Here is a 288,358-nt window from a genome sequence, read left to right on the forward strand (position 1 = left end):
TTAAATGATTTTTGCGATTATGGTCTAGATTTTTTTTTTAAATGTTTACACTAATCTATTAAAAGCAAAAGTTGTGATACCTTTACCTTTACCTTAATAAACGTGTTCAATATGCTGATTTGCCCATTTCACCAATACTTTACAATTGATTCACCTTTTGTAAACTCCTGCCATTTTCTTAAAACATCAAGATTATGGCTTATAGTCTTTCAGGATTTGATATTTCAGAAATGAAGTTAAACTCATGATTCACCCCATTTTAATCGATGAGCAACTGAAGAGACAAACATAAATCTGACATTAGGCATTCAAGTTAAAATAACAGAGCTTGCTTGAGAACAGCCCAAGCAAGATCATGTTCTGCTCGCCCGGCGGCTCAGCATCATTAAAATATATGTATTGTAACATATTCATGTCAGAAGAATGTGTCTTTCAATAATCTAACAAACAATATTTAGACTATAAAAGATGGCCTGAAGAAGACTTCTCCTCGGAGATACGAGTCTGGCTTATAACAGTATATAATCATCTGTATATGCCTCAACTTTAATGTGACATTTTAGATTATTAAGTCTTTGACTGCAACAAGTTAAAAGGTAATTTAAATACATTTTCTGAATGATTTAGAAATCTGCAACACAACATAAAAATTCTTCTTCTCTGTATATAGTTTATATGAAAGATTCAATTGTCAATAACTTTTGAAACTTCAACTTCTTTTTAGACTGACCTTTAGTTCAACATAAGGTGCCAATGTTTGATCTAACATTTGAAGTATAAATAAACCTGGAGTAAACCCACAGTGATTTGATCTCTCTCGTTGTTTGCTGCCCCCAGCTGGTGATATTTAGCAACGCACGAAGAAGAAAAACAAATCGTCTCCTTCCAACAAACAGAACACAGAAGGTTTCAAAACATCAGCAAATCTTTATTTACAAGTCCTTACATGACAAGAAATAAAAAAAACTACAAACGGTGATGATTGGCTCAACCATTCACATGGATAAAATGGTGAAATCGTTACACATAAAATAAAGAAAAAAGAAAAGAAATGAAAAACACATTTTGCAGGGAGAACTCCAAACTCTCCCTTTGAGTTATTATCAGGACTACTGTTGCAGATGTACACTGCATCAACCGGTAAGGTTCAACATCTCAAATACAAACATACAAGGAATATATCGGAACTCGTACATATCTTTCTCAGACCGTTGTTTCTTTTTCCACTTCAATTCACTTTGACCAACAACTATCAAGAAGATCTAGCACAAACACCCTTACACTTCACTGCATACAAAGACACAAAAGGGCACCTTTTTTTGTTCAATCCAAAACTGATAACTAAGCAATAACTTCTCACTCTGCAAAACTGTGTTAAAGGAATTCCCAATCACGCTGGCATGAGACGTGACGAGATGAAAAACAAAGAGTGGGAGTGACGTGTGGAGGTAAAAAGTGACACAACAGTTTTCTCTGAGGGGGGCTATTTTTAAAACGGGTTGAGGGAAATCAAACACAGACTGGTTCTTGATGTTCACTGTGTGTTCGATGGATGAGTAATGATGAGGACAGCCTACTCAGGGAAAGGCAGCCAATGAGGCTTTGTGTGAATAACAAAAAAACAAAGTCTTCGAACCCATCTCGAAATAAAACATAGGCATTGGGAACAGGCATGAGATCTGTGGTAAGGCATCATTTATAATATGTGTCGTTATCATGATTCACACAAGCAATTTACCCATGACTCGTCAAAACTGCATGCAGAATGACACAGAAACACTCGTTGCTAAGTTTTCTCTGCTTACACTGAAATCACCCAAAGCATTCAGAAACACCATGCAAGGTGGTTTCATCAACCAATCAGCACACTCAGAGTTGAGTATTTAAAGACCTGTACATGCGAGTTTATGTAAAGATGCAACAGTGAGAGATGTTGATGTTGCACCTTTCAAAATAGAAAAAAGAATATCCTTGGAGTATTTGTGTTTCAAAATCAGTATCACGTGTTTCAGTCAATATTGATTTCTATGTTAGTCACAAACAAGAGGGCAGGCATAAGAGGTGCAGCGGCGCAAGCAACAAATAGTGTTTAGGTCTGAGGATGCAGCATAAAGATGGGAGGTTATTTCTCACACACGAGGATGGCGGAGGCTCTACAGTACGTCTCTGCATGTAAAAGTAATCTGTCTCATCTGTACACAAAATGTTTTCAAGTATGTTAGAGACCTTCTATACATATCTGAAATAACCAAGAGTTTTATTTGCATTAAATCAGAGGTAACTGAAAAAGATAACAAACTGACAAAGTTACTTAAAGGGTCATTCTGAAAAGCAAGTCCAAAAACTGTTTTAACTTGTAGTATGCGAGGAGCTCTGAAATGTTAGATGACATAATCAAACAAATGTGCCTCAAATCAAAACTGCCTGCACACAGTGCAAGTGTCTAGACAGCAGTGTCAAAAGTCTGTTGAGTATTTAATGAAGATGATAAAAGCCTTTTAGCAGAGAGAAATACACAGGATGTTCTATTACACAGGGTGCTGAAACTGAAGATTTTCATCAGGACTTGGCTGTTTCCCTGTCACACTGCACCAGCACTGTGACGTTCACATTTTGTTCTGAATGTCTGGGGCAAAGTGTGTTTTTGTTCTATCTCTGGCAGACAGCTTTTGCCTCAGGTCTGAGGAGCAAGGTTGTGGATCCTGGGTAAATATTCCACACAGGCCTAAAAATAATAAGAAAGAAAAAAACAAAACAAACAACTGACATGACCGATAAGCTCTAAACGCCTTCAGTGCTTTAGTTTACAAAATAACATCTTGTCTCCTGTCTTGACTTACATGGAGCAGCAGGATCTGTGCTGATATTTGATCACTTCCGTTTCACTGCGGCACTGTCTTCTTCCTTCAGGACAAACTTTTTCCTCAGAGCTTCTGAAATCAGAGAAGCTGAATCCTCCTCTCTGAGGGACGTACAGCCTCTGTTGTAGTTGTACCTGCGATAGACAAACAACCAAAAAATACAGAGCTCTGTGATGTACAAACTGTGAATGGGCATGGTGACACTGCAATTATCAAATGATACAGTAGTGTGAAATCACATTTTTTTCCCCATGAGAATGCTAGACAGACGTTTGGTGAAAATGATTCATTCACTCTTCTTGTTGGATGTAAGATAAGACAACTAATCACTCTTATTACATATTACAACAGTAAGAAGCTAGTTAGGTTAGCTTAGCATTAAGACTGGAAAACAGCTGGTCTGGCTCTGGGCATCAGGGTTAAGGTTAAAAGATTCATCCAGAAATCATTTTTTTCTTCTTCTTCCTCCTGATTTCATTTTTTTTGCATGCTGGACATGATGCACAGGGCAGATTTGAACCCGGGCCATCCATTACAAGGACTACAGCCTCTGTACATGAACGGAAACGAGTACGGTCGGATCCAAGAAAGCGTGTTTAGAAGAAAACAAGGTGAAGTACTGAGGTGCTAAACTGTGTACTGCAAGCTGAGAGTTAAATTTCATTGTAACTATTGTCTTGTAAACGCACAACAATCAAACAATCTGACCATAATTGCACAGTGTTTGGAAAACTCCTACCTGTCTTTGCTCATCTTCATGCGGTTCATATCCTTCAGAATGTCCATCACATCAGCGAAACTAGTGGACTTTGATAGCGACACGGTGTCCTCCTCTGCCTCTCGGAAGTCCATGCTCGGTCTGTCCAGGTCAAAGGTCGCTGATGCTGTCATGGAAACAGGTGGCAGAGGGTCGGGAACAAGCTCGGACACCACAGAAACCACATCTTTCTCATCATCATCCTCCTCCTCTTCTTCCTCCTCCTCCTCCGTGACATCACTTATGACAAAGGAGGCAGCAGCTGTGGCAGCCGGCTGGTATGGCACAGTCTCAAAAGGCGCCATGGAGAAGCTCATACTTGTGTCGTCTGGGGAGAGAAGGTCAGGGGTCAGGGGGTTGGAGCCTGAAAGAAAGAAGCAGAAAAGAGTCAAAAACTCTGCAGTATCAAACTTCACATCCAAAAACCGCACAAAGAGCTGGGCAGGTTCTCTGAAAAAAGGGAACGATTTTAAATGCTGTTTCTAATGAGACCTGAAGGCTGCTTAAAGTATGCTATTGTTGTTTTTATAGCTCTCCCCTCTCACTCCTCAGGCATGTGACCGCCTTACAACAACTTAGCAGAAAAATAAAAAGAACAGTCAGTCACATGTTACTTCTTGTGGTTACATCCATAACACACACACACACACACACACACACACACACACACACACACACACACACACACACACACACACACACACACACACACACACACACACACACACACACACACACACACTGCTACACAATCGAACAATCTCTGTAGCATTTTATTCCATCATATTACTGAATGTCTGGCAGCTTTACTGTTGTCATAAAGGCATGTTTGTACGAGGTTGTTGCCCATTGTACACCATCTTACTGAATAAAATTTGCAGAATGTATCGGGTCAGCGTAGCTTGACGTTGACTATTATAAAGGCATAAACTTAACATTTTAAGGTTTTATGCACCTTTTCAGCCTGACTAGAAAGTGTTATCTAATATAACTGCAATACATGTGAATGTGCATCACTGTTCTTATAACCTTCCTGAACATTTTCAACAAGAGACACCAAACTGCCCCTGAATCAAAAGAGATTATTCTTTGCCACTGACCTACAAACTGATGCCAAGACATCTTTAGACCAGAGCTTTGAGAGAATCAGGGCAGCTGACTTGGCAACAAGAGGAGCATAGTCATATGAAAACAGTGACTCAAGCGCAGGCTCAATAAAGCAATCTGGTATCTACACTGTGTCATTTTGAATCATAGTCTGACGTTTTACATTGTGTTCTCTGCAGTTCTTGTTTTGATAACCTACCTGAATCAGTCGCCACAATCTTGGCAATCTGTGCCCGCAGTCTGCTCAGCTCGTCCTGCAGGGCGGTGGTACGGTTCATCGCCGTCACCCCAGGCTTCTTGAGCCCCTCCATTCTTTTTCCCTCACGGCGAAAGTTGGGCACGGATGAGTTTCTGTGGAGCACCAGGAGAGGCGTGGGCCGCCATTCATGTTTCAGGGGACGACTGTCACTCCTGAAAACAGAAAAGAGGAGGGGGGGGGTGTCCAAAGTTATTTTATCAAACCTTGAGGGGGTCAAGTCCAGCTTATGATGTGGCTTCATGTTAAATGAAAACATTTTTACCCTCCTACCTTTAATACCTTCCTATCAGAAAACATCCCAGCACTTATCAACACTACATCACATTACCATCAATGGTTACAGTTTGAAAGATTGAGTTTGAAATAATGTTTAAAATCACGTTCTGGATGCACCTCAGATGCTTTAAACACTCAAACTGGATATCACTGTGTGTTTTGAGTCACTTGCAATGCACCACACCTCTACCAGCACATTGAAACCTGGCATGTCAAGACCATCACAATGTAGTACAACCACCTCCAACTATGTAGACCAACACATTTTTTTATAGGGCAGGGAGATCTCCATGTCTCATGCTTTAGTATCAACAAGCCACATACCGATCTATACAGCAGTTACTGATCCCTATGTGGCTTAAAAAAAGCTACTTGAGGATGAACAAAGCCAGAGAGAGGCCGTGCAACACTCCATAACTGCAGTGGCTGTCTCTAAGTGCTTGATGGATACTTACCGCACTCTGGCGTATGTCTCTTCTTCATCTGCAACGATCCAGGCTATGTCTGCCAAGGTAGGAACCATGGGGCCATCCATAGGCCGAAGAGAGGGCAGGCCTGGTAATTCCTAATGCACAAGAATAGCAGGTGATGGTGAATACAATCACTGCTATTGTGCAGCCTTATATATAAATATATATAAAAAAGCAACATGAAGGCCTTAGAGCGCTAGGTATTTACCTGGAAACATGCCCTCTGTGGAGGTCTGAGAGGAAGAGTTGAACCTATTCTTCTCACAACACTGCGGGTGGATCCATGAGGCTTATTCTGCCAGATAGGAATAATGTCCTGTGAATCACAGGTTAAAACATCTCTACATGAAAGATTTACACTTTAATACCGTGCCAATCATGAGGGAAAAGGGAAGTGTTAAAACATTGAATATCACTGACAGCCTGGGACAAAACTCACTGTTTCAGTTTCCATGGTTACGTTGGGTCAGGCTCATTCACTTAGTAAATCGTACACCGGCGTGTGATGTTCGCAGAGGCTGAAGACGGGCCAGCTCAGTGAACAGATGCCATGTCGATTGCCAACACTTGGGATGTTGAGTAGGGATTTGTTAGAGCATCTGTTAGGCGTACAGGAACGAGAACACAGCTTTATTTCTACCAGGAACAAAAAAAAGTAGTCTAGAAACTGTAATCCAAGTCGCACAGGACAAACATTGAAATGCTAACAATTGATTAACCAGGCAAGAAACATTTTTAAAATTTCATCGATAAAAAAAAATCTCTACAGTCTCATTTTGTTTAGAATATAAATCGTGAGAGAATCGTATCGTGAATCATATCATATCGTGAGTTGAGTTGAATGGTTACATCTCTATTGACCTGTGATGAGATTTTAAAATGACAAACAGTTTTGCACTACGGGATATTTAAAATAATACATGAGCTAACTAACGCTAGTTTATGTTGGTGTCAAAAAACTGAAGCCAAAGAGCATCAAGCTTTTCCACAGCGGGTTAGCACGTCTGACTTGTAAACCGTTCCTATGGTTACTGATACACGTTAGTATCTAAGGTATAACGACATTTAACGAACATCGGGAAAGGTTTCATCGGTGCAGATAGTTTTAAACTGCTTTGTTCATTATTCACCGGTACCTGTGAAAAACACAGCCGACAGTTAGCTTTAGCAGCAGCAGCAACGACCCTCCGGTTGACCCCCAACAGCACACGAACACTCCGGTTTTTTTATTCACTGTGTTCGCCGTGTCTTCGTGAAATGCTACAGACTTTAAAAGTTAGACACTCACGGTAGATAACGGCGGTAACGACAGAGAAGATAGCCGTTATATCATCCGGTTTCTTCTCCTCGTCTTTCAGACTGTTGTCGTTTGATTAGGCCGGAATCCTGTGCCTCCCTTTCCCGTGACGTGATTGGCTGCTTGAAGCCACCTGACCTTCCGCTTTGTGCACTGGACAAGAGCGCCCCCTACAGTTGGAGGTGAACTGTCTATTTTATGCTGTCTTCTTGGGTCCTCACCGCAGCAACCTGTACAGCAGGCTTTCCCAACAACAAAAACAACAATAAATTATAATAAAGAAATATATAGATAATAATAAACAGGACACCATTTAATATAACGGCTTATTATTTATTACATGTTACTCCATGTTACATCTTTTGCACTACTCACCACAGCACTGCTATCATTGTAGACGTGACCAGGAAAAAAACCCCAATATCACAATAAGGACAGCTCCTGGCAACATAAATAGTAAGATGTAATCAATGCAGTGACAGCGTTACTGAAAACAAGACATGATAATTATACAACAACTTGTGGGAAATCTGATGTAATTCGTTGCAAAAAGTATTTGCGTGCATATTCTTGCTCTTAATTTAAAATGTTCTAATTTAAAATGTTAAGCACTGTATAGGCATAAATGTAAATCAAAGTCACAAGAGCAGTGTGTGTAATAATAGTGTGGTTTAATGTACAATAAAAATGCAGCGTTTTTCTTGTCACGCAGTGTACCTTTATATCTGATAAGTGTTGATTCAAATTAAAAAAAAAAAAAAATTAAAACCCCTAATACCATACACGTCTTTAAATGTTAGTCACACGTGGGCAGAGAAGGATATTTGAATATTTTCAAATGTTTTTTGTTTCCAAAGTTCAAATGCCTTCAGTATTGTGTTAGCAGACAATATCAACTTATTTTTGTTTCACTCCAACATTGTTAATTCATAAAAATATATATAGAAAAAAAATATATCCATGTATAAAGAAATTAAATGACTAGTGATTGGTAAAAAAGAATGGGTCTATAAATTCAGAAGATAATTTATATTGATAAAAAAACAAAAACTCTGCTCTAAAATAACCGAATAAAGATGTCTGAAAAGAAAAGATGTATCACTGTAGAATACTTCCGCCTTCGCATTTTATGGCGGCCAATCAGGGAACTATCTTGACACCCTGCTCGATGTCTCTTTAATGGGCGGAGCTGGGACCTGAACTTGTTAGCGTTGTCCGCAGTGATATCATAACACTGCAATATGAAGACGCGCTCACATGACCACCACCCATCACTGGGATTATAGACACAGGTCAGTATGCTCAGTTCATCTCCTGATCCTCCTGACACTTCATCATCTCTGTTTAGCTGCTGCTGCTGTAGCGTGACATTTTTTGCTGCAACTGAAGCTATGTCGATCTTTCTTTCTGCGATGTCGTCAAAAAAAGCTTACTTCCGTTTCAGAAATGATAGCAATCCTTGCATTTATAGGAAGCAAAATTGTTATCATTTTTTTGACCAAGGGACCAAGTGATTATTCTAATCCTGTTGCTGCATTTAATTCAGAGACGACAACACTAATCACCTCCCAATGGGAAGGGAAATAAGGCTTTTCAGGATGCAGATTTAATCTCTCATTTATTAACATAATGTTAGGTCATGTCTAATTGCAGCTCTACAGTGCCACAGCATACAGTATCTGAATGATGTAGTAATATAAGTGTGAACTATGAAACCTTAAGCTCTTGTATTAAAGAAACTGTATCCCCAGTTTTTCCTGCAGCCTTGCACCATACATCTAAACGCATGGATTAGAAATACATTGACAAAAGTTAAATTGACTGGAAACATGACTTCATTACTCTGTTAACCACGAGCTCACTTCCTTACAGAGTCATGTGGCTGCAGGTAGGACTTTATTCACCTCTTTGTAAAATTAACATCCCACATTTTACTACTTCTGTAGCTGCTGTGACCAGGCCAAAAGGCTGGCATGGGGAATAAACGTAGGAGGAAGGATGCCAGCTGAACCCTTCATCCCCTCGTGAACACAGCCGCCAGCGTCAGACTAACCAGGAACGAAAGAAAATGGCTCAGTCTGTGAGGAGGCCTAAGAGTCTAGGACGCATGGACCATGATCCCCAGAGGGACAAGAGCAGGACCGGCTACTTTGGCAATGTCAAGAGCAGGTCAGCCTTCTAAATACGTGGATTAGTAGAAATAAAACAAAGCCCCAGCAGGACATGTGACGAGTGGCTGGTATTCACCCTTTCAGATTAAAGCACAATCACAATTCAGTCATTCAATATTAAAGGTGACGTGTCCGGATTACCAGCTTGCATGTGTTCTGCCAGACTTCTATACAAATAGTAGTGTTTGTTTTTGGCACATACATTTTACGTTTTTCGTAGCTGGTTCCACCCACGAACAGTAAATGACTCCACGCGACATCACAGAGCATCATGTGAGGAGAGAGCGACAGGATGTTTCCAGGAACTCACTTCTATGGCCATGTCACAGACGTCTCCCACTCCCCTATAAATAACTCTGATCAGACAGTGAATGCTGCTCCACACAGTGATTCATAATTCAAAATGATGAAGAACTTAAAGGGAAAGTCCGCTATGAAATAAAATTGATGCTTCAGGGTAGATGTTTAATACATGAACCTTAAAGAACAGTATATGCATGCAAATAAAGACTAAGGAGATGTGGTCCAGCTACTAGTTACCAACACTAGTATGCACTTTCCAACCCAAAATGTTGTTTCTTAAAAATTTGTTTTTCAAAGAAAAAAAATGCCAAACGACCAGTTTCTGGTTTAATATTGTTGCCGAAGAGACAGGAAGTGCTCAGACGAGAGATTACATAATTTACATAAGCAAAACTACATTTCTGTTGGGCAGTGGGCCCATCAGAGAATAAACCTTCATAGAGGCAAATAAGGTGGTGAACAAACACATCTGGAATGACCTACACAAACACAACATGCAGCAAAGGGCTAAGGTCACATTCGAACCCACGCCTGCTGAGATGAGGACTTATATCCTCTGTAAACAAGGCGCGCTACGTCACCCCTTAACATGAACACTTTAAAATGCGTGCAGAGTTGTGAAGCAGCTTGGATCACTTGTTAGCAGTCTAGACATGTCTATTGTCTAATGTCAAACAGCACGCACATCCAAATCGTTGAGTAATGAAAATCTATCACCACGTGTGACGTTTTCAGCGAGAGTCTGTGACGCTGTAGCACTCCTTTACATTCTCTCTCATTGGAGTGCAGTGACTTAAACATTTCCTCAAATACAAACGGATAACATAAAAGTTCTGCAGGGACGACGAGACCAGGCAGGATGAAATGAAAGGGTGAATAATCAGCTCTATTTTAGCTGGAATAACATACACTGCAGGCCTTAGTTTAGCAAAAATTCTACATACATAACACATCTTCTTTTCTAATGTCTCACTAATAAGTGACCAAAGTAATAGTGAGCGACCATAATGTACATTTACATACTTTATTTGAGGGTTGTATGTGTACCTTCGGACAGAAACGCTGATTACAACGTTTATTACAATTCAACCTTAATGGAAATAAGCATTTTATCTTGTCTGATCTCTTTCTCTCTCTCTCTCTCTCTCTCTCTCTCTCTTAAAGGCTGGGTGCTAAGCTCCCTCCTGGCGTCTCTCAGCCTCCACAGTTCGCTAAACGGCCCTGGGAGACCCAACCTCAGGCTCGAGTGATGCAGGAGCCCGCAGCCTGCCGCAGCCAGCATCATCTCCAGCCCCTCGTTGGCCGGCCGCTTGACCACATCCCGCACATCAGAAACCCGAAGCTGCGGCAGTACTACCTGCAAGGTGCTCCTGCACTGCTTCATTTCCATGGCTTTGCATAAAGTCATTTTCATACTGACAGATGGCTGCAGTGTATTTATCCTGCCAGGAAGAGGCGATGCTTCCTTCGTTCTGATGCTTTTCAGCTGAGTGTTTTCCTTAGGGCTTGACAGAGATGGATTTTTGTTCCCTCACAGGGACACCGCTGGATCCTAACAATACTGCAGTGAAGCAGGAGCACATGGCTGGACCGTCAGAGGACAGCAGAGTGAGTCATATGTTTGTGACTTCTCAGACTCTATTATGCTTGTTGTGTTCACTGTGGAACCCAACTGTGGGAACGACAGGTAAGAGACGAACCGGGAAGTTTGGGAGACGGGGACTAGATTTATTTCTGCCTCTACACATCATCGGATGAGTTATGCAGTCATAAGCATATTACAAGCTCGTGATTGGTTTCATGATTTATGGTCTTACGAGAGTGTGATAAAGGCGTCCAAGGTACAGGGATGAGTTGTCAGAGCTGTTCTTCGACGCCATGGGGAAGCAGAGTCTCTTTCAGAGCCTCTACAACAGATACAGCTGGAAGAATGTATTTTCTGCTTCAGAGGTATTTGTCAGCTGGGTTTGTGATTTGGCTGCTGAGCTGTTTGACTTTCTGCATTGTTGTCCGTCTGGAAGGGGCGTTAGTGCTCATGGCTAAGAAGCTCTATTCTGCTGTTTTTGACTTTTGCCTGGAAATTTGTCGTTATTATTCTTTCAGCTTAACAACCATTTAAAGTTTGAAGACGTTTACAGTATACTGCTGCATATAAACACAAAAGTGTTGCATTTTATCGTAAAGTAACACATATAATGTTGGTGTTATTTTGGTTTAAAAACAGAGTTTTAATTCAACTTGATACATGTTGAATTGAATTGAAGATTCACATCACTTTCTTTTTTTCACCCCTGAAAGGAAATCTATTTTTACAGCCGACCAAAACAAGCAGACAAACACAGACAAACTTATCAGACGTGCTTGAAAGACTATGAGAGTAAAACAAAACCTCTTCAGGGCTTATGTGGAGATAACAAAATATGGAGATCAGCTTCACATGCTTCTTTTTCTTACCTGTGAACAGCTTGTAGTTTTAGGAGGATGTAAATTTACAGTACAGTGGAGATGCAGACTTATTCACATAGGGTGTTTTTTTTTCTGTGGTTACAAAACCAGTCAGGTGTCAGATATCCAATTGAGTCTATTTCCAGCTGTGAGCTGTGAAACTAATCCTTTTAAACTTTTAACGAAGATCTGACCTGATAACTTCCATTTATTTTATTTACATCCAATCTAACCTGATATGGCAAATGTCGGAGCTGATTTTTCGTTGCCACATATGAACGTTGGTCTCTTAGTCTGTAGATATTTGGTTGAGGTGAACCTGATGATTTAATTGAACTTCTAATCAACCAAGTTTGTCCCTCTTAAATATACCTGGGAGACCTGGCTACAACGATTCAATATCAGAAAAGTGAACACTTTCCAAAGAGCAGTAACTATGCCACCTAGTGTTTAAAATGGGTACTGTAGCCAAAATGCCCCTTTCTGTCTTCTGCTTGAGTGCTTGGAGGGATTCAAAATGATTTCTTCACACCAAACTCTGCGCAATCAAATTAAAATAAGTGACTTCTTTGGATTTTTTGGAGTAACCTTATTCAAACATCTGTTAAGAATCGTCATGTGTGTTTGTTTCAGGGTCCCTCTGGGGACACTGTATTCAGCATCTCATCTCAGTTCAGCAGTAACAGTTCGTCTGTGGCAGAAGAGGGAAGGATGGGTCACAGCTCCTCCTCAAATTTAGTGTCCTTTTCTGCTACCCGCGTCCCCACAGAGGTAAGACTGTGGCTGTTTGGCTGTTTTGTTGCCTTCTCTTGCATGTCAGGATTTGAGATGCAAAACAGCACCTGTAAGCTGCAGCAAGCATTCAGGTTGAGGCAGCCTGTGTGTTCACTTAAAAACTTTCTCAGGTCATCTGTCACTGAAACCGATCAATGTGAGCGAAATCAAACTTATAGTATGTAACATGTACTCTTAAGTCCCTTTGTTGAGCTCAGTTAGTAAAAAAAAATGTGCCTCCAGTCTGTCATTCTCAACCCTCATGTGACTCATGGAGCTGAGATGAGACTCCAAACAAAGAGAAGACGGGAAATGCGGGCCTGTAGAAAGAGGAAGTAGTCCCTCTGGTGTCGGCTTCAATGTCAGAGCTAATCTTATCATGGCTTCTGTTTTGAAGCAGCTGCTCGTCCCGAAGGGAAAAATCCCTTCGATGAGTGGAAGGTCATCCGAACCAGAGCCGGACCCACGACCTGATCGTCACCTGAAGCCAGACAGTGAGGCTGATCCAGAATCTTTGGAGACTCTCTGTGCTCAGCCTCAGTCTCCCTCACCAGAGGCAGAATATGACAAACTACTGGTAAGCAGAAAATAGAAATGCACTTACTTTGTGAAGAAAATTATTAAAGGATCTAATCTAGTTACTTCATTTTGATGTTCCTCAAACTTTAACTCCACTTCTTTTGTCGAAAGCTTTTTCTACTCTTTACTTTTTGACATTGATAAAGACGATATGAGCTGTAATTCTGTGAATCAGCAAACTGAACTACCACACTGTTCATAATGCAACGAAAAACGAGCTACACCACGACATGTCAAAACAAGAGAAAATGAAAGTCAGAATTATTACATGTTATTGAAGGGGCAAGTTGTAATGTTGACACCTAGTGTTTAAAGTTGGTACTGCAGTCACAATTCAAAACATTGGAGAGACGTGTCTCCCCCCGCCTCCTCTCGAGAGTCAAGGCAAACGCAGGTTGCCATGTCACGGACACCGAAGCTTCAGTGTTTTAAACCTTTCTGCGTTCTAACCTTTTCTTCAATTTTTCAAAAGTATCGCCACTATTGATCCGAGTTTCACCACATTTCTGCTCGTGGAGCTTATAAGTCAAAGTAGAGGCTTTTTAGGACGTGTAGAATCACTTACACCTGATTCAGTTCACTTACCTGCTTTCATCACTGCAACACCTGCTGGTTTACGCTGCGAGGAGGAATTAGCTTTTTTTCTCTCTCGACTGGGGTTTGTTTTTTTGTGTTCAGAGTCAGGATGTACTCGTGTAATTTGTTGGAATCATTCCTCTCTCACATCCTGGTATTTGGAGCATGATGTGTGAGGAAGTGGAGCTCTACCTGTGTGGATTCACACGCAGAGAGTGTGTCCTCCTCTCTGTCAGTGGAGAAACTATAGACCTCTGATTTTTTAGAGTTCACTAAAAGCTTCATCCGATGCAGCACAGTCGTGTCTCTGTCTGCTCTCAGTGAGCTCACTCTGCTTGTGTTCCAGCTATTAGAGGGTGATGAGTTTGTGAGCAGGAAAAATGAGCTGAAATGGTTGTTTGTTTGTTTTTTTAATAACAGATCAAATTAACAGAACACGTTGCCTTGGAAACAAGCGCCTAACAAGTAATTAAAACATTGCAAAGCTGAGTGCAGACTAATGAAGTGAACGTGGAAAAGAACTAAGATCTCTGTGCTTTTTTGTCGATGTAGAAATGCAAACAAGCGACAGAATGTTTTTAGTGTCTTTTTCTGAAGATATGAGCTGCAGCAAGATGTATTTTCTGTATTTTACATTAAATAAATAAACATTTTATAACTGGAGATACATGCAAATTAAAACCTGGGTTTTTTTTTTTTTTTGATGGATTATTATCTGGATATTTCAGTTACACTAAGGGGGACAGTCCTCTGAATTTGGACTGCAGTACCCATTTTAAACACTAGGTGTCAAAGTTACATATTGCTCCTTTAACTGACTAACGATCCAAAATAAACTTACATAATCAGTGAACTTCCTTTAGTGAGGCTGGGGCCATTAATTTGGCAAGCATTGATAATTCATCAGAAATAGTTTTTGTTTGAGGGTTTTATTGTATTTGTCTATTCAGAAACATTTGTGGTTTTGACAGGATGTGGAGGCTGTGCCGATGCCTGACGGACAGCTCTGCTTATTGGCTCTCCCACCAGAGTGCTGCGAGGGCGAGGGACCGGAGGCCATGCAGTACCTCAAACTGTTCTGTCGCTACATCACCGACCGCAAAGTGGGTGTGAGCCGCACAGCATGCGTCTGATCTCACTGTTATTTACACATTGTAGTCTAAAGTGCTCTGTCTGTTTCAGGGTGTGGTGTCAGGCATCCTGTTAGTGACCTCTAATAAGATCTTCTTTGACCCGTGTAAGACACATCCTCTGGTGAAGGAGCATGGCTGTGAGGAATACCTCCTCTCCTGCTCTATTGATAATCTGTCGTCTGTCTCCTTCTTCTCTGACATCTCACATGTTCACTTCAGCAAGATCCAGCAGAGGTCAGCACACGTTCACAGACTCGCCTCATAGACTCAGAGTACACGGTCTGTCAATGTAAGAGTTCTTATTTGCTTCTTTTGGCTTTTTTTTTTTTTTTAAGGAGAAAAGGACAGAAAATATTGCAGAAGTTAAAATCTGCAAGAAGGCGAGCAGGAGGCCCCTCAAACCAAAAGGGGGAGTTGGCCCCGACTCTGGTGTCCGTGCCTCTGTCAGATCTGTCCGGTCTGGCTCTGAGCCTGACCAAGGAGGTTTCTGTGGTGGAGGAGGAGGCGGAGAGCAGAGACATGGCGGCGGCTGAGGGGGAGCTGGATAAAATCCAACAGGCGGCGCTGCCAGAGGAGTCGACAGGAGTCCTCGGAGTTGCCGTCCTGAGCAGTGCTGCCACCTTCTGCTGTGGAGGCCAAGAGGCCGACGGCAAATCAAAAACAAAGCAGCTGAGCACTGACGAAGCAGAGAAGTCGTCTGTGAGGAGTCAGACTGCAGGTATCGCTGCTGATTCTGGTTAGTGTGGATGAGGATACATGATTGTTAGTGGAACCATTCTGACCTGTCTTGTTCTTTACTGTCAGCGGCGCCCACGTTGACAGCAGCTAGTCCTGGGAGTCTGATGTTCGTGCGACTGCGAGTTCAGCCGGCTGCAGGCAAGAAAAAGGCTGCAGGAGGTCTTCAGCTGGGAGTGGCCAAAACTTCACCCAGAAGGGAAGCCTGGCTCACCCTTTCACAAGAAAGGTACGACAGCTGACGTGTGAGAAATGTTCTCGCTGCATAGATCTGAAAGAGAGACAGATTTGGACATCAGAGACCCAGATTCATTAAAGTCGAAGCATAGTTTTATAGTTATTGTAACATCACTTGAGTTGTTTGCTAAACTTTGTAAAGCTCCTTAGCAGCCACATAAAACATTATCCATCGATTCTCACAGGCTGTAAAGCACTCTCCGCTGAACTACATATCCAGTGACATATTCCGTCTGGTTGTGATTTGTCAAACAGGTCTGCGGTTGAACATTTACTCTGTTTGTCTTTTAACCTCTGGTGACTCAGTAAACATTATCAAAACAAAAACATGACCATGCTGCCGAAGGACAAAGGTGGTTCTTCTGGAAATGAAATGTCAACAGTCAGTTACACAGCATCACTACGAAAACAAAAACAACTCGATGCATCCAAGACGGAGCAGAGGGCTACTTTTAAATCATGCTAGTTTTTTAAAAATGACCAACCCTGCCTTCATACTTCTGTGAGGAGCTATGGGCTTATGAATGATGCTGGAATAAACGCAGACGACTGTGATCTACAGAAGAAAGTAGATTCATTATTTTTCCCTTAAAGATGATTAAATGTCCGGCTCTGGGTCAGACAAAGGGTTCTTTTATATATATATATATATATATATATGTATTTCCAAAGCAAAAATTCTTGTTGACTTATGTTTAAAATGTTTAAAATAAGTGCTTACAGGAGTACATGAGAAAATTAGCAAATGTTTATGTTAAACCCTTTTGGCCACAGGGAAGCACCAAAGTCAAAACACACCAAAAGGTACTCGCAGGATCTTTAAGAAAATGTTCTGACTATGCAGTCCTGCTTTAAAATGATCACCAACCTGTTCGTCTCGAGACGAATCCTGATTTTATTCTGTCAATAAACTGTTTACAATCTTAATGAAGTAAAAAAAAAAAAAAAGCACTTCATCGCCTCAATATCTCACGATGAGGATACCGTCCACCTCTTGAACTTCTTCTTGCGTCTCCTTTAAAACGATGCTAAAGTGCAATTCCAATAAAGTGCAATATGAGGAGTGCAAGCTCCTCATATCTCTGGTTTCTATTGTCTTTTCTTTGTGTTGACACAGCTGTTGACTTTTTGTTTGTTCTTTTATTTTCCCCCCTGCAGCGCTGACGAGCTGTACGCCTACCTCACGCACTGCCGACCAGACCTGTGCGTACTCGAGGGGGGAGAGGAGGGTAAGGAGATGGACCGCGACGAAGAGGAGTTTGTGCTCATCGAGGACAAAGAGAAAGCCGGCCAACAGCAGGAGGAGGAGGAGGAGGATTATGAGGAGGAAGAGGTTTTTCAGAGGCACCGCAGCACAGGAGACGACTGGGAGGTGAGTCTCACAGGCAGCGAAAAAACCCAGAGATGTTCTGGAACTATCTGTCCCCGATGTGTTTTTGTTTTGATAATTGAATGTTCTTGTTTTTTTTTGCAGATGGTGTTAATGGAAGAGAGCGGGGAAAAGCCGATGCTTGTCATAGACAGAGATCCTGAAGGACTCCACAACATCGTCGAGAGCAGCGACATTTTAGACGCTTCACATGTCCGAGAGGTGAGCGACACACAGAGGTGCACAAACTGTTCTCACACACACACTCTGCATCACAGTGTGTGTGTGTGTGTGTGTGTGTGTTTAGTCCTGCAAAGGTTTTTAGTTACTGCTAGCTTTTTTTTAAAACAAGTTGGGGACCATAAATAATCAAATGTACCAATTTACCCAGATAAATTCACTGTTTTTTTTGAGGGGGAGGTGGCTTATTGAGAAGTCGCTGTGGACTTTAACACTTCACTGATGTTTGAAGCAGTTGCCGGGATACGGCTGCAGCCAATCACAAAGCAGCCAGCCTTGTAAACAAGGACTAATGTAACATCACCAGCTGTTAGAACATAAAACACGGCATACGTTCAGCTCGAGTACAGATGTTTTTTTGTTTTATTGTAAGTATCCATGCATGGGGACGCGATGCTTAATGAGGAGTTGGAGTTTATTTGAAGTTCTTTGTGAATATGTTTTAGTCAAAGATGAATGAAGCGTATGTGGTCCTGATTCTTTATCAGCTTAAAGATTAGCAGACTGGTTATGTCTGTTTATTCCACTGTTAGCTGCCCCTGCTATTCAGTAGGAGTAAATATTCAACTCATCTGCATTATGTGGGAACTGGCTTCTTCATTAGCTCGCCACGTGTTGTCATGTGGTCACATTCAGAGCAGCAGATGCAACCAGACGAGGACACAAGTCTAAAACGAGGTCAGCATCTAGTTCTGTTTATGTTTATTCTCCTTCTGTCCTTCCTGAAGTATTTCTCCCCTCTTCTTATCTTTCCTCAGCTATGTAAGGAGCTTCCCCCGAGGACCATCGGCCACACGTGGCAGCTGGCCTTCAGCACATCCCGTCACGGCGCCAGCCTCAAGGCCCTCTACAGAAAACTCAGTTCCACAGACTCCCCTGTGCTCATTGTCATTAAAGACGCTCTCGATGAGGTAAAAACACACTGAACAGTAACGACACTCGCTGTTGTGTGGTATTTCATTCGTCTCGTTCTCTTTGGTCAGATATTCGGGGCCTTCCTCTCGGACCCTCTGAGGCCCAGCGAGACGTTCTACGGCACAGGAGAGACCTTCCTCTTCATGCTGCATCCTCGCTTCAAGGTAAGCCACTTGACGGCTGTCGCCAGCGCGTTAGTGCAGCTCGGCTCGTTCAGCCAATTTGTATAACCCCGAAAGTCGAATACACATGACAGCCAAAAAAAGGCGTTTTTACAGCATGAATGAAGATGTTTACAGCCTGGCACAAACAACGATATAGGTCTGATTAGTTATTGTCCTCATGGGCACTCACTGTAAGGGGAGGATTTTTATTTTTATTTCACATCCATATTGATTTCATGAACGATGTGTGCTATGCATGGTTTGATGCGTAGCTGGCATGATTGACAGGTGGGTGTGGCGTTAGCTCCCAGCCTGTCGTTAGTTTGACTGAAAGTTAGAATCACGTTTGATTAAAAAAGCGTTGCATGGTGATTGAATGAGTCTTTCCTCTTCAGTGCTTCAGATGGACTGGAGAGAACTCCTTCTTTATTAAAGGAGACCTGGACTCCTTCGCCATTGGTGGAGGAAGGTAATGTTATTTTTTTTCAACACTCTCTCTCTTTTCTATTCAATGTGGACTCTATTCACCATCCTGTGTGTCTGTGTGTGTTTCCTGCAGCGGTCACTTTGGTCTGTGGGTGGATGAAAATTTGTACCTGGGTCGCAGCAGCCCCTGCTACACCTTCAATAACTGCTGCCTCGCTGAAACCGCCGACTTCCGAGTCATGGAGCTGGAAGTGTGGACGTTCGGCTGAGTGAACTCACCTTGACTTTTTATTCACCGGGCAGACCTGAGCACGGCGGCTCATTCATTTCATGGTGACATCCATGTGAAAAACAACAACACACACACACACACACACACACACACACACACACACACACACACACAAACTAACAGAAACTGCCGGACTCGCCTGTGTTTTTGAGTTGCTGTGAAGTGAAAACAGAACTGGGCTCAGAGTGGAGGAGTTTTAATGGACGGTCATTATTGACTCATTCCCGCGGGTTTGGAAACCAAGCGGACCTCTGCTGAGCCGAGCTGGAATGAAACAGGATTCCTGAAGTCCTTTTCTCTTGAATGGAGTTGGTTACAAATCTCAGAGACTGCACTTTACTCTTAGTATGAATCAGTGCGTACATCATATCTCTTCATATATAATGTTAACATGATCATATACTATCCACTGAGGTAATGCATGCCCCCTCCCTCTTCATATAGCACTGATCATTCTTGGACGTTTGACACACACTCTGGTTTCCCTGTGCACAAAACTTCTTCTTTAGGACTTTCATCAGTAAGTGTCCGAGAAAAGTAAATCACTGAAAAGACAGAAGAGTCTCTGCTGAAGAACATCTGAACTTCTGCACTCTCTAAAGTGCCGACTCGTGCATCACCATGCTTACCGAACGTGACGTGAAACAGCTGTATCGTGTTGAGTCAAACATCCTCCGACTCCAACCGTTTGATCTACTTTATGTATGAAACAGTAATGTAGATATGTTTAAAAAGAAATAGCACAAAGTGACAATAAAAACGTTTAACATGTCCAGTCAAAAGAAACCAAACATTTATTTGAACTTTGTTGTACAAATGGCACTCGTAGGTTACAGTGTTTATTCCCCTAAAGGCTCCAAACAGTTTGATATTTCACACAGCGGACGCAGATCATGAAGTCACATTCATACATGTCATTAAGCCCGGAGAGGCAGGTGAGCAGAACGAACATCTGGTTATCCATTTTCTAATTCTGATTTGTATTATTGTCTCTTTATTGGCTTAAAAAAAAAGAAAAAGAAAGAAAAAATGCGGTCACAGGGATCATTTCTAAACGTTAAATTTGAGTTTTTGTGGAAAAAAAAAAAGTTCATTTTATTTCTTATGAAGAGAAACATGTTTCAAGTGTTTATTCAGGCAGGATCATATATTCCTTGGTTTGTGGGAGCAGTTCAAGCCTCATTCTTTGTAGTATTATTTTTCTATCATACTGAAGCCTTACGAACACTCATGTACACTCAGTGGACTCCTTCTCTCAGGCAGGATCCAAAGAAAGTGCTGCAGCACACCAATCACTTCCTGTCCCGTGTCTTCCTCAAAGTTAAAACCCTCTATGGAAGACGCAGAAACGTAAGAAACGTTTGTCCTTTGCACCTGAATAAATGTGTGTAAAGTGATTTGTGTTCTTCTTGGGAGCCTTTTAGGTCACAGTCAGATTTCTTCTCACTCTGACCTCTCAGGGCTTCCACAACTTTCACCGTCACTATTTCTAAAAGCTGTGTCTCTGATGCTTGTGTGCTTCTTGTTATTAACACTGAGAACAGAGACGACAGCCTGGAGACCGAACATGTCTTTTTGTTTGACAGAAAACTGTAACATAAGAAGATTAATGTGAAGAAATAGCCACTGCTTGATCCAGTTTTTTACCGTTTTACTAGAAACACAAGAGCAACACGTCGTTTTGACCAGAAGATTATAATAAAAATAAACAGGCCCTATAGCAGTTTACAAATGTAACATTTTTGCAACATTTTGGTTCCACCGAGTTGAATAAATAAAACCGAGTGGTAAGCATCCTATTGGCTGTGCAAGCTGCACGCCAGCTACAGCAAACATAACACACAATGATCTTTGGCAAGGTGAGATGATCCACTAAACAGAAACATCTGCAAAAATATTCAACATCTGGTTAAACAAAATAAAACAAATACGTCCTCTAATGTGCCACAGTCCACTCATCAGATTTTTTTTTTTTTTTTTTGCTGCTTTTGTCCCCTGAAGTCAGAAGCGGGTGCGTCCTCCAGCAGCGTCCGCAAGAACATCAGACACGGCCCGGCCCCCGAGTGAGCTTTCAGGCAAAGTCTTCACAAGCTGCAGAAACACATCTGGAGGCAACAACCGCTCCTGCTTGGTTTCTGGGTACAGTCAGCAGCATTTAAAAAAAAAAAAAAAATCCCTTTGTGATTAAATATTGCACATGCAACACCAGAGAATAAATCAGGGCATGTGGATGGTTGCGATGTGCGTTTATGCACGTGTGATTTGTCTTAACATTAGTCAGCAGCTGCAGTCACAGACGGCTGGTCATAATGTGTGTGAGGTGTTTGCTTCTTACTGACACAGACATTAACTTTAAATGTTTCTGATTGTTACGTTACTCATACTGTGTAGAAAAGGTTCACGAGAGACGCCCGAATAAATAGTAACAAAGAGAATAGAAGGCAAAGTGTTGTTGTTTTTTTTCCAGCTGCCAACACTGATCAGAAAAAGCTTCCCCCACATTCGTGTCAGAGTGTTTTCCTTATCTCGGATCCCAACCCAGAAGAATGATCCACATTTCCTGCACAACATATTACTGTGCCAGGTACTCCTTGGCTCTCTGCAGCCCCTCCTTCAGGAAGCTGATATAAGTGGACGTGGAGGGGTCCTCGAAGCCGCCAGAAAAGCTAAAAGTTGCTCCCTCCTCCTCTGGTTTCATGGCCGTCTGGTCCAGGAAGAAGTTGGCGTTGATGTGGTGAACCTAGAGCAGAACAGAGGAGGGAAGTGAAAGCCTGAGGGTGTTTTTTTTTTTTCTGTTTGTACCTGACAGAAAACTTTGATCCCAGCTCAGATGGAAGCTGATGAAAGAGAAGAATATTTACAATCGTTCCATTCGGCAGTGCCACCATCATCTCGACGGGGAAGTTGTAATTCTCCAGGTGTAATTTGGCCTTTTCACTCAGTGCTCTGTTCTGCTCATCAGCCTGTTTCAAAGACGACAGCACACAACAGTAGGATTGGATTCTGACATACACAGTACACAAAGCATATTCTGTTCTGTATCCCGACTGCTCACCTGCATGCTCTCCAGCTCTCTGACCAGAGACCAGCTGCTTATGAAGCTCTGGTTGAGCAAGGCCAGGACGGGCGAACTTTCCAGGACTGTCTCCCGGAGAGTTCGCCCCGAACCTGCGGAGGAGTGACAGAAAGGAGGGAGATGTTAAAAAAACCTCACAGGGGAAATACAACGGTTTGTTCAAAGGACTAAATTATAAGCTTGTCAACCTCAACCTGTCAACCCAAGACTGAAACCACTAACTCAATCAAGGTGGTTAAAGTTGTGATTTATTGTCTATGAAGTCAACTTTAAAGGTCACCTCAGCAGGACTGGTCGTCTAAAGCTCCCCAGAGGAGAATCGAATGCACCAGTTTCTTCTCGGCTTCAGCTCGCTCGAACGCCTCAGAAAACGGCAGATAGGACACCTGAGGAAACATCACGATGGCGACAATGAAACCGGCTGCGTTCAAGCCAACAGTGTGCAGAAGACACGCGTCCGTGACCGTCACCTTCTTGAAGGGGTAAAGGGTGACGTCCAGGCGTCGAGCGGCTTCCTGCCGACTGATCTCCGCGCTCCAGTGGATGTCCTCGAAGACGAACTGGATGGGCTCCACGCTGCCGTCTCTGCTGTCGATGATGTTGCCTTTCTCGTCCACGATGACCGAGGGAGTGGAGGGACCTGCGGACTGCAGCTCTAACTGGAGACACGACAGCAGCTCAGCATTTAAAGCAAAGTGTCTTTTTCTGAAGGTAACAGCAGCTCTTTATACTTAGACAAACAGAACACCTATAAAATAACAACAGCGAAACACAAAAATGTCATGTGGCCAGTTTGAGAACAGCTTCTCTCTCTCTCTCTCCATCAACAGCGCTGCAGCTGTACCTGAGGCAGGTATCCAATGTCCACCTCCATGTTGCTGCTCTCACTGGCCCCGTACAGCCACTCCATGTCCACGTTCAGAGACCTGGAACACAGAGCTTCAGTATCTGACAACTTCACACCAAGTGGTGCTAGTGCTTTAAGGTGAGATATATATATAAAAAGTCTGGGTTCGAATCTGACCTGTGACTGCTTTCCTTCACATCATTCCCCATTATCTCTCTCTAACTTTGAATTCTGACTCTGCTGTCCTGTCTCTAAGATTAAAAACAAAAAGCCCCAAAATAAATTGAAAAAACTCAGAAGAAGTCTAGAGAACCACACTTTATGAACGTTTAGAACGTAAACCATCTTGTCTCTTATGATGACCCTGTCTGTCTTGTACTGTGCGGAGTGTTTTTATAATCTATTCTGAAAAGTAAAAAAGTCGTCGGCGTGCTTATTGAAGGCGCACCTGTCACTGGGGACGTAGAGGTGAAAATGGCGGACATGAGATGCATCTTTGGACAGGACGATGTTCCCGGCGAACTGCCCCGGGGTGAACCAGAAGGGAAAGTCTGGAACATCGTTGAGTTGAAACTCTGCATGGATCCTGCAAACAAGAACGTGTTGAGTCAGAAAGAGCAGAGCAGCCTCCTCATGATCCACATTACAGATCCAGACTGATGCTAAACAGTCAATGAAAAACAGTCATTGAATATATTATGCATGCATATAGCACAAGAGCTGTCAGTCCAGCTAACATCATGGTACTTCTTTTTGAGGAGTAAAGATATGGCAGCCAGCCAGGGACGACATCAGCATTAACATTGAGAGTTTGTGCTGTCTACTCGTCAGCACTAATGTAAAGGATGCATAATGAAGTAGTTGATGGGCTGAAAGGACAGAGAAGGTCACCTCACCTGAAGACGATGTCGTAATAAAAGTCGTTGCTGGCACGGATACAGGCGACGGCGCCCTGAGGAGCGAAACGTGACTTGATGAAAGGCCGAGGGTGGAACATGCTCAACAAGGAGTGGATGAGAACCTGCAGCGGGGACGACAGCAAGCGTGGTTATCACAAGTGGAGCCGCATGTGGCGACAGACAAGAAAGGAGTCGTCACGGTACCTCTTTGCCTTTCGGTGAGGGAGGGTGGTAACGATTGTTGGGCAGGTAACCCGTGAAGATGTTGAGCTCGCTGGGAATCACCCACCAGGTGTCTCCTACTTGGACCTTGTTCTTCGGGGGCAGGAAAACTCGGAACTGGCCGGCGGAGAAGGAAGAAGAAGGCACTGCTGGGCTCTTCCACGAGCGCAGCCCGCTCAGAGAGCTGTGAGACACCTGGAGGAGCAGGATGTAATCAACAATCGACTCCAGAATCTTTATGCTGTTTTTTTTTTATTTTTTCTGTCTTGGGTAAAAAAATGCAGGACACATGACAGAGACTGGGACAAGGAACCTTTGCACTCCATACTGCCTTTACATTGCCTTATTTTTGTATTTATATGAATATTTTTATTATGAATGTTTTTATAATTAATATTTTTATTTTGCTATTGTGGACAGCAAAGTAAGGATTTCATTGTACAGGGAAACATGTTTCCTACTGTCCACATGACATTGAACCCTTTGAATCTTGAAATGTTGAATTCATTTCTTATGGAGGTCTAAGGTTCGGGTCCTCGGGTCTCTGTGTGGAGTTTGCATGTTCTCCCTGTGCATGCATGGCTTCTATGACTTCCTCCCACAGTCCACAGTGAATGTGTCGGTCTCCATGTCAGCCCTGTGACTGACTGACAAACAGCTCAGGGCGTACCCTTCCTCTCGCCCATGACAGCTGGGATGGGCTCCAGCCTCCCGTGAAAAGCCGCATAGATAATGGATGTTTCGTTTTTAAACTTTTCGCTGATTCTCGTTCTCTTTTCTGAGCGGCTAAAACAAACAAATTTCCCTGAATGGGGGATGAATAAAGTCTATATTTAATGTTACAGCAGTGAGGATGAATAAACCTGCTGTCGTTTGTTCCTGTCTTACCCCGAGAAAACCATCCTTGCTTTTCGTCATGGACTCGAGCAGCAGAGGCTGCATTTTTGCCTCCAGGGTTAAAGTCTCTCCATTGGGGTCATGGATCACTTCCTCCTCATAATCCGCTGGGGGAGTAATTCCTTCAAAACAAAAGCCACAAGAATAGTGGTAAATATTGGAGTGCATGTGACTTGGATGACTGAGGAGATGGAGTTGAAAGATGCTTAAAGAACGGGGTGTACCTGTGAGTTTCTCTGCGATTGGCTTGAACTCCTCCGGACTGAGATAGAGGTCATGATTGGTGTCTAAGGAGGAGAAGAGGAAAAGCCCCTCGGCACCCAGTGTCTGGACACTCGCTTCCTGTTTGGAGGGGCACATGTGGTTTTTGTTTTTTTCCCCCACCATTTCACATGCTTCAGAGATTTTGAATGCAGCATTAAAACTGGGACAGTGAGCCGTCCCATCACATCACATGAAGCACAAATGTCTTAGAAATAAAAGCTCCTCTTGTGAATCATTATCTGGAACGATGCAAACACATTGATTCAGTTCCTCCCTTGTGTTAGAGCTTTTAGTCAACTTAGGCGGTGCTGTTTGGATAAACATCAGCCCCACAGACCACAGATTCCTCACACATGTATTAAATCAGACCACCCTCCCTTAGACAGATGCGTGCTCACAAACGCCTGTACAATGGAGGGAGAAGGGGGCAGGGAAGCAACCAAAACTATGTGGAGAAAACCCAAACAAGAGAGAAGCTTAAACAAGAGGGTGGATTTTTACCAGCTGTGGCAAAAGACCCACCCTCTAATAAAACACCAAGGCGTGGAAAAACTGCAGATGAGGTGTTTAGTGGCGACAGATGTCTGATACCAGCTTTTAATGCAGATTGACACAGAAGAAAATCTTTCGGCAGTAATGTTACAGTAATTCAGGTTTATAAAACATAACAATAAGTCATTTTAAAGAGTAATTTTCTGAGTCATCATCATGTTTATATCAGCAGCTGTCTTCAAAATTAAGAAGTTTAGACTTCTTCTTTATAATAAATAAGTGTGTGTGTGTGTGTGTGTGTGTGTGTGTGTGTGTGTGTGCACAGATGTGGATCTCACATGACGTTTGAGGAGCTGGGTGTCTTGGTAATACTTGATGCCAAAGGCGAAAACAGGGACAGCACCAACTAAGACCAGAGTCCACAGCGCCTTGGAGATCCAGGATCCGGAGCTGGCCGGACTCTGCTGCCCATCCCGAGCCGGATTTGAGCTCCTCTCCTCTGTGATTGTTTTATCCACGTCTGCGGCCATCCTCGACCTCCACCTCGGCTATTTTGATGAGCACATTGTGGTCAAATAACATCCCCAAAAACAAATCCTCCAGTAGTAGTCGGTAAGAGTCCACTTCCCACCCCGAGCTGGACCGACTGTTCTTGTTCTCCTGTAGCCGGCGACGGTGCGTCTTTTTCGGCTGTTACGACAGCTGCAGGCTAGCAGCACAGATTTCTTATTTCCCACATCGGTCCGAACACATACGGATGTTTTTCAGATGAGTCAAGCGAAGAAGTAATATGCGATACAACACCGGATGTTGTACGTTTTCAGAATCAAAATATAAGTCGTGTGATTGAATTCGGCTAGCCTCGGTCTCCTAATTTCTCGTTTTAATCTTAAAATGTAACAGTAAGACATTAACAACTTCTTAAAAAATGTTTCCCTTCCACAGTAATGTCTTACGGCTTCCTGATATAAACGTAAGGATTTTAATTTGAAAAATAATGAGCGGAAGTGCGTTCAAACAGTTCAAACTCCACGTTACTTGACAGAATGAAGTCGCTGGCACTGAAGTCAAATTTAAAGGGACAGTACCCTCTATTTTATCCCAGGAATGTCTGCTAACACGCTTCAATTATAGGCTTCTCTGCCAAGATAGCTGACTGTCTATTTTTTTTACGACCTTTACTAGTGAAAAACAAATCACTCATCTGCTGTAAATTAAACCATAGACGGGATCCCTTTGTTATATTCTTATTACATGTTTTATGGCCTCAAAGTCTGCCTGTCTTCATCTGTCTTTCATTTTAAGAATTACTAGGTGTGCAAGAACATAAAAGGCTGTTTAAGTGTAAAGGGTTTCAGCTCACTAATTTTTGCCTCAAAAGCTTAGAAAAGAAGATAAGCTGTTTTGTCTGAAGGAACCTGCGATGCACTCTGATCCTGGAGCGTTTTAATTCATGGTGTCACTTAAGCTCACGTGAGCTGGGCAAATCTCCGACACAAAAATAAAATAAACAACTTAAAATGACATTTTATGGGGCGCCGGTGAATATGGGTATAAATAAAATAACCTGAACAGGATTTACAAATGTGCTTATTTCACATCAACATTTCCAGTGTTCTGAAAACAAACATGGAGAAAATGAGTTGACAGTTCAGCCTCGGCCTCAGGCTGGAAACAAAAACTAAAACAACACACAAGTTCAGGTGAAAACTAAGAAGTGTGCGGGTTTCTCAAGGTTTAAAAAGTCTTCTGATACCAAACATGTAGCCACGTATGAACACAATCGTGTAAAATCCACTCTCTCTCTCCAGGTTTATTAGGATCTACACATACTCACTATTTACATCGGTACATGTTGCTTTACATGGTTTGATCTGATTCTGGTGACAGAAGTCGAAACATTTGTGACGGGCCAGAACAAAAAAAGCTTTATCCGGCTTGTGAAAACGTCTTGTACTGAATTTATCAGTCCATTGTGTTAACGAGTGCCGCTCTTAGTCCATGTCCTCTTCAATAGACTGTGTCTTCACTTCGACTGTTTTGGGAGCGACGTAGGAGCCCATCCCTGCTGCTCTCTCTGCCTCTGCCTGGGTGTACGGCTCCTCTCTGAGCTGTTTCAGCCTGGATGGTAGAAGAAGCAGAGTGAGCTTAAGAGGCGTTCAAGGTCACAGTGCTGCTTTTCGTCTGCAGAGGTACAGTCAGGAAATATACGAGTGAACAACATGGATTAAGCAGACGGAGATGGTGCCTTACCTTTTTTTGTGCACTTTTGTTTTGAAATGCTCCTTTAAGGATCTCATGTCCACAAAATATCTCCTGCAAGACATGACGTGACACTTTGTTAAATGATAACTCCAAAGAAATGTTGTCATATGGACTGCATTAGAAGGTGGGCTAGTAATTATGATTCATACAGTCCTGGTTATATTTGCTGAAAGTCTTTTCACATCAAAGCAGCTGCCAAAAAAGCACTTCATGATTTCTCTGAATACTTTAAAAAAAAAAAAAAAAAAAAAATCAAGCTTTTTCTTGAGGGTAGTTTTATTTTTTTTATTTCAGAGTTGTCTGAATCAAGGGCTCTCTTTTGAAGAAGAGATCTGATTCTGAAGTACTGCAGCTCTCACATACAATTCAGTTAACTAAAACTAGACATGCGGTAGCTTACGTTTTTTCTTGCATCCCCTAAATAAAGACAGAGCACGACTTCCCCCTGACTTTTCATGTAATCAGGGTCGTGTCACATTGACCCACCTAGAATAATCTGTGGCGTCTCGGAGCTCGGAGCGAACCACAACAAAAAATTCTCCCAAACATCCTTGCAGATATCAGGAACACTTGTTGAGACTCTAAGCCAGGGGTGTCCAAAGTGCGGCCCGGGGGCCATTTGTGGCCCTTGAGTAGATTTTTTGTGGCCCTTGACTTCAAATCGAAGAATCAGAAGATTTTGGCCCCAGGCCTCATCAGATGGCATATTTCGTTCTTTTTCATCTTAGCAAGGGAGACCTATAAAAGCCTGACTATTCTTTCCAAAAAATTAGAACACAACAGTTTCCCACTGCAATTAGTTATTGTGTATTTACATTATTTTTTGAAGAGGTCAAAATACAAAAAGTTCCTTCCAATATTTGAAAAAAACAAACAAAAAAACCCCTGTGGCCCGTGAGCGATTCTAACGCGACAATTTTGGCCCGCAAGAAAAAAAGTTTGGACACCACTGCTCTAAGCTGTCCTTGGTTTCCAGACAAAACTGAACTGTTTCAGCTCTGACTGACTCCAGGAACAGTGAGTTAACATCAAACATTTAATGAAGTAATGACAAGATTTATTTTGTCCAGATCCAATAGCTTTCAAAGTTAAACTCACGCGCAGTGTAAGCAGTAGTGCTGTGCACATCCTGTCACGTCGTAGTCGACCTCCTGGTGCAGCAGCTTGGCAGCTGTCTCAGGCTTCATGTCTGAGTGGATCTCGTCCAGGTCTTTGGTCCTGCGCTTGGTCTTCCATGTCTTTGCGATGTTCTTTTTCTTGTCACTCTTGTGGTTTCCTACTTGTTTGGACTTCCCCATGCTGGATACTTCAGTAAGTCAGAGACATGCACAAATCAAACCCGCTGATTACGCTGTGTTACTTTGCTGTAGCCTACAGTGACTAGAAAACGGAAGAACAGGATTTCTGCAGACCTCGACGTTTGACATCTACATGTGCCTCTCAATAAGGTTTTTTTTTTTTTTACAAAGTTTACTTTAATCTCAGGAAAACCCGTGATGCAGCAGATTTACTCCTAAAAACACATTCACAGATGCTTTGCTTACCTTTAACACGTGGGGCTACAGGATGGATTTACTTCGAGCAGTTCCGGGTCAGGGGAAAAAAAATCCAACACTTCCCAGCCTGACCGGAAGAGGGCGCCAAACACCGCTTAAAAAAATGAAGGCAAAATATACAATATATAAAATATCCAATGTGGTTTGCTAAACCTGTGAGATGTGCATTTAAAATGGAAAAAAAAGAACTTAATTTAATACCTTGTCAGAGTCCTGGTATAATGTTAATGTTTATTTTACTTTCGTTATCCCTGTTTTGTTAATTGTCTTATTCATATGAGGTGTTATTCAAACCTGTAAAATGTTGAATAATGTCAGTATGCAATATATCAGATTAAAGCTCTTAAAAAATACACATCATTATTTTTTTTTGTCGTTAATGGTAATCGATGCCTCATCAATGAAAGTAATACCTCCATATGGGTCAACCAGGATCTGCAAAACACAAAAGTCAGGTTAATTATATTATATAGTGATACACTGACTCCCAATAAATCTTAGAGGAGAAAAAAACCATTCAACTGTTTGATTGCATTTTTAAAAATAATTGCATACCTTGCCTCAATTAAATAATAAACATTTATGGGACAAATTGTGCAATAACATGTCCATCCGTATATGCACTGTGTGCATGATAGTGTACATACACTTTATGCAGACTTACATCTTGAAATTACAGGCTCTTTTTAAATTATATTTTTTATGCATTTTCTTACATTTTTAATTTTAATAAATTTTGCACTGTGTGATTTTCTCTGCTATCCTGCTTTGCTGCTGTAACACTGTAAATGTCTCCATCTGCAAGAAGAATAAAGGATTATCTTATTTCATCTTAAGACTAAAAGCGCTGTACAGTGCGAGCTCCATTTTCCATTTAAAATCAATAAGTAATCTTGTTTTTGTTTGTTTGTTTTCACTGTGATCTTTAAAAATAAATAAATAACAGGAACAACTTGAATCAATGTTCTTTATTTGGGTAACCTGAGTGTCAATCGACCCACAAAATTTGAATTTGTTTGTGGTCTGCCTTAGTCTTACCACACTGAGAAAAAGGCTCAGTTTCAAATTTTCTCAGTTTGTGACATCAAAAGTTGGATTCTGGTGAAAAAAAATTCCCTCCCATCCCCTGGTATGTCCACCGATGGACTCCACCTCCAGACTAGAGTAAAAATTTTATGCAAGTCTGCCATTTTTATTCTTGCTACAGAAGAGTAATGTCCACCATAAAAACTCAGGGCGGGCTCATTGCATTTAAAGAGACACACACACCAAAACAGAGTGTTCTGAGAGAGTTGGTTTCTACAGTGTCCTTCTCTGGTGCTTGATTCAAGTTATATTTTGAAAAGTAAAGTACAGATGTTTCATTTAGTGCACAGAGGGACTGATTGAAAAGGTAAAAAAAGGGGGGTATAATATGTCCCCTTTAAAGAGGAAGTTAAATTGACGTGGTTAACAATTCCGACGGCACTTGAAGGCAGCGTCCGCCTGCACTGCATACGCGCCGTGGCGGAGAGGGAAGATGGCGGAGAGTAATGTCGAACCGGAGCACGAATGGAGCGACCGGGCCCTGGACACGGCCGAGGACACCCTGGTGGCGATGGAAACCTTGCTGGCCACCCTGAGAGCCTTCGAAGACGTCCTTAGCCAACAGGAAATATCCACGGCATCCTCCACGGAGTACTGCGACAACTTCTGTCAGGTAATGTGTACATGCAACATCGGAGGAGCTAATGCTAGCCTAGCGTTAGCATTAGCTCACTAAAAAAGGATTGTTTTTCTCGCTGCCCCGAAAGCCAGCAAAGCTTTTCACGGCTGCTGACCCCGTCAGACCAAGTTTATAGTTCGTGTGCAAGCAGGGAGCAACTGCACCGTGAGTGGGTTTGCACCTAATTGCGCACGCATGCAATTTTAATGCTAAAGCAACACAGCCGTCATGAGGTAAATGTCAATGCAACGTTACAATGGTAGTCAGAGGTGGTGTGTTGCAGCTTCAAGCATTAAAATTAAAACGATTAGCTCTGTTTTATTCCAAAGCCGAGTTGCCAAACAGTAATCCTGTAAATATTTGCATGCACACATTGCAAATATTTTTGCATACTGTGCGTGATTGCATGTGTGTTGGGCGGGGCGGCGTCTGTGTTTGTGTATCCAAATGAGCAACAGTGACTGCAAAAAAAGAGGAGGATTGTTGTTTTCTGTCTGTCCTGCACCTGTTTCACTTTTTCTTTTTGATATGTAGGTCTGGGTTGAAGTGTTCAAACAGACCTGACAATGTTTTTTTTTCTGCTGCGGTGTCATCAACAACTGAGCAGCTCATGAACTCTTTAATTAATCCAATCACCAGAGTCATGATGCCAAATGATTAGAAAAAAAGGTAATACACGCAGTTGTATGTCAAGAGACTGTGGGGATAGGAACTTTAGTTTCCACAATCTAGAAACTAAGTATCACTTTTATTCTCACAGCTTTAGTCTGAGTTTCAGGATGTATAACCTGAGAGGAGCGCCAAGTGAAACTACAACAAGCAAAGCTGTTAAGATAAAGAGGGATAATTAATTACCTTTCACACTGACAGTGCATTTGGTTTCTTAAGGATGCAATGCACATGCATCCTTAAGAAGGAAAAAAGGGAGCTTTTTGTCAAGTTTGTAATCTTGAGTAAGTTTTTTAGATGCTGGTTGATTAGAACAAAGCGTGTAAGGTTTGTGTTGCATCTATTTCTGTTTAAGTCGGAAGCACCTGGGATGTAATCAGCACATTGAAAGAGGTCTCTGAGGTTCATGAGAGCATATTCTGGCTCCCTCGGAGGGGATGCCGTATATTTAGACTGAGGCATCTGGTGCCTCTGTAGACTTGAGCACCAACACCAGCGAGGTTCCTGTAGTCTGTGCAAATGGGACTCCTGGGAGGATGCTAGTAATGATGATCGTCATGGGTGTCTTCGTACAGTTGCACTACTGCCCCCCCCCCCCCCCCCCCCCACCACCACCAACAAAAATAAACACACACACACAGCAAAGACAATATTATTTTAAAGATGAGGAACGATTAAAAGATCAGAACTTTTTTCCCCCTGCATTTTCACATTGTCTTGTACCATTTTAATTTTGTTCTAATTATGGAACTAAAATAAGGTTGCTTTTTTTTTTTTAAAGGGAAAGGTATTGTTATGAGTTGAAGTTTGATACATGGAAAGGATAATCCACAACTCCTACTCCCTCCTCCTTCTGCCTTTTAAAAAAAATTTTTTTTGTCATGGTGCACGCTGGTTCACTTTTGGGGTTTCAGCGTTACCCTATGCTGTACAGTCAAGTCCCCTCAGACCCAATCAAGAGAACCTCAACCCAGACATAGTGTCAGCTGGGATCAATCAGGTACAGACTAGGAGCTCCCCCATGTCGGTTCATCCAGACTATGATCTCATGTGTTTGCTGTTTTCTAAGTATGGTCGGTCTTTAACCTTTGCCCATAGTGATGATTCAAATGTCTGTGTGTTTGTGTTTTTAGGCACTGATGCACTATGCTGGGAGCAGGAACTCCATGGAGCATGGTCTTCCTCTGCTCGAGGTCTACTGTTTGTCCATCAACTGTTTTGCTGCTGCCCGATCCCACCTCACAGCAGAGTCCGACAGAGTGGCCCTAGTTTTGAAGAGACTAGCGTTGTAAGTACTAAGACAAGTCTATAACACACACACACACACACACACACACACATATACACACACACACACACACGCACACTAAACAATCTCCACATCCTTCAATACAAAGAGGAGAGCCTGCTCAGCTGCGACAACACTAACATACCGTGCGTCACACCTGTCCATCCTCTGTCGGCGTGCAGCCCTTTAATGTGTTGTATAGTGGAAAAGAATTTCCCCTCAGGGATAATAAAGCAAATTCTAAAGTCCAGTCGAACCTGTCAAAAGAAACAACAGCATTGTTTTCAGTGTTTTGTCTTCGTTACACTGGTTTTAGTTTTGTTAAAGTATTTCGTCTGCACTCTAAGCTGTTTGTGTTGTTTCATTTTAATTTGGATTGCAGGTTGAAAGGTCGGGTTCTTCGATGACACATGGCAGCATAAGTCCACCATTTACTTTCTGCCTCATGTAGTCTTAATCCTGTGCTACACGTTACAGGCTCTACATGAACTGAGCGTCTTTATTCAATCTGCTGCGTCCTAACCTCTGTCAGGTCGGTGTCGTTTCTGCCCTTGCTTCTAAAGTCGTGTATTACTCCGATGTGTTTGAGCTCCTGGAACAAATAGCCTCAGCCTCTTTTCAAAGCTGCAACTCTTCCAACTCATCAACCGTAGTGACTCATCATACGAAGGACTCGAGCTCACACTGACAGACAGAGGTGTGGTTGTTACTGTGGATGAGCTGAGATCCACCGTGTGCTTTGAGATGTATTAGAGGGGTTCAGGCCGTCTGAGGGAATTTGCTGATGTGACATAAATGAGGTTGGTTAGACAGTTGTTCCAGTTCCTTGCTAAGCTGAATAAAAAGTCTTGCATGAAGAGCATTTAATTGATGCCTTGTATTAGATACAGAGAATGTGTGCTGTCTGTTCTTGCTGTCACCATGGCGATGTTCGAAGAAGCGTAATGCAGAGCTCTCAGCATCAGAAACTTACCAAACCTTAACATCGGTGTTAGTAGAGACGTGCCCAAGTTCACACTTGCAGAGATCAGTTTTTCTACAGTATTTATTGATATATTTTGGTTAACTATGGAGCTTTCAGAATAATCCTCATATGTGGAATCGGTGGTGATCTTGTTTCCTTTTTTTCTTTCAGGAGCTGTTTTGAGCTGCTGCTGTCGGTGCCTGAGAATGAAATCCCATATGAAGCCTGGGTTCAGTTCCATCAGTCTGTTCAGGTAGAGCTCCGTTCATCACATGGTTCGCTGACGAGTTACACACTTTTAAATCCTGGAGGGGAAGTGATCGTGAATGAAGTCGACATTTTACCGAAGCATCAGACGCCGTTTGTGTGACGACGCTTCAGAAACATGAAGATTCAAGAAGTGTCACATTAGAAGACGCACTTTTTAATACCTGTTTTTCATCTTAAAAGTTGTCTGCGTGTTATACACTACAGCTATAAATATACCAGTATCAAATGCTGACACGCTGCCGTCATTACCACGAGTGCAGCCGCCACCATCGCACTCTGCATGTGACGAGACACGATTCCAAATTCCTCCTCATCATTATGAATTGCACGCTGTGCTGCGAGAGACACAGATGAGGCTTTTCACCCTTTTTTTTTTTTTTTTTTTTTTTCCCCTCTCCCTCACGAGATCACAATAATGCGTTGACAGAAAACGTTGGTTTATTGTTCCACAAATGAAGCTACAGGTCTGTGCTGCACAACTTCCACTTTCCGTCTACGGTTCTGTAGCTCGAAGGAGCGCAGACTCCACAAAGTGAAGGAGCGACACAGCTGCACACAAACTGCATGTTGTAGACAGAAAACTTCACACAGGTAGACAGTTGAAGCTTTTCTTCTCCCTCTGACAGAACTTTTACTGGTGTGACTTCTAATCCACATTTGACAGTATTTATAATTGTCTAATATGAACTGAAGGATTTACTGTAAGGCCGTCTGAAACAGCATAGAGACTCGGTGGAACTGATGTGTCCAGCTCCCTCTTAAACTCTGTGTTATATTTGTCTGCAGGCGTCACAAAAATACTCCAGTTTGATGTTATTATTAAGAAAATGTTAAAATCTTTGCCAGCACTATCGACACCAAAGGAAAGTCATGTTTAAAGTTGGCAGCTTCAGCTGAGCAGCGATGACGTTTCATTCCCAGACACGAGCAGTTCAAAGACTGAAATGAGGCCAAAATAAACCGTCGATCTGCTCCGAACAAACACGCAACCTGCTAAATATTCCTCATGACAGGAGGAGAGTTGCACAGCTGCCGACTCTTGTTTTCAAGAGAAATACTGACTCGTTAGTTTTGAGCAGTGTAATTGAAGTTTAGTGAGACATTTCTTGGTGTTGTTTGCAGATTGCCCATGATACCTTGCTGCAGTATGGCAGCACAGACCTCCAAGCTCTACTGCAGATCACAGGCGAAGGAGGAGCGTGGAGTAACCCCGTCCTGACCTCGCTCCTCACCGGCCAGCCCACCAACACAGAAGAAGGTTTGCAAGTTCCCTACATCACTTCATATGGACGTGATTTATCCCCACATTGCCCTGTGATCGGCATCTTTTAACCAAGGTTTTTTTTTTTTTTCCTCACTAGTTGATGCATACATCAGCTTGGAGGGCGAGGGCTTCATGGAGATGCGGGTGAAGCACCTGGAGAAAATGGGCGAAGTCGCCAAAGCAGTGGTGTTGGCGAAAGCGTGCGCTGAATGCAGCGTCATCTCCAACCAAGCAACCTTTCGCCAGACGTACGTCTCCCTGCTGTGTCACCTGCTGCCCAACGAAGAAGCCATCATGGAGGTAAGGCAGCACTCGCTGATCCCTCAGAGACTTAGTTTGACCCGCTGCGATAGTGAAGTACAGGAATGTTGGAGTGTCTGTAATGTCTTTGCACTCGCATGAAAGCGAGCGGTTCACAATGATGAGTGAGATAAGCGTTTTATTTTACGACCCAGCAGATATATTTATACAGCCGTCTTTGCTCCAACACGGCTCCTTTATGTTCTTGTGTGGTAACCTTTAGTGTCTACTTTAACAGATTCGTGAACCCACCTGCAGCTTTACGATCACTTCTTATGAACTGCTCTGTCAGATTGAATTGAACTGATTGTAAAAACACATTATTTTCTCTTGACACTCCCAAAGAAACAGCACTTAATGAGTATTTTATTGTTATTGAGTATTATATCTGATTTCCAAATTGTGGATGAAGTAGCACCTGAGGGCTTTTTCGTCTGTCATGCTGTTCTCGTTGCACTCAGTATTGTTTTCCCCGCCCTGTGCAGATATCCAGACTTGACTGTAAGGATGTGCTGGAGATCACATGCAATCTTGAGACGGAGGGGGAGGAGAACACGGCCTTCATCTTGTGCACAACGTTCCTGACGCAGCAGCTCCAGCAGCAGAGCCTTTACTGCTCCTGGTGAGTGGGCTGTGATTGGACTGCACGTGTGTGGGCATCATCTCATGTTTGCTTTGTCTTTATCTGTGGTTAACCCCAGTCACTTCTTCCTCTTCATCCAAAGGGACTTGACTCTGTTGTGGAGTAAACTCCAGAGGAGGATCGACCAATCGCTGACGTCTCTTCTGGAACGATGCCTTCAGCTAGGTGCCATTGCCAAAACAGTCTCACACTTGCTTTACCTGGTCCGCGTCATTCAGACTGAGGTGAGTGTGCCAGCTGTACGCTCTAGTTTACAATCAGAATACGAATACTTTGCTAAGTACGTTTACACATATAAGGAATCTTTTTTTGTGTGCTACTGACAGGAAGTAGAAAGTAGTAGTAAAAATAAAGTCTCATGTGGAGCAGCATATGGCTGTAAAATGAAGACAATATAAAGACCATCTGTTATGTGTTGAACTTTTCTATCACTGCGCCGTCAAGTTCGAGAGGTTTAGCCACTTCGTATTAAATACTGTTCAAACGATTAAAAAAAACTCTTCTGAAAACAGCAGCTGTGTTGGAAATCTGTCCATTGAACATTGACGTTTACATTTAGCATAACTCAACAGCGTGCCTGACCAGCTCTTAAATAATCTAGGCGTTCAAACACTTCAATCCTGCTTATGAACAAGTGTTGGTCAGAAATGAACCATTTTGTCTTTAATAAAAGTTCAACAAGTCATTAAAAATCAAATCTCGTCATAATCAGGGTTTTGTTGTTCAGATTTCCAGGATAGGACGTTTTAAATCACCAGGTTTTCATTACTCAATTAATTTGGGTTTTAACCCATATTTAATGCTACGTTATGGTGTGGAGTCCATCGAGACTCTTTTTGAAGAATTATTCTTCTGTTTGTTTAATGCTGATTTATATATCATTCTCTTTTCAGGCGGGAGAAACCGGGGTCCCAGCCTCGGTTGAGCTGTGTGTCAAAGCCCTTCAACTTCCAAAGCAAGACGACTCCGAAACCAGAATCTCCATCTGTAAGATGGTGTCCGGCCTTCTCTCGGACGACCTTGAAGTGTTGCGTGCCTGCCGGCTCACGGAGTTCTTGCTCGGCCCCAGCCAGGAGGCCTTCGGGTGCCTTGAGGAGCTTTACTTACGCCCAGACCAAAAGCACGATGAGGAAAGTGAAGTTATTCCAAACTCGCTGCGCTGCGAGTTGCTGCTAGCACTTAAAGCCTACTGGCCTTTTGACCCGGAGTTCTGGGACTGGAAAACTCTGAAGTATCACTGCGTGTCCCTTTTGGGGTTGACGCCAGAATCGGACGGCGAGGAAGAGGAGGAGGAGGAGGCCGAGACAGTGGACAAACCCGAACAAGGTAAACAACCGGAGCCCCAGGAAATCGCTGTGAAAGTCGAATCAACTCAACAAAAGATGAACGGAAGTCTGGATGATCACGACCCACGTGATAAAAAACAGTCTTTTAATTCAACAGAAAGACGAGGAGGAGAATCGGAGACGAAGAAACTCAAGTTCCGCTGTCAGATTTGTAAGAGGGCGGTCACTGACACCCAAATCATTCACCACTCCAAAAGACACGCGGCGGACAGCTTCCACCCCTGCCCCGTGTGCTTGGAGGAGTTTAAGAGCAGGAAGGATCTCGTCCCTCACATGAAGCAGCACGTTCAGCGAGGAGCACATCAGCACAAGGACGGCGTCAAGAAAGAGGAGGCTCAGAAACCGATGGAGGAAGAAGACGACATTGAACCGGGCGAGATAACCATCGACCCTTCTTTAATGCTGTACTACAAATCCACGCACGACCCCGACGTGCTGCAGCACATCGTGGAACAAGCCAAGAGCGGGAAGGAGAAGAGCGGCGACGACGACGAGCACGTCACATTCGAATACATCGAGCAACACTACAACCTGCAGAACCGGGACGAGTACCAGTGTCCCGGGGCCGGATGCACTCGGGTTTTCAAACACTCCAAGTACTTGTACGTGCATTTAAAATCCGACCACAACGGCGACGACAACGTGAAGTACTTCCATCAGATGAGGGACAAGAGGGAGAAGTGTGTTTTTTGTAGACGCCATTTTGTCTCCGCTTACCATCACCGCAAACATCGAAGGGTTCACTACGGCGATAAGCCTTACACGTGCGTGGTCATGGGTTGCGGCGCCAAGTTCAGTACTTCCAATGAACTCGTCATGCACAAACACACTCACGGCTTTCACCTCAACTACCAGTGCGAGCTCGACGGCTGTCTGGTGACTTACTCGGACCTGGGACAAATCTATCACCACGAAGCACAGCATTTCAGAGACGCCGCTTTCACCTGCGTCAGCCCTGAATGTAAAAAATACTACCTGTCCAAAAAGGAGTTCTTACAGCATTTATCCACGCACAACATCACCTTCTCGGAGGACGACTTCGAGGCTCAGAGGAAAGCTCGGAGGAAACTTCTGAAGCAAAAGAGGGCTGCTGAGGCGCCACCCCAACTCAGCAAGTCCAACAACGCGGTAGAGATTGTAAATGGAGATGTTCAAAACTCTCCGTCAGCAAGCGGTGCCTCCTCTTCACCGACGTCCGAGAACAAGGAACAGAAAGCAACGATGACCTTGGTGGCTGTGTGCTTCGACGGGAGTAAGTTCACGTGTGGTTTCGAGAAGTGTGGAATGACTTTCTCCCGAGCCAGAGACGTCCAGAGACATCTGAAATGTGCCCACCCGGAACACCTTAAACTGGAGAACAAAGAACACAAGCACGACAAAGAGCGGGGCTCCAAGTCCAAAGGGATCAAGACCGAGTCAGACGGTGAGGAGAATGATCTCTTAGGCCCGTCTCCACAAGCTGAAGCTGTCAAAGAGAGAAAAACATCCACTCATCACAAAAACAATGAAACAAACCCGTCAAACTCTCAGACTAAAAATGACGCTCTGAGAGAATTAGTAACGGGGCTTGGTAAACTGGATCTGAACGCTTCCTCTCACAGTGATCAAAGCGAGTCCCGTCACTCCTCCTCAGACTCCGACGCAGCACAAATGGCTCTTCATCAGGCGATCATGGCGAAGCCGGCTGTGGTGCTGCTGCATAGAGGAACTTCACATCTGCTCGAGGAGAAGTTGCAGGTCAAAACGGAAACGTCATCCGCCGTCGAAGAAGGCCTCGCCGAATCCTTGGCCACGGCTAAACCTTACATCTGTGAGGTGAAAAGCTGTGGCTTTAAAACCGCTCAGAGTTACAGCTTACTGCGGCACTATCACGCCATACACGGCCGTTCAGTCAAAGAGGCCAAAAGGTTGACCTCCTTGAAGACGACGTCTTTTAAGCCTTACATCTGCCATTTTTGTTCCAAGAGTCACCGGGAAAAGCACGTCTTGAAGGCCCACTACGTGCAGGCGCACAACCTGAGCGAGACGTTCTTGAACAGAATAAGCAACGCCGCTGCGCGCAACGAGGGCAACAAAAGCCCGTCGAAGCAAATGTCTCCGCCCTCGACGAGCAAAAAGAAAGAGTTCCCAAAGATGCAACACCAACAAGAGGCAAAAAACTCGAGTGAAAATGGACAGAGCGTCGACAGCCAGTCTCCGTCAGAGGAGGAAGGAGAGGACGAGGCAGAGAGTAAAGAAGAAGAAGACGATCAGCAGAAGGGGGAGAACGAAGACGGTACGCAACAGCAGGTCAGAACTACAAGACGGCTGGTCGCCAAAAGTAACCTCTGCTATATATTGGATAAATTCAGCAAACCGTTTCATTGTGTCGCAAAAAACTGTGACGCTGCGTTTTCCACCCAGGGAGGCCTGGTGCGCCATCTTCAGTTGGTCCATCACTACAATCGATCTCAGCTTTTGCTGGAGAAAGATTTTGATTCCCCTCAATGTCCCGAAGTCAAAAAAGAGCCTCCCAAGAAAAGGTCTCCCCCGAACCTGGACGAACCTCAACCCCAATTCAAATGTCACTTTGCCAATTGTAGTGCCGTCTACCACCTGAAGAGCAGCCTGGCGCGCCACACTCGAGATTGCCACTCGCAGCACTCGGAGCTTATAAGGTGCAAGTATGAGGGCTGTACAAGAGTGTTCAGCTGCGACAATGAACTAAAGAAACATACGCTTTATAGTCACTATGAGTACTATGATTCTCTGGTGGTACGTCTACAGAGCACGCACAAAAAGTCGATTACTGGATGCCAAAAGAAGCTCATCGTCACTCAGAGTCCTAAGGAAGGGGAGTCTGGTTCAACCACGCAAGCAGAGACGTCAAGTCCAAGTCTCGAGGAGACTGCGGACTCCAAGGAAACAAGCGAGGGGGACAGTGAGGTGAGAGCACTTTCAACAGAGAAAAGAAAGAGAAACGGTTTTTTCAACTGCTACGTCTTCAGATCGCACGAAGAAGCTCTTCAAATGTGCCAAGACCGATGTTTGCGTGTGGCCTACCCGTGCATGGTCCAGGACTGCGACTCCGTCGTCACCTACATGGGAAGCCTGCACCGTCACTATCTTCGGGTTCACCGCATGCGTCAAGGTGAAATCATGAGGAATGAAGAGAAGCTGGTGCTGAATGCCGAGCAGCTCGAGGAGCTGATTCAGAGGAAGTCAGCCAGGCCGTCAGTGACGGGATTGTGCGCCGCCAATGGGGTTCACAAAGTGGAGTATCAGTCTGAGCTAGAGAACTCGGGGGAGCAGCCAGAACCCAGGAGCTTACACTCCATTAAGAAAGACCCTGAGGAAGAGGATACTCATGAGGTGCTTGGATTTCCAGAGGAGGAAGACAAAGAGCCACCACCTGTTGAGAGAAATGGCGTCCTTGTGGGTGCAGACGAGGTGCTTTATGAAGACCCCGCTACAGCAACACCAAACTGTCAGAAACAGGACGAGCGATTGAGCTTGGATCAAATCAAACCTCTCCTTCGTCCCTTAACCGTTGACCTCTCTCCTCCGTACTCGCTGCGCCTCACTGCTGAGGATGGCTTCCAAGACCTATCAAGCACCAAGGATGCCGGGAAAGCGTTGAAAGGGGCAGCGCTTTCACCCGCACTTCCTGTCCGCCAACCCCTTAAAAGGAAAAACGAACTCTCTGAACAGCCTTTAAACTTAAAAGACGCTCGGCCTCAAAGCCCTTCTCCGCGCACCTTTGACATCACTGCATATAAACCAATGGGCTTCGAGTCCTCTTTCCTGAGGTTCATTCAAGAGACAGCCCCGAAAGAAAATAGCGAGGTGGCAGCGGTGGCGGCGGCGGCAGGGAAGCGGCGAGACTCTTTTAAACGCAGTTGTTCTGTGAAGGAGAACAAACTGCTGGGAATATCTCACAACGGCAGCAAACGCACTCATTCCCCACTGCTGAAGCCCCACACGTTGACTGGAGACTTCACATCGATCCAAAACTTGAAGTCCATCTTGGACAAAGCTCTGGCTGGGTGTGGGGACCTGGCCATTAAACAGCTTCAGTACCTCAGACCTGTGGTGGTCCTTGAAAGACCCGTGTGCACCACCACGCTGCCGGACCTCTTCCCAACAGACACTAACAGCAAACTCCTTCTTGGAAGTTAGTTTACCTGAGCACCTTTTAACATAGCGACAGCAGGTTTCTTTGTATTTTCTTAAACTGTGTATCAGTATTTTGCTTTTCTTCCAAAATGATAGTTTAATGTTGTTTTGCTATTTTTTTTTCTTTTAAGTTGCCAAACTGAAGAATTACAAACATTAGCTTAAAGATTTAAAAAAAAAAAAAAAAAAATTCAACTTCAACAGTGCACATGAAATCAGAATAAACCGTTTTTAGATTTCTGCTATGAACCCATTTGGATCAAATCTGTTTCGTTAACTTTTGCTCACACGTGTAAATATTGTAGGTCTCCAAGATTAATGTACAGATTTTCAGATTGTTAGAAATGGTCAGTAGCGTATTGCAAGGCCTTTCCAGTTGTGTGAAAATGTGACTGAAAGTCGATTCCTTATTACCAAATTCTTAAGCGACATGTTTATTATTTTTCACCTCAGTTTATATAATCAGTGTTGGGATGCAGTGGACAGGTGTTGGCAGACATGTATGTAACACTTTCTAATACAATAAATGTGGAAACAATATATAAAGCTCTTACTTTCCAAATTGCGTCTGTGACACCTTTTTCTGGTAGCGTCCTTTTTTTGGAAGAAGCATCTTATTGGCTGACGTGAATAATCAACAAGGGTCTGTTTACATCAGGCCTTGATTTACCACTAAAAGTAGACTTCTCTCTAAGTCTTGAAATGTTGTCATTAAGAAAGGATGACCAAGCTGCAATAGTGGATTACATGTTTTGGTTTGAGAATGTGACATTTTAAAATGCCACGATCATGTCCTTCAGGTAGGATGTTGGTTATAAATCTGGAAATGATTGAAAGTTTAACATGTGACATGTTATATGGTCTCCATTACAACAACAAAAAACATTTTGCACAAACTCAAACTTGTCCAAATAGAAGCATAAATCATGCGGTAGATCACTGTACAAAACGCTTCTGGTCTTCTCTCTTTTCTTAGAACTACGGGCTTCTTTATTTTCACCTCGCTGCTCCCAGAACAAGACATGCCAGTATTGATCAGCTTATTGAACTTGACTTTGGGCTGATTTATAGGTTACATGGTGAAGTAGTACTACTTCTAAATAGGAATAGTTATGTCTGTAGTGAAAGTGAACTGAAGATTCTTCGACCAAGAGCTTTCCTCTGAAGGAAGTAGTTTGATAATCTGCATGATGCTTTATGCATGTACACAGATGGACGTATCCCAAGCATGCAGAGAGCACTGAATTATGGTTCTATTGAACGAAGACTATTGTATCTTAAACTGCAGTCAGAGAGGTGTTATCAATATGTGATCATCTGGATAGATCTAGTAATGGAGTGCAAGGACTTTCAGGCCTGCCTCAGCCTGAGAGATGTCCACAGCAGATCTGATTCACACGGCCAGGAGCCAGTACTCCAAATCAGAGGGTTAAAGGTTGAAAGCGGTTTGGTGCACCTAGAAGTAAAGGAGTACTGGATGCATCTGGGCGGGGGGGAAGGAGGTGAGTACCTGTGTGTTTTGGAGCACCTGGATGAATAACTTGTACAGCTGTGCTTTGGGAACATTATTCAGGCGATGTTGAAACTCTGTGGCCTATATGCAAACATCCCCTTAATGGTTGGTGTATTTATAGCGGTTAACAAAGAACAAACATTAAAATCACCATTTCACTGTCTCCTTTCTGTGGTGGTTGGCCAGTCTGTTAAAAGATGAGGCAGTGAAGGTGTAGAGAGCTGAATCAGATGTTTAAGTTCTGCAGGCCCATTTATTGTACAGCAGCAAAACTAGGTCTCTACACCCTGTTAAAATGTATAAACAAAGTAACTTTAGACCTAGCTTACAGACATGGGAGGGATTAAATGTGACCAACTGCAGCCAAGAGGCCCACTGATCATTATACCAGATCACAGAGTGACTCAGGCTGCATTCACAAACTGCAAGTATCAATGTTAAATTCTGAATTTCAATTCATGCATTTTAGTACCTTTGTATTCTACATTTTAAAGTTGCCCAAATCTGATTTGAAATGGTCTGATTTCATGTTACTTGTGAGCTGATCAAATTGTCAAAAAAAAAGACGGGATCAGGTGACTTTTGCCTGCAGTGTGAACACAGCCTATGTGATTTATTAACCATGGCAAAAAAAACCCCAAAAAGATTCAATATGCAATTGAAATGTTGCACCTTCTCAGTGAGTGAGGGGAGGCGAGCAGGAGGGCGGTCGGTCCAGAGAGCTTACTTTTATCTCTCACTTCCTCTCTGTGGACACACTGATCTCGGTCCTGTCCTCTCTTTAAGGGATTCTTTAAAGTTCAGATTGTGTCATGGCACATGCATTAATTTTTACAAACACCTGACATTTTACAAATCAATCAACATGCAGGCTACAGAGGATGGAGAATGGACAGTTTCAGTAAAATAAACACACTACTACTAAATCATCCTTTCTACTAAACTTCACTCTCAATAATAACCTGAACACAGTGCTGTGATGCTTGACATCTTACTGAGGTTTTCCAGTTAAGTCAGTCTGTTGAAAGTACACAGTATAATTTGAAAACACATGAACTCTTTTGAATTAAACAACATAGATTATTATTATTTTTAAATTATATAATGTATGCACCTTTCTGGCATTGAAATTGTTTTTTTTTTTAAGCAATCTTGTTTTTAACCCAATCACATATTTCAAATTCATAATGTTAAGAAATAACATCTACCAGTACTTGTAACACACAATGACTTTAAAATATTTAAAATTAGGCTTAAAATGTATTGCTGTTGACTGTTGAATAAAAGATGTAAAATAGAACAGATTCTGTCACACTTACATTTATCATCAATATCCGTATTATCCTTTCCAATAAGTGACAAAATGAAATAATAATAAAAAAAAATAGTAAAATGGGACATAAAAACATTATTTGCGGACTAATAAGGAGTTTATCCACTTCTTCAGGCACCACCGAGTGTCGCCCAATTTTCACTTGTTTCATCATGACTTTCAGAAACGCCTTTCCCCCCCATTTCTAATCCCACATCATATACGATTAATAAATGCATATTCCTCCAAATAAATCATGCCGTAACCCTGCAGGGTCTCTTGAAGATATTAAACCGTCATTACCCTTTAAAAAATGGTTATTTTAATCGGTTTAAGAACAAATTCATCCAAACTGAAATTGACGCCCGGAACTAAAGTTTAAGTACTTTTAGTTTCGACACGGACAGTTTGCGTTGCCACACTTTAGGGTCGGGCTCACATCTCGCATGAATGGATGGAATATATATATTATTTGGTAAAGCCTCGACTTACTAATGGAAACTGGATGTCACGAAATTAGAGTGAACATTTCGAGTCGGTGTGTGTACATTTAACGAGGGGACACGTTGAACTTTAAAGTACTTCCTGTTCGTGTGTGTGCAGAGCGGAAGCTAAGGAGCTGCTCAGACAACAGGCTTCACGGCTAGCCTGCTTCAGGAACATAGACCCAAAAAACACCAACCACACAGAGCAGAGATGGTTGAATCAATATTTGAGCTCCCGGTGGAGAAGCAGATATTTTATGCTGTGTTGGGGTTTTCGTGGACAGTTTACCTGTGGGAGGCTTACCTTTCTTACAGACAGGTGAGTCCAACATGTCTCTGAATCAAACTGAGCAGCTGAGAGAAAGGACATCATCATTCAGTTTATCCTCCAACATATTGTTAAACAACTCTTGAAAATTAGCAGGGCAATGATATAGAGCAAAACACACATCTGTCAGCCTTTTTATGTTAAATCTGCACACCTGAATATCCTGTAGATTTGCCTTTTCAGGATGTCAGAAATGATACAAGATAACCCTTTATTCATCTCGCAGAAAGAGAAAATTACAGGGTTACAGCAGCAAAACAGAATAGCAGAGAAAATCACACAGTGCAAAATTAAATGACATGAAAATATAAAATATATATATATATATATATATATATATATATATATATATATATATATATATATGCATAAAGAAATATTTTAAAATGGCCAGTAACTTCAAGATGTAAATCTGTATAAATTGCATCAACACTATCATGTAAATAGTGCATATACGGATTGAATAGTTATGTTTAGTGCTCTGCCTTTTATGCCTTAGTTTACCTCCTCAGTCTAGTATCATTTAGATTTCAGATGCAGTGGATGTATGATAAAATGCCAATGAAATACATTTTAGGATTATTTTACTAATTTTTTTCTTAGTAAGTGTTGACTTTAGATTAATTATTGTTCCCTTTCTTTTTTTTTCAGAGGAGGATATACAGATTGACAACAAATGTGCCACAGGAGCTCGGCAAGATTATGGACTCTGAAACGTTTGAGAAGTCTCGTCTTTATCAGCTGGATAAAAGCAACTTCAGCTTTTGGTCTGGACTTTATTCTGAGACTGAAGGGACGGTAAGAAAACCAGTATAATTATTGCTTCTATTCGTTTACCAGTATAGCCCAACAGTCACTATTTTGAGTTAAATACTTCAGCATTGTTTCTGCTCTCCTGAATGTGCAGTCTAGCATTTCTGTGATAATTCCTTGTAGTTTTATTGATATTAAATATAATGCTTAAAAAAACGTTTCAGTTGATCCTGCTCCTGGGAGGAATCCCGTTTCTGTGGGGCGTGGCTGGTTCTGTGATGACTCGCTTTGGATTGGGTTCTGAGTACGAGATCATCCAGTCACTTGTGTTTCTGACACTTGCCACCCTGTTCAGCGCCTTCACCGGACTTCCCTGGAGTTTGTACAACACATTTGTCATTGAAGAGAAGCACGGCTTTAATCAGCAGGTACGCTAACGGAAAGGCTCTCGCACATTGTGGTGCTGAATTTATTTTTTATTTTTTTTAAGCCAACACGTTCTTGTTTTCTATGAATGTCTTCTCTTCCTCTCAGACAATAGGCTTCTTTCTGAAGGACGCTGTGAAGAAGTTTGTTGTGACCCAGTGTATCCTGCTGCCCGTGACCTCACTGCTCCTGTACATCATCAAGATCGGCGGGGACTACTTTTTCATCTACGCTTGGCTCTTTACCCTGGCTGTGTCTCTGGTTAGCGCAAAAACTCAACTCACCATCTTAAAAAAAGAAAAAAAGTAGAACACGCGTTGTTTCTTTTGCAGTTTGAAAGTGTTTTAAAAATAATACAAAGTGCTCGTCTCTCTCCTGTGTCCTCAGGTACTTGTGACGATCTATGCTGACTACATTGCTCCCCTCTTTGATAAGTTCACTCCTCTGCCAGAAGGAGAGCTGAAGACAGATATTGAGTCCATGGCCAAGAGTATAAGCTTCCCCCTCACTAAGGTGTATGTAGTTGAAGGTAAAGCACTTCTCCTGAATCCGGTGTTATTTCAAATGAAGCCTCAGGTTCTTCTGATTCTTTTTATGTGATCATGTGATCACCACAGACTGTCGAGCACTTCTACCAGTTGAACTCCTCTCAAATGTTTTTTTGCAGGTTCCAAGCGTTCGTCGCACAGCAATGCGTACTTTTACGGGTTCTTCAAAAACAAACGCATTGTGCTCTTTGACACTCTGCTGGAAGACTACTCGCCTCTGAACAAGGCTGGAGAGCCTCAGACGGAGCAGCAGGAGACAGAGGACGCACCGAGTGAATCAAAAGCCAAGCCCAAGGTCACAGAGCTTTAAACTTTATTCAGACTAGATTGAACAGGATTGTTAAGCACTTTGGACTAGCGTACGACTGATATGGGGCCTTAATTTAATCATTACTTTCCTTGTTTCTGTTTTGTAAACCTGAAAAATACTTTCACAGAACAAGAAACAAGGATGCAACAACCCAGAGATCCTTGCAGTCTTGGGTCATGAGCTCGGCCACTGGAAGCTCGGCCACACCGTGAAGAACATCGTCATCAGTCAGGTGAGGACTCTTGTCCCAGCTGTCAAATACTGATAACCAATGTTCAGTGTTATGTCTGGAACATCTTCTATCTCTGTTCTTTCTGCAGATGAATTCCTTCTTGTGTTTCTCCCTGTTTGCTGTCCTGATTGGACGTAAAGAACTGTTTGTGGCTTTCGGCTTCACTGACAGCCAACCCACACTAATAGGCTTGATGATTATCTTCCAGTTCATCTTCTCCCCCTACAATGAGGTGACTATCTTTATGTCCTTTTAATGTTTCACTTCATTCATATTTGCATATGCCTCACAGACGTCTTATATTTTCTCCATGCAGCTCCTGTCCTTCTGTCTGACCGTCTTGAGTCGCAGGTTTGAGTTCCAGGCAGATGCGTTTGCTCGCGCGATGGGCAAAGCCTCCGAACTATACTCCGCCCTCATCAAGCTCAACAAGGACAACCTGGGCTTCCCCGTGGCCGACTGGTTGTTCTCCATGTGGCACTATTCCCACCCTCCCCTCCTGGAGCGCCTCAGAGCGCTGGGCAGCATCAAGCAGGACTGACGGGGCTGGAAGGGGGAGGAGCAAGCGCTGCCTCCTCCGAAGGGCCTCCGCAGACCGCTACTGGCCCTGTGATGCACCCTAGTTTTTTTTTTGTTTTGTTTTTTTTCTTCTTACCTACCACCCCCTTTATTTTTGTTTTAATCTTCTTTGATTAAATACTCTGCTTGCCATATTTCCATACTTTCCACTGTTCCCTTTTGAAACTTTATTTTAAACAAAACCAAAACATATCAGCACAAGCCAGTCTAAAAAAAAAAAAAAAAAAAAAAACTTCAATTAAAGAATCGGCTTTCTCGAGAAATGCCTTACATGCACTCACTGAAAGCTTCTGGGCAATGTGTGTTTAGCAAGAGCTATTGTCAGAGCACAGGTCACACTTCTGCAGATTGAGTTGAGCTATATTTTTTAAATATTTAATTTTATTTCTGGGCAATTTGATTAAAAATGTATTCTATAAAAACAGAAATTTCCCATTTCAAATCTGAAATAATTCTCTCAGAATCGCTTACTTTTTGTTGCGATGTTTACATGACTCAAATGTTAAAGGGAATAGAGTATTTTTTTAAAACCTAAAAATAGTTAATCCAACAGTATAAGAAGTTTTCACTCACTGCTGAGTAAACAACAACCATAAACAACAAATCATGGCACAATGACATCATGGGTAGGAGATGGACAACTTCATGCACGCTCATGACAAGGCTTTTTGCAGATACACAGGCCAGACTGATTTGCCTCTCAGGTGAATCTGTCGCTATGGAAATATCTTCAGGTGAGCTTCAAAGTAAAAACATAAGTCATGTCAAATTAACAGTTTTGCAAAAGAATAAAAATACTTTGTCACTGGATGAAAATTTCAGGGCCTTTTACCTTTTCTGTTTGAGTTCAGATAATGGACGCATGATGAACAGAGCAGTGCGGAAATGTTTATTTTAATTTAGGCTAGACTTGTGATTTTCATTTTTTACTTGCAGTGTAGGGGGGCGGGGGGCTTGTTTTACTTTTTTCTTAAGCAGTTTCCAACCATACCTGTACATATGTAACATTAATGAAAAAGAGAAATGGCATATGATGTGAATTGTGAACAATGTTGAATGTGGTTTGAATTTTTAAGTTGAACAATGTTTCTTAGTTTCTTCTCTTGGTATTGGGCTGAGTGAGCCCAGAGTTGCCTGAAAAGCAAAATATTCATAGAAAAATTGTGGAATGAAGTCTGCGAGGTTCCTTTCACCACTTAAGTCAGTGCTTGGTTTGTTCAATGAGGGAACTGTGTACTGTCTCTGCAGCAATGAATAAAATCCTTCAAAGCATTTTTTGTGGTAAATGGATGTTTTACTTAAACTTCAACAATAAAAGTACAGAAAAGGTGTTGTGTTGTAAAGGTCATGGAGCAACCTGGGCTTCACATTTCAGATGTAATGAGCGTTAGTGTAAGGACAATAATTCATGGCATATTGTATTAACTGGTGTGTGTAAGAGTTTCCCTAAAACATTTTTATTATGAACATTTAGTGCATAGTCAGACAAAATTTAAAAAAAGAACTTGAGGAAAAGAATCAGAATTAGATCATTGTAAATGGAAGACACTTCATTAACATTTTTTATGTAAACAAAAAGGAATTAGAACAAATGAAATAACCAAATTAACATTAGTATACAAGTATACTTTTACAAATAGAAACTTAAATAGAAAATTGTTTACAGATCTAGTAGTAGTTAATGTAAGAAAAATGTCAATTTTTTTTCTTCAAATAACTTTATTCAAATGACATTAATGAACAAATACTTCCGGAAAATAGATATAATCACATGTAGATCACGTTAAAGCTGGATTACAACCATTTAAGCGCATATAAAGTACAGACAGGAGGATATAAAATAAGCCATGAATAAATAAAAAGAAAGGTCTGTGAGCTGCTACGTGAGGAACGTGTGACGTCACCCTCTGTTCGTTTTTTCAGGAACATACCATTATGAAAGAGGGGTATTGTCATTTGTTCGATGTATTTTATGACTTGGCTCGGTATATGAACATACACGGTAACTTAATGTCTTAATTAAGCAATATATAAATAATTTCTCCCACCTTACTCTCTCATTAGACCGCCGTGTTGCTCGTCGTGTCCCCCCCCCCCCGACTCCCCGTCTGGTTAATAATGGCGCCGTCCTGTCGTGTATTTCTGAGGACAAGGGCACGTTCCCCGTAGTGAGTTTCAGCTGCGTTGTTTTTATATGTGGGAGTTAACCATGGCGAGGCTTTTGAGGCCTAACATCAGGACTTTTGTAACTTCTCAGCTGAGAATGTTTGCCGACCAGGTAAAAAAAAAAAAAGAGCTGGAAAAACATCAGCTGATTGAAACGCTGCATTCAGTGAACTGTGACACAGTCGTGTTTGAATTAAATCCATTAATGTGCTTTTACAAAATATAGCAAACTGTCTTTAACACCAGTGGAGCTTCAACTCTTGTGAAAAATAATTTGTTGTTTTTGGGGGGCTTTTAGAGCATTGTTCAGTGCGACAGACATGCACCAACATGTCAGGGATGATTTGAAGAGGATTTATTTTTTTAATGTCCGAATCAAAATAGTAATTGTTACCTGTAAAGGTTACTCAGTCAGAAATCAATAGACTGGTGTAGTTTTCAGTCCTAAAACCAGGAAGTGAGTTAGCATGTTAGTGCCTGGCTGTCACAATACGTGTTCTCGTCTGTTCCAGAAACCTATGAGTTAACACCTTGTAAACAAAAACACAACTTTGACTTTTCTGTAATGAAAGACAAAATTGACCTTTGGATCAGTAAACAGATTACATTGGTTGTCCTTGACATCACACAGGTGGATCTTGGTTAAAAAAAAAAAAAAAAACTTTGAGAAATACTTTTTTATAAATACTTTTCTTTTAAGGTCTGCAAAACAGAGTCCTGACAGGCCCACGAAAGGCCTCTTTTTTTCTCTCTTTGATTGCATACTAAACATTTCTTTTGTCACTGCGACCCCACCCTTTCACAGCTGGGTGAGTTGGGCAAAGGTGCAGGTAAAGGTGGTGGCGGTGGAGGGTCCATCAGAGAGGCAGGCGGAGCCATGGGGAAGAAACAGGCCGCTGAGGAGGAGATGTATTTCAAGTATGATTGCTCTCTGTTGTAGTAGCCAACTGTAAACTAAAAATTCACATTGTGAACTTCTCTCACTGTTGATCTTTTTAACCTCTCTGATGTTACCTTCTAAGGCGTAAGGAGCAGGAGCAGCTGGCTGCACTGAAGCAGCACCACCAGGAAGAAATCGACCACCACAAAAAGGAAATTGAACGTCTGCAGCGCGAGATTGACCGTCATAAGGGAAAGATCAGGAAACTGAAGCACGATGACTGAGTGGAACCGTCCTAATTAAAAGTTATGGTGTTTTCACTATCCCAGCCAGACGCCTGTATTAATTACTTTGATTGCTGCATGCACTCGTTACCGAGACAGTCATGAATGTGCGAGTGATCGTTCTATAAATGCTTGAAAGTTATTAAAAACTATTCCTAAAATATTGATTGTTTCCATTATATGCTGTGGCACGCTGTACAACTCTTACAACCCTTTCCCCTTTTTGTGACTAAATTATCGCAGGCAAATGACCAAAGTGGAAAAGCATATATATATTTCATGAAACAAATGAGAGCAACTTGTCTTTCTTTGTGATGTGTGAATAAATCTGTAATGTAAATAGAAGTGGTAGCTTTTAGTGCTGTCGTTTTGTGACAACTCATTCACAATCTCTTTGTCAGATTACATATATTAACTTTCAAATTAGGTAATCATTACTTGAAGTTCTTGTTCATTAAAATGTCACTTTTAGAAGGTACTCAGCAATGAAAGTGTCATGACCACAATCACGCCACCCAAATTAGGAATAATCACATACATGCAAAATGTAATTTATGACACAATCCCAGATCTGTTTAAGAAACATTTCTCCTCTGGCTCTTAAAGACACTCATGAATTCAATAAATCTTCTGCTTTAGTTTTGTATAACCCGAAATAAATGTAAAGTCAAAAAAGTAACCAAATGACATGATGGGAGTATATAGATGGATAGGTATCTACTCAATTGATCCTGAAGGATACTCAAATAACCTATAGGTGTAGTTTACAAGGCACACAGGAGGACCCAATAGGTTTATTGAAAGAAATCTCAACATAGATAAAAAATTAACCTTGTACAAGTAAAAATTAGACCGTTACCATGAACAATGACAGTACATTAACCCTGCGGGAATCATAACAGAAACCCTATGTACAAATTGAAACACACTGACATTAGACCTGTACTAAAGCGAGTATATTATTTTGTTAAGATAAACATGTAAGTGTCAAACTAGAGGCTCTGACAACAAATATTTGGTAGGACAAATAGCATCAAATGAGACAAGATATTACTTTATTGATCACAAATTGTTAGCAATACAGAAATCCAAAAGTATAAAACCAAATAAAATTATAACATAAGTACAATTTGAAAAATAGTAGAATAAGATGTATACAGAAGACTATATACATGATAGGGTGAGCTCTTTGGGACAATAAAGAAATGATGTGCAGTGGATGGCAGGTTAAAGTGACGAGTGATGATTTAAAGTGACATGTGCTGTCAGAGGCAGCAAGTTGTGAAGTATAATATAATATAGTGCAATAGATACAATATTCAGTTATATGCTTCCGTGCAATGAATACAATAAATATAAAAAATACAATATAATAACAACAGTGATAACAGTACATCAATATTATATTATACAGTGCAATGTATAGAATATAAATAAAATACATATAAATGTAATAATATAAATCTAATATAAATCTAATATAAATATGCTATAATAACAATAGTATGATTAAAGTATAAACGTGAGGCTAATTGTAAGTATGAAAATGTTTTGTATGCACTTTCTCGTCCTGTACATCAGGGCGGCGATAGAGCGTTGTTTTTGCGAAGGCGGGCACGAGCAAGAAAAGCTTATTGTACGTCACTTCCCCTTAGCCCCTGCCTTTTACTGGGAGCAGCCCCGTGCATCTTTCTTTTCGCACATCATGGCGGACCGGTTCAATAAGGTGGGTAACTGCAGCGGAACCATTATCTAATTTTAGTCGTCTTCGAGGGAGATAGATGATGTTTTAAGTCGTTAAACGAGAGTCAATAAGGATGAGGTATCTAATCGTGATGTCTGCTTTTGTTTACTGTTTCGTTAAAGGCTTGGATTTAGGATTATTTGAGACAGCTAGCCGTAGCTGTGCGGACATGCCTTCATCACGCCGTTAGCTTCTTTTAGCTCGAGTTGTTTCTTAATATGTAAAAGCGCTGGTTAAAAGTGGTACAAGAGCATAACATTTCTATTTTCTTCCGAGTCTTTTGCTATCCAACACAGCCGAAACGTAACACTTTTCGTCTTTTTAAAGTTTTGACGTCGTTGCTAAGCTAACGTCACCAGTTTGCACAGCGTCCATGTGCCGTTTATAACCCGGCTCGTGCGGTGAGGTGTCTTCATTCAGGAGTTACTGTTTTAACAGTGTCTTTGTGACCAGTTATGCATTATATATATATATATTTTTTTTTTTGAACAATAGTGAGGCTTTTGACCAGTATGCAAACGTGTTCGTACAAGTTTAACAGAAGCGTGTATTTTTTTTTTTAGACTGATCTATAATTCTCATTCGTATCTGCAGGTTCTGCTGCTTGATGGCAGGGGCCACTTGCTCGGTCGGCTTGCTGCCATTGTGGCTAAACAGGTCCTCCTTGGTAAGTTAAAGTGTCTCTTAAATAAGTTGTTTCAAACTGTCGATGATGAGATCTTATTACCTCCCTTGCTTGAGTTTAACGACCATGAGAAAACTGTCATGCACTACCATCTGAGACAGGCTGCAGACACGTCGACATGTCTTTGTTTTATTACCCAGATATTAATTGTCCATGTTTCCTCTTGTAGGACACAAAGTGGTGGTGGTGAGATGTGAAGGAATCAACATCTCTGGAAACTTCTACCGCAACAAACGTAAGTATTTTATTAATGTTAATTCGTGAATAAACTGCTGTCAATGATGATGATTCAACGTATATTTTTTGAGTTTAACTGACCATGAAATATCTTACATGCACTACCATCTGAGACCTCAGCATTACGTCACTGCATCTCTCTGTACAGTTTTGTGAAGCATTTCTAAATGTGCCTGTTGTAACATTACAGTGAAGTACCTGGCTTTCCTGCGTAAGAGGATGAACACCAACCCCTCTCGTGGACCGTACCACTTCAGAGCTCCCAGCAGGATCTTCTGGAGGACCGTCAGAGGTGAGGATGTGGCACAACTTGACATAAAAACTTGAAGTGGAATTATCTCACTGCTGAAAGATTATTGGTGCGGTAATTAAGAAAATAACTATCCATTCTGGTAGACTTAAATTAAATATAGTTTGCTGGACTTCATTCATATGGAGGAAAGTAAAGTTACAGTTTGGGCTGCGTGTGGAAAAGGCGCTGACATTACGGTCTGCTTACATGTGGATTGTATGCCCTGGTTGATGTCCGGTTTGGAAAGTTCACAATGTAGATTTGAAAGTTATAGAAGTGGAACAATTCTGTGCTGTATTTTCTGAACTAAATGCACAGACTTTATTCAAAGAATACAATGGGTCCCTGGAACACTTTTTGAATCTTAAAGGCTACCAGAAGAGTTACGTTTCATTGTTGCGACCCTCCACCATAACTCCTCTTGAAGCATTTTATCTTCAGTGTTACAGGGTCCACATTTTCCTCTGAGGACAGTTTGTTTAAAGTTGTGAAAATATACAACAGACTCAACTTTCACTTTTCTCTACCAAAACTGCATAATGCACCTTTAAATTAAGAATCAAGCTTGCAAAGATTTTGATTAGTCATATTTTAGTTTAAAGCTGCATAATTAAGTTAATTTTAACCAGCACAAATTGTTTCTACTTAACAATGATGAACTCTTTATCCCGAAACTGATCATTTCTTGATGAGACAAATTTATCGGATCTGATTGCTGAGTTGAGTGAGACTGATTTGTGCTGGGATACTTATGAGCTTGTAACGGGTGTTTAAAAATAAAAATGTATATATACATTTGCGCCTTATATTATAGAGGAAGGATATGCGGTAAAGTGGACACAGGACATACGTAAACCCAGGCTGCCCACGTGAGGACTATAGCCTCGATACATGGCTGCACCACCAGTGCCCCGTAACGGTTCTTAGATAATGTATCTTACTAACGCGTCTCTTGTTCATCAGGTATGCTGCCCCACAAAACAAAGAGAGGCCAGGCTGCTCTGGAGAGGCTGAAGGTGTTCGATGGTATTCCTCCGCCCTATGACAAGGTGACCTTTCTCTCCATGTGTTTGGCTCTGGGTTCACCTCAGCTGTCTGTGATGTTATTCCTAATCCTTACCTACCTTGTTTGAATAGTGATTATGAAAAGAATACATTTCTGAGACATGCTTATCCTCTCAATGTAGAGACGATGTGTGTTCTTCTTTTACTGACTTTGTCATTATTCCACAGAGGAAGCGCATGGTTGTTCCAGCTGCTCTTAAGATTGTGCGTCTGAAGCCCACTCGCAAGGTGAGTCCTGAACATTTGATGAAGAGCTCACTATGTTCGACTTTAAATGTAGAGCTTAATTTGTCTGTGAAATCTACAAAGGTGCTTAAAAAAGGAAAACATGTTCTGACTTGACAGTGATGAGCACTTTATCCCGAAGCTGATCATCTATTGATGAGACAAACTTTTTCGGATCTGATTTCTGAGTTCAGTCGGGGGGGCCGTTTGTGCCTCATCTTGAACCCATAAACATTCATTTTGAAAACACAGAACTTGGTTCTTTTTTTTCTGTCGGTATTTTTTTTAGCTGTGATGCACATGAAACATACTGACTCTGATCCCTCCCATCAGTTCGCCCTTCTTGGACGTCTTGCACACGAGGTCGGCTGGAAGTACCAGGCCATCACAGCCACCCTGGAGGAGAAGAGAAAAGAAAAGGCCAAGCTCCGCTACGCTAAGAAAAAGACAGTGAACAAGCTGACCAAGCAGGCAGAAAAGAACGTCGAGGCCAAGATTGCAAAATACACAGACGTTCTGAAACAATACGGAGTCCTTGTCTGAGCTGTTCTGGCCAATAAAGATAAATACACGTTTATAGAAAGTGTCCTGGCGTTTTTCATTCCTCTTCAGTGAATGACACTCCACTTCAAACACCGGTGATACAAAATGCAGGTTAAGTTTTCTTAGTTTGCTCGGGCACATTTTGTTGTAAATGGCAAGTTGCATCACATATCAGCTCTGGTATAGATAAGTTTAAATTTACTGACGAGCAAACATTTTACTCACTCTTAGGATGAATACTTGGCTTTAAAAGAACGTAAGTCGTCTGTTGAAATTGTAAACTATGTTTAAGCCTGAGTTGTCGCCCTCAGTTTAGTAAAGGTCAAATAGACCAGTTGAGTGTTCTGAAGTCCAGTTCTACACCTCCCTGAATCTGCTGCTTGATGGCAGGGGCCTTTCACTCAGCCGGCTTGCTGCCATCGTGGCCAAACCGGTCCTCTTGGGTAAGTAATTTATTTACATGTAAAGATTTGATCACTATTACTGTTTAGCTAAAGTGACTGAAGAAGTCACAAATCAGTCGATGTCTCATTACTTCTCCTGCTTGAGTTTAACGACCATGTGAAAACTGTCATGCACTACCATCTGAGACAGGCTGCAGACACGTCTGCATGTCTTTATTCTATTTGCTCGCATTAATTTCTGTTTCCTCTTGTAGGACACAAAGTGGTGGTGGTGAGATGTGAAGGAATCAACATCTCTGGAAACTTCTACCGCAACAAACGTAAGTATTTTATTAATGTTCACTCATGAATAAACTGCTGTCAGTGATGATGATTCAACGTATATTTTTTGAGTTTAACTGACCATGAAATATCTTACATGCACTACCATCTGAGACCTCAGCATTACGTCACTATATTGCGTCTCTCTGTACAGTTTTATGAAGCGTTTATAAATGTGCTTGTTGTAACTTGACAGTGAAGTACCTGGCTTTCCTGCGTAAGAGGATGAACACCAACCCCTCTCGTGGACCGTACCACTTCAGAGCTCCCAGCAGGATCTTCTGGAGGACCGTCAGAGGTGAGGATGTGGCACTACTTGACATAAAAACTTGAAGTGGAATTATCTCACTGCTGAAAGATTATTGGTGCTGTATAGAGAGCTGCGTGTGGAACAGGCGTTCGGTTTAGCCCGAAACATGCAACAAGTAACTAACTGTACACACTGGCTGTAGATTGGTGGCCAAGAAAGTCAACCGAACAGATTTTTATGTAGTTTCCCAGCCCACGTTTCTACTTAACAATGATGAACTCTTTATCCCGAAACTGATCATTTCTTGATGAGACAAATTTATCGGATCTGATTGCTGAGTTGAGTGAGACTGATTTGTGCTGGGATACTTATAAGCTCGCTGTAATGGTTTCCTTTTTAGAAAATGTATCTTACTAACACGTCTCTTGTTCATCAGGTATGCTGCCCCACAAAACAAAGAGAGGCCAGGCTGCTCTGGAGAGGCTGAAGGTGTTCGATGGTATTCCTCCGCCCTATGACAAGGTGACGTTTCTCTCCATGTGTTTGGCTCTGGGTTCACCTCAGCTGTCTGTGATGTTATTCCTAATCCTTACCTACCTTGTTTGAATATTGATTATGAAAAGAATACATTTCTGAGACATGCTTATCCTCTCAATGTAGAGACAACGTGTGTTCTTCTTTTACTGACTTTGTCATTTATTCCACAGAGGAAGCGCATGGTTGTTCCAGCTGCTCTTAAGATTGTGCGTCTGAAGCCCACTCGCAAGGTGAGTCCGAAACATTTGATGAAGAGCTCTCTATGTTCGACTTTAAATGTAGAGCTTAATTTGTCTGTGAAATCTACAAAGGTGCTTAAAAAAGGAAAACAGTTCTGACTTGACAGTGATGAGCACTTTATCCCGAAGCTGATCATCTATTGATGAGACAAACCTTTTCGGATCTGATTTCTGAGTCGAGTCGGGGGGGCCGTTTGTGCCTCATCTTGAACCCATAAACATTCATTTTGAAAACACAGTGAACTTGGTTTTTTTCTGTTTAAAATAACTTTAAACAAACTCAACTTTTGTCAGCGTTTCAGCTGTGATGCAAACGAAATATACTGACTTTGATTCCTCCTCCCATCAGTTCGCCCTCCTTGGACGTCTTGCACACGAGGTCAGCTGGAAGTACCAGGCCATCACAGCCACCCTGGAGGAAAAGATAAAGCCACGGTCCGTTACGCTAAGACAAAGACGGTGAACAAGCTGACCGGGCAGAAAAGAACGTTGAGGCCAAGATTGCAAAATACACAGATGTTCTGAAACAATACAGAGTCCTTGTCTGAGCTGTTCTGGCCAATAAATATAAATACACATATAAAGTTTCCTGCCGTTTTTCATTCCTCTTCAATGAATGACACTCCACTTCCAAGTTACATTTCTTTGCATACAGCAAGTTGCATCACATATCTGCTCTGGTGAAGTTTCTAGAGTTAGCGGCAGTTCAGTTGGTTAGATCAGTCTATTACTGAAAAGCAAACTTTTGATTATAAACCCATATACTTCTCCTTCAAAGCACTTAAGTCTCTCTGCCCCCTCTCCTGTTGCCACTTTGCCACAAAATTCAAAGAGAAGCCTGGAACCTTTGGGCATCTTTATTTCTGCTCTACTGGCTATCGTATAAACCTTTAAGTATCTCCTCCTCAGGCCTGTAAAGGTCCAATAGATGACTTTTTTTTTTTTTTTTTTAATGTGCATTCTGAAGTCAAGCTTTGAATCTCTGCAAATAACCTACCAAATCATTTGTCTACGCAGTTTAAGATTTCCTGTTCACATTGCGGTTTCCTTTAGATTCTGCAATATATATTAATCTGCTGAAGTGTCTGAGGACAGTATGTGGGGGATGATTGTTTTTGTGCTCATGGCTTAGATTTTAGGAGACGCAAAGACTGAACAGATTACAGGATGATTTCCTCGAGTACCACATTCTTAGTTTTTAGCATAATTGGGTGAAGTGATGAACGGTTTACTCGTACTGCAGTTCAGCATCTTCACCAGCAGAGTGCAGTATTAGCTAAACTTTTTGTTGGCTTGTATTTTCTATATCCACATCAGGCACTGCTTGTGCCGTTCCTCATTTTGAATGACTTACTATAAGAGCAAAATGTTTGTGTTCTTGATAAAGCACAAAGATTTCCTTGTAATACCAAAAGTAGACAAATTGTTTAACACTTAACTGTTTGTCTTTCTCGCTCCTGTTCTTCTTTGCCTCTCGGGGTTGTACATATATTTTTTTTTAAATTGAACTGATTAAAAGATTTCTATATTCCTTAACACACACACCCTCCTTGGGATAGGCTTTCCATGCATTGACTGCCGACCGTCTGACGCCCGTCTACACTGCAATAAATGATTCTGTAGTCATGTACATTTAACTTTATCTGATAAAAATGTATTCAATATAAATGCGTCCTTGATTCTTTGGCAATAATTTAAGTAACTTTAAAACAAATGTTTGAGATATCTGCTTATTTTGGTTGCATGAAATATAGTCATTGTTTATGTAATTCTAAATTAAGAGATTTTTTAATGAATCCTACTCAGTAGAATTAGCCAGTTTTTATTTGATGAGCACTTCCTGTCACTTCCGTTTTTTCTTCTTTTGAGTTTAGCAGCTATCTGGTCACAAGGCAAAGTGGGGATGATTTAACTCAACAGTTTCATTTGGTTGACAAAGACAGGGAGACTTGTTTTATACTGTAATGTTTATGACAACCTGTAGGTGTATGCTGCACCTAATATTTACAGTCTATGATGCTACATTACAAAACAAAACTGTCAAGCAAAGTAATCCAGAGAGACAAAGACAGCAGCGACATAAAAGTAAATCATGTATGTTATGTTAATGTAGGCTATAATGTGATGGTGTTACGCCACGATATAAGAAAGATATCACAAGTATTTGCACTAAGAATACAATAAGCTTTATTTTGAAAGTTATATTGTAAGCAATTGCTATTGCTTGTTTGTGTGCTTTATTTGAATCTACTCAATTTAAACTGGTTATTCTAGTTTTATTGAGCAGTTAATGTGTATCTCTTTTTATAGTGTACCTGTGCTAAGGAGCGACATGAAATCTCCAGCAAACAGATGGAGAAATCACTGTAACTGCCCTTAAAATGAGATTTTTTGGGACGCTGCCGCCTGCTGTAGATCGCTCCCTAATCACACCATCTGAGGCCGATTGAAAATACTGTGATTGTCTTCAACTGCTCCTGCAGAACTACAACCTATTGTGTGCGCCAACAATTACAATCCTCCTCCTCCTCTTCCTTTGGCTGGCCCATGTTTGATATTCTCTTTCAGATTGGGACTGCTTGTCTGTGTGGGAGCCACAACACACAGTCCTGTAAAATGGATGAGATGTAAAGCTATACTGAAGTTTCAATTCTCTCTGCTTTTTGTGGTGAAGTGTGGGACAGGTAATAGGAGAGAATGGTGGAGGTAAAAATCTGTCTACAATTCTTTTAGCAGATGCCTGTATCCAAGGCGATGAACATCACAGCGTAAGTACATCACAAGCAAGGATCGAGAGAGGAGGAAATGTCAGTAAACGCAAACAAACAGCTTGAAGTCTGATTGGACACTCAGGTGCTGACAGGCAACGCACAGAGGGAAAACACAGGGTCAACAGCTGCTCTCTAATCAGCATCAAAACCATCCTGAATATCGTCATCGTAGAAGAGCTGGGGCTCTAGCTCTTTTATGAAAAACACATCCAACACAATTATAGCAAGAGGGATTTGAAAGAGTTTCTGTAGCTGTAAGTTCAAGTAAACAAAAATTAATCTAAAGTCTGTGACACACTGAAAACAACTTAACCAATCACCAGGTGCTGGGAATGGGTTTAGTCTGTAAGTGGCCATGTAGGCCATCAAACTTAATGAGATGTAACTTTCCAGCTTGATCTGACCGGATTTAGAAGATATGATTGGATTTGTCAGTAGTCTCATTTTCACTAACTCATGCTTAAACTGTTGAGTCATTAAGGAATGATTTTTTTTTTAGATCCGATTGGCACATAGAAAGCTTGTCAGAGTGCTCTGTTTAAATATCATGTCATTTAACCATACAAAATGTTTTGAAATTCTTGGATGTGGGTGTTTGCAGAGGCATGGCAGAAGAGCCGACTCCATCTTTGAGTTGTCTGAGTGAAGTTTTTTTCCAGCCTCTACTGATGTCACCCTTGAATGGGAACAAATGTATTCGAAGCCTCTGAGGCTGGTTTTGAGCAAGTATAACGGAAAGATAAGGAGCAAATAAAAGAAGAAAAAAGATTGAGTGTGAATTCGGTCAGACGTATAATTCCCTCGAGGAAAATCTGGAAAAAAAAAAGGACTTAACTGAGAAGTAATATGCAGTCATCCATAAACCAGGAGCCCGAACGCAACACATCTGCCACAAGAATGTAATCTTGGTCATATTTTTCTCTCATATATCATATATCTCATATATTTCTCTCCTCAGAAGTGTGTTCTTGAAACCAATTATACTTATTTATTGATGTCGATGTTGTGCAGGGAATTAGTCTTCAAACAGAAAGAGAGGGATCATCATGTCCTCAGGTGTCACCTCATATCGTCTGATGTTATTTAAATATCGTTAGGATTATTATCATGCGTCACTTTAAAGAGAAAACCAAGGCATGCAAATGTCTACATAGTCTATTGTGTACTTGTTAACCATAAACCAATATAAGAAATAATCTGCTTTCTAGTCTACTTTCAACTTTCAAGTTATATTTCATTACATTTGAATACATTTGAAGAACTGGATGTAATTTAATACTATTAATAATATAGTATATTTGTTTCCCCTTTCGCATTGGCTTCATTTTCCGAGATGGGAGGTTGCTGTTTGTGGACAACGAGACACAGGAGCACAATCAGGACTGAAAATCAATCAAACATTTGTGGACATCATCCAGCCAACATCAAAACTTCTTCCCATGATGGGATTTCTGTTTCTCTGTACATTCACAGACATCTCAGTAAGATTAAGAGTTGCCTGCAGATAGGATAACACCACACATCAGTGCAGTAACAGCTCACTAATGGGGTTGGCCTTGCTTTGACAGCTAAGGTCACTTTGTTGTTACTTCTTAGAGTGTTTCTTGTTTAGCAGACTTAGTGTCGGCTCTCCTCTGTCTGTAGCCTCGCATTCTGGCTGTGTTCATCAGAAGCTTTTGCAGAATAAATATGAAGCTTTTGGGACCGTCGGCAGAGCTGGCTTAGCAGAGACTGTATTACATGTGTGCTGTTAATGTCATTTATCATCCTGAGTCATATATAAACAACCTCCACTGAAGCCATCTTAGTCTCCTGAATCTTGTCAAGTGTCAGCGAACCTTCCCAAATAACACTCCAAGAGGTTTGAGATACCAACACAGGACACAATGTTGTCCAAACAGTTTACATATGATCGAGTTCATAAACCAGATAGAATCTGAGATATGGATTTATTCTGACCCTTCTTCTCTTTTCCCTTCTTCAGGATCATCACTTTAACATGCCGGCTATCCACAGGATTGTTTCCAGTCGTCCACGTCATCCTCAGTCCTCCCTGTTACACCTGTCATCGTCATGCCCTCCGACAGAATAAACCTCCTTACACCTAATCTATCAAATAAAGAGACTCGCTCAAGAGTAAAATCTCTCTTGAGTGAGTCTCTGACTGACGTTAACACACTGCTGTTTGTATCTTATCTGGTTGTTAGATTAGAGAGATTTTTTTCAAATCAGGACACTTTAAATTGTTTGCAAACCCACGTGTATAGATCCACAGATCTGTCACCTGCTCCATGCTCACACACAGTGGAAGGTAAAGAGCCCTCCTGAGGAGATCGTTTGAGTTGGTTGTCACTATCGTTTTCCTCACTGAAGTAGATTGTAACAGAGCGAGTGCGTTTGCTGGTTTTTTATATGGCTTTGTGTGGCGACACTTCCATCGTGGGTGACTGAAAATAGACATGCAGAGCAACATATTCATTGCCTGCTACTTTTGTTTAAGGAAGCTGTAGCTCTCCCCGCGCTCTTCCATCTTTCCGCCAGGAATTTTAGAAGTCTGTTCAATGGAGTGTGCACAAAAAACGTGTTCAGGAGAAATAGCACGTGTGGTGGCGTTTGCTTACGACTGCACTATGCACAAACATATTTCAGCCTACACAAAAAGCTGCTGATGAGATGTCTTGAGTACCTTTCAAAAAACCTTTTCACTTGATGTGCGAGTTGTGCAGCACTGTGAAACATATTCAACACAGGAGATGAAGATGCGTATGCCTGTGCCCTCACGTGTATATACTGTATATATATATATACATGTATATATTCACTGACCTCTGAGTGTAATTGAAATGATCAAGAATGTCAGGGAGTCAAGTCGATTTCTTCAGGCATACCAAAGTCATATCTATTTACAGAGCAGAGCAGCTGTACCTTTCAGACAAGAGAGACGGTGTGAGCGAATGCTGCTGGGAGTGGAGAGTCACAAATTGGAAACAGAAATTGAGATCCAGGGAAGGGGAATGACCAATCGCAGAAACCATTATCAACTTCATTGTAATGAAGCACCCTGTGTATAGGAACACACACACACACACACTTCACATATGCTCAAAGTCAAGAGTTGTTGAAAGGTTGTGCTACAATTCTCTGTACATTCAATGTGCCTCCATGGCAGCATGTCTTTGAACAAGAGAAGAGCCTTCAGTAGTGTAAATGCACAAGGGTCCCATGGTATGTATGTCTGACATATTTTGGAATTGACAATAAAGAAAACCTTGAAACCTTGAAACCTTGGATGATCCTTCCATCTGATAATCATACAAACGTCATCCTGGTGAGCTGGAAAGAGTTCTCAGATTTAGATTTTATAGTGGCACGTTGATATCTCAGATTATGGTAACATCATTATAAAGACTGAGATAGATGATCTGCTTAAAGGCCATTAAAAACATTTTTATTCCATCAAAAATCTAATTTCGACCAAATTTAATTTGGTAATTATAATGAGTACCTCAAGAAGACCTCAGTGTTCTGTCTTTTCACTGCCCTTCACCTTCATAATTTTACCACCTTTTTCTAACAACATTATAAAAAGGGGGCTGCTGTGGCTCGGTTGAGACATGCAGTTGCCTCCCACCGGAAGTTCAGGGGGTTCGATCCCTGCTCCCGCGGCCTCATCAGCAGCGTATAAAAATGCATGAATGGGATTAGTTAAATCTGATGGTCACTTTAAATCATAGTTCAATCATCAGTGTGCACTTTATACAAGTCAATTTATCATTAAATCATAACAGTGTGCCGCTGTGAGGATACAATTCCGAGTGAGCTTGGTATATAAAGCAGCCTTCTTTGTTCTTATCGTTTCTTTTTCAAGCTACTTCAGAACGAGGATTTTACTTTGGGTACCTTGGTTAATAAATCTTATCTTATTGGATCTCAAGGAGTACTTTAATGTCGACTTTAAAACTCAACAGGTCTGTTCTGAGGGTTGATATCTCTACTCTTGCATTGGCGCTAAGATTTGACATTTTGAGGAACACGATTAATAATGCATACATTATCTTCATAGATCTATCACTTGACCTTTTATTCATAATCAATTGGAGTTACACTGAAGAAGGAAAGAATATAGATCACAAGAGACCATGATGACAGCTTTAACCTTCTTTATCTCTGAATGAAAGACTTGCAATAGAAAGCAATTAAAAATAAATAAATATATATAATATGTACGTCAATATATACGTCACTCATTTGGAAAATAGCCAATTCATAGAAACCCAACGTTTCAGCCAGCGTGTGATCATATTAAATCCCAATGACTGTATAAAAAGGTCAAACTGCTCTATTGGCATGCTGACTGATCGTAACATAAAACAAACATCTCAACTGTGAAACCCAGAAAATATCAAAGGAAGACTAACAGGAGAAAATAACAAGAACGGAAAAAGACGAAGAAATGCCTTTGTTCAGAACTGTTTCAATTCAAACCATAGAGAGAGTCCTAAATCGTTTTTGCACTCTTTCCTCATCTTTTGACATCATTGATTTTGTTTTTTTGCACATGCTATGCAGCTCCATTGATTGTGTAACCTGACTTTGCACAGGGGGGGTAAAAGGCAGTAACTGTGCACGGTTATCAAAGTTGATGGGCTGAAACGATTTTCCGAATTGGCCTCTGAGTAACAATAAACAATTGCTGCATATTGATTCTTGGGAAGGCACTTACAGTGTAGCGTGTATGACTCCAAACGCAGAGGAAATACACTTTACTTTATGATATTACATCCAAGAAGGAAGCACATCGTACATTTTTTTCTCGTCAGATAAAGATCCTGCTATGTGATGTAAAACGGAGCCTTAAACGGCTGATCGTCCATTGAGAAAGCATTCAGATGTAAGCTATATGAAAACAATACATTTCATGTGGAGTTAATGTTTTTTCCAGGGGCCTATGGAGGGCTTTACAGCTTCCCTTTTCAGTGTCCCTCAGCATGAACCAACTGTTTAATAAGTTCTTCGTCCTGGTATGCAGCAGACCTCTCGGCAGAGCAGCACGTAGGCCATTAAGCCTCAGATGCAGCCATTTACCTCCTAGCACACACACATATATACATGCACAGTCAGAAATCATCCTGACTGATGGAGCTCATCCAGAACAAATTCCCTCTCTAATGAATCAATCTGAATCCTGTAATGGAAACTGTGAAATCATAAAATGTTTTTCTGTTGTCCCAGATATGAGGAGGCCATTTTAGCCCTTGTAAGATGACCTTTAGTGACACAAATAATGAGCAAGGCTGTTTATATTGTTGATACATTTCCAATGAATATCTGTTCCCCTCACTGAAGATAATCCACTTACCATCTGAGGTTTGGTTCAGATAATTTCAGGAAAGTATTTCAGGTTGTATGAGCTGTACATGGAACATTCTTGAGAAATTTATGGGATGAACTAGTAAAAATATGCATTCACGTCCGCCTTCCCACTAAACACTCAACATGCATGCACACCCATGGGAATAAATTCTTTTAAGTAGGATGCAGAACTGCTCTAAAAAAGTCTGTGAACACAGGAATCCCCTATGCTCCTCATCCAGCACTGCAAGAGCAGACAATCCCTGCGCCAGCTCTTTTCATACACTCCCTGTTCACTGAGGTCGTGTGAAGCCATGCACAGAAATAAAAAAAAAAAAACTTCTTCCAGCCATCTGTTTTCTGCTCAGGCAGCTCGTACCTGTGTTCACTGGATGTGTGCTTTAGATGTGACTGTGCTGACGTCAATACTGTAGCTATGCTGAGTGTAAAGAACTTTTGCTTTTCATTCCACGAACACTGATTGAGTTGTCCTAAAAACAGAGTTGCGAAGGATTAAGGAAAATACAGAGGGTGTCAGGTTTTTTAACGCTTGGCACGCAAAACACAGACAAGTTGGAAGCCTGGCGGGGTTACATTGGTCTCATGCAACTTTGGTGTAATTTGTTAAAAGCCTTACATCAGCCTTCATACCATTGCATTAACGTTTCAGAAATCTTAGAGATCCAGCTTTTTGTCAAGGTATTGTGGGTGATGCTCCATGTAGGCGACTGTGATTGGATTCCATTCTTGGAGACGGACATTAAAGTGTAGAAGTTGTCCCTGTGCGCTTGCTTAGTTTACCCACACCCAAAGGGTTATTTAATTAAGTCTATTAAGTGTATAGTTAACGACAAATCAACAAAGGGTTTAACTTATAATCAACACCATCTGAAGAAACTTTACATTAGAATATATGTTTTATGGGAGCTTTATCTTCATTAGGTAGAAACTTTAGTTCCTGAAAGAAATGTTAATCAAGCTAGTTGAAACAGAGCTAAGCTATGTGACATCATGACTCACCTCTCTTTTCTACTTCAATCAGTAATACATCCCATTACTGAAGCTTAAGATCCTGAAACTGCTGTTTACCAAGACTTTAAAGAATTAAAAAAAAATCCCATCAGATAATGAAATGTATCTGTATTCAAAACCTGTTTTGTCTTTTAATTAGACGAGATGTGAAGCACCAGAGGAGACGTGGCACATTTCATTAACAAACCAAATAAAGCAGTGAGAGCTTTTGAAAGGCTTTTGTAGTTAATGAGAAGAGTTTAACCGAGTTTCTTGCGACAGAGAAACTGGGTTTCACTTCTACTCACTATAAAGCCTGTCAGCAGGCAGAGCGAGAGAGAGAGAGAGAGACGTTTGCATACTGAAAGCCACACTGTGATGAACATCTCTAATGAAGCTTTCAGAGCGCCTCGTTCGAGAGCAGCCGCAGATCCTCGCACTCTGAGCAAAATGCTGTGCACCTGCAAAATGGGAAAAAAAAGTCTGAAAGTATGTTTTCCAGGATGTTTTTCTTATTTATTACGAGTAGGAACATGATATCAGTACGAAGAGATAAGCAAGAGCGAGGCAGCGCTGCCAGAATCATAAATTGATCATGATAAGCAGTAATGAAACTCAGTGAGTTGAACATTCAGTATTGATTTTCTCTCCTGTAACACGGTGTACATAGTCGTCCTTAGACATATTTAAGCCTCCCCTTGACAGTCACTGATGGTTGTATGAGAGCATGAAGTGCCTCTACCTGGGTGTGTAGTACACTGCAGTCACAGGGGACTCTGCTTTTTCCATGCTCTCACTGTAGCACCATTAATCAATTCTCCAATAAGCACAGGGCTCGTCTCACTTCAGCTTCCAAGACCTACTACTTCTCCCTTCAGATCAGTTCTCCTTGTGCCCTTTCATCTCCTTCGTCACCATTTTTTCTTTTTACTTTTACATCTTTTTAATGATTAAACTTTTAGACACAAGTGCACAGTGTTGTACAATGTGACACTGGAGTGTGATTTCTGTATTGGCCGGGCTACGCCGATCTGCATTCACATCATGTTACTGCACGTCAGTGTAAATCTTCATCTGTGTACAGGAAGTTACTAATCATAGCTCTTTCTGGGAGCTGGGATAAGTCTCCCCAAAACGTGTGCGAAGTTTCTTGTTCTAAATCCTCTCTGATCCTGTATTTGATCATGTCTATAAACCCCTCTATTTCAGCCCTGCTCAGAACAGGCTGTTTCTGTGTCTGTTGCTTTAAATATGTAAATGAGCTGTGTCTGACCACGCCCCCTCTATGGAAGGGCTTGGTTGGCTCAAGTTTTCTTCAACAATACCCAATTGTTTACAGTGAGAAGGCCGAACAAGCTGTGGGAGTCTCACCTACCTGGGGGAAGGGTTACTGCTGGTTACTGTTTCCTTTGTGATGTCACAAAGGGAAACTCTCCAAATGGCCTGTTTGAGCTCACATTTTCTTAAAAATGGAGCAGGCGAAAGACGGAGAGGACATTTTTCATAATTGGGGTGTTTGTAGACAGAGTAGGGATACATTAGCTTTATGATACCATGAAGAAGTGTATTTTGCATAATATTTATTCTCTAAAAGACTCTTTTCTGTTTTAGTAGCTCATAGGCTTGCACAAGCTGTTACAACCAACGATACATAATGAATGAATCATTTGGTTTGAGAATAAATTTGACCACCAGAGATTAAAACTTTTTTGCAAAATGGGGTCAAACAAAAGCAACAAAGAGAACCTTAAAAAAACAAACATTTGGAAAAAGTGGTGTGATAACAAAGTGCAGCTAACAGCGAGGTCTACTCAGTGGGTGGTGTTTTATCTGTAAACAGTAAACACTATCACACTTTATTTGTTCTGAAGCAAAACATTGAACCATAACCAGCCTTAGAGACGCCACTCTGCAGGCTATCCAGCGCTCTCTAAACTGATGTGTACTTGATGTGTGTTCATGTGTAAGCAGTGAAAACAAATATCTATGTGGAATAAAGTTTCAACTGAACAACTTTGGGTGCTGTGATGAATTTAGATTTTTCTATCAATGACTGACAGGATTGTGAAGAAGATTTTAAATGTATTTCCCTTTATTGTTTGAATGGGATGTTTACATACTTTCAATGATCACTTTACTTATCATGATTCTACAGCTACTGAGTGGCAACATCCTGCTATGGTTGTCCTTTTTCTTCTCACAAGTAGAGACATTCAGAGTGTGAGTAAAATACAAAGACAAGGAGACATTTAAAGTTTTCCTTACAGAGTAATTGAGACTTCTCAAGTGAAATAAAGTTATTGGAATATTGAGGAAGCCAATTACCTTCCCACTTCAAAACCTTTTAGCAGGATGGGCCTTTCCCTCAGTGGAAATGCAGATTTACCTCAGTAATCCCATTTACTTTATTGGACACTATATACCTGTTTTTATATTCAATTTTTTCATTATCAACCCAAGTAAATCCACAATTCAAACTCAGAACTCAGAGGTCAGACACTTAGAAACATGTCCAAATAGACAAATAAAAAAACAACAGGTATAATTTAACAACAAGAGTCGGTCATCACTCAGCTGATTTCATGGTTTGGTTTGGTTTGTTGTATTTTTAAGTGTTTTAAGTTCTGTTTTAGTAATTCTCTAGTGTTGCCTCTTGTGTGTGTTTTTAGTTCAGTCTTTAGTGTTTCCTGTTTTAAGTTGTAGTTCTGGTCTTCAGTGTTGTCTGGTTTCCTGCCTCTCTGTGTTTCCCTCCTGTCTTGATTGCCCTGATTGTCCTCACCTGTCTGATTAGTCTCACCTGTGTCTGATTACCCCTGTCTATTTAGTCTCTGTGTTTTCTTACCCTCTTGTCGGTTCATTGTCTTTTGTTGGATGTTTCTCTTTTTTCCCTGCTCTCTGGATTTACCTTGTTTTGCTCCTTGTGGGTTTTTTTCGGGACGGTTTGGATTTATTATTTAAGTAAGTTTTTGTTTTGTCTTTTGTTTAATACATTTTTGGTTTTCTGCACTTGTGACAGCCGAAAGGTTAGGGGTTCGATTCCCAGCTCCTGTAGCCATACGTCCTATGTGTCCTTGCGACACCTAACCCCAAGTTGACCTTGCTGCTTTACCTGTGACATATGCACATGTATAAATGGGATGAGTTACTTATGAATAAAGACTTGAATTTCAGTTGAGGTTTTTTATGACCTGATGAGTCATCAGATATTATCGTGCTCTAAGTTTATTAATTAGACTGCAACCATTGGTGGAAGACAGTCTATCATCCCTACTCTGTCAATTACAAATCTGGAAAATCCTGACCCCCCCCCCCCCCCCACATTCGTGGTACATGTTAGTCCTCCGAGCCCATTGGTTGGTTCAAAGGTTCTTCCAGGTGTATAAAGAGACAGTTTGGTTCATTCCCCTATAAAAGCTCCTCAGAAATCACTACCGTTGGCATGTTTTTCTAAAAAACAATCCTTTGTAAAATTAAGGTACTTTTTATGAACTTTCAAAAAAATGACCATGAGCTTGAGGGAAATAATTACACTTGGTAGTGCTCTATGCAGATGGCTCTCTAATTCCCAACGTATTGGCCTTTTCCTTTTCAGCTAAAATTGATCAATTCGCAGCGATAGTACCTCCTTTAAAGGCCTCAAGATTAAAACATGATCAGGTTGTGGTGAGAAACAACCCTCCTCTCCTTTCTCCACAGGGACAGAAGAAAAGATAGAGAGCCGCGTATGATTGCTTACCTAACTCAGAAATTATTCATGAAGTTCCCCTGGAAATGCTCGGGAATAAATCACTTCTTTCCCAGCATTCTCTTGCCCTGTCCCCTGTCCTCCTTCATCTCTCCAGAGTTTTTTTTCTCCAGGAGTGTTCCCTCAGAGCAGGAGGAGCTCACAGAGAAGAGAACGAGTGAGAGCGAGAGAGGCTGTGAGAGAAAATAACGAGAGAACTCATTGAACTCAGGTGGAATTAGTTATAAACTCAAAAGTTTGGTAAATCTGTTCAATGCCACATTAGCAGGGAGACACTGTGTAACAACTAATTGAGTAATGGACATAAATGAACAGAGATGCAAAGAAAGAGAGCAAACATCAGCGTGAGGTTTTAGATGTAGAGTCTGATTAATTATGACATGAAAGAGGAGCATCATTGCTGTTAAAGGTGAAGGGTTGGAACTGCTTTTTTTTTCTCCAGGCGGCTGCACGCTGCTGCAAATGCTCTCTCCTCATTAAAAAGATGCTGGCGCTCAGAAAACAAAACGCTAGGTAAACACGGGACCCTAAGGCTCCACATAACAAAAGCTAACAAGATAATAAAGTGTAGAGAAAAAATAGAACAATACATCTCCTTTAATTGTTTCAAAATAAAACTAAGTACAGTCCAGTATGTATACTCTATTTAAATGAATACACACACTTAAATTTAAGTAAGTTTCCATATCCTGGTCATTCGGTCTCACTTTTGTTAAGTCCTTCTCATTAGGTCATGTGATACGTATGGAAATGAGGGAACAGCTAATGCTGACAACCTTTTAGTGACTCCATCTGGGGAGAAGCAGAGTTCAGAGTGTTTCTAGTTGACTCAGGATAAGCCAGCTCTCCTTGGTGTATTGGTGTCCCGCAGTAGATACCTCCAATAGCCAATTAAGGGGAATCTGAAGTGCATTAAGTCAGCGAGAAGCCCCCTTTACGACCTCCTTATCTGTCTCTGCCAGTGTAAAGCCATTTACCGAAACTGGACGGGGAAGGGGGGTGGGGCTGTTTGAACACAGATTGCAGGTGACAGAGTGACAGAAATGGATTCATTGCAGGTTCAATAAGGTAATAGTAGCAGTACATAATCAGATGCGTGACTTGTACCCTGTCTCACTCTTAAAACTTCCAGTGACTTTTCCATCACCATGTCTTTTCTAATCCCTACATCAGAGACCAAGCTGTGAGGAAGGAGGAAACAAGATTTTTTTTTTTTTCTGGTGAAAGTGTTTTTTCGTTTCTCATATATATATATATATACATGTTTCTATTCATTCATGAGTGTATATATATACTCACTCATGAATTAATAGAAACACCTAGCTCATTATTTCAAACATGTGAAATTAACATTTTAACTGTAGATTAATTGTATCAAGCACGATAGCTAAAAGTTGTTCCTGGTTTGGAGTACATGGAGGAATATGGATGGAAGTCTCATTGTTGAGTGGCAGAGCAGCACCTTCCTGAGCTGTATGGTTTATATCTGTTTCTATTTACAATCTCCTCTCCAACATGCAGTGCTCAGCACAGGAAACTGCTGAATTGCATTACATGCAAACGGAGAACTCGACACAGCCTTACGGGGTTCAGTGATATGAGTTACTTGCAAATCAAGATCTCATCTTAAAAAAGAAGCGTTCCACATATAACCACTGACGGCAGCAGAGGCAATCTTTGCATGGATATATCCTACCCTGTAACTTTTGGGTTGAATTTTGGAGTCACAGCCTGTAACTTCAAACTGTACTTTTCCTGTTTTTTTTTCCTCTCCATCCACTTTTGATGTTTATCTTTTCCTTTTCTTCAGGTCGGTAGCAAAAGCCCCAGATGACATCAAAAGCTCAGGTGAAAGACGCAGAAAAAGACGGAAACTCGAAGATAAGGTAAATGTGGGTGATGCTGTGTGTGTATGTGAAGGTGGGAGAAGCAAAGGTTGGAGGACGGGTGCGCAGGGCAACAGAGCAGACTTTAATCATCAGCTGTGAGGAATGGAGGGAGGGTGTTGAACAGATTTATTGTATATCTCTGCGGGTCCGACACAAACAAATAACAGTAAGTATGATGACAACAGGTGCAGGCAATCATGTCTGTTTTACTCTCTCTCTCTCTGTTCTCTGCACGCCTTAAAATCCCTCACGATACACCCAAGTGAACTTGCAAAAATTGTGACAATTTGTTCCCTTTCATCTTTTCATTGACTCTTCAGTAAATTCCCCCTTGAGGTCTTTAACGCTTGCTTTTGAATGGATCCTTTATACATTTAGTTTGGTGCTTCAGTGCAGCTCTTCTCCCTCAGCTCTCATACTTTACTGCACTTGGAGGAGATGAACTCAATGTAAAGCTGCTATCGCTTGAATATGTCAAAGGAGATAAATCCCTCATGTTGGGAAAAATAACATCTGTCTTTTCTTCTGTCTGACAAAGAGACGGCTCGGAAACTTTAGTGAGTGCAGAAAAGGAAATAACTGTTGTAGTGTTCCCAAACCGGATTTCTTACCTCTGGTCAAAGGAGACAGATGTGAGAAGTCATATTAGTTCAGACTGGTATATCATTGATTTGAGGTTTTACTGCTGATGGTGATGAAACATGACTGTTTCTTGTTTCAAAGAGTTGTAGTAAGGCCGGACTCATGATGGATAATGTTGATTTTTTAGATTTTTTTTTTTTTTTTTTTTTGGGGGGGGCTTTTTATGCCTCAATTGAAGTGAATAGAGTCAGAAATCAGACATAATGTTTTGAAAAAGACTTTTAGACGACACAAGCACCATAGAAAATATATAGAAAGAGACAACTATGATAAACTATGTCCAATCATTTCCCCGTTAATCAGTGAGGTTGTCCATTATTGTCTCTCTCTTTGCCTGAGCTAATAGGTTTTGCACTTTACTTATCTAAGTGGTAGCCGAAAGGAAAGAGGAGCAAGATGAGGAGAGAAAACCCCGGATTTAGACAATAAATCAGGACAGCTGATTGTGCTCTGCAATGCAAACATCTCAAATTGCTTTTCTGTCGGTGGTATTCTCATTAGCACTGCTGTGTCCTTCTCTCTTCTCCCCTTTCCTCTGGATTATCTATGTGACTTGATTTGAAATGAAGCAGTATAGAAAGCTACACTATCTTGTTCTCGCAGTATAGGGAAACTACTCGGCCCAAAACCCAAATAAATCACTGCCAATAACGCAGTAGTTGAGACGTAATTGCAGGACTTTGGACGTCTTCCACATTGAGGTAAATGATAGAGACTGGAGTACTGAAACTACAGTTGGTGTAATATGAAACAGGCTTTGATGGTTCCTAACCACACACACACACATCATACCCCCGAGCTAGACAAGGATGGGTGTAAGATTAAACGCAGCAATTTACACAGCAGGATAAAACGAAGGCAGGAGCTTATGTAAAGACAGGAATGTGAGAATGGTACAGAATAAAAAAAACATGATTTTAATGATTAAAGGTTGACTGGGAGGCAGATTTTGATGATGAAAGTATAGTTTTCCAATGTTGTAGTTTGAGCTAATGGTTGTATGTGATCATGATTGTAAGGGGTGACCAGGGGCATAAAGCAATCTGCATGCAGCACAGCGTCAAATGGAAAACAGAAACATTAAAAGCCTGAGGGCATCCACGTGTGTTTGACCTTGAATAATGACGAATAACATTAGCGCCTCTCCTTACAAGACAGTTTAACGGCCCGCTACAAAACTCCAGAGGCCGACTATCAGAAGCTCTCTGCAAGCTCTGCAGATCCCTAATGGCTGCAGCAACAATGCTTCAAACATCGGCTAAAGTTGCAAATAAATATATGCACTTGTGTAAAATGTGGTCATTGTTTTGATGAGGCAAACTTGTGAAAATCAGACTTGGTTGTTGCAGATTTGGTGAAACAGTCCCCCTTAAGGGAGTTTTCAACAAGGGGAAGAGAATACAAGCTTTGCAACACCCTGGTGGGTAGCTGTGCCCATTTGCAAGCTATGTGTAATCTGTGAAACACATGCCAAGCAGCACTTCCAGCTCTGTGAAGTAATACCTCAGCCTCCTGGTCAGCCTGGATCAGAGAATCTTTGGCTGTGAGTCCCGTCAGCAGTCTGAATCCTTTGACGCTGAAAACTGTAGAAGCTTTAAACATGGATACAGAAACGACTACCGTAAGACATTTGTTCACACATGAAGGTAAAGACTTAATCCCTCACCTAACATTGCCTATTTTTCTTGGAGGAATTTTCTGTAAATAACTACAGAGCTTCCAGCTGAATTTTGTTACGTTGTCCCGCCAATTTGCGTTTTATTTAAAGTGGCGGCTGCTCCCTCAGTGGTTGAATCCGTCATCTCTAAACTGGAAGGTTGGGCGTTTGATCCCCAGATCCTGCAGCCACATGTGCGATGTGTCCTTGGGCAACACACTTCACCCCCAAATTGCTTCCGCTGCTTCATCGTTGGTGACGTATACATGCTTATGAATGGGATTTGCTTATACTGACGACCACTTTATATAGCAGCTTTCGCCATCGGTTTGTGAATGGGTACAAATGTATAGAGTAACCTGTGATGTAAAAGTCCTTTAAAGAGTCAGAAGACTGAAAAAAGAGTGATAAAAGCCCAAGTCCATTTACAATTAAAGGTTTACGTTGCAATTAATGGATCATTATTGAGGCAATCATCACTTCAATCATACTTTTTTTTCCCGACGAGCACAAGACTAAAGAATCACGAAAATAAGCCTGGTGAGATGGTAATCATATAGATCTCACAAAAACTGTGAAAGAATTAGTTTTGCATCACTAACAAAGAAGAAGATGGATAATGTCAAAACTGGAATTTAGAAACCTAAGGATGCACAGACTCCAACAGAATCATTTTTCACATATGACATTATGTTTGTCAAATGACATACAGGACGGCTTGTGGTGTTAATATCAGAGCATGTCAAATCTACGTGAAGCCCCCGCCTTGAATCACATCACTTTTACATTTACCCTCCTGTGCCGCAGCTTGTCTTACAGAGGACGCGTTCACAGGAAATGTGTTCTCATACCCTGTCTGACAATTCAAATGATGGAAACTGTGATGGACTGAGGACTGAAGGGAGAGAAAAAAAAAAGTAATTCAGCAGTTCATCTGAGCACTGCAGAAGAAAATGTCTCCAGGAAGATGAATTTTTTTTATACCCCATATCAATATTTCCCCACCCAATATGTACCCTCTCTTTTTGAAAAGCTGGAACCAGTGACTGATAGCCTGAAGTGTAAGACCTTAAAATGTCACAATTTAAAAAAGGCCAAAAACATCTGTTAAAGTAAGAAGTATAATAACTCAAAATAATAATAACTCGTTCATCATGTAAAGAGCTACATCTACTCTGATACTATGTCTGAAAAAAGAAACGCCTAAGAAGTATAATAGGTCTGCTTCTGTAACTAGAATATACACGTTTGAATAACAATGGGCAGAAAAGTTGACTCAGTCTTTCCACTACAGTAGTTAGCTTGGCAGCTAAAACTTTATGAGAGACCTTAAATAAAACAGGGGAAGAGTATGAGCCTCAAGAAATTTTTAAAAAAAATGTCTGCCTCTCCACCCAATTAGCTTGCAAGGCTGAGAGTCTTCCTCTTTGCAGAGCTCCTGACACTCTGCAGGCTCATGAAATATCATGAAATGAGCATGTCTTAAGAATGCAAATCATGTTTCTGCATATGAAAGTAAAAGAAATGTGTGTTTCTGCAGCACGAAAGACGAGGCGCCTCTTGAGACAGGCAGCGTGCTGACACTGTGAGTGGGATTTCAGATGTGCATTTACTTAACCAGTAACTTTTCCCCTCTGGTTTCCACTCTGAGAGGTTCACAATCAGTGAGGAGAGGAAATCACCTTAGTGACACTAACATGTCATGTGATGGGCTCCATCAACAGAAAATCAATCATAGAGCGGCAGTGACAGTCCTGAAGGAGCAGTGCCAATCAAACCTGAAGCCTGTACTGTTTATCCTTGGGTTATCTTACTTCCCAATTCCTTATAAGAGATATTCAATTCAATTAAAAAATATATATATTTGTCCCCGGGGGGCAATTCAAAGATTATACTTAGAAGTCACATTGCGCTGGTTGTCAAGGTGATTACCCAGAGTTTCTATGAGTGCTTTCGGCTCGAAGTTCCCTGAACACGACCAATCACACAAATTAACAAGTTTGCTGTCAGAGTCAGATTTAATGAATCTCAGATTAAACTATGATGTTATCAGATCATTAATGTCATTGGTCTTATCAATGCTAGAGTGTTTTTTTTCTCATTTGTGCCATCTATTGGCTCCTTTCTATATTTTTCTATATTTCTCTTTTCTGTTTGGCTGCTGGACGAAAAAAGAAGAAGCAAGAAAGCCACTTGTTCGCCTGCAGGATGCTGTTACACTTGAGCATGTTTCACAGAGCTTCTTTAAACCATTTCTGGATCCTTGATTCATTTGATCCCTGTGGTAATTACGACAGCAGATTCATTGATTCTCCATGGTGTATTTTCTTTATTGGTAATCCCATTTATATCCCAGTTTGACAAATCGCTCCATGATTTGGTTTCTTTTTATGTCTACATACACGACCTGTCATGTATGGTGCTTTAGTAAGCCTTTGGAAACACGCACGTCTTTATTTGGGTGTAAAATACAATTTTAGTAACTTATGAGTTACATATCTTAACAACAAAATACACTGTTGATGTACATTTCCACATCATCACCAGATATTAACCTTGATCTTTGCTTTTTCACTATTGAGCCATCATTATGATATATGGCAGCTCTTAAAGGCCAGTTGAACAAAAGAGTGGTTTAAGTTTGTCAGCTCTCAGGGACCCCCTGCTGGTCCAGGGCCCCAAGTTGTTGCCTGCCTTGCCTGTTGAAAAGAAGCGACTCTGCTTATCACGAAACTGAATTTCATAAACGATATATGAAGTTATTTAAACTTCAAGTTGAAGAGATGTAATATGTTCCCCTAACTTTCTCTCACACAGCCGTATTTCTTGGCTTTTTTTGTGTAATGATGTTTGATGGGAAATGTGAAATGAACAAAACACTGAGAGGGTGAAGTTTTTGTGTGCTTAAGAATTTTGAAAAACTTTGCCATTAACTTAACTAGCTCTTCTTATTTTCTCACTTCCTCACTGCAGCAGCTCTGTTGTTGGGAGGAGTCGACCTGTCCAGCTGACTTATTAGCTGCCTTCATCATAGAAGGAAGCTTAACGGTGTTGTAAATACTGGCTAACTCAAACTGGAGCGTCTACCCACACAACCCAGACCAGACCAGAAGCTTTGTTGTCTTTCACCCCAGACTGTTTACAGCTCAAGCCATAGACAAAACGAAAGGCATTTTTATAGACACAGGCAGCAGAGAAAAGTCATTAATTGGGAAGTTTTGGTAACTTTTCTGTGCTGCACAAACCCACTGGGGAAAATCAAAACATAGTTTGACTGACACTCATAATGCCCCTTTTTCTGTGCTCGGACGATTTATTTATCTTCTCTGCTGAATGAAGAGCAGCAGGATAACATTTCGTTAGTCAACTGCAAAGAGACAGCATCCTTCATCAAGGACAGACGACAGAACATTTTGTGAAAGTCAATCAGGAAAGGCACTTAGTGTCGGCATAAACAAAAGGCTTCAGTGTTGACATCTATTGATAATGACATATAAACCATTCAAATTAAGCTATTTGCAGATTTTCCTCTGTAACAAAAAAAAGTTTGTTGCCTTTTTGGTATTGAATAAAAGAGAGAAGTCTGGATTGCTCTTTCTTTGTAAAAAACAAACAAAAAGAAAATCTTGCAAACCTTCAAGCAAACAGACAGAGCCGACACAATTATCATACACAGAGAGAAAATATCCCTAAATACAGAAGTCCCAAACCCAGATGTTTTTTTTTGCTATAAATCAGAACAATCATCTAAAATGTACTGTACATATAATTAATTTAAACGATCTTCGTCACAGCCTCTGCAGACACAACAGCTGCTCCTGCTGGTGTCAGAACACAACAAGACTGACACCTGCGTCTCTGCTGGAGCCGCTCATTTCAATCAAGTAAATGACTGCCGCCCTATATTCGACAAAAAAAAAAAAAAATACAGTGACTGGAGAGGATATTTTATGTGTTAATGCACCAAACATAGACACATATTCAGACCCATGCACATATAGATGTATACAGGCTACAGAAGAAAAAGTGTGAACATCCATTTTTCTGTTCACTTTATACCTGAACACGTCTTAGTTTGATCCTCTTGTGATCCTTTGTCAAATTAACCTGATTTATCAATGTGAAAGCTTTAAGAAGCCATTTCTTTTTCTGAAGCCCCGTGTCTTAAAGGATAAACCCTACCATTATGATATTTTTAGAAATAAGCCGTCCTTGGTGGAGCCATCTTTTTAAGATTTTTTAATAAGGAGAATGTATTAAGGTCTCTTGATTGTACGTGTGCAGGGAGCAGAGTGGCAAACAGTGTTTCACAGATTGCATCAGCCTCATGTCGGCAGTGAAAGCAGCGATCTCCGGCCTTAAAACGTTAAACCCTGTTGGATCCAGTCATAAAGAAATGGGGCTGATTTTTTTTGGTTTTCCCCAATTCTCTTTAGAAGTGTACAGCTTGGAAACAAAGGACAAAGCTTTCATCTGACAGCGGCGCGGGCAGGACAGCTTGCCTTGTTGCCATTCAAAGAGCTTTGAGTCAGTGCGATGACCAAATAATCAGGTGGATGAAAAAAATGTGGGAAGCAGAAGCAGCCTACGTTCACCTTTGTGGTGACCAGAACCTCTTGTTGCGTAACTGTCTTCTTCACCCACTGAATCGTCTTGCAGGTTTTTCTGATTGGCAGCAAGCCTCCTGGATGTGGAAGTGGGTTTCCTTCATTAAATCTGATCAGAAAGCTTATATCCTATAAATAAACATGTCGGAAAAGAACTTTAAGTTACATGATTTATAGTCGACACAGATTGAATCATGCGCGGGTCAAGTCTTCTGGGCTTTTAATAATTCAGAAAACTCCTCCTCTGCTTGCTTATTTAGTCGTTTAGCAGAGAACAGCAGAAAGTGTCGACTGAGGTTACCATTGTTGTTCCTGTCACGTCATATCCTCACACAATAACAACAAATAACTGAGCTTAGAGACATTTGCTGTCAAAGGCCAAAGAAACCATTTAATAGAAAACACTTGTTATGACAATGTGATGAGTCATTCCTCGAATGTTTCTACATCTAAAACAGAATTGTAATGCATAACTTTATTGTTCTGATTTCACAGAAGAAAAAGATGTTCTATTACTGTTCTGCACTGAAGTCTTGTAGGCATTTCTCTTCAGTTGTTGAATTAAAAATATGTCTGTGGTTTTTACTGACTTAGCTCTTGTGCCTCAAAAAGCCAGACGCTAGCGGAAACTGTGAATGAATAAAGTGTTTGGGATTTGAAGACATTTATAAAAGGAGTGGAAAAGGAACAGGTCAGATGAAAATTACAGACTGTGGATTCAGTTCAAATGTTCAAATTTAAGCTAGGCTAGTTAGCTTAAAGCAGGAATACTTAATTCAATTAAAAAAAAACTATTTGTCCCTGGGGGATATTAATACGGTTATTTCTTCTTCTTTTCTGTCATGGTCAGACTGCACTACCTTATCTTTGTAATGGGTCAAACAAAAATATTTATACAGTTTTTTTAAACACTGATTTGACTAAGAGTGACACAGGTTTTCCCCTGTATTAGCATGCTAATAATTCACAGAGGCTAACATCTGTAACTCCGCCCACCAGGAAGTTTAGAACTGAAGAAGTCTATCAGAGGATCTTTAAAATATGCAACTAATTCAGTTGTTTTTGGATCAAACTTTGAGCCCTTTCTCCAGTGTTTTGTGTGTTTTAAAAACACAATTTTTTGGACTTTGTGTTGCATTTCGTTGCATACATTTATCAATGCATATAAATGTTAACACTTATATAAGTGATCTCGCTAAAGACAAACCATACCATTTATTTTTCTCAGGTTTATCCAGGTTACACTTGGAGCATGCTAAGAAAGGTAGATATAATAAATGTCCTTCACTCCTGGCACGTCCTCCGGCTCCTCCTGGGGGGATCCTGAGGCGTCTCCAGGCCAGATGGGATATGTATTTCCTCAGTGTGTGCTGGGCCTGCCCTGGGGTCTTCTTTTCATTTCACATGCCATGAATACCTCAACAGGGAGGCAGCAGGTGCCCAAACCGTCTGAACTGTTAGATTTGACTATGACAGGAGAAGAAATGAGAGTTCCCTTTGCTATCTGAGCTTCATCCATGGAGAGACATTAATAGAAAACTAATTTCTAAAGGTTTTTTTGAGCCACTGTTGCTGAGTGCTCGCTCAATGTTGGGTTAATTGTCTATAGCTGGAAGTAATATTTTAGAGCACACAATAGACCTACTAAGTCAGGATTCCATTTATTTATTTCAAGAAGTATTTAAATCTCACCTTTGTGTAACTTTGATTACATCTATGGAATTGGCTTATTGTTTACCCTTGTGGCGTGTCACTTACTTAGAAAGCGGTAACCTCAGGTGTTGGAAAAATGAAGTAATTGCAGAAGTGCAAAATCCTGCAGTTCATCGAGTGTCTGCTTGAGGATTGCTACAGAAGCACGGGAAGTCACATACACACCCCATTTAAAAAAAAAATCTGGCTTTTACAGCAAAAGTGAACATGTTTACAGACTGGTTGAAAAAAAACAAAATAGGTCTGATAGCTCATGCCTGGATTGGCACTCATTGTACGGAGGCTGAATTTTTTTTATAACTCATCCTTTTTGATTTTAAGGATTACTCACAATAAAGCGTGTAGCTGACCTGATTGGCAGGCGAGTGCGATATAGTGGTTTGCCAAGAGGCTTAAAACACACCTCAGCTGCAGCTCTCACTCTGTTGTTGGATTGAATGAGAGTTAGAGGCAGGGTCAAAGGGACTCCAAAGCCTCCCTGCAGTACCAGATGGGTGACTTTACTTTACTTTGTCCATTAATATTTACAGCCTATGGTTCTTAGTTGTTGAAAAAGGTCCACTTTCTCCCTCTGCTCTCAGGGAACAACACTGAGCCCTTTATGGCATCAAAAACACTGCACTTAAAAACAGAACTTAGATATACTAAGAGGAGGTTAACGTTTTACTTCTTTATAAAAGATTTGACTCGTAGCCTTCCTACGAACTGATTTGCATAACAATTGAAGTCTGGTTAACTCGCCCTATCTGTTAAGAAGCCGCTCCCATCAGCTTCCCTATAGGGCTCCTGGAAATGTGTCCCATGGGGCTAATTTACAACACTGTGAGTGCCCAAGGAGTCAGCTCTGTAATAGAGTTAAATAAAATTTTTTGTTGTTGGTAAAATGTTTTAGATTTGGTAGAGCTGCTACACTCAGCTTGCAATAACTCCAGTTTTATACCGTTCAGAAGATTTTACTACATGCATAAAAATGCACACAAGTAAATATAAATTCAGAAGCTCCTGATTCAAATATATTGTTTTTATTTCACAGCAGAAGAAGCCAACAGTTCTGTGAAAGCAAAAAAAAAACAGCAAAGTGAGACTGCAGTGCTTGGCTCTCAGCATTTCTGACATCACTGCAGGTGGGAAAATCAGATCAAATCAGTTTCATGCAGGAAAATGTGCACAAACAGAAGCGCGGGGTGGGGGTGGGGGGTGGGGGGGGGGAAACATGACACTCCTTCCATACGTTTACACCGAGGAAGATCGATGGCAACAACATTACCTGTGATGTCGGTTCAGTTGGGTTTCTGAATCCAGCACCTGCAGCATCTGACACATTTTTAATAAGACAGTCAGCTCTCCTTTCCTGTCCTCTGATCAACAGTCAGTTAATTTCCTGTCAGTGTGAGGTGTACAGACCACACATTGATACACACGAAACACACACACACACACACACAACATAAGACAGCCCAGTGAGGCTTCAAACATCAAACCACAACGAAAAGATGACTTGAAGAAAAATCTTCTATTAGTTTGTAGCACTGCATTTTGTTGCACCAATTAGTGACATGAAGACTATTGAGTAAAGGGTAAAGGTGAGAAATCATGAAATGATTCATACTTGCTGGAGACTTCTGTGAATACAATATGTATGCTTTCATCAATTTTTCACAGCATCCCTCCACCCCAGACAAGCTCACATTTTGCCTCTAGGTTTTCACAGCTGGCTTCACTTGCAGCTCCATGAATCACATCCACACAGTGTCCCTTCAGCTCAATTAAGAATATCTTTGACCAGTTCTGTTTCCCAGCTCTGGTAGAAGTGTTAAACTGTGTTTTGTTTTTTACTTTTCTTAGATGAGATCTAGGCACCGTCCATCGGCAGTCGATAGATTCAGTTTGCACTTTGTCTAGACGTCGTGTCTCTGATGGATCGACTGTTTTTAGACTTGATCTCACCTGCTAGAAATGCTCTGTTTGGTTTGGTTGAGGGGGATAATGGTGTGAAAGAATGAGGAAGAGTCAGTGGTTAATCTGTCTGTCTTACATGTATATCTTTAAATCATAGATTTAAATCAGCAAACATAAAGAGAACAAAGCAGAAACACTCACTACTGAAATCATTATTGGGTCCAATGACTCACTGACATCACACAGACTTTGTTCTATTGTTTCTCTGGTTGGATAAACTCAATTTGATTAAACTGATTCTGACATGTAACTGTTATCTTCAACTTTAAATACAGCTATATTGCATGTTACCAAACTTCAGTTAACATAGACAGTGCATACATAAAGTTTCCTAACCCCCTAACTTTATTCCAGAGGGTTTTGTTGCAGCCATATGCTGAAATATGCAAAATGTACATTTCTCAGAATATTCTGACTCTTTGCTGTAACCTCTTAAAAGATAGGCGGCAGGGCCATTTATTTTCTGAAAGCACACTGACACACTAGCGAGACCTTTTATTGTACTTTACCTCAAAGTTGTTCTTTTTATCTAGTTTTTCTTAAATTTAGTGAGATTACGTGGAGCAAACGTGCCCGTCTGCTACGATGTCTAGCCTGCTTTCTTTGTCTGAACTCCTGCAGCTTTCTCAGTAGAAGGACTGAGCTGATCAACATCTCTGTTAGATAATTATCTATTGCCCTGTAGCTCATACAACCCCATCACAAAAATACCCCCCAAACTATCCCCTTAAAAGTGAAAAATCTAAACCCACTGTCTAAGGTCACTGTGTCTTTGGGTGTCTGTCAAATAAAGGTTAGGCACAGCAGCTGCTCTGCAGCCGGGTACAATTTAGTCAACATGGAAGAAAAATATAAACAAACTGCAGACGAGGAATTATCTAACAAAACAATGTGGTTGGATTTCATGAGAAATAAAATATTGCTCTCCGGTTGACTCTGATTCAAGTGGCAGTTTGTGGCTGCCTGAGGCCATGCCTGTTTTCATCAGTGCACAGCAAACAGCTTTTAACCTCTGGAAGTTAAAAATATAGCTCAGATAGAAACTAGACGATAGAGGATTTTTAAGTAGGCTGTTGTTATTGACTCCTGCAGCAGTCTGTCCATTACAGATCTGTCTGGAACAGGACAGCAGCGTCTGTGGGGACGATATGGACATCTGGGACGTCGGCTGGTTGTAGCGCCGGATCACATCGGCGAAGGTTGGAGGAGTTCTGTTTACTCAAACATTCGGCCTCGTGTAGCTATGATAGAGATTTTAAATTAACAAACAGTTGTGTATTTTGCTGTTACTGTGTAGTCCACGTACAGTTTCAATAATAACCTCAGCTTCTTTATAATGAGTTTTCAGTGGCTGCAGGGTTTTTAAACTGTGATAAATGTTGCATGCAAACGCTCAGTGCAGTATTTACAGTCCGCACTTGTCCTTTAACTTTAAAATGTTGAATGTGCTTAAATCAAATATGACATACGCTTGTTGTTACAAAGTGCATCAATATTTCATAACTTGTAAAAGCCTGAGGTGTGAGAAATATGAAAAAAGGCCACTCAGAGCATACCTTCAGCACAGCTTTTTGTGCAGATGCAACTTTACCACCATTTCTCTGATGCACCTGCAAACGTTTTTCTGCTCTGGCCAACCTCCTAATATCCAGTGTTTCCATGGCAATGATAAACATTTTGTGTCTGTCATGACAAGACACGTCCACTTACAACGATAAAATTACAGTTTTCTTCGGCTTAGACAACTTAAAAAAAAAAAAGATTGATTGATGTAAACATTGTCCTAACATGTTATTATACTTTTAAAGATGTCACCATGGACTTTCATCAACATCTTAAACATAATTCCAACTTTCCATGTGGTAAACGTTTCATGTGCGATGTCTAAGTCTGTAATGAATATCCCAAACTAAAATCTTAATGTAGGAAACAAGGAAATGGAGTTAATCACTGTTTCTTTGCTGCAGCACCAGAACAACGCTCCTTCTTAAACAGGTATGGTTAATGATGAAGCTCCTCTATCTGGACAGTGATGCTCTATCAAGCATTGTTTCCTCTCTGTTCATTTTTTAGCAGCCTGTCCTCTATGCGTGTGTGTGTGTGTGTGTGTGTGTGTGTGTGTGTGTGTGTGCACGGAGCTCATTGTTTGCAAGCAGCTCACCCTGCTACAGATGCGCGTCGTTAGCCGGGGACGACAGGGTCTTGTTTCACAGCTGAATAAGTCTCTCAGCATGGGATTCAAGCCTTGATTAAAAAGTAAAAATAAAAACACCCTGCAGATTTTTTTTATTTTTTCCCCCCTAATGATGAATAGCTGTGCTCAGACGGAGTTAATAACATTTGAGGTGTTGTGCCAAGAAGACGCCTGTAAGGGAAGGCACCAATGTGTTGACCGGCCTGCAGGAAAACCAACCCCTAAATGTATGCACTCACAAATACACACTTACATGCCTGAATGCACACACAGGCTGAAACGCCTGATTTGTATGTGATAAATCTTATAGTTACAGGCTGTGTTCCTCGTCCCATCATGAATCAGGAATCAAGTTCTAATCCATTTGTCATCGATGCAAATGTTTTCCTCTTACGGTTTGATTTGGCGGCTGCTGCTCCACAAATATATCTCACACATTCCTGTTTAATTCCAGCCTGCGGGAACTTAAAGCCAGTGTTTCTGGGCTCTGCAGCATTTTGAGGCAGTGAGCGTTCAGGCCTTAAGGGTCTTCCTCCTTCCTTCACTTCTCATGCAGACGTCTTCTTGTCTTTTTCACTAAAACACATTTTTGTCCTGTAGTTGGAGCTTTGTAAATCACATCATGTCCCTTAAGAAACGGACCATTTAAAAAAGAAAAACACATCTATGATTTCATCAGAAAATACAACGACGGTTCCCTGATTATTTTTGTGTTAAAGCAGTAACGTTAATTTCATGCCAAATAAGTGGATTCATATTGCTGAGACAGTGAGTTCTATAACGGAGTATGAGGGCAATGTAAAAGGCTAATTTTCAAGAAAATGTCCAGATCGAATTTGTACATTTTCAAGGAAAAAGTCGTTAATTTTTCATCTAAAGTTTGTCAATCGATTTAAATCAGACTGATTGTGATTCCGACAGTGAGAGAAGAGCAGCCTCAGCCTGTGTGAAAATGATGAAAGTGGAACAAAGTTTTTGCCTCTACCACAAAATTGAACATTTCCTCCAAGCCCGGTTCTTTCTTCAGAAAAGCCTCCATTTCTTGCGGAAGTAAACCTGTTTTAAGTATTCACAAGATGATCCACTTTCTTCATGTTCAGCTGCTGTTCCTCTGATATGATTACAACTGCAGATCAAAATAATGAATTTTGACTCGTAAATTTGCATCTCAAAAAGCTTAGATTTCCCCCTTAACGTGGCAAACTCCTTTTTATCTCTTGATCTTAAAAAAGCAGACCTTTTTTAAAAGCAGGTTTCTGATTTTTGACCCCTGGATGGGACTGACAGCCACAGAACTAATGTGTGCAAACACAGCAAAAAGAAAAGTCTGTAACTTTAATGTAAGGATTAAAAGTTTAAATACGTCATGTTAGAAAGAATGCTCGAAAATGGTTCGAGCAGATAGACGTTTAACCTTGACATTTGGTCCAATGTCATTCCCTTTATACATAAATCACATTACGCCCAGGTTGAAAGCTCAAATGCTGTGCTATAGAAATAAAGATTGATTGATTGCTTGTTTTCTGAAAGGAAGATGGTTGCTGCCTTAAAATCAATGTCACCTGCACTGTTGATGAAACAAAAAAAAAAGCACACCTTATGTTTGCAATAAGGACTTTCATGTTAACCATCAATGAAGGATGAAGATAGTGTTTGTGAATTGATGTGTTCGTAGGTAGCTGTAAAGAAAATATACATTGCCATCATCGGCCTTCTGAAGCATCAATATTGTTGAAGGTCACATGACTGGATAACATGACCAACCCTCCCTTTAAAGCTGCTGGGATTATGACGCCTCTTTGTTACGCATGTGAGACGATCACACAGAAGTTTCGATATTTCTCCAGAGCGATTGTTAACAAGCTGAAATCGATGAGGATTAACAGCAGGCTGCAGACAAATCTTCTCTTAGTACATTTTCCACAGCAAAAGTTATCAGTAGGTGATCGGCTTGACTTTCAAAAGGACACGTGTACATGTGCAAGCAGAGTTCCTTTTTTGAAAAAAACCCAAAACAACACATTTAGGAACTCATCAGTGAGCAGATAAGATGAACCACTTTATCCACATCGGTCGCCTACAAGACCAACTGAAAGGTCCTCACCAGATTTTAAGCGACAAAAGTAAATTGTTTTTCTAGTTTTGAAAGTAGAAATTGCTTAAGGCCAGTGGTTGACAACTGGCCAAAAAAAGGAGCCATTACTATTCTTCATGTTTCTGTATCTTAAGAAATAAATGTGTCCTCCTTTCCTTTCCCTTCACTGAACCTGGGCAAACACATTTGCATGGCCTATCTCTCTGTATGGCACCTCTATTTCTGTAGCTGGGATGGAGGGTCTATACCTCTAAGCGGTTTTATCATGCTGACACAGCCCTGCGCCGTGCTCCACTTGTCTGTATAATAGGGGTGTCACCCCACAGGCAGCACACAGCTTAAGTCTATTATGGAGCATTGTTCCAATACAATTTTCTTAATCTGCGAGTGCCTGTTAGGGTAGACCTGGAATAAGATGACACGCGTGCTCGGGGCTCAGAGACACAGAAAGTTGACAAAAAGACAGGCGGACAGACATGTCTGTGTGACTTACCTGACTCATGTGCAAATTATTATTGAACTATGAGAATAAATGCATGCAAAAAGGAAATTCATTTGTAAATAGGAAAGAAAGACACTGACATATGTCTTCCTGTTGTCCTGTAGAAGTGAAACATAAGGAGTATTTGTGTGTTTTTGTGTGTGACACAAACTGGAGACAGGGACTGAGTGGCCTCTTTTCACTGCATTCATCATCCTGAGTGAATCTGCTCCTGTATCCATTCCTTTTCATTATTCCAGTGCTGCTGCGTTCTTTGTTTCTGACATTTATTTTTCTCTTTCCGGCTTCCTCCAAATAAAAGGCTCCTTGACAGCCCATCAAAAACGGCGTAGTTTATTTGTTCTTCTCACCCAGTGCACACACCACGAGGCGCCTTTTCTGTTTGATCAACAAGTCGTTCAAGAACACAAACCCTCCTCCTCCTCCTCCTCCTCCTCACCCCTGTCTCCTCTGTCTCTTTGTTTCTCCTCTGAGTGTGATGTGCAGGTGTTTCTGAGGAAGTGACGGGAGGTATCTTAATTCAGAACAAAAACAGGGACCCGGGACTGTCTTCAAAATGTAGCACTCTGTTAGTGGGACAAGCCCGCCAACAGAAGGGGGTCAGACCTGCAGGGACTTTAAAATTCTGACTCCGTGCCCGAGTGAGAACGCTGAAGGGGAAATAAACATCAAGGAAGTCAAACAGAAAATCACATCAGCTGCACCTGTCAGACACAAATGGGCCATTTAAAATCTCGACAAAGACCAAGGGCGTGATTAAAATGTGGGCAAAACTTTTAAAAGTTTCAAAAGTTTTCAAATTCTGAGCATAATCAACATTGGATCAGGATTTATGCTTTCCCCTACTATATCTGAAAGTAATCCTTGTTTCTCGGACTTGCTAACGAGAAATGTTGAAGTTACTTCAGTCAGAGACTCTTTGTCTGTGGGCCCGTGCAGACCTCAAACTTTTTATGTCTCGATAATTATATGGACAGTCCTGAACGTTACCTACAGGAGAACGTAATTGGTTGTCATTACAGTCAGTCAGGGGAGCACGAAAACAAACTCCTCCCACTCAACAGGGACATACAAACACATACAAAGTGACACCTTAATAATTACACGTCATTTTATCCTTCAGGTGTTTTAACCATTTAATGTTTACCAAATTAATTGTACATAAACTTTCCTTTAAATGCACAGTATGTACATTTTGCCGCCAGGTGGCTCTCAATCAAAGCAAAAACAAAAAGATGACTTTAAGGCTGGCAGGGAATCATGGGAGTTTTGTTTTCACTCCACACAAACTTATTTTAAAAGATGTGTTTACAGGGTCGGCATGCATCCCTGTCCCTACATCCCTCAGAGTCTCTGACACTTCTCTTATAACTTTTCTCAACACTCGAGGATGAAACAACTTTTTGATTTATGGCGCCGGGTCCCTGCTGCATCTTAACTCACTCTGCTGGATCTGACTTCTGCACCTTCTCTCGCCAGAAATCGAAGGTGAGGTGGACGAGTGGTAATGACTTCATCATCTTTCCTGTCAGCAAAGTGTTGAGTCGTTGACAGAGGGCATTTGCAGATAGATAATTATCAGAAACTTGGCTGAGGTGAATACAAGCCAAAGTAGCAGTGACACAACAGAAGCCGTCAGATAACTGAAGCCAGAGTGAGAGCTGTTTTTGTACTCAGAAGACGCTTTTCTTTGCATTTACCAGCTCTTCCTCGTTTTTAAAGATTCATTTTGGAGATTTTCGCCATGATAGCTAATGGATAGAGTAGGACGGGGAGAGAGTGGGAATGGACTAAAAATGTTAATTAATAAAACCTGAGTAACACCGTCCATCTGTTGCTGCAGGGGGCTTTGGAGTCGCATCGTTAATTTTCGCCATCCTGGTAATGTTGTCTAACCTAACGACAGGTCGAGAGCGGAGGCGGGTTCTAAGTCTCTTGACAACATCGCGCCCATCTGTCAATCAGGTCAGCTACGAGTAGTATTAAGAATAGTGATTATCCTTCATGAATCATAATGGATTATTATAAAAAAATCAGTGTGTCGATTTAAAATAAATAAATACAATTTCAACCATGTCGTAAACATGTTATTTATGCTGTAAAAAAAGAGGCTTTTTTAGTTTGTATATGACATGCGGTGCATTTAATTACACAATTATGTGCCAATATTTTCAGAGCTGTTGTAAGTAACATTGGGAACATTCATGGACACATAACATGTTTAAAATATAACATCTTACACCGGACAATAGGGACAGTTAAAAATAGAAAGGCTTACTGACAAAAATACATGTAATTGCATGATGAGTGCATTAAAGTAAATGAATGGATTTTATTGCACATGTGTTTTAAGGAGCTTTTGAAGCATGCCATTATCCAACATGCTTTTCAGCAGACCGTAGCTGCTGTTCCCCATACAGGAGAAATCGACCACATTTTAAATAATAAATGATTAATCACTCTGCTCCGAGGTGCCAGCACCGTCAAAGGACTGTGTTAAATCAGCTCTTTTAGAAAGAACACGTCAGGGGAACCCAGTGGAAATGTAGTCACGCTTCTTTTAGAAGTCTTTCATTCACGACTGAATGAGACGAAGGTCAGGCTGACTTTCCTCATTGTAATGGCCACAGAGGTCGATGTTGACGCGAAATTGTCCTTGCGTGTGCTCAGCAGCAGAGAGAGCACCGTGCTCCTCCACTCCATTACTGAGTCATTTATCTACCATGATGATGCTGACACACTGATTATTGGAGCCGTGGCATCAATGGCTCTTGTTAATACGGTCCTCAGGAGTCACTCACTCACACAATAATCTCCTCCTGATCAATGTTTTGAGGGAAACTTAGACGCCACACACAAACAGGCTGCGCGCTCCGCAAACACTAACACTCTACCAGGGTCACACTCTGTTTCCCACAAAATACTTTCATATATGAAAACTTGCTTTGGCAGTATGTCACTGCTGTAACCAGAAGAGATCTGCTTTTGACCAATCAGGTATGAGCATGCTTTTGTATGTAGTTCTTTTTTCAGTTTGCAATGCGGACAGTTGAGAGAGATGGTTGTTTTATTTGTTTTAAGGAGAGAGAGAGTGTGTGTGTGAGAGTGTGTGTGTGTGTGGGGGGGGGGACATGCAGCCAATGGCCAAGGTTGGATTCGAACCCAAGAAAGTAACAGATGTGCAAACATCTTTGCACATCTGTTAAATCTGTTAGATCTGCACAATCTGAATAGTGTCTGCAACCAAATCATTGCTGATATTAAGCTAGTGGTTTCAATAGATTAGGTTATTTAGACTAACTCTCGGCACAGCAGCAACATGTCCCACATTGTCCTGGAGCGGCTGTGGCTCAGTGTGGGGGGCAGTCAGTCGCCTTTCAACATGAAGGTCGAGGGTTTGATCCCCAACTCTTGCAGCAACACGTCTGATGGGCAAGACACTTAACCCTGAATTGCTAAAATTCATTAACCGTGAATAAAACCTTCGTACCACATTTGGCCTGTTGGCACCGATGAACGTGTGTAAAATAACATGCTGGTGAGCAGAAAACATGATGAAGCAGTTTCATGACATCATCGTATTGCAACGGTTGCAGGATGTAGATATCATCCACTCTCTCCCACTCGCCTGAGTTCACACATCAGCTCGCCCTAACGAGAGGCGATTTGTGCGTGTGAGAAAACTGCTATTGAACAACATCCATCTGAACCGACATCGTGGACAAACTGTTTATCGTCTTTCTTGTCACAGTCATAATCTTGGCATTATGATGATTCCTTTGAGGGAAACAAATGTGCAGGGGAACGACACAAGTTGGTCTATTATAGCTATAATAAGGGAAAGATGGTGGACGAGTGATTTCCCCGGGCTCTCTCTTGTATCACCTCTCCTCTCTCTCTTCTGCTTCCTTTTCCAGACAGTCAGCAGATTTACAGACCTCCATATTTCTGAATCTCACGACCTCCTCCGAGCAGTTGAGTGAGCTATCCCTGAGGAGTTTCTCCTCCTGACTAACTTCTCCATATTTTACCTCTTGCAACCCTTCTGCTGCCTGTATACTTCAGGTCCCTGTCCTGGTTTGCTTAGATCTCTATAATTACTCCAACAGTTTGTTATCTTAACTCAGAACTCAGTGCCCAAACGACCCCCGACATCTTCCTCCACTCTGGAATTAAAAGTGTTTTGTTTCCCAAAGTCCCCTGTATTTACTAATCTGAACAGCACTTTATCTGACAGATGGGTTATGTTTGTCTCATTAGGCTCACTGCACTGTTTCTGCCTCCACCTACATGGATGCATGAGGCAGCATTATTAGCTTTGTGTAGCGCTGAACACTCCGCGGCTGTAAAACTATCATCTTAAAGTGAACTTTGTGTCCAACTGTCTCATAACAAACAGGCCCGAGGGTTGAAAAATCACCTCAGCAGAATCGGGACTCATATCGAGGCAAGCTTAATGGCAACACACGGAAGACGTGTCACCCATGTAAACGAACAGAGAAAGCCGTGCAGGGCGCTGGGCGTATTATGAGATGATTGTGTGCTGACTACAGCTCAGCATCTGTTCCACTTTGTGAAGGCAATCACATGCAGCAATTTCAGATGGGATTTAGTCAAATGCACATTTCCCTTCACCCCGCTTATACTGGTTCATTTCTCAGGGCAAAGACAAGCTGAGTCTGTGGCAAACGTGAACCAACTCAATTTCCCACATTAAAATCAGATGAGACTGTGATTTAGTTTGACACCTGTGCAAATATCTGTGAGCTGCTTGTTTATGACTAGAACACCTTTAACCTTCATCAGAACACATTGTACGAAGTTAAAGATCCCATATTATACTAATTCTCCCCCTCTTTCATGTTTTCAGTCTGTGAAACCGAAAGAGTGGCTTTACATGATTTGCTTCTGCTTTTTTTTTTTTTTTTTTTATAGAGCTCAGAGAAGAAAGGCTATGAAGGCTGTTTCAGTAGCTTATGTAGTCTTGAAGCCGTATCATGAAATCACTATCACGCGATCTGCTCAACAAGCTGTTTAGCCCACTAAACCCGGGATTACTCCAACATGAGTTTAAATCAGGAGCTGGACCATTGTACACGTCGACTTTGGGTACCCATCATTGTGACACAATACAACATGAGGTTTAAGATAATGATCAGCATAATGGGTCAACTTTAACAGCTTTGTCGTCATGTAATAGTTACCATAGCTGTGTGGCAATAGATGGTTGCATTGTCACTTATATTGGGACTAATGTTCTGGGACCCCCTTGAAAACGAGGTGATGCACATGAAGGGGTTTATCCTGACATATAATGAATTTCAATAAATTATCTGACTAATCTCTACAAATGCTGCTTCATGATGACAAAACTTGAACACACATTCGTAATACAGAGAGGATGAATGATTGAAGCTTTTCTATCAGCATCAAGAACAGTTTGAGGTGGAGTATCTCAAGTCTAATGGATTGCATCGCGCTTTCCTTTAAATGTCTTTAATCCTATCGTGCTGATGAGTTGTGATCTGGTTTATAATCACTTTGTTCACCCCTCATTGCACCATCAGCAGTGAAAAAGCAATTGAGCTGTTTTCAGAAAAAAATAACCCTACAGGCTCAAAATACAATTGAGGCCAACTTAATAAGTGTTTGCTTGCTTGTGTGTTCAGCTACAGTTGTGAGCTTGGTAAACATAATTTATGATAAAGCATGTTGGAACTCTCATTAGCATAAAACTGAAAACACAATTGTTCCTGCAAATGGCCTCGTAAAGCAGCATCATGTGCGTTGTGATTTCAGGATTAAATAACAGTGGATATATCAACATATTTTCATCAGTGTTTCATCTGGATGAGACACTGCAGCCTTTGGATGGCTGCATGGCTCTGTGTTTTAACCAAATGTAAATCCAACAATTCACTCGAGCATGACACCAAACCACTTAATGCCTGCAAGTCAAAGCTACCTTTTTTTTTTCTTTTTTTTTTTGTTGCTGTGTGACATTTGGCTTGTGGCTCTCCCTGTATAGTAAACAGAATAAACTCTTTTCCTAGCGAGCTAACTCATAAACAGTACGCTTGAATGCCTTGAAAATATAATTTGCAAAGATGCTCTTGGTGGCTGCTTTTTTACGTGTCCCACTAGAAATTAACCTTGAGGCACACGGGTGCAGACATTAATCTCAATATATGCTGTTATCTATCAGTGAGGATGGTTACACAAACACTTACAGAGGGTGAAAAGGTTTGTTGGAGGGTCTGTGGAGCTGATTTTTGAAATGGCTAAACTTTAAGCCTCATGAGAGTAATGAATTATACAGACATATACAGTATGAATAGTGTGGGCGATGCAGGTTAATAGGTGTGTTTTTCAACTTAAAAGCAGGATTTGATCATCTTGGTCCTCATGCAGATTCGTTATTATAAACTGGAGGCTTCGTGCTGTTCGTTTCTGATTAATAAAACAGTGTAATGCACTTTATATGGTAGATATAATTAGGACTGTTTGCCGGAGTAATTTACATGTTGTTGAGAGTCGTTGGATGCTTTCAGGATCATTAAGATTTTAAGCCTAAGAGAATCTCAGTGAAGTGGTTTTCCATTGGCTGACTCATTTGCTTTCACTCACCTTCACCTGTTTAATCAATCAGAAAGAAACGTTTGTAGTTTGGAGAGCCAACACACTGACACCGATCTAATGGCTGATGCCCAATGATGATAACGATGTCTACTTAATCTGCACTCAATGTTACAGCGCTGTGTGACTGTGACATATTGGTTTAGTTATGCATGAAATTACCCAGATTATACGATATAATGAAGGAGAGGAATATTCCTGACGATAATAGCCAAGAGGCATTATTGTTTGGGTTTGCAATCATAAAGTGAAGCCAAATTTCATCCTTGGGTGTGCAGAGAATTCAATTCTTTGATTATGCACCCGTCTGTACGCAGAGGTGAACACAACAAGGTTAAAGCAGAAGATTTACATATTTTTCTTTCCATCATTTTATAATTTAACTAACGACTTCGTTCTCAGGTGGCTTCAAATGAGAAAAAGTTCAAACTTAAGGAACAATTAAGATTTACAACACAAAGATAGAAGCTGGATTCATTCTGCTGCTCGGGTCAAACTTGGAGTCACAACTTGAATCCAAAGCTAAACTGAAGGGCACAAACATTTTTACATAACTCAGCAACACTTTAAAAAAGTTCATTTGCAGCAAATCCACTTTACAGAGGAAAACACAGAGTTAAGAAATGCATTAAAACACATTTAAATTAAGACTGTCAGCATTAACTAGTTAATCCCCATAATCACGTGATGTTTTTCCCTTCTTTCCATTCAGCCTCTGCACTGTCTCCCTGCAGTCACTGTATACGTAAATAACAAACTCTTCAGGTGTTTTAGGTTACCACACACAAAAACACCTCAGGATAAATCATGCGGGACTCTATTCAGAGTTTGTACGAGCTGCTTTAACTTGAGCCTGAGATGACTCCCTCTGTATTTAAGGAGCGGAGCAGCAGTGCAGTGTTGTTTTGAAGGTCGAGGTAGGCAATGTGTTGACTCCACAGCAGAGTGTCTGAGGGGTTCAAACAAGAAGTCTGGGGTGAATCTTTTTAGTCCCAAAAGTTTTGCACAAGTACAGTAGCTGTCTGAACACCAAAACATGCAGAGCTCTTAAGAGAGTCACATACAGCTTTCATAAAACAAATATAAAGTCATATTTTCAGGAAAAAGTTTCCACACTCAGAGATGTAAAAAAAAAAAAAAGGCCAAGAGAGATGTTGGGGGTCATGTTGAAAGGTCAGCCTTTTGTCAGAATCTGTGCTATGATCTTGACACGCTGTGAGATCTGACCTTTGTGGCCTCTGAAATGTAAGCACACATACATACACACAAACTCTAAATTTGGCACAGTATTACATCTCTCTCTCTCTCTCTCTCTCTCTCTCTCTCTCTCTCTCTCTCTCTCTCTCTCTCTCTCTCTCTCTCTCTCTCTCTCTCTCTCTCTCTCTCTCGCTCTCGCTCTCGCTCTCGCTCTCTCTCTCTCTCTCTCTCTCTCTCTCTCTGAACAACCATGTCTTGTTGTTGTCAGGTCCTCATGTTGATGTGTTTAAGACTCGTGATTTAATTCAGTCCCATTGATTTACAAGTCAATATGATTTGTCTATTTGTAGCTGCATGACCTCTTACAAATGATGTTTGGGATATTATTGATCAGTGTATAATCTCAGTGTGGCCTTGATCTCTCTCCATTCTCCACCTGTTCACATAGATCAAAACCTGAAGTGACAGAAATGAAGTGTGTTTCATGTTCCAGACAAGGCGTTCCTTCGACACGATCATACGTAAATCTTGTAATCGAAAAATAAATCTCTGCAGAGTTGTTTTTTTTTTTTTTTTACTTTTGAGAGACAGAACGATAACAGGGATGAACCCACCTGTCACGTTTAATGATCACTATCAGCTTGTATTGATCTTATTAGGCAGACCTCAGGTGTTGGGCAGTGACACATCCTCATCAACTGTGGTTTCTCCTCAATGTAGTTTAAAAAAATCAATTCCTGCTATTACCATCAGTCACTGACTAAGCTAAATTACCTTTGTAATTAAACTTATGTAACTTATTTGAGCTCAAACCTTGATGTAATTTAAAGGATCAATATGGCAAATATCTGCTGAATTAAATCATCATATATATAATCAGAATTGAAGGAAACATACTATGTTGAAGATGTTATGTTGGCTTTTCTGAAAACAACGCAGCAGCCAGCATGTCCTCCTTCCACGCTTGGATTCAGGTGCAGAATGGACTGTTTTTGCATTGAGCTGAGAAGGCGGTCTTAAGGCGCCCCCACTCGCCCCTCGGTTTGTCCAGCAGGCATTACAGCGATGAAAGCAGACTGATTCTACCTGATCTAAACAGCTCAGCATCTAATAAGCTCCACGACCAGAAACGTGGCTTGACTTGACTCTGGGGACGAGGGGGAGGAATCCCCCTTCATTCCCCCTTTTAGGCGTCGGAGTTACATAACACAAGGGGGAGAGGCAGAAAGTGTTTTCCGTGTGAAAGTCCATGTTACTTACTGCCATTTTAATCCTTGTCCCCCTCTTGACTGTTTCAAAGGATTAACTTTGTGTTTATAGTTGTTACCATGACAACGAACTTTGCCTGACCACGTTAAGGTCACCTGATAGTGAAGGCCGCATGTGACTGAGGTGTTTTTATCCTTTTTTTTTGCACGAAAAAGCCTAAATGTGCAGACATGATGTGTGAAATGTCTCTTTTGACTTCCCTGATGTGAATTTAAAAGACGTCATGGCTGGAAGTGAACAGTGAATGTATCCGTGTGTGTTTACAGTCATAACAGTGACTGGAGGAAACCAAATGAAATATTTACAGTGATTCTGGAGCGTTGACTTTTTTCATAATCTGACTTGTCGGGGAACTCTGCTTGAGCTGTCATTCATACGCGTAGCAGCAAAGGATGATCGCTTCTCTTAACTCTTGTACAAGCCTCTCATCTGTAAAACTGGGATGTCTTACTAGAAGCTGTGCAGAAAAAAACCATCACAGATATGTAACACTAGGATATTGTAATTCATGAAGATGAGATAACAGATTTATGGAAGTGCGTAAGAGGATATATAACTGAATCAAGGCAACAAAGAGCCCGAGCTTTGCATGTAAAGGCACATGAGGCAGCTATAACCTTCATGTGATGGACTGATTCATGACTGAGTTTATTTCATATGCTGAGGGATTATAAAATACCATTTATTTTCGTAATCCTGAATGAATGAATATGAAAAACAGGGAGCTTATGTATGATAAATATAAGCGAACGCATCGCTTACATCCTCAGAGAGGTACAAACATGTCATAAATCACACACACACTGCGAAGTGATAAGGTGTTACAGTGAAATAAATAGAACAGAAGCACAGCGGCACGACGGCTGACAGCACATATAGGAGGGATGAAAGCTTCTGATTTATGGTGCTTAATGTCACCAAATATCAACAGTGCAGTGTTCGCTTTAAGAAATCCTGGTGAGAGATGAATGAAGATGATAATTGTGGGGATTAGAGTCATTTGCATTTCACACCTGATAGACTCGGCCACACAATCTGTGTTTCGCCATGAGGCAGAAACTCTGTCATGTATTATGTTTTGAGTGTTTAGTTTCTATATATATGCAATTCAGCAAATGCCAAATCGCTCCTTCAACCTTGAGCACCGGCATGAACGCAAACAAACTTCTGTTTGGCGACACCTTCACCACCTATAAAAGCCTCAAACCTCTCTCCAAGTGCTCACATTTTCTCGAAGGAGTTATTAAATAGAAGCAGCATATAAAAGCACACATGGCGGAAAAATGTTGTCCTTGAGGTGAGCTACAATTGCCTGTGTCCTGCATTATGGTGTTGTCATTGTAATTACATTTACAGAATGGCCGTGATCATAACACAGTTACATGACATTCAAATACACAGTGAAGGCTTTTTTTTTTTTTTTCTCCAGTCCTTGACTCAAACAGCTTTTATACACAAGGTCCATGTAAACCTGATGTAACCACGGCTCTTACAACAACACAGCCAGCGGGACTCACGCTATTCACTCGTTGTGGATAGTTATGACCCAGAGAGGCTTTTACAGAGGACACACACACACACACACACACACACACACACACACACACACACACACACACACACACACACACACACACACACACACACACACACACACACACACTGTAACAGCAGCTCTAACCTCTTGTAGTAATTCTTATCAGTGAGCCCCCCACTGAAGTTTCAGAGAGCAAATATAGCTCACACGCAGAGAGGCGTGAAAAGAGATGGAGACCACCGCGCGTAGCCTCATACACTGCAATGATGGTGACAGGCGTAACGAATCCTAACACACACATGATCATACGTGTGCGCACTCACGCCCGTTGGAGGGGATTGAGTTGACGGATAGCCTCCAGAGTCTTAGACAGTGTGCAGGAAAAAACACATCTGAAGTCTTCCATCTCATCGACGGGAGATTAAAGAAAGGACGGAGGAAACACAATCAACCGCTCTCTGACCGGGATAAGAGGTGGAAAAGAGGCAGGCAAGAAAGGCAACTCTATATGTGAAATCCGAAACACAAAGCGTTCAATCAGGAGAAGCTTTTCTGGGTGAAACGGGTACAAACACATCAGTGCTGTTGAGGTACGAATGTGACAGGCAGCCAGCGAAAAGAAATGAAGAGAGCCAGCTGGGTGGAGTTTCACCTCGGTGGAGATAAAGTACATGAATACATTCTTACTGTATATTTAGAGAACAGAAGAGAAAAGGAATCCCGTGGAGGAAAGGAGGAAGACATTTAATGAGCAGAAAGGAGGTCAGATTTACTTCAGGGATGTGATAGGATGCAGGATGAATTTGTGAGATTATTATTATAGTTATAAACACACAGCAGCAACTTCTCTACATCCAAATCTCTCTCTGTCCTGTAACATCTGCCTTACAAGGACATCAAACTAATTGATTTTAATTTGAACATTTTGACGTAAGCGCTTTTTTTGAGCTCCTATGTTCCTTTTTCTTGCTCACCTGTCCGTGTTAGAGTTCAGCCACCAAGCTGTCTTTTAGTCTTTTTATTCTGGATGATTGCTGTGTTCTTCTAAATGAGGATGCAGGGACAGAGGATGATCTGCTTGGTTAATTTAATTCCTTAGTTAATCCATGTCTTCTCCTCTTTTTATTCTGCTGGCAGACAATTAGATTCACTTCAATAAGGCTGCTGCATTGACGTATGTGAGGCTGCTGTACAACTTGAAGGTTTCTCATCATGTGGAATAACCCCCGACACCTAGATGTTCCTTCTTTAATGGATCGAAGTGTTTGAACCCGTGGGTCTTTCATTGAACACACACTGAAGAAACAGAGCCCAACAATGTAGGGAGAAGACAATGCAGCTCGAAGGGGAAACAATAAGCTGAAACGCTACAAAATAATAAATACCTGTAGTTAACTTAAATCCTTAGACTTCAGCAGGTCAAATGATCATTGTAGTGACCTTTGAAAGCCAGAGGGAAAATAGTCATCAAACATAATTGAGTTGGTATATCTCAGCGATCCGTCTTCTTTCTTTGTTAGTTTTCTTTAGAGGCATAATTATGCTAAATCACCATTAATCTCCTTGATTTGTTTGTTGGCCTTTTGCTTTTATTTAACAGTAGAGCAGAACGGAAACCTGAGGAGGAGAGTTTGGGGAAGATGTGCCTCAAGAGGCTGATGTTGCCTGCTCGAGCATTTAGCTAATCCAGGGGCTCTAACTTCTACATCTTTTACAACACTCAGATTAAAAATCTCAGAACAACCTGGCCTTGCATGGCTTAACTTCAACCTCTCCAGCCACGTGTGTCCACTCAAAGGCTCAGTTTCTGTTTCAGTCTTTATCATCTCAATCTTTCATCCCACCACACATCAGCTTTTAGGCTTTTTGTTTCTCCGTCATTTGATACAAGACAGAATTACCAAGGAGTCATCTTCACTCAACGCAACATCAATGGAGAGTAACAAATTGTTTTCCCCTTCGGTGTGCTCGGGACCCTAATTGCATTTTGTCTGATCTCTCATTAACATCAATGAATTAACATCTGGTAACAAGCCAAGGTTTAGCTTAGCATTGAGGCGACACCAGTAGGCTTTACGTCATCATTAAGTCAGTTGGTAATTCAGTAATTAAATCCATAAAAGGCTTTTCAGACTTTCACATTTGGCATCCTGAATAGTGTTGAGGCATCTGTGTTCAGGTAAACAAACCAAATCTTGGCACTGCACAACTTTGATAAGCATTTTATTTATTTATTTTACCTAAGGAGTCAGCTTAAAGACTCCATAAATCACCACCAAAAAGGCTCCTGATGGATTAAATGAAATGTTTCCTGCTGGAACAGAATGTCCCGGAGGCAGAGCATCTAAAGGGAAACTCACAGTTTGAGCTTCTGGTCAGTGACTTTGGACTCCTGCCATCCAGGGTTAGACGCAGGAGCTCCATCGCTGCAGCCGTGAGCAGTCAACATAGTGTGGGGACAAAAGCCAACTGAGGCGGAAAGAGAAGGAACAGTGTGTGATAAACAATTCCTGGATTTTCTGAAGAGGGAAGACCAGAGACAGGAGAACCACTGATGACGTTCTGAGGGCAGAACAGAAGTTCCCTCTATTATTTCTCATTATGTATGCAACAAGGCATTCAAAGTTTATCCATAAATATATTAATATGATGATCTGAAATAAGATGAAACGGTGAACAGAACATTCAGTCTCTGGAAATATGCTCAATGCTGTACGAGCTGTAGGTGGTGGAATAGATAATACAGTGGGCGAACATATACAGTGCATATCTGCAGTTTCTGATTCATTATACTGTGCATGTGAAAATTAGAAATATGTGGAGGAGTTTGCTCTTTGCCCACCACTCGTCTCCTCGCCCCACTTGCTGTCAGATATAGGAACATAAACTGGAATGAAATTAAGTGAAGGTTTTTCTTCTTCAGCTCTCCTGACATCGTGTGCTGACACAAAGTGAATGTAGAAATGAGGCGGCTCCCTCCTTTCACCCACCATCCCTCGGCCTGTCAAGACAACGAGATGGGGACGCTCCCCAGGTTCAGCCCTATATGCGTTCAAAGACATCAATAAAACATACATGTTACATGACATTTTCAAGTGCTGAAGCATGATGATCACTTTCTGGCACAACGTGTTCCATAATGGGTCCAAATGGATTTAATGTCCTGCTTAATGTGCTGTATCTAACAGGACTGGGAATTTTAAAAAAAAAACCCAGCATGGGTCACTGTTAGTCTGAGTTCAGATAATTACACAAATGTAAGTACTTTGAGCAATAATTAACAAGAAAGGGCTGGACAGCAATGTCACAGATATGTTAGAAAGTCTGTCACTTTGCAGCAGGGACCCCTGACAGGTTTGGCTTTAGCCTTGCTAATGACACAGCACAGTGGATGTTAATCTATATCAGTCAGACCACTTCCATCTGCACTTCACCTTATAATCCATGTATTTATGAATGTTTTCTAAACAGGGACAGTGCACATTAATTAACATAAATATGGAGATCAGTTTATGGCTATAATTTAGCATGTTTACAGCTGTACTCCACCGGCAGGTTAATTGTACACTCCGCTACTAATGTACATAGAACCTCACAAAACACAGGTAGCACAACAAATAACAAAAACTCTACAGCATGCAAGTAATGTTGTAGTCAAGACCACACAAACCGAGACTACTCGAGACCAGAGGGCTCCCAGACTGAGACATTTAGGGACTGAGACTGAGTTAAGACCAAGAACAAGACAGAGCTAGACGGAGACAAGACGTAGACCATAAATATCAAAGAGCAATCATGATGTTGTATGCAGCAGGCGTGTCACTCACTGAGACCCTAAGATTTTTTTTATTCCCTTAAAAAAATCATAGTCTTCTCATATTGAGTAACTTATTGTTTTTAATGACTAAGCTTTACACTGTGATGGGAGAAAAAAAATCAAAGAAGCACAATAGGCATATTATTATTGATAATAAGAATTGTCTGAGAAATTATCTTCGGACTTTGCGGACAGATTCCCAAAGGAACTAGGTCACAGGTTCTCTTGCTCATCAAGGAGCTGTTGACTGCACATGAAGTTTTACCTCAGCTGATGGCTGATGACAATCAGCTGGGCTGGGAGACTTTCTAGATCGGGAGGTTGGAGTTTCTCTGCTCAGTCTCCTGTGAGTCAACACCATCAGTTGGCTTTCTGTTATGTGTTGTAAATGAAAATTGAAGCAACTTTCCCTCCTGTCCCTTCACCTCCCTCATTTTAACTGGCTCTCACCTTTCAGAGACCAGAGGTCTGCTTTTTTTTTTTTTTTTTTTTTTTTACCTTTTACCTTTTAGTGACATGTGCAGTGTTTTAATAGTTCTATAACTTATGACCTCTGTCTCCCAGATTTACTTTCTGGGGGTAATGTCAAAGGGAATTTATATTAAATATTTTAATTATCGCTTTTAATACAGAGTGTTGTTTGGAGAGTGGATGGCTTTATAGAACTTTAATCTATTAAAAAATGAGAAAGATATCACTGAGGATAAAGAATATTTCAGCGTGAAGTAATCATATTTATCCTTGTCTCAGGTGAAAAACAAAGTTTGTCAGATTCTTGTTTACTCCAGTTCAAACCATTGTTTCAAGCTGTCAAAACGATTTCTGCAGAGGGCATCAGTGTGGCGCGCCTTTAGGCAGCACCATTCAAGAGCGCGGGGGGGGGGCTGCAGCTCAAATATCATATTGTATAATTCATGTGTCTGTACCCTCTCACCCTGTACAGCTTAATTATACATGCACTATTCCCAACCTCTCTCTGCCATAAAAAAGAGCGACAGTACAAGCATCTTCAGAGCAGTCAAACTGAGAGTAAATTTAAATCAATATCGAGAGAGTTTGAATATGGCAACAGGACCTTTAAATGTAAGCAATAGATAAACTGACACCATTTTTAATGTAATTGGTGAATAAAAAGTGATTTTTCATTCATTTCATTTTTAAATTTTTTTTTACTAATCATTCATTTGGACATTTATTGTGTCAAGCTCAGCACAACTGTCTCTCCACCCTGCACCCGTAGACAGGGACAGACAGACTGAAGTTGATGTGGTCTCTCTAGAGATTGGTGAACTCCTGCAGCTGGATCTGCAACTTATAGCCAGGCTAATGAGGAGGATGAAGAGGATGCACAGCTTTGCACAAATTGCAAATCCACCGCACAGGCAGATGATTGGCCTTACACCATGCAATCATAAGTGGCAATTTAATCATGTGTACAGGACATATTTAGACAGTTTATACACATTTAAATGGCCTTTAAGCTACATGAAAACGGTATTTACTCTTTCCAAAGTAATGTTATAACATCAGAAAACAATTACAGAAAATATATAATTGACCAAAATGGATACAGGCAAATGGCTAATGGGAGCCTGTGTCCCCAAAGTCCCAAGATAATTATGGTCTTGTAGTTCTACATGGTTCACAAGTGGAGACGAGAACAGCCTGACCAGTTCATGTTCTCTTAATTGCCCCCTCACTGGAAGATCCACACCAATGTCCCCAATGTCTTCCTCAGACCCGATGTGAGGCAGATATGTTGGTGACTAAGGGGACAAAGGTGTTGTCGACTTCCAGAGCCTTGAAGAACATTGATCTCCAACATGTCTTCAACATGCCAAAAGTCTGTTCTATGAGACAATGGGCCTTTGCATGATGTACGCTGCAGAGAGAAGGACAACAACAATTTGACCAATAGGGCAGTATTAGGAAGTTTAATTAGATTTACCTGGGGGAGGTTACAAAGCTTCTTTGTAGATCCTGCTGTTCTTCCTGGCCACCATGGTCCTAGGAGGGTCTTGATGCAGACATGGCATCCATCAATGGCGCCCACACATGTGGAGTAACCTTGAGTGCAAATGCCTGGCCAACCTCATCCAGATCTCCAGCAGTGGGAAACGTGATGACCAAGTGGCAAAGGACTGCATTTTTTTCCACGCCCCTGTGCACCCGTCTGCAGACTTTAGACTTGGGGACGTAGAAGGGCCGGCAGGACACTACACTGTGTGATGAGCCATGCGTCAGCTGGCACATGGTCATAAACACATGCACCTCATGTGAGCAGCCTTGAGTGTGCTTTGACTGCAGGATCCTCATCAAGGCCTCCATGGACGACCTTGACGACCTGTAATCGGTCATAAAATCCTGGCACCGGCACATTGGCATTCATCCGACCGTGTACCGGCCCTCCGTCCACCTACAACCAAAAGGTTACTGCTCATGCTCGTCTTTAGAACATTTCATTTGTCTTGAGCACCAACTGAATGTGTTACGTGAAACTGAAACTTAATTTAATTGTTTCAAGAACAAAATAAAACACTATAAGGACATCTATGTGGAAGGACAGATTATGTAACATAGGAAAGAATGAGCCTGCTCTCCCACACGCACTGCCACCATCTACGAGGTCATTGCATCAAGTCATGCATACAGTACATTAAGTCATGCATTGCTGTATTACTTACACCTGACTTGCATTCAATTGTGATGAGGGAGCTGAGGTTTTGAATTTCCAACATTGGCAATGTAAGCAGTGGACAGGAAATATATATATATATATATATATATATATATACATTATTATAAACAAAATTGAAAGGCTAAAATGACTGAAAAGTCAAATTTCTTGTACCTTCTTTATCCAAAATGTTGTTTTAAAGCTTTACATTTTAGCATGGAAACTATGAATATACTCACAAACACTAATGCAGAATTCACGCTTCACGTGACTTCACAAGTTTGGTCTCAATACTCTCCTAATTTCTGCTTTTTGATAGTATCTTATGAAGTTTTTGAAATTGAATTATGAACTTAATATGCTTTTCTTACGTAGCAAGCACGGTCCATCGTTTTCAAACCAGGACTCCAGGAAAATGGTTTACAGTGCCTGCGGTAATATCCACTCCAATATGGTAATGATATAATCTGGCTTTTAGCTTGTACGAAGCAGCTTTCAAGTGTTTGTGTTGCACCTTTGTTTTGCATTAATTAACCACTGATCTAGATCACAGCAATTAAGGTTTAAACAACAATCGCACAAATGGTTCCTGCAGTACAAACACAGAAGCATGAATGCTTGACATTATAAGTGGCTGATTGAATAAAATGAATTTTTTCGGCTTTTTTTTTTCTGTTTTGGCTTCAAAGCAAAAAGATCCATTCTTCCATGATGAATGTGTAGGAATAATAGTAATGCAAGTCATTTCAAAAGGATTGTTTGTGGTAACAAGCTCACACTCGGCGGCTGTAGTCCTCTACACGGACAGCCCTGGATTGTAAATTTCTCCTCTCGTGAGATGAATAAAGGATTATCTTAAATGTGAAAGAAAAAGACTTCTGTTTATGCAAATGTTTTTTTTGCTTTGTAAGTTCAGTAAAGTAAACCCACCTGTAGCCAGCTTCAGTATTAACTGTGTGAGAATCAAGGTGCAAGGCAGAGAGTGAAAGGCATGTGTATTTCAGTAAGAACCAGTAAAGTAATCTGCAGCCACACTGACTTAATGTGCAAGTGTTTCTGTATTCTAGAGATCGAAATCAAATTTATTATTACAACTGCAGCATGATGGGAAGTCCCTGTTCATGTCAAAGTGTGCAACAGAAAACACCATCTATCAACGCTGTAATTATACAGTAAAATCAAATTAGATGTTACTAAATAGCTCGTGGTTGATAACTCTCCTCACATTTATTTTCGAGTCTCTTTTTGATCATTATTTAAGTCTCACTGCAATTACTGCTCAGTCAACCGTTAACATTCAATTACTGAAGGTGATTTGTAGTTTCTCTCCCATCATCGCTGGAAGAGCCTCACAAGGCGATCACTTGTTTGTGAAACAGTCAAACTCACACATTGCACACAGACGGTTGTTTCTGATCGCTTTTGATTAAATGCATGTAAAAGGATGAATGGAGCGCAACTTGATATCTATAAAATTCCAACTGGTGATTGGACGAGCTCTTATTATGGTGCAGGGTCCGACACACATCTTGATATTGACGTTTATCAGTGGCTCCCAGTGGGGACTGCAGACGGCAGAAAACGTATCGACCTCGTCATAAAAGAGATAAAGACACCACCAAGGTCACAGGGTTTCTGTACATGTGGATTCTGCTTAAAGCTGGAAGATTCTCAGTAACGATAACTTAAAAGGAGCGAGAGTCTGGGTTTAGAACTGTGTATCTGCTGTGAGTCCTTCGTCTGAGTGTGGTTGAGAATAAATATGATGCTCTGTTTATTACTACTCCTGCTACGTGAGAACCAAAAAAAAAAAAATCTTCCAAGGCTGAGACACATTTTTTCATTTGAAAAAGATCGAAAAGATCAATAATTGCTGACTGCTCTAAGAAATACTTTAACCACCCTTTGTGCTCCAGCTTCAGGTATACCTGACACTGAAAAAGGGAAAATATGGAGTTAAAAGAATTGTGGCTGTTTCGTCATGTTATTCGACTAGGTTAAGGAAAACACAGAAGTTTGGAACTTTTTGGAAATGAGTTGTGTTATTGTGGCTTTAAGGTAATTAATTAACTGTACTTTTCTCTAGAGGACTTCATGCCAGGATTTATCCCAGTTCTGATGGAAAAACAATACCACAGCTCCGTACATAGACAAATGGACGTAGATGGAAAAAGATGCTGACACTGAGGTCGTCTCTCTCACCATTCAAATCCTCATCGATCATCAGCAATCATTTTCTGGAGAAACAGTGTGGAAACAAAAAGTCTCTCGAAGTATTTTACACCAAGTCTGTCTGATGAAAACAAACACACGTGATGAATCTGCCTGTTGGTTCACTAAAGTGCTGCATTGTTTGCAGTCAGAGAGCAGGAATGATTTTACGTGGTGCTGATGATGCAAACAGACCTTATGATTTCAACGACAGCTTTAAAGCCACTTTAAGCTCTTTCTTACTCACACATGTTGTTTGTAGACAGCTGTTGTAGCGTCAATGGCCTTGAGGTTGTGTTACGCACCCATGTGCCCAGAGGCTGAGGTCTATGCTGCAGGGTTGGTGTACTACTACTGCAAGTCACCCACTTCTCTCTCCTCCCAGCGTTTCCTGTCTCTCTGTAGCTGTCCTATCCCATAAAGGCAAAAATGTCCCAAAATATATACTTAGAAAAAATCTTGCTGTAGCTATTTGCACCTTTTATTGTAAAAACATAAAAATGAAAAAAGGAGGATGCTACTTTTGAAGACATTGAAGTGGATATATAAAACCCCAGTAGAGGCGAAGCATAATGTTTATGACAAGAGCCGCTCTCTACAGCTGGTTTTACATTTCAAAGTGATCTGATTACACACGGCTGTACGGCCTCTCGTACAGCTCGCATTAGCATACAATACAATACTTTATTGTCCCCCAGAGGAAAATTTGTTGTCACAGCTTTGCACAGTCGGTACACAGGTATATGATAACATAGCATGGGAAGAAACACAAAGACAGTGAATGTTTGGAAGCTTATTTGGAGCTTCAGTAACCGACGTATCAAAGCTATTTTTAAAGCGTGCCCTCTTAAAGGTCAGACTTCTGTATCTTCGACCCGATGGCAGAGAAGGAAACACATGCCATCATATGCTCAGTGAGCACTTTTGATTAGATCGCACCTCCCTGCTCAAAGTGTAAAAACACTGATTCTTCATCATAATAAAATGTCTCCAGATTTAAATAAAATGATTCAGACTCACAGCAGAGAGAAAAGGTAGAGAGCACTCGTGGATGAGTTAGAGAGGCTGCGATTAATATATGGTCACTTTAAAATAACCCAAAAGAAAAAAGTCTGTGCTCTTCAAATATTCTAAATGGACTTGAACTTGTTTAGCACCTTTCTAGTCTTCTGAATCAAAGTGCTTTTACACAGCAATTAACACTTTCCCTTTCACACTCATTCACACCCTGATAGCAGAGGTGGCCGTCAGTATTAACTCAACCCAGTCACACACATTCAAACACCTCCATCCACTTGGGTTTAATTGTCTTGCTTGTAGCTGTTTGCAAGAAGCTTTAAGGCTCCCTTTAACTCTGACTCTTTTAAATTGAGATGACATTTGAAACATGGCGATCACGATGGGGCTTCATAATGCCTCTTCAGAAACCAATAGGTGACGACTCTGACATCACGTCCAGGTTTTATACAGTCTAGTCTTCACACCATCATACGTTCAGGTTTTGTGCTGCTCTCACATAATATCGAGTGTCAAAACAAACAGCTGTCAGGACAAAAACACAACAATGTTTTGTGTCAGGAGGCTGGTGCAGCAGACTCAGACACAATAACTGCAAATAGAAAGCAGCAGATGTTGATTTGTATGCACACCCTTTCACTCTTTTAGGCTCTCAATGGTTGCAGTTTCTGCTACAAGCTTTCTGTTCCAGTTTAGTTTGATCGCCCCCACTCCTCTCTCTCCTTGCTGCATTCATTTGTAATGGAAACAATTCACTTCCTCTTAATATTTCATTCCTGCTGCAACTTTAACAGTGTGTCAAACAATGTGCTGAAAATCCGTAATACATTGCTGTATGGGTGAGAGATTACAGTCATCCCACTTTAAGAATTCACAGCTCAGACATTCAGGACGAGGCGATGACAGAAACGTTGAACTTCGAGGACATTTCACCTGAAAGGACAATATCAAATACTGTATTTACCTTTTTGCATTGGTTGACACTTAAACAAATAATCAAAAACAACCTCAGCAGCAGGAGCCAGGATATTTTTGTGGTGGCCGCCAAGACAGACGCAACTTGTTTTTTTGTTGCCATGGAAACATTGGATGTTGCTTCAAAGACTACATAAGGATGCGGAAACTTGCTGTGTGTGCTGCTGGGATAAAAACCATCATGTCAATTATCCTTGGATACATTAGCTTGTCGGTAAACAAGGTCAACTACCCCATTCATCGGGGAGGGGTAGCAGCAAGACCACTGTTGTTTTGATTAAGAGCCCCCTAGTGGCAGAATTTACACACTGTACGTTTAAAATCAAATCTATTAACCTTTAAAAATCGTAATTTTAATAATACATACTGCTCTTCTGTTATACAGTATTTACTTTGGGTTTCAGCCACATTCTGCTGATATTGACTGTATCAGCACACACACACATACACACACACCTACACACACACACACAGGTGTGCCAGCAGTAATATCAAGCCACATTTCCTGTCACTGAACGAGGCAGCAGTCTTCTTAGGGATAATGGTGTGGGAGTCTTGTGCCTAAAACTACAAGCTGCCAGCAGTAACACCAACCTCCAGTGTACTTTATCTGTCCTGTGGAAACCTCCAAACAGACAGCATGGCCCCCAGCTCAGCTCAGGAGCTCGACATATACTCCTGCTGCAGCTGCATCCTGAGGGGACAGATGTGCTGGAGAAATGGGAAATGGGAAGGGAGAACAGGAGAAAGGATTGCTTCTCTTACTGTAATAATACTCTCAGAGAAGGAAACTTCACAAATCAGCCACAGGCTGGGGGATGATATCTTTACACAAACAAATAGACATTCCCAGCCTAATTTAAAATGCATTAGGATGTATCCCTGCCTTCCAAACGACACACAATCTCCGACTTTACTTTAACCCTTTGTTATTGATTAAAAAAGACTGCAGCCATGACAAACAACCGATGCTGGCAGAAAGAAGAGACCCCGTACCAAATTCTTACCTTTCATTGGCCGATCCATCATTTGTAAGCGGCTCTGTGGCTCTTATATATCGATAATTCAAATACAAACACACAGAGGGTATCTACAGTAATTAGACGTCTTGAAGCTGTCAGAGTAACTTGATTATCTGGAGTTTCAGATTTCCCCCTCAGGACGTCTCATGAAGCCCTCACACGCATTTACGTTTGCTCCTTTTCATGGTCAGCTCTCAAATCAAACCTCAAGGTCAATTTCTTGCAAATTTCTTCTTAATTGACATAAAAATCATTTATTTACTAATTATATAAAATAAAATAACATTGCATGTGCAGTAGCAAAGTCAAATGAGAGCTGCTTGTTTTTTTTTAAAATCAGAGTTAAAAGAAGTCAAAAACACTGATTTTACAAGAAAACACAACAGACTTTACATTTGGAGACTCTGGTGTGACACTTAGAAGTTGTTTTCCACAAGTTAGTTCCCAAACAAAAATGTATATCCAACAATAACTAAAATACATTTCATTATATAGTTGGGGTACTGTGTCTCTATTATGTGATAGAGTTTGATTAAATCCTGGCTTAATTTGAGTTTGGAGTAACTTTATCCCATCTGGAACACACATCTGCTCTCAGAATAATAAACTCAATTTAACGTTCACTAAGTGATTTTAAAAAAAAGTACTGGACAAAGTTGGGAATAAAAAAAAAAAAGGGAAATTCCTTTTTAGCCTCTTTCGTCATCAGCAGCATAAAAAAATAACGAACAAGAGAAGCTGTGTTTTCTTCTTCTATCAGAGTAGGATTTTCAAGCACAACTTCACCAACACTTTGGTCTTCATATTACAAGCGTTGCTGAAGTATTTTGACCTCAAATTGGGTGGAAAGTGAAATTTCTTTTCACCACTGTTGATTAGATGTTTCTATTATAATACCAGATTTTACGGGGAAATCTTTTCAAGACACTTTTTGTATTAATGGCGACTAAAATGATCGTCAAAATGAGCAGTGCATCAAAGTCACCGAAGAAATTCAATCAAGTGTGAGAGTTGCCAGATTCGATGTCACACCAGCTGCATTCAAGTCCAGCAGTCATCTCTGTTAGCCACCAAATCGCACACTGAACCTCCAAATATCAATCAGGGCCGTCAGCAGGGTTTCTCCTGCTTTCATAGTCAGAGCTGTGCAGTTCAAGTAACTATGCATGAGCTCCTTGTATCTTCTTCTGCAGGGAATTTTACTATTGCGACTCTAGCGTCTGTTGGGCCCTCGGCAAAGATTAATTCTTCCTTTTTACTGTTTCTTTTTTTTTCTCCTATTGATGACAAATTCCTCCTCATTTGTCTTTACTGACTGTCATTGACAGACTTTGGTTTTCAGAGGAATAACGCTACAACGCTTCGCAGGGCAACAAGAGTGAGTGCTGTCAAATGGGGCCCCCTTAAGGGAGACTTCTGATTGTCATTGCAACATTTGCGCATTTTTGGGCCGCTGCTTTGGTTTAAGTTTGTGATCCCTCAGGTGCCCCGAGCTGTCGCCTGCCTTTCCTGTTGACGAGCAGCGCCTCTGGAATTGTAAGAACGGTTCCTTTTACCATGTCTCTGAACCTTGTTCCCATCACACTTCTGATTTTAGAATGACGAATGACATGTAGAAATAACATCTGTGAAAAGGGGATTTCACCAACCAATGCAAAATGATTGAATAGAAATGGAGCGATGGTCTCCTTTTTTTGCCCTCTCGCTACTTTGAAATTAGCACATATTCAAAAGGTGTCCACAACATTGTGTTTGTGACACGTTGATGTTGTAGCTGTATTATATTGAGTTAAAAAATTGTTGAAAAGAGGTCTTGGGTGGACCGACCTGATTTCATTCTGTATTTCAGAGTTGTAATCAGGTCAGTGCTCACAGTGTAATGTCCATCAAATCAGTGATCTGAGGTAGATGTAGGAACGAGTGAAAGGTTGAAACAGCTCTACAATGACAGGCATGAAAACCTCTCCAGCTTTGCCTGCTGGCCTAACACGCTGCTGCCTGACAAGCATACAGTGTCATTGTTATAATGGGCTCTGAGAGGATAACCTTTGATCTCGCTGAATTAGTGATCAGGCTCGCAGAGCGAACACACACCTGCCTGTGGCTGAGGACTGTGACTCTCACATTCACTGATAAGTGGATCATGGAGGAAACGGTGGAGAGGGCGAGAACAGAAGGTGATAAATGAGTTGGGGGAACATTAAGGGAGGGGGGTGTAGAGCCTGACACCGACTGAGGTATAAATATAAACTGACATAAATGCATAAAAATGTGCTCCACTTTTGAGACTGTAATTAAAATGTCAAGCGCTCCGTACTTTAGAGCCTTCACATTGTCAGCCTGTCGAATGAAATAGTTCAAAAACTATTGTTTAGATTAGAGTTTCAAATGTGTAGAAATACTCAGGGTCACCAGTGGATGAACCCAAATGCCTTTGATCATCCCTTATAGTACCACAACATCAACTCATTTTATTTTCCTTTTAAATATCTTTACATGTACAACACAGTCCATCCAAATATCTGGACTTGATTCTTCATTCGTGGGACAGGAGGCTTTAGTGTCTGCTGGCTTTAGGGTTAGGGTTCTCTCTAACCAATCAGTGATTAGCAGTGATTGAGTCGCGTAACTGTCTTAGAATAAACACTGATACTGGTAACAGTTTTAGGTGCCAGGAATTACCCACAACATTTCCAAAGGTAATTCAAATATAAAAGGTTTCACATGAGTTGAGTTTAGATGAGCTTAATCATCTTAAGAAAAAGATCAATCTGTTTAGTCTTGTCAAAATGTTCACAGGCTAAAGAAAGGTTAGTTAGTTTAATATTTAATTAAAAACATGAACATTACATGAAGGAGGATTACTTGAAAGAAATGTGCTGAGGATATTTGGTGTCACTGAGCACTTCCAAAAAAAAGAAAACCTTGATGTGTACTCTTCAGGGTGAGATTTAAAAGTACATCACTGCATGTTGAGCAACATAAAAGCCAGACTGTGGATTACTGAAATACCACTCGCTGAAATCACCTGCTGTGTGTTAAAACCAGTGATCTGCGCTGTATGGCTCCAAATTACCTTCTCAAATCGTGTTAAGGAGACAATCTGATGGTGAAATTGAGCTAATTTAGCTGTCAATGGGCTTTGATTCCTGTGGCACTGCGTCTAACCTTGAAGCCAGCCCAGCTAATGGCAGAAACACGGAGACCAAGACGTGACTGAACTCACTCACTGATGTGACGAGAGCCTCTGTGCAGAGCAGGTACACAGATTACGATGACGAGAAATCCAACAAATACAGAAACAAGAGCAGAAGAAACGGCAAGATTAGAAAATTAAGATATTAAATATATTGTGAATAGTATGACAGAACTGTGACCTTTCATATTTTTGTTCTCAATTTGTCTAATGTCAAGAGGAAGAGAACGATTACCATGAATGACACTTTGATCAGGCTTTCACACTTGCAGAAAATCTCCTGATATGACCAGGAGGAGCTGTATGACATAAATGCAAACAGTCACATTTTTTTGTTCCGATTTCACCCTCAGTTTCTCTTGCCTTCCTCTTGTTCTGTTTTTTTTGTTGTTGCAGAAAGTCAGAGAGAGCTGATTTGAGAACACAGCAGGATATTCTCTGGAGAATTCACCTCCAGCCAATGGGAGAAGGAGAGATGTTTTTATACAGTGATTGCTGCAGGGTACATAGTGTGTCTGCACGCGACCACTACGATCTCTGTGTGATTGAATCATGTGTGATTCCGTTGAACTTCGCGTAGATTCTGTTTAACTACATGTAGGATTTATATAAAGCCAAATATTCTCACTGTTGCTTCGTCTGCTACTTCTGCGTCTTTTTTTTTAACGCCTTACCTCAGGAGACCCCATGGCCCCCCTCCAACTAAATTGAGTTCAGGACCCTGAGTCCAGTCTCCAGAGTCATGGTCTTTTGCCTTTAGACTCAACCAAACATGTTCCTGTCAGAGTGCAAGAGAAACAGCAGAATCAACCCTCTTTTTCTCCTGCATGTGTACACACTTTTTAGCACACTTCCTCCAAAATTTGTCCAGGACTTAATTTTGTGCTGAATCATGCCAGAACATATTTTGGACGCTGCCTGATTGGGACCACCACCAACAACAGCACTGCCTTTGTTACCAATAAAATCTGTGAATTATTTTTTTAAATTATTTTTAAAATTTACTGGAGCTCTTATCTTGGGTTTGCAGGACCTGGAGTTGCATTTAAGGACTGTTAGTTAATATTCTTTTATAGATTTAAAATGTGAGCTTTTATCTACAATGACTTCCTCTTCAGCCTGTAACAACATTTGGAAATGCTCGGAGCTGGCAGCTTGCTGAAACAGATGCTAGCTCTTCTGCTGATGAGAAAAAAACATTTCCCTGATTCATAATTTGCATAAAGTCAATAAGTGTGATCTCACAGAAGGTGCTTGAATACATTTAAAAAAATAAATAAATAGTTTGTCACTTTAACGGTTACCATAGCAGCTGTATCTCTCTTTATGAAAAGGCTTCTTCATTTAACATTTTCTGACTCTTTCAGTTTCACCTGCACCTAAATTGAAGCGACAGCAGTGATTTACATTTTTTATTGAATAAGAATTCATAGTGAGCCTTGTGTCTGCTCCGCCAACACCACAGTCACTTAGCCCATCTGAAAATAACATAAGGAGTTTCACACTAAAACTTGGTAGGTTTAGTACAGGTTGAGAGGAGCAATAGAAATAATGTTTACTTGAGGAAAGAGCAGATGAGCCATTCCCCCCCCGTCTTGATGCTAAGCTAGGCTAAATGCTGGCTAAGCTTAATGTCACATTTGTAAGTATAAGGAGAGAGGTATCTTTTGTCCATAACTTTCAGCAAGGAAGCAAATATGTATTTCAAAAACTGATTTTTTTTGTTCTTCCTTTGAATATAAATTATATATAATATTAAATCAGTCCATTAACCTTTGGAGCGGCAAGTGCTGGAGTAAGATTTTATGCTTATTTTAAATCACTAAACTAGCAGCTTGAAGCATCTCATATATGTGAATGTCATAAACGCAGTGAATCATTAATTCCTATACTTTTTATTTTTTAAATTTCGCTCTCTGACTGTTGAGTGCTCTTAAGCAAAGTCTCAGGAGAATAGTGCTGCCTGAAAGAAATCTATATTTTTCAAATTCCTTCCCTCAATCCCACACTAACTGCATTTTATCTCTCTTAGGCTTTTACTCTCTCGTCCTCAAGCGACTGTGAGATCAGATAGAATCAACTCAGGAAGCCTATGCTGATTTATTCCCCCACCCCTGCTGTTAGCTGCTTGCTGTGCCAACAGCAGGAATTAGTGTCCTGTAATTACTTATTCACATTCATAACATTTCCAAATCTTCTCTCCATCTGTTTCAGGTCACATCTTCAGCGCTGTGAGTGTGTGGAGCTTTCTTAATATCTATATCTCTTTCGCATAAATGAGACACATTGTAGTGGTTCCAACAGTTGGTGAATGTATGGAGCTTTTCGAGGCTTCTGACCACTCAAAGCGCTTTGAGACCGCAGGTCACACCGACACATTCACACACTGATGGTAGAGGCTGCTATGTATAGTGACCATCAGAGGTAACTCATCTGATTCCAACACATGTATATGCTGCTGGGGAGGCACGGGAGCACATTTGGCTTATGTGTCTAGTTGAAGGACACATTCAACATGTAGCTGCAGGAGCTGGGGACTGAACACATGATCTACTGCTTAGCCCGAGTCTACCAACTTTCACACGGTCTATATCTAAGCAGGGAATAATACGACACCTTGTAGTGGTCTCAACATTTCACACAGTCCAGGTCTAAACAGAGAATGAGTACCAAACAAATGTCAAAGATATTTAACAGCGTAACAGTGGGAAGGTTGAACTGCCAAGAAACAGGCAGAAACTTCGAGCCGAACCGGTCCTGTTGAACAGACAACTCCTGCCACTGTGCGGGGCTTGCACAGACAGAGAGACATCAATCTGTAATAATGTTCTTGCCAGTGATTCCCGACCTGTGCTATGTAAATATGGGCTTGAATTAAACTGATCTAGGGAATGATGTGACCCTTTAATATAGGATGACTAAGCGTTAACTTCAAGTCATCACGATGGACTCGACTTAGCCCTGAACCAAAATAAAGTGGGTGGAACTTGACTGCATCTCTCATAATGAACATGACACAAAGCGTGAGTGGGTGAGGGTCAACGCTCTGCTGTGACAGTCCGTCTTCTTTTAATGCCATTCATCTCCTCCAGTAGACACCTTTAAATGTGAGTATTACACCTGAAGTCATTCGTCTCCGGGGCTACAGCGTCTCCCCTTGAACTTAAGAGTCCAAGTCACGTTCAGCAGAGTAACAGAGTGTGAATGTACCCACTCCGCAGACTGCACCACATGGCAGCATGAGGTTGTCCGGAGTCTTTTTCTCACCTTAACCCAAAACTATTATAATTTGAACTATGCGCATGATGGCGCCTCGTGTCTTGATTTATTTTGCTTGAAATAATTCACAAAACCTTGTGTGCGAACAACAACTTCTGTTCAACTATTGCGTCACTGTGAAATACTGACTTCACTTGGAGAACTTGTGATGGGTGTTTTTCAACCTTGAGCTCTACTTCATAAATGTGGCATTTCTAACTGCAATGCAATAGTGCAATGGTACATCATGTCTGCAGCAGTCTGCGTCTATTTAAAAGTTACAGATACACCAAAGTTATGATAAATCCCTCTTTATTCTCCCCTCTGGATCCAAACACAAGTACACACAGATGTTAGCTCCCTAAAATTAGCTTTGTTGCTACTTGCTGGCTAACTGAACAGCTGCTCGCCTGCAAACACAGACTTGTTTACTCAGGCTGTGCAAGTTTATAAACTATGTTTAGAGAACAGAAAGATATAAAATGTCTGGTTATTCCCTATGAGGACAACTTTAACACATTTCACTGAAACGTGTGGATGGTATTCATCAAACGAGAGAATATGCAGACAAGGGTCTACTGCAAAGTTATTCTACATTGTTCAAGGGGGGAAAGCTAAGGACCAGGGGGCCAGACTAGAAAGCCCACCACAGCAGTACACTGTGTGAAAGATGTCCCCCCCCCCCCATCATCAACACAAGCCTGTGATAGGCTGCAAAGATTTTCTACTCAAAAGAGTGCTCTGCTGTTTTTAACACTTTGCTGTGGCAACAATGACTATCATTCACAAGTCCCCCTCCCGTTTATAAATGTATTTTTTTTATTGTATATTGAAACTGACTCGCAGGCCAGTCTGATGTCATCCGCGGGCCGGAGTTTGTCCCCTCGGCTGACATACTTTGACACTTAATTCATCTTCCATGAAGACAGTACGATATTGTCCAGTTACATATTTAAGAAAAAACTGGGTTTGATCCCAGATGTGTCACTAACGGATAAATCGACTGAACATGACAGTGTTGGAAAAGGTTCCCCAACCAGCCTCCCCAGCAGAGCGATTCGAATCTGTCAGGCATCTTATGAAGCAAACAGAATAACTGTTTACATCTCCACAACTAGAATTATGTTTTACAGTACAAGCTCGAAGTAATGCATGTTTTTTTTCTGTAGATTTATTGTGAGCCAAAGCTCCCTGGTTCTTTCTTATAAACAAGAAAATCCAATTTGTTATGTCTAATATAAATACAGCCTCGTGGTTGGACACTTTTTGTGTAGATCTGTTCCACAAAATGTCGTAATTTTTAATCTGTTCTCAGGGGAGCTGCATTTCTTTAGTCTTTGACTATAACACATCAGACTAAAGCGCCAATCTTTGTTTGTTTTATTCCACAAAATTAAACCAATATTACTTTTGTAAGCAGAAATAAAACTACAGCTCTAATAAAACCTTCAAAAACGTGACAGAGGGGCTGTTTCCATTATGGAGTTTGGAGACTAGCATATAAAAAGATTAATGTAAACTCACATTAAACTCACTGCAGCATTGTTCTGTCCCCTCTCTATCAGAAGTGTGGTTTTCCATATATCTACTTTTAAATTTAAATGATCAGTTTTGAGCTACAAACATGACTCCTTTGTTGTTCCTGTATTTTACACTCACGCTAGATCAAAAGCTTATTAAAGTGACCTTCTGATGAAACTTCAATCTTGCAGCTCACACACACAGATCAATAAATAACATGTGTGACTCAGTTATTTGCCCACTGTGTCCTGTTCAGCTCTTATTGCAGCCTCCTCTCTCTTCTCCTCAGGCTCGAGCAGCTCAGTGAGTCTGAAGTGTTTGAAAAAAAAAAAAAAAAAAAACTGAGTGGGAACACTTTTTTCCAGACCAGTAACCTCGAGATGGAGGTTTAATTCCACCTTGATGAGATTTAGTGGAAAAACTATAGAAAACGACTGGTTTCCAGAACAGAACACAATCGCAACAGTGAACAGCGTTAAAAGTCATGTGACATTTTGTACAAATTAGATCCATAGTTCTGAGCCCAACCGGCCATGACGGGAGGCTACAATGGCGCAAGCTAGCGTAGGCGTATGTGTGTGTGCACGTGTGTGTGTGTGTGTGTGTGTGTGTGTGTGTGTGTGTTAGGGTTCTTGATCCAATCTAAGTGAATACATTTGGACTGCATTTTTTTCTCTCCTGACTTTAATATCTGGTGTTATTGTTAAAGCATACAGTCAGTAATATTGTATTTCTAATTATCAACAATTTAAATTCAAGACCAAATCCAAAACTTCATTGATCCGTCTAACAAATATGGTCTGTGCAGCCTGGCCACATGTTCAGTAGCTTAATCTATAAAGCTCGATTGTCTTCCTAACACATTTATGAGCCCCACTGTTGTACTCGGTCATGTCGTTTCCTTGGGTACTATTCACATGGCTCTGGTGCTGTAAACACATCAGTGCATCAAATTATTCCACAGATGAAATGAGTCCCTGACTTCCTGCTGACAAGCTAGTGTGGTCGTGTTGCATCTAAAGAAGTCATCCCATTTGACAACATACTGTACACAGCTTTCAGAAAGAAAAGGCAAGACGACACAAGCCACAAGAAATCAACTGACAGCAACACGAAGGGCCGCAGAGACCGTTTCTAGGACGACACAGCTGAGCAACTGTTGTACACAAATCAATGAATGAAAATGTTTTACTCGTTTTGCAACCAAACAATTTTCCAGCCACTGCAAAAACTCCATCCTTCACAAAACAAGGGCAGAACACTGACATGCCTAATTAGGATGCACGACTTTGAAGAGTTCATGTATGTATGCATGTATGTATGTGTGTGTGTATGTGTGTGTGTGTATGTATGTATGTGTGTATGTGTGTGTGTATGTGTGTGTATGTATGTATGTAGGCATTAGATAATTTATCCTGTGATGTCTTCGTGTAATGCTTCTGATGCCGTGAGGTCATAAATGCAAAATGAAACTAAGCAGGTGAAATTACATCACTGAAGTCCGTCACACGTAAACATTTGCAGCTGTGCATGTGTTTGCCTCAGCTTTTACAGCTCTTCTGCAGGTATAAAGCCTTCTTCTTTCACAGCAACCTGAGAGCTATTACATCAGCAGTAAAGCAGTATGATTATTTCAGAAGAGCCATTAAAATCACACAGGTATTATTATCTTACTGGGAAGTTCGGGAAGTGGAAAAAGGAAACCGTATTAACTCTATTAATTTGAGATCACACAGCCATAGGTTGTAAGGTAGAGTCTACTAAAGAAAACAACAGGGGGAATTCAATTTACTTAATCTAATTTGGCTGACATGAACATTTGTTTGGGCTGCTTACAGAAAGTAAACCGAAGCTGCAGAATAAAGTTAAGATAACCTACAGAAAAAGCTATGATTAGGACAAGCAAGATACAAATCAACTGTACCTTTTATATTTTCTTGTAACCAACGATTATTTATATATTCAGTCTTGATACTGTTTATTGTGCCATTATATCTTGAGTTATTTAGATGTTTTGGTTGCAGGAACATCCCTGGGGAGATTAAAGGTTGTTTCAGACAACAGCTAGTTGAACGACTTTAAAAGACTTCCTGTTCGAAACTGTCATGTAGGAGCTTACTCTATGTGGCCAGTCTCTTGTTCTGTCTTCATCTTCTTATCACTGAAACAAAAAAGGGCTAATGAGGAAAGCAGAGGTGGAATCTAAAGGAGCATTTTCTTTGAATACGGCCTTACTTCTGATACGGAAAAACTTCAGGAAGTTTGAAGATAATGAGGTTTAAACTACCTGGGTCATTGATGTAGTACAACAGTTCTTTACCTTTTCTGACTTGTCTCACACACACACTTTTTCATGTAGATTATTGTGGACAAAGGAAGACAGGCTGGAACCACGTTTCTGCACAACGGATGATTGACAGACTGAGACTCAAGGTTTTTGTTTTGGCTTTGACTATGGCCAACAGTAGCCTTTGTTCAATACATTTTAATGTACAATGTATATATTATTAATGAGAAGATGATATACTTTGTCAATCCCATGAGGGGCAATTTATGTTCACACTCTGTTGTTGAACATGCTCAACACACGTAGGCTGAAATACACACACCTGCACACACAACATCCTATGGACATGAATTAAATGAGAGCTGCCTTGCTCAGTGCACAGAAAGTGAACTGGCACCTCTCCAGCTACAAGACCAATTTTCCAGACTTGGTCCGCTCTGGTACTTGAATCGGCGACCCTCCTGTTCCCAACCAAAATCCCTGCAGACTAAGATACTGCTGTCACTTAACCAACCACATGAATTCCATGCAACGCCACATGTTGGGAAAGCCTGGTGTCGTGTGTCCTTGTAACATATTGGATTTTTTTCTAACTCACGTGGACCCTGTAAATCAATGTCTTTGTACCTACACATACTGCACTTCAATGTGCTTCTATGGACCACTGCTACAACAGATACAAGAGATTAGCCATGGTCAATTTGTTTTAGCATAATATGTTTACAGCTGCAGAAATGTACAATGCTTCAGCTTGTATCATCATATCTGTTGGGAGAAACTTACAGTATCTGACAAAGTGCAGTTGAGATATCCATCAGGATTATCCGAATCAACATTAAAACAGCATAAAGCATTAAACAGTTCCCAAACCTTTTTGCTAATGGCCCCCAAAATAAGCCAGAGACCTTTTTTTTTTGGATGACATCTCACGACCCGCGGGGGCTTCTAACCCCCACAGTGATAATGACAGAGCTATGACAACCTGTTTTAAAGACTTTATACCATTTTAATTAAGGTAAAACTAAAACTTGAATTCTCCTCACTTTGATACTTAAATTTGTATACACATTTCAAAGTTTTTTAATGCAAAATATTATGCTAAATACACTCTACCATGGTTTTCTAACACTCTAATAATAAGTCTATCCTCTCTGTGCTTTGCCTGCTCCACTTTCAGAAAACGTGTGCTCAAACAGGCTGTTTGGAGATTTTTCCTTCATGACATCACAAAGGGCCGTAGACCCTCCCCCAGCTAGGTGTTTGTTCTGCCCTCTGACCATAAACAAGAGAACATGGAGCGAGAAAACCAGAGTAACCCAATCCCTTCTGGGGAGGGGGCGTGGTCAGACACAGCTCATTTACATTTAAAGCTACAGACACACAAACAGCCTGTTCTGAGCAGGGCTGAAATAGAGGGGGTTTATAGACATAATTAAAGAATGAAAGTGGACTTATAACAAGAAGGATCACAGACATGTTCTGGGGAACTCTGAGACATATTGATAGTTGTTTTAAAAAGATTATAATATGTGACCTTTAAAAGAGGTTTCTGGAGTTCTTAACCAGCCGCATATCACCCATAACTTCACAGAAAAATCCATTAAACCCTGCTGGCTGAAAACACTGACAGGACAGATGGAAACGCTGTATAAATTGCCTCTAATTCAGACTCCTGTTGATGTTTTGTGTTTCTCCAAACACACAAATGAGAGTGTTTACCATGAGCAGATTGTTTCTATGAACAGCTCTGCCCAGTGCTGTTCAATGATATACTGAGCAGATGCCCTCAAACACACACACACACACCTACACACACACACAAGCATACACACGCAGACACAAGCACACGCCTGTTTTTATACTTAAAACGTCTTCTAAGTAACATGAATCCAATTCATATTCACCCATTCATACACAGATAATTGAAACAGTAGCTCATTTATCTTTACATTGTAAGGTACTTTTTAAATTTGTGAAAGGAAAGGAAACTGTGATTTTGTTTGTTGTATTTCAGTGTTTTCAGTTCTGTTTTATTCATTCTCTAGTGTTTCCTGTTTTAAGTGGTATTTAGTGTTGTCTGGTTTCCTACCTCTCTCTGTTCCCCTCCTGTCTTGATTACCCTGATTGTCCTCACCTGTCTTATTAGTCTCACCTGTGTCTGATTACCCCAGTCTATTTATTTTCTGTCTTCCTTCCCTGGTGCTGTCAGTGCATTGTAGTTTGTGAACGTCATATCAGTCTGTAGCCTGTCGTTTGTTTCCCTGTGCTCCCTGGGTTTGCTTTGTTTTTCTATACTTGGTTTTTGGATAATATGGATTTATCTTTAAATAAGTTTTTAGTTTTGCTTTTTGTTTGATTAATATTTTGTTTTTACCTGCACTTGGGTCCTCCCTCCCTGTTTACTACCCACACCCATGACACATGCAGCATACAGCAGACTCTGTGAGCTGCATGTCGGATTTCTTTATTCCCAGTGGGAACAGTTTGGAGGTGATGCGTGTGTGTGACCTGAAAATACCGCTGCATTTACAGAAGGGTACAAAATGTCTCATCCCACTTGTGGAGTCGGTTCAAGACCTTCACTGAAACATTTTCCATTTTCCATTAATATTGGCAACAGCTCAAAGTGCAGCTTAACAGCGTTGGATACTGAGATGCATCCTAATGCGCTATAACAGAAGATCTACTGGTTTCTGGTACCATCTAGTTTTTACAAAAAAAAAAAAAAAAAAAAAAAAATGATTTTGATTATTGAAAAGGGTTAAAATCAAAGTTACTTTTTTTAAAAAAAATTTTATTTCAAAGCTATAATGCATCCTCGGCCCATGCAGGCTAAATAGACAATCCCTGCAGCTCTCAGGGTCACAATCCTTCACACGGCTTTGTGCTCAGTTTGGCAGCACTTTCCACTAAAGGATAGATTTTAACAAGAACTCTCGACCGTGCAAACGTCCAATCTCTTGTCTAGTCAGCATTTAGAGGTCTGTTTGCTCGGTTGAATTTGAACTGACAGACTTTGGGTGAGGAGCCAAACGCTCGGAGCCTTCACTGTCAGCTGCCGTGCAGATTAATGAGCTGATCCTGATTTCACCACCAAACAACAGATGAAGTACAGTATATGTAAAGGACAGGGGCCACACTGGACTCAATACCTTTAATGTGTGTGTGTTTGTATGTAAGAAAGCAGGTGTGTTACTGAACGAACTCACTCTTGTTAACTACATCAGACAGGTGAGTCATGTGGAAACAAACGTATCCTCGGGCGGACTGAGGGGAGAAGAATCCCCCTGGGATTCAGATTCATGTTTAAGTTAGAGAGGAAATTCTATGATCACGAAGGTGTTTGTTTGAGTGTGTGAGAGAAATGTCAGCCCCATAACTATCACAGTAGGTCCAACACTGCACACATGGAATAAGTGTCACGTTCCAGCTACAGCCTCAGAGCAATTTAAATCGACCGGCTCTGGCTTGAACTCTTAAAAAAAAAAAAGAAAAGGAAAGAAGCATGTTCACCATTACCTCCGAGGGGCTAAGTTAATGGGAGTCTGTTACAGTTATTTATAATCCATTTGGCCAAAGAATACTTATTAGTGGAACCGTGAAACCATGGAAAAACAGGTCCCATTACGTACGCCTGCGGACACAAAGAGTCCAACTCCATTTGCAGAGCTGTTGATGTATCATGCTTGGGACCGCACATAGTTTGTCCCTTTGGTTACATTCATCCTCTGGCTTCGGGATCGAGCAGCCTACTTCTTATGCCGTTTTGTGAAGCTGATCAACCAATAATTCTGTAACAGAGGAACAGATTTTCTGTTCATCCAAGACTTGATGGAAATGTCGTTCTGTGATACAGCTGGTGCAGGTCATTTCGACATCTCTACCAAGTTGAAGAAGTCATTTATGTTCTTGTTATGTGAAACCGCTACGTAAATCAGCCGATTCGTTCAAACCCCTGTTATCTCCTTCAAAACCATCCACCTTTACAAAGCATTTGTTTTTCCAGTCATGGTTTGATGGGAAACGACTACCTCCCTTAGCAACGATAGTATCCTGGTGAAGTTAAATCTTTAAGAGGTGAATGTAGAGTTATACCCCTGCAGTGGATGCAAGGTCAGACAGAAATTATTGTTGTCATCTTGTACGTGATGACTTATATTCATTCCTCTCAAAACAGTCCATAATTCTTCCCTTCATCTTTGCTGATGTGTAAATGGTCTCATGAGAGGATGTTAACAATGTCAGCATTGTGGCTCGTGTGCTTCAACATTCCTCATACCGCTGACATCTCTCATTGATTGGTCCTGCCTCAGTAGCCCTTCGTTTGAGAATACACTGTAAGCTGTCACGGCTGAGTGTACTAAGCCTGAGTCTTGGCTTCTAATGTGATGTGCTTATATAGATCCAATCAGTACTAATATAAATGTGAAAGTCATTTCATTGTCTCTTTTAGGTCTGCTTCCTTCAAAACTTCTGACCCTCATCAGTCAGAAGAGTATAGGGGCTTATAATCTTCGATCCCAGGACCTCTTCTTCTTATTGTCTGTTCCAAAAGCGAGCGAGGAAAAAAGGCGTTTAAATTTGCTGCTCCGTTTCCAAAATGAATAGAAACTTAACAAACTTCTCTCGTTGGACGCTTTTAAGAGGAAGCTAAATGACTTAGAGGCAGAGACATCCGGCTGTAGATGTTCCCCCTGATATGTTTGTGGATGAGCCAGAAAAACATTTGTTGTTCAGATTTGTTATTTGTGTCTTTTAATTGCCCAAGGATGTATTGTTTGTTGCTCATAGTCTGTCTGAAACTCAGTTATTTGTGTTGCTGCTTGTTTTGTCCAGGAGACTCTCAAAAAAGAGATTCTTAATCTCAATGAGTTTTCTTCTTTCCTGGTTAAATAAAGGTAAAATATATGAAAAAAAAAAGTCTATCGGTTATTACTATTATCTTACTGGTTCAAATTCTCTCCCATCCACCACCCAGAATCATCAAGGAAATAAAAGTTATCTGGCCCCAAGAGATGAATTATTAAAGTACATTACAGGATTACTTTAAATGACTTGTGTTTATTTAAGTGAAGTTAATGAGTTTGAGAAATACAATTGCACTTAAATGTGGATATTTTTATAAATTATTAAAACAGCTCTTTATACAGAGAACATGTTGTGTTCTATACGATGCTCTGAGTGTAATATTTATGCCTTTCATGTACATGTATCGAGGGGTTTCATTATCAGTGATATCACAACAGCCCTGAGGCCACATCCCAAAGCAACAATATGTAAGCTATCTACTGAATTAAATCATAAAATGACCTTACTATATCATCAGACTTTAAGGAAGCGCTTAGCTTGAAGCGCTGGCTTCTCTGACAACAATGCAGCAAACCAGTGTGTCCTCCTTCTAAGTTTAGATAAAGGTTTAGGTTTTTGTTTTGAACAGAAAAGGTAAGCAGCTTTAAGGCACCCCAACACAACCGTTAAAAGGCAAAAGGCAAATCAACAGGTGTTTCAGCGATGGGAGCGTGCATGCATAGCTGTTGATTTTACGCTATCTGAAAAGTCTCTGCATTATATTTAATAAGCTCCATGAGCAGAAACCAGGTCAAACTAGCATAAATACTAAAGATGCTATGGAATAATTGAGATAGGTTAGAGGGCAGAGAAGGCTAAACACTGAAGCTTCAGCGTTTGCGATGAGGGAGACAATGTCTTGAATTTTGACTGTAGTACTAATTTTAAAAGCTAGGTGTCAGATGCGATCTCTGAACAGCTTCGGGACCCGGGGACGACTTATTGGCAGCCTTGAGTCGGGAACCTGCGATAGTCAGGAAGAAGGAATCCTACCTGAAATCGGCCTGATGATCCCTCAGTCACAGCCAGGCTTAAAACATCTGAAGAAAGTGCTGTATGCTTATCACTCAGCCACTTTATCTCTCTCTCTTTTATATTAGACAAGAAATAAGAGATTCACATTTAGTATAGCACTGTGTTTATCTGTCACTCAACAGGCGACTGAATCGATAGAAGGGTAAAGGGATGAAGCCATCACATTCTGCTGACTGTCAAAACCTTCAACATCAAATCAGAGCTGTGAGGTAGTCTGGACTGTGTGTGTTTGCACCGTGTCTTTTTATGTGACTGGTGTACTAATGTGCCAAAGGTCTGTGATCGCTAAAGGTCCTTTATCCTTTAAAGTGATTTCATGGGGAGGTATAATACTGCAACGCTTTTCGAGACATTTCTATACATTTCAAGCTACTGCCCGAGTTATGGATGTGATGGAAAGAGTCAGACGACCATCTTTGAATATTTTGATTTAGCAATTTTACGTACACATGATTTTTTTTTACGTCATTTGTCTTCTTCTTCTCAAACTTCTCAGATTGTTTGGTATTGTTTTCTTTTCGTTATATTTTTAACATCAGTCTTTCCTCTGTTATTATTTTGTAATGTTTTCTCATCACTTTGGCCTTTGTGCTGCACCACTGCTGCAAAGATTTGTTTTGAAAAACCAGGAAGTAAAACTTATCTCTGCAGTCAAATTGCCTTTGGGTTATCTGTCCACAAAAGGAAACAGTTTGACTTATTAAAGGAAACATCTTGTGTGTTGTGATTCAGTGAGCAGAAACCATAAATTAGGAGCCACAAAGACATCTTTATTTTGTCTCTTGAAACTATTAAAATTCATAAAGTGTATAAAGTTTTTTTGTTTGGTCAGAAAGGAGCCTTCACAGTTCACAAAAACAAGCGGACATTAGCATTCAGTGAACAATCCAGGGGGGATGTTTTCCTTTGTCTGATTCCAGCAAACAAAGGCCGTGAACTCCTACAGGCTGTAAGAAGTGCTTTACTAGAATATTACTTTTAAGGATGGGGCCCACCATACTGATGAATCTTTATTCCTTTAATATATTTTTCTCTCAATAATTGAAACTAATACCACATGAAGATACAAAAACGTATCTTTGGCCTTGATTAGGGAGTGGATAATGAGGGATTTCGGACACAGCTGCAGTTTTTCAAACACATTCAGCTTATATGGTGACTATTTGAAAATATCAGAGTAGCAGACAGAATCACTCCCATGAAACCCTGCGAACTTCAATGTCATCTTTTGTTATCGTTTTGATTGAGAGCCCATTTAGTGGTGGATTTTACACACTGTACATTTAAATAAAGGTTGTAAATGAAATCATAAGGTAAAAAGCGAAATCTAAACATCGACATAGCCGTATAATTTACTGATTCTTTGTGAACCCTCGAACTCTTTATATTCAAAGCCTGGCATGTCTGGGCTGTTCACAGCATTGTTACATTGATCCACAAGCTGCAGGTGTTTTTCAGATATGCAGAACATGTTCTAGAAGTTCTAAGGAGTTCTGCTTAAAGGTCAGTTTAATAAGCAGCGTTATTAAAAAAATAAACATTCAACCACCTCCATCCATCATGTGTTTTGGCCTGGTGGATCTGATAACAACACAGTAATGTCTTTGTTCGGCGCTTTACAAACAGGGAGGGGCTGTATGTTTAATATTTTAAGTGTTTAAGTTAGCGAGGCAGTAAAGATATCTGGTTCCCACTTGGTAGGACTCCAACAGACTGTAATGTGCACACTCATCCTGCTTCAAGTCATATATCACTGTGACAAACAGAGGTGTCAGGCTTTTATTGGACTCTCACTGTTCCCACTTTACAATGCTATGCTGCAAAACGCTCACATATTTCTGAGAGTCGAAATATGACATGTTCAGTCTAAAGAAATAATTTACTCAAAGTGGCTGGTGTTTTTACAATCTTCAAAAAAAGAGATGATTCCATTCACACACAAACACGTACAAATCAGTCCTGGTGGGACGATAAAAAACATTTGTGGCGCTATCAAACCTCGACTATACTGTGGGCCTTTTATGACTCAGGGTGCTGATGTTTCATGATATAGTGCGTGTAGTCATATTTGGCTTCCGGAGTCTGTTTGGATGTTTTTATGCTCCTGTTTCAAATAATATTCCTCTCGGGGCAGTAAAGGTTGAATTCTTTCAGAGGCCTACCTTTTTGTTGGTAGATTTAATACCCTGCTCACAAGCATTATAAGATTTCAAGACCAAACATGAATAGTTAGAGGCTCAATTCAATAACCCCTGGGATTATTTTGTTGCATGCAACACCCCATCTGTGTTTCTACTTGGACTGCATGATATGGGAAATATATCCAATGGAAGTTAACAATATCAAATATGCAAATGAATAAATATCAAAGAGTGCATATTTATCTTAGCTCACATGTAAGTGGTGTTGTAGTACTCGAGGTCTGTCTGGGTGTTGAGACCACTTTTTAAAGGTCTCAAGCATTTTGACTTGATCTTGTCTCGGTGTCTCTGACCTTCCCGATGTTACGGTCTAAATGAGGGACATGCTGCCTGTCTTGGTCTTCACTTGGTCTCGATCCGTATGTCTTGGTCTTGTCTCGGTCTTACCCTGCCTTGGTCTTGGTCTTGGTCTTGGTCTTGACTCGGTCTCAGAGGGTTAGGGTTACTTTGGTCTCAGGTCTTGGTGTCAGTTAGTGTGGTCTTAACTTCGACACTAATTGTAAGTAAACTAGTATAATGAAATATTTGACATAAGCAATTTTGAAAATGTGAGTCAGTGCACAACATCATTTTCGGCAAAGTAATTAATTAAAATTATTCCCCCTGATCGATGCAGCTCAAAGCTACTTTAAAGTTCAAAGCTGTGAAGGATCAAACACCATTTGACATGACATTTTTAGAAAGATAATATTTTTCCTATCAGTGTTTTCTGGCTCAACACTTGACCTGTTCAGTGGCAAGATAACTATTTCACCTTTTTTTTACCATTTCAGATAAAACATTGTTCTTCCTGCATTTTCTCTAACTTTACAGAACGGTCAAGCTACGACATGAAAATCATTATCTGAGCCTTGAACTGCAATATCACAACGTTCACTGACTGCAAGAAAATCTCTAAGTCACTCTTTGACCCCCTTATTTACCGAGAAAGGTTTTAAAGGGCTCAATTAAACAAAGAATCCTGCGCTTTATTTCACTCTGGTGTGGTCGCTGGCTTTATGGAGCCCGAAAGGATCAAAGACAAATCTCATTACTCAAACCTCAGCACTTTTAATTTCCACTTAAAACAGCCCATACAATGTGTGTGTTCTTAAATGTGTGCAAGTGATGCACTTCATTTCTCCATTAGCATTTTCTATACTCCAAGAGTCTGCTAATTAGCTTTCAAGGAGCTGTTATTGATTCAATCAGAGATCAGATTTACCGAAGATGGGCGAGAAAAAACGAAGCTCAATCAAAGTATTTAAGTGCATGCTGTCCTGTGATTTAGCACGGATCATGAAATGTATTTTAAACAGTCCTTTATTCACACTTCAGAGTAGAGCTTTTCATACAACTTGCTTGAAATGAATCCTCTGACAAAGTAGAGAAACTGAATGGTATGATAATGGATGGATTATCCTGACCACAAGCCCTGGACACAAACTTGCACTGGACCCCTGTACATGCAATTATTACACTCACACTGCATGCAGTGATCCGCCCAAAAACACTAGGTGGAATAGTGCTTAATTTCAATGTACCACTGCATTCACACCTGCTGGTTTTTACGAGTCAGCGTATGTTGCAGAGATGTGCTGTGTGTGTTTAATCTTTGATGTATTTAAGAAGAAGCTGTCAAACGGGCACTGGTTGACCTGCACTTCCAGTACGCGCACTCGGTTAGCATCCCTTTCCTTCCCAAACAGCATCTCCCACAGGGGCCCACATATTCTCAATGCTGGTTGCTTACTGCCAATTTCCACACAATCTGTGTGCGCCATTGTCTGTCAATGCTGCCCACAACACATGACCTATGACCTTCACATGACGTGCATCTTTGACATGAATGTAAAGAACATGCCTTGGGGGCTATACTGAAGATTTTGTTGTAATTTACTTTGTGCCAGCCATGAGCAGTGTGTTTGTATTTTACTGGCATAACATCAGCTTTCTGGCTCCAAGCTGAGTTAAAGCTTTCTATGAGCTGCATCGAGGTCAAGACTTGTCAAATAAAATGTTATCTTTATTGCACAATGCCTGTAACAGTTTGATCATCAGTCTGTCTTTAGTCAGTGACCATATCAAAATGTCCACTGAGGTGTCCTTCAGGATTTTTAACTCCTAACCTGATGATAGACATTTTGTCAGATGTCAAAATGGTGTATTATGTCAGAACAATATTTAAAATGGTATGTAAACAACAACTTAGCTGCTTTATAGGGCTGTGATTTTTCTAAATTTTTTAAGAAATGATTGTTCCTTTAAGACTAGTCATGGCTCAGTAAAAACTTATTTTTCAAACTTAGACTTCAGCGTGCTGCATGTTGACAGTGACACGCGTTTTACCTGTATTAAAGCATGTATGCTTTATCAGCAGAATCCTGTATCATGGCAACCCTGCTTCAGTGTTAGAGTCATGTGTGACTACATTTTTTTGAAATTTTGATAAAAACTGATGCATGCAATTTTATAGCTCAAAACTGCTGATGGAGCAGATTTAAACGGAGAAAGTTATCATTTTACACTCAATTTCCTCTGGGACAATGTTTGAGACATCTCAGACTTGTAGGGGAGCTGACCTTTTTTTCTTTAAAGACAGAAAGGAGATGGGAAAAATCAGAAATGGATCAGAGGGATCACTTCAGTCTTTTTTCAGTCAGTTTTTATTTTTATTTTTATTAAAATGTTCTTGAAATTGATCCATTACATCGACAGTATTTGTAAGTGACCTCGGACGAAAAGGAACCGTTTTTAAGTGGCTGCACCCTGCTGGAAGTTTCTGAACCCGATGTTGCAAACATCCTACTGTAATACTAACATACATAAATGCATATAGCTGTGGATGTGTGGCTGCAGTCGATGTCTAGATTCACTCACAGTAGTATGTGATGATCTGCCGCGCAACCAGTCCCGTTAAATCCTCCAAGATACGCAGAACTGAAGCAACTTTTAACGTTTCGGATCGTAAGAGCATCGGGAATCAACCGTGTTTCTCCCAAGGACTGTTTGACTACAGAAGACAAACCTCAACGAGCTGCGCCTTCGTGGATCAGATGGATGACCACACTTTTTACACTTTAAGGTTAAGTTTGGGACAAAACAAATCTGTTTTTATACTAACTGATTTAATGGAAGCGGAATGACTTAAATCGCAGTTTGTGGGATTTTTCTTCTGACAGGTTTTGAATGCGTTTGGCTGCTGTGTTCATACACAAACACGCACGCGCCACCTGATAGTGGAGACGTGGAGCAACATAAGCAGCGCATCTCCAGAGCTTGCTCCGTCTGAATGTAACCGGTCTCTGTTTTCTTGCTGTTTCAAATTGGACGTGCGTAAAAGACGGACACTCTTGATTCTCTTATATCTTCTCTGCTCTGTTTGTATCGAAGAGCAGGAGTGAGATTAGTCAAATGAAGCTACTATTTGGTAAGTTTGACGATCTTTTCTTTGAAAATAGCATGACCACTCGTCCACGTTTGTTACCATTACGCACGGATCTGAGCGCGCAGAAGAGGTTTATTTCTGTGGAAGTCACTACGGAGTCATCAGTGAAATATAACCTTTTAACCAGCCACAATCCAAACTATTATCACAGGTAAAAAATATATAGAACAAATGTGACTCCGTAACAGGGAAATAAGCAAGTATGAACATGTCAATGGCGATTACTTTTGATGTCCCGACAGAACTAATGCCGAGACACATTTGGAGGAGAATATGTTGAACAGCATTCAATAAGCAGGACACACAGGTGTAGATCCACACAAGAACAATATTTAATCCTTGTGGAAGATGCAAAGGGAGCTTGTTACTGGTTGGTGCTGAGGCTGCGAGGTACATAAAAACCTGCAGAAAGCTCCTGTGTGCCAAAACTGACTTGTAAGATGAGCTGATAAAAAAATATGCTTGCTTCAAAGGGAGGATATAATGTTCAATAAAACAGCCAAAAAATTAGGTATAGTTTGAGCTCTCGATTGCAGCCTTGTGGAACTTTACAGAGATATTCTTTTGCAAGAGAAATTTCAAGACGACATGAAGGCTGCAATTACTTTTTCCAACATTTCTTGTAAAAGCTGGTTGTTTTTTCGCATGAGAGTATACCCTAAGTCTTATGGCAGTTCAAGGATAAATGAAGCTTCTTTAATTGAAAATAAGGGTGACATTCCTGTACAAGGGGTAGGAATGTGCAGTGATTCTGACAATAAACTAAACGTGTGTTCCTTTCACCCTGCACAGCTGTGGCATAAGTAGCTGAATTCATAAAACAAATGTGGGACAGGAGAGTAAAGTTTCATTGTTATATTGATTATAGGTCAACCAATGAAGCTTATTTTCCTTGGGGACATTATTAAACATGCATGTTGTGCTAATGTGGTGCTATGCATATTGTTGTTGTTTTTTATCATCCTTGTATTATAATTGTCAGGCTGGGCAGAAGATGAAGAGCTTTTTGTAGTAAAGAAGAAATGTTTGAATAACACGAGGAAATGTGAGAGATGTGGGCGGCCTCAGCATTAGTCCATTTCAAGGAATATTCTTTTACCTTTTTTCTGTGTGCCCTTAAGGTTTTAAAGAAAAACATCTTTTCTGTGATTGTGTTTTTTTCAAGTATGTGAGTATCACGTGAAACACTCTCAAATCAAAGAGAATCAGCATCATGTGCTCTGATGAAAGGTATTTCTCAGCACACAATGTCCCTTCAAGAGAGGGGTTTTCCTCTCTCGCTCTGACGCTTGTACCTTTCTCTCCCCCATCCTCTCTCTCAGGCAAACATGCTACACACACACACACACACACTCAGATATTCACACACAGTCTGCACAAATGGATGATAACTGCCAGGGTGTGACAGAAGACAGAGGATTGAATCCACAACCCATTTAAATGACAGAAACAAATATTCACATCCCTTCTGCCTATTTAACAATGTCCCTGAATTAAACCAGTTTCAAACAATGACTACTGGATTATGATACGGCTGAATATGTAATTTTCTGACACAATGGTGGAGGAGTATTCTGCCCTCATCTGGGGCATGAGAGAGAGCATATCAGAAAAAAAAGGCTCATTTGTAGCTCATTAAGCAGAAGATGAAGTTCTGGTTTAATAATTGATGTAGGAAGAGGCATTTAATGACTGAGGGCTTCAAGGGTGCATCCAGAGAACAGCTCTCTCTAATAATGTCGTTTAAATAGAGAATAAAAAATCGCCATTAGTCTCTTGCCTGTAGCAATATTGTTCTTTATCCTCCAGAAAATTGAGCTGAACCCTCCTTGATTGCAAAAAGCTTTTTCTGGGCTGAAAATCACTGAGATCAGCCAGAAAAAGTCAAGAAATTCAGGAGCGGCTGTGGCTCAATTGGTAGAATCAGTTTTCTGTCAACCAGAAGGTCGATGGTCCGAATCCCAGGCATATGGCCTGAGTCGGCAGTCCTGGTTGAAGTTTGTCAATGACATATTCATTTAGACTTTCTGCAGTCTGTTGGCTTTATGAAATGTCTGCATATTAAATGTAACAGAGATCTTGCTTTGAAGTACAAAACAAAGTGATTTGAAGTGATAATATCGTGCAGCTAAAGTTAGCTTAGCTAGCTATCTGAAGGTGGTAATAGTCTCCTGGCGACAGTAGACCAGATGTACATGTTGCTATTTCAAGAAGTCTGTCTTTGTCATCATCTACCTGAAGTCATGGACTTACATTGTTCAGAAATGTACAAAGGATTTTGAGTAGTATATTTTCCACTGTTAGCAAACTGACACGGAAGCTAAAGAGGCCTGAGCAACATTAGCAAGAAAAGAAAGGACTTGTTGAACAACTTAAAGAAACGGGTCCCTCTGAAACAGCAGGTCAAAGCATTTTCATTGGAATTCACAGAATGGCACACATTGTTATCTTTAGAGTGTGAACGTGTGATACATAGAGTCTAATGTAGTTTGTATTTGCTTGGCTTTGCCAGCAGGACTGGAGTTTATAAAGACTGAAAACCTGGAGGGGATTCATTGCGAGGACTGAGTGGAAACTAAGAGAACAAGATGCAGATACATTCAAAAAGTAATTTTTCAGACTCTTCTCCAACACATCACATACCAAACGCACTAAAACACTTGATTGAACATAACACAGAGTTTTGTTTTTCATTGTTTGGACTGTATAGGCTACTGTTTACAGTAGCGCAGCATGTGAGCAGCAGCTGAGCAGATGGCGAGGCAGTGTCCGTGAAGAACACTACAGTACTGCTGTGATACATCACACAACAGTAATATCTTTGTTTTTAAGTTTTAGAGCAGGCTTTATCTCAGTAACAGGACTTGTCAATATTGGAATTATGACCCAGGAGCTACTAGCAGTGCGATGAGGAAGACTCTTTTATTTATTCAACTGCTGATATAAGAGAGAGCAAACAGTGGCTCGACAAACTTAACGTCCTAAAGTCAATAAAAGCATCACATTGTTTGACAGTCAGTGGCAATTCTAGAGTCTGTTGAGGCCCTTGGCAGATATCTAGGGGCCCTTCCAACCAGCAATCATCACCATTATGCAAACTTTGGGGCGGCTGCGGATCAGTTGGTAGAGTCTGTTGCTCGTCAACAGGAAGATTGAGCTCCGGGAACTATTTGTCCAGTGTGTCCTTTGGCAAGATAGTCAACCCCAAGTTGCTCCCGCTGCTTCGCTGGTTGCTTGTGAACGAGTAAGAATGGGATTCATTATTTCTGATGGTCTACCATGGGTGTAGTTGGCAGATGCAAAGGTCTAGACCTAGACAAATAAAGGATGAACAGTCTTCAGTGACAGAACTGTAAACAGTCACTGGTAGAAATTTAACAAAGAATCCTCATGATCTTTAATGACTGCCAGTGTTTCATTTTAGCTGTTAATAAGGTTGGGATAAAGACAGGATAACATGAAGCAGCAGAGTCTCTTAGATGAATAGAAGGCTTCACAAGCAGGTAAGACAAAGGCATGTGATGCAGAGTGCACAAAAAGAAACGCTAGAGATACTGGAAGTGATGAGACTTCAGAGATAAGACTCAACTGTGACACAAAGCCAGGGCTCAAATGAGGCCAAGAGTTACATTGAAACAGTGATTCAATGCAGAAAGATAGAAAGACAGGAAGAAGAGTCATAACAGAGAAAGAAAGATAGAATTGTGTACACAACATGTTTGTTTCATGCTCTGCTGATCATCAGACATCGGTTAGTATGCAGTCAGCCAAGAGGAGACTTGGAAGCTGCTGTTATCACAGTTGAGATTTCCCTCCCAATGCACAGGAGATTACTCTGCTGAAGTCCCGCTCACACACAAAAGCCCAGAAATGCCAAAAAATAAAAAAAAATAAAAAACCATCCAGGATGTCTCAGAGTGAAAGCTCCCGAACAGGAATAAGAAATGGTCAGAGAATGACATTGCATATTTCTAAAATGTTTAAAGTTAAGTAGTCGAACTGTCACAAATTAAATTAAAATCTAGTTTATTTTTAAAACATACTGCTATTAACTGATATATAAATTGTCCTTAAAGGTAATAATAAAATAAATTATTATTATCCTCTTCCAGTTTGTTTGTTTCACCCAATCTTGTAGACAATTTGGAGTTTGCTCTTATCAGAGTGGGGGTAAGATTGGTATCGACAAGTTGTAGCACAGAATCACTCCCATGATTCCCTGCCAGCAGGAAATGTCATCTTTCGTGATTTTTTCGATCAAGAGCCATCTGGTGACTGAATTTACATATTCTGTATTTAATTTGTTGATTTCAGATTAGTTTACAATTTTGAGGGAAAAGTTACACAAATTAAAACTTGCTCATGCTAAAAACGTTGCTCTACGTTATACAGGGAGTATATTGCAGTTTGCCAGTACACGTGAATACACGCATGTCCACATGTGCACTAACTTGACTCAATCCAGTCTTTGTTTTATGGGTTTCTTGTAATCCTTCATCAATTTCCCCCCGTCAGTGTTTATCCTGCTGAGTTTCTCTTCACTCTGGAACGAAAGCTTTACTGAAAACTGACACTGTATCAGTGGTAATCCCATCGGATTAACAGCAGGATTATTCCTTCAGGGATTGGAGTCAGAGGAAAGACCGACTTGTTATTTGTAACTGGAAGACTCCTTTCTCTCTCTCTCTCTCTCTCTCTCTCTCTCTCTCTCTCTTTCTCTCTCTCTCTCTCCCCATTCATACAACAGCTGAAGGGACAACATGTTTTATTGTGCTGTCTCAGAGAAATGTTAATCATGCTTTGTTGTCATCCTGGATGACTTCACCTCAGAGACTTGTGTGCGTTTTTGTTTTCTTTGATCAAATTTATGCCGCATTTCTCAACTTCACCCTTCTCTGCTCTTAGACCCTTTCACCCCACTTACTTATTCTTTCTGCGATATCCTTCTGTCTTTTCATTTCCATATATCTCTAGTCCATCAACACTCAGGATACCCATGAAATTAGTGCTGAATCCATGCTGATGAAAACCTCCCTACAATAACTTGTGACTCAGGCATGGAGAGGACTATTGGGCTTGACATCACAATCTGTACAAGCCTGCATTCCTCACTCTCACAGTTTTGCCACTCAGACCATTAGTGGTCAGTGTTTCCAGTCTGACTGCTCGTTGAATGGTGCCCGTTTCCATCACTTCAAGCCAGTTGTGGAGGGAGGGAGGGAGCTGTCTGCATCCACCAAGAGTCTGTCATGTGTTGACTGAAAGGCTTTAGGGAGAAATGTTGGGAGGACGGAGAATAGCGCATGATAGAAAAGAAGCAAATGTACTCTAACATTCACCTTGATTTGCGTAATATCTGTTACAGGCATGCTGCAGCATTTACTTTAAAATAAACTGATTTGATTTTGTTGCTTAAGAGACATGTTCCACACATTCTTCTTCATGCAACATCTCTGCAACAGCCGAATTTTATTTTAAATTTGGTATATATCTTATGTTGTATTAATCGGTGGTGTGAGGCTATCCCAAATCAATTAGTGAACCACCTCCCCTGGTTCTATCCGTGACAGACGATCTTTGTTATTATCTTTCTCCTGTAATCGATCAAGGTGAGGTGCATCCTCCTTTCTTTGTTGTAAGCCTACTTGTGATTCAGGGGTAATCATTTTTGTTTCAAATATTTGAATACTCAAATATACCCCATGGTCCTCTTTTAATACAGTCCACTGATAGTAGGTGTGACTTTGACTGGCTATAGCTGAGGCATCAAACCACAAAGCCATGGTTCTGTGGTTCAGTACTAGTTCAGCTCAACAGAAGTTGCAGATGAGGTCTATTCTTCTGCTCAGTATGCTCCACGGGAGATGTGATTGCAATCCAGCTCTTGTCGCTTCAATACCCGTAGCATGGTCCTGTTCTGTCCTCTGAGCTTCCAGGTGTGGACAAAGACAGATAGTTGTTTGTTGGTATCTCAGAAATAACCAAAACATCTACAGGATGGACTCAGTCTGCGAGTGGTTGCCATGGTTGCTTCTTTTTCTTGTCTTTGGCTGATTTGCGAACCAACTATGTGCAGCCTTTTTTTCTCCACAATAATTTATTCGCCATACGGCCTTATGCGCCAAAGCTATGACAGATTTCAGGGATCAAACTTTATAAAATGTATAAAACGTTATTGGACACTGGAACAAGAATAGAGTTACTAGAAACAGCGTTGGTTTGAAATGTGTAATTGATTCGGTCTTGTCTCTTTTGTTTAGCACACACATTGACATATAACAGAGATTTCAAAGTCTCCAATATCTTTTCTGGGATTAGACTTCAGACGTTCTCTGAACACAAGATTGTTTTCACTTGTTAAAGTTGCCCATTGAGGTAATTGACAGCCCATTTGCTCTGTTCGAAACTTGACTCCAATTATGTTTTCCAAACGTAAGACTCAACATGTCAGGTTGTTTTTATCTTTAAAATGAGCTTCTTCAAGATTCCTGTTAGGTCCTGCGATGCTTGACGTAAACATCCAGAATAATTGACAGCTAAATCAATATGTCATCTGCATGAGATTTACATATGTCTGTGGTACAAATCAACTAGACTTTTCTTTCAATTGCAAAAGTATTAAAGCTCGGAAAAGATACAAAAAACATACTTGACTACATATATATTTATAAATGTAGTCAAGTGTAGTATATTCATAAATGTACATTTATATTCATAAATGCTACCGTTTAGAAAGCAACTATCAACTTATTTCCCCAGAAAAGAGCAGAAATAAATCTAAAGAAATAATGTGCAACTCTATATCCAGAAGATGTCGCCCATGAGCCCCAGTGACACGTCCACCATACTGTTGCCTCCGCTCTCCTCCAGCGACACACCGCTACTCCACCTAAACTCAAGGACCAATCAAATGGAACGCACGATTAAGCGCAAGCAGTGGAGAAATTGCTCAAGCTGCCTGTGTCCTGAGTCATGTTAGCAGGCTAATGTTAGCGCTCATTCGTTAGGCCGTAGTTTTCACATCGCATGTAAAGTAAACAGAATGGTTGTACGCAAAAATAAATGTGACATCCAAATAAGCAGTGAGTATGTTATTCTTCTTTTCTCTAGTCCTTGACTAAAACAGCTTCATAGGAAGGGCTGCCCCATCCATGAAAACATGATGTAAACACAGTCCACACAACAGTACAGTCAGTGGGACTCACACATTATAGACACTCATGAATGAGAGACATTCACAGGATATTCTCGGTTTCTGAAATGTGTAAAATGTCTCACATTCTTCCTTTTATGTAAGATGTGTTTTTTGTGCTGAATGGTTGCATTTCACAGAGCATTACTTATTTTGAAATCCACAAGACGATCATCTAAAATCAAAAATAAAATTGAAAAAAAAAAAACAGAACAACAACGAACTATCAACAAATAAAAGTGTGTGTTCTTGGCTCAGACAATGCAGTGGGTTGATAAGATTGTTCAAAAAAAATGCTCGAGATCAAATCAGCCCACATGTTTGTCTCTTGTTCAGCTGAGGCTGTACAGAATTATCTCTCTGAATTAAAAAAAAAAAACAAAACAAAACAAACAAAAAAAACAGCTAGAGACTTACTAAGTGGAAAAGCTTGTTCATTATCAAGCCAAGCCAATAAGAGTTTGTGTAATTATGTGGTTCAGAGAGCCGGAGTGGGACTCATTTTAGGCCCAGGAGTTTCATGGCCCTCAATTTCCACATAATCTGTGCGCACTGCGGTCTGTCAGCGCTCCGCACTACAAGACACAGACCTCCCAGACCAAGCTCGTTTGGCTATCAGAGAACATAACTGTCTATTTCACGTGTTACCTTGACCATTTTATGTTACGGCAAACAAGCCTGTGGTTGCAGTGGGGCAGAACATTTATTTTACATCTTTAGAGTAAGAAATTTCTTTTTTTTATCTCTTTATTAACTCAAAAAAGTATCATGTTGATCATTAGGTCACATGTTCATGATCACAAGGTCACATTAGATCACAATGATCATTAGGGAAACCTTTTTTTTCTCTCGATGAAATGTCTTCATGTCTGAGCATACTATAATCTTTCTTTAGTTTGAAATCTCAGTCAGACGCCATAAGCACGAGACTGACAGGAAACTGAAAATAAACCTTTGAAGTAATGTCCATGTAAAGACCATATAATTAAATCTAATTAATCATATATATGATAGGTTGATTTATCAGTTTATATAGCTCCAAAAGGTTCACTTTTCAACATACACATGAAAAGAACACAGCCTTGAACAAAGGTTTGTTTTGATCTAACTGTACAGTTTTGCCATGTGTGCTAAGTGGTGTGTATTAGAGCTCGGCCTTTCTGTGCTTCTATGATGTTTACCACTTCAGTCAGCACAGACTCCAGATTCATATAATAACCATTACAAGTCTACTGTACAAGATTGACTTGACGTAGTGCAGGCTCTCGGGACACAGTAGACGGCCCAGAGCTACTCTCCAGTCTGTCTCCACTTTAGCACTGCTCAGCACTGCCTGCCCTCACCTGTCTTTACTTTGTAACTTTGTAAGGCTGTGCTTTGTCAGCATGAGAACAGGGGCTGTGTATTACTGCCTCCTTCTCAGAGCACTTTTTGAAATGATGGCTAAAATATCATATTTTTTATGATGACATGTGAGGCACGTTAAGTACTTTTTAATCTTGGCGTATTAATCACAAAATTGTTATCGTTAAAATAATTATCTCAATAATGAACAAAGGTTTAAAGAGCTCTGACACTTTGAATTGTTAGTCAAGTCTTTGTAGCTCTTGTCTTTGAAGACATTCTGAGAAAGAAGGTTTCCAAGCGTCAGTGTGTTTGGGTTGTAAATATTGAAGTTTCTTCTTATTTGTTCTGGATGGAATTTGGTCTGACAATTTATGTGAAAGTTGTCAGAATTTGTTTTAAATTCAGCTCGAAAAAAATGTGAATGGACAATGTCAGGGCTCTTAAAAGTAATTGAAAGATGTGTTGAGTCTGCATTAACGGCTGTGATCCTCCGCAGGACGGAGTTCTTAAAATGTATGTTGAACTTTGTTTATTCACAGCTCACCACCAGATTTAAAGCAAATTCCATATTTGACCTTTTTTTTTTCCTCATCTCCTCCTCTCACAAACACACCTGGTATTTTCAGACGTGACAGAGTATATCTGCATCAGCTCTTTCCAGGCCCACTCTCTATGAAGAGCCTCTCAGGTGTCCTAGATCTGCACTGGACCCATTTTCACTTTCCATGGGTCATGTACACATAGTGAGGAGTATATGCTGTAACTATGAAGAGGATAGAAGCATTGGTATGAAGGTTGTCTCTGCAGTACAGGAGGCTAGGCAAGGTTGTTTTAGTAAGTCATGAGTACTGCAAAAAAATGTGTTATGGACCACATTCAGTCTGCAATGTATCGGTTATTCATTGCACAACATTAGGCAGCTGAAAAATTATATTTTTTTCCTAAAGGGAGACATTGTCCCATTGATTAGAGAGATTATCCTTCCAGTGGGTTTAATGAGTCCCACGTTGGTACCCAGAGGTGTGAGCAGACCAATATCACTGCATGGTTGTAACTCTCTTACAGCCTCTCTGCACTTCATTTGCTCACACAGGAGTCAGTCTCCATAAATCAATGAATCTGTGAAGCCCCTTTTAGTGTCCCCCAGTGTTCCTGTGAGGATTCATTTGTATTTTATGCTCGTCCTTGCTTACATTTGTTTGTGTAAGTGTGTGCACGTTTGTGTGTGTGGGTGGATAGTTGGGGGATTGGTGTAGTTGGTTCATGTGTGTGTGTGTAGTACATTGGCATGATTGTGCACACACATGCAGCCCACGCAGCTTGAGAATAACACCCACTCTCCATGCTCCGAGGCACCCACAAACAACACAGAGCAGATAAATCCCCTCGAGATATAACGTCTTAGCTATTTCCTGAATCGCAGCACAACATGCGGCATGTTGCAATTCATTCTCAGGCCATTCAAAAAATGTGTTTCCATTATTCTGCACTGCAATCAGTTTTATAGTATATGCATGAACTATCTCCCCACCATCTACATTTATGATATTTACCACATCTATGTGTCTGTAACCGAAGTTATGTTGACTATTTGAATAAATGAATGAAACCTGTATTGCCTCTCGGGGAATTTGCTTTGCATTTAAATGTGCAATATGTAGAATTTTATGACAACGATTACAAAGACACAAAATATCAACATTAATTCAAATTTAACCAAACATATTTTATATATTTTTTTGTGGAGTATTTAAGTTATCTCAAATATTTCCAAAAGTGATCAAAGCCGGGGAAATCAATGGGACGTGTCTTGTCGTGGTCAGAATGTTTATCGTTGCCGCGGAAACACAGGATGCTACATCAAAGATTGCTACATCAGGAAGCTGGAATTGCGACTGAAAGCTGCCGTATTGTCGATGTATCTGTTGCTTTGATAAACTTGTGTACATGTAAATTTTACTTTTATTTATGGACCAACGGTCATGCTAACTTGATGCTAGCTTGGACTGAAAGCATGTCACATGACCCTGATTTTAGTTGCTAATGGCATACTAACAGTTGACTAAGTATGCCATTTATTAGTGCTGTATATTTGAAGTATGTAGAAGGCAGTACTGTATATGTTTCATACACAGACCTAGATCCTGCTCCTCATGTTATCTGCCTCGTGTGTTTATTTCCCCTTGTATTAACTCGTCTGAGTGTTATTTCTCAGTGAGTTCTTGTGTGTGACTCTTAAATGCTTTTTGACCCTTCCTTTTGCCGGCTCCTCTGGATTTGTTTTCTTGTGTTTTTGGACTGCCTGTGTACCAAACCGGACTGTAAATAAACCTGCCTTTATGTACTCTGCTCTGTGGAGGTCTTGCATTTGAATCCTTTTAGTGTCTTTGAGTCGATAGTTTCATTTTCCCTGCCCGGCTATTTATAATTTTAGTATCGGTGGGGGAGAATTGCTAACTTCATTGTAAAAATGTTTTTCTGTTGCTGAATCAAATAACAGTAGCTGGACTGCATACTGAATTGAATGCTGGGCGAAATGAGCCAAATACTTTGGCAGTGCATGCTTGGCGGTTGAACAGTAAAATAATTCAGCTCATCCACTTGAATCAATTGGACAGTAAATATATATTTTGAAGCCAAGGGTTAACGTTTGCATAGCTGGCTTTTTGGATCCATCTCTGAATGTTCTCCAGATACACTTAAACTTCTTAAGATTTTGGTTGGAATTGTCTTTAGGTTCTGACAGAAATTAATAATTCATGTGCTCTGAAAATGAATCTTTTATTCGTAGTTCTAATTCATGCTAGTTTTCGAAAAATGACCAACCCTGCTTTTAAATTCATGTAGGTGTCACGTATTGGCTTTCTTGATCATGTATATTGTTCTTTACTATATCAAATTACTGATGTTTAATTTAACATCTTTTTAGATTAATGTAATGTGCTTTATTTCTCCATAAATACAAACTTGTCATAGCTTCTTAGCTTTTCAGGCTGTTTACAGTCCCATCATCTTAAATCATCATCATCACTGAATCAGTGCAATCTCTAAGTGTTCAGAGAGATGAGACCCATGCAGGGAAATAACAGCAGTTATGTTGTTATAGTGGTAACGCTGTGATGAGCCCCACATAATCACACACACCACACTCAGCACATGCAGTCACATGTGATCGAGGTCACTCCAAAAGACTGTGTTTGTGTTACCATTATTAAAAAAAACACCTGTCATTATTTATTTTACACAAATACAAGCACCTACAAGTCGAGGACATTACCAGCCAATGAAAATGCAAAAAAGACGAATGCAAAAGTAATGCCCCTCAAGCATCATGAACTCAGGAACCTCCGAACGTGTTTGGTGGTGACTGTCTGCAGGGATCCTGTCCTCTGCTTGGAGTTTGGTGTCTTGGGTTTATTTTGATTGATTCAGTTTCTGGGTCGGGGGCTGGTGTGTTCCCCTCAGCAAGAGACAGTACGCAAGAGAGTTGAGGAGCCCATTCAATTCAGAAATGGGACACGGTTCAAACAGGCGATATATTATATATATAATATATTCATATTGTGGGGATATGCCATGCAGGCATGTTCCAGGGAGAACCTTGTGTTGGTTTTCACCTGCAGGTGGCGTGCTTTCTGTCGGACAGTCTGGTGCCAAACGCCAGAGACTAGCTTGTGCTTGTGAGCGGTAGCTTCCAGTGTAGAGACAGTCAGTAATGCACACACGACCTCCTGCAGTGAGTGTGTGCTTCGAGGAGCCCAGTTTGTGTTTACAAGCTGCAGCCGACATTTCTACTGACTCCACCTTCAAAGTAATGAATGTGGGTGTGAAGCTAATGACTGAAGGGGCCTCAGAGTAGCTTATATGCAAGTGTAAATATTTGTTTATTCTTTATTTGGACCGAAGCTTTACAAAGAAAACCAATCTGAGATGGTTGAGGATAGGGGGATAAAAAATACTGGAGGAAATGATTAACTTTTTTTTTTAAGCTTATCTGATGGGAGGAAAAACATTCTTGTTTGGCTACAATAGATTACTCCCATGACTCCTCCTTTATCAGATAACCAATCCCATACCTTCCTCTTTATTGATGTTCTAGCCACCAAAAGACAATAGTGCATCCCCGTGCTCACCTACCGTTTCGAGCACACTCCAGTAAACAGCAGACATTAACAGAAAGCGGAGGTAGCGACAGCTCTCCCTCCTTTAAGTTAAATCAATTATCCTTTTTTATTCCCAGCAGGGTCAAGTGCTGTTAACAGGTCTGCCGAGTTCAGGGGGTTTAACTGTTTCACCAAACCAACAAACAGGCTGCGTACGAGCTGCAGCATCTGCTTGAAGTTGCATGCCTGAATAGGATGAATTGAATTTGTAGTGAAGAGGTTGTAATGCCACAGAGGCCCCATGAATATTGTGAGATCGTCATTAATGTTGGCCTTTGTTTCACATCCCTTCTTCAAGTTTTCTGCAAGTTGAAGATGATAAATGCTTGTTTCATTGCTTCATATTGAGCCAAGCCTCATTGTATTAGATCTTCAATTTCAGAGCCAGATGTAGATGCTAACAATTTCACAGAAATGGTACACAGCCCAAATTAGACAAGGCCTGTTCCTGATTGAAAACCTTTTCCTCTCGTTCATTCATTCATTATGACCCTCATTATCTTGTTTCGTTGGGATCCAGACCCTGCACAGATCGGCCCAGTCCTCGACTTGTTCGATGTGTAAACAGATAAGCTCGTCTGCCATCCATCACGTATGCTGCTTCATGCACGTGTTTGGGAAATGATATGGAAGAGCAACATGGCGGCGTGATACACAGACAAGTACAGGAATAATTTGATGCTTACAAGCTCTGTGAATACAAGGACAGGGCATCATTAGCTCTCTACGTGCTTATCAATCTTGTCTCTAGTGAAGCAGTGAAGTGTGAAAGTTTAGACAATCTGTGCGACGCTTCATCCATCAGTAGTTACAACGATCTCTAATAGATCTACACAGGAAGTTTTCCTGTGTAGATCTATTAGACAAAGATTAATGATGAGAGCTTTGTATTAAAGGGCAGCTCCACATGTTGTTTTTTGTTATTTTGTTATTATCTTTGGTTTAATCAATCATTAGGGGTGCCACACAGTGTGTAAAAACAGATGTTCTTTAGTGAGCTTAAGAAAATAACTCGGATCCTGTCATAGTAATGTGTTCAGAGGGTTTTCTGTGTCGTTGCTTCAATAAGTCCTTAGGAATGGGCGATACGACTAAAAATGTAAAAAGTGGTCAGGTCATTGTCTGTATTGTCACATACAGATTTCTGGATGTATAGATAGATAAATGTTCAATTATTACTTCTTTCAAATTGAAAGGCTGATTTTCGCTCTGGAGTAAAATTGGAAGAAACCAGATGGTCAGTTGCAGTTCAGCCATTCTTTATTGTCACAGCATAACACATTATAATTAAACTGAGCAACAATCAAAATCAGCTCGGTGCTGGATAATGCTGATTTGACAGTTTGCTGCTGTGCAGTAACACTTACTGGCCCGTTGAGTCCTGATGGTCCACTTTAACTCGTTTGGGACGTTTGGTCATTTAAGTTCTTACGGGTGATATTATTTTTATTTTTTTTGTGATCAACTTTTTATTGAATTTGAAAAACCAAACAAAAAAAAAACAATACATACACAATGACAACATAAGAGGAAAAAAAGGAGAAAAAGCCTTTTAGGCCGAGGCCCTATAACATTCATTAGTCAACCCCACCCCCCCAACCCAGGACCTGCAGGATCATTAAAGTAAAAACATATATCGATCATATTAACGTCTTTATCTTTTGCAAACGGGTGATATTATTTCAAATGATAGAAAATGTTGTTTTTTTTTATTGATCCTTTTCGTCTAACATTTCTTCTGGTAATAAAGGTTTCAACCTATCAAACGTTTGTTCTATTCATCGCAAAATTTTAAGTCCAGAAAATAGACTTAGTTAAACAGATTAATAAGCTCAATGGGTTTCACCGATCAGCTCAAATAAAGTACTCAGGCATGAGCCAAAAAACACTGGACGAAGCAGTGAACTTGTTCCAGCATGCTGATTAGTTTTCTTACTCATCATGCTTCTCAGTCTATATCCTGTAAAATGTGAAAACACATCTGCTCCCACAGTCTCTGACCATTAAACATTTCTGAGCTATATCTGTCCTGCAGTATTATTAAAATTCACAAAAGCTGCAGTGCAGATCAGCAGGGCTCAGTTCGACCAGCGTTTGTGCGTTTCAGTGTGTGGAGATGTTCAGCACGTGTTTGCCCAGGTGGACTCTGGACTCACTGCCTTTTTCCAATGCTGTTCAAGAAGATGTCTTTGATGTAGGTCGGCTCGTTGTTTTTTTTTTTTTACATCTTCACAGCCAATGCCCTGTTGCAGGATGAAATACTTGGTAAAAAAAAAAAAAATGTGTTTGAAAGATGTGAGGAAGCTGTCTGTTGATTCTGGTCTCACTCATTAGGATGTGAAGAGGATGAAACAAGCATTGAAGTTGCACTTTTAAACTGTCAAATCTGCTATATGTTGGAAGTAGCAGTGAATTGGATAATCATAGCACAATATTTCTTTTACTTTTTTGTCCCTGAGGTTGGCTCATAAACACAGTCATTGCTCTCCTGAGAGGCTGCGAATGAATGGCTAAACAGACAAGGTTGTTTTCATCTACAGTTTAATATGACTCTAATCGTCACCAACCAAACACAGCAAATCCCTCTCGAGAGCCAGGCTGCCAATCAACACTTCATTTAATCAAGAATATGCGAGAGTTGCATTGGGGAACAGGCGAGGGAAAAGTCAGCCCTGACACTTCTCCTGGATAATGTTCCTGCAGAAGGAAGCGTTCACTGTGAAAAAGGCAAACATGTGTAATTACTTTGGCAGACACTCGTGTTTGTTTTGCAGCAGCTTTGTGTCTTCGCATTCCAACATCACTTCACAGCTTACTGATGTGTGAAATACAAAACGATCCTAAGGAAATAATGAACATCCGTGTAAATCTATTCACACTACAAAATCTTGTCCTCCTAATCCGTCTCTATCTGCAAAAAAAAAAAAAAAAAACAAGCTTGGAAAAAAATCTGTCTATTTAATAGGCATTATAAAATGCACATGTGCATAACAAATAGTAGACTATACAGCAAAGGATTTACAATCCACCTCAATCTTTCTCTCCGACAGGTCTGTGGGTTGTGATATAGTGAAGTGGTTTCACAGTTGATGAGTCTATTAAATATGACACTTTATGTATGTGTTTCCAGTTTCCTCTGAATTTAAAGTGGTCAGCGCACGTTCTGCTGCTGTTAAATAATAAATGAAAGCACATCTCGTGTATAGATCGTTGGTCGGAGGGAGGGGGGGAAGACTTCTGCTGTGGTTAAGAGTCCTCCCCGGTCCTCGTCCCCCCTGGGACCTGAAGCCACATTATCAAATTCACTTACTTTGATTGTACAAGAAAAGGGAGTCAGCTCATCATCCTGTTACGACTTTCTTGTCTGGTTCTCCAACCTGGAGGCAACATGGCCAGTTAATTTTCTCTGCTACGATTGTTGAATTTTTTTTTGTGCTTTAGACCAGCTAACTGTTTTAGCCTCAGGACCCGAAGAACTCCATCATAAAAATCGTGACACAAAGTTCTTCTATTTTTCAAACAATCAGAGTTATTTCATTAAAAGATTTTACAGTTTGGACCTCAGACTTTACAAAACCTGTGACAGAACTAAGAAATGGAAAAAAAAACTAACAGGCATAAAATGCACTTTATAGTTTGTAATTGAGGATTCACTGAAAATGGTTCCATGACCAAGTTAATTAATGAATTAACTAATCAATGAATCATCTTTTGGACTTTTCATTTTCAAAGATGGAGCATATTTTCTTCGATATCAAAGAAAACAGGTGATGACTAAAAATGGACTTTTCAGTGTCATTGTTCAAGAAAATGTAAAAATTGACAGGATGGTTTGAGGTGTGTGGGTGTCGAGTCCTTCTGATCCCTTTACAGGTCGAGGTGGAGATTAAAGGTTGCTCATTTATGATCCTTCATGTGCAGGGTTTGTCGTGTGGGTGTTTTGCTCAGCATGGCAGATGGGAGCATGTTTAAGTTGAATATAACTAATCTTTCTCTTCTTCTTCGTCTTTTCACTCAGGATGAAGATGCTGCAGAGGACGCTTCACTGGAACAGGAACAAGGACAAGAAAACACGCAAGCATAAAACACAGGGGACTTTCAGCTAACTTCTGTAAAACTGAGTTATCCACAAGCTGGATGATTTTCTTCGACTCTCTTTGATGTGGATGTTGCTTTTATGTTCAGGCTTTTCAATGTTGTAGAAAAAAAAAAAAAATCAAACAAGGAAACATCGAGTTTGGTCCCAGAAAAACAAAATATTAAAAGGCTTCACATGGGCTTAAAAAGCGATAAGAGAGAGAGACAAACAAGCCAACCTGTGTATCTGTCATCATTTTCTTCCTACACGTGGCTCCCCGCTCGGCTTTATTTAAAAGGAGGAGCCCATTAATGCATTAGAAAGATAGGAAAGGCTCAATCTGAAGGTGTTGCTGCCTGCTGGCTGCTGGTTGGAGATGAGATAAGAGAACCAGTAAGAGAGAAAAGAAATGTCAGTCTGACCGAAGCTGAATACAAATTAGAATTCTCGTCTCCTGCAGCAACAAAAGTGAAGCGAATCAATATCGGAGGGTAGCAAAATGGACCAATTAGCCGGCTTCAATTACAGGAGCATTTCCCGAGAACTGGAATGAAGGAGTAAAATGTAAAAGGTGGATGTGAAATCAAATTGCAATACAAGCGATGGGAAATAATGAAGGATGATGACAGACGAGCTTTAGCCTGAACGGATCCATGTGCAGTCTAAGCTAACGACGTTCAGGCTGCTCTGAAAAGAAGTTTGAACAGCAGCAGAGGCGAGATGGAGCTGGATAATAGCTCTCTGGATTTCTTTGCCAGCAACTTCACAGAGATGCCTGACAACACAACAGCTCCACCGTGGAGCGAGGCGACGTTGCTCGGCCTCCAGATCTCCCTGTCTGCAATTTTAGCACTCGTCACCCTGGCTACCGTGCTTTCAAACGCCTTTGTCATCGCCACCATCTTTCTAACCCGAAAGCTGCACACGCCCGCTAACTTTCTGATCGGCTCCCTCGCCGTCACAGACCTGCTTGTGTCGATTCTAGTCATGCCGATTAGCATCCTGTACACCGTTAGCAAGACGTGGTCGCTGGGGCAGATTGTTTGCGACATCTGGCTATCGTCTGACATCACTTTCTGCACCGCCTCCATCTTGCACCTGTGTGTGATCGCGCTAGACCGCTACTGGGCAATCACGGATGCCCTGGAGTACTCAAAACGCCGCACCATGCGCCGGGCAGCGATCATGGTCGGCGTAGTGTGGGTGATCTCGATATCGATCTCCATGCCTCCTCTTTTCTGGCGGCAGGCCAAAGCCCACGAGGAGGTAACCGAGTGCATGGTGAATACAGATCAGATCTCTTACACCCTGTACTCTACTTTTGGCGCCTTCTACGTGCCGACAGTGCTCCTCATCATCCTATACGGACGGATCTATGTGGCGGCCCGCTCCCGTATCTTCAAAACGCCGTCCTCTGGGAAACGTTTCACCACAGCACAGCTCATCCAGACCTCTGCTGGCTCGTCTCTCTGTTCTCTTAATTCTGCCTCCAACCAGGAAGCACACCTACACGCTCTCGCAGCAGGAGGAGAAGGAGGAGGAGGAGGGTCACCCCTGTTCATGAATAGTGTGAAAGTGAAGCTGGCAGACAGCGTGTTGGAGAGGAAAAGGCTGTGTGCAGCTCGGGAGAGGAAGGCGACCAAGACGTTGGGCATCATCTTGGGTGCGTTTATCGTCTGTTGGCTGCCATTCTTTGTCGGCACGTTGGTGATGGCCATTTGTAAAGAGTGCTGGTTCGATCCAGTGCTTTTTGATATTTTCACCTGGCTGGGATACCTGAACTCCCTCATCAACCCCGTCATCTACACGGCGTTCAACGACGAGTTCAAACAGGCTTTCCAGAAACTCGTCAAGTTTAGACGATTCACCTAAAGACAAAAACTCCAGAGAGGATTACAACTCTCGGAGAGGACGAAGAAAGCAAAAGATATTTATGATAATAAAAGTGCTGTAGACTTTAATGTCCCATCTTGTAAACACATGCTGAGTGTGATTTATTTTTGACATCAAACAGCTCTGTGCCATAGCTCTTTAGATTCTTACAGCATATCCTATTGAGACTCCTGCATGCAAATCTGAGAAAAGGAAAAATGATCTTGATCTCCTAAATTGTTGAAGTCACTTTAAAAGAGAAAGAAATGAAGATTTATTTTTCTGTCACAGGAAGACTGCGGTGCATATATGGACAAAAGGACCAGGATTTGGTGTTTAGCTGTACATAAGGAACAAACTCGGAGTGATGGGATTTGATCCAGTGACAATGAAAAGCCATGAAATATATGTCGTCTTAATCTCTGTGTCATTCTGTAAACTGCCCTTATAATGTTTCTGTGGTACAGTAAAGTACTTCGAACAATGAAAACAAAGAAACCCTCTCTGTATGCAATTGTATTTTAAAGTGTGTGTGTATGTGTGTGTGTGTGTGTAAAGGTGTTACTTCACTGTCATGTGTTGGTTTGGCCACATCTCAGTGATGAAACCTAATTTCATACGTTTCTGTTTAAGTCCACTTTTAGCAACACTAAAGCTGCACTATGTAGATTTAGTTGTGAAATTCCGAAGCATTTTCTGAACTTAACACACAAACTTCACTCAAAGAAGAAAACGGGTCGCTGGAACACTTTGGAGCTAAAAAAAAGGGACCAGAAGAGTTACGGTTTCACTCTTCCACCACAACTTCTCATGAAGCGTTTTTTCTTCAAACAGTGATTGAAGATGATTTGTGGATAGTTATTAACATATATCCCAGAATCTGTACAATCCTCCAACTTTGGCATTTCTCTACCAAAACTACATAATGCACCTTTAATAATGTGTTGACATGGATGTAAACACATTTACAAATCCTGTGGTTTTTTGAATAACAAGCAGTGATCATTTTGTAGAGTTGGTTCGCGTTGTTAGCGTTGTTAGCTCGTCTGCTTGAAACAGATCGGTGAAACCAGGTTGTGGCTTTTTATTAACACATTGCTTTGAGCACATGTTAAATAAAAAAAACACACAAATCCAAACTTAGATCATCACTAACAAAGTAGCTAAGTATAACAGTATTCACATGTTCCAAAGAAGTCTTTTTAAAAGGAGCCAAAATGATCCGATCTTAACTCTAAAGAATCCTTAGCACACTGAAAACTCCATAAATAACAAAGTTTGTTTCTCAACCTTTTATTCACTTTTGGGTATGCTACAGTAACACCCTGAATAATTTAGCATCTTAACCCGAGTCTCTCGATTGAATTCTGCATTCAAAATAGCCAGAAACTTTTTTCTAAGGTTGCATAATGAAGAGAGACGGATGAGGGAAAAGGATGCTGGTCTGAGTCCTGGACGAGCTGAAGGGGTTGGATGGGAAACATCGCAAACCAGCCAGGAGCGAGGTCCCGGAGTCTACGGGGGAGCATGCACGATCCAGCATGTAGAAGTGAAAGACTACTTATTGATTATGTGAAGAATAAATCAGGCGGAGCGCCTCATTGCAGCTGAGTAACTGCATCATATGTGCCATTTTTTAAAGTAATTTGTATTTTAATATGAGAATCATGGGTTGTGTTTACCCAATTATCTGTTAAGGCAGAAGAGGAAAAGTAAAATTGAGTTCAATTTTGAAAAACAAACAAGAAGGGGGAACAGAGGGGAAGAGTTTGAAGAGAAAAATGAGTCTATTACGGTTCAAAAATAGTGTTAAAGTAAAAGAATGTAAAAAATTAATGTATCATAGATTCACAATGTTTACGTGACAAAGAAAGGAACACATGCATTATTGACAGTAAAGGGAAATTGTTCCTTATTTTCTCCATCCATGCATCTTCTTCTGCTTCTCCGAAGTCAGATTAGCAGCAATCAGTCCATCCAGACTTCTTTCTTTCCAGCTCGTCTTGGAGGAATCCAAGACGTTCCCAGGCCGGACAGGACATGTAATCCCTCCAGCGAACTCTGGGTCTACCTCCGGGTCGCCTCCCAATAGGATGTGCCCATGAGCAGGAAATCATCCAGGAGGCATCCTTATCAGATGCCCAAACCACCTCCACTGATCCTTAGTTGGAGCAGGCTTTTTTTCAATCATTATTCATCTATGGAATAAAAATGTTATTTACAGCCCTGATTTGCAGCTACAATGTAATGTGAGGCTTGTCAAACTTTAATTAGTAAAATCCACAAACAAGCGTCAAACAGTGCAAGTTGGATGACCTTCACCAGTTTGTTTTCAGTAAGGACGCCTGTCGTGGTCACAGTTCAGTGTGTGCCAGCTACCTGAAATGTGCAGTCGGCATGAGTCCAACAGGCGGCGTGGGCGGCAGGAAACTCATAATATTCAGTTTCATTTTTCTAAGTGTAAAATCAGAGAGAAACTATTACATAAAAGGGAATAGTTTTCACTTTTATACATTAGTAAATTCCAGCTTTGGCTCGACATCTGTCACTTAGTCTGCAGATTCACAAGAGACGGAGTCAAACCATCAGCACTTCTGGAGAGCAAACACAGAGTGACCTAATGGACCTCCACCTGTCTCCATCAATTCTTCATGTCCACTTCTCAGAGTGCCTGCATGTCTGCGTTCATTTTTATATATAATATATATATATATATATATATATATATGACCAGGATACCTGCAGTGCTCTCAGTCGCCCTACACCAGTCTGAAGCAGCGGAGTGAAGACTGAATTCAGTCCACTGGAATTGGAGCTGAAGACCTGCCAAGATGCACTATGTTGGTATGCTGATGTTAAAATGAAGCTCATGAACCGGTGCGCCTCAGATGAGCAACTTCAAGTAGGATTAAAGTTTTCTTTCCATGATTCAATTCCAGAAGTAACATGGAAAAAAAGAAGCAAAAATCAGACGCTGTCTGTTTTTTAAAAAACCTTGACAAGCTGACCAGCTGACAAACGATGTTGTGTGGGTTATTTCTGTGAATAAAATGGTTACATGATCATTCGTAAAGGTAATGCCTGGTAGAATAATATTTCCAACTGAGAACTGAACACCTTTATGCTTCTCATCAAGCATACCATCTTCAGATTTAAATTAATTATTCATTTTCACGTATGCCATTTTAAGCTTTACAGAGTGATTTTAATTGCGCTAATACACCCAGCTGTTTAAAGAGAGGCCACATTACTGGATGTCATAAACTATGTGCTATATCTGAATTTATCACATTTAATAACGTTCAACAAAGACTTAATTAATCAGGATGTGACAGAAAAGATCATCCTATTAGCCCAGCAGCTATTGATTTATGCTGCTGGAGATCACTGAGTCGTTTTGTGTCTTAACCAATTACTACATTCAAAAGAAATTAAGATAAATGGAGGAGTTTGTATGTGCAAAATCTCTACATAAGATGCTGATCCACTTATTTCTACAGCTTGGCTATAGATCAGAATCTGTGTGGTCTCTCCTAAAATGCCGAAAGAAAGAGACGAAACTGCTTAAAAATAAAACAAACCCAAAGTCGCTCTGTCCCTCTTGATCAGCATGAATAGATGACAGCTTTAGATAATGTTAGGCTGCCTTTAGCAAGGAAACCAAAAGGTCATGATGTGTTCAACCTCGAGGGATAGGGACTGCCACTACTTGATTCTTGTGAGGAGTAAAGCTGAAAAGAAAACAGTCGGAGAAGGAGGAGAAGTGATTGGAAAAAAGAGAGACAGCCCTGCAAAGAAGGAGGAAAAAAAACAAACAAACACAACAAGCCCCCTGAGACGGAGTCAAATGGGCGCTGGCTAAAGGTTAATAAGGTGCCACTTCAACAAATACAACATATTACTTAGTAGAGCTGAGAAGATAAAGTCCCAGAAAAAAACCTGCGCTGCTTTTTATGAATCAACTGTGCAATGTGTCTCCAGAGTGTAAATGTACTGTACCGCTTCTATGAACAAACCCCAGGCTTTTATTTTCTCCAGTCTATGAAATGACCTCGTCTTTATTTAGGACAGGCAACAATACGAGATGGGATTTTTAATTATTTTTAAACAAAACTCGTGCAAAGCAAAGACGGGAAAGAGTAAGAAGTAGTACATTGATCCTGCATTGATCGCACAGGCTGGAAGGTGAAGAGGAACTTCTGAGAAGATTGTTTAAGTTGGTTTTCTGCACTGTTTGCTTCGCTAACGTTGATCTCAACGGAGCTACTTCCAGCCTGCCCACCGTCTTTGTTTGCTTGTTTTGATATGGCTTTGGGTGACAGAAAATAGACACTTGCTGTGAGTTACAAGATTTTCATTGCCTGGTTTTTTTTTTTTGAAGGAAGCTGAAACGCTGCTGGAGCTCTTTGGAAAACGCTGACCTCCTTTTTTTGGCAATAACAGCTAGCCTACCTATCATTGCACAGCTAGTCCTGTTAGTATGATAAGCTAGGCTAGCTTAGCAACAGCCACAACCCAGAGATTGATTGACACATGTGCAGGAAAAAATCTGAACTTTGACGATTGGTGCATTAGTGATTTCCTGTTGATTACAACACCGACAGAAAAAAAACTTGGACGGGGACTGTTCAAAGCAGGGACATATTAGTGCTTTATGGATATTTGTGAACTCATGCCAAAGCCCAAGTAGGAAGCTATATATTCCCATGCTCACAAAAATACAAAAAATAAAAAAGCCTGAGACTTTGAAAAGTGTTTAATTTTTTCCTAGTCTGAAGAAAATAGTTGCAGAAGGTTAGAAAGCGAGCATACAGTCGATCAATTATTGAATACATGAGACATGAGTGCTGTCAACAACTGGCTCACATTTTGATTAACAAGCACATACACAATGTGACAAGCTTTTTTTTTTTTTTTTTTTAACCTCTGCCCCACTCACTGAGACTAAAACACATGAATATTCATTTTTGATATATACTTCCTACTTATGGACATCCACACACTCGTCAAAACACCTCGACTTATTCAACATACATGATCGCAAACATGGGACCTAAAAGATTCACGAGGACGCCTGCATATTTGATGTTTCATATGAAGTGCGAGACACTCAAGTCAAAACCATTCAGAGGTTCTGAGGGCAGAGAAAGAAACTTGCTGGTTGCAATGGACTTAACCTCAGTTATACTTTTTTGTTGTTGAGTACTTCAATCACCTCAAATATTTCCAACAGGCCCGTGTCCACCTGGCTGTGCCACCCGGGAGTGTTTGCATGAAGTGTTTGTGCACTGAGAAGAAAAGTGCTGCACGTCCGCCGTCTTTATGACAACAGCATGTTGACAACGGCCGCTGTTTGATTGAAACGGTTTCGTTACTTTTCACCACATATTGTTTATTTGATTGTTTTTTACCCGATCAGACATGGCGCAAAGTGGATGTTGGTACAAGACATGACCAGCAGGCGCTTTTTCTTCTGGCGCCCGTTTTCTGCTGAGAACATAATTTTATATTTCTTACGAAATGTGTCTTTCATGGCGGCCACAATGACGTCCACGACATGTTTATCGTTATTATTATCATACGTTATTAACAGAACAGAGAGAGAGGCGGACGAGGAAATCTCAAGTTATGAGCCTGTTTTGAAAATATAAGAATAAGAAAGTCTGGAAACTTTAGTTAAAATGTCAATTGAATTCAGATTTAAAATGAAAACCAAGTAGACAAGATTAGTGTCACTGAGGCATTCTCTTATTATGCAGCATTCAAAATCAAAATGAATAAGTAATGCCGATGGATTGTTTCTAGATGACTTTATTGTTTTTCTGTCCATGTGCGCACACACACACACACACACACACACACACACACACACACACACACACACACACACACACACACACACACACACACACTGCCAATATCTTTTCAACAAAATACAGAATGTATATTTCATGAACGTAGTCAACAGTCCCTAAAAAACGTGTTTAAAACATTTATCAGCTTGAGACAGGTTGCTGCAGGCTCTTTTCACATGGCACATGGTCCGTGTGTTTTTACAGTGTCAGGGTTTATCTGAAGGTGTGTTGTAAAGTATACTGGGAGTTCTTACTAGAAACTTTGTGCTCGCTCTGCATCTTTGCAACCCCCCCCGACAAACAGTCCACACTTTTGACAGGATGGACGAGTAGGATTCTGCTGGAGAGAGTTTGAATCGTGGTGTACAGGGAGAGCACTGAGTGTTTGCTGATTCCACCCGAAAATACAGATTGGATTGAAAGTTAACCATGCAAGAAAAATCGACTCTCAGACAGCAGTGTTGTGCAGCAGGGGGAGCATGGCTGGCAGGCTGGAGGATTTAAAACTTGATAAATAGCTGCGGGGGCAGAATTTAGTAAATCAGTGTGCAAACCATCTCTCTCTCTCTCTCTCTCTCCAGTCCTCCTCGAGCAGTACAGAAGTTACTTTACCAGATTGGTATTTAGTGGGAAATATTGTTGGTTGCTTGGGTGGGTTGGTTGAAAATAAACATGGATATTTAATACTCCCAGAAGCAGGAAGATAAAAAGTCTGGGAAGTAAGACATGAAGTTAAGATTTGAGACGAGGTAAAAGGTTGACTTATGTTAGACGTTTTCAGAAAATGTGCAAGCTCTAATTTTTCGATAATTCAAAGTCAGATACTTTTTAAACTCCTGTTATTTAGTCAAACGGCACAGAAGAACACATCCTGTCTTTAGGAGAGCTTTAGTCAAACCTTTCATACGAGCTGAACGTTCCTAAATAGTTATTCTAGGACACTCACACAGAAGCAATATATATTTTGCTAAGAGGCCTTTCACCACTTCTATCCCATTTCCATCTCTGATACTTACAGCACTTGCCAAAGCTGGACTTTCCCATTTGCAAGTAGTTTGGACCTTTTATCTCTTGAGATTGGTTTCCATAAAAGCTGAACATTTTTAAGCACTCCCTCTGAGAGCTCTTTGCCCCTCTTTAGCCTCTTTCCTCTCCTCTAAAAAGATCTGCACGACAGGAGTCATGAACTTTACAGTCAGGGAGAGTCTCTTTATAACATTTCTGCAAAACTGACATTATGGTGGTATTACAGGGTCACATGTTGGAGCCATTAGCAGAGGAAAATCAATCTTTATTGATACCTGTGAGACAAGGGAGCCCCAGAAATATGGTTAGTTAAATGGTACATGCAAACTTTATGTTAGTGAAATGCAGTAACAGGTAACAATCCTAACTATAATCTTCACCAAAAAGGAAAAAGTGAAGCCCATACTCTAATAATGAGAGTCGGTATCTACCCTGCTGTTTGGAGAAATGTATCATATTTTTCCCGTTTGTGGACTCCTCTCACAAACTGACTCACGTGCAGGTTGGATGGCACATTGTAAGAAAGCTCCTGCACATTAATACACACTTGAAGCCGGCCTCCACTACTACAGCATTCTGCGAATAGAGGAGTCACATAATCACATTTACTCATGAAACCGAAATCAAACCATCATACAGATGAAATGCTCCTGTGTGAAGGTAATGTCTAAGATAACACAACAAAGAGGCCACTTACAAATCTTACATGGTTGATTATATATCAATGATGACAAATAAGGGCTTCATTAAATTATCTCAATATCTATTAACATGCTGTTACAACAAAGGCCAACACATCGATTTGAACATAAACCCTGCCTCAACTGGTAGACAGCCAATCATAGAGAGATTTAGATAAGGTGCTGGCTTCAAGGGTGGCCAATCAGATTCAAGGAGTGGGCCTTGCTATCCGAACCTACTCCCTGAAAACGGCCCTGGCAATTAGTCAAAAGTCAATACTTCAAATCCAGTTCCTGAAGTTTAGAACCAAAAAGCTCAGTGAGATTCTCTAAACTAACTCTGTGTTTAAGTTGCTCAGTAGAAAATCAGCCATGTGGGGGCGCTGGTGGTGCAGTGGTTAGTGCGCGTGTCCCCCGTATACTGTATAGAGGCTATAGTCCTCAACGAAGGCGGGCTGGGTTCGACTCCAGCCTGTGCCTCCTTTCCCGCATGTCAATCCCCACTTTCTCTCCCTGATGTCCATCTCTGTCCACTGTCCTGTCTCTCCCATAAAGGCACCCTTCCCCCCCCCCAAAAAAAAACAAACAAACAAACAAATATTTAAAAAAGAAAAAGAGAGTCAACCTTGCAATTTTGCGTTACCATGACAAACTTGTCCTCAGCCTTATGACGTTCTCTTCTTTGTGCGCCCTGTGAGGTGCTGGACAGGAAAAGGTCAGGGCATTAGAGATGAGTAAAGGCTTCTGTAACACTGTGGGCACTGAGGCTTCAGCAATTAGCAAACACATGGCAGCTAAAGCCGGTTATGAAGAGAATATGCAGTCACAATAGATCAAAAAGATTAGCCTTATCAACACATTTTGTAAATAGGCAGGCGGGTAACTGGAAAAGAAAATACCTCCAGTGTTGATGTCACACACTATCACAATGGGGGGAAAAGTAGGAGCAGAATAAACCTTTTTATATACATGTTAAGATGCATGCACAGGTTATATAGACACACGTAAAGGACATACAAAGAAATTGCAGCCATTACTTCTCCACAGTGATGGTGTGCACAGCTCACAACCATCTTAATCACTCTGAGGAGCTCAGAGAATGCAGTATTGAGAAAAAGAGGAGGGGGGGGGGGGAGAAATAAATATAAAAGGAGCCACAAACACAGCCCAGAGATTGTCTTTTCCCAGTCAGAGATCTACCTACATTAGAGCAGATGAACCAAAGTTGAACCCAAATGGAGTGAGGCATAGCATTCATCTTTAATTAACGAGGAATTACTTTCATTCTTCAAATTATTTAAGACAGATGTTTTGAAAGTTACTGCATCCACAATTCAGCGATGAAGCGAACGAAACCTTCAGGTTCCTTTTTAACATTATTTTTAATTCATGTTTTTTTCTCTTCTTCTTCCTTGACTGGAGTAGATACGCAGAGAAACCAGCTGGAAGTAGTGTAATATTAATTATGACCTCCAGTTAATTTGAATATTACATAACGGCAGATCCGCTGCGCAGACCAGATGTAAAATACTGAAATCACTTCAACAAAGCAAACACATGGCTGCCTTGATGTTATTCCGAAACTAATTAATAGAAATTGTGAGAAGGATAAGATAGAGAAACAAGGAGATAGTGTATCAAGTTAGAAAATATTTCATTAATTATTCAGAGGAAATTATTTCCTAAGCTGATCTTTACATTTGTTCTATAGAAGAAAAACAACAAAGAAGGACATATTGAACCACATTCCTCTCGAGCCCCCTAAGCAGAAGAATAATGTAAACAATAAATGTCTGCCTTTTTAGTTTTGAACTTCCCTGTTTTTATTATCAGCTATCACACAATTGAAGAAGCCTTAAAACAGATTGCGGAGTACTTTATTTGGGCATTGATGTCCTCTTTTATGACTGTCTCCACTATTGAGTTCTCTTTATCGACGTGGGCAAAAGCTGCTTCAGTTGCAGCTCGAATTCAATTACAATAGGACTTTGCCATCAGTATTGGGCTGCGACTGCACTGCTGAGTGGACATCAGGAGAACGGCGATCCTCCCACACTCTCCTGTGACGGCTCCAATAAATACTTCATCTCTTCTGCTCCGGCAGGAGGCTCCTCAAGGGACGCCGAACAGTCTTGTTTTCAGGCCCACACTGCTGCAGTTCTGTCTTTCCAAAGTCTGACAATGCCTGTATATATGATTTTGTTTCCATTGCTTTAAGTCTTAAATTAATTTATTTAGTTGATTGGGATGATGTAATGTAAAATAGTTAAAATACAGAGCATGACACTGTGACGCACGAAGAGTTAATATGGCTAATTCTCGACTCATGTTCCAGTCTTTAATGGAGACGGCTGATTGTCCAAATTCAAATCTGCAAAGTTGTGTATTTCAGCTGCCATTCACCATGCTCCTAGCTTGAACATATCTGAAAAGCGGCTCTGGACCGAGATGATTTATGTTAAGCACGGCTAGTTTGCTAAGAACTATCGTAACTATGCAAGTGCAATGAAATTGTATTTACAAAAAGCAAAAATGGACGGGTGTGTCTCTTGGGCTGGGGAAAGTAGGGATTAAAGAATGAGCCAAAGCCAAGGAATAGGGCAGAGAAATCAGGTGAATTTGCGGGGGAAATGGTTGGGTGGATCCGGATATTTGTGTTGAACTTAAGTCCAGTGATCCAGAGGTGTGTGTTGAACCTGAATCCAGAGATCCAGAGCAGTGGACTTACACACCTTTAAACATGTACAAAGCTAAATCACTAGCATAAAAAACAAAATGTAATGCTTGTAATATCATTCTTGGTTGATGATACAGAGAGCCTTAAATGCTAAAAGCTGCAGCGTACTGAGAAGATTCAATGCAGAAGAATAAATCAGGCTGAACATGTCGACACACTGCAGATAACAGAACCATGCACCAGTAAGAATACGTGTTAGTCCATCAGCCGGCTTGCTTTCCCCCAATGCTCCTTCCACAGTCAAGTTGTCAGGCAAAATATTCTGAACTTTCCTGAAAATCTGCTCTTCTCCTTCCTGCAAGTAGTGCATACACACACACACACACACACACACACACAGGCATCAGAATGCTCCTCCTAAAGGGAAACTGAAATCCTTCTAGAAATTTCTCTTTGCTCTTAACGTTGCCGGATAAATCATTTCACCCTCATTTCCTATCTTTGTGAGGCGCTGCCATATAACCACTGGGTGAAATAAAATGAGGAAATCATTGCCGTACTCGCTACCATGTCTGCAGAGTAACCGTGGGACTAATTAGCGTGGAATGGCGAAACAAAAAGGCTGGTTTTGTGCACATTTTTGAAAATGCCCCATTAAGGCTTATTACTAGAATCTGTACCTGGCATGAATCACATTTTACATGCTTAAATCTGTGCCGGGAGCTGAAGACAGAGCCCAAAAAATGTTAATTTCAGTGATAAAGGGTTTTAGCAATGAATGATCAAACTCACATTAGCAATCTTCATCTCCCACACACAGTATTAAAGAATCTGTAATTACCCATTTAAAAAGCTGCTTATTTACAGATAGATGATTTATGTTTACGTGTTCAAAATTTAATCCACTATTTAATCCCCAAAACTGCAGATATGCAACAGATTTTTTTTCCTCAATTCTCTGAGATCTGAATGTCAGATTTAAATTCCTCTTTCTTCTCCGCTGAATTTGAACTTCAACTTCAACATTTCTGTTTGACGCAGCATTCGGGTACATTTATAGGTCAAGCTGGATGGTATCAAACTTGAGGCAGGCGTGCAGCCTTTTATCGTCGTGGAAATGCTGGCCTCTCTTCTAACCTCTGTCTCAGTCTCCAGCCGCCTGTATTAACCAGATTAGCCCAGGCAGCTGGCTCGATTTCTGACCCGAGAAACTCACCAAGAGAGAGGAGCTGAGCTGAGGCTTGGAGAGAGTGAAGGGGGCGGAGGGGAGTTAGCACGAGATACGATGAAGAATGTGAAGAGCACAGAGAGATAAAAAGATGGTCTGAGATAGTCTGAGGTGCAGAGGAGAGAAGGGTCAAAGCGACCGCTGACTGACAGCAGGGGAGAGAGCTTTTTTCATTTCATCTTATCTGTAATGAAATGTGGTTTATAAAAGCTACTGTAGGGGGGGAAAAAAACACTACAAAGAAGCAATGTATTTCAAAAGCCATCCAAACACATTAATTTCCTCACTTACTCATGAACATTTATAAACCGCTCTCTTGTAGCCTATTGCCTACTGTAACCAAGTTAATTTCAGCGTTGGTGATTTAATTCACTCCATCCAAAGACATCATTTCAACACATTGAGTTTTTCGTATTAAAAAAAGGGGGAAGCTCTTTATTTGCTGTGTGACTTTAACCAGAAGTTTAAGAGCTGTTCAGAGGCTTTGTAAAGAGAGCAGTTTCTATCATTCCCAGCGGATGGAGAAAGTTGACTGCACATGTGCAGGTACTAAAGCCCCGTTTCCACTAAGGTGTCCGGTTGAGTTCAGTTCAGTAAACGTGTTCAGTCACTCATTTTATGACGTTTCCACTGTCAAAATTTGGGAATAATACAAAAAAAAAACCCAATCAGTACCGCTCGACTTTCTTGCTGCCCTTCATGGTGTATCACTGAAGGGTGAAGAGGAGTTAGATATACTTTGATCGGTCGAAAGAAAAGTCACTTCACATGCAACAATTACAAAACACGCCATGTTTAAATAGAGTAATTTTAACTCTACCCATTGTTATTGAGTACTGTGTCATGTTCTTCTTCATTGAATGTTTTGGCGTGCTACACTGGGTCGCGAGTGTTTCCTCTGTCCGTACATAAACTAGCGCAGGATTATGACGTCTTCAATAAAAACTTCAAACAAAAACAGCCGTTTTTTCTCATTTTATTTTTCCCCTACAGCTGCTCGTGCGACAGGCCTTTTCATTCCTTTTTTTTTGTTATCGTTCATGAAGAGCGCTGGGCGAGAAAGATTAGTAAGGTCTGACCTCCACACAGAGGGGATTCAGTCACGATGCTGACATGTCTCTATGGCGTTAGAGGAGCCTGCAGATTTTCTTCAACAATGATCTCTGTGCTTCCCAGTCCTCTCTGCTACAGGAAACCTCAAATTGTTCATGACATAACAAAGTTAGGATCAGAAAAAATGTCACAGTGAGCTGACAGCGAGAGCTGCAGACTGTCAATCCCCGAATGGATGACAGCAGCCAGGCATCTTGTAAGGTAACCTCCAGAGCAGGGACCTTTTTTGAGCCTGTGCAGTCGTTTGGATTATGACAGGTTTTACAGTATTTTTGTACAGCTGAAATATAAGCTTAATACTGTGTGTAAGTGTTAGACCTAAAACTTTGAGTCTGTAACTCTTCCATCTGGTGTCAATGAGTTTTAAGCTTACCCTGAAAAGCCCTTAAACTGTCATGGTGTGAGACTACTGAAGCAAAGGGCAACAAGTCAGCCAGCCAATAGCCATTAAGTGTGATGCAAGCTGAACGGTTGGTGTAATTGTTCCTGATGAGGTTCAGGATTAGAAGTGACTCGTCTGACATCAACAACAGTGACAAGTCCTGAATGAAAAAGGGGAACCTCGGCCTCAGATTCTCGGACTCAAGTTTCCCCTGTAGGAGTCTATCTAAAATGATTTTGAAAACAGCGCAGCCCTTGATAAACACGACATGTTTATCTTTTCCTTGGACACACCAGATATCACGTCAAAGACCACTTCCACCGAAAGTTGCTATACTAATGCTGTGGGGAGTAGCGTAGAGAATCACTCCCATGATTCCCTGTCAGCTTCAACATCATATTTTAGTGTTGTGATTAAGAGCCCCCTGGTGGCTGAATTTACATTATGTGCGTTTAAGATTAAATAAATACCTCATTATTCCAAATGTTGCTCATATTTCAAGAACACAGAAGTTGCATTTTTGTGGACATCTTTTTGGGGGGAATAATTTGGAAGATGATTTTGTTCTGTGGATTTCAACATTTTCAAAACTCAAGATGTGTTGAGATGCACTGTCAACCTAAATCCTCTCAGGTTGAATGAGGAAAGGTGTATGAAAGTACAGGATGTGTGTAAAAGGCAGAAATCAGGCTGAAACATGACTGCACAGAGGAGGACTGAGGGATGAGCTGCCTGGGGAATGTTCAAATACCCCGGGGAAAGAGAAGGAGGTTGAAGCTGGTGCAAAGTGAGCTGCAGGCTGGGAGGTCCAGTAAAGCTGGCACCAAGGCAAGGTGTCTGTACAAAGCAGCTACAGGCCAAAAGACTTCAAGGTCACCTTGGAGAGACTGGAAAGTTGAATCCCGGTGGATGATGTACCGGAAGCAGGCGGTACAGGATGTTCCTCCAAAGCCATCGAACAAAACAGCTGCAGGGTCAAGGTGAGGGCGGCAGATGCTACATGTGTACACAGAGCAAGAACGCTCCATCATGCTCCACAACATGTCAGCATCCAACAGCTGCTAATGTCTTCATTAACATGCTTAGAGAGGCACGCTGAATTGGTTTTCCTCTCGCCCAACCCCAAATCCAAATTACACATTTGTTAAACTAGCTGTAAGGGGCTGCGAACGGCAATACTTTGAAGAGCTATATCCCTTAAAGCAATTATTGGGAAATCTGTTGCTGATGAAGATCATGTTGAATATTTGGATTTTCTAAAACAGTCTCGTAAAAGTTCTTATGTAACAGAGTGAGTTATGAGCAAATTGAAGCAAATGGATAAGAGTGGTGGTTGGAGACAACTTTCACTGAACGCCTCAGCTGCAGGAACAAACAAGCAGGGAAACCCCAGTGCTGTAAATCTGGACAAGAGCCATTAGAGTCCTTGGATTGGGCCGTGGGAAGTCACAGGCAGAGGTGAGGGAGCCAGCAGGTGCACACATACAGTCAGGAACATGGACCACAGGGAAACACAGGGAAATGCTAACCAGCCATGGTCAGGGGCCTGAAGGCTGAGGTGGAACGTAATCCGTGCTTACGATACCAGCTCCAGTCACAGTAATCTGGTGGTGATTTATTGATCTCTATGAAGAGTGAGCTGGAGAAAAGTGCAGTGGAACGATCCATCATAGATCCAACATTTCAGTTTGAGCTGCAAATCTGCTAAACGCTGTGTCACGAAGGCCAATCGGCGTTTAGATTTCCTGTCTACATGAAAGGCATCGGAAGTGATCAATAGGACCTAACAGATAACATGGTATATTACTCCGGGATGTTACAGACCAAGAAATGAAGCATTCACATTGCAGACGTTGATGCTGCATCACAAAAAAAAGTCTTTGCTGGAAGTCATTAATGTCTTGCCACTGGCTTCACCAGAATGACTGAGGAATTAGTCTCCTTTAAAAGAAGCGTATATTGTCCATCAGGCAGTGGTAAATGGCAATTGTTAAAGACTTCAGAGATGGAAGTGTTTTAACTGCGATTCTCTCTGATAACCAACAAATGGGAACTCCTCTGTTTTCTATAAAATGTCCGTACGATAAATCAGGGTATGCTTCAGGGCTTGGCTACCTGAGATGAGCAACTTGCTAACATAAAGAGCCCAAAACGAAAATAGAAATGTAGCAGATGGAGCTTCTGGCTCGAAATAAGAAGACAGGGACTGACATGCTAATTTTAGTCATCAAAACAGAAAGTTCAGAAAACAAATGTGTGACGTCGCCGCAACTGAAGCTCGTAGGACTTGAATAAGAACGTAAATGTAGAGGGAGATGAAGCAGGTGATTAGAACTGGCTGTTCAATGACACTACCCTTTCACATGAAAGCAAACAGACAAGCGTACAACGGACAGGCTGGCATGTGTGATTTCGGATGTGCCAAGTTGCGTCACAATCAATACACAATGAAGTGTTATCTGGGGATCGTGCACCTGTGATGCAACACACTGATTACAGTCAACCGAAGCATCGCACTCTTTCTGGCTTTGTTCCCTCCAACAGGCTTTCTCCATCGCAACAAGCCCCCTCTCCTGTTACCTATTTTCCTTTCTCTTCTCTGGAAAAGTAAACAAGCTTGTGTTGAGCTGCCCACCTCATTAGCTCCATTGGCTCGACAGCTTTCCCATAAAATAAGCTGGTGTTATGGCAACTCTCGCTCCACTGACTGAGCTGCACAACGCCGGTGTAAAAAAAATAAAATAAAAAAAAGGTCCACTTGTAGCAAAAGTTAAGAAGCTTGAAGAGGTTCAAGCTTGAAATTCTTAGAAAGCCTGAGATGAAACACGAGTTGAAGTCTGAGGTCAATGAAAAGGAAAAAGGCTTTTCAATGTGAAAAATATTTCATTCATTGATTGAAAGACAGTAGAAAATAATTATCATGGATATTCTTCATTAAACCAGCTACAAGAGAAATGCTCATTTATTGCAATGAGTATTTCACACAGTGAGGTGACACACACACACACACACACACACACACACACACACACACACACCCATGATGTTGCATTCGGTGCCGTAGCAGAGGCAGGAAATGAGGGGATGCTGTATCTCTCAGTAATAACAGCATTCTGATGATGAAGCTCTGGCCGTGGATTGAGGGAGAGAGATGGAAACACAATGATTCAGGGAACACAGCGCTCTCACAGCCTGATCAATATGCACCAGTGTACTGCATCGACAGCCAGAATAGAAAACAATCCTCCTCTGTTTGTAGCCCACACATGTATTCATTGCTCATGTCAACATCTACGTTCTTCTCCAATCAGTTTGCATAAAACATGTTGTTCTCCCTGCCGATCTGAAACCAAAACAAGGATGCTGGGACATAAAGACAGCTAATCTGTGTAGTTTAAACTCTCTGGATTAAAGGGGGAGTTCAAACTACTGGACAGTTTAAGGTGAAGAGATCCAAGATGCATCTCATGAAGGTTGTTAAGAATTAAATAATCATTTCTAATTTCCCTGAATTTGAGTGAAAAGAGCTGATTTTATTTCATATGAGATTACTTCTAATAATCTCTTATAGCAGACTGTAAATGGATTGATGACATGTTGTCCACCTGCCTCTAGGTAAATGAAAACCATCGGTAAAACCTTATACAGCGCAGAAAAGCATGCAACGCTGCCACCACATGGACTGAGTCAAACCTTACAACACAAGACAACCGTGAAAAAGACAACTATTAGATTTAATGAATTGGGTGTGAATAGGAAGGTTAAATGTGATTGTATCCTTACAGCTATTTGGTACTAAAGGCTAAAACTCGGTGCCAAAGTCCTGACGGGAAACATGCTTCACTTTGTCAAAGTTCTAGGTTTTCATTCAGGCTGTCTGGATGTTCATTTTTTTGGCCAAAAAAACAAGAAAATAAATTGAAGACACATTTTCAGCTCACTGGAAGTGAGGTAGAAGTCAGTCTACCTTTATTAATATATATGAATAAAAACAAGTAATGTTCTCATTTTTTGGGGGGCCCTAAGAATCTTTCTAACCCCCCTGAAGACCTGAAGACCCCTCCTCAGCCACTTCAGCATTTGTCCTCCTCCCTATGAAGAACAACAGCGCCCCCCTGCGGCGGCCGGCAGGTATCACAGCCGGCTATAATGGACGCATATCTGTCACTCACAGGGTGAAGGATACAGCGGGTTACCAGAAAAGTGCAGCTTCGGCAGCAGTAAGTTGGACATTTACAGCGAACCCACTTGGTCTTTTCCTCCATTATGAGCTCTATCTTTCTGACCACGCGTGACTTATTTTGGCGTGTAACTGCTGCAGAGATAGGATGACACGCGGCGTGGACTCGGACTCAGTCACATGGTCTTTGGTTGGCCTGACGCTGAAACCACATCAGTGCAGCAGAGACGTGTTAACCAGAGTGTCCTGACAGTTGTGTGACCGCAGCTTCACCACGACCCGACCTGACACTGAGGGGGGGGGATTCCCATCTCAGCATGCCTCACAAGAGCAAGAAAGAAAAGGTAACATGGATTGTTCTGCGAATTGTGCTTTTTTAAAAATTTTTAAATTACATTATTTGCACAATTTTAGTGGTTTTTAAATAGTTTTGGTGTGTTTCTCACAATGTAGGAATCCTCCAAGTCAGGGAGATCTAAAAAGTCTGGAAGTAAAAATGGGCCTGGAGAAGACCAAGATGTAAGTATTGTTCAACTTTTCACTGTGCTGCACTAGGACTCTCTTTCTTTTTTAGAATAGTAAGAAATGCATATCTAACATGTTTACATCATGGTAACTATGCTGCAAAGACTGTGAGAACTCTGACATTCCTTCAATTGTACAAAGTCGTATGCTATTGAGAAACAAAGGTCTTTTTTAACACTAATGTGCACAAGTGTGAATATAGTGCACTAGAGTGCATTTTAGTGACCTAATCTTCTTATTTAGGAATACATATAAGTTGTAAAGAGCAACAGCTTCAGTTGCATAAATGTGCAAGTGTGTCGAGTAGATTTGCACTTGCAAAGATGTTTCCTATGACTCAGTTCTCTCTATACTCTCTCGTTAGTTTGTTAAACTTCTGTCCTCACGAACAGGAGACGTGTGTCATCACATCATGATCTTATGACTTCCTCTTACACATGCGTTTGAATCCCAGCTCTCCCCCGGCATGCCTCGTTTGGCCTCTGAGTCTGAGAGGATCCATTGTCGCCGGGCTATTTTTAATCCTCATTATTTCTGACGTACATCAGCGATGTGGAGTATCGCACGCTGAGATTGGAAGAGACCTGATTGATTGACTGCTGGACCTGCTGTGTTGTTCTTATTGACAGCTCTATCAGCTCCATCTATGCTCAATTATATAAGTACACCGCCGACTGTTATCGGGTTGCATCACAGAGAATCACCTGATCTGATTCGGAAAAGAACTTGACCCTTAACCGCAGCGCTCTCACCTCTTTCTCCTCCCCTCCTCTCCTTCATTGAACTCTTTTAGTAAAGTGATTCCTGCGCTGTTTTCTTTTGCGCCTGGCTCTACCGAGCTACAGTAACGGGAACTCTACCTCTGTGACTCTTGTTTCTGCAGGGCTCCAATAAGAAAGTGCCTCCTGCGACTCAGCTGATGAGGGTGAAGCAGCCGGGGTCCCACTCGGCCGTGAAGCGGGAGAAGAGGTTCAGCACTTCCTCGTTCCCCCTCAGCGCTAACAGAGAGCTGCACAAGCTCCCTGCGCTGGCAGGTACGCCTCCCTCAATGTAAAGCTCCTCCTTTAGAAGTATACTACACAGTATTTCCCTCCTCTCCATTATCATACACACAAATGGGCTTTAATTTTGTTGTGGAAAACTCGAGCTGATCTTAATCTAAGTTTGCACGTTTGGCCTATATGGACGCATGGAATCGTATTAACAATTCATAGCCTCAGTGGATCCTCATAGCGGCCTTTTTAACCTTGAGGTCTTTGCCCACTACATAATTTATAGCTCAGCAGACTGCCCCATCAGCTTTATCTGTAATGCAAATGATGTGCAATCAGCTGTGCCTCTACAGCCTGCCCTGGACGAAAACAGATAGTGTGTGTCTGGGTTGCGTAAGATCGAAGAGAAAACAAAAGGTCCAAATCAAACATACAGTGTCAACTCTTCAAGAGACCTTGAACGTAACGTATGGAGATGCTCTCGGCTAATTTCAAGTTGTGATTGACTGTATTAGAGAGCTACCCCACTGAGGGGGATTCTATGACAAGACAGTGATGTTGAGGTTTGAACACTGACATCAATCTTTCATGGCTTCTTTGTTTACACACAGTATTACAGGCAGGATCTGGCCTAAGTGGTTTCCTGTAAACTATACCCGGCCCATGCTTTGTTCTCATAGATGGGTGAGCCGGGTGACACGAAGGGCCGACGTGTGCGAGGCGCACAGGTCAGAGGATTTGCAGGTTTGAGGGAGAGACATGCGTGACAGATGATTAAATAATGAATGACTCAGTTTCACATTCATTATCTAGATTTTTTTTGGCTCTGCAGCAGGAAGTCAGACGCTGGTCTCCAGGTTCAGCCCTGACACCGTGTCCCAACAGCACACGAGCGTTGGATATCATGTTGCATCATGCATGATCACGCGCTCGTTCTCTACACTGTATCTCTTAAATATTTACTTCTTTGCTGTGAGAATTCGTTTTCATTTTTTTTTGTGTCGTGCTTCTCATAGACGAGCTCCTGTGTCAAACCACAAAAATCGGAGGCTCGCCATCGAACATCTCACACTGAGCCGAACATTTTTTTTCTGTCGGTGTTGATTAGGGATGTAAAGATTAATCGTGAGGCAGTTTAAAATCGATTCAAAGGTGTCTAGATTTGCATCGGTATGGCAGTAACGTCGGGAAGCGTCAGCAGCTGTACAGCAGAGGCGGGCGGTTTTAACCAGCAGGTGTCATCATGGCAGCTGCGGAGGCCAAACAATACTAACAAGCAGGTTTGCAGCATCGCTCGCCCAAACGAGCGCCAAAGAGATTATTAGGTACATTACTGTTTTCATGAAAACATTTACAGGACTCTTTTTCAGTCATAGTTTGTCTACATTCTTATTTTGTAAAATAAGTCGTGGGAGAATCGTATTTCAAACCCAGTTTAACCCACTTTAGCACAGATATGGGTTCAATTAATGCAGCACTATCTCCACTGTGTAAAACAAGCTAACAAGCTCTGTTGGCTGGCACCTTGCAAAGCCTCCTTCCTTCCTCATTCCTTGTCCATCTACGAGAGCCGCAGAGAAGAACAGAGAATCAGGTTCAGGTTACTTTATTTTTACTCTTAGGTAGATATTTTTTTTTGCATCGCTGTGAAACTTCAATAGGAAACAATAGAATCAAGCTGATTTTGGAGCTGATGCTCACTTGTGTAGCATGCTATATGGACAGTCTGTGACTTGAATCACCGCTCACCAGGAACACACTTAAAGCTCCTGTGAGGAACTCTTGGTTTGAGTCTATTGTGGCGACTCCTGTGGACAAAGTGATACTTCTTATCACTTTGCACATTTTGTCTGGTTTAGTGCGATCAATGCTTTCTGATGAACAACCTCATCCTGCTGTCATAAATATTCCTCAGTATTCATTTCAGTCAGTTTCTGTTTCATAAGCAGCTAAAAAAAACTCCCTACAGGAGCTTTAATGTAGATGTTTAATATAGGGCAACCATAAAGTGGCAAAAGCTTTATTTTGCACGTTTTATTCATGTCTTTAAGTATTCAAAACAAGTCCGACCTTTTTCTTTCTTTTGCAACACCTGTATACAATTCTAAATTAAAGAACTGTCGCTATGGTGCTTTGTAAAAATATTTTTAAAAAACCTATGAGAAACTAGTCTAAAATATTGAAAAAATGTCAAAACAAGCTGAATCAGAACAAAGACAAAAGAAGTCATGAGGATGATTGCAAATGGATTTTTTGCTTTTAGCTTAAGGAGCTGTCCTTTTTTATATTCAGACATTTTATTCCCCCGGCTCTTTTTGTACTCTCTTTCATTCTCTCTCTCTCTCTCTCTCTCTCTCGCTCCCTTCCTCCCTCTCTCGCTGAGTGTGTGCTTGTGGGAGAAGGGAGAAAAAAAAAAGTGGGTCTATAAATGTCTGCATAACAGTAACAAATGAAAAGTCCCATATCTCTGTTATGGATCAGACATTTCATCGTTCCAGTGTTTTGTATGGAGTGCGTACAGTTGATGGGGTCTTAGCTGCTTGTGAGTTAAAAACGTTGTCACCAGGGCAGCGGTCCGTGTTTGATGGAGAAGGATAAGCTGTCTGTTGTTGTTCCTAGTGTTTGTAAAACATTCAGTGATGGGCTTGTGTTGCACATGCGGTAATGTAACCAGCATGTGCTGCCCTCTGCTGGCTGAAAATGGAAATGTGGTTGTTCTGTTTTGTTTCCTGGGCTGAAGCAGCCAGCGTTAAAGTAAAACATGTTCAAGCTTCAGTGTATGTTTACACATATATTTAATTTTTCATTAGACACTTAAACCAAACAGTGCTGGCTCTGATACTTGGTGTCAATAAATGCCTGGAAAAGACTGAAACCCAAAACATGGTGGTGTTCCTCACGTTCATAAAGTATGATCTTATCTTGTCTTTATTGGACTTTTAAACAGTGTGTTAATACAAACCCAGCAGGTGTCCTGGTGTCGTTCTGAACCTGAACACATGCCTAACCAGCCCGTCCAACCAGTAGGATGTAAGTGACAGTTTCCAGAAAATACCGCCGCCCGTTGTCATGGTGTTGGAATGTAATGGCACCTCTCAGAGAGGCTTTGGCCCCTCCATGAGAACTGCTGCCCAATACACTTCTCCCTCTTCTCTTGTGCCTTGTCTTCTTGTCACCATCTGAACACTCCTCTGTGTTGTTTGTATGACGGAGGGCTGTCACACGACCTGATGTTTAAACTTCGATATTGTACTTTGGAAAACTGAACAATATTGCTAACTTTTTTTGTTCCCACGGCAACAAAAATCTAAGTCCTTGCCATCCAGTATACATTGCCAATGCCCAAATACATTTGTAGCCTTTCTATACCGAAACATCTACTGTATATGTGTGAATGTCCCTCCCTCTGTTCTCTGTCTGTTTGGAAGAGACAGAAAGGCATCTTGAGTTATCTCTCTCTCTTTGGGTCATTTAAACCTTGAGTAGATGAGACTATCAGTGATTCACATGTTGTATTGTTTTAAACAGGTGGAAGCCAAAAGGATCAAAGATAACCTGTGATCCTTTTTCTCAGCATGAAAGGAACAATATGTAACTCTGAAACATAGTTTACCTCCCGAGAGTTGATTTATGGGTTTATAGGTTGCCGTGTCACGGACACTGAAGCTTCAGCGTTTAGCCAGCTCTGCATCAGTATTGAAACCTTTCTGTGTTCTGACCTCTCTCTGATTTTCAAAAGCATCTCCAACATTGATCCTAGTTTGAGCATGTTTCTAATCGTGGAGTTTATTAGAAACATGCAGAGGCTTTTTAGCTGCAACACCTGCCTGTGTTAATGTTCACCTGGCAAACTGTGGGGGTGTCCAAAACGTCCTTCTGGGGTTTCCTTCAAACCGCCTACCTTCTCTGGTCAAAACAAAAATAAACCATTCAGTACAATAATCTAAAGTTAGAAGGAGGACACACTGGCTGCTGCATTGTTGACAGGTCAGGTTATCATTTAGTTCAGGAGATATCTTACATATGGCTCCTTTAAGGTAGACTGTGAGAAGTTAGAGTAGAGAGAACACTGAAAGAAAGAAGTGGTTAATAGTCACACACGTATTTCTGTGTCTAAATAAACCAAAGTTGATGTTTCATTTAGAATAATAAAGTGATTTAGTGTCTACTCGGTGATATGACAAATGTCACACAGACTGTTGAAAAAGTCGATAATTGTGGCTCACTGCTGGAGAACAGCAGCATCCTTTGGGTACGAAATGACTGTGAAACGAGTGTGAAAATTGTGTAGTATCCCACTGTTATGAAACTTTGGTTTGGTCTTGTGGTGTGAATGTGGTTTTCACTTGGCGTGTCCTCCAAAGAGTCACATGAAACACGAGAAAAGCCGATTCATTACACAAACATGACATGCAGATTATGCAGTCAGATTTGTTTTGGTGCCTCGGCTCTTGAAGTCATTATTTAGAAATGTGACTAAGTCTAAGCTAACATCCATACATTAGCTTTACCACTTGTTCAGTGCGGGGTCATGGGGTGGGGGGGGGGGGGGGGGGATCCCAGCTGTCATTGGGCGAGAAAGCGACTGGTCACCAAGTCAATCACAGGGTTAACACGTGGAGACTAATGAGCAGTCACACATACACCTCCGGACACTTTAGAGACACTGATTTACCTTATGAGCATGTGGGAGGAAGCGGGAGAACCCAGAGGGAACATCGAGTGCACGGGGAGCACGTGAGCTTCACACACAACGGGCTTTAAACCGGGAACCTTCTGCCTTCACATGCAGCCCTCCACATAAACTTCACCCTATATCACTGAACATGCATGCTACTCATATTTTATACAGATAACTTTCATAACTCAGCAAGACTTCAAAATGTTTAAAATGTAGGGTCCTGCATTTGGAATCTTTGCATTTTAATATCTCTGGCTTTAACCCCTGATTAAGTGTATTTTGTTCAAAGCTCATTTTCCACTTAATGCTATACACGTGCAAAGTCACTGAGGAGGGTGGTTGAAATTTTCTTTATGGAAAGTAAGTGTAAAATCACCTTTCGTCACATCTGGTTATCATATCTTACTGGACTCACTCTAATCAGATATGTGTTTTCATATTAAGCTGTGTTATCCGGCGTGACGCTGCACCACGTGTTCATCATCTCAGTGTTTTAAACTTTGTTGAAGAGTTCTGCACTTTAAGTGTTCAATAGTCCCGTCCTCGGCCCCTCGTGGTTCCTACTTGATTCCTTCTGCTCCTTGTTAAATCCGAGGATTTTCTGGCCCCTCTGACCCTTTCCTCCTCCTCCTCTGCTGCGATAAAGAACCGAACAGAGATGACAGGAGGAACCCGTGAAAGACTATGAGGAGTCATCCAGAGCCTCTCTCTCTCTCTCTCTCTCTCTCTCTCTCTAAGAACACTCAGTAAGTTATTTCCAGCTGCTTATCTGAAGTCAGATTATTCTTTAGCCCTGCTAATGGCTAAACTGTGCAAAAGACTTAAAGTCAGTCTGATCTGAGATCTGTTGCAGGGCCTGCCTTCACCACAGAGCCAGTGAGTGAGTGAGTGAGAGAGGAGGAGCCTGACCAAAAAAATTCCAACGTATGTCCCTCCCACATTCACCCCCCTCATCCAATCACTCTCCCTCTCTCCCAACAGCCTTTGCCCTCATTGCTCCAGAGCGGCCGCAGCTCAACCAATCGGCTCCCTCGCTCACTGCTTACATCACGAACTAGCCAGTTCCCTCCAGCAGCAGAGAGCTTCATTTTCTGATCTGCTTTTGTGCTAAAATGGAGGCTGGCCTCTCGCCCTGAGTTGATCGCCTTCCTGGTTGAGGTTTAGATGTTGACATGCAATAAATCTGGAGACAGGATGGTTGTTGATGCACCTAACTCCAACGGGCCTTTCCAGCCGGTGGCTCTTATGCACTTCAGAGGTATGTACGGACAAATTATTCTTCCTGTATTGTCCTGGGGAATTAGAGAGGGAGAGAGAGAGAGAGAGGGAGGGAGCTGTGTGTTGCTGTGCTCCTGTTCCCCTTCACTGCTTACTGCTTGGTTTAGTCAGCATTCAGATGTTTGAGATAGGTTTCTGTGTGCGTTGGGTAGCAGCTCTTTTGTGTGTGAGAGAGGAGCAGGGCTGTTGTTATTCATGCGTCTTGTGTGGGTTACTGTGAGACACGGGGAGCTACATAAAAATCTGGTTTTACTAGCTAGCTTGCTCTCTCTGCCCATCCCCCCGCCAAGCTAGTGATGTCAAAGGAAGTGAGGTCATAGCCTAGGGAAGGGTCTTCTCCTTACTTTTCATGTGTTTGATTGTATTCCTGCATTTCCACGTTATTTGCAACACACATCACTTGAATTCTTTGAGGGGGGGGGGGGGGGGGAAGCTGAAGAGGAATCAAACACTCTCTTTGCAAAAAATCCGCTCCTTCTTGCTTCCTCAGCTGAGCCGAGCGTTTTTGTCACACTCCAGTTGATCTGGGCTCACATTGGTCATCGTGTGTAGGCTGTAGGCAGCCACAGCTCTGCAGCAAGCCCCCTTCTTCAGCTCCTCCACCCTTCATCCTGCTGTTAGCGGCATGCTAAAGTACCTCGAGCTGTTCCTCTGGTAACAAATCATAAGAAACTAAACATGTCAACAAAAGCACCGCTGTCAATATAACCCATCTATCTCCACTGCGCTGATGTCAGAGCACAGTCACCATGTTTTAGGACTACAGCACACCAGGCTCGGCCTCTTAATGTGTGTACAATGTACTCAGTCATGTTTGAAAGGCCCGGCCTGTTCCCACTGTACCCGGGTGCAGCCCAGCGTTAGATGAAGCCTCGGGCGATTATTGATTACTCTCTATTGAGCCACAGAGGAGACTGCCTTGAATGACAACTCAGTGATGGGGAACAATCAGACTCTCTCCCTCTTTCCTCTCTTTGTGCGTTTTTTTTTTTTTTTTTTTTGTCATCCTAACCCAGTTCAGACCGAGAGTCTTGTGTTTTTAAAGCTGCGTCTCAGTCGAGTGTAGAAGTGACGTCTGTCGTGTGCCTTCACTTCCTTTTTTACACGAGACTTTGTGTGTCTACAAACAGATACACCTCGATGTGTGTATATCGTAGACCTGTTAACCTGCCAGCTCATATTATTGGTTGATATTAGCTTCTCCAGTGACTATGGCCGATATTACGTTATTTATTCACCAGTCAAATATTGAATTAGATTTTTCATTGTATTGAACTAATAGTTCTCTTTGATGTGCTTTCTGGAGCATGATCTGCTTTCCAGCTGAGGGACCATCTGTTCTTTATTGTACATCAGTGTTTGATAACTGCATTTGATGGATCAACACAGATCTGTTTATCTATCTCTACAGATCGAACGTAGATCTAAGAAAGATGTCAATAGTGTGATTATTATTTATTTTTTTTCTCTCCACAATATCAAAAGTCCTGTATCGGCCGGGCCCTAATATGTAGGACACTGATGTTCAGATATTTAGTTTTCTTCACCCATACTGAATCTAAAACCTATACTTCTCTGCTCATACAGCTCCCAGAGCTTACCTTATAACACACTGGAGGACGATCCTCGGGTCGATATCTGAGCAACTCTCGTACAGGAGTGTGGTGGGACACTTCAGGTTTTAAAGTGTAGACCAGCTGTAATGTTTTTTGTTTTTCTATATCTATAAAAACCCGGTTATTGGTAATAGATGCAGACATTTCCTCTGTGTTGTTTGACGTTAGGCGCCTGGGTCTGAGTGCGCTCGACCCCAAAAGTTCAATTGACCACAAATGTACCGTGCACAGCTCTGCTTGAAGAGGTGGTCTTGGGCGTGTTTCACGTGTACTCGGGCATGATCTGCATGAGATGCAAATGCAACCGGGCTCTAATAAGGAAGTGGACCGCTTGGTAAACATCCAATAACTGAATATGATTCAGATGTTTATTTTAAGCAGAGATCTGGGGTCGAGAAATATTTGACGGGCCGTGATACTAAACGTTGTATCCGCACAGCACGGGCCTGTTTCATCCTCTGACCGGCAAGGTAGTTGTGAAAGTAGGAAGAGAGTCGCTGTTGTCGTTGCCATGGTTGCTTCTTCTTTTTGCTTTTTGTCAGCTTTGTAAACCAACGACTTGCATACTGCCACCTGCTGTATCAGAATGTCTACATACGCAGGACTCCTCGGGGTCCATGTTAGGGTGCCTAACATGGAAACCTCCAGGTTCCTGTTTGTGTTATCGGGAGTTGCAGGAGACAGAACGTGTCTCACCAGAGACGCTTGTAAAGGTGTCTCTGAGTCTTCGATGTTCTCACATTTAAGATGCACGACTCACCTTACCGACGCGCACTGCAAACCACTCTTCACCATCATTAGTCACGAGGGAGAATCTAAATTGCAGCCATGAATGTGTCTCAAGTGTTGTGATGATGCATACCTTTAATTCCCCCCCCCCCCCCCCCCCCCCCCCCCCAAAAAAAAACATCACACGGGTTTGATCCATTAATTGTACTCGGTCTAAGCCGTTCACTGCTTCAATGACTGAACGTGGCCGACCAAGTTGATTAGGCCCCTTCAGAGCGGTAACACACTGTCCCTGTAGGTCGCTATAAATAGGAATCAGTCAATGTTTACATTGATCATAATCTCCTGTCGATAACGCAGGCTAACTGCAGAATACTGGCTGTTTATTCAAGCCGTTTAAAGCGAAAAAATAGAAACTGTAGCTCCGATGACATTTAACTTCTAATAATTTGTTATCTGTGTTTTGAACACGCGGACATTCAGACAAATCGTTTCTCTATTCTCCTCAAGACACGGCACTTGTGTTTTCTTCTTTCCCTCCTAAGGCTTCTGTTGGCTACATTAATAGAGGTCACATTGTGGTTAACATCATTTTTTTTAGGATCACAACAGAGGGCCTTTATCTGTTACACAACGAGCTGCTGGGTATTTTCGGAGTGTACAGAAACTTTATAACGCAAGCAGACGGACTTATGTAATAGGAGCAACGACAGTCTGACACAGTCAGGGGTGCGAAGCATGGCAACACATTCCAGTCCAGCTTCACGTCCCTGTGCAACCAGCGCAGATTGCAAACTTTGTAAACGGCACAAAGCTTATGCCAGGGGGAGGGAGGGGGAGAGAGAGAGAGAGAGAGAGAGAGAGCTGCTAACAGAGTTAAGTTTTCACTCTTGTTCAAGTTTCCTCTGGGGAGCACCTCATGACTTTAAAGGGCTCATACTGACATGTGCAGTGTTCACTTTAAAGACATTTCTATTGGCTACGATTAGCGACACAATGACAGTAATTCAATCTCTCCCTTATCTTTAATATCACCTTTGCTAACCAATCAGGCCATTTTAAAAACATCAGCCGGGCCTTTTCATAAATCATAAAGACAATACAAAAAAGAAAAAAAATATGAAAGATAAATTCCCGACCTGTCGATGCAGCCATGCAGAGCTAATGTTAGTTATTTCAATGAGATGTTGTCTATGCTAGGGACAACATTTGAACTAAAACACTGTGATACTTGGATCGCTGTTTTTCAGCTCGTCTTTGTGTGTTACAGTCGATGTAATTAAACGGGCTAAAAAGTGGCTTTAATGTTATCCCGTGGTGACAGTCGGGCTGCGTGTTAATTAGCATTTACATCATGCATCAGCAGTTTGTATAGCTGTGCAATCAATAGTAGTTTCATGGTTATCGTGATGAGCATTGAGTAAATGGACTTGAGCTTGTAAAGCACTTTTCTCACCATGTACAGTAACCATCAGAAGTAACTACCCGTACACATTTATACACCGTCGGTTAATCAGAAGGAACAACTTAGGGTGTCTTCTGTCCAAGGACACGTGTCGAACCCCCGACTCCGGTTGAGATACGACCGACTACCAACTGGCCCAATAAGTTGCTAGTGCATGAAACACTTTGAATACTTGCAAATGTGGAGATTTATCAGAGTAAAACATTAATTCTTTCTTTCTCAGCTTGTGCAAATTTCACCCATTGGTTTGATGGGCATCATGGCCAAACTTTCACACCATTAAGAGTCAATCAGAGGAAGCTCAAGCTAGCTCACAGCTCCCCTCAGATAAATTTCTGCCAATATAGTGATAGAAAAAAAAGGCATGTATTTTTTATTTTATTTTAATGAAGCAGGGCAAACATGGGCCGTGAATTTTACAGCATATTGTCAATCAGATAAAGCACAAGCTAGCTGTTAGCTTCCCTCAGATTGAACTGTCAAGGTGGGTGGTGATTGTCAGTTAAGCTAGCAAGATGGCGGCAGAAGAAGAGTGTGAGGAAAATGTGGTTTAAGAAAACCGTTCTATTCAAACTGAAATCACAACAAAGACAAAATGCCAAGCAGGATGTGTCAAAACATCCCAAATAGCAAGTCAACTTTTTTTTTTTTTTTGTTCTATACATCCTGTGCTCTGCCTGTCAGCACAGATGTCTGATCAGACTTAAAGCTGTTTGTTGGCTCTTACTCTTGTTTGCTTGTGCTGCACTTTCACTCTGATGCGCGTCGCTTTGGACTGAACGTCTTCTGAAGGGACTTTGGAGTTGTAAAATAATAGAAACTGTTTAGCTCATGAGCCAACTTTCATATTTGTTCCTCATTTTAACATGGGACAGTCACAGTGCTTTTTCACTGTCAGGTCTTCTTGTATATGGCCGATAATGGCCGCTTACACACTTACCCTCTGTCCCCTGGAATTCTCAACTCACTGTCATCAAGACAAATTGGCAAAAAACTTGAAGCTGACACTGCAGAAGTGTGTTAGTGTGTGACTGTCTGCCTGTGTGTGAGCCAAGTCTCCATAATGTCTGAATAGCATCACTCTCCTCTTACCTAGAATCTGCCTGTTTGCAAGACTGTACAGTGTGTGTGTGTGTGTGTGTGTGTGTGTGTGTGTTTGTGTGTGTGTGCACGCGCCCTTTTCTGGCCTTGGTGAGCCTGTGTACATTCTTTGCATTGGAGGAAGGATTCAGTTTGCATCCTTCAAGTTTGACATTTTCAAGTATGACATTTTTCCCTGCGCTGCTTTTTTTATTTTTTCTTCATAATGTTCTTGTTCATGGCTGAATCGAGAAATCATTGTTTTCTACTTTGCTGACATAAGGAATAGTTACAATCAAATGGAAAGCAGCAACACTTAGAGAATTAATAATAAAGTAGCTTTACATACATTTCTATATTCATTCTATGGTTAGTTTTTTAAACTGCACTGTATTCACTAACCACCATTTGTCTCATCTCAGTAATTGGAAGTGTACAGCCTAAAGGCTAACAGTAATATGAGAGCAGTAAGATGTATCTCTTTTGTGTCCTTTTGATGTAAACATGTGCCATGGATCTGACTTTATTTGAGTCACCCGATGGCGTCCACATCCTCGTGTGCAGACAGCCTTGGAGCCTTAGCGCCTGCCCTTTGTTAACACCACACCCTTAACTGATGAGTAATCACAGGGTATAGAAAAATGCTGCTTTTATTGGCTTCACAACACTGTATGTGCTTTCTACATTTCATTATACATGAACATTTTCGTTACATGCACGTCCCTGCTTGCACTACCTCACGCCTCTCTGAAACTGCTTTGATTTTTACAATCACTGGAAATCAATTTGACTTTATGTGTGTTTATCAGAGAACATTCTGCTTATGGAAATGCATCAAATGAAACTGTAGGCACGACACGACGTGTGTCGGAGGAGATTACTGTGCTACTATAGAAGCATAAATACGGGACTGACAAATTTACAGTATTTAATTCAGTTTTTGTTTGTGCACTTTAAATCACTCTCGACCAGATGAGAGCAGTTTGATGTCTCTTCTCAACATCGCATGCAGCTGCTTCTGTTGGCACACCTGAGTGTACTGCACGGGCATGCTGACATTATACATGTGGCTTTTTTTTGTTTTAATCCCAGCTGTAGTTGGGATCATGCTGTGACAAACGTACAGACATGATGTACGATGTCCGGATAGAAAAATAAGAGAACAATTTCCAATCTGATATTTTATTCAGGATATCACTTTATAAACACGTTTGATTCTGTGCAGATGGAACAAGAGAAATGAGGTTGGTACCGGCTCCAGAGTTCAGCAGCTTGAAATCATTTAAAAGTAGGACCCCACTGACACAAATACCGATATTGGGGATAAGGAAAAAAAACTGATCGGATATATCGGCCGATATCTTTCTTAGTTCAATCTTTGATCTGTAGAGACAGATTTGTGACATTTATAGTGTTGATACCTTCAATGCAGTTTTCAAACACTTGTGTACATGGGCATGTACGTGCATCACAGTTTTACACTGTTGGTAGTGATGATGCTTGTTGTGATCCATACAGCGCCCCCTGCTGGTGACAGCCACAAAGAGAACAGTGAGTGTAACACAATGAAACTCAAATCTAGTGATATTGGTGCATGTCTGAGGTCAAATTACCTGAAAACATTTGTCCCCTGATATGATAGTATCGGCCCAATATTATAGATAGCTGGATAGATAGATACTTTATTGACCTTGGGAAATTCAAGCGGCTGGCTCATCAGTCTGCTAGCCGTTTCCACCTTTTTGCTGGTCTTATCCTAAGCTGTGATAAATGCCTGCTGTGTATGACTTCATATGTGAAGGACAGGTTCAGCGTTTATCTCATCATCTAACTCTCAGGGTTCACCTGCATTTAAAACAGCTGAATGTTTTGAGGCTGAATCTATTCTGATATGAACTGTGGCATATCGATCATGAAAACCAAACTGGATAAAAAACAAGTTACAGCACAGTTTATGTTCCATAACAACAGAATTATGGTGTGTCTATGTGTTGTTTTACCACATCAGCAGGTAGGAATTTAGTGTCGTCCAAAGGGCTGTTTCCTCTTTGTGGTGTCATGTGTGAAGCGACGACTCCGGCAGAGATCGTTGGTTTACGAGCCTCGGCTCTTCTTGAGTGCTTCGGTGGAAATGAAGCGAAACAGGAACTCCTCAAACCGCCGATGACAGACTTAAATAGCTGCGTTTCCTTTTATATAAATATCTTTTTTCCCTCTCAGCGTGAGTGTCAAATGGCTAAACTGTGACCGATAACCTACTTCTCAAATCCTTCATCCTGGTCTCCCTCTCTTTCTTGCCTTTTTAACCTTTCATGTTAATCGGGGCCTTGCCTATCTTAGCATACCTCTAAATGCACTTCAGACTCCATGACTCATTTGCCACTTTTCATTTCTCTCTTGCTGCCTCCGATGTCTTTATGTATGTCATCGCTGTTTTAACTGACAGTCCTCACCCTTTGACATGGCTCCATTGTCCTATATTCTGAACTCGCTCTAATCCGTCCCCGCTTTGCTGCCTCTCTCTGTGCTTCACCCATTTCACTTCACTCCAATTTGTCTCCTCAGATGTGGCCCCCGCAGAGCAGGAGAAGCTCTTCATCCAGAAGCTGCGACAGTGCTGTGTCCTTTTCGACTTTCTGTCCGACCCGCTGAGCGACCTGAAATGGAAGGAAGTGAAGCGGGCGGCGCTGAGCGAGATGGTGGAGTACATCACCCACAACAGGAATGTCATCACAGAGCCCATCTACCCTGAGGTGGTGCACATGGTCAGTACACGTGTGAGGTGGTTAAAGCTGAAGGTGGGGAAGTTTGGTGAAAAAAATAAATGCATAAATAATGTGTATCATTGAATTTAAATAGAACATTTCTTTTTCAAGGGGTGAAGCAGCTGGTTGTCTTAAGGTGTGAATTTCAAACAACCTGTTTTTCAAAAGTACTTTTTCAGTCTCCTTTAAAGAATAGAGTTGGTAATAAAGAATGGAGGGGGAAAACACAAGGTTTGGCGGGGGGGGGGGGGGGGGGGGGGGTGTTTGGGGCCTTGCTTAATGGCACCTCGGCAGAGCTCATTAGGGGAACTGGAACCTTTCCAGCTGCACGACCAATTTCCAGAGTTGGTCTGACTGAGACTTGAACCAATCGATACTCCGGCTCCCAACCCAAGTCCCTACAGAGCTACTGCTGCATGAATAAGGATTTAAAAAGAAGCCTTCATCCAACACATTTTAGACAGGATGAGTATGTACTGAACCAGGCTCATTATACAGCCTGCCAACTGATTCAAATCATAATCTCTACATGAAGCTGTGGTGTTATAAATGAGTCATTTTACTGGAAAAGGGGATGTAATTATTGTTTCATTTTCAGCAGAAATGACAGTGATGTGTTTGAAGTGGGGGATTTACAAGTAAAATGTATCAACAGAGAACCAAAGAGGAAGTTGTCATGATGATAAATTCCCCATCCTGTTGTGTTCAGATACACACGAAAAATGGAGCTATAAACATAAACAAGTCTGCCTTCACCTCTTAAACTAAACTCCTCTCTTCGCCATCAAAGCCAGCAGAAGAGGAGCTATAATCTCACTCATGACGTTGCCTTTTTAAAGGCTCCATTGTGGAGTTAATTCAAAGTCATTTTCACAGCATGTCAAGTGCTGAAGCACGGCACAGCACAGGCGATCCCTCTACCTTGTAGCCTGTCTTTTCACACAAGGCTCCCAGTGTTTTAGTAGGCCACCTGCACTGTCCCATGATCGGCCGAGCAGGGAAAAGAAGCCCACAGGGGAGTCAGTTGACGCTGCGAGAGAGACCAGAAACACAGCACACTTGGATTATTGTGGACCAAACCCCTCGGAGGCTAGTTGCAAGGACAAAGTTAACATTAACCTCAAAGGAAAAGTTATTTTGGAATACCTAAGATGATACAAAGAGAGTAATATCAAACATGAGAAGAAAATGTGAACAAGTATCTCGAAGAAGAAGATATACTTTATTAATCACACGAGGGGAAAGTCCATTTTAATACTCTGTTATTGAGACATGCTACACGCATACTGCGGGCTAAAATACAGGGGCTGCTCACAGCGAGCGCTCCTCCTGGGGGGAGGTCCCCTGGCTCCTGGGGGAAGTGACCTGGCACCTCTCTAGCAACCTGACCAATTTCCAGATTTGGACGGCACTGGGACTTGAACTGGGCTCCCCTGCAGTCCCTCCAGATTGAGCTACTGCCACCCTGTCGAGCTGATCTGAGAACACATGAGCGAGCAGCTGAATAAATGAGCTGAACGACTTGGAATCAACCGTTACGCACACTTCAAAGGGTGAAACATGGACCTCATCACACACACGCTCTGCTTCAACTGCTTTGACCGTGTTTGGTTTAAAAGAAGAACGCAGGAAATAGTTGATGGTCAAGATGCATGACACTATGTTGGTTTAACCTCGTGTTGTGAATGTAAACTTCAATCAGGAAGTCAAGTACCAACTGTGTGTTTTCCCAACCTGTAAGCAGATCTGAGGAAGAGCTTTTGGCATTTTGTTGGCGGTCACAACATGAACTGTGACTCTGGGTTATCAAAAGAAAAGAAGGAAGTTAGCTGAAAGAGCATCCCGCTGGTGGAATAAACACTCATGGTGTCATTCTCCTCTGTCTTCTTGCAGTTTGCAGTGAACATGTTCAGGACATTGCCTCCATCGTCCAACCCCACCGGAGCGGAGTTCGATCCAGAGGAAGATGAGCCCACGCTCGAAGCTGCATGGCCACACCTCCAGGTTGGACTTAAAATCATCTGCAAACAGCGAAAGCATCCAAGTCGCTGTTATGCAAAACATTACATTTGACTTAGATGTGATTGTCGGTGAAATCCTCAAAATATGGACGATGCATGTTGATACAGAGCTGAACAGTAACCCATGCACAACTGCACAAAGACGTATTTTTCAAAGTGTAGCCCTCACTTCGACGAAGAATAAAGGACAATAATTAGATCTAAAAAAAATCAGTTGAAAGTTCTGCCTCTCATAAAATGTTTTCATTCCTGTTGTTGTTCTTGTTTCTTGCAGCTCGTCTATGAATTTTTCCTTAGGTTTTTAGAATCACCCGACTTTCAGCCCAACATAGCGAAGAAATACATCGACCAGAAATTTGTAATGCAGGTAGGAAAAGAAGACGTTTGCACACCTGTATGATGATCGCAGAGCAAACTGACATGATGAAGTCATTTCACCTCTCCTCCGTGCAGCTCCTAGATCTATTTGACAGTGAAGATCCCAGAGAGAGAGACTTCCTAAAAACCACCCTCCACAGGATCTATGGAAAGTTCCTTGGGCTCCGAGCATACATCAGAAAACAGATTAATAACATTTTCTATAGGTAAGTGCAGTCTTGTTAAATGTGTGTAGAGAGACAGACGGTCCACAGATGAATTATTTGTCCTTCAGTTTATACAAGGCAGGAATGTTGACGCTGTCCCTGTTTGTTCTTGCAGGTTTATCTATGAGACAGAGCACCATAATGGTATAGCAGAACTACTGGAAATACTTGGAAGGTACGAATGTTAGCTAAGCGTTAGCTAAGCGTATCTGGGCCGAACCCTCAATACGCAAAGAAGCAAACCGTGACGAGAATCAGGCTGTTAGCATTAACGAGTTCCTTTTTTTAATGTTTTTTTTTATGTTGTAAACATCGATCTACCTGGATAGCATGACTGTATTTCAAAATAAAAGCAGGGCCGAATTTAATCCAAAAAACTGTATTTGTCCCCAGGAGGGCAATTCGAAGATTTTTTTCTGTGAATGCAAAATGAAGGAAGTTCAAACATGCAACAAAGAATGTATTTAATAGCGATTCGTGATCTCTGAACTGAACTTAAGTGTTCAGGCCTTAAAATCCCCACTCGTCACAGCTTCAGCTGTTCTCAATCTTCATGCGTTTTTTTTTTTTTTTTCTTTCAGCATTATAAATGGATTTGCCTTACCACTCAAAGAAGAGCACAAGATTTTCCTGTTGAAGGTTTTATTGCCTTTGCACAAAGTCAAATCACTCAGTGTCTACCATCCACAGGTACGTTTGTCCAAACGCAAAATGAAGTTTTAAACCTTGTTCAAACCTGTTACTAGCACGATCTTCTGCTTGTACACGAGAGCAGCGGGTCATTCTGCAGGTTATGTAGAATAGTGGCTTGGCTAGTTCCAGTCAGTCCCCGAGGCACCTCGAGTCCCCCGTCTGTACTTAGCTTGTGCGTAAATTGAAATATTTCTGACACTTTAACGATTGTATTTGTCTCTGTGCTTTGCAGCTGGCCTACTGTGTGGTGCAGTTTTTAGAAAAGGACAGCACTCTAACTGAGCCGGTATGTCGAGTAATCCCAGTATTATGTACATTTGTACCGTAGCTGAAATTGTTTAAATCTGTTTAAATATACATTTACGGCTGAGGCTTGTTTTGTAAAACTGTTCATTCCATTCCTGGATGTTTGATTGAGCGGTCGTTTCTTTGTGCCTCCAAAGCTCCTTTATCCTCCTTGTTGTCCTTCGTAAACATTGCCTCCATCTTTTTCCCCCGCTCAGGTGGTAATGGCTCTTCTAAAGTACTGGCCAAAGACTCACAGTCCCAAGGAAGTGATGTTCCTCAACGAGCTGGAGGAGATCCTGGACGTGATCGAGCCCTCCGAGTTTGTTAAAGTACAGGAGCCTCTTTTCAGACAGCTAGCCAAGTGTGTGTCCAGCCCGCACTTCCAGGTAACCAAGGGTGATCGCAATGAACTTCAGAACTCCAGATTTCTTTTTTTTTTTTTTCTTTTTTTTTTTCTGTGCATGTCTGACTTTTTTGACTTGTTTGTATTTTCTACAGGTGGCAGAGAGAGCCTTGTACTACTGGAACAACGAGTACATCATGAGTCTGATCAGCGACAATGCAGCGAAGATTCTTCCTATCATGTTCCCTGCTCTGTACCGCAACTCTAAGACCCACTGGAACAAGTAAGACCTTCAAACGTAGCTTCGACACACGCCGCTGTGATGTCCGGATAAGCTCTGAACTTCACACCGGTCCGACACAATAGCTCGCACTTACTCTCGAGTGTGTGTGTGTGTGAGACCTGAGTGTGGTCACAGAATGTCCTCTCTCACTCTATCATAAAGAGTCTATTAATGGCTGTTCACCTTTAGATGCATGCCTTTTTGTTTGCTTCATTTAGACTTGAAGGGATCCTTTGTGTTGGAGAGTGTTTCTTGTGTTAACCACAGACCGTATTTCAGGCGTCTAACCACAAACCCATTCAAAATCACCATTGACTATTAGAGTTAAGTGAAAAAATGTGATTTTTTTTTAGGGCTCATTCCTGTGCCAGTCTATTGATAACTCCTTTGTGTGAACGTGATTTGGGAGGAGAGCGGAGGATTCAGAATAGCGGAGGCGTGGCCAAACAGCAGTTTGTTTTGATTTCATGCTGGTGCTCAAGGGCGACATCTAGTGGATCAAGAAGTCGCACATTCTTCCTTTAACGTTACACATGTTAAAGTGTCCTTAACAACAGTTTATTGAATCAGTACGATCGTCAGCGAGCGAGCGATTTAGTTGTGTGCCGTGCAGAGTAAATATTTTGAAGTTGAGAGGGGGAAACTGCTTTGAAGTAAAGGGCCTTCTTATTGGTGGGATTACATTCATAAATGTCTGCTGTGTGTGTGTGTTAACAGGACCATCCACGGCCTCATCTACAACGCTCTGAAGCTCTTCATGGAGATGAATCAGAAGCTCTTTGATGATTGCACACAGCAGTTCAGGGCGGAGAAAAACAAGTGAGCCCCTCAAACCTTTCTCCCACTAATCTATTCTTTTTTTTTTTTTTTGTTGTTGTTGTTCAACGTTTTCTTAACTCACAACTGCAATCACCTCCCCCCGCACTTTGCAGCTCGTTATAACTGTCCGGTGTTTCACATTTCGTCCGTGCTGTGGTGCAGATTAATGACGTGACGTTTGTCGTTTTTGTCCCGAACAGAGAGAAGGCAAAGTCAAAAGAACGTGAAGAGGCTTGGGTCAAAATCGAGAACCTTGCCAAGTCAAACCCACAGGTGAGCATTGCTTGTGTTATTGGAAAGATGCATGCTTTCCCCCCCCTCATAACTTAAGTGTGAGTGTGTTTCTAACTAATACAAATGGAATGCCTTTTTACTTTTGTTTATTGAATTGTATTTTCCTTTTATTCATCATATCTTAATTTAAGTTTGCTTAGACTCTTTGTTCATGCTCTCATTTAGTAGTTATTGTGTTTGTTTGTTTTTTTCCAAATTACACTGCTGCTAACGATCTTGATGAGTGGCTCTGCTCTAACAATGTGCTTAGTTGTGGTGTGTGGTTCGAGTCGGACATCTTTTAGTGGATCAAGTTGTTTGATGATTATTTGGGCATCAACTGTTACACAACATGAGGTCAGAGCAGAGTATTACAGAAACACCATGGATATGTGCTGACTTGTGTTTGTTGTACTACTTGAAATCTGTTCAGGTCTTGAGACCACTTTTTGAAGGTCTCGCTCTCTTCTTGGAATGGAAAGCATTTTTTCTTTATATTGTCTCCGGATTTTAAATCAAGATCAGTGAAGACCACCACTGATGGCCTATTTTTCCAAGTCATTACTGTGATTAGAAAGAAAACGCCCCTTTCCACAAAAACAAATAACTTCCCTTTGTTTGTTGTTTGATTTTCATCCCCCGGATGATGAGGATGATGATTTTTTTAGTTTTATTTCTGGTCTTGGTCTTGACTCGGTCTTGGAGCACTCTGGTCTCGGGTAGTGTGGTCTTGACTACGACACTACTTAGTTTCTGAGCGTAAGATGGATGAGCTTGATAACTGCTTCTATTTTATGAACTTAAAGCTACACATAGCAGTTGGTTAGCTTAGCATTAGCACAAAAAATGAGGAATAGCTTGCGTGTCTCTGTCCCTACATCATACTGTAACACCTTTATGGAGTCATGTTGTCACTTTAAACGTTACCCAGCAACCAGGAGGAGAATCCAGGAAGTGACTGCATCCCTGTTGATGAATACTTTGACGTCAAAATCCCTGTAGAACAGCAGCTGTTGTTTTTATGTTACATAACGTTATTGGGCTTTTAAGGTGCAATATGTAACTGTTGGACGCCCCCCCCCCACCCCCCCACCCCCAGCTTTAGAGCTGAGCTAAGCTAACTGCCTGCTTCAACTCAAACACAGTGTTTACAGTGCAGACAGTAGTGATCTATTTTCATCTGAGCCAGACGGCCAAGAACATTTTATTTATTCCTGTCAGTGTAAAACCCCTTTATTTTATTATGTAATGAAGTGAAACAACATGCCATAAATGTTTTTTCTGTTCTGTTTTGGGGCTTTTGTGCCTCTTATTGGAGAGATTGGACAGCGGATAGTCAGGAGTCACAGGTCAGCTTTGACCCCGAGCCGTCAGCTTTGAGGACTACGACCTCTTTCCATCGGGCGCAGAAACAAAACACTCTGTGTCTAAATGATTAATGTTCAGAGTCTGTCATTAGGCGTCCATCTTTAACATAATAATTAATGAACAAATTGCTTTGAAAGGTAATAAATCAGTCAAGAAGTCCTCTCTTTAATTTAGATTCCCACACACCACATCTAATGCCTGTCGGATTGATAAACTGCACTAGATCTGAGTTGCTCCTCTTCATCAGTTCAGAGCCTGATTCCTTCTAATTTGCATGCGACTGAAAGTCTTTTCTCCATCCTTTTGTGTTCTTGTTTTTTGTTTCCCTTTGTTTTCAACATAGTTCTCTATGTATGTTGATTCCTCTGACCTCAATAGTCCTGTAGCAATGGAGACGGATATCCCTTTGATAGAAGATGTTCAGAGGTTAAAAAAGACAGTTGAGGAGGGCGCGACTCAGGTAAACCTGCCTTTCTCTCGGTCTCTGTTTATCTTTTCTGTTTCATTAAAATCTTCTAATCCATAAACGTCAACTTTCTCTAAGCTAGTCTGAGCTAAATGAATAGTAATTGTTTATTTTTTCTGTTGAATCATCTTTAAAGTCTGTAACTGTGTCTGTTTTTTTTAAGCTGTTGTAAAAAAAATATATTCAGATGAAACATGGACTAAACGATGGAATCATGACTTTCTTTACTTTCTCTTTCTTTGGCAGTATGGAGCCTTAACGTGTTCATCATAATACAGATACCTAAGCTATCATGAAATAAATATGTACATAATACAATTAAGGTTGCCGCAACAGCAGATTGGCATAGATGTTGTATGACAAAGATCAAATTAGTGATATCTTATTTAATTTTATTCACGATTCCTAATTGTGTAAAATATTTTTACTGGTTTTTTAAATTTATTTTTTTTATCTCATGATATGTGAATGATTTTGAAAAATTGCACACTTTTGGGCTCCATGCAGTCAGTGCAGGACATTAAATGTTGTGCATTTAATTTAAAGTATGCTGTTAGCTCAGTGCACTGTATTTTCACTCTTTCTTTTTTTTTTAATCTCTGTTAATTAGATTTTGATGTAATTAAATATTGCAGGAGCCGCTGTGCTCTGTCTCAATGATCTGACCAGAGCAGCCATAATTTGACCAGAAGAGGTGACATGAGGACTTGTTGTTAAGCCTAGCTCATCTTTTATCTCTCAGTTGCAGCATGACCATCGGAAAGAGCGGCCTATGGTGCGACGCAAATCTGAGTTGCCTCAGGATATCTACACCACAAAAGCCTTGGAGTCCCACCGCAGAGCTGAAGACATGTTGACCACCCACGACGGACTCTAGTTATCCTGTTACCTGCCGGCTCTTTTGGTTCAACTGCCCCTTTTACCCTCACTAGAGACACGGACGTCCTCTTTGCCCAGTTGCCAGAATGATTGGTTATCCACACTGGGCTCTCCATCTATCCATCCTACTCGACATCAATTTACCAACAATCCTCAGTTCTCCTTCATTCCTGCTGCCACCCGTCCCTCTGATTTCTGCTTTCTCAGGTTTTATTTGTCTTTATTTGGAGACGAGTGAGAGTGTATGCGTGTGTCTCTTAGCTCTTGCCACGCTTTGTGTTCTCTAGTTATCCCCCCCTATCAGTTCCCCCCCCCTCCCGCGCGCTCACTGTAAATGTGGAACCTAGCAGAACGGGCGTCATAAAGCTGGTTCCTTCATTCCTTCCTGCAAACGTGTTCCCAATGGATTGGACATGGAAACATAGGAACTGACTGACTCACTGTCTAAGGATCATCTCTTGGTCTCTGCTTGGTTTTCTTTTCTGTTAAAGGGAACAAAAACAGAACCGGTTGGTGAAAGATGAAAGACGAGACTTTCCTGTCAATCTGTTTTTTTTTTGTTTGTTTTTTTTTGTTTTTTTTGTTATTGTTGCTCAAACTAACGGACATCTTGTCAGTGCCAAGACCGTTGTGTTCTTTATGGTTTTTTTGTGTGTCATGTTTCTATGTGTGACGTTAACAGGGACACTTGCCTTTGTTTTTCACTGGTGTTTGAGGGTTTTTAAAAATTTAGCTTAGAGTACGCCAGACCAAACTGAGGCCTGTCCTCAGCCTTGCAATGTCCAGGAAAGATGGCGAGGAAAGAAGACGTTGTCCTGTGGACATCCAAAACTTTCCATTTTATTGTTTGGTGCCATATGCCGCTCTTTTGATATGCTTGCTTCCTATGTTCATTGGCAATATTTGACAACCCAGACCATAGTGATGTGTATACAGTTCAAACAATGGTACTTACTGATGTTCAGTTTAGTGGATTCTGATGAACGTGATTGAAAGCTGCATGTATTTGCTACCTTTAACTGCAGGATAATTATCTGATGCTTTGAGAACCTTCAGTTGCACAAAAACAATAAGAGAGAGAGTGGTGTAGTATGACTTTATATAAATTGTCCAATGAATAGAAATGATTATCTTTATAAAGTAAATATATCATGAACTAGATCATGTGGAGTAGAATAGCTTAAGAAAACTTGTCTTAACTGCTTCACATGCCACTTGTTGGTGGCATTTAGCAAACATTTTCTTTTTAATTCTCCTAATTAAAAGAGTATAAATTAATTTATTTTCAAACTTCAAGGTCACATGTTATGCTAAGAACACTTTAATGTTTTTCAAAAACAAAATTGTCTCTCTAATCTGTCTACGATTATGCGGAAAGTCCCCCCTCTCCATCTTTTGCCTGCTCCACTTTTTTTTTTTTAGATTTTCCCTTCATGACATCACAAAGGGCAGTAGCCCCTCCCCCAGGTGGGTGACACTCCCACAGCTAGGTGTTTGTTCTGCCCTGAGTCTGCCTTCTCACCGCAAACAATAGGACATTGAGCGAGAAAGCCCGAGCAACCCAAACCCTTCTAGGGAGGGGGTGTGGTCATAACACTCATTTACATATTTAAAGCTACAGACACAGAAACGGCCTGTTCTGAGCAGTGCTGAAATAGGTGTTGATAGACATAATCAATTACTGGATCAGAGTGAATTTAGAGCCCAAAACCTTACAGGCAGGATGTGGGAATCTCTGACACTTATTTAAACTTGTTGAAAACTTGGATAATATTGTGACCTTTTAAGAGCTTGTAACCTCAGTCGTTTATAATAATAAATGATGAACACATCAAGAATCTGACGAGAGAGTCCAAAAATCCTTTACGTAAAGGTGTAGCATGTTTGTGTTGCTGCTGCTCCTCATTTCAGGTGTTTAGTTTTGCGCAGTGTGTTAATTGTCTCCTCGTGAGTGAGGAAGGAGAATATTTTCCAGTCAGTACCATTGTTTTAACTGAGGAGGTCTGCTAGTTTCTTCATATTTGACGTGTCGTATTTCTTTGTCTTGTCTCTGGAGGTTCGTAGCCTGGATGTCAGGTTTTTTTTTTTTTTTTTGACTTTTGTTTTCTGGCCTTTCATGGTGGCCAACGTTGAAACACACTGGTTATCAAACGGCCACAAAATGCCAGATGCTGAAAATAAAACAAATAAAATACATTGTGACTTGGCTTGTTAACTGTATTAATACTGTATTTGCTTGAATGCAAAAAAAAAAAATGTAAATTAGAAGTACCATGTTAAACATGTACCTTTTACCCCTGGAGGAATGCCATTCACCAAACTGACTGATTTCTGTCGTTGAGGTCGTTGCATTTATTATAAAACAGTACTGCTTGCTGGGAGAGATGTTTAATGGATTTTATGAGTTTCCATCAAAGAGATGTTTGAGGTTTCTTTTAGTGCTGAACAACAAGTCGTCGGCGATAAGAAGAGATGATTTAAAAATGATTCGCTGGCTTGTTCCGTTTCTGCAGAATCCTTGCAGATCTTTTAATTTTTAACATATTATTTCCAAAACATGATAACTTAAAGTGTCCTTTTGTATGTGACCTGTACTATATGATTCATTTAATATTGTATATATGATTTACCTTGTTTCATGTAGTGTTATATATCTAGAATTAATTTTGTACAAATTGTCCCTCTGTACAGAATAAAAACATCAATAGCAAGTGAAAGAAGTCAATCTGGCACATACCGTCTTATTTCTCCTGTTTTTGATGTACTCGCAGCAACCAGAGGATTTTGACAAATGTTCTTATTTTTATGATCCAAACCTGCAAAGTTTCCTCCCTCCTCTATATAACTGACAAATGTTCATGCCCGTTGTGTGCTCCTATCACTGTCTTTAGTGGTGTACAACTATATAGAATGAATAAAGAGATTATTTGAATATATTTTCAACCATGCATCCATTGGCTTTACTTTACTGGAGGGCAGATTGTGACTGACTCTGTGATACCTTTGAATTAAGATTAATAGTAACTCGATTTGAGCTGATCGAGTCCTTTTCTCGTCAAACTACCCAAAGCGCTTTTACACCGCATTACACACCGACACATTCACAGACTGAAGTTAGAGGCCGCTGTGTGAAGTGACCATCAGAAGTCATTGATCCTATTCACACTCATTCACATACTGTAGAGCACAGGTGTCAAACTCCAGTCCTGGAGGGCCGGCTTCCTCAGACTTTTACATGTCTCCCTGCTCTAACACACCTGCTTTAAACCAATGTGTTGTCATCAAGCTCTGCAGAAGCCTGAGAACGAGTCACTCATTGGATTCAGCTGCGTCCGAGCAGGGAGACATCTAAGAGTCTGAGGAAGCCGACCCTCCAGGACTGGAGTTTGACACCCCTGCATAGAGGAAGCAGTGTGATGGAGCTGCATCAGCTGGGGATCAAACAGTCAACCCTCAGGTTAGGAGATGACCGACTCTACCAACTGAGCCACAGTCACCCAGGCTGGTTTTACATGTATTTATTTCATGACAAAAGAATCATCGTAATGCTGAAACCTTTGAACTACGAGCTTGTCCTTTATTTGTTTTTATGCACACGTTCTGTTGCAGGCAAATTGCCATTTTGGCAGTAGATTGATTTGACCACCAGGGGGAGCCAGATGATAGAAAAAGGATATTTACTAAGAGTCCATGATTAAGATGTAGAGCACAAGGTCTCCAACCTTTCTTCATCTGAGAGGCCAAGAGCTACTTGAATCACATCGCCTGTGTTTATTCACATGGCACACATCTGCTGAATGAAGCTCGGAGGAACAGGTGATGTGAGCAACTAATAGACAGAAACAAGTATCGAATCCTTCACTGTATAAAACACAAGTGTTGTGCTCTTCTTAAGATCAAACTGACAAGCATCAGTCCCTCACTCACACCAACGTGTTTGTTATCGGAAAGGGCCTCACAGACACATTCTGACTGTCAACAGCTGTAGAGCAGAGGAGGTTGGCAGCTGCAGAGCATGATTTAAAAATTGAAGACGTACCAGCGTCTGTTAAAGCGGAGGTGTGGAAGCATTTTGGCTTCCCGAAGACAGAAAATGAAGGTGAGAAGATAAACTGTGTGCAATTATTGTGCACAAAGACGGATCTCATGAGAGAATCATATTGTGAGTTTCACTAATCAATATATGGGAGCTCCAAAAAAGAACCAAGAAGTCCGTCTTCCTCTCACATCCGGCAGATGACGTGCCAGTGGGCGAAGGGAGGGGTCAGAGCTCCTTAGGTAGAGAACAGGAATTAGGACTTTTCTCGGAAGTAGAGGGGGAGAAAAGAAACAACTTTTTTGGGGGGTGATAACACGTGCTTTATGGATTACTTCCTGTTTCGGTAATGACATTGTTTTTTGTCTGTGATGTTGGCCTGATATTTCTGTGACAGTTGGCTGTTGTAGCTTATCTCTCAGTTTGGAGAGTATTAAATCGGGATGTTATACAAGGTGAAGCCGGGACTCACACAGGATTGGAGAGGGGAAGGCCAATTGTGAACATGTGTGTTATTTATTTTTTATTTTTTTGCTGATTTCGGAGAATTTAGACATTGGCTGTTTCCCCCCACACATTTCCGCAAGATCTGTTGACTTGCCCTGCCTGACCTGACACTGCTGACGCGAATAATCCTTAAATATCCGGTAAGATGGAAGTGCTGATGTTCAAAACTTCCTTTTCCTTGACTCCTTTACAAGAACATGCACAAGCCCAAACTCTAAGAGCGTCATCGATGACAGCGTTTACACTGTGAGTTTATCATTGGCTGTTGTGAGTAGTAAAATAGTCAAAAAATGTATTATGATAAAGTTTAGGGTTTAATTACTGCTAAATGTGACGACGTAGTTTCTCCAGTATGCAGGTGATGAGCTGAGGTCCGCTTGTCGAGAAACAGCGCCCATGCATGTAAGCGAGGGGCGTGGCTTTTGAGGGAGCACGGAGGGGAGGGGGTGGCTGAAGACGGAGCACTGAGGGAATGATATTTTTAAACTCCCATAATACCGCACAACTTCCCTTTGCCTCAGACTCTGTCTCAGATAAGTTTGATTTTGATTGCACACCTTGTATGTTTTGTACTGATGTTACAGCTGCATTCATTTCAATGATGCATTTGCTGCAGGACTTGTTCAATGAATTTATGAATCCTCGAGGCAATGCACAGTTAAAGTAGCAGAAGCCTTTTGTATCTGTCCTTGTTGATAAGCTGAAGAATGAGACGTATAGAGCTAACAGAAGCGACCTTATAACCCCTTCCACGTCACATTTACTGACTTTGTTGAACTCGAATGTAAGAGAGGAAAAGGCAACGCGGAAATTAATTCTCACTGAACCAGGTCAGAGACTAACCTGCTCTCTCAAATCCCACAACATCTCCTGGACTCGTGTATCTCTCCTCGTGTGTTGTTGCCAAGCTGTCCTGACTTGCCCTACCTGACTCACAGGTGGCAAAGAGCCAACACTGACAGACTGCTGGAAGGGAAACCTGCCACCATCTGGAACATTACAGGCTGCCTGTAACAGCAACAGCCAGCTCATAGATTTACCCCCCATGCTGCCTATCAATCTATCGACGATGCTTTTTGATCAAACTACCACTGATGAGCCTTTTTATCCGTGTTTGTATTTCTTACACCTCAGATCCCGTGTTAAGTGTTTTATCTTGTCGTGTTGACATTTACTGCAGAGGCATTTGAGAGGATAGAGAGGATTGTGCAATTAACAGGAGGAGGTGCAGTATACGTTTAATTCTGTTGTGTTTACTGTGAAGACACGTGCACATTTCCAAGAGACCTTTTTACGCCGAAAATGATCCAACTCTGGAGAAGTCAGTCGTGCACAGGGAATGTTTTAAAGAACAAAAAAAAAAAAAAAAAAAAAAAAGGATCTACGTGAACATAATGTGACATAGACGTCGGTGTGCATCAAGGTTGTCAAGACTTTGAACAATCTGAGACTTTTTGTTTAAAGCAACACAATCTCTGCTATTTTAATTATCAACAGTATCAGAACGAGTACCTACAAAGATTTTTACTGGCATCACGGCAAAGTTCAAAACCTTGGTATCAGAGCACAATGAGCAGCTTTGTAAATGACACGTAAAAAATATCAATTTCCTGACTTTAAAATCAACATGGTCATGAACACCAAATCCAGCTTTTATTAAGAAGGAAGTTAAGTTACAAGCACGATGCTTTGTTTCTCCAGGTCATGTTTGTAACTCAGGGCTGTAGAGTTTTAGAGCAAACAGTGAACTGACTGTCACTGGTTTTAATGGCTTTAATGATAATGATGGTCTCGATATGTTTGATGATGATGATGATGATGGTGTTGAAGATAGTTTTGTTTTTGGTGGTTTTGAGCTCTCAAGAACTGCTGTCCATGTCACTCTTTGTCTCTGTGCACTTCCTGTCAGCACCTGCGTGTCCAATCGAGCTTAAAGCTGCTCGTTTACTGACATCGTTTCCTTCTTTTCTCGATCCTTGCTGGTTGAACTTGATCTCTGTTGCTCTCTGATGTACGTCGCTTTGGATAAAAGCATCTGCTAAGTGAATTGTAGAATTGAATTGTAGGATTATCAAGGTTTTAATCTCGTTGATGAATTAGTCAACGAGAACAAGTAAGGTAGCGCTCTATCTGTTAAAAAGTGCACATGATCATTAGTATTTTTTTTTCTTGTTTCATGCTCTTATTTAAAAGGTCACATCAGAAGTTGAGTAATTAAAGGCATCAAGTATTCCTGGAGACAGAGTACAGCATGTCTGGAATTGGTAATTTAAACAATTCCTCGTAAGGATGAAGGATGTTTTGCCTTGACAGGGATCTTTCACATTCGCTGCTGATGAATCGCTGCTTTTTCGTTTCCCAATCCAACGTGCCTCAGGCTTTTGGCTTTAACTCTGAGCTATTTTTTTCTTTTCTTTTGAGAGTCAGTGATGCTTGCTCACCTCAAACATGACACAGTCATTCGTCAGTGTTTGAGATTCTGACTCGGCTCGACTGTCATTCGTTGAATTTGAATCAATCATTTAAAGGGGCCACGCATGAGTCATCTGAGAAGACCTTGAGAGACCTTTGGATTAATTGGCAGTGACTAAACAAAACCTGACTATTAGGTGCTATTTAGCTTTGGCACGCACACACACACACACGCACACACACACACACTGTAATTTAATTCACTGATTGCGGAAAGGCAGATATAAGTCTTGCAGGATTTTTAATATTAAATCGTTCTATGCTTTCAGTCTGAAACTTGTTGGTATCAGCAATGACTACAGGGTGCACTCATCATTATTTGTGTGTCAAAAACAAGCCTTACCAGGGAAAGATTGTTACAATAGATAAAGAAGAGCATGCACCATCTGCCTCCTGAGTAGTCTTAGACCCAGAGCAGAAATCATGATTTTTTTTTTCTTGCAAAACGAAAGGAAATCAAAAGAAATAATCCACTCAAAACATGTGCCGCAGCAGTGTGCTCACCTCAGAAGACTTCCCGAGCTGCAGCCAGGCGTTTGAGGTTTCCAGGTTGAAGTGTTGCCTTGATCCTACAGGGGGAGGTGTTACTCTGCAGGGACCGGACTGTGAGCCTGGGATGAAGGGAAGATGAGAGACAGAGAAGAGGGCAGCTGAGGTGAGTGTCGGCAGTGGCAGGCGAAGCCTAAAAACCTCACCACAGCCGCAGCGGGGTAATCTAATCAGCTGTTTCAGAGACGCTCTTGGCCTCTGACGAGCTCTGCGTCTCTCTCTCACTTTCTGGGAAAGGAGAAGAGCTCATTCCTCCTTTTCAAATGATGTGCATCACGTCATTATCTCCAATCAGGTATGTCGATGTTGAAAAACAACTGATCTGACAGGCATTTTTTTCCGCAGGTAGACATGGTTCATCTTTTTTGCTTAATAAAATTTTAAAAAACTCGTAAATATGAGGGTTTCTGTCCTCCTCAGATCATTTTAATTTTCCTCCTGTTTTATATTCATTTTAAAGTGTCATTTATTTATGGTGCAAATGAACATTCACATACACCTCCATTCACATCTCTGCAAAACATCCACATGATTTTCAGGAAATTCAGTTCATCATTATGCTGGGCTCTCTTATACACAATCAGTATATGTCAGTTTCAATGGTGATTAAGTGAAGTCAAAACTATATAAACATGTGGGTTGTGCAGCTTGCCAGCTATTGCCTTTCGAGGGTCTTTGTTTAACCTCTTAAAAATAACAGGCTAAATCTAAACACAAACTTAATCCATCGCTGAGAAAGCCACTGCAGATAAACAGCGATTCAATAGAGGAGGTAAGCCAAAAAGCAACGATCAAAGAGAAGTGGACAGAGCTGAAAAAAGATAGAGGGGTCATCGAAACCCAAATCCTTCCTCATATAGATGACAATGCCCCAGAAGGCATTTTAAGGTACAGAAACGGTGACCCAGTATGAGAGAGAGTTCAGCAGAGGACACAGCAAGTTTGTTTTTTAAAGTCCTAGGCAGCTGACTTTTTGTTCAACAAATGTTTGAGTCTCTGGAAGAATGTCCTTTAACACAATTTTATCCTAATAAGCAGACGGTCAACTCTGAAATGTGTCTGACAGCATCATTTCATTCAGCTCTTTAATTGTATTTCTATAATTTATTTAAATGCCTTTAAAATCCACAAAGGTAGGCTAACTAACAGAAGAGAGGGCTTCAGGGTATACGCAGGATTCGTACAGTAATATGTACAGTCTACTTCTTCAGGCCTACTCATAGAAACCGCACTAAAACGCTCACCTGCAAAAATTACGTCGACGTCACAGCAGCACTTTATTTAACGCCCATATTTTTTTCAAATGGCGGGACTTTTGATCTGTTTCTTTTGTTGTGACCAAAAACAGAAGTAACGTTCTTCATAACGCAGCTCAGTCGGCGACACTCGGACCGGTGGATTCTGGACGGTTTTGTCGGCAGAATATTCTAGTTTCCCCTCGTTTGCTGTCGGTGTCCTGTTGTCTTAAAAGTTTACCACATCAGCTGTCGACCTCAAACGTCACTTCTTCTTGTAGCTGCCATCAGAGACCTTTAAGGGGAGAGACTGACAGTTCACTGGGCTGCCTTCTTCACTTCAACAAGCCAGTTAAGTACCTTGTTTATGTTTATGTTTATGTTTATGTTGTGACTGAGCTCGTTTCTTAAGCTTGCTGCTGATGCATGGTAACATTTGCAAAGTGTTAATATTACAATCATGAAGTGCTCTGTGTCACATGAGCTTCTCTAGAAGTGAGTTTTGTTAGAGAGGGATAAGAGATGGATACAATTTATTTATTATTGTTTTAAACATTTACACAAAAGACAAATACTGTACAGAATTGAGCTGCAGTATTTTTACTGTGTTGCGTTAGATGTACATGAAATAAAAAATGACATAACATATATGATACACATGTATGTAAGAAAAACAGAGTATGTTATAACAAAGAGCTATATGCTGGATTATCAGGAAGAGAGCTCAAAGAAATGGTTACTAGCAATGTAAGCATGTCAGAGTGAAGATCAGCTGAGACAGGAACTTGAAAAAAAATGATGGGATGGTGAGTCTCTTAAATTCATTGTTGATCTAAAAGCAGGTAAAAAGTAGAGAGAACAGTTTAAAGAGCTATCAGGCCAAATATTGTGTTGTGGATTTTCTGTTTGCTGAATAGAGATCTCAAGTCAAGCTGTTTGTCTTTGTGGATTTTATTGCATATAGTAAAATGTATTTTGCAAAACAGGTGATCAGATACAAAAGTAAAATCAGTCATGAATCTATCAAAGATTCCTGGTTTCATGTGGATTCATATGGTGCATATGCATATACATGAGTAACACAATGTTGGTCTCCTACTTGTGGCGCCGCCTTCTGCTAGTCTGTCATTTGGTTAATCTCATTCATAGGTGAATCCCTTTTTAAGGCAATAATATCAGTTTGTTCTTTATGCAAGTTTTTATACCTGGCTCGGTGGAAGCACAACACTAGCTGCTTTCTAAGGAGAGCACACAGTCTGTTTGGGAACATTGTGTACTCAGATAACAAGAAGCAGATACAGGTGCCAACAGGTGACAGCAGAGAGAATCACTCCCATGATACCCCCTGAGTCTCAACGTTGTCTTTTCTTGTTGTTTTGATTGAGAGCCCCCTAGTGGCGGATTTAAACATACTGTACGTTTAACACTATCTTATCTACAAACTCTTGGTGATTTTTATCAAATACAAATTACACACCAATCAGTTCAAATCTATCCCACTCATTCTGCATTTTGAGCTGAGAAGAAACAAAATGTGGGACATGTTCAGATTGCCTAATGATAGTATGATATTCAGTCCTCCCACACGCAAGCTGTTTTTCTGACATTTTCTCTCTCTTTAGATTTAGTCTAATGATCCCTCCATATGGTGGATACGCTTTAACTGCCAGTGCTCGGTCCACGGCCATGTTCATGTATCTCGACATTCACTGAATGTTAAAAGAGAGAGTACATTCAAAGGTAGCTGACGGCCACCGATCAAAACAGTCGAAATCTGTAATCTTATGGAAGCCAATAAACTTTACAAGGCATCTATGTGGCAAGCACCTGAAGGTGTGCAGTGTTGATGCGTTCATCTTCATGAATAATGCTTGAAACCGGGGAAGGCTAATTGCATGAGCTTTAATTTTCACGATGACAAGGCAAGATGTTCACGCTCACCTCGTAATAACCGTGTTTGCAGAATTATATACATTCACATCCTACATGGCGTGGCATACTGCTAATTTAAGTTTGGGTGTGAAAGGTGTATGAGAAGCCGGAGTTGTTGAAGTAGATGCCCTTCCGTAACCTGCAGTTTCTTCCAAAATATGAGGATGTGGGTTCATTTGCGCGTCTTATGTGTGATAGGGTACCATTTTGTTTTATGAGCCAAATATCCCGGAGATTTAAAACCGATTTGAAGCAACTAATGAAGGGAAGGATGTAAAGCTCATTTATCACCAACTGTCATTTTTAGTCTCCCATATAGTTATTAAATGTTTATATACCTCTTTGAAGATCACTTTTCTGACAGCAAGATGCACACATTCTTTACTGTAATTGCAGAAGCAGTCAACTATCATATCCATAATGACAGAGGACGTCATATAGCTCCAGCGTTTACAGGTTTGAAGGCTTGCCCGAACACTAACAAGAACGTCCAGAAAGAAATCATGGCGACTTATGTTTGACTGGCTTTGTTCACTCGGAGCTGGTTCAGAATAAGAATAAAAAGCGGTAAAGAGACTGGATGAATCCAAAAGCTTCTCATGTAGTCATTGTTTATTTTGTTTATGTTGATATCAACATAATGAGCAAAACTGTCAGTAAACTCCTGATAAACACTTCCTTCGACAGCTGTTGAATATGATGCTGTTATTACCCGCTGTGTCTCCAGGTGTGCTTATTTATTGTCCACAGCTGAACTCCATTGACACCTTATGTTAAACGCTCATATCGGACAAAAAGGCAGAAATCGCTAATGGTTCGGTGTATTTGCCAAAAGTCGCAAATAAACTTCTGATTAGTTTGGCTCTTGAGTGAACGATTCAACCAGGATGTTATGTGTGAGTGGGAACAAGTAGTCTTCGCCTGTCTCACATAGTCGGGCCTTCTGCCTCAGACACCGCTGCAGACTGAGGGATGAACTGTTTTAACGTCGGCTAATATGTCACCTGCTCCGAGAAACAGGAAGGTGACGTTTCCTGATCGACCTAATGTTGTGAACCTGAATAGGTTATACAATGCCCTGTTGGTTTCTGCAGCTTTCATTTGGTTTGTGTTGATCTGTAGATTTAACCCATTTGTCTGTTTGTCTCCAGTCAGCTGTTATTGATAGTGTGTGAATCTTCTGTCCATGCTGATTAGAACTCAGATTGTACTTACACTGGCAGCGTAGTTGAGTGGGTTTGGCAATAATTCAATTTTGGTGGATGTGAGATGCATGTGGGCTGAAATATCAGCCTATATATCAATTCTTCACAGTTATTCTGGTCTTCACATTAACATGGTCTGTTATTTGTATACAGCCGCAGAAAGAGATGTTTCAGCTCAATCGGTAAAGCTGTGAGATAATTTGTCCTGCAGGGCGCGCTCTGACTACATTGTTATGATGTTCCAAAGAAGGAGTATTGAGTCTTTGCTTACTACGTCTTACTTCAGGTGTCAATTCGTTATAGCTAAATGAGTTTTGGTTTTAAAGTATTCCCATTTCTGAACAAAAACATGCCGCTGTAACCAAGGCCAAAGTCATCACTGTTTGAGGTGTGTCAGTCCATCTGATTGAGATTTCTGTTGTAGTGATTAGGTGGATAGATAGATAGATAGATAGATAGATAGATAGATAGATAGATAGATAGATAGATAGATAGATAGATAGATAGATAGATCAGTTTTAGTTACTCACTCAATCACTTCAGGCATTCGGTACATTTCCTTCTTCTGTGAAGATTCAGTTGTTGTAAATTTGTTTGAGGCTGGTAAAAGTGTCTCACTTTTATTACTCTTAAGTGTTTCACATCTTGTAAATTAGTTTTATAAAATGCAAATTCGTTTTTGTGGTTTAAGTGTTTCACACTTTGTCTTTTTGCTTTGCACTTCCCAACCTCCACATAATGCCGCCCGAGGTTGTTTTTGACAAAGTCTTTGAACAATGACGGAATAAACTGAAGAGTGACTCTGAATCACTGAGGGCGTTCGCCACACTCTTCTAACACAGCACTGTCATTAACCACGGGACTTTGATACGTCTTTTTTTTGTTTGTTTATTGTGTCTGAAAATGTCATTTGGAGACTGTCAGAAGTGTTGGTAGAAGTGGTGCTGGTGACCTCGTGCTTCGGTCGCGCCCCACGCACGGGACCTGTCGAGCATGTTCAGTCCTCGCTTTCTCTCCTGATTTCCTCTCCACTGTCCCATCGAGTCAAAAAGCTCAACGATGAATCTTTGAAAAGTCTGAAAACGTCCAAAAAATGTTGTCACCTAATGTGCCCGTAATGATGGTAGTTATAACAAAGGAGCTAACCATTTAGCCTGTTACCCTACATGAAGTGCAGATAACACTTAATAGCATGAAAATGTCAAGTGATTAGTTCAGGCTGTTCCAACCTAAACGGAGATAGAACACATGTCCTTTCACCACAGTTAATACTGATGTGTCTGCAGTCAAGTGACCGTGCAGGCAACCAAGATATGTAGCACACGCTGAAAAGAAAATGCTGTTTAATATCTTTTACTCCAGACATATGAGGCTATCAGTGAATGCTGGAAGATGCGTGGTGCTTCAGAATTTAAATCAAGTTCACAGCAGCAGAGCCGCCTCTCTGTGCAATGGAGCCATCAGCGGAACAGCAGGGGTATTGAACAGACATTCACTCTAATTATAAATCAACCTCTTACTGCTCAGCCTGCTCGGATTGCTCACACAGGTCGCTCTCTCTCTCTCTCTCTCTCTCTCTCTTTTTTTTTTGGTTGCTCTATCTCTCTTTATCCCTCACCCTGTCCCCCTTCCACCCCTCCCTCCCTCTGTCTCTCTCCCTCTGTCTCTCTCTATCTCTCCTTCTCTCGCCCACGTCTACCCGCAGCCAAATACTTTGGTTCATCCAAGGTAAATCTGCACTGGGTAAACATTCACACCCATAGGAAATGCAGTTTGGACCAGATGTCTGCAAAGTTATTTGGAATAAGCGATCTAAAGGTTGACACGTTTTTTTTGGATCATTGCACACTTAGCTAAGAACTAAAAGGTAAAGGAGTAGCTGACCGTGTGTGCGTCAAGCCTACTTGATTTTAATTCATGTAGTTTTAAACGTAATAAGACCAAATGTGTGGGAGGCTGCAGGCGCTAAAGCTCGTAACAAACAAGAAAGCATAACAGACAAAGCTTAAATGCTTACCACAAGTAGGGTAAAGGATGGCCAAAGGGTGGTGCCAGGGGAGTCGCACCTAGCACTCAGATTCTCAGGCTCAGCTCTGACAGAGTCTTCAAACTTTGATCAGTGCTGTTGGTTGCTGTGACAAATATCTCGGGGTGGTTTAATTTATTTGAAAGCGTTGTTTTGAATTAAACTGTTCTGAGAAATGACTTTGGCAATTTGGAGGATGCTTTGTGCTCTTCTTCTCAGCGCGGATGAAGACAGGAAATTTGTAACGAGCACAAACAAACACGGGTGAGATTGATAACGGTCGTTTCCAAACAAGAGAAGGATGCCGAGCAGCCATGACAGATCTCGGACCGCATGTGGGATTGTGTCTGCAGCAAATTATGCTGCAAGCTTGACATTTTTTCGCTGCTCGATAAAACTCTCTCTCTGAAATGATGTTTGAGTTTTAAACGCCTGTTTTTGATTTCATTAGCAGATACGGGAAAACAGCCGGGTATGGTCACTTGTCAGCTGAAATTCCAGATAACAAGTGTGTGACCCGAGCCAGCTTTACCCTACAGCTGAACCACTATACAGATTTATTACATTAGAGGTAATGTAGGATCTGCCATGCAATATGTCGCTGCTGTAGGAAGGTGAATTTATGTGGAATTCAAATGAAATGACATATCTTATCTTAACCTACAGTGCAGTATGTGCAGATTGTCTGTCGTTGTTTACTCGCTTTTTGTCACTTCTGTTTTTCTTCTCGTGCTCTGATTCGCGTAGCTGAACAGCCAATCAGAGTCTCACCAACAGACGCCGATAACGGCAGACGGGGGGCCGGCGATGGAGCTGGACACCTGCACCGCAAACGAGGGCAACGATCTCCTCGGTGGTTCAGGGACGACTCGATACGATAAATATCTCATTCACGCTGTTGAACCACTTGATACTTACAGTTAGCTTAAATAACACATGCACAAAACAGAACAACCCAAACTGGTCTAGTATGAGACTTTTAAGTGTGCACTTGTAGAGCTTTACCAGTCGCTCGTTTTGATTTTCATCTTGTGCAGGGCACTTTGTCTCCTTCCACGCTGATTCCGACTCGTGCACTGGAAGAGTCCTTCTCTGACCTGAAGATTGAGATCTGTAAACCAGGCCATCACCTCAGTTACCTCAGAGATCATGCCTGTGGTGGAGGATGCCAATCTCTGATGTAATCTGCATCCTGACTAAATCTGTCCTTAAACACGACGCACATCAGCCTCGCAATGTGGTTCAAAGTCATTTTTATTTTAAAGAAAGATTTTTTCTTCTTTTTATTATTATTATTGTTTATTTGTTGTTTGCTACTGTTATTTATTCTCCCTCATGTGAAATGGTGATTGACACGTTTTTGTTGTTTTCGTGTTTGCTGGCAATTTGCAGTTGCTTTTACTACAGTAGCCCTACGTAGACAAACTTCCTGCAAAAGCAGGTGTGAATATCTGTGGTCTTTATCGTTTGAGGGCAAACAATGTCAGGTAGAGCTGAACTAAACGAGTCCTTCAGTTATCAATGACACACGGTGGACAGACAAGTCACGTTCGCTAATGATACAGCAGTTAAGCCACTGGAGTGTGTTTAACCCAAGATGACCCTCGTAGTAAACAAGCTTGGCTGAACAATTAAGTCAAAACCAAAGCACCACCCCTGAAACGATCCCACTCATCGGTAATGCCGCTCATTAGGTCAGGTGACGGAGAAAATGCTGACCTGGGCGTGCGTACGCGCTCACGTTCGCCCTTGCCTTTTCCGGCTTGTCCACGACCTGAGGTGAAGTGAGTCCAGCAGAGTGTGGGGGGCCCTGCGTTGTGGTGGCTGAGCTTAGGAAGGATTTAAACACTACTACTTAACGGCTCTTAACCTCACTGACCCTTTTGGGACTAATACAAATCCTGTTGTGCTAGAGAATTACATTAAGCTCTTGCTGTGAACTGATGCCCCAGTGAGCACATGGCTCGGAGCATTTACGGTAAATTCTCAGGTCCCAGCTCGGTTACTTTGTAAGCTATGAGCTTTGAGTTTTTAATATGATAACTAGACCACGGAGCTGTTTAAGTTGCAACAGAATATATTATACATTTAATGATTGAAATTCAGTTTTTGAGATCAACATTTATGATTTACCAGTTACTGAAATGCTAACTCTGGCGAAAACAAACAAGCAAAGAAAACAAGCAGTAGTACGTAGGCTGGTAACCGTATCGCCAATTTCTCGATATCACAAACCCAAAAGTGTGTCGGTACCATCTTGGACCTGTGACCGTATGAAACGACAGGTCGTCCAGGGGAGAAGCGTAGTTTTATTTAAGCTGCAGTGGAGAAGAGCGGAGGGAAGTGAGAACTACAGAGACCAGCATCCTTTGCACTCGGCTCGCTGCCTCAGTTTCTTTAACCCTTCCAGGGGCTTTTCTGTCTCACTGAGAAGATCAATGTCTTTTCAGAGACTGTCCAGATCCTGTATCCCTAAAAACCAAAAGTGCTCTATGACTTAAGTATAAAGTCTAGTGTCATTTTCTGTGTTTTGCTCTGTGATCAAATCCGAAGCTGCACTTGCGATGAGCTGGCGTGTCGGTGTCATGGACAAGCGAGGCCAGCCTAAGATAGAATACACAGCTTAATAAAAGCTCATAGCCCGTTTTAATGTCCAAACACAGTTGAAGAAATGGACATTTTTCCACGCCTCGACTCTTCTTTTTCTTTTAAAACATCACACTGTTGGCTTGTTATCACAACATTTTAAAGACGATCTCTCGACCATGTGAATCAGTGCCGAGCTTTACCTCCAACCTTTTGATCGTTGCATGCAGTCCTAACATTTTCTCCTCAGTTTATAAAGTCATCCTCGGAGCGACCTGGTCTCACCTCCTTCACTTGTGACTGAAACAAAGTGAAGGCTGTTGTGCAGACTGTGCTGGACGGGCTTTTGTTTAGAATTCTGTTTTGTTAAAAACAAAACAAAAAAAAACCTTGTCTTCTGTTTGCCTCAGAAACGATCTGGATCTCATTTGGTGAACATGTTTGAGTTCTTTTCCAACACCTACTGATTGCTGTGATTAATTGCATACAACAATGACGGCATGAATTTCCATAAGAAATGTTTTCCTCTGATTCCCGAGCTCCAATTCACTCATGATGAGTACAACTTTTAGTTTCTGTTTAAACACATTTTACACCAAGGCACATGCTGTGTGACGGTTCAATTCAGGTAATCAGATCATACTTTAAATTCTCCCCAGATGTATTTGGGTACATTTGAATATTTGACCTTTACTCTGCTGAGGAGTTGAGAGTTTGATAGTAGAAGCCTGTTGTCAATTAAATCCTCCAAAGGCCAAACAGTTCTTTGAAGTTACTTTACATCTGAGTTCAAGACTTCTGTTTACATGATTTTGTGACATTAAAAAACTACTCGAAACATAATCATGCTCCAGTGCTGTTTGCAGCTTACATGAGAGCTGTGCAGAAAGTTACCTCAGGGGACAGATACTGACATCGTAGCACATGTTGAGTCCAGGACTTCAACCTTCTGAAATAAGAAAGATTCATACTCGGGGTTTTGTTCAGTGAGGGAGCAGATGGAGTTTAAAGAAATGTTCAGATATCAGACACAAAGTACTCATAAATCCCCTGACTGAAGAAAAAGTCACATCCAGTTGTCTGTGTAACACGCAGTGATCTTACAGCTTACTAACAGAATATTAGAGCCACATTAATGTTAAACAAAATCTCAAATTTAAAGATTTAAGTATGTCAATAATAAAGACAATTCATGCAAAATGTGATTTATTTTTTTAAATTGGGTGTCTCTCTCGCTACAATCAGGATTATCTGTGACAAATGCAAAATAACATTAATGTTATTGAATTGAATGTGTCACAGTGCTCAAACATTAGCTTTTCATTCAGTAGCTTGTGTAATGTTGACATTGACCTGATCTTGACCCAGACGTGACTCTTCTGCTCCCGTTAATCCGAACCTGAAGGTTGCCTTTGTATAAGTCAGCAGAAGTCCTGTAGCTTCTCAGTCACACACCAGAGTTGTACTCTTAATATTTCCTGCTTAAATATCAAGCAGCTCTGTAGTTCAGAACAATGTATTATTGACTGAAAAGAATATCCACCCGAAATAGTAGGACAACATCATCTGAATTAGTCACAACCACAACGCAGCAGAATATTATCCGGAGAATTCTCCGGAAGGGGGCTATGACGTTCATCACCCTGCGATCAGTGGATCAGTACATTGTCTGCACATGACCGGTACGATCTCTTTAAAACTTCCTGTTCGCCACCTTGTCAGTTCTCCATTCCTTTGTTTATATTCCGAGTCTATCAAACTACACATAGCAGTGACATTGTTGACCAAGTTCAGGGGTTCATATATGAACACGTCTATATAGCAGCATTCCCCGAGAGTTTAATTGAATGTCAAGAAAGTCATGGCAAAAAGTAAAAGGTTAAAAGGTAGCAGAGATGTTTGAGCTGATTTGACTGTCAGAGATCCAGTAAGAAGAAGCCGTGTTATTTCAGCTGATCTGAGTCACTGTGTTATCCACCATTCTTCCAGTAAGAGCACCTTGACTAGTCTCTACTGGAAATGCAACACTGCTTCGCTGTAAATTGAGACATGGCTGATGCAATCACAAATCACAAACTTCTGCCCCCTTTAAAAAAAAAAAACCCCTCATGGTCTTCTGAGAAATACTGACAATTTCCTCCTGACTGTAAAAAGTGTTAGTCATGACTTAGCTACAGTAAGTAACTCACAAGGTCAAGCTAGGATCTTTAAATATGAAAGGAAGTTGTCCGTTCAGCTGCTTTAAGTACCAAATGTCTCTGTCCTAACGCTTCTATCAAGTGGGTCAGTGAATTCTTGGCTCGCGCTGACCGTTACGAATGCATTTGCATACTTCTTTATTTGTTTATCCCCTCATTTGACAGCATCTAACTCCGAAGGGGAAAAAAAAAAAGTTTTTTGAAACTCTTTCACTCTGTCAGATTTTATAATGCAGCAAATACAACTGTGTTTTCCTTTCATCTCCTTTATTTTACCCAGATGAAAACCTGAAGAAATTCCCAAGAGAGACTGAAGTGAAAATCGACCGCGTGCTCTCGCCGTCTCCCCGGCTTTTGACTGGTTACTTTTAGGGCAAGCTGTTGGGTCGACATTTAAAAGGTTTTTTTTGTTGTTTTTTTTGGCGAGAAAAAAGCGGTTTGTGGAAAGCTGATTCCTAAACGGGGCCAAACTGTAGGCTAAAGAAAAGAGGGCCTCTTTCATAGTTTATGGCAACCTTACAGAAGAGGTCCCCCAGTAAACGCAAGAGACGAAACCAAAAGCATTACAGAAGGGCCTCTTTCATTGTCTGTGGCCATCAATCTTCAGCGTTCGTTAAATGAGGATCGGAGAGAATCTGTGAGAAGATCCGAAGTTTTCAAACATTTAACAAACATGCCGCAGACCCTCACGCATGCTGATCACGTCGGAGCCCTCCACATATGTTCTGTTTCTCATTATGCTCACTTCCATGCTTCTCATGTTGAGAACATCCTTCCCCCAGGCCTATAGCCCTTTAGCCATTTATCTGTCAACAGAATTACCACGGAGAAGCGTCTCTGTCTCAGTTGAACGTTCTCTTCTTCTTTAGACCTTTTGTCCTGGCCTGATGGGTAACTCCATATGTGCTCCTTCCTTAATGCCTGATGTGCCCTAAAGGTCCCCCTATGGTGCCCATTTTCTCTGTGAACATACCGTTGCAGAAAGGGACGGTCAGAGAAGATTAGGACAGGACTTTAGGCTCGTGTTTCGTGACGTCATTTGTTTCATATGAAAGATGGGTGAATTTGGAAGGGTTGAAATTCACTCCTCTGCTCCTGTCTGCAGCCCTCCAAAATAACCGTGGCTAATCTCGAGGCAGCCAGTGTACGCATCTGTCCTCGTCTGAACTTTTTTGGGTGGATGCAAATACACACAGCTGAGTCCTGCTGCTGCACAGCCTCTCTCTCTCTCTCTCTCTCTCTCTCTCTCTCCGTCCTTCTCTGCTTTGCACCATCGCCCTCAGCCCGCTCACAGCACGTCAACAAGTAAGATGTGACTGTGTCAAGTTGGACTGGTATGTCTAAATATGTGAGAGGAATGTCATGTGAAATCCAAAGCAACAGAAAGAGAGACAGCGCTGTGGCGGGAGGCTGACAGATGCAGAAAATCCAGACACGTGTACAGATGTACACACGCTGACGCACACCACCATTGTATAAACAGGAGACAAAAAAGCTATCCGGTTATCTGACTCCTAATGAAAAGTGCACTGATGACATGGATGTAAAAAAGGGGCTTTATTTCCGTGGCAACCAATGCAACGGAAGGAGCAGGAAAAAAAAAAAAACCAAAATACTGCATTGCGTCATAACGTTAAATCCCAGTAACTTCAGTTTGCATGGCCACAGCCACATTATGGCTTCTCCATTTTTTTTGTAAAAGCAGGTCAAAAACAAAGTGGGTGAATTTGATGCAGGCCGACAGCTTCATAAGCTACAAGCAAAAGATAAACTATCTGTTCTCCCCCCCCTCAGGTACAAAAGACCATAGCTGCACATCCCAGCACACGACGTCGCTGCGTCTCATCTCTGATCAGTCTCAAGCCTTCCCTGATTCTTCAGCAACACACTCATGGATGTCCAGATGTTCTTTATGTATGACACAAGAGGGCGAGGAGAGCGTTTATCCACCAGCTGTCCATAAAGCAGAGGTTTGATCGAAAGTCATTTAATCCACATGCTAGGGAACCAGAATGCCTTATAAACATCCTCTCACATCAAGGAGTTGGCCAGACTCACTCCAGAGTTCTCTGAGTCTGAAAGAGTAGGTCTGTACATGTTTGGAAAGATAATTAAGATATATGGTACATTTATTTCAAAAATGTTTCATGTTTTTATCTCTTTAAAAAAAAAAAAAAGAACATAATTTAAGAAGCTCATGAAACGGCGTCACTTGGTTCAGTCTTCATCCTCAAACTACGTTAATAAGCTGTAAAATACAACCTTGTTTTTAATGAACTCTTAAATACTATACCACATCAATCATAATGACAAGTGCTAACTGTCATTGCACATTTTTTTAATCTGCAGTTGTGAGCTCTATGTTTGTAAAATACAAACGACCATATGGCCAAATCCGATCCAGACTTCACTGCAAATAAATAACTTCTAATAAGACAAACATGGGAAGAGAATGGGACTACACACCTCCGTCACATTTTTGAGTGTAACATTTTGCTTTCTTTCCAACTGAATCTTGGCATTGAGGAAACTCCAGTTCTTTGAATACATCCAATTAATAATCAGTCAGGGGAAAAAATAAACATCTATAGCCCAGACCTGGAACCACCACCACCACTTCTAGACCTCTCCAATACATTTACAAAAATCCCTCAAATTCACACACTCTGACCTCGTATCCTCCACTGAGTACAACTCCATATATTCTCGTTAGAGTCCAGTCACATCGCACCTCACATCACACAAAACACATAATGGGATTCTCCAGATCAGACTTATGCATTCATTGTACACCTAATATGTAACTACCTTTTTATGATCCTTGGTGCCATTCACACTATGACCCTATTCAGCCTAGTCTGCAAACGTCTTCTACATAATAATACATGCAGCTCAAAGCGCTAAGAACTCAATACTACTGAACACATATTCTAAAATGACAAATATCAACAGCTTGTCACACAGTTAACATTGTGTGTGAATACAAAGAATCATTAGAATGAAAACGGACAGATTTTGTCTGAACACCGGATTTTGAGTTATCCTTCTCCTCAGACTCAGAGTGACGACAAAGAAGTTTATGTCGATCTTTTTTTCAACCCAGCAGCTTTAATGTTTGTCCAAACCAAAAAAAACAAAACATCTTGCTTGACTTAAATCACCTTGAAATGACCCGAACCCAGACCTGATTTAAATATCAGTTTGATCAGGCTATCTGGTTAGAAAACCTGGGGGGTCGTAAGATGTGTTGATGGTTAGCCCCTTTGTTCCCCAAGTGAAACAGAGTCTGTGTTTTTATGACTCTTGCAGAAGGCAGCAGAAATGAAAAGTCATTTGTTGCCATAACCATGTTTGCAGCTGTGACTCTCACATTGGATAAGACTTGTTAGGTCTGAGAAACAAAAAGAAAAAAAACCCTCAGTGTGATTTATGACCTGTGAACTGACTTTGTAACAAATGTAAGAAACACAGTGTATGGAGTGCATTAAATTACACCTGGCAGACTGACATCTGATCCCACGTTAGCCAGACCACCTCTGGATGTCTGGCAGGCTAGACCACATTCTGATCGCTCCTAAGATTTAGATTCAAATAACACTTCAACACCAGGTGTAAATGTGGTCAAGCTCGGCTTTCCCCTTTTCTCCTCTGAAGATTAACTCACCAAGTTTATGTTGCAGTAATACTGAAGCATAATGCTGATTGTTTTAAACACCAAACCAAACAGTGTGGAGCTCAGTCTCTGTATGGCAGCACTCGTGCGTTGGACCTGACACAGCACTGTAAGAATTGAATCGTGTGAATGAATGCCTGTGAGGACACTTCTGTTCTAACTTGTTGCCGTTTTCTCTGTCAGCTGCAGCTATCATCACCCGCGCAGTCGAGTATGAGATGTCAATACGTTTGTCAGTCGTTCAAAAAGCCGCATGAAGGTGTTCAGAAAACTTAATCTTCGCCTTTTATCTCCTCATAAACAGTCGGCCAGTTTCTCATCACATCACATCACATCACTTGATCAGTCCTTGGGATAATCTGCATAATATTATCAATCAAAGCTTGTGGTCATAAATATGCTCTCGCTGAGCCCAAATTTTCGGCAGTCTGCTTCTCAAACTTCTGAGTTTGCATCTTTCCTTATGGCTCTCTTTTCCCTTTCAGACTGATCTAACACATTGGCTGGTACGTAGGTAGGTGTTTACTCCTTTAAAAAAAAACCTCTCACTACCCCCACAAACACATTAAATATGGAATAACAAATTGAAAGTACACTTGGATGACTCCTTATGTAACCAGACTGTCAGATGGGTTGATTTCAACAAAAAGTTTCTCAGTGCTGCGTAGGAGGCAGAGGGCATCAACAACTGCTTTTGTCAGACTGAAACTCATCGTTGGAGAAGTTGTCTTCGACGTACTGTGGATGAAAACGTTAGTGTGATGAAATACCATACATGTAGGCCTACTATTTAACAACCTTTCTGGGCTTGTCTTTTTAAAAAAAAAAAAAAAAAACACAGCTGGTTGGTTGTAAATTCAAACACTAAAAAAAAATGACGTGTTTTTTCCATCAGGCGACCCATTGTGTTTCTCTGAAAATGACCGTCCTCTCTCGGAAATCAAAGCAGACGTCATGAAGGGAGGCAAAGAGGCAACAGTGCAGCAAACCCTGTTGGGGATTTAGTGGATGGTTATTCGGTTAGTTTAGCTCAAAGTAAGCCTTTATTGTTACAGTGGATTACTTTTAGTGTCAGGAACTTTTTTTTTTTTTTTTTTTGCCTTCAGACAATACAGCGCAATCTGCCAGGTATGAAGAGAGAGAAAAGTAACAAGGACTTCAGCCTCTCTCTTCTTGGCTAGTTTTCTTTTAAAGACATATATATATATATATATATATATATATATATAGTAGACGAAAATACAAATGTTGAATTCCAGTTACTACGTCCATGAAATTAGGAGTTGGTTATTTAGAGGAACAGCTGATGCTATTTTTTGTTTCCTTCCAGATTGGTGCCATTACAACAAGATGTCATTATCAATTGAGCATCAGTCAAATCCAAACAGAGCCAAATGTGGCTTTATTTGTAGTATTAAGGTACGAGCAGTTTGGACGTTTTCAACATAGATTTTAGTGGCAGACAGAAAAACGGAGTGGCCGGTAAACATTGTAGTCTCAGTGGCAGGTGAGGAAAAAACTTAATTTCACACCCTGGTAGGCATTGCCCTAATTAAATGTGTTGAGTGATACTTTCTTCTTGAGGGCCCCGAGCTAATTCTCTCTGGTTCTTGTGAGCACTGTTGGCTTCCTTTTCCCCTTGCCCAGACAAGCATCTTTTTGTAGGCTCTTTACTCGTTTCTTTCCCAGTTATCTCTGCTTTCAAAGCCTTGGCTAAACCTGGGTCCTCTTAAACTTCTTTTTTTATTGCTCCAAAGTCAGGTCCAAAACACCTCGCCCTTTCTCTTACTGGCATTTACAAAAAATGTGCTAAACGCACCCTCAGGGTCTTAAACTATAATCCTTTGGTTTCAATAATTCACGTTTCAAGATTCGAACGACCGTATTTATCACCGAAGGGTGAAAAACCTTCCAGTAGAAACAAAAAAACACACGCAGCCGACGTCAACAGCAGCAAAGAGACGAGTCAGTGACAAAAGGTTTGCTGTGTGGAGTAAGTCACAACATCTCTGAATAAAACATGTTTCTTTGGATTATCATCATTCTTGTTTATTCCTAATCTCACCATGAGATCAGTGTTATTCCAGTTGCTTAAACGTTCTCGTCATGGTCTTTATTGTTGATTTATCTGCAGCATTTAACTCATGGAAAAAGTCTCCAACCAAAGACTCTTTATTGTTTTGTTCCTCCTTTTAAATTTCTATTTTTCAACGTTTTAAATATAATTTAATTTTGTATAAGCAGCCATGTATTTCATTACACAACCCTATGTCTTAGAAAGGACATGAAATCAAGTCATTTATTATCTGTTATGATTTGTGATGCAATCAAAATAACCCTGAAATGGATTCAATGTTAAAAGAAGTGCGTTTCTGTGTTTCTTTAGCTGCGTATTATACCCGGGTGCAACCTGTTCCTCATTTGTTTGAGTTGTTAGTGGATCACAGTCACTTAATTAAGGCACATCGTGTCCTTTGAAAAACAAGGAGTCCAAAGTAGCAGATGCTGTGCCTTCAGAAAACAGGCCCCATGACCTCCCTTCAGTCTCTCTTTAAGTTGTCTCTCTGTCACTACCTCTTGCCTCTCGGACTTGCTCTAACTTAATCTCTCTCCCTCTCTCGTCTGAATCGGGACCTGAAATGACCAGCACACGTTCCCACTGGGGGGCTGAGAGTGATTCATGTGGGAGCTGCTGCAGAGCTTCACATTTCTTGTCTTAATATGTCCAGGCAGATGAAAGGGGGGAACAGAGTAAACTGATGGCACAGAGTGCTGCATTTTCATTCCTTTCGAATGGGAGTGTGATGCCAAGATTCACCAGGGGGTCTTACAAAGCCAAGGAAATAATGAAGAGAAGAGGAGGGTTATGGGAGAGGGAGGAGGCGTTCACTTGCAGAATGGTGAAATAGAGGGGGAAATAAGGAAAACGAAACGGCTGGGAGGGAGAGTCACACACACACAAAAAAAGGCAAGCAACAGAAAAGAGACATTAAAGACGAGAGGTGCCGTATTTGCTGTAATCAGAGATGCTGCCTTCATGCAAGAGACAATATCGGCCGATATTAGCATGTTATCGCATACTATCATTTTAGCTAATTATAACACAGATATGTGCTAATATTAGTCGATTTATTCACCAGTCAAAAAACATTTAATTTAAGTTTCATTGTGTTAAACTAGCAGTTCTCTTTGACAAGCACAGTGTGCTGCATGGATTACAAAGAGCATCATCACTCTCCAGGTCGTGATGCACTTACGTGTCCTCGTTAAATATCTTTCCCACAAATGTTTGATGACTGTGTTTTAGCGATCATCACAATAAATGTGCAAACCTATCTCTACAGATCTAACAAAGGTATCGGCAGATGCATCGAGACAGATTCCCCCCCCCCCCCCCCCCCGTATCGGTATCAGCTCCAAAAATCACACATCATCAGGTCCCTGCTTCATGCTGATGGTGAAAGATCATACGGTTTTCTGAAACGATTTCTTTCTCTCCACATGGAGCGTTAATGAACTGGTGTTGATTGGAGGTACACACTAACCACAGAACATCCAGTATAAACAACATCAACTCAAATGGAATGTACTGTTTATGGCCGAGGTCGTAAACTCTATCTACTCAGACATCTAATCTTCCCTATTAAGCGTAGGACCTGAATGTTGGCAGTGGAAAGCATGAAGTTCACCCAACATGTGAAACTGGTTCTCATAATGTGGGCCGTGTGTGTCAAACAGAGGTCTTATGCACAACTAATTGACCGGTTGGAATCGCTGTATCAGTATTTCAGACTCATTTGTTGCATGAGGAAATGGATAACACGATTAAAAACGTTGAAGGTGTATTTCATATTGAGGTGACGATGGTGAAATCTTCCTCTGTTTAAGTAGAGTTTGTCATGTTCTGACCTAAAGAATAGTTAAACCATAATAAACCTCCGGTCTCAACTTTCACTCGGGAGCAAAATTCAAAAAGAATCATCGATTGAACATTTATCACTGATGATTATCGATATGGACTGATATGACATTTTTGATCATGATCGCATTTTTAGTCATTATCGCCCAGGTCTACAGTCATTTAGACAAACTTGACCTTTACAGGATGTTTCACCTCAGCATGAATGAATTGGCCTTCTTCATTTAGTTCACTTTGAAACCCAGGTGCAGACACCTTATGCATTCAGGTCTTGAAATCCTGACGATAGACACGATCCCTTATCTGGAGAGCAACTTTAACAAGCTGTTAGTTATAGTTTAAAACTGTTTTTTCGACAGTTGTCCCCGATTCTCCTCGTTCACGGTTCTCTTCAACACCTCACCGAATAATCATCCATGTCCACAAAAAGGTACCACGGAAACACAAACACATGCTGCCCTGAATTCTGAGGTGATGATGTGATCATTTGAGCACCTTGTCCCGCTTCCCATAAATGCAATGACTGACTCACCGTGTTGACCTTAACCAGAGCAGTCAACACAACACATCACTTCATCCTCCAGCACCTGGACTTTTCATGAACCCAAGCCAGGATCCTGTTTGTAGACTTAAGCTCTGCATGTAATACCATCACCCTGGCACTGCCGCAACACAAACTCTTCCAGCTGAATGTGCCTGACTCCACCCACCTGTTGGTCGATCACCAGGTCTAACAAGAAATGGCATGTCATGGATTCACAGACAATCAGCACAGGAACCCGACAAGTATGTTAAAGTATGAGCATTGTGCACCTATAAAGTCTTATGTCCATCAATCCCTTGAGTTTTGATGACGACACATCACCAGTCGTTGGCTTCGTCCCTCCCGGGGATGAGTCCTACTGGTGTGAGACTCACCATCTGGTGACTGGGTGCAGACAAAACAACTTAGAGCCAAGACGGGGGAGATGGATTCTGATTCAAGGAAAAGCCGAGCCTCATACCCCCCCCCAATCACCCGCGATGACTCCCAAATAATTGGAGACAACTGCTTGTGCTGAAAATGAAGTTCAATTAGGGTTTGTCTGACTCTGTTGAAGGACAGAGCAGGTCAGAAGACACTAGATGTCACACAGCTTGTTTCTAGCTTGCGGCTTAGCTTGGTTTAGATCAAGCATGCCCAAAGTTCAAACCAGTATAGGATGTATCGTATCGATCCCTTTCGCTCCAAAAACAAAATAATCGTGTGATTAAACCAAGGAAAAAAGTCCAATTAATGACAAAATGGGACATGACTTGAAACCGTTGTAAAGCTCGAATGTTGAAGTGTGTGACTGACAGACACTTCTTGAGGAAAAAACAAAATATTCTAACAGTAATCTGTCATTTTGACTCTGACCTGGTTTGGCTTTGCCTTTGGCTTAAAACATTCAGGATTAATCTTCTCGTTGTGGAGGGAATGACATCTAAGATTCTGTCCATTCTTGATTTAAAGTCTTGTTTTTTTTCACGTTCTGCTTGTCCTGACTTGGAGCAGGCAACGTAAAACACTTTCTTGTTTATCTCACCTCTCTCCCTTGTTAGTCTCACAAACGACTCAAAAGCAAAGTATCCAATTGATCTTTAAGACAGGACGGGGAAAGTTTAACCGGATAAACATTAAAGTTCATTTAGCTGTTTCTCCTCGTAAAGGTTGGGAAATAATACATTTCATTACAAAGAGAACGCCAAGAGAGTCTTAATAAAGTGGTGTGACCAAAGTGAATCCACTACTCTTCCAGCGTGTTAAGCGTGTGCAGTCCTTTCATTTTCAAGGCTCCATCAACCAGGACGTGAAGTGTGAGCTTCCTTACCAAGTAGGTATACAGAGGAGGTTCTTTGGATGGCAGGTGAGAAAGTTCAACCTGCCAAAGTCAATAATGGTATGGTGTTCTTCAACCCTGCCATCATCAAGGCGCTCCTAACCTCCGACATCTCCATCTGCTACGCTGCCGCCGTGTCCGAGGATAAGTGAAGACTGTAACATATCATTTACTCAGCCACAAGGCGATTTGCTGAAATCCGCCATCCCTCCAGGGCCTGCAGACCTCTAGGAATCTGAGACGACTCTCACTAAGTGCTTAAATGTTATGAAACACTCATCTCGTGTGATTGATGAAGACAATTACCTAGAGCAAAAAAAAAAAAAAAAAACAGTTTCCTGACTTCAGCTAGCTTCTACAAAAAAATCCCAAGCCACGTTACCCTGACTTTCATCCTACATGATGGACACAACATAGACATTGTACGTCTCGAAAGGTAACTTGTTCATCATTAAATCTTTCGACCCAGGCAATTTGCATACTCTTTAATCAGTTTTTAGCTCAGATGTCCTGCTTCAAACCCATTACTTATCTTTTCATTTTATTTATTTATTTTGATTAATTTTGATACGACTTCCAAGCATTGGTATCCACTGTGACAGTCACGTACCTAAATACCAAATAACAATGTCCTAGTGCGGGTGAAATACATTTGTATTATAAATCTGTTTCTGATGCTGCTCAACGAAGCGTCTCAGTCAATGTCGTCTGTTTGCTAACCTACTCTGCCCCCGGCACAAGGAAAATCTTAGCCATCAGTGTTTCGCTTCACCTTCCTGTCCAGCATCACAAATACTGCCAGTTGATGTTTGTCCCACTGCTTTAGTGGTATCCCGCAGTGACAACCCAGGGCAGAAAACACATCCTATTAAACACTGTTGAGTGCACAATGACCTTATGAGGACAGCAGCGCTTTGATTCTTCTCCTGGGGGGGATTTGTTTTTTTGGTAAACACATACACCTCACATAAAACCTTATGTCTTCTACTCTCCAAACAAATTCCCCATCTTTGGGTTGGGGTGCCACAATCTGGTTTGTGCAGACAAGAAGCACCTCTAACATATTGCTGCTGTTGATAACAGGTAAACAAACTAAAATAAACTTCGGCAGAGTTTCACGTTTCTGAAATATCCTGCAAACACGTTTACATATAAATAGCTTGCTATGAATAAAACCTTACATTTACACTTTGTCGAGGTTTTGTAACATCCATAGTCAAAGACTTTTAAAAACAACACTAAAAATCACTTCTCAAAAATGTAAAATGTCAGTCAATAAAAGGTCAATACAAACAGCTGTTATTAGCCAAGGTCAAAAGGCGGAAAGAGAGTGTATTTGTGTGTTTATCAGAGGTTTTCTCACTCACCCTGTCTTGCCACCATCTGTCCTGAGGACTGGCATCAATGAGTGCACAGACGGGCCCTCACTAATAAGCTCAAACAGGCAGCAGTGAAAGAAGCCACTTGAGGACATCCACTGACACGCTCACCATCATCATTACTCAGGGAGTGCAGATAAGGGCAGAGACGACTGAAGACGCTAAGTTGTTTGAGGGCTTGCCAGGAGTCCTCGAAAGAGAAAATGTCCCCCAGCAGTTTTTCTTTTTTATTATGTGATAAGTAGTGTAACCAACAGAATACTATTATTAAATATGACATGTTGTAACAAATAAATCAAACGAAGGTTATTACAAAATTAAACTTCATCTGTGGTCAGCTTTTTTTTTTTACAAGAGAAAAATTAAAGCTGTCAGTCTTTGCTCGTTTTTTACAACTCTATTTTTAATGTTTGAAAGGAGAGCGAGAATTAAAAAAAACAAAAAAAAGGATATTACAGGTAGGGCTGGGAAAATTCATCGAAACAGACATTCTCTAGACTCTAACCAACGCAATCTTGTCCACAACACATTCAGGGCAGAGTCACGTGACAACATGTCCAATCTGCGACATGGAAGCAATATCCGTTTGGACATATTTTGTCTTTAGGGACTCATCAGCTACCACCAGGGAATGCAGGAAAGGATTGTGGCCAACCCCTCCTGTCCCAGACAGAGTGTTTCAGACCATCCCCACACTACAACAAAAAAGAACAACCCATTCCCATCTGTGGAGGCATTATCAGTAGGCCCTGGACCCTCAATACTCCTTACAATCAAGATAGTCAGTAGCTTCTCCCCCCCCCCCCCCCCCACCCTCTTCTCATCATCTCTTATGTGCCTCTATACGTGAGGGGGTGACTGTATCTGCAGTGACCATGTCCTCGGTTGACACAGGACATTTCTGGGTGGAGAGCTGGTGTGTTTCCCCCGGCCAATGACATCAGCAATTGGACGCGATTAACCTTGGTAAATATGACCAACCCGACGTAGTGTCAATGAAAAGAACATATAATCATAGTGAGGCAAAATGCCAAGCAGATAAAGCTTGTTCCAAAACAAGGGTGATCCTGACGCTGGCTTTCACCCACCGACGCAGAGTTGGCCGGCTTTGTGTTGGACAGGAAGGGGCCGAAACACCCGAGACTAGCTTGTGCTGGTGTGCGGTAGCCTGCCGTGTAGGTACAAGCAGTAAACAGACACTACGTCCTGCAATAGATGTTCCCTTCTGTGGGCGACGAGCCCAGGAGGAGGGGCCCAGTTTGAATCAGAATCAGAAATAATCAATTCCAGGAAGAAATTTGGTTGTTACCGTTGCTTGAAAACACAGAACAGAAGTAAAGAAATTATTTAAAGTGTCAAATAAAATAGAATAAAGATACTAAAGTAAGAAATAAGTACTTTTAAAAATTTGAATTTAAATTTTATGAGCTTTAATTATTTTGCATGTATGTTTGTCATTTAAGTTAGTACCACTCAAAGATGTGCATAAATAAAAAGAAATAAAAAGTCAAATCACAGCTTGGCCTTAATTCTGTTGATGGGGCTGTTACTGCTGCTTTATTTAAAGGCGCAGTATGTAACTCTGACACCTAGCGTTTACAAGGGGTACTGCAGTCGACATTCAAAACATAGAAAGAGCTGTCTCTCCCCCTCCTCCTCTTTAGAGTCGAGGTCACAGACACTGAAGCTTCAGTGTTTAGCCAGCTCTGCATCAGTCTTCAAACCTTTCTGCATTCTAACCTCTCTCCATGTTTTTATTTTAAACGCATCTCCAATATTGATGCTAGTTTCACCACATTTCTGCTCGTGGAGCCTATTAGAAAAAGCTGAGGCTTTTTGAGGACGGGTAGAATCCAGCTTTCATCGCTGCAACACCTGCTGGTTATACTGGCTGCTGCATTGTTGTCAGAGAAGCCGACACGTCAACATAGCATGTTTCCTTAAAGTCTGATGATACACATTCTATCATTTTACCTTCAGAAGATATCTTACATATTGCTCCTTTTAAACTTATTTGTTTTATGTTAAACTTTAATATGACATATTTATATAATTCAACATTAAAAACAACCTTAAAGAATAATTTTCAAGACAAGAAATATAAACCTCTGTCAAACCTGCAGCACTTCAGGTGTCTTGTATTCTCCAGCTCTGACTTTGGAAGGTGGTTTTTGTTTTTGTTTTTCTGCTCAGTATTCAACAGGCAGGCAGCAGTTTATTTGTTATTACAATGGACTTTCATCCTACAGTACAGTACTAAAGACGACTGTAGTGGTTTTATACGTTTGGGCAGTTTTTCAAAGAAATGTCCGGACCAGCGCTGCTGGAAATCGTCAGGTGAGCGATGTGACCAGTGAGATGAAACAGATTATTAAAACGTGTTAGTCCACACCTCATTGGCTCGCCAGTTGCTGAGATACAAACAGCCCACGGGGCAGGCAGCGGTTCATTCAAGTTGAGTGTAAACAATGGTGCTCTTTGATTTAGAAGGGGGTCGTGGAAGGTGAAGCGTAGGATAGGAAAGATATTTATTCTCTGTTCACGACAGAAAAGAGACTCATCAGTAACTTGAAAGAGAAGAAGCCAGCATTGAAACTTATCATAAATCTGGTTGTGGGGGTTGCTCTTTATGATATTTCATCAGTTGTGGTTTCTGGAGCTCTGCCACCTCAGTAAGTAAGCGGCGGGGGGGAAAAAAAGGTCTGTTTTCCCAGATCAGCATTGTCCTCAGATGAACTGGGACCTGCTGCCAAAAAACCAGCAAAGTTTATTAGAGGTAAAAGTGAACAGGTTAGAATGCATCTCTGGTTTTTAAACCACAACAACATGTCCTCCAAACGAATACAGGCACAGCAGGCAATCTTCTTTTTTTGTTTCATCAAAACACCTGTTTGTTGCGCTGGTAAGTTTCAAGTAACCACATTTTCATAAACAGCCTTCTGGGCGACGAGAAAGGGGGGGCGAGGGCAAACCTCATCAATGAACTTAAAAGGCGATAAAATGTCGACCAATTCAGAAAGCAGAAGAGCGATGAGTAACGATGAGTCAGCTGCTGAAGCCGTTACAGAGACGACAGTCATCTTCCTGACTCTACACAAGCCGTGCTCATAAAGAAACAGTCTGTCATCACATGCAGCCATACTAAAAGTGAAGCACACCAGACACACAACAGGCAGAGTCCCAATTATTGTACGTTAAGTCAAACATCATGTTCTCGTCAGAGACGGCTGTATATCACGTTTTCCCCCTTTCATGAGAAAATGATTAAATAATGGAGGAAGATGTTTCATCTTATCTTTTACTTCTTTGGACAAATGCAAAGTGTTGCTTCATATTTTAGAAATGGAGAGACATATCCACGAAGGGGGGGGGGGGGGGTCATTTTGTTTTGAAGGTTTTCCATCTTTGAGTTGTTAAGTTGTTCTCTATTACACAGGGAATAAATGCTTCATTACATCAGAGTACCTCCACAGTTATTTCCCCAGAACCAGAATGCACAACAAAAGAGCAGAAATTTAATGGGAGAGCAAATATCATAGGTGAGCATGACGAATTTTTGGACATGAGCAATTTCTAAGAAATACACTTACATAATAACTTGCTCAATATATAGGTTTTTTTTTGTTCAAAACATCCTTAAAAGTTTCAGTTAAATCATTTAAATCCATTCAGTCACAGAAGAAAGTTTTTCCACATCAAACAGTTTAAGATCAGCTGAAACTCAGCGTTAGCTGTGACAGATCTTAAACCAGCAATTTGTGATGTCCAATTAGACGGTTATAGGTGCATTTTATGGTTCTGTTTGTGCATCGCCTTTAGAGGACTGCTGTTAAGAGACAGGAAATGGAGGAGGAGGAAATTCAATTCAATTGAATTCAAAAAACTTTATTTGTCCCAGGGTGCCATTCAAAGGCACACAGTGAACGCAAATGAACGACATACTAAAATTACACAAAGTGCCAATAAAAAGTAAAGTGTCAAAATTTAAATTACAAAGTTAAATATGTATATATAAAAAAAGACTTAAGACAACAATAAATATCAACAATAACTGTAGAAAAAAAAAATGCTAAATAATGCTAAATGCTGCTCTGTGAGCCGGCCGATCAACCACACGACCTGGAACCAGAAGAGCTGAAAGAGTGGGGGGATGACATGCAACAAGAACGGATTCGAACCGCCCGTCGCTGCAATGAGGCCACTAGGACATAACCACTAGGCTATCGGCGCCCTCATTATGTCTTTTTTTACTTTAAAAATCTATCAGTAATCTTGCTCCTTAGTTGTTTCTTGGTTTTATAGTAAATCACCTGTAAAATAACATTTTCAGTTCCCGAGCTGAGTGGCGTTCCTCATCTTCTGTTGGCCAGCTATGTTTGGAACACATAATTTGTTATGCTATACTACAGCTGGCCAACAGGGGGCAGTGTATGGGCTGAATTGCTAAAAAAAATCACTGAAGTGGCTGATGTGAAATCTTTCCAATAAAACCCAAACATGGAGCAGAAAAGGGGTTTTTGAATAGCTGTCCACAGTAGTGACCTCTCTGTGTGGGAAAAACACGTTGTTAGCTTCTAACAGTTTCTAATTTGTAAACAAGAAAAGCTAAACTCTTTTAGGGGGACACAAAATGTATAAACCATCACTGGACACCTTGAAGTTTCTTTTGCACATACTACAATGAAAAAAAAAAAAGTTTTATTTACAAAGAAATGCAGCAAATTCTCATATTCAAATATGTCAATGTTTGTTTGTTTTTTGATAAATACGTTTCAAGATTTGCCTCTTCAGCTTGCAAAATGTTAGTCAACCAACTCTCTACCGACTCCTTGTTTCAGCCCACATGAATAATAACAGATCAGAACCCTAACGCCGTAACTCCAGGCCGACATCGAGTTGGTCAAAACTCAGCTCTGATACTAATTTCATAAATGATAAATAATGGTAGAAGTCTAATTGCTAACACTTTGTTAGCTTTGATAAACACACTCTCTGCTCGACCCACATGGCTTCCAATAAATCAATGATTGCTCCACTTCATAACAAGTGTCATAAAGACTCACTGTGAAGAGAAATGGGGGGAGAAGGGATCAAAGCAGGAAAGATTCCCTCTTTGTATTCCTCGCTCTCCTGTTGTCCACACTTCCTTCCGTGTGTTCGTTTCGGCCGTACAGTCGTTTACACATAACCATTGGATATATTGGAGTTTGTGAACATGCAAAGAAAGAACCTGTCTGACTGACTGGGATTCAAACCTGGAACCATCCGGCTGAGGCCCTCTGTCCTGCAAATATGAAGTTCTAACAGTTGATTAATAATGAAGGACACTTAAAAGCTCATCAACAAAAATGAGGACATGAGGAATGAGCCTGCACTAATCAAAGCAAAACAAACAGAACACGGTCATAGTTCTGATTATGCTTATGGACATGGTGAAAGCGTTTCAGTCAGTCAATTTAATGCCTATAAACTCCGAACTACACTTTGGCAGACGTATCATCTTACAGCTCGGCTCCTTGTCGTCTGTTATCGTCTGAGTCATCGCCTCGGCTTCGAGCTGCAGACAAATGACATCTCCCTTCCACGTCTGGTTTACGGCCACCCTGCAGTCAGATATGACATGGATTTACTGTAACAAGAGATTAAGGCTTTACCAGTATACAAAGCGCTCACTGGAGCTGGAATGCTTTTGTTTGAAAATTCACACCAGCGCTCTATGAATGGCTGCGAGCCAGCACTGGCTAATATGTGTGGCCAGATGTTGAAACCCCGCGGAGCGCACAGAGACGCTGAGCAGAAATCAGGCGGAACACAAAACCCGGCCGTGACTCATGACCATAAATATCTGAGTGGACGCGTTGGTGATGAGGATGAATGGGACCCGAGTTTGTGTGAATAAATGACAAATTGAATACAAATATTATTATTATTATCATTATTCTTAAAAGTCATCACAAACTACATCCAAATTATTTGAGTATAAAAAGTGAAAAAAGTATTATTTTTTTAAAGAAAGCTTTACTAACAGTATTTGAAAGCCTGAAATAAGAATACAAAGAGGACAACATTTGTTTATGAGAGATGTGGGTGTTTGACAGTGTGTTCTTCTATGTGTGTTTAAGATTAAGGATAAACTTTATCGTTCCCCCAACGGGGGAAATGTGGGCGTTACAGCAGCTCAAAAACAGGAAATACAAACAGCGTCAGTAGCAAAAAAAAAAAGTATTTAAAAACCCAGCTACATTTAGACTGGTGTGTGTGTGTGTGTGTTTGTATTTATATGTGTATTTGTGAGCTTGTATATGTGTTTGTGTTTGTTTGTTTCTATCATATTGCAGCCACCTGTCAATCAGCTCAGCTACCAGTCGATCCCGACTTGAGCTGATCAGATTTTTCCTTTTAACCTGGCTGTAAACATGTTTAAAAATGTGACTTGGTATGTGTGTGAGATATGTGGGGGCATGATGTGTGTGAGATATGTGGGGGCATGATGTGTGTGAGATATATGGGGGCATGATGTGTGTGAGATATATGGGGGCATGATGTGTGTGAGATATGTGGGGGCATGATGTGACGAAGTGGAGCTCTGTCTGTGCCTGTAAAGTATCACAGTGTGGCGGAGTCTGTCCTCCTCCTGGAGCTTCATCAGACCGGCCTCTGCAGCCAGACTCTCCCTGCTCCCTGAGTCTGTACAGCGTCAGGACTTTCTTTACTGAACCCGTTTTTAACAGTGCTCAGGTAATCTGAGGTAATCAGATAATCGCGCCCCAATCACTGGTCTCTTCTCTCCTTTTGACAAGGAGATAAAAAATGACCCACAAACACGACAAGGATTCTTCCAGAAGTAGAAAATAACATGAATCGCGATTACAACAGGGATTCCTGAGGACAAGCAGTCGGATGTTTGAGCCAGATAAAAACAACTCCAACAGATCTGAGGATTTAAAATTTGGTTTGGTGCACCTTGGTTTGGGATTTGTTCAAACTATGATTACAAGAAGTCTTTTATCTGGCCTAAAATGTTGATCGAATCAGACAAGTGACCTCAGAAACACATCTGGGATCTTTAGTCACACTATCACAGCCTATTTATCTTCAACTTCTTTTATTCAGTCCTCCTCGTGATATTTCCAGACTTTTCTTTGGATATTCTTCGATACGTTTCGGCTTGTTTCTTTCGATTATTGAAGCCTATTCATCCCCTGGTGTCCGTCTCAGTTAAAGATGGCTATAAATACCATGCACCTGATGTGTGCAGAGATCTTCACAGCACAATGCTCGACAGATTAGTCTTTACTGTGCAGTGCTGCTGCTGTGAGAAGAAGCCCCTCTGTAGCGTTCATCTCTGGATGTTTGTTATTGGCCTCGTGTGTGGAGCTTGTGCAGTTGTGTTTGTTTTCTGTGGGAGGATCGTCGCTGAGGTTTCGACTCTTGTCCTTTAACATTGCACTTTCAAAGTGTCTGTCTGGCGCCTTCAGAGCGATTTCTTTCAGGTTTTTTTGATGCGTGGAGTTTTCTTATCAAAAAGAAGAGCTGAAGTCTGAGAAGATGTCTGCAGGCTGTGTGCATCTTTGTCCATGAATAATGGATGACAGGTCGACGTGTTTTTAGAGGATTTGGTCAAAGATGCATTATCACCCAGAATGAGGGAACGAGTAACTGCGGAAAGGGATGTGAAGAGGCACTCATTCAGATGATGGGTAACATTGACATTAAAGATCCAAGAGCCCTTGATCAGTGAAAATATAAACCATTATAAACCAGTTAACTGAGGCTTTCTGCAGACTGGGCTCAGGATCTTCACTCTTGCTCGGCTCTTAGGGTGACATTTGACCTCATCATAATGTTACCTATCACAGCAACACTAGTCTAGGGTGGCTCACTAGTTAACTAGTTGTCAGATATTTGGAGCCCTCCCTAAGGTCCCCAGTTTGGGAGCAAACGGTTTAAAGGAGCAGTATGTATCTCTGACACCTAGTGTTTAAAATGGGTACTGCAGTCCAAATTCAAAACTCTGCGGCGAGCTGTCTCCCTCCGCCCCCTCCTGGTGATATATCGCAGCCTACGCCTGTCGAGTCTTTTGTGGCCCATCCTGTTTTTAGTTTTTGTCATGAGTAATAGAAGGCAGTGGTTGTATTTCTGTGGGTTGGCTTTAATTATAGTCTTTAAAAGTCTGAGGGTCCAACAGAAGACCATCAGAGCCGGGTCCAAGCGTATCAAGTCGTCCTGAATAAAATTGTGCTTTTACTTCTACAGTAGTTGCTGCTGCTTGACTCCAGATTTATCGAGGCAGTTTCCCCAGTGTTTGCTGTCACTGCACATGTGCCAAATTAGCAAGCGCACTGATATGTACAATGCATGAAGTAGTTTTCTTTCAGACGTGCACAGAGCATCAGTGCCCATCACTCTACCCTGCGATAACGTCAGACAGTGCAGCACAGTCGTCTCGTCCGTCAAGGCCATAGACTGTATGAGGCAGTGTCATCCCCACTTCACTTTTGATCAGTCTGGAAACAGGCAAAGAGATGGAGCCGAGGCAGGCCTTTCAGCCGCTGCATGCCCACGTCTGCAGCCAACTCAGTCAAGAAGCGTTTTAATGTGGGACTCCGTGGAGTCCTGTTTTGACCTGAAACGGATTTCAGCGGTAAGATGTGGCAACAATGCGACGGTCAAATCTACTTCTTACACTTGATTTGAAAATGTGGTGGGGGAAAAAAAAAAAGGAAATAGGATTTGTTTTTAACCTTTCTAGAAAGAGTTTGTGGAGCTTGTTTAAAGAAGGCAGATCATAAAAACACCTCACAAGCGACCGACTGAGACTGTTTTCAACATTCTTCTGAGTTTTACGAGCTTTCAGACATCGGCCAGGACACATTTTGAAATGATCTTTGCCCCCTGCATGTAAAAATACCAAAAAAATATGTGTGTGTGTGTGTGGGGGGGGGGGGGGGGGGGGGGGGGGGGGGGGGGGGGGGGATGTTCTGGCCACAGTAGAAGGAAGTATGAAGTTTCTTTGGACCCCATGAATGTATATATTGAATTTTCTATGGATTTTGATTGAGATCCTGAGCTGTTGTTGCACCGCATGAGCTCTGGTGCTGCAGACAGAGTGGAGGCTTAAACACTGTGTGTGTGTGTGTGTGTAGGTGTGTGTGTGTGTGTAGGTGTAGGTGTGTGTGCGTGTAGGTGTGTGTGTGTCAATAGTTGGATATGTGTCATGGTGTTCCTTTTGCAGAGAAGCTGCACTTGAGGAGGATGTTCAAGGACATGTGAAAAATGGTTCAAAGTCTTGAACCTAAATTTTAGAGCTGAGATAATAGTGTCATGTCTGAGTTTGATTGATGTGGACACAAATTGCCAGATGTTTCCTTCAATACACATTTCACCTCCAAGGTGAAATTTTCTGAAAAATCTTTAGTGAAAATGGATTTTTAGTGAGTTTTTTTTTTTCTTTGCTTCTCTTCCAAAATTAGATTCCAGACTTTTCTTTCAGATATGTCAAATACATTTTGATGTTGAGTGTCACTTTAGCTGCTCTCACGTGAGCTGACAACAGCTGTGACATTGCACAAGGACAGCCTGTCCAGTATTCACATGTGTTGGAGAGATCAGCTGAGGACAGTTTCGTAGCAGAGCAGAGTCCCGTAAGTGGGGTGAAGGTAATTAGGATCTGCTGAAACGTGTTCCACACACACACTCACTCTCACACACGCACACATACACACACTAAAACAGTATTAGCATCTGCCAAAGAAAAGAATGCAGCTGATCGAAATGGGAAACTATGCAAAACCTTTTTTCAGCAATTCTGATAGGGCAAGAGTTTGTCTCCAAATAACGCGCCTCTGCTCCGCACCTTGTCCTGCACCCTTGGCTTTTGGCTGTAACTCAAAGCTGTGGAGTTGACAGAAGGTAATCCCCACCATGTGAGGCCTCGGCCCCAGTTTGGAGGCGGGGTGTGTTTCATTCAAATCTGCCGGTGCTATAAAAAGAGGGGAAGTTGCATGTAACCCAACTTCAACCCACAAGACCGTGGCACCGAGCAGAGACCACTCAGGCTGTCACTCCAGGTGATCATGAATACCATTAAAGCCATTAAGAATGCATTAGTTTGTCTGGTGGTGCTGCCGCGGTTTCTGATGGCAGCTGTCATGTTCTGGCTGCTGGACTTTTTATGCATAAGGAAGCGGGTCTTCTTCAGGATGAAGGAGCAGGAGGGCGATGCTATCGACCCCCCTCTCTGCATATCGGACTCCAATCGTCTCTTCAGCCTGGAGTCCCTCAAGGCGGTGTGGCACGGGCACAAGCTGGACTTCCTGAAGGCTGCGCATCTCGGACACGGTGCGCCCAACACTGAAGTTGTTCAGCTGCAGGATCAGAAGCGCAGCCGCATCCTCGATTACGCGAAGGACAAGAGACCGCTCATCCTCAACTTTGGAAGCTGCACCTGACCGCCGTTCATGGCGCGGCTCAAGGCTTTCCAGGGAGTCGTGCAGGAGAACGCAGACATCGCGGACTCTGTGGTGGTGTACATCGAGGAAGCGCACCCCTCCGACGGCTGGATGAGCACAGACGCGCCCTATCAGATCCCCAAACACCGGTGTCTGGAGGACCGGCTGCACGCTGCGCAGCTGATGCACCTGGAGGTGCCCGGCTGCCGGCTGGTGGTGGACAGCATGGAAAACTCCTCCAATGCCGCGTACGGTGCTTATTTCGACAGACTTTATATCCTGCAGGAGGGGAAGATTGTGTACCAGGGGGGCAGAGGACCTGAGGGGTACCGGATCACAGAGCTCAGAGACTGGCTGCATCAATACAGAGAAAGAAGGGAACAACCTAATAATCAAGTTATTAGTGTGTAGATTTATTCTACCTTTTAGAGCTGCTATGATGACAACAAATGCTGCAGATTTGTCAGTATTAAAACCCTTTTTAGATAGGTCTTTAATGATTAACTGTATTTATTTTTATTTGTTTGTATGTTAGATTCCTTCCTGTCATTTCCATCCACTGAGAATAGTTTGTACGGACCAAGTTTTCCTGTGAACAAAAATATTTTTTGCGTCAAAAGTTTTTTTTTCTGTTATGTCTTCTCCTCTCAAAGCGCCTCCAGAGAATCAGCCAGGACGGAGAGGTGTGCGCATCACTGTGCTCGCCGGTATTAATGTGAAGTTCGGTTTGTAAACGGGCTCAATCCACAGAACCGACACTGATGTTGTTTTATACTGGGGGACAGGGTGAAGCTGCGCAGATCTCCGTCCTGCACGGCGCATATGGGTTTTTTTGTAAATAATGTTCCGTTTTATGGATATATTTTTCATACAATAAAAGACTTTGATATATACTCCTTCATCGCAGGCTGATTTATTTCGAACCAAATACTGTGTGTGTGGGTTTTGCATGCAATGTGGGGTTTGTGTGTTTTCTATTAATGTCTAATTCGTTGCAATAACAGCGAGCTCTGCAGCAATTTTTAACCGACATTTTTTCTGGGAAGAAAACAAAAGGATGAATGGAGAATTCACAACAGGCCTCTCATGGATGCGTGGCTTTGTGGACCCTTTTATTAGTTTTGAGAAGGAGAAAAAAAAAAGAAAAAAAGTTTAGGTCTCCCAAAATTGCCTAACAGAAAAAGTAATCAAAACAGCAGTGATTGCAATAAATCTAATACAGATTTTATGATTTGAAAATGCAGAGCAACAGCAATCTTCAAGTGACGCACTTTCCATGCAAAGCTTTTTTAATTCCCTCCCCTCTGAATGGGAAGTCATTTTCCCACACTGAATGCTCCTTTTCTTCCTCTCCTCAACTTTGTCACATCTTTGTGAATGAAACGTGTGTCTAATCAGCTCTCGGGCTGCTCTTCACACTGCACAGATAATGATTGGAGGTCTTTGGTTAACACTGCAGAGAGAACGCCGCGCTTTGTGCACCACAGCCCCTTCCTATAAGCCTTTGACCTCTCACAATTAAATGAGGATAATTACACTTGATCCTATTATGCTGAGTGATATATCCACCTATAAGGGTCTAAACACAAATGTTTTCAGGGCTTAGCACACCGATCCCCGAGCAGAGACACGGCGTTAAGGAGTGACGGCGAGAAGAATTCCCCCTGGTTAACACTCTGCAAAACTGGAGTATCACTAACTCATTACAGAGAGATGTAATCCTCCTATCAGCACAAACATGCAACATAACCATATGAATAAGTGTGAGCTCTTTAAACTCCACCTTTGTCTAACACGGCGTCTAAACCTGCGAGAAAATCCCATCAGAGGCTTCAGGTCTCTGTCACAACGCTGTGAAGACTCAGCAGGAGGGCTCTGCCTCAGTCACAGATGACTCAGGGAACCAGATAATAACTCTGACACAGCCTATTTGTGGAGCAACAGCTTGTCAGAAGATTCGGCTCCCTCTCGGCCCCGGCTTCCACTGCAACATTATTCATCGTCAAACCTACACATGTATAAAGCTGTATCCTTCAGCGGAAAGAGGAAAAACATGGGACATAAATCAGTCGCAACAAGACAAGTTTTTACATTCGCTAAATCTGGTACAAAGCATATTTTCGAAAGATTAATGTATTTTGTACATTGTCCCTGACAAATAAACTAATAAACTAAACTAAGACAAGTTTTTACAAACTGAAGCTTAAGTTACAACACAAGGACGCTCATTGTTGTTTAAGAGCCAGGAAATTGTCTCATCTGTGGTTCTCGTGTGCCGTAAATGACAGTGAGAAATGTTTAAGAAGTGGTGGGTGAAATGACGGAAATCACAGAAAGCCTTTGTTACAGGCCGGGGGGGAACTAGATCTCTGTTGTTGTTGTTTTCTAGATCTTAGCTGTGGCAGGAAGAAATGGATCGTGTCCTTCCAGTTCTCAGGCCCTGGACATCAGTTGATGATGCTCGTCTGGTCTCACACTTTGATATCTGCATGCAATGGCTGCTTCTGCAGCCACCCCTCATCGGCCTGTCATTACATCCATAGAAGAAGAGCGAGGCTGTTGGACTAAATGAGTACAAATAAAGCTGCAGCTTTGGCACCTTTTTTTTTTTTTGATGAGCAGCTTCGTTGATGCTTTTGTTACAGAAGATGTTTCCAGTATCTGTGCGCTGACCAAACATGTCCAGGTTCAAGCATCTCAAAAACACAGATTCCTAACATTGCACGAATATGGACGTCTTGACACTGGACTTGTCATGGTGAAGCACAGCCAGAGATTTCGAAGACAAAAACAAAGAAAGCTCCTCTTAGTGTTGATCTGGATATATAGACGTGGGGTCTGCAGCATGCAGTGCAGACAAAGCTTTATTTAAACAGGTCACAAGGCACAGATGTTTGTAGCCACACGCAGTCACCGAGAACAGGAGAAGTCCAGTGCGTTTAGAAAATGTGCTGCGTGCTCTGCCTGCAAGAGGTTACCCGTTACTCCTCATCTGGAACCCATTTAAAACACAAACCTGCAGTATGTATCAGGAGCTGACAGCTGACACAGGGGTACCTGCTTGTCTCAACGAATTACAACTTGAAGTCTGACCCACTAAAGAAAACAAAAAAGAATCCCCTGTGGATTTCTTTACATTTGGATTCTTTCCATGTGTGATTTTTCCACCGACGCTGAGCCTCGTCTGTCAGAGTGAGGCAGACGGGAACAAAGGGTTAAGGGTCTCGGTCTGGTGTGGGGTGGGGGGGGGGGTATAACTTTTTCCGACATTTGATCTGTCGGCGGAAGCTTTACTTTTCTCCTTTTATTTCGCATCCCTGCTCAGCTTTGAAGGTGAGGGGCCCCTCGGTCCCCGGTGTCACAAGCCTGCGCCTCGCTGCAACACACAACAAGTTCCAGTTAAATCTCGAGCGTTCGAATGTAATCAGTCTCCTTTACACCGTTATAAATACGCTCCAGAGCCTTCACTGTAAGTGTTATGTGTGAACGTTTATTCAGGAGCTTAAACATTGACTGAATTAGCTGCGCTAAGAGGCGTTCAGTGCCAAGATGCAGTGTTAAGAAAAGATTGTAATCCATACGCGCTCCTTGCTGATTAACATTCAGTTTAGCATTTGAACTTCTTTCACTCATATTACTGCAGGCAGATAGAGTCAGCTGTAGTGGAGTGTCAGAGATGTTTTTAAAGTGTTTTTGTAGGTCAGGGACATGCAGTGACACAGCAGGGAGCTCTGAGACATTTTCTAATAAAAGTTCAGACTGCAGTGAGAAATAGTTGGATATATTGTGTGTGTGTGTGGGGGGAGAACACACACACACACGCACACATGCACACACACACACACACACACACACACACACACACACACACACACATACACATATGGATGTAATCAAAATAGTAAAGTGAAATAATATGGCAGACTGCAGTCACCCTTTCCTCCTGAAATATTGTTGACTGTAAGTAGAGTGTAAAAGAGGATAGATTGGTACATTTATCTATATTCCTCTTTTTTTTTAATACATTCAATCTTGTTTTGTTTATGTTGTTTTCTTGTAAAATGTTGCTTGGTAGAGAAACTAAATACAACAATCCTGAACAATCCTGGTAAGTATTGGCTTCATTCTTAATCTCACTGATCCTTCAACAAACTGCAGTGAATTCAGTTGACTTAAAGGAAACACTTCAGGCTCCTTAACACTAAAGAAAGCCTGCCTTCATAGTCTCCTTTGAGATGGATGACACTTAGTGGCCACATGGTGACACTGCATGACGATCTCTTCAGGCTGTGTGTAATACCTCTGAACACTTAATTGACTGCTAATCACGTCATGTAAAATATAACCTTTAATCAAAGCTGTTCTCGTGTCACCTTGTATTCCATATGTCCGAACTAAAGTCCCGTCTGTAAGGCAGACTTGTTGTCATGTGGCGCCGCTGCGTCACAATACATACAAGAATTACAAATCCTCTGACAAAAGATGAGTTGAACTAAATCGGAGAGGAGGCGTCTAAAATCCTCCAATTAAAAAAAAAAAAGTCCATCTGCTCCGTCTTCTGCCTGCTCCGATTTTCAGAAAATATGTCTCAAACAGGCGGTTTGGAAAATCCCTTCATGACATCACAAAGGGCAGTAACCCCTCCCCCAGCTAGGTGTTTGTTCTGCCCTCTGAGTCTGCCTCTTCACTGTAAACAATTGAGCACAATGCAAGAAAGCCAGAGCCACACGGGGGCGTGAAAGGCACAGCTCATTTACATATTTAAAGCGACAGACACAGAAACAGTCTGTTCTGAGCAGGGCTGAAATAGAGGGATTGATAGGCATGATCAAATACAGGATCAGAGTGGATTTAGATCAAGACACTTTAAGACTAATTTAAACTGGTTGGAAAGGAGGATAATATGTGACCTTTAATGTTTCCAGTTCAGATTTCCATTTGTGTTTCTGTCACAGGGCGTCTCTAAGAGGACAGATCTGCCTGACTTTACTTACACAGCAGTGGTGTTGTTGAACCACAGGGTGGAGGCAGAGACTGCTCTGTGAAACTGCAGCGCCGTAACGGTCCATGGAGGCGTTTTATCAGAGCTGCTGCTATCGTGCAGGTGATAATCAGCAACATGGCCCTCGGGGATAAATGTATCAGGCATCACATATCAGCAGAGCAGATGTTTCACTGACCTGAGATCAGGTAGGCGGTGACGGTGTAAGCAGCATATCACACTGTGCAACATCTGATGTTTCAGCCCTGCCAGCCAGCTGATGTCTTCTTAGCTTGATTGTTGAATCAAGGCAGCAGAAGGTCTAAGTTAGAATTTGAGGCGTCGGGCAGGAAAATAAACACGTTGGTGATTTTGAATATTTATTAAAAGCAATGAACAGACATATTTTCTGGCCAAAGTACAACAATAAATAGTCCCAGAGTGGAACGAGTACTGATTGGTCCTGCACGGTCACATTGACTGCCTGAATGACAATTACTTCTGCAAAAAGTCGAGCAAAATCTGAAATTATAAGATTATCAGAATGTCCCCAAAATAAACTGTGAGGATCTCTACCATCGCATTAAAAGTCTCCTCAAAGGCCGACGGTGACGCCCCAAATATCTCCAGCTCTAAAAACAGTCGTCCTTCATTACGTATGTTCCACCTGTTCGTCTCTCACATGCTTGGTCACACATTTTTCTTGTGTTCTCGACATTAGGTTTTCATGTGTCATTTGTCAAGTTTCCAATCACTCCTCTTCTGTCAGTGGTGGCCTCCTCGTGCAAGATAAAACCTCCCAACAGTATTTAAGAGATGGCACAGTATGGATTTTCTGAAGGTTCAGGGCGTGACCTTTGACATTGTGAGACAGACGGAGGCTGTCGACAAGAAAAGGACAGATCTGTATGTTTACATATAAATATATCTACAGTAGAGGTACACAGATAAATGTTGGAGGCAGCATTTCTTTAGGAACTCAGAATCAACCCACATTAAAAAATGACATCTATAGCTTTAAACAACAGCTTCAGTATAATATATATCTGCAGAAGGAGACGACTGAGGACTAAGGAAATTAAATCACCTCCAGGTACAAACTGTACAGTAATAATGTACAACAGTAACTATATTTTACTTGATATAATATAGCAGAGAAAACCTAATTCCTATCAAAATATATTAAAAACATTACATGGCAAGTTGAAGTACTCTCCTTTTATTTCCCCCCATATGTCTCGAAAAACGAAAAAACAAAAAGTTGTCATGGGGGGGGGGGGGATTAAAATTAAAAATAGGGAATTGTTCACGAAAAGTTCCCCAAATAAATAGTGTAGCTGAGAACTTGTTCTTCCCTGGAACATGTGAGCCTTGTCTGGTGAAGGCCACGTCTGTCTGCATCACTGACAACTGAGGGAAACATTTACGCTCTGTCATTAACGTAACTGTTCAAAAAAAAGAGAAGCAACACACAAAATCGTGCAGCTGAAACTGAAATGAAAATGTTGGTGTTCCAGGGTTAAATGGGATCATGCTCAGTGGAGACTGAGTGGAGCAATAACTATTGGCACATTTTTACTGCACATACAAAATCACAATCAGAATTTTTCATTAATTACAAAATGTTAAAGTCACAATGTGCAGGCAGTCATTTTTGTAACTAAAAACTAATTTTTTAGATCCCTTACACTTTCCATGATTAAATGGTTTCATCTATCAGAAATCTAAAGATGATAAAAAAGTATGTTAAAAAAAACCTCAGGCCTGAATTTAACAATTCTTACTATTATTCAACAGACAGTACAAAGGATATGGTACTTCCAAAGAAGAAGCAAGGGATCTTACATTTGGAGCTGTAGGCTAAGAAGACACTCTTCTGCTTTAACTCCTGATCATGTTGATATGCAGTAGGTCATTCTTCATCGGAGTAAAATGAGTGGTAACATAGCTTAGTTATAAATGGAGATGGGACCAATACCATCTTATATCAGTATCATGATATTGAATTAATTATGGGATATCAGACTGAGGGCGCCGATCCATGTCATCAACGTCACTGATGAAGAAAAACGGTTGGTTACTTTCAACGTTCTCGACTGCACAGTCTCACTTGAAGACATTCAGACTGAACTGTAAGGAGTGTCCACAAATCGTCTCCATGACGACATTCAGATGAGCTTGAACAGCTCCTTCTACATAAAGCACTATTCTTACACTTCAGTGTAAAAGACTTAATTTGAAAACCTTCCCGTTTCTATGTGGAGCTAGGACAATGCAATGCAACGCTGGGTTTAACACAGCTTTGTGTAGCCTCACACATAACACCAACAACAAGACACTATTAGATGTGATAAAAAAAAAAAATAAAAAAAAAAATTAAAAAAAAAGGAAATTGCATCTCTAGTTGAAAAAAAAACACCTAAAAAATGTACACTAATTTGAATGTGATCACATCTTTATAACTTCAATGATAGCACAACTAAGGTATTAAAAACAAACATGTAACAAGACACTGGATCCAAACAAGAAATACAACACAATGACATCATGTTACCAGCCTTCAAGGTGCCGTTTTATACAAACATGTTTCATCACTTTGTACATTTTGGGCAGTTTCTCAGCTCGATGAGTAAATTTACAATCCAGCGTTACTGTTGTCCAATTGGTCCCATAAACTGTGACATTATAGTGTCATGTTGTAATGTACAATATAGTCCTGTATGTTAACACAACTGTACAACAGCCATAGTATTTCCTCTGTGGTGTAAGACATTCATGTTAAACTCCGTGTTGAGAGAACCAGAACATTTCATCATATTGAGGTGTAGTGTCTCCCAAAGCTGGTGAGCCGAATTTTCTCAGGCAGGATGATGTTTACAGAGTGCTCGGGCTCTTCCTGGCTCGCTGTCCCCGCTTCCCTCAGCAGGTGTTCCCTTTGCTGCCGGACTAGCTGGGTGTACTTGGCATTAGCCATCCACGTCTCACAGCGGCCAAAAAAAACAATACCTGTAGTTCCCAAGATGACCAGGCAGGTGAGCAGGGCCAGCATGCCGAAGCAGATGAGCTGACCGTGGGTGACGAGGAAGCCTTGGGAGTGCACGGTCTCCTTCAGGGTGATCTTGAGCAGGTCCCTCTCTGGCGGTCTGAGGAGCTTGTGGAACGTGTGAGCAGGAAGAGAGTAGTGCTGTGGAGTCAGAGCAAACACTCTGTGATCCACAGGCCTCGCGCTGACCGGCTTGGGCCTTGCCTTCGGTCTGTGCTGCAGGGAACATGTGGGACCTGTGAACCATTTCTGGCAAACACACCGGAAGGTTCCATCTGGTTGACCAACACACGTGCCCCTGTTGGCGCAGGGCCTGCCGGCACACGGCGAGAGGCTGCTGGTGTCATTACAAGTGAAGCCAGTGAAGCCGTGCGGACAGACGCACGTGAAGGCCAGGCCGTGGTTTGTACAGTTGCCCCCATTGAGGCAGGGGTTAGGCTGGCAGCTGTCAACGCCGATCTCACAGAAGCCTCCAGAAAATCCAGGGGGACATAAACAGGAAGCGTAACCTGCTGAGCCATCAGAATCCGTACATGTGCCACCGTTCTGACAAGGAGAGCTGGAGGACAGACGGACACAATGTGAATAAACAACATGAGGGAAAAGCTTGCCATCTGGTACACAGCTTCACTACAGCCCGTCTATTTTCTGTGATCATGAAGCAATCGACAGTGAAGCAGTCATAAAACGTGACCAAGCAGAAGATTTCATAAAGCGTCCATGAAGTCCCTAATTTGTGGAGTCCCTCAGGGTATCGTCCTGGGACCACATTTAAATGTATTAAATGGTTAAAAACATGACCTCTACACACATTTCCTCTGTGCACTGTCTGTCACAACGTCTAATCAGACATGAAGCTGTTTGACGGCCGGTTCTCCTTTCTTGAGTTGTACTTAAGCTCTCATGCACGTGGCTAAATTATATCATGGAATGGCAGAAAATCAATTGGGTTTGGTGTCCTCGTCTTTTTGAAGACAGCTTTGCATTGGTTAAAAAACTAATACTTCACATATCCAACAGGATGAATTGCAGTCTGTTGCAGAACTGGACAACTCGTCCAGTGAAACTTCAGAAACTGGGTCAATCGTGCTTCAGCAATGACTCAAATTAAATCAATTAAATAAATTAATGTTGATAAATTAACTTTCTCAATCAATCCTCTAATAGTTTCAGCTCTTGAGTAATAAAGTTATTATTAATGTGTCATTGATTTTAGTGTTTTTGCTGAGCCCTATTGAAAAACAGCACGCAGCTCATTTTGTGCAGAGTAAAAATCTTTAACAGTAACAAGAGATAAAAGGAGTCAAAGCTTTTTTCCCTCTGCACGAATCTTTCTGCTCCGACACTTGCAACATATCTGATCTACAGTACGCAGCCACGATGCACAATCAAGGTGCCGCGATGGAAGCTCCAGGACTAAACAATCAATAACTCTAATAGTAGCTCGTGTAATTACAGAACTCCTGAACATTTGTCTGTAGGAGTCAAAAGAATAATAGCTCTGGCACACTTTTCAGACATCTCCGCGGTCTCAAAAGGAGCTGATTAATGGAACCTCATGCAGGACTTTTAATAGAGATGAATTCCCTGTGCAGGCGGGAAAAGCTCTGCTCATCTTTGTTCTAAAAATGATTAAGAGCTTCTAAAGATTTCTTTAAGAGGCAGCGTAGAGTAACCATTTGCAGACCTTGAGCTGGAAGTTATTAAATTCTAGGTGTGTCTGGAAGTCAATAACAAGACAGCCGCACAGAGAGCAAACACGAAGGGGGGAGGGGGGGGGGGGTTCAGAGTCTGGTAGGGCTGTGTCAGCGAGCTGCGTCTCCAGAGAGTCTTTGATACGTGTCTGATGGACAGGATGAGGGTTTCTCCACAGATCAGCCATGTGTGTAATCCTGCTGGGGGAATGCTCTGCTGCTTGTTTGGTTGTGGCATTTGGTCGAGCATGAATTGTACCCAACTAGAAAAACTCAAGAAATGTTTGTTTTAAAATGTGTATTGCAGTGTTGTGACTTCCTGTATCTATTCCAACAAGATATTTTGATAGACATGAACCCCTCCTGCTGAACCAGCTAATGAGGCGTTCAGGTGTTCCCCATCAACCCGTAAAGTCAAACGTTTCCAGACATTCACCCTTTGATGGCTTAAAAAGTGGTAAATGTCATCAGTACATACGGTATGTGGCTTATAGGAACCATCAAAACCTGAGGTTTTCAATTTATCACAAAATAGGAAAAAATATCACCGCACAATTCACATCGTAGAAATAAACATCTCCTGACTGCCAGCAGCACCGTCAGGTCTCAAAGCTTTATATATTCTTTTTTTTTTTTTTTTTTTTCAAATCACGATTTATCTCGTGCTATTTTGTCCCTTGAGGCACACGGTAGATAAGACTCCTCAGTGTCTCGTTTCACTTTTAAAAAGCTCTGACAGCTCAGCTGACGAGTCCAAAGAAAATTGTATGTCATGACATCAAACATTTACCTGTCGAGCTGTTTTCATTTTTGATCCATAACAACTTCATTTTTCAGTGGTTTAACTTAAAGTACAATATTCAACTTTTATTGAAAATGATGGAAAATGAAACATGCAATTTAAAATAATTAACTCATTTAATTCTTCTGCCTCCTTACTGTTATTTGTTCACTTCTTTTGATATGTTCGGCGCACATCGAATTCGGGTCTCGAATTAGGATGCAACTTAAAATGATGTACAGGTACAGAGGTGTCTGCTTGTCAACAAGGGAGAAGAACAGTAAACAAAGGTTGTTGCTGGTGTGTTCATGGCAGGAGGAAGCAGGGGACTTCCTTCCCTTTGTTTTTCTACAGCAAGGAATTACTGCGTGACATGAAAACAAAATGTGGCTTTTGCTTTTTCTCATAGAGTCACACTGCGTCAATCAAAGGCTTTTTTAAACGTGCAGAACAAATTTGACTTTCAATTTCACTTGACATGATGCCACAAGCAACATTTCACGTGGTCTTTAATTTGAATGAGTTATTGCATAAAGTGCAGAGTCCATATTTCAAACATCTACCTTGTTATTGGTGAGGTTTGTAAATGTCATTTTTTACCATGAACTCCATATTGGGATTATTTTTTTCTGTTGTGTCGTTCAGCTTCACACCTGAACAGTTTGCCCTAATCGAGATCTCGGATGAGAAATAATGAGCTTGCACTCCATTCAAGTGAAATTTCCCTTCACGACACTGAAGAATTGCCTCATTTTCAACAGAGTGGTGTTTGTGAAGGCCCTGTATCAAAGAAAAGCTTTTTTCCCCCTCCTTGTCGTACAATTCTTCAAACTTTCTCTCCCCTCTTACAGCAAATGAACTGAGCAGCGATTTGTGCAGTGACAAAGAAATTCATCCAATATTTTCTCAGATAAAAGCAAACCTTCCATTACAAACTCAGACAAGCACAGTCACAGCGTGGAGAGTGATCGATCGGCCGTCTCCCCAAGTACAGGGGGAGGTCGTACAGATTGATCCAACACATTGATTATCGCAGCTACTGTAACAATACACAATAGCAGATGAGGCTGTTAAACATTTGTGTTAGCTTAAATTGGAAATGGTATTTAAAGGGGTTGTTGGTACCCGTCTGTGTGGCAGAGTCCTCTCTTCAGATGGCAGCTTTCTCCCGTGTAGCCCTGGGGACAGATGCACAGGTACCCTCCCTCTCCTGTCTCTATGCAGGTGGCATTTCCAGCACACGGCTGCGACGAGCACAGACGAATATCTGTTGTAAAAAAAAACAAAAAACGTTGTTTTATTTTTAAAGATCTCTTGTGCTCTAGTTTTCTGTCTCTTCTTGTCTTGAGAAACTTCTCGTCACCTCGAAGGAAACTGAGAACACGAGCAGCCATGTTACAACAGATCTCATCCAACAGAATTAGAGATGTACTGTGAGCACTGATAAGGAGCCACGAGCCAATATATATCGTTCTCTCTTTAATCTTCTCGACGTGTTTGGAGTTTAGCTTGAGGGGCAGAAAAGTCATTTTATGAGATAATGTGCATTGCAGATATTATAAGAATTATTATGTAAGTGCTAAATTTAAACAAGGCTCTTTGAAATGGAAATATGACCTTCAGATGACTTCAACAATAATTAACTATACAACCATTTCATGATTTAGGACTTCATTATAGGCCTTACTGAATAGAAGAAAGAAATGCACTTTTTATTTCCCCCCCAGCAAAATCTGAATCCTGAATTGTTGTGATGTAAGTCTACACACTCAAGGATTCTGTTTAGTTGTTGATGTTGTAGAAGAGTCTTTAAGGAATACGAGACAAAGTAAAACAGTGTCGCAGCTGTTGAGACACATACAGAAAATAAAATGTTACAGAATATTTTATAAACCCACCAGATTCGTGTATTTGATGGAGAAGGAGCGATATTATTTTTTGCAGGAATGTGCCACCAAGGATGAGTGCAGACTGTGATGTTTTATTAACGTGGATGTTTTGCCTCCGTCAGATCTCTTCTCTAACTTCGCTTGTCTATTATTACATTTAAAAATATTCTCCAGACACCGTTTTCGTTCAGTGTCTTTGAGACTCCGTGACTCAGCCTAACCTCTGCTGCGGGGAGGTAGACGAGGGGAGGGGGGGGGGGGGGGGGAGGAGGAGGCGTGTGTCTGAGGGGGGGGGGGGAGGCTTAATGAGACTCACCTTGGTCACACAGGCTGCCCACCCAGCCCTCCTCGCAGGCGCACTGCCATGCCCTCGCACATTTCCCATGCAGACAGCCGGGGAAGGGCACGCACTGGTCACAGTTCTCTCCTTGCCAGCCCGGTTTGCACCTGAAAAGAGGCGAGAAAAGGGGACAGCCACGAACTATTAATACACCACCTACAGAGCTCCACTGTCCTGCTCCTGTCCCCATAATGCATGCTTTCCTTTCACAGTTAAAGTCCTGTTTGATCTAACAGTTACGAGTGATGGAATACAGCCATTTTGGCTTCGGAGTAGAAACAATAGCATCTGCCAGAAAATCATTTCAAACTGGGCATGCTTTATAACAAAAGCTTTTGAGCTATCCGTTAGAAATACAACGCTTTTCACTGTTCAAACACAACCCTGATTTGGCTGTTGACTTCACACAACTGAAGGACGCCAAACAAATCACAGCAGAAGGATCCAGTTGGCTGAATTGGAATTGCATTCCTCTAAAAGGAGAAGCATTTACAGCTGGAGCGATTTATGGAAATAAGGTTGCAAGCCCCCACAGGGTTTTATCTATAGAGGAATCTGTGAGGTCGGTTTAAGTACCTGCACTTCCCTGGCTTCTCACAGAACCCATTTTCTGTGTTGCACCCTGCGCTGCAATCCCAACCTTTGAGACAGACAGACAGAAAGAGAGAGAGAGAGAGAGAGAGAGAGCAGCGTGTTTGCAGAAATCTTCCCAAAAAACACATAAAACATTCAGAGCAATGAAATATTTATCCCTTTCACTTTCTGTGACACGCAGAGGGAATCAGTCCAAAGAGAGAGAGTTTTATTTTCCTCAACTTGACGCAAATGTTATTTTGAGCCTCTGACAGTTAAACTCACTCTGTGGACAGATAAAACAAAAAAAACAAAAAAACTCAGATTACCTTTTGCGATTCCTGTCACGACCACAATTAAGATGACCGCTGTGAGATGCATCGTTATTTTGAGTGAGACCCCTTTGTCCTGCAAAAACATAAAGCGGGTTAAGTCAAAGGTAGAGCGCTCTCTGTGTCTAAACGCGTCGAATATGTACTGACAACATTTTTAAATCACTCACAAGTTCCTTTTAGATAAAGGACAAAAGAAAATTAAATATTTGATCTCATGGCAAAATATAAACATTTTACTAAGGCTAGTAAAAATCACTCTTGCTGCAAATCCCAGTGACTGTTTCTTTTGTTCTTGCATTGACGCACCTGCACACCACGCGTCTTCTCCCAAAGGTGTCCATTACGCACACGCAATGCGAATAAAAGAAAGTCCCTAATTTATATCATCTTTAAGCATCTGGAGCGTTTCCTTACCTATGTCGCTCCTGCACCGCGAGTCCGAGCAGCTCCGTTCATATCTGATCTTAATCTGATGAGACTTGTTTTAATCCAAGCCTCGTGCTGCTCAAAGAGACACTACAGGTGTACTGGAGGCTGTGACGGGACTGCTGCAGCGCGCGACGTCCCAGTGCAATAAGCTCCTCCCACTTTAAGAGGGCGAGAGAGCTCAGAAGACTGACCCCCGGAGAGAGAGGTGATGTAGCTGTAGGGTCAGACAACATAAGGTTATCTTTATTCTAAAGTGATTCATTAAGGCTTCAATCCCTGCAGGACATTACCAACCTCCAGAGCAGAACATTTCTACGATCATTCTCTTTGTGTTTTTAATTATTCATGATACAAACTTTAATCCACCTTTTCAGATTTTCCGGAATGAGTTTTTGAAAAAAATAAAAATTGTTAAAGCTGCAATATCATGTTTAAGTTTCTAGAAGTAAAAACCCTGTTTCAACAGTCTACTGTGGATTCGTCCTCTTGGCTGCTCTTGTCCTGATTCAGTTTGTGTCCTGTGTTTTATTTAGTTCTCTACTTGTGAATATATAAACTTTCTATGTTTTGTTTATCACGTTATCTGATACTGATCCTGAAGCAAGCCTGATAGGTGTTAAAATGTCTCACGAAATAATTCATTTTTACTGATTACTTTTGTAACCCATAAATAGGCATCAGTGTTAACTAGAGATGTACCATCCACTTTTTTGTATTTATTTCTGGTCTGATTCCAATGCTGTTTCCTATATTTTTATTATTGTAGCTAATTGCGTTATTATTGCTGGTGGTATATGTAAGGCTACACAGCTGTAGTTAAACCTGAATTGCATTATGCTTCACATACAAACAGGAAGCAGCAACACACTTTAAAGTTTTTTAAAGCAAACACAAGAATTGTTATCAGAATAATGCAGACTAACTGAACCTATAGAATCCAACATCCGCACCGCCCCTCTTTAAACCTTATTGAATGACTTGCTTTATACTGAGATTTCACTTCACCCTTTTCTATTCTTAGTCCACTTGCTGCTGTCTCCCGTTGTCCTTCCCAAGGGCATTGAAATATATTTGTCTTGAGCTGGGGGCTTAAAGTCCAGGGGCCTAATAATGAGTCTCACCTCTCCCACACATTATTACACCCACAGTAAAGATCTTCGAAAGTGCAGACGAGGGAGCCGCTGTGGCTCTTAATCTTCTTTTCATGTTGATCTCTTTGCATGGAAAAAGGCTGAGACGCTGGTGGGCTTTTGTTTCAAAGAATGTAAATACGTTCTCCCTGCGTATCTTTGAACACAGCTGCATTTAATGAGTTTTAAATGTGAAGAAAAGGACATCAGGTAATCTTTGTTATCAAAGTAACATTATCAGATGAGCTTTGGAGGTCATCAGCAGACATTGTGCATGGAAGCAAGAATAACAGAAAGTAGTTAAAGAAAGAGTCAGCAGCTTCCCCCCCCCAAAAAAAAAAATGAAAATAGACTTTACAAAAGTAAAGCTGCTCTTCATCATCATCATCATCATCATCACTAATGGGCCTCCAGACATGATAATATTCAACGATTGGACACCATTCAAACGACCGAATATTACAGATACGGACGTATGATGGAAATTTAATCAATTTGAGGCGAAACACCAAGTGATAGATAGATAGATAGATAGATAGATAGATAGATAGATAGATAGATAGATAGATAGATAGATAGATAGATAGATAGATAGATACTTTATTGATCCCGAGGGAAATTCAAGCTCCGCCCAAAACAAAGGTGAACCTTGGGTCGGCTCTTACCCACAGTCGTATGTCTACAAGGTTTTAAAGTGACCTTAATGCAGAGTTAATAAAGAAGGGGCCCAAATTAAATGCTGTGTTTATAAAGAGAAACAAACAATGCTATTGACGCTTCAGTACTTCTAACCTTTGGAAAGGTTTCAGCATTGAAACTGATTTTAAATGTGTAAATAAAGAATGCTGATAGAAAATAGTCCTTGTATTTCTCTCACAGAATCAATGTGCAGAAGGCAGAAACAAGGGCAGCACATGTTTTAAGCAGAGAGCTTACAAGCAGATGTGAGAGAAGGAGAAACAGCGAAGTCTCCTCAGACTCGGTATAATCTTCTGCGAGGTCTCCGGTCTCGTATCCCCGCTTCAATTTGGCTCTTGTGTTTATTTTCAAACCCCTAGAGACGCGGCTCACAGCCGGAGCGTAACATTACAGCAGTGATGTGATTCCCTGCCTCCGCAACCAAGCAGATCCACATCAGTCAGTCCTTTTTAATGAAACGTCGGGGGTTTGTTTCTGCTTTATTAAAGTGAAGGAGTTATCTATTGATTTATTTTCTCCCAGCTGTGATCTTGTATCGGAGCTTTAATCTGCGATGGGGGGGGGGGGGTGTTGGATATTATGGATCTGAGGATATGAGCGAGTCGCTGTGTGTGTTTCTTGCTGTTCTATGTCATTTATGTCAGTGTGACAGTTTGAGGTTACATAGGTTTCCTCACAGACACAAACTGGGCTGTAGTGATGTGTGCAGTCTTAGTGTATGTGTTGGCCTCTAAGGTTCCATTAGATAAAGATCAGTAGCTTATTGATCAGTGCATAGATGGGGGAAAAATGTTGATGCAATTTCCACTGCCAAGTTCAAAGCCCTGTGAATCTGTAAGCAAAATGCTAATAACAGCAGCCTAATACGCCCACAATGACACCGCTGACGTGCTGATGTTCAGAGGGTTTCTTTCCCAGCTAATGTAGGGACTCTGCTAACAGTCTGCTAACATAGTTTAAAGGTATATGACACAGCATATAGTGGCTTGCAGAAACTGCAGGTTGTTACCATTAGCAGTACCTCAGACTGCAGCATCTTCTTCTCTGGGACTGATTTGTCAAATGTTGCTTGGACAAATCCAGTTTTTAGGTGTCCATTTCTTCCGTCACTTCAGCCCCAGTGTCTGTGTGACTTATAGGACAGGTAAAGTTGAAATCTCACCTTAGTCAGACCTCATTTCTTGTAAATGTGCGTCTGCAGGGATTTGCCGTCTCCCTCTGATCTCAATAATACAGCGGTCTTATTTCTAATCTCTTCCAAGGTGATTCCCACACCGAGCCCCGAGCACATTACACGCCACATAGGCACAGTTACATCTGCATATTACCTGTCTAGATTATTTCCTTGCAACTTCACTGGAAACTGGACACCATTTCATCTGTATTCTCCGCACGCAGAAGCAAAATGTGGAAAATCAGTGCAGTTTAAAATCTAATTAAAGAATTCCCCCCATTCAGCCGACATATCCCAGCCACACCGCAAGGTTTGGATAAAGATCGTTTCATTTTCACTCTCGCATGGCACACGTTTGGTTTGCAGGAAATTAATCTTGTGTATTGAATTTTGAAACACAATTAACTGAGTGATAACATGTTGTGTGGCTGCCCATCTCATCCCTGTTCAATAGGATGCATCATTAAACAGCAGATCAGGACAGGTGGGGCTCAATGGAGCTCACTCACAGATGTTGAGCACAACTGTAAAACTGCCATCGAACAAAAGATGTGATATCCATCACACAGACAGAGCAGCTGTGCAAATGAATGCTGCTAATTAGTGACGAGAACTGCCACTAACAAACCATCTTCCCTCAAACTATGGTGCTAACATTATGCACATTAACAGAGGAATTACATACTAGTAAATGGATTCACACCAAGGGGCACACAAAGACACCATGATTATTCCAATGCATGTTAAGTAGTTACAAGTAAGGCTGGGTGATATGACCTCAAATCAATATCACAATTAATTGAACATTTTACCTCGATTGTGATTAATGAACAATTATTTATTTTAGCTTTTTTGAACTGAAATGAAAACATCGCTTGAAATGAAAAAAACACATCTTAGTTTTAAAGTTGTGAAAAGTTGTGAAGTTGTAATTTTTTCCGCAGTGTTTTACATTTCACTTTTTTTTTGTTTGGTCATCTTCCCTAAAGACAAAATGTGTCCAAACGATGGACATTGCTTCCGTGTCCGCAAGATTACATCGTTTAGAGGTTCTGGATGTTGGTTTCCAATAAATTTCAATTAATTGCCCTGCCCTAATTACAAGGCAGCAGACAGGGAGGAATGTGGACTTTATCCCTACACTGTTTTAGTTTTTAGTCACTATTATGAAAAGGAGTCAATTACCTTTTTTTTTTTTTTTTCCTAGGACTCCTAAATAAAAGGCAGACGATCGCCTCATGTTAATCAACACTAATTATTAGTAAAGTTTGTTTATAAAAGCATTCAGCTCCCTTACTGTATCTTTGTGATGCGATGACATGAAATACTCGTGAATATGATCCCTTTGAGAAGAGCGAGAAAGATCGCCGCTGACTCAGAAAGAGAGAGCGCAGCGCTTGTCATTCAGGGGACGTCTCTTTATGCGACAGATAGAGGCATTTTGTATCGGTCAACTTAGGTCTCTTGACACCAATTTTCATTGTCATGAAAATGTCCTGATGTCTCATGATTGCATGGCGGTATCATTATTTCAGCTTCAGTTCTGCTGTCTCTGTGAGTAACAGAGAGGAGATGTGAGTGTGATACGTCTGCTAATTCTTTTTTTTTCTTGCCCTCTCGACCTCCAAATATACGCAGTAATTAGTCACAAAGGAGAAACCTGTGTCCGCCTTCGATGATGGGCGGCTTATTTAATTGGCTGTCTGGGTGAAAGGTGAAAGATAAAATCTCACCGTCATTTTCTCCATGAGTGGGCTGTCTGTTTCTCTCCATTTCTGCAGCTTGAGTCGGATTACATCAACTTCAACATTTGGGATTACTTCCATGATTCAGGGCTCGTTGTGTTTACTCCGTTGGGGCCCTGAGGTGGTTCAACAAATGCTACATTACTCATTAGCACAAAACACCTCAGCTCCTGAATGACGCTTTTAGAGCCAAGCACCAATGGCAGCATGCACACAACAGAGTCCAGGTGCTGTTGGATAATACATCACTCTCTTTATTGTCAGCCTAGCCTCTGTGCTTGTGTTCCTGCATGGAGCTGGGATAGTGGCTGAAACAGTGGAGCACATTTCTTTCTTTTCACCTAATTATAAGGAGGAGTAGAACTGATCCTTCTATCGCTGTCTGGCAGCGTAAACAGAGAATTTTTTGGCTCTTTGCTTGCGGCTAACTGCTCTGTAGCAGCGGCCTCCTGGGTGCTGGCAGAAAAAGCGAGCACCTTCAGTTCGGGCTTTCATGCCTGAGCAAAGCCTGCTCCAGAATGTTCCACAAAACAAACAGGTGCAAGGAACTGTTTAAGTCCATACGGTTAGCTTCAATCTTAGCTTTGTTTTCAATTCCTACCTGAATTGCTAGCTAAAAACATAGCAACAAACAAACAGCGTTGAGGGTATATTCACAAAATTAGAAGACATGTAAACAGTAAATGCATGAAGTCCTGTAGGTAATGGTTACAGATTGATCCGACGCCTGACACAAGGGGATTGGTGTCATATAATATAATGTCGGCTCCTTTGCCTGGTGTCTTTTTATGCGCTGTATAATCAATAGCGCACAAATAACCTCTCTCCTTAATGTACTTCCTCTTCCTTTCCCCTCCACTGCTCCTGCAGAGTTTCATTTGCCTCCCTCTTGCAGTGCTTGCTTTTGCCTCGGTGTTACATCAAGTTGAACCTTTATTCTGTGCAGGAAAGGGCTGATTAATCTTTTTTTTAAATGAAGAAGAATTTCTTTTTTTAGGTCATTTTTTTAGCCTTCCTTTGAACAAACTGTCCCTCCAGCCTCCAACGATTTCACTTTGATTTTCTGTTGCAACACTTCCCTTAATTTCCGGTCAAATAGAGCAAAGAGCGTAACCTTTACAGCATGAGCACCTTTTACCTAGACACATCGAGTTTGTTACTTTAAGTCCAAATCAAATGAAAGATAAAGTATCAGAGAATTTTTTTTTGTTTTATACATTTTTTCTCTTCCTATTTAATATTTCAAATGTCTCATTCTGCACTCATCAAACTCATCCCAACGTTATTCACGTTCAGACAACTTTATTAGCAAGTTCTGTTTCATGGAGACTTTAATATATTCTGAATACAAGGTGATCATGAAATGCTGTCCTCTAACTTCTTCCCAGTTGAAAAGAAACTTTAAAGCCATTTGGTAGTTTGGCATATGCTGATGTCAGACCAAATTTCAACGACAGCAGCTGTACTAAACTTCATCTATTACCTTATAAACATTTTGTTAGGTATGCAAATTCCTGCCTACAATAAGCAAGGGGTTTACACCTTTTTGTTTACCTGTAATGCTACCACATATTTGAGCTACTTTCTAGCTAATGCTAATATTATCGCGCTAAGGCCTGAATGCTAACATTAGCCAAAATGTGTTTTGTTTTTTTTCATTCTAAATATAGGTCATAGGACCTCCAGATTATCCGAGTAGTTTTTCAACAGCTTATACAGTATGTTCAGAAAAAGAGAGGGGATAAAGATTAACATTAACGTCACACCCTGAACATGACCTCAGATGAAACTGGCAGCTGTCTGAAGTGAGTCAATTGCAGACAATACTGCTCTGTAATGATGATTTAACCTTGGCTATCCTCCATGCTTCATTGGCAAAGAACAGCTTTGTGAACATCCAGCATAATCAAATCATATTCAAATCATCCAATCACAACACAGTATGTATCATTGCCCTGCCCTTGTGGCTGCAGCTACCTGAAACATAAATAAAAAAGAAAGGCATCAACAGGGATCTGTGGGAGGCAGGAAGTAAATGATGGAATTTGCCATCTGTTTAGATGGCCTGCCCGTGTGTAGACATGTTCGCAAAATTTCATTAACGGAGACAGTGCCATCTTTATCGCCATAGCAACTGTATCTCATTGTCGAGAAAAGAGCCGGGGTTGTGAAGGAAGCAGATGGACACGGCTGATCATTTCTAAGAGAGGAGGAGAGCCAAAGATTAATCAGTGAGGAAGAAACAGAGAGAGGAGAAAACAACTAATGCAGAGGATGACTTCACCTGATGCCAGTTAAATTTGTCTTGTTTCCATGGGAACAGGGGGAGGATGCGTCCCTGTTTTTGGATGGCGTTCCACCTTGCTCAGGGGTTTGATCCTTTAAGATTACACATCTTTTCACCTTAAAAGTGGAGGAAGGAGGGAAAGAAGAAGTGACCCAGACACTGAAGGTTATCAGAGTGTGAATCCACACATCAAATAAAAAAATAAACCTATGTCATTTCTAAATAAAGAATAAAAGCTCTAAACGTTTAGATTCATGTTTGTTTTTTTAGCTATGACTTAATATCTCACTGGCTGAGTAAAACTGATTCTGTGAATGCAGGGTAGCACAATTTAAGCCAGCACAAGTGATATTTAAACAAAAGAACAATTGACTTCTAAATCATATTAGAAAACAGAGAGAATTTAGTTTGCTTGTGCTTGCTCTACTTGTTCAATAACCAAGCTCCAGGTTAAGAGTGCTGGGTGTCATTTCAACAGCAAGCTAACATCGATGTCATCCACTCTGTGTATTTGCATTCACCTATTTCCTCCGCCCGTCCCTCAAACTAAAGAGTACCGCCATTCTCGTTAAAACCCTGGTTACGTCCCACATTCATACTGCAACTCTCCTCTTCGGTGTCCATCCACAAACTTCAATTTATCAAGAACTATGGAGCTCTCATCTTCTCCAGAGTCCGCTCAATAAATCACATCACTCTTGTCCTTCAAAATTTCTGCTCCTCACCTTTAAGGCCATCTATAACCTTCTTGCTTTTTCCATTCCCCTCACATCCTCCCCCCTCAATCATCTGTTAACACTGACTTCCTCTCCATTTTCACGTCTCGTCTCAAAACATGTCTTTTTAAAGTGGCATATTCAGTCTGATCATCATCCATGTTGTCTCACAAATCCTCCTCGTGACCTAGAGTGTTTTTCAAAAGGCAACTAGTTCAGCTTGTAGGGACCAGAGTTGGGAATCAGAGGGTCACTGGTTGAAGTCCCAGGGGAGACCCACAGGTAGCTGTCTGGGTGGTAGGTCACTTCACGAGTACTGCTGAGTTGCCCTTTAAAGTCTTTTAAGGTCGTTTAAAGTCCCAAACGACCAACCAGCTCACGATCGCCCCCTGTGCCGCAGCCTCACTCCATTAATGCCCACATAATGTCCTCCTGTCCAGGTGTGTACACCTGAGTACTTCAGCCCTACTGTATGTTTGTGAGAAGCACTTGTTAAAAAAAGTCTTCTTTATTATTATTTGCAGTGTTTGTTTGGTGTGTGTGTATGTGGTCAATATGTGGGATTGTCCGTTCAGAGGTGCTCCAGTGTTAAACCGTTTGTCTGTGTGTAATCATCTCTGGGGGCCTCTGGCAGACCTTTCTAGAAACCTGAGGCAGAGAGAGAAATTGCAGAGACGCCTGCGAGAGCTGATAGCCGGGCACTGATGTAAACAAACAGCAGAAGTGACAGACAGAAGAGGCCAATCGTGCCTCACTGACGGAATTTGTCTGGTGCATATTGGTTTTCTCCTGGCACAGACTAAACCCAACTCATCCCTGACAAAAAAATGGCACTGTTTTGGGATTTATAGTAAGTAAGTAAGTAAGTAAGTAAATTTTATTTATATTGCACTTTTCGCAGGCAGAGGCCACAAAGTGCTTCACAAACAAAGTTAAAACATCGCACGCAATATACAGACAGTACAAAGATCATGGCAGCCCTAAAAGAGGCTAATTAAAAGCCTGGACAAATAAAAACGTCTTCAGTTGACTCTTGAAAGTGTCAACTGAATCAATTGAGCGCAAAGATGGCGGAAGTTCATTCCAGAGCCTCGGAGCAACAACCTGGAAAGACCGGTCGCGATAATGAGCTCGAGGGACCTTCAACAGATTGTGATCCATAGACCTCAGCGCTCGCACAGGAGCGTAAGGCTGGATCAGCTCACTAAGGTAAGAGGGAGCCTGACCATGCAGGGCTCTGAAAGCCAGAACCAGAATTTTGAACCTGAACCTAAAGGACACTGGCAGCCAGTGAGGTTCATTCAGAATAGGGGATATGTGGGTCCTCCTATTTGTGCGGGTCAGAATTCTTGCTGCAGAATTTATGGAGCTGATCAGGGAGGTCAGTTCATTTCTCTGTAAATATAATCAACTTTTAATGCAGTCATTTTGTTGAGCAAAACACTGTCCACCAGCATGGCTATCATGCTAGAGAGGAGGCGGGCCTTCCTGTCTGATCGTACAACTGCCTTGATTAGCTGAAGCCGGCAGGTGAGCAAGGGGGAAAAAGTTTGGACTGTGAGCCTCTCCTCGAGAGTTTGGACGAAAGACTGATTACCGCGTCCGTGTTTTCTTTTTTACAAACTTTTCTGCTTAGTTTTTCTCGCGTCTTAGAAAAATGAAACTCGGAGGAGAAACCGTTGGAACAGAGCGGAGTCCTGGCAACCAGCGAGGAACAAGGACCTTCAAAAGGCACGGTCCGTCTCCCTTACCGAAGCCTGGCTAACTACCTCCACTGGCAGCAGACATCTGGAAGCCTCAGACAAGTTATAATCCCAGGTAAGTGTTTGCTGGGACACAATTATCCTTCCTCTGTGTACGCAGCTTGCATCTTTAGTACACTGACTCATGTGTAGCCGACATTGGAGGTGTTCTGGCGTCATCATTGTGCCTGTATGTTTGTTTATAATGGAGATTAATGGTGTTGTTAAAGTGATATTTTCTTCTTCAACTTCTATCCGTCCTTTAACCTGAACCTTTTCCGTCAATACACGTAAAGAAAAGAAGCAGGTGATTGGGAGGGATGCAGATAAGATATGGACTTACATAATAACAAAGAGCCTTGAGTGACACTTCCAGGCTGAATTGCTCATTGAAAGTGTCTATCCCATTTTTTTTCCCTGCTTGACATTTCTTCACACAGAGGTAGAAATGTGTCGTGGTTGACTCTGACAAATGTGGAACGCTGTGTCAAAAGGGTTCAAAGCTGTATTTTAAGCTCCACAATGTATTGCATTTTATGAATTCTTTGTAAAGACATCCAGCCTTTCTTCCTTTCATCGAGGCCTCTAAACTCCTCCTGATGAGGCGGACACGTGTAAATAGCTTTATCTCTTTGCTGACATAAGAGCACACGTGAAGACGCTCTAAAGCGTTGGACAAGTGCGGGATAAATGCTGCAATCTGAAACAAATTGCTCAATCAGGCTGGGGATGTCTTTTGATAGCTTCAAGATAAACTAGTGGTTTCTTCCCGTGAGGCCAGTCAATAAAAACTGGAGCCCCTTTGCAAAGCTTGTTAGAAAGAAATCGACCAGAAGACACAAGGAGCTGTATCAGAAAATAATCCATAAACCTTTTTTTCATGTCAGAATAATCCACAGCGTTCCTTTATCTTGTCTTCAGAGAGATCCGTAAACTCTGTCAGCGTCCACGAGTGCAATCAGTAATCAGAAACGTAGAAGCTCGCTGCACAGATGTGCTATCATTTATCAGCAGGGTTTCTCCAGTGTTGCTCATCATTGCCTGTCACTCAGCGTCTCTAGAGATCTACAGTTTCTGAACGAGAGGAGGACTCTGCATCTATGATTCATCTTTTCTCTCTCTCTCTCTGTCTTTTCATTTAGAAGCTTTTTAGATGTTGGTAGATAGACTGAATTTTTCTGAATCCGTTTTTTTCAAGATATTTTTTGGGCCTTTTTTGTCAGGTAGGACAGCTTTGTATGGTAGATTTGCTTCACAATTGAATTTTTCTATGTAAGCGTTCAGTTCTCCTGTCTCATTGTCATTCCCCCTCTGTCACCGCCGCTCTTGTCTCGTAGCGATGCACAAGGTATCTGGGGTGTCTTTTCATGAACTGTTGTGTAAGTCCTCTACAGCATTAAGCCTTCAGACGACGAACTCGAATCAGTGATGTAGAAGAAACTCTGTGGATGATCGACAACACTCACCCTGGAGCCTGGGGATCAACAAAGACACATGAAGAGATCACTGTTTGAACATACTCAATGAGTTACAGGAGACATCTTAAACTGGAGAATTTAATCTGCTTGGAAGATTTTAAAACATGGACAAAAGATCCTTGGTAATGTATGCTGCTGTCTCATCCAGGAATATCTTGAAAAAAAAGGATCTTATATGTCGACATACAAGATTAAAAATGATATTTACCTGAGCTAACCCTGGCAGAGTTCCCTTGAACTCATTAATAAACGCGGCACTATAAGCGGCAATACGATGAGATGCCCAAAGGTTTGACAAAGCGGCTGAATTCGAAAAACCTGAATGTGTCCTGTTGGTCTGTCAAAAATGAGATTCCCATGATAAGCTGCCATGATTCAGACGTATGAAGTGGTTGAGTGTCAGACTTCAGTACCAGGAGGACTGATCCTGTGGCCTTAGCAAAGGTCTGCGTGCTCTTTGAGTGCCCTTCAGGTTCACTATTGATCATCTGCTCCCTCAGTGGACCTCTCTCCCGCCCAGCTGAGCCGCACCTCGAGCAGGAATCAGGCAGCGGATAAGATATTCTCCTCCCCATCTAATTCAATGTTACCTTTCAACACAACCCTGTGGCTGCGGCTCAAGGTTAGGGCGCTGTTGATATTGCCTCCCTGCATTCCTCTCACTCACAACAGTCCCTGGCTATGAATAATTCACACTCGTGGTCATAGCTGAAAAGAGGGCGGCACACTGGGAGATAAACTCAGCCTCTTAGATCAATCCGCTGTTTATAAAACATTTCTATAGAAAGGCGTTTTCCTCTGCAGGGTTTCACCTTTTATTGGCTGTATTGTCAGTTTTACAAGCCCAATCTACCAAATTCACAAACGCTTATGAAAGGACACAATGTCCGGCTCAGACACTTGTACACTGCTACGGTTTACTGACATGCAGTCGTGAAATTTCCCATCAATTTCTCCCAGGCTCAGACTGGAACCAGATAATGAGAGTGTCACTGCTCCTCCAACTGTAACCAACATGATGGACCTAATTTCCTCGGCAGATTTCCCATCTCCCATCATGCAACAGGAGTAGCATTCTGTCTGGCACATTGAGCGAAGGCTGCCATGTAGAAGGAAATGATACAAACAATTTTTTGGAATAACAGGTACAGCTGAGTTCATCTTTCACCTTCTACAGAAGATACTTGATTGATGTAGTATGCAGAATATTTACGTTAAATTATTTAAATGAAAACATAGACTCAACCTGTAGTGTGTGTTGTTGAGTATTAGCATGACCTCAAATATTCCCAACAGATGTCAAGCTAGATGAATCTTTAAATTGTCTTTCATGGCAGCCAACATGGCAGACATGTTTATCGTTGCCGTGGAAACACCAGAAGTTAAGTCAAAGACAGCTGCGTAAGAAAGTGGGGACTGTATTTTCTCTTCCTACTGTAAACTCCAACTTCATTTTTCATCTCGGGGGATGGGGGGATCACTCCCATGATTCCCCACCAGCCTCGACGTCATCTTTTGTCATTGTTTTGATTGAGGCGTTTGAATTTACATGTTGCGCCTTTAAAAGAGAAAAAAAAACTTAAAATGGACAACTTTTTGCTTTTGTATTCTGTGGCGTATTGAAGCACCATAAACTGCTTGTTGAGCAGGTTTATGCAGGTTCAGAGCACAGTTCCTTTTTTCAGGTATAGCAGAAGTGAAACCCAGCATTATTCTAAATTGCAAATCCAATCTGCAAACTGTGTGAAAGGAAAAGGAACAGGGAAAGAAAGAAGGAGTTTGATGCACAATAGAAGAAGTTGAAGTTGACTTTGCTCGACTCATTCGGGGGGCTATTTGCCGCTCACTGCCTCTTTCTCGTTCCTTTCACTAACGACTTCTTTCACCTCTGCTGAAAAGGAGTGAAGAGAAAGGATTCAGCAAACAGACCTGATGAATAGAAGGAGGCTGAAAAGGAGGTGAGAAAGCATGGGGGGGGGAAGGTGGGTCGTTGAACACACTGCAAAGGTAGGTGAAAGAATTAGGTGTAGAACGAATAGGAGAGAGGCAGAGGTGACTGTAAAGTTTGCTTAGTGAAGTGTGAGCAGGTCTCGTGGGCGACAGCAACAAATCCCTTCGATTCCAGTATCCACTGACTGGTGCAAGACGACAGAGGGAAAACTGTCCTCCAGTTTGGACATACTGTGAGACAGCAATAAACAACAACCAGGACACTGCTGCTGGTGAAGAGTACCCGTCGCCCTCCTCCTCCCTCTGAGATGTTCCTATTAGAAACAGTTTGGAGATAATGAAACTACACTGGAAACCCTTAAGAGACTGCAGCGTAATCCATTTTTGTAATGGTGCAATTGAAGCTTTCCAGTCCAACCACTAAACTCTTACAAAGACAGTAAAGTAACATTAGTGCAAACATCAATAACTACTGAACCTATTGCAACACTCATTACTCCCCTAAAAGATCCCTTATGACCAAACATGATGATGACCAATACAAGACCAAGACATTTAGGCATCGAGACCGAGTCATCCAAAACTCAACGAAACTACCAAACCTTCCTCTTCACAAATGTTTTTATTCCATAGGAAGATTCACAACTACTTCCTTCGTCTTCATAACACCTCAGCAACACCTCTCTGAGTCTGTTTTTTTTATAGGCTACACTTTCACTGCCTCAGAGTGTCGTTCTTCCCAGGATTAGAGAGTGACTCTTGCAGACCTCCTGGAGTACTACAGACGTGTGCTGCTGTGAAGAGGGGCGGCTCAGATTTAAAGCATGCATATGACAAATAACATCAATACAAGGATAGAAATGGACTGTGCTGTCTTAATCACACAGAGGAACATCTCTTATCCTTCCCTCAAGGAAAGCATTTTTACAATTATGTTAACCTTTTTATAATTACACAAAATGAAGGGGCTGCTTCTCCATTAAAACCAAAGACCAAAAAAAATAATTTATCATAATTTTTTTCTTGTCTTGTCCTTTATTTTAATCTTTAGTCATTTGCTGTTAATTATTAAGTGTAGTAGCTGATTTTCTTTCACTTCATAATAGTTACATTTCTGGGTAAATGTTTCATATAACTTGTCTTTATCCTTCTTCATTCATCTTGTCTAGTTTTGCTCAAGATGTCTGCCTGTCAAAAGGACGTTTTTTCACCTGCCACTGTATCTTTGCTATGCGTCGCTAAGTGCTCATGACGGATCCCCGTTGTGTCTCTGTAGATAATAAAACTGTGAGTATGTTTTTTAAGTGTCTGGAGAAAACATTTGTTGTGAGTTGACTAAAGACACAACATGATATTTCACCTTAGAGGCAGTTTTTTTAAAATCCCACTGTCTGATCTTTGCAACCTTGTTATGGATAATTATTGTGTGTTTGACACTGAACGCACCCTGACAGGATGTACTCTAACCCAATAAGCTTTTATGTCTTTGTGTCACATCTTTTATTCAATGTGAATATTTTCTGTACTCTCTTTAGTTTTGGCCGAGGGAAAAACAAAATCGAGACTAGATTGTTTAAGTGACTCATGCTGTGCTTTACGTGTCTTTGAGCTGACACTCTCACTGTGCAGAAGTCCTCTTTTTCCACATGGTAGATTTATCATCTTTGGAGGACATCATTCTTCTTCTCTCATTTAGCCTGATTTCAACAGAGAAACCTTATTGGTTTGGATTTTTCTTGTACACGATGGTGCTCAGGAGTGTTTTGTTGTTTTTATTTCTGGCGCTGTAATCATGTTTTCAGCACAGCAAGCGGTTCATGTGTTTGGCGGTGTCACACTGAGTGGCCTTTGAAAGTCTCCTCAGGATGCACACGGATCGCTGATGCAGAAAAATCACAGACTGTATTGTATTTGTTAACCAATGTCATCATCCCACAAGGCGAGACACAAATCTGGTGTGATTTAGTTCAGACTCTGGAAAGAATTACCGCTATAGCACTCGTGTTTTATTCAGATTTTTTAATATTTTAGAAATCGTTTCCTTAGTAACAAATCCCATCATGAAAACAAACAAGAGCAACAGAGGTAAGATCCACTGAACACCCCCCCCCCTCAAACACACACACACACACACACACACACACACACACTGCCTTCAGCTGAAACTCTGCATTTATCTTATAATTACAGACTTTATTATAGAATTACTGTGTTTGTCTTTATATGAATCTGAGCTCGGCAGTCGAGCAGAAAATGACAATGATCTTCACTGTGTCGTTTCTTTTGTCATGTCGACACAAGTGGAGACCTGTTTGATTGACATGCATTCTAATTATAAACTCTGCACGTTAAGACCGTTAAATGTTGCTTAGAAACAGATAGATTTACGTGTCAGGAACACCTTATCAACTACACACACTGTACAGTAGCACAGATAATTATGCAGGTTTTATCTGGTGTGAGATGAGGAGGTGTACGCTCTCTCTCTCTCTCTCTCTCTCTCTCTCTCTCTCTCTCTCTCTCTCTCTCTCTCGCTCCCTAAATTTCCGACTCTATTATCCTATCTCTACATTGGAGGCATTAAAGCCCAAAAATAAATTGTAAAAAGCCATAAAAAAAAAACTTAAAATCAATATAAATCTTTACAGAAATTAAATTAAACCCTACAAACAAGCCAGACTACAATCAATGTCTTTAGTTTATTTTTAAAATAATCAATGCCTCCAGCTCCTCTCAGTTCCTCCAGCAGATTGTTCCAGCGCCTCGGAGCCTATTGGCTGAACGGAGCATCGACAGATGTTTTAGTTCTGCTCTGTAGAACGGTAATGAGAGAAGAGGATCTGACGAGAATTCCTTGTTCATAAGCTAAAAACATCTTTGAGAGAAACAAGAATTTAAAAATCAATGTGAAAACTCACAGGCAGCCAGCGTAAAGATATTAGAACGAGCATAATGTGAGCTCTTCTTTAATTTGCTTGCTAATGAATTAACCCTGGATTTAGTTTAGCTTTGATAAATTGGCCTTTTTCTAACTTCGGGCTCCATAAAACCAACATGGTCAACCAACTAAACACTAAACTCAACAACCACACATCCTTTTTGTTCTTCTATTTATTTATTTGTGTACAAAAAAGGACATCAAAAAGGCTGCTGGTTTTTAAAGCCAAATCCTTAAGACTCTTGCAAGTTAGCCTGAAACCTTCCACTGAAGCCTCGTCTTTCCTTTGGGTATTTGTTACAGTGTGATGACATGTCTTGTAAGGTTTCTTTGTGGGCACTTGTCACAGCAGGCCCTCTGGACAGAAAAAACCCAGCCGACACTCACACTCAAAAATTCCACCAAAACAAAAGTCTCAATTCTGGATTTCAAAAATAAAAAACCGTAGCTGTGAGCCCGATCGGTCAAAGTGTTACATTTACAACTAATACGTTTTCTTCTTCTGCACGAGACGCTGTCCGTGCAGTCAGCGGCTGAAGCTTTGATGATGTGAGTGTTTAAGAGAGAAGAGTGTAAAAGCAATAAGTTATCTAATTAGGAACGAGCCTTTAGAGACCTCTGATCAGTCTGTCCTCCTCTTGGTCATGGAGGAATTAATCCAGCATGAGTCATACGAGCCGCCATGGATGAATCTGTACCAAGAATTGAATTTCACAGGAGAGGATGAGAAAAGACTCAAATGAGTGAACTCACTATCAGTGTGAGTTAGAAAAAAAACATCTGCAGAGAGACACACTCAGGCGCTTCAAGGCCTTACAGTCCTGTCTTTCACATCACAGTTTTAAAGTCAGTGGTGCAAAACAAAGGTTGCTTAGAAACACATGCATCCCATTATATTCATATGCAGCTCCATGTATGCTTTCAGGTTCACTGCTGCTGTTGTATCTGTGCGATTGCTTGTCACTTACAGACACAGACTCTGTGCATCATGGGAATCTAAAGATAGTAGTGTGAAATACATCTCTGAAGCCGTCGTCTTTCAACTCTCTTGTACCCACTTTGACAGCATGCTTCTTGTTTAATGCCGGCTCTGGCCTCTGGCGGGACTTATAGGTTCATCCATTTGTGTCTCTGCGTGGGAAAATTTGAAAATGAATCACAGCAGGGGGCGGTGATTTATAGGTTTCCGGGGTTCGAGCTGACCTGTGGCACCCTCAGTCAGGCTCTTCAGTCCAATTCAGTGAGTCGGGTTGGTATTTTGAATTTTCAGATCTGTCACTAGTCACAGCACTCGACAGATATCAATCACGTGTCTTGCTGAACGAGGATTCCGATTTGCCCACTGAAAACACTCTTCCCTTCCTGTTTCCTCCAAGGTCACCCTTCCTCTCTGTCCTTCTTACAGCCTGGTCACAGATCTTAGCCTTTTCTCAGATTTTCAAAATCTATTTTTTCTTCCAGCTGGCAGCTTGGACTTCCTGTCTGTAATAAAGTCTGCTATGAGACTAGTGACATCAGGCTGACACCTCCAGGCTCCCTGTGCAGGAACAATTGCCTCTGCAGAAGACCTCACAAGCCTGAGGGGCCGATCTTCTTTATTCTCTGATCCATCAAAGTCTCAATGTGCAGTGCTAGTGTGCCCGAAGCCTTTTCAAGGAAACATTAGCGTTTCTTTCTCTGGCTTCTACAGACTGATTTTTGGGGGGAAAGATTAATAATTAACCTGCAGCAGAAAATCTCACCAACAACATTGTTATTCAGTCCATCCCTGCATGGTTCTAAAAGCTTATCTGGATGTTAGCAACCTCCGCCCTGCAGGCCAGGACAAAGAGGACAGTGCAGCATCCTAATTACATATTTCTGTCTGCACACTCACTGACAGTTTAGTCTTCTGGTCTTTGTCTGATGAAACTGGCCTACTGATGCCCTGCAGTATATCTTTAAGCCACACGTACGTAACTTTTCCACCTTTAAACTGCAGTTTTTCTTCCTTTTTTTATTTAATAGGACAGCTGACAGAGAGGAAAGGGTAGAAGGACAGACAATAGTTGATCACACGTAGCAAAGGGCCGAGGTTGGGTTTGAACCTTTGGCCGCTATCTGGCACCTTTAAATAGTAGTTTTCATGGTCGAGTTAATAGCACAGGGCGTCTCCAAAACCAGAGCTGCTGCCATGGATGTAAAAGCTTCGTCCTGATTTTATTGGACTATTATTTACTGTCTTGGTTTCCAAAGGCAGGGATTATATTTGGTTGAGTGGACTCATCTGGATTAGCCAGCACACTTTGAGAAATACAGAAAGAGGACTTTCCCATAATTACAGTAACTACTGACAAAGTGAGTCCAGGATGAAAATTAAATATTGATTACCTCAGTACAATTTGATGAATATATATACATGTATGTAGACAATTACATTAAGGCTATTCAAGTGATCCTATACTATACTAGACCATGAATAAAAGAATGGAGTGCTGCAGAAAGTCCTGACTCAACATTTATGCTGTAAAACTTATTTTACATTTAAAATCCTGCAGATATTCAAGCACAGCCAGAGGCCACATTTAAAGGCACACGTATTAAATTACCCTCATGTTCACGGCGGCTGTTTATAGTACAGCTGTCAAAAAAGGACATCTCATTTCCATAAATGGCCCACAGAGATAATTGTACAGAAGCCTCACCATGAAGCTCTCCATTTGCTCGACATCATGCAGGACCCCCAGTGTTTAATGAGCGGTGATTAGATGTGAAGTAAGTCTGACGATCATCCGATCACTTTCACACCTTTTTATAGCCGTGATGTCAGAAAGTCTGGATGAATCTATGTGGGGTGAATTCACGAGCCATTTCTTCCAACTCTGGCACAATTTGATCCCCCAAATAATTCAAACTTTTTATTGTGTTCTCTGCACTTTGACCCCTTAATAGTAATAATTTTACCCTAATCCTACTTAATGTAATGCAACTGCTACAAATGAAGCTTAAGAAGACTACAAGTGGTTCACGATCAGGTCTTTCTCATTCACCCTTTCTTTTTGCATTCGCACTCACTCGCTGTCATTCTCAAGCTGTCAGTTTTGGGCTGTTATTGGGTGTCTCATCAGCGGTACTCATCTAACCAATGGCACGGGGTTCCTTCATCATTTTCAGCCTATCATCGTTCTGCTCCCCTTTCTTCCCCTGCCCTAGTTCCTTCATGCTGATGTTTCGTGCGCCCCTCCACCTCCCCATCACTGCAGTCTTTATCAGCAGAATCATTATCCATCAATTCTTCATCCCACTCAGTCTCATCAAATCACCAACTTCACCACCAGCAGGGTCGGCGCTCCATGGGCGGATTTATTCTAGTGACGCTTAGAATTACATTCTCCAAACACATCAACCACCACACAGAGTCTAAGTGCCAAAGACCTTCTGTCAAGCCACATTTTCACATTCATTGTGATAAATACATTTCTTAATATTACTTGTCTTTCCTGATTGAAGTGTTATTATCCATCTTGTGTAATTATTGATATACACTCATACACAAAAGGCCTAGTTTTGCACCTTTAGGGGTTCAATGACTCTCCTCTGGGGGCAACACCGTCAAAGTTACGTCTGTCCTACCTTTGACATGAGGTATTTATTGTACCCAAGTTCCTGAGGTGACACTTTTGTACCTTAATCAGTCAAATGATGTACCGTTTAAAGGTGTCAGGTCTTATTAGAGATACTTTTATGTTTTATTCATCACATAACACATAACCTATTTACAAACAAGCCTTCAAATCTGAGAGTAGAACCATTTGTTCACGTTATTTTTACGACATTTTGCCCTAACTGACACTTTGTCCAAATGTTGATTAAGACAATGATCTCAAAAGACTTTACCACAGTGTGTGATCATTTATTTACTGAGAATCATCCGGACCCGTCGTTGTTGTTTTATTTGTGCCCTCTTTGTTTTGATTTGTATCTCGACATTATTTTAAATGAGGAAAACCTCGATGGCCTCAGGTTAGTGCAAACTACTATACTAGAAGTTGCCCTCCAAAATCTCTAAATCTGCATCATTTTAGTAACGATTAATGTTAACTATGGGAAAGACGTCCTTCGTCATGCCACTTTGAAGATGATACTCCAACAGAGGAAGAGCTAATGAAGCTGACTGACGGAATAGTCACCTCCGTGTATTCCCCTTTTCCTTATTATTCCAGGAATGCTCTCTTAATCTGCGCAATTAAAACGTCCGGACTTCCCTCTGGATGTGTGCAGAGAGGATACAGACTTACCTCTGAAGTCAGAAACAGATAATTGGTCCCTCTGTGGCTACATCGTCACACTATATATGCACAGAGAGGCTCTGCTGTAGCCATGGTAACTGAGAGTTGCATTTATATCCCAATTTTATTTGAGCAAACATACATCAATAACACCATAAAACCACAGACCATAGATCTCTCTGTCTCTCTCTCTCTCTGTGTGTGTTTGTCTGTGCAGCCTCTGCACTCTGAAGCTCGCACTCTGTGTCCATCGGCCTTCTTCTTCTCTCTTCATATAAAAGCTCACTTTAAACGTGTGTTTACTGCCCAAGCAAAAATGCAACATACATAATGACAGTGAGCTTGGACATTAATGATTTTCATGATCAGTGCAGGCTGAACTGACTGTGAAGCTGAGAGATGTCCTCTGAAGCCGAGGGGATGGCGAGCACAGAGTCTCAGCCACATTAATTCAATCCAGCACCGAGGTGATTAAATTTGTTTTTTTGTTTTTTTTTCATTTTGTGAGAAAATATGAAGAAGGAATACCAATGGACTTCTTCTTGGCAATAACAACATGCTAATGGGTGTCAGGATGCCCCATGCAATTAAAAGAGCTATAAAGCAGTTCGGGAATCGTTAAGTTTACGCCTGGGTCAACTCAAACTTTCATACTGCATCCCAGTTCTCCTTGCTCCTTACAGCACAACATAAAACTATAAATGTAAATGTCTATTCATAAGGAGCACACCACAACAGGATGGGTTTTGATAGAATCATATGAATGTTGAGACACATGGACGTCATCAGGCTGCTCTGGGAGGATGGACTGACTGCAGGGCAGAAGGGAGACGCGAGATGGGCCGTTCTGTCTCTGGCGTGTTTCTGCCCGAGCTGATTATGGCCCACACGGAGCCGAGAGTCAGACAGACGAGATGAAGGGATGTGGAAGGAGGGTGGATGGATGAGAGGAAGGAAGGGAGGGAGGGTTAAAGAACTGAGACAGAGAGAGTGGAGCGGGAGGTCTCAGTGTCAGTAGGCTTATCAGGAGAAGGAAGGTGTGGTTTAGACTACCTTCACATCATCACTGCACGATATTGATAGATATTGACTGAAACATCGAGGCTCCTCTCGCTGCTCCTTATCTCAAATGTCCCATCAGCTATTGTTCTGTTGCTTTTTTAAATTTGTTTTGCTCTGAAATTTAATAGAAACTGACTCCACTAAGAGTCCTGCAATCATAATCCATCAGAAAAATGAACTGGAAGCACAGCACTCATTACCCAACACAGTGAGCACGAAAAGTGTTCAAATGTGTGAAACAATTGTATTACTTTAAGGTTATTACCACGGATGCTTTGCCAGCAGCATTTTCTGAAGGAGATTACTTTCAGGTCTTTTATGAGCTCTCACTCTGGCAGTGACAGATAAAACAATCTGGACTGAACAAACGTGTACGTACAGTCCCAATCAACAAAGAAGCTTCAGCCGTGTAATATATTTAAATGATTAAAAGAACATTATTTCCGTGTGTGTGTGTGTGTGTGTGTGTAGTTCTGAAGTTCTAATTTAACATAAATATCAATTGTGAGGCGCCAGATAGCCTCATAGAAGTTAAGTCGCGTGTCCCATGTGCCCTTTGCTGCATGTCTTCCCTCGCGTTCTCCTCCCAACCTTTCTTTCAGTCTCTCTTCACCTGTTTTATCTCATAAACACAAAAATACCCAACTAAACAAAGTAAACTAAAAATCAATTATGTAACCCTGCAAATCAAATACTGTGTGTTTTAATCTGTTGGGTATGAGAAGAAACACTTATTCTAGATTTAAGAGTACGCTCTCCATTGAAAGCTCAAAGGGAAGGTGAAGATTCAAAACAGACCAATGAAACATGTGCTTTTATTAAAAGTTTCTGTGTTTTGTGGACTCGACAACATTTTTTGTTTATTGAGGAAGTGCAGCTTTACATCACTCCCTGTTTTCCTGACGTTTATCCACTCAGACTCTGAGAGTCCCTGAGAGGTGGTTATTATAATCAAAGAGTTCATTAGTGATGAACTCACACGAACATCAACTCTCCCCTGGTGTGCATTTCAGTCTCAGTGCCAGATGATGAACAATGCTGTTTGATGTGTGTCACTTTAAACACTGACATTCAATCATAGAGCCGTACAGTTTATACCTTCACATTTTTACTGTAATCCATCCTTTATCTGTTGTGGGGTTTTTTCATTTGGGGCTGCAGGGGGGCTGGAACCAATCCCAGCTGTCATTTGGTGAGAGGCGGGGTTACATCCTGGACTGTTCATCAGTCACTCACAGTGCTGACGTATAGAGACAACACTCACATTAACACCCATGAGGAATTTTAGAGTCACCAGTGAACCCACAGCGCTAACCACCGCCCCACTGTGCAGCCCCTAAATTGATTTTGTGATCTTCGAATTTCTCATTCCTCTTAGGATTCTTAGGACAGTTATTTTCAAATCATAAACTGAAAGTTTTATTGAACTATCCATTTATGTTCGGTCATATTTCTTAATAAATGAGGCCTGTCGTTCTTAATGGTTCGAGCGGACTAATGGAGACATCTCGAGCCTCCCACGCGTGTGCACTCGGCTCATGTTGCTGTGCAAAAACAAACCATCTGTCTTCTTTACATTCTCGTCACAGCGTCATCATTTCCATCTCTGCCGGCCTGATTCCACCTCTCTTGGATATTCTGCGTTTGATTTCTTTATTGATATTCATGAATCCTGTTCAGACATATCAATGAAGGCATTTCACGGATCACATCTCTTCATTTTTCAGCATTATGTCTCCATCTTCTGCAGACTGCATTTCTTAGGAGTGCACCTCTGTAATTTCTTCTTTCCTCTGCAATTTATTAGAAAGATAAATGTTTTTCCTCTCCTGTGACTTGTTGCTACCCTTGACTAAGTGCACTTCCTGCAAAATATATAACTAATAAGGAGGAGGGTGGCTCTAAATTCATGAAGAGGAAAAAGAAGTTCAAGACTTTTAAATTGCATTTTTACAGAAGCTTTTTCACAGATGAATGCTCGTAAGATAACACTTTTAAACAACAACAACAACAACAAGAAGCCAGTACGCTCATTAACACCTACAGGTACACAGCCGGTTCCTGAGCTGCTGAATTAGTCATATTCAAGTCATTTGACTGTTTGTTTTTTCAAAGGGATAAGTCATCTCAGAACAGCATGTGTTCAGTCACCTGCCGCGTTCTTTCTAGCAGGTCATATTAGGCACCATATGTAAGACGCCCTGCCGCAGCAACATCTAACACATATTACAGAGGGAGTTCAGTGTAGCTGCTACGAGCTTCAAGCTGCTACTTAAACACAAATAGAAAAAGTGTTCTAACCCATACTTGTAAAAAATGACACCTCAAACTAAAAACTCTTTGTGTTGATCTCGGCCACCCGAGACAAAGGGATTGGATTTCATATCTCCTCTTATTTTAGTTCTGTATATGCACAAGTAATGTTTTCTGAGTCATTCCTAGCGTTCGGTGACATTTGAGTCCCCATGACATATTATGGTGTATTTTGTTTAAAACTGGGTCAATACTCTTTTTGAAACGTTTTTCTTCAAGTATAAATATTACTCTACCATAGAAAAAAAGGATATATCCTCAGAATTGATTGTTTTAAATTAAATGTTCTCATGTTAGTGAAGGGCAGGTTAAAATGCCATGTCCCCAGTCATGTTTACGCAACTAAAATTGCATAAATATGGCATAAATATAAAAAAAAATTGAGATTTCTTTTTATTGGTATATAGTCTTTTTTTAAATGTTGCTCATCATATAATAGTTTTTGTCATTTATATAATTTTAATGCATAAAATCATTAAAAGACATTGTGTCCCTGAATTGACTGTCCACCCTGTTACTCTGGTGAGAGTCCCTTTGGACACGCCCCCTAAATGTTCCCATGGTAACAGAACTCTTAGGCTATGCTCTCAAGAAGTGATACATTTTTGGAGGGAAACATCAACAAGAAGCCCAGTGAGTATCACTCTTTTGTCAACCTTTTTTTCAATGTTTTAGAATTGTTTATAGATGTGGTAAAGCATAACATGTCCACTCTGTTACCCTTATATTTAGTGGAAAACAGTATTTTTTTGTGGTATTGAAAATATTGCTGATAAATATGTACAAAATAGTCCTTAATGGTCGTTTTGTATTAGGTTGTTTTCCTTCATAGGGGTAGAAATGGCTAGGTTTAGGATAAAATGTCCCCCCTGTTACCGTCCACCCTGTTACTGTTATGATCAGTAACAGGGTGGACACGGTGAATGAATTTGTGTTTACAGTATGTTTTGACATTTGTTATAAGTGTATTATGTATTATCTATTATAATCATTATTTAAAAATCAATTATTTAAATCAGTATACATGTATTTGTTAGAAAAATGGCACCAATGTCTGCTGCGGAAAAGCAGCAGCGTTACAGGGCACGTTGTGATGCAGACCCTGTGAAAAGGTTAAATTACCTCAAAACAGAGAGGGAGAAATGGAGAAGGGACAGGGAGGAAGGAAGGAAAAAGAAAATATCAGAACAAATGCCTTATCAAGGAGCCACTACCTCTGAATAAGAGGTCATTCAAGCTTGAGAAGAAACTATGGAGTTTCTTAGAAAAGAATCTTGGGATCTGGTTAGGAAAATAGTTAGCGTTTCCTCAAACATCTGTTGGTTAGTAACAGTAATTTTTTTTCCTATGTTGTTTAATGGGTAGGGAGTAAATATGAAGTTTGAGGTGGAAAGGTTCCTGTTTTGGTCAGGCGGTGGGGTAGAGGAATTGTATTTCTTTAATAATAGGAACTTATTTGGTAATTTTGTTTATTTGTTAAGATCCCCAGTAGCTTCTGTGTTAAACAGTAGCTACTCTTCCTGGGGTCTCCATATTTTCATTGACAATATTTCATTAAATGGTGCATGCGTGTGTGTGTGTCCACCCTGTTACCCATGTGTTTTTGGGATATTAATAAAATAAAATACAACAATATGATGTTTATCTTTGTGGTTATTTGCAGGGAATAAATTGGTGAAATACAATCAATTAAAACATTTTTCAAATTCCATCAAACTTCCTTTTATTTCTAAAAGACATATGTAAGAATTACGTTTTACGTCAAGCTATAACAGCTTTTTCAAGATAAAGCTTGTTCAAGAAGAAAAATGTTACAATGCTTTTCCAGTGAAAAGAAAGGGACATTTGAGCTTTAAGAAAATGTAATTAAGAATATGACTGGGTTTTCAAAACAATACGTAATAGAGATGATAATGTCTGGTAACAGGGTGGACATTTGACCTCTGTCACACGGAAAGAATCTATCTAAAATTAATAGATTATAATATCCTGAGCTGGACTAATATCATTTTCTGATAGTTTATAAAGCCCTCCTTCAGATCAAATGTTGAAATCATGAACATTTTGACTTTTTTTTTTGAAAAGGTATCGAGCTGAAATGGCACCGAATAGCAGGAATGACTCTTCTGACTCTGCTTTCTTTTTTCGCTCACTCGTGTTGTGGAACTCGAAATCTGTCTTGGTCCCAAGACCGCTCTTGTTACCAATTTTTGAAGGTCTCTGTCTCGTCTCAATATCGAAAGCGTTTTTACTGTCTTGTCTCGGCAATGGACTGGGTGGACTCCGAATTTTAAACCAAGACCAGTCAAGACCACCACTGATGTTGTTTTTCCATGTCATCACTTTAAGTCGAAGTAAAACACCTCTTTCTAAAAAAAAAAAAAAAAAAAAAAAAAACTTCAAGTAATTAAAAAACTTGCCACAAAACTTAAAGAAGACTTATAAAGTTTCCCTTTGTGTGTGTGTGTGTGTGTGTGTGTGTGTGTGTGTGTGTGTGTAAAGTGGTACACATGAGACATTTGAAACACACAGCTAAGAAAAATGATCTAATGGTCTGGTGTTACTGCCTGTGGCCACTGAAGGGCGCTGTTGCATATACAAATAAAGATGTGCAATTGCTGATGAATGAAGTGAACGCTGCCTGTGAACATCAGGAACATGAGTTTGTGCTTGCATGTGGATGAACACGTGTGTTTGTTTATGTTTCAATGGTGTCACTCTGACCTTCTACCCAAAGCCTTTAGTGCAATGTGGAGCCATGTGTTAAAACGCACTAACTTACTGTCTGTTCTCCCCTTAAATGACAAAATATGGCCCTCTACAGGGCTTCCCCGTTAACGTGGAAATGAAAAGAATTGCTTGTCACAGCTGTCAGACTCCATGTCCTCGGTCAAACAGTGCTCCTGACATTTCCTATAGGTGTTTTATTACCTTGGCATTTAGAGGGAAAGCAATACAGATCTGACACAGCTAGGCAAAAAGAAGAAGATGAAATCAGATCACTATCACTGTTTCTATGACAACATCAATGCTGACACTAGGGGGAAACAAGGGTCTTCCAATAATATGAGTGCCGATTAATAAGAGGAGACTCAAAACAGCATGATGGTAGTGAATGGAAGAGGCAGATATTACATGAAAGATTAATGAGAGTGTTGATGAAACTGTTTTTATTCTGAAGCTTTCATGAGGAAATCCTCTCATGCTGAGTTGAGCGGACGCACTTTGAAGTATTTATTCACTCAGACTTTACTGTGTCAGCAGAGGGAACTCTACCAGTGAGCGTCCTAATGCAGATAAATGTAGGAAAAAATTTAAAAACACAGAAATAGCATTCATTTACTCTTGACATAGTAGTTTAAAAATAATCCTATTTGTGTTGAGAGCAAAATAACTTAACGAAGGAAGAACCCCTTTCTGACCCAACCAATGCACGCATCACGTTATGATCGTGCAGAATCGATCATTAATCACCCTGAGGGCAGTGTGCTTTGATCAATATGTTTGATTTATGGTCTTATAATCACTAAGTCTAGAATGCAAAGCAAAGACTAATTTTTATGCACTGTTTTCCAGTTTATGAATCCCAAGTGTAAGTAAGATGTCAAAGCAAATCTCTGAAGAGTTCATCAGCCAGTGGTGTTGAAGGGGAAGAAATGAGGCATCTGATCTTTTTGTTCCAGCAGTGCAGGCTTTTGTGAATCAGAACACGCTCAGAGGATATGATGAGTCGGCAGAGATCTTATTAGCACAACCAGAGTGTATTATTCAAAGAGCTGGAGGATGCTTGTGTTTCTGAATCTAATTAAAAAATTATCATCCTGTTGAATTTGATTTGAGTTTTCAAAGACTCCCGAGCATTGATTCTTAACTGTTAAATGTGCGGACACAGTGGGTGATACAGGAACGCCTCAACTTTTAGCTTTCCTGCTACACCCCAACAGGAAGGTTTTATCCATTTCTGCTTCATATTATTATTACAACTCATCTCTATGGTCCACCGGTAATTTGCACACACTTGGACACCTACACTAGGCCGTTAAAGGTGCAATGTGTGAGTACAAAGGAATTATGATAACATCGTTAACATGGCTGTTGTTGAATTGCAATCTGGAAGGATCTAGTCTTTTTTGTGTTCAACATCTTATTTTGGCCGTTGACTGTGCTATTATTTGCAGAAATACAATATGCATAGACAACATAATTGTATCCTTGTTTTATGATGAAATACCTGCAAAACTGAAGTTATGACTAATTCCATTGAAATTTGCTGAATTTGCTGATGGGTGAAAAAAAAAGTAAAACACTTGCAGATAAACCAGGTGTTCATTTTGAGTCTGGACAAAATCAGTGGAAAGATCACTGACAGATAAACACAGACTCTAGACATAGACCTAATGATTCTACGCTTGGAATCAGTATCACATGGGACTAAACCTGGTTGTAACCAGGTGGTACCGACGATACAATTTAAAGAGACCTCTTAACTTTAAATTTGTGTACATTCATTGCCATGAGGGAAAATAACTGAGCATCATCTACTACCTGCTGCAGGAGTTATAGTCCCTGTACGGTATGACGATTAGCACGGACAAGATAGATCACTATGGAGCTGCTCTGCATATGGGTGATGAACGACTACCTCTCGGCTTATAAGCTATTTGTAATTAAAGCTGCGACCAGTAGACTTTTAAATTTCATTACAAGAAGAGTGCCTCAGAGCTATTGTTTTATAGCGTCAGAGTTTTTTTTTACATAGCACATTAACTGTAGACACACAGCAGGGAAAGAATGACAGTTTTTGTTTTTTTTACCACTAAACACCCTCAATGGTTTATTTATGTCTGCACCAAAGATATCCAGGAAAAATTAGGAAAATAGGCAAGAGATCGCCTCCATCTGTGGCCTTTCTGACTCTCCACAAGCACTGTGTGACTACATTGGAAGCAGGACATCAATAGCATCCTAAGCAATGTTCCGGTCTTGCGTAACCACAGAGCAACTAATTGCATTGTTGGAGCAAAGGTGAAACCTTGCTTCTATTTATAGACTCCTAATAGAAAGATCAACATTATAATCCAACCTATTAAATCAACGCTAAAGGTTGAAAAAGCAAACTCAGTCAACTGTAGAGGAGAACATTTAGTATTTTGACTCACATAAATGTCAAAGACAGAAGAGTGCTTCTTGTTTACTACGTCAAAACATCAGCCCCCGTTCATTTTTAAAAGCTAACTCTCCATGTGTATCAGATCTCATCTTGCCAGATCCAGTCCCCCAAAGATTATTTGGTTTTCCCAGTGCTCCATTTCCCCATCATTACTTGATATGCCTACTCCTTCAAACTCTTATTAAAGAGGTTAAAGCTGTTGGTAGTGGTGTTTTTTTCCAAAGGTTTTACCATCTGCCATGAAGAGTAGCGTCACAGTTTGCTTGCTGTGAGCAGTCTTCTTCCTGCTTCGGTTGAGTACCCTCCTTTGTGTTGTAATCAGTCTGGCACAGTTTGTGATTTTACACGGGGACTCCTAAAACAAAGGTAACAAAAGTTACAGATTTCAGTGTTCCCGTTGAATGCTGCCTCTTTTTTTTTGGTCATGGCTTTAAGGAAAATCTATAAAGTTGGAAAGATAAACCCTCAAATAGCACAACCTTTAAAAGTATGGCCCAAAGATGGATAGTTCAAAGCATGATATTTCAACCACTACTTAATAAATAAAGGACTTTTGATACAGTGGATTTAGTGCTGAAACCCCTTTCTCTATTTGAAGTATATTCAATTATGTACACTTATTCATGCCACTACAGTATATTTCTTTGCACCTGCACAATCCAATGAAATCCAATGCACCTGTGTCTGGATGAAGTCTACTTTTTCTCGATATAGTAATTGGATGGTGCCCAACTATGTGTTTACTTAGCTGTTCAGCCAGTATTCGGACCTCTGTTAGCTGACACTGATGGCATCACAGTTGGATATGTCATTAAAAATCTTCAAATGTGTTTGAGCTGCTCCCCGAAGAAAGGCAACATAATGAAGTATTTAAAAAATGGCCTCTCCATCTGGATCGAATTTGATAAATGAACCAATATCCATTTATTTTAGTTTCAGATGAGAAAAAATGCAACATTGCAATTAGTTTATCTTTGAAGCTATTTGATTAAGCAAAACTGGGGCCCGCTTATGTTGCTATTGATGTCCCACTGCCAAGCCCTATACGTGGTAAACAGAATACAAATCAGTAATCTGTTTCAAAAGCATTCCTTTTTCATATATATATATCTGTGGTTATCTTTTGTAATGTGCTGTCCTTCCTTTTTTTCACTTCTCAGTATACTGCACCTACTGTAAACTGGCAAACCCTTATTCCCAACAATGCTTCTCCTGTCCTATGACCTACAGTTTTTGTTGAGTTATTTAGGTGTATATTTTTCGGCTTGGTTAACATGAGATTTCCTCAAACTACACATCTGTGGAAAGCTTCATGGAGTGAGTTCTTTATGTATAAAAAGAGGTACTTGGTAGTACTATCAGCATAACCTTTCAGCTGAGGCTCAGATAGGAGTTGCCTCCTTAAAGGCCAGGTGTCTGGACGAAGTTGACATCTGCTGGGGAGGCGCCTTTTACACTGAGTAGAGGCAGCAGATGCTGTCTTTGCACCACAGCACCTTGATAGAGATGTACCCTCCTCAGATGAAAAAGACTGTAGGAGTGCCACATTATGGATATGAAGTGTGCCTTGAGGGACTTTGTGAACACAGTCTTGTAAATTCAGCTGTTCATAACAGCATAATTAACACAACACAAATCCACAAAAGATACTACTTGTGACTGATCGATCATTTTGCCACTTTGCTGCCTGCTGTGCAAAAACCAGAGTTCACATGGTAGATGTCAATATCTTTGACCTAGATATCCAGCTGCTCTCCAGCACCATTTCTGTCGATACACAAATTCATTAGGCCTACTGATGATGCCCAAAGACAAAGCATTGATGATGCTGCTGTTGATCTATTATGCTATTAAAATAGAATTGACAGTGTCAGCTTATGAATGGTAATGAAAGTAGGTTGGTTGACTTCCCAATGACTGTCAGAGTCTAACTTCATTGGGATGTTATTGTGTGCTGAGCTAGAGAGGTGGAGTATGTCACACTACAAAGGCTGGGCGGTCTGGACAACTAGGGCAGACAATTGAAACTGGACACAGCCAGTGGACAGGAAACCATTGGAAATCAGTTCTACTGAGCCTGAAATGGTTCACTTGTGTGTGTCCATTTCAAACGATGGTCTCAGGCTCGAATCTGTACAGAAAGGATTACCAGGGACATTGTGTTGTAAGGGAAAGATGGCGAATGAAATGGCCACTCTACGGCGCCAACCAAGATCCAGAACAGGATCTACTCGGCAAGATCGTGGCTCCTGCTCTTCCACCGCTTCCTGCCCTGTCTTCTCTGGACCATACAGTGACCAGGAAGAAGACCCACCCCTACGACGCCAGTCCTCTCCTTTACTCAAAGGCTCTCTTTCCAGTCTACACAACTCTACCACTCCAAGTCTGAAAGGTTCTCTTTCAAGCCTTCAGGGGTCTTTTTCCAGCCTCCAAGGGTCATTGCCACGTTTCCAAGGATCTCTACCCAGTATTCAGGGCTCTTTGTCCAACCTGAGGGGAACAATTTCTAAATTGAAGAGACGGTCACTGGGCAGCCTGGATAATTCAAGTCCCAGTCCCAGTGAGAGGAGCATCAGCCCCAGCCTACACAGCAGCAATGCCAGCTCTAGCGATGATGATGGCAGCTGGGACACTAACAGCTGGAGCTCCGGAGCAACCTGCCTGTTACGAACTCCGGTCAAGCAAGATAGCAAAGAGTTATCACAGGACTCGAGTGGAAAGTCTCACAACTCTGACCACGAGCCTGCTTCTGCGATTGTTAAACCTGAAATAATTTACCAAAATCTTATCTTCTCCCGTCCTGCTGCCAAACCTGACAGCAAAGGAGGTTGTGCCCCTGAAACTCCAACATTGTTAAGAAGAGAAAAGCCAACCCAAAGTTTGTCCTCCTTCAGCAGAAGCAGAAATTCTGCAACAACCTCACCCCATCAACGAGATGAAAAGACCGACGACAAGCACAAGTTTTCGCAATTTTTAAATGAGGTTACTGGCAGGGTGTTGAAATCTAACGGTTGTCCTCCTCAACAACAGTCCACCCTTAGGCATCGCTACCAGTCTCCTCCACCGCCGCCACCGCCATCAACCCCATCCAAAAATGTTCATTCTTCACTTACAGGCACACTACATTCAACTCCAAAAAATTCAACTCCAAAACCTCTAACTTCTGCAGCAGCAACGAACATGTGGTACAACCAATCTAACTCAAACCTTCACATGATCAAGGAGTATGATTCGAAGATCATTGCCCACTCCATCAGCCAGTGGAGCAAGTCATTACCCAGCTGTAAGATCCTGGAGCCTGAGGATGTGTTAAGAGGAATAAAAGGAGAAAGTCCCCCCTACCCTAAGCAGGACTTGGAGCAATGTACAAAAATCCAGGCACAGCCCTCCAGTGGGAGACTTTATCTAGAGACAGACATTGACAGAGTAAGGCAGCTTGATGAACTTGTAGCTAATGGCACCCTGGGGAAAGAGAGGATTGAGAAAGGACTGGAGAAAGGTATGGAGAGAGGGAAGGAGAGGGAGAACAGGATTCCATGGGAGAGAAATGGAGGCTTGGCAATGGAGAAAAACCAAGAGAGGGAGAAGAGAAAAGTTATCCCCAGGGAAAGAGAAAGTGGAACAGAGAAAGGGAAGGAAAAGGACAAAGGGAATGAAAGACCTTGCTTCGAGAAAGACGGAAGGATGGAGAGAGGGAGGGGAAAGGAGAAGCAAAACAGATATGAGCCCCCTCCATCTCGATTGACTTCCAGTGGACGGAGTAACCCTTGCCCCCCCTTCAGTTGGCCGGAGGGTTTTCCTAGAATGTCCTACAGGTCTGCCTCACTACCCAGACCTGTAAATATCATTGTGAGTACTTCTACCTTTAAATACTTCTAAAACACCACACTTGTTTCAGTTATGCCTGATTGTAGAGTATGAGCTTTGGTTATTGTAATTTCAGATTTTTGTGTCCAATAAACTTGGTGTCATTACAGTTACTAATTACATTAAGTACATGAAAGAGCATCAACCCAAGTCTTGGAGGAAAACGAGAGCAGAATAGTTCAACATTGTCTATTTTCAGCACCTACAAAGATTATACAATGAACTCGACTGATTCTTGCAATTGGTGGATTCTATCCATACTGCTAAATGTAAATGCACCCATTGTAATGCAGAAATATAAATGTAATGTGACTTTCTGCCAATTGAAATAATGTAGCTGTTTGTGGTTGGTATGTTTTTTTTATTAACACCTATTTTGGCAAAAGAAAAGTGTAAACAACCATCTGCTATGTTTCCATTGTTCTCCATGTAGGTGACAGCTGCTATGACGTACATATAAGGACTAGGGTTGCATAAACTAAAGAGAGAATTTACCCTGTTTTCTAGAGGTGGAGTGGGGCACAGTGAGCTTACTAGTTGTTTACTGTTTACTTGCTTTTCACTGAAAAGGGATCATGTTCCTTTGCTAAATAATTTACAGAGAGAAGTATTTGCTACAAGTTTCCAAGTAACACTTTTTTACAGAGTGACGGCAAATTACAGAAACATGGAGTTTATTACATAACAAGCAGCTATAACATCATCCTCAGTTAATTTCCTTTTGGGTATTGTAAGGATAATTGCGATGATCACTTTTTGAATGATATATTTTGATGATATCTTAGAGGTACATTCACTCTCTGTGCAGCTGTTTGTCCTGCTTCCCCGTCACGCTGTCAGAGTTGACATAGATTACTGGAAATAAGCAGCCAAATGAATGGAATTACACAAGCATCTGATGATTTGATTACATTTTTTTTTAAGGCTTTGATATAGTGTATTGCATCATATTTCTTCTTGTTAGCTGAATATTCCTTCTTTGAGACATGTTAGACATGATTCATTTATAGTTGGTGTTTTGCTTAATCACCTTCTTGCTGTACAAACAATCTGCAAACATGGTTATTCATGAACATGAAGGATTCAATTGAATATGTGCCGGAATGTAGTGCATGTGAAGATTGCTCACGAGTGCTGAGTCTTTTCAAACAAACTCTAAATCAAAGCATGATCATCATTCTGCCGAGATGTGCTTTTTTCATAGCCTGGATGCTCTCATCAAAGTGCTACGGTTAAGGTCTACATTACTTCTCACTTAAGTGCATTAGCATCTTTCTGCCCTCCAAGCATCCAACAAATAGATCGCAAAAAAAAGAAACTATTGGTCCCTTTGGCATGCAACATTAAAAAATACATCTTCACGAATTTACTGCATGGGTTTCAAACAAATTTCCCTTTCCTGCTTGGCTGCCTGTGTGAAGGTAGCTAATACATTAATAATTTAAACACTTTCCTCCACCTCTTTTTGTGCTGTTGAGCCTGAGGCGTATAATGCAACTCAATGTGGCCTCTCACACCATACAGCAATGCTCATAGTAAGAATATGCTGCTGCTAAATGAGCGGGCCTTGACCTGTGTCCAGCAGCGAGATGTTTGAATGTAAAGCTTCTATTGGCCAGAACTAATTCACTGGATGGTAGCTACCTAGCAACTGCTCTGCTGATGAGTAGGTGTGTATCGAAAAGAATACATTTCATATCATGAAAAACAAGTTTTTCACTCAGGTGTCAAGATTGAACTGAGCACATGTGACTGGGCAAACAAGAAGCACTCAGTATGATTCCCCTGTGATGTGATGCAGCAACACAAATTTCCTAAACTGTTACCTTTTCTTTTTTAACTAAAAATGTCAAGCAATGAAATTACCATAATATTTCAATAATTTCACTTGTGTTGTTTGTTGGATCATTTTAAACACCTATGACCATTAACTATATACTGCATATAACCAGGCTGTAAACATGTTAATTTCTGCTGTAAAAACTGGCTTGCTTGAATGGCGTGTGTATGTGACTTTCGGCGCTTCTGCAGCCAACCTCTAGTGGACACTTATTGAACTGCAGGATTTTGCACTTCTGCCTTGGCTTGATATGTTTTCAATAAAATCAAATGTCCTCTATTATCTATAAATAAAATGAACACAGGTTACTTAAAGCCCACACAGACACCAGCTCTTAACAGTGTTGTTGTGTTTTAAAGCTCATTGTTTTTGTTTTATGCACATTTATGTGTTTCTAGGTTCAACATACAACAGCAAGAACACACAGAGTGAGAAAGTTGGTGCACTTGACCTGCAAAAGAGCTCAGGATGTCCTTCTGGGGTTTTAGAAGAGAAGATCTGAGCCAAAAGAAAAATAAATACTGGACTGATCATTAAATGAAATACTGTATATAATATTGATGTAAACTCACTATTACCAGCTGCTGTCACCCTTTCATACAATTTACAATACTTTGTGTCTGTATCAGCTACATCAAATATACTCTACCGTTATCTATGAAGTACAGCCCTTATAGTAGCTGCAGCTTCAGATTGTTATTCAGTGACGCCTTCCAGGAATGCCAATCCACTTCTCCTCCTTCCTCTCTAGGCCTGCCCTCCCCGCACTGAAGGAGGCTGGGATAGAGGGATGGACAGAGGAGATTAGTGCGAGTTGTCTCATTCAGAAGCTGCATGAGTCATCCTGCTGTATTACTCGCAGTGTGTGTAACACCTACACCTCTCCAAGAGGCACAGCGTTCACCTGCTCACAAACACACAGCATTTTACATACTGTAGGTTGAAGCTGAAGAGTGTACTTTTTACATTTGTTGCAACACACTGAATCCACAACTAAAATTCCTGAGGATAAATAGATCTGCTGGTGAATCTACACATAAACACCTGCAAACACACTAACATGCTGTGGCAACAACAGCCATCTGCAACAAAACTTCCAGAGATCTTTAAAGTTCATGAAAATTTCATGAAAATAAGCTTAACCGTGATTTGACGAGAGTTTGATCACGAAGGCCTTTTAAAATGTCCATTCATATATTGTTTACTTTGAACCTTGGCTGCACACATGCTCTTCCACATGGTCCGGGCAATTCATAGAGAAATTGGTTCTGCACCAAGGAATTAAGCCCATATGAAAATGTAAATGGTAAACGCTCTTGTGAAATTCCTGTCATACATTATTCATGGGACACAAACGAATGTATGCAAACAAGGACTTGTTCTCCAATTCCTCTCTACCTACACAGACGAGATGTAGCATGACTGAGTAGGATGCAGTGTCATCTATCGTGTATGATACTTTATGGACTGTATGTTTGGTAGGAAAAGTTTTTTTTTATTGTATATAATCCGCCTTTTACTCCACTGCCATATCTATCTGATAAATATGAAGCTAACACCAAAAGTCAGTTAGCTTACATTGCTCATTTTTAGTGGAACAGGCGTCAAACAAATAAAAAAATATCCCCTCACGAAAAAAATATAATACAAAAGGTTAAAAGATGTTGAATGACAGTTTTTTTTAATTGTTGAACAAAGCCAGGACAGCTGTTGTCAGTGTCTCTAGTGTTTACGCTAGGCTTAGCTAACAGCGGGTTAGCTTGCTCACCGGTTATTGTTCTGTTAAATGACCATAGGATTACTTGGGTTAGTTTATATCTAACCATATCTTTCAGAACTTTCCATTTAGTCTTCTGTCTTTCATCCTTTGTGTTTTGCTTCTCTCCTGTCAAAAACTACAGTAGCCTTTAAGTGTCTGCCTCTTGGGCACTTCTCTCCATTTTTGCAGCACATTGCAATTTTCTTTAGCATTGTTAATCTGTCATTTATTGCTCTGTCTCTTTTCCCTCTCCTTCGTTCACTTCATGTTCTCAATGCTGACATAGTATGTGTGCTGGAGAGTGAGAAATAATGGATATATTTGTTTTCAGAAGCAGACGAGAGCTCATTAAACTCAAGATAAGCGGCACTCTACAACGTGCAATTGCAACAGCGCTGCTGGATAAATAGGCTTGATAAATAAATCTAATAATTGGACACTTTTTTTTTTCTCTTTTTCCTCTGCCACCAGGAATCTGATGGAGTCGTGCAGCAAGACACCAGGTTAGCCACTTTCACCTCTCTCACTCCCGGCAGTGACACCAACACCATCACCACACCTCTGTTCCTTCCTCTTCTCTCCATCACTCCCCTCTTCACCCCTCCTCTTCCCACACACCTCCTCCTGCTCCATTCAGCTCCCTTTCTTGCTTCCCCTCGCTCTCTCTCGCTCTCCCTCTCTCTCTCTCTCTCTGCCTACCAGCCTGTCTCTTGTCAGAATTAGAGGAGGCTTTTACTCAATGCATGCCACTCTGAGGGGATGCACAGGGACATGAATACTGTGATCGTATCTGCTGAAAATGAGGCGAAAAGCACATAAACGGTAAGGCAACAAAGAGAAGAAGTGCATGTCTGCTTTTATTAGCTGCTCTCAGATAAATAAGTATGTTGCTGCTTTGCTACACTTGTGAAAAATGATGATTGTAGAGAGAAGCTGTAGTGCTGTTCTGTCCATGTGTTGCATAGTCTGAGTGCTTTCACAGAAGGGTTGGGTTACCTCGCTGCATGTGTTCATTCAAACAGTGCAGCATGTTGGGAGAATTTGAATACATGTTGTGCTTCGTGTTTGAGTAAACTGATGCCTCTTGTTACTGTAATCTCTGCAGCAAAAAGAAGGGGAGTCTGTTGGAGTATGTTTGGTTTAGTTGAATTGAAACTGTGGGGGCTTCTTCTTTCTTTTTTTTTGCTCTGCCAATTCAGCTGTCAATTTGATTTTTGATTTTTTTTTTTTTTTTACTGCCGTGAGAATAATGAGCCACCAAATGTTTTCACAGCCCTCAATTAGCTCTCGTAGTCATCCACTGGGCAGTATGATACCACAGAGAGGCAATTATTATGAACGAGTACATCATGAGAGAGAAAGTTGTTCTCATTATAACAAACTCATGTTGTCGGGGTTCAAAAGAAGAGAGCCAGAAGGGTCAGTCTTTAAAGTTGTACTTGCTGGGTGAGTTGTGAGAAGACAAGTGGTTACTGTATGTTTCATAAAGATCATCGTTAAGTCTTTCTTTTTTGTGTGCGTCGCCATGATTTAAAATGTGCATGTCAGCACTTTATGATCGTTACAACAATTGATTTTTAAAGATGATATGCGCTTCCTGGTACATAATTAAAGCAAACAGCTCCTCGAATGAGGTGCTGAACTCGGGGGAACTTTGAAGTGAGTTTCAGACTTCCTGTACAATGGCAGGAGCTTAATTATCTGGCAGAGGAAAAAAGTGCGAACCCTTTTGGCACTAGTTTGTTATTGTTTCGCATTTTCATCGAGTGTAATTAAAGAATCCATAAGACAAAGATGGTAGGAAATTAAACTTGTGTCTTAAGCTCTCCTGCTGTTTCTGTACATGACAGGCAATCCCAGTGACATCACATTCATGATGTTGAATCATGTAAAAGCCAACATCTTCCTTATCCTAAGTCATTGACAAGTTTTCTGTTGATGCCGCCAAAACACCTATTTCAAATGGAAAACCCTCAGATGGACTTCAAATTCTAAAACGTTTTGAGGCTGTCCAATCAAGTCATCTGTTTCAACAAACTCCTGCAGCAAGCGCTTTCCTCAGTTTTCTGAAATAATCCTCACAGACAATGAGGCAAAGCACATCACTGACAAAGCTGCTTTGTTCTTTACTTTGTGTGTGAGCTGAATTAGATCTAAGATTGTCATGTTCTGATGAAACATTACAAACCCCAAAGTCTTCACACCCAGAGCGTGTTCAATGAAGAGCACAAAGAAGAAGGGTATAAAAAGAATTTAAAACTTCTTTTTACATGTCTTCACAACGTCAAACTTTTAGCACAGCGAGTGAAAACTTTTCATCTCATTTTAGTTTTTAGCCTCAAAGTTCCTTTTTTAAGGTTTCTTTTTGGGGCCTTTACTTTCGTAACGAAGTACCTGCACTAACCACTAGGCTAAAACTATTTGACCTGTTTACTCGTAATTAACAGAAACTGTGACACTGGAACTGATAGCTGAAATGGTTTGTACATTATGTTCTTTAAAAGGGACACAGTGACCCTTTAGAAACACCTAAAAAATATCTGAAAACATAAAGAGCGACTCTAACATCTACTGTAAGTTCAACTTCCTGTAAACGAGAAATATGCTCAATTTGTTTACGAAATTCCCAGGGTCAAAGGGCACCAGAAGTTTCTTTGTGAACATCTTGTTAGAGCTCTTAATATTCCAGTCACATGCTGCGTCATTTATTTTCTCGATACATAAGGATAGAAAGGTGATTTAAAAAGAAAAAGCTCAGTTGAAGCAATAGGCAGAAAAGATGTATTGGCTTCAGTTAACTTGCTGTGACTTTTAATTAGCTCTCAACAAATGTTGCAGCTTACCTTCATCAGCCGTATCTACCAACGATCCAGTTTGCCGCCCCGAGGAGACATCACCAGCCCACTGGGCTTTTCACTCTGACTTTGAGGAATATGCCTAAAGAGGCTTTGTTTGTTCTTTATCAAGCAAGGCACGTATGGCATCCAAAAAAAAAAAACAGATGCTATACCAATGCTCCCTTCAGGTTAGCCTGCAGCAGTTTGCCCCCTCTACTCTCTCTCATTCTTCTGTCTAATTATCTCTGAGACGATGAGATCAGAGATTTATGCAGGAGCCGTTTGTGAGGGTGGACTCTTAGCATCTGGAAGAGGTTGATGAGGGATCTGCCTCGCAGCGTACCCAAGGGGCTGGCTTTGTCTTTGAGAGAGCACATGTATCTGTATTCTTGGATTTAGACCCCTGTGAATCACATGTCAAAGACTTTTAAGACTCCCTCTCTCTTTGACTTCCCACCTCACCACCCTTGTCGCTCCCTGGACTATTGGAGATACGCCTGTCTGCCACATAGCATTTCGAAGACTCCGTCAAAGCCATCAGGACAGGCTCAGCTGAGCAACATAAGCCTCTGTAGCCCACATACAATGGAATTTAAGTGTCCAAGTCGATGTAATGTATGTAAGGAGAGAAGGATCTGTGGCGTTTTAATGTCACAAATAAAATAAGGAGAATGAAGCTCTCGAACACATTGGTTTTAACTCAATCTCACGGGTTCTACGCCGGCTTTTCTTTAATTCTTGATGAATTATTTTCTCTCTGTTGAAGTTTATTATCGCATTAGCTTACCATCCTGATCTTTCTTTTTTTCTGTGCCACGGTTCAAACGCTGCAGCTGTTATGTCTTCTTCTAGAACTGTTGCGTGACAGGCTGAAATAAAATCCACTGTTTCAGAAGCTTTATCACGTACTTCAAAAAACACATATACAGTAGAACTCCTACAAGTTACATGTTCAACAAACCTCTTGCACCCATTACACCTCAATAAATACTTCATTGCCCCCCGGAGGGCTGTGCGTCGCCGATGTATGTTCGTCCTACATGCATGCAATCGCACAAACCCTCCCGCGGTTTAATGAATGCTGGATTTCCAGATGTCCAATCTGCACTGTGATGATAAAGAGGAAAAGGCTCGGAGGTGGAAGGCTCAGGATTCCTTCTTCAAAGGCGTAATGTGGTCGTCATGGCACGTTGTCGCTCTTTGTGCTGAGCAGAGTCGCTGCTTTGCAACACACGCTGTGGGGGGGGGACAGGATCCACATTGAAAAGTAACGTTCAATAGTTTGTTCAATCACAGTGAATGTAAGGATGACTTTGATAGTATTCTCCAGAGAAGAGTGGGATTTTTATGTTAAAGCAGTGGGGGGGTTTTTTAGTCACCAGAAAACACGGTTTGGATGGAAGCAGTTTCAACAACTATCTCTAATTACCTGCACAAAGCTACAGGCTGCATCTCATTACATCTACTGTAAAAAGGCAATAACATATTCATAGCCTCCAGACTTCTTCTATGACAAAGAAGACGCTCGTGTGCACGAACATGAAGAGAATGATCATGTGATTCTGCAGTTATCAAAGCCCTAAAGGGGGTTTAATTGTCTTCCAGCTCGTTGTTTCTGACCCACTATTTACTGTTGTGGTTCAGTCGCTGCTCCAATTTAGTTTATTTTCACCCACAGCAGGCGGTCGGGCAGCTGTTTTTTTTTTTTAGAAAATGTAAATATTTTCCAAACATTCAATCTATAATTGGTAGAGTGCGAAAGCAACTTTAACAGGAAAAAAATGACTTAAAAATGGTGCAATGCTTCAAATTCAGCCCTAAAATATGTAGTCAGTCTGTTACCAGCCAAAAATACAACGTCCTGTCTGCAAATTAAGGGTTTATGTTCATGCCCTTTGTCTACCCTGAGTGTCATTATTCTCATATCTCAATATCTCAGTGTCCTTCTCTGCTTTTCTTGGATGAATGATCCCACTGTGTAGCCAAATAATGCACACTGTGATGTGTGAGTTGTGACCTTAATTTCACAGATTAAAGCTCAAAATCGAGCTTTGCATATCTTAGCTTTAACCTGAATTAGAGTGTCAAAATCCTTTTAGTTAAGTTCACACATTGTTCCTGAAGCTTCATCTGTGCCTCTTATTTGACTTTACTGAGGTTCCTTTTGGAGATTGTTATGCCTTCATTTCAGAGATAGATCAGTCGATGGAGTTGTGAATCAGAGAGAGAGAGAGAGAGAGAGTGGGTAACATGCAGGAAAAGAAGCCACAGGTCAGATTCAAACCCGGGCCGCCCGCCTGGAGGAGCACTGCCTCTGCACGTGACACACGCACTAACCAGTAGACTAACGTGTCCCCGCCTGTATTCACCTTTATCCTCCAAAGAGTCTTAGCTAACGGCTCTTCACCCTGTTTGCAGGACAGCCCACGACAGGACTGCTTCAAGCATGTCGTTTAGGTTTGACAAATGAATATTTTGGCCCGCTGGCGACCTTTCACTGAACACTGGGCGAACCCCAAAGTTTGAACAAAATAATGTTCCTAAAGAGTTTCATGACAGGCGTAATGTGCGCTTTGTACAATAAAGCTTTAAAAAATAAGCTGCATACAGATCTTTCACTCACCATCTGTGTCTCTAGTGTTGTCTATGTGGTGTCTTCTTGTCCTCCAGCAGGCCGGCAGCTCAGGTATGTCACGACTGTGTTGTCGTGGCAACCTGAGTGAGGTCTGAACGGAGGTCGGAATTTTAACAATGAAGAAATCTCAACTCAGCCTGTGGTCTTCACACACAAACGTACAGCTCTCGCTCTATCGAACTATTGTTGCTTGTTGAACAGGATATAAAGGGGTGAAAAGCCAGATGAAGTGCAGGCCTGCAGCACTCTGTAGACATTACACTTCCTCCGTTTGTCAGGTCCAGCAATATGAAACTTCACATCGACTAAAAGCGCCTAACCCCCAAACAAGTAATGAAGAAAAAAGAGCGCTCTCCCACTGACGCTCTGAGCGCTTTATTCAGCGTTTCATTAAAGAAGGATGCAGAGTTATTTGTCTTAATGAGAAGGGTTTGACTTGTATTTCACCTCGTGTATCTTAAAGCTCCTGTGTGGAGTGTTTTTAGTTATTAAACAGGCTGATATTAATAATTGAGAGATCCGAAATCCGAGTTGTTTTCTCAACACGCACGCATGTGTGCACACCGGCTGTGTGTATG

The 288,358-nt window shown here is 41.2% G+C and overlaps 15 protein-coding genes across 29 annotated transcripts in view; 10 read left to right on the forward strand and 5 right to left on the reverse strand.

Moving 5' to 3' along the window:
- Positions 1-2,167: 2,167 nt before the first annotated feature.
- mtfr1l (mitochondrial fission regulator 1-like) lies at positions 2,168-7,174 on the reverse strand. Of its 2 annotated transcripts, none has more exons than XM_079369576.1 (8): positions 7,019-7,174; positions 6,170-6,329; positions 5,939-6,025; positions 5,716-5,825; positions 4,925-5,136; positions 3,601-3,982; positions 2,841-2,995; positions 2,168-2,725 (listed from the first exon to the last, which is right to left on the reverse strand). In XM_079369576.1, exons 2-7 carry the CDS (start codon positions 6,182-6,184, stop codon positions 2,872-2,874), a joined length of 930 nt encoding a protein of 309 aa, XP_079225702.1. In that variant the 5' UTR covers positions 6,185-6,329; positions 7,019-7,174; the 3' UTR covers positions 2,168-2,725; positions 2,841-2,871. The 2 variants fall into 2 exon arrangements, with proteins under 2 accessions (XP_079225702.1, XP_079225701.1); XM_079369575.1 differs by having other exon boundaries at positions 5,939-6,046; positions 7,019-7,173.
- Positions 7,122-20,124, forward strand: LOC306840346 (oxidation resistance protein 1). 4 transcript variants are annotated; one of them, XM_079369570.1, is made up of 16 exons: positions 7,122-7,209; positions 8,987-9,196; positions 10,666-10,865; positions 11,039-11,109; positions 12,580-12,717; positions 13,118-13,297; positions 14,847-14,978; positions 15,058-15,242; positions 15,344-15,726; positions 15,813-15,972; positions 17,139-17,352; positions 17,455-17,571; positions 18,348-18,500; positions 18,573-18,668; positions 19,064-19,137; positions 19,228-20,124. In XM_079369570.1, the coding sequence occupies exons 2-16, from the start codon at positions 9,096-9,098 to the stop codon at positions 19,361-19,363; spliced, it is 2,340 nt and encodes a 779-aa protein (XP_079225696.1). In that variant the 5' UTR covers positions 7,122-7,209; positions 8,987-9,095; the 3' UTR covers positions 19,364-20,124. The 4 variants fall into 4 exon arrangements, with proteins under 4 accessions (XP_079225696.1, XP_079225695.1, XP_079225697.1 ...); XM_079369569.1 differs by having other exon boundaries at positions 7,137-7,209; positions 8,974-9,196; XM_079369571.1 differs by having other exon boundaries at positions 7,137-7,209; positions 8,974-9,196; positions 13,121-13,297.
- Positions 20,125-21,020: 896 nt separating this feature from the next.
- On the reverse strand, positions 21,021-27,121 carry selenon (selenoprotein N). Its single transcript, XM_079369574.1, has 12 exons — positions 26,422-27,121; positions 25,552-25,669; positions 25,319-25,449; positions 24,413-24,625; positions 24,206-24,330; positions 23,758-23,895; positions 23,307-23,388; positions 22,933-23,121; positions 22,743-22,848; positions 22,442-22,554; positions 22,248-22,349; positions 21,021-22,126 (listed from the first exon to the last, which is right to left on the reverse strand). The coding sequence occupies exons 1-12, from the start codon at positions 26,611-26,613 to the stop codon at positions 21,959-21,961; spliced, it is 1,677 nt and encodes a 558-aa protein (XP_079225700.1). The 5' UTR covers positions 26,614-27,121; the 3' UTR covers positions 21,021-21,958.
- Positions 27,122-27,598: 477 nt separating this feature from the next.
- On the reverse strand, positions 27,599-150,058 carry znf593 (zinc finger protein 593). 2 transcript variants are annotated; one of them, XM_079369581.1, is made up of 5 exons: positions 150,042-150,058; positions 29,893-29,947; positions 29,447-29,654; positions 28,337-28,399; positions 27,599-28,204 (listed from the first exon to the last, which is right to left on the reverse strand). In XM_079369581.1, exons 3-5 carry the CDS (start codon positions 29,644-29,646, stop codon positions 28,078-28,080), a joined length of 390 nt encoding a protein of 129 aa, XP_079225707.1. In that variant the 5' UTR covers positions 29,647-29,654; positions 29,893-29,947; positions 150,042-150,058; the 3' UTR covers positions 27,599-28,077. The 2 variants fall into 2 exon arrangements, with proteins under 2 accessions (XP_079225707.1, XP_079225708.1); XM_079369582.1 differs by lacking the exons at positions 29,893-29,947; positions 150,042-150,058 and adding an exon at positions 29,761-29,884.
- On the forward strand, positions 31,235-43,070 carry rlf (RLF zinc finger). 2 transcript variants are annotated; one of them, XM_079369578.1, is made up of 9 exons: positions 31,235-31,603; positions 33,412-33,566; positions 34,702-34,783; positions 35,923-36,058; positions 36,162-36,364; positions 36,850-36,986; positions 37,090-37,231; positions 37,901-38,333; positions 38,451-43,070. In XM_079369578.1, the coding sequence occupies exons 1-9, from the start codon at positions 31,424-31,426 to the stop codon at positions 42,509-42,511; spliced, it is 5,529 nt and encodes a 1,842-aa protein (XP_079225704.1). In that variant the 5' UTR covers positions 31,235-31,423; the 3' UTR covers positions 42,512-43,070. The 2 variants fall into 2 exon arrangements, with proteins under 2 accessions (XP_079225704.1, XP_079225703.1); XM_079369577.1 differs by having other exon boundaries at positions 37,901-43,070.
- Positions 45,722-50,266, forward strand: zmpste24 (zinc metallopeptidase, STE24 homolog). Its single transcript, XM_079369214.1, has 9 exons — positions 45,722-46,137; positions 46,798-46,944; positions 47,124-47,327; positions 47,434-47,586; positions 47,713-47,854; positions 47,993-48,168; positions 48,311-48,415; positions 48,504-48,647; positions 48,732-50,266. Exons 1-9 carry the CDS (start codon positions 46,030-46,032, stop codon positions 48,954-48,956), a joined length of 1,404 nt encoding a protein of 467 aa, XP_079225340.1. The 5' UTR covers positions 45,722-46,029; the 3' UTR covers positions 48,957-50,266.
- On the forward strand, positions 51,114-52,669 carry atp5if1b (ATP synthase inhibitory factor subunit 1b). Its single transcript, XM_079369382.1, has 3 exons — positions 51,114-51,272; positions 51,966-52,078; positions 52,183-52,669. Exons 1-3 carry the CDS (start codon positions 51,189-51,191, stop codon positions 52,322-52,324), a joined length of 339 nt encoding a protein of 112 aa, XP_079225508.1. The 5' UTR covers positions 51,114-51,188; the 3' UTR covers positions 52,325-52,669.
- Positions 53,950-57,155, forward strand: LOC306840344 (large ribosomal subunit protein uL13). The gene is made up of 7 exons (XM_079369567.1): positions 53,950-54,050; positions 54,663-54,735; positions 54,923-54,988; positions 55,181-55,282; positions 56,246-56,331; positions 56,516-56,575; positions 56,906-57,155. Exons 1-7 carry the CDS (start codon positions 54,030-54,032, stop codon positions 57,113-57,115), a joined length of 618 nt encoding a protein of 205 aa, XP_079225693.1. The 5' UTR covers positions 53,950-54,029; the 3' UTR covers positions 57,116-57,155.
- On the forward strand, positions 57,783-59,450 carry LOC306840345 (large ribosomal subunit protein uL13-like). The gene is given in 7 exon segments (XM_079369568.1): positions 57,783-57,839; positions 58,037-58,138; positions 58,527-58,612; positions 58,798-58,857; positions 59,216-59,288; positions 59,291-59,335; positions 59,338-59,450. Coding segments are annotated over 6 exon segments (414 nt in total). The 5' UTR covers positions 57,783-57,839; positions 58,037-58,065; the 3' UTR covers positions 59,415-59,450.
- htr1d (5-hydroxytryptamine (serotonin) receptor 1D, G protein-coupled) lies at positions 70,715-152,616 on the forward strand. Of its 2 annotated transcripts, XM_079369579.1 has the most exons (3): positions 70,715-70,958; positions 73,556-73,631; positions 149,855-152,616. In XM_079369579.1, exon 3 carries the CDS (start codon positions 150,635-150,637, stop codon positions 151,784-151,786), a length of 1,152 nt encoding a protein of 383 aa, XP_079225705.1. In that variant the 5' UTR covers positions 70,715-70,958; positions 73,556-73,631; positions 149,855-150,634; the 3' UTR covers positions 151,787-152,616. The 2 variants fall into 2 exon arrangements, with proteins under 2 accessions (XP_079225705.1, XP_079225706.1); XM_079369580.1 differs by lacking the exons at positions 70,715-70,958; positions 73,556-73,631 and adding an exon at positions 132,550-133,116.
- A 16,320-nt stretch (positions 152,617-168,936) lies between these two features.
- ppp2r5ca (protein phosphatase 2, regulatory subunit B', gamma a) lies at positions 168,937-194,800 on the forward strand. 4 transcript variants are annotated; one of them, XM_079370320.1, is made up of 16 exons: positions 168,937-169,271; positions 169,381-169,446; positions 170,336-170,486; positions 183,859-184,058; positions 185,952-186,062; positions 186,354-186,446; positions 186,533-186,663; positions 186,779-186,838; positions 187,245-187,353; positions 187,589-187,642; positions 187,860-188,030; positions 188,143-188,270; positions 188,988-189,089; positions 189,290-189,362; positions 191,074-191,190; positions 191,939-194,800. In XM_079370320.1, the coding sequence occupies exons 1-16, from the start codon at positions 169,245-169,247 to the stop codon at positions 192,071-192,073; spliced, it is 1,728 nt and encodes a 575-aa protein (XP_079226446.1). In that variant the 5' UTR covers positions 168,937-169,244; the 3' UTR covers positions 192,074-194,800. The 4 variants fall into 4 exon arrangements, with proteins under 4 accessions (XP_079226446.1, XP_079226443.1, XP_079226444.1 ...); XM_079370317.1 differs by lacking the exons at positions 168,937-169,271; positions 169,381-169,446; positions 170,336-170,486 and adding an exon at positions 176,145-176,383; XM_079370319.1 differs by lacking the exons at positions 168,937-169,271; positions 169,381-169,446; positions 170,336-170,486 and adding an exon at positions 176,146-176,383 and having other exon boundaries at positions 191,109-191,190; positions 191,939-192,064.
- A 36,820-nt stretch (positions 194,801-231,620) lies between these two features.
- Positions 231,621-232,998, forward strand: dio3a (iodothyronine deiodinase 3a). The gene has a single exon (XM_079370206.1). It carries the CDS (start codon positions 231,731-231,733, stop codon positions 232,514-232,516), a length of 786 nt encoding a protein of 261 aa, XP_079226332.1. The 5' UTR covers positions 231,621-231,730; the 3' UTR covers positions 232,517-232,998.
- Positions 232,999-239,523: 6,525 nt separating this feature from the next.
- dlk1 (delta like non-canonical Notch ligand 1) lies at positions 239,524-248,305 on the reverse strand. 2 transcript variants are annotated; one of them, XM_079370323.1, is made up of 7 exons: positions 248,237-248,305; positions 246,156-246,384; positions 245,736-245,814; positions 245,410-245,473; positions 244,810-244,940; positions 243,730-243,871; positions 239,524-240,688 (listed from the first exon to the last, which is right to left on the reverse strand). In XM_079370323.1, the coding sequence occupies exons 3-7, from the start codon at positions 245,785-245,787 to the stop codon at positions 239,899-239,901; spliced, it is 1,179 nt and encodes a 392-aa protein (XP_079226449.1). In that variant the 5' UTR covers positions 245,788-245,814; positions 246,156-246,384; positions 248,237-248,305; the 3' UTR covers positions 239,524-239,898. The 2 variants fall into 2 exon arrangements, with proteins under 2 accessions (XP_079226449.1, XP_079226450.1); XM_079370324.1 differs by lacking the exons at positions 246,156-246,384; positions 248,237-248,305 and adding an exon at positions 246,048-246,143.
- A 26,249-nt stretch (positions 248,306-274,554) lies between these two features.
- wdr25 (WD repeat domain 25) overlaps positions 274,555-288,358 on the reverse strand; it is a 63,663-nt gene continuing 49,859 nt past the window's right edge. Inside the window, exon 8 of one of the 3 annotated variants that reach the window (XM_079370315.1) lies at positions 274,555-275,197. In XM_079370315.1, the coding sequence (XP_079226441.1) occupies positions 275,033-275,197 (165 nt within the window). In that variant the 3' untranslated portion in view covers positions 274,555-275,032. The remainder of the gene's footprint in view (positions 275,198-288,358) is intronic. The other 2 variants (XM_079370316.1, XM_079370312.1) reach the window with 2 other exon arrangements.
- Positions 282,831-288,358, forward strand: part of begain (brain-enriched guanylate kinase-associated) — a 36,911-nt gene continuing 31,383 nt past the window's right edge. Inside the window, exon 1 of one of the 2 annotated variants that reach the window (XM_079370311.1) lies at positions 282,831-283,130. In XM_079370311.1, the coding sequence (XP_079226437.1) occupies positions 283,108-283,130 (23 nt within the window). In that variant the 5' untranslated portion in view covers positions 282,831-283,107. The remainder of the gene's footprint in view (positions 283,131-288,358) is intronic. The other variant, XM_079370310.1, reaches the window with a different exon arrangement.

The sequence above is a fragment of the Symphodus melops genome, assembly GCF_947650265.1.
Source record: "Symphodus melops genome assembly, chromosome: 19".
Taxonomy (NCBI): domain Eukaryota; kingdom Metazoa; phylum Chordata; class Actinopteri; order Labriformes; family Labridae; genus Symphodus; species Symphodus melops.

Coding starts and splice junctions, on each gene's coding strand:
- ppp2r5ca (XM_079370320.1), top strand. CDS start 169,245: ATGCCTCACAAGAGCAAGAAAGAAAAG. Junction 169,272..169,380: donor ACAAGAGCAAGAAAGAAAAG/GTAACATGGATT, acceptor CTCACAATGTAG/GAATCCTCCAAGTCAGGGAG. Junction 189,363..191,073: donor TTGCCAAGTCAAACCCACAG/GTGAGCATTGCT, acceptor TTTTCAACATAG/TTCTCTATGTATGTTGATTC.
- LOC306840346 (XM_079369570.1), top strand. CDS start 9,096: ATGGCTCAGTCTGTGAGGAGGCCTAAGAGTCTAGGACGCATGGACCAT. Junction 11,110..12,579: donor GACCGTCAGAGGACAGCAGA/GTGAGTCATATG, acceptor TGTTTGTTTCAG/GGTCCCTCTGGGGACACTGT. Junction 12,718..13,117: donor CTACCCGCGTCCCCACAGAG/GTAAGACTGTGG, acceptor TCTGTTTTGAAG/CAGCTGCTCGTCCCGAAGGG.
- znf593 (XM_079369581.1), bottom strand. CDS start 29,646: ATGGGGAAGTCCAAACAAGTAGGAAACCACAAGAGTGACAAGAAAAAG. Junction 28,400..29,446: donor CACTACTGCTTACACTGCGC/GTGAGTTTAACT, acceptor CATGTCTTGCAG/GAGATATTTTGTGGACATGA. Junction 28,205..28,336: donor ACAAAAGTGCACAAAAAAAG/GTAAGGCACCAT, acceptor TCTACCATCCAG/GCTGAAACAGCTCAGAGAGG.
- zmpste24 (XM_079369214.1), top strand. CDS start 46,030: ATGGTTGAATCAATATTTGAGCTCCCGGTGGAGAAGCAGATATTTTAT. Junction 47,855..47,992: donor TAAGGTGTATGTAGTTGAAG/GTAAAGCACTTC, acceptor GTTTTTTTGCAG/GTTCCAAGCGTTCGTCGCAC. Junction 48,416..48,503: donor AGAACATCGTCATCAGTCAG/GTGAGGACTCTT, acceptor TTCTTTCTGCAG/ATGAATTCCTTCTTGTGTTT.
- atp5if1b (XM_079369382.1), top strand. CDS start 51,189: ATGTGGGAGTTAACCATGGCGAGGCTTTTGAGGCCTAACATCAGGACT. Junction 51,273..51,965: donor TGAGAATGTTTGCCGACCAG/GTAAAAAAAAAA, acceptor ACCCTTTCACAG/CTGGGTGAGTTGGGCAAAGG. Junction 52,079..52,182: donor GAGGAGGAGATGTATTTCAA/GTATGATTGCTC, acceptor TTACCTTCTAAG/GCGTAAGGAGCAGGAGCAGC.
- htr1d (XM_079369579.1), top strand. CDS start 150,635: ATGGAGCTGGATAATAGCTCTCTGGATTTCTTTGCCAGCAACTTCACA.
- rlf (XM_079369577.1), top strand. CDS start 31,424: ATGGCGGAGAGTAATGTCGAACCGGAGCACGAATGGAGCGACCGGGCC. Junction 33,567..34,701: donor GTTTTGAAGAGACTAGCGTT/GTAAGTACTAAG, acceptor TTTTTCTTTCAG/GAGCTGTTTTGAGCTGCTGC. Junction 36,987..37,089: donor CAGAGCCTTTACTGCTCCTG/GTGAGTGGGCTG, acceptor CTTCATCCAAAG/GGACTTGACTCTGTTGTGGA.
- LOC306840344 (XM_079369567.1), top strand. CDS start 54,030: ATGGCGGACCGGTTCAATAAG. Junction 56,332..56,515: donor TTCCTCCGCCCTATGACAAG/GTGACCTTTCTC, acceptor ATTATTCCACAG/AGGAAGCGCATGGTTGTTCC. Junction 56,576..56,905: donor GTCTGAAGCCCACTCGCAAG/GTGAGTCCTGAA, acceptor CCCTCCCATCAG/TTCGCCCTTCTTGGACGTCT.
- mtfr1l (XM_079369575.1), bottom strand. Junction 5,826..5,938: donor CACAGAGGGCATGTTTCCAG/GTAAATACCTAG, acceptor CTTGTGCATTAG/GAATTACCAGGCCTGCCCTC. Junction 3,983..4,924: donor GATTGTGGCGACTGATTCAG/GTAGGTTATCAA, acceptor TCTTTCTTTCAG/GCTCCAACCCCCTGACCCCT.
- dlk1 (XM_079370323.1), bottom strand. CDS start 245,787: ATGCATCTCACAGCGGTCATCTTAATTGTGGTCGTGACAGGAATCGCA. Junction 245,474..245,735: donor CGTGACAGGAATCGCAAAAG/GTAATCTGAGTT, acceptor TCTGTCTCAAAG/GTTGGGATTGCAGCGCAGGG. Junction 244,941..245,409: donor GAGAAGCCAGGGAAGTGCAG/GTACTTAAACCG, acceptor GCCTCTTTTCAG/GTGCAAACCGGGCTGGCAAG.